We start from the raw sequence: 288,358 nt of genomic DNA on the forward strand, positions 1-288,358 counted from the left end.
ACCGACTATGATGTCCAGCTGACCACTGTAGAACATGCACTGTGCGGGATGAGGTGGACAAAGCAGAGATAAAGACAGAGAGGAATGAAACATGTTTTTCTATATATGGTTGTTGGTATTTATTCAATGTACCACATTCTATTATTCGAATATGCCTTTTTTGCCTCCTCATAAATGATTGCTACTTTGTACGAATTTTGCACTATTTGAATAAAAGAAAAACAAACTGAAATGAAAGTGAGGTGAAAGAGAGAAAAGGGGGGAAATGAATCCAGGAGCAAAGAGCCAGATAGATACCTGTTACCACAGAGATGACTGGAGAAAGAGAGGAGAAAGAGAGATAGAAACAATCTCAGTAATGACTAGATGGGAGAAAAGTATATTGAAAAAAAATATATATATATATATATGATGACAATAGAGAGAAGGGAGAGAGAGGGAGATATGAAATATACACAATGTAGTGAAGACAAGAGAGAGAGATGAAATATACACAACGAGGTGAAGAAGAGAGGGAGAGATGAAATACACACAATGTACTGAAGAAGAGGAAGATATGAAATACACACAATGTAGTGAAGAAGAGAGGGAGAGATGAAATACACGCAAGGTTGTGAGGAAGACAGGGAGAGATGAAGTATACACAATGTCATGAGGAAGAGAGGGAGAGATGAAATATACACAATGTAGTGAAGAAGAGAGGGAGATATGAAATATACACAATGTAGTGAAGAAGAGAGGGAGAGATGATGTACACACAATGTTGTGAGGAAGAAAAGGAGAGATGAAGTATACACAATGTCATAAGGAAGAGAGGGAGAAATGAAATATACACAATGTAGTGAAGAAGAGAGGGAGAGATGAAATATACACAATGTAGTGAAGAAGAGAGGGAGAGATGAAATAATAAGTGTAGTGAAGAAGAGAGGGAGATATGAAATATACACAATGTAGTGAAGAAGAGAGGGGGAGATGAAATACACACAATGTAGTGAAGAAGAGAGGGAGAGATGATGTATACACAATGTAGTGAAGAAGAGAGGGAGAGATGAAATATACACAATGTAGTGAAGAAGAGAAGGACAGATGAATATACACAATGTACTGAGAAAGAGGGAGAGAGATGAAATATACCACTCAATGTAGTGAAGAAGAAAGGGAGAGATGAAATATACACACTGTAGTGAAGCAGACAGGGAGAGGCGAAATATACACAAGGAAGTGAAGAAGGGGGAGATATGATAATATACACAATGTAGTGAAGAAGAGAGGGAGAGACGAAATATACACCAAATGTATTGATGAAGAGAGAAAGTCAGTTTGGTCCTCATTCTCTCTTCTCCCCTCTCACCTTAACCTCCACCAACTGGTAATCCTTACCAGGGCATCATCCTAATCTTTGGTCCTCATTCCCTCTTCTCCTCTCTGTCCTCCACCATCACCAACTGATGATCCTTACCAGGGCATCATCTTCATCTCTGGTCCTCATTCTCTCTTCTCCTCTCTCCCTTCTGCCTCCACCAGTTGATGATCCTTACCAGGGCATTATATTCATCTTTGGTCATCATTACCCAGGCATCATCTTCATCTTTGGTCCTCATTCTCTCCTCCTCCTCCTCTCCCCTCCACCTCCACCAACAACTGATGCTCCTTACCAGGGCATCACCTTCTTTTTTGGTCCTCATATTCCCCCTCTCCTCTGTGCCCCCTCCCCACCAGCACCAACAGCTTCTCCTTACCCGGTAGTTGTTGGCCAGCACCACCACCCAGTCGATAACCGACTGGCAGATGTCCGCCCTCAGGTGGTTTTCGACTGCGGCTCCGTCGTTGTATGTTAGGTTGCCAACATGAATGGCGCGACGAACCTCTGGCAGAGCAACATAATCGTTGTAGTAATTGGTGTCCACAAGTTGCTGTTTCGTGATGATTATGATTAAAGAAGAACAAAGAATCATTTTCAATTTGTCACAAATAATTTTCAAAGTTCACTGCACATTGAATCCCCCATCCTGTCAAAAAGTGAATGAAGTTTTAATGATAGGTTAAGTAGTCAACATTAAAAGTATTAACTTGCCAAAATAATGAGATACATGTATGACTACAAAACATGTGAAGAGCATAGACAGATAGGCATACATACACATTTCCTTCATTTAGAAGTCCTTTACGCCTTGTATTGTAAACATGTTTATTTATATCTGTTATTTTCACATGTACATGTACATTATCACTTACATTTTTGTATTCATATATTGTAAATATGTTTGTACTCTCATACGCCAAGAGGGGGTCGATAGAGTCAATAAAATCTTACAAATCTTACAAATCTGTGGGTAATTACTGATTAATAACTTTCTATATGTACTCATTTCACAGAATCTAAAAGGGGCTTTCCCTGGAATTACCAACCAAGCAAAAGTAAATGCATTCTTACAGTTGATGTCATGTAATTGTAGTAGTTATCTGATCCAGTGGCATTGTAGTAGAAAGTTGGGTATGGCCACAGGTCTCCATTCAGCAGCTCATCAAATTGCTGGAAATAAAAAAAAGAGACCGGCATAGGTTGCATTTCAAACATAGTACAAAGAAACTTACGATCTTGTCTGCATGTTGAAAACATTATCATACAAGATCATATAACTTCCAATATTTTACAAGATAAAGGAAATTACTTCCCATTATTTTTGTTATGTATTTTCACAATTTAATTCATTATGATTTACATTGTACTTTACCATGTTTCCATATTTTCTAATTCACTGTAACCATTAACTCAACTCTAGAGCTACCTAAAGGCTTGCCTGACCCAGCAAAAATTGATGCATGATGTGCTCATCACAATCAATTTGACAAAGGAAAAAAAATATGGAACATGTTCGAATAAACTTATTATTTTCAAAGACTATGGCTTGCTGGAAGAAATAAAAAAAAATCATTTGATTAATTATGTTCAACAAAATGTTGAACTTACTGTCTGCTCTGGAATAGAGCCTATCAAAATTTCACTTGAGTCCTATGTCTGCAAACAAACTCAAGGCAATAAAATAGAAAAATATAATTTTATCAATACAGAATAATTATATTATAAGATTATCATATCAATATAGATTGGTACATACAGTAAAAAAATATGAATACAGTGAACTTCATGTTTGTTCTATCCATACATAATTGAGATAATTATCTGGTCTGCATGGAAAATAACTTCTGCAAGAGTTGGGTTTTATAATTGTCTTCTGCACAAAAGAGAATGATCCAGGCACTTGTAGAAAGCCCTTAGGTTGAGTTTTCAACTTGCACTAGGTTTGCTTGAATGAGATTGAAAGCAATGATACGTGGCAGGTATTGGCTCATAGGAAGCCAATCATTGGACACAAGATATGGTGTACCTGGAAAGCTTTTATCCACTGTTTCTGAGCTATGTACATGGCTCCCTTGGTGGTGTAAAGGTCAACAACCTTTTTCTCCTTCTTGTCAATCTGGCATGTTTGGAGCATGAGATCTCCGTACTCAGTTAACATCTGCAAGAGAATAATACATGACATGGTCTCCATGACAACCATCACTACTTTTACCGTTACTGCAAAAGACAAAATGCAGCTGCTGACCACATAATTTGAACTTTTCCCCCTAATCAAAGTTTCAAAGTCATAAAAAGTCCTATCACCATGACAACTACAAGCACCTCCCAATCGTCATTTACATCACCTTTCATCGCTCTTCCTTCGTTTGAGAAGTCAACAGAGCTTGTCTGAATGTTCAATAGTTCTTGGATGGTGAAACCACAGATCATGGATACTTCTTGGCACATTATGAAAAGGCGTTTATCTCGTTCTTTCTTGGATGATATCTACATGGAACTGAGGGAATACTCTGAGTGACTGATGTTTCAATCAGGTTGACTCAGTCCCAGGGGTTCTCACTATTCAGGAGAACCAAGCATGGTGCACCAAACACTCTCAACAATCAAGTTTATAGTTAGCAATGTCTCACCGAGTATGGATCGACCAGACCGTCCCCTATGGCCATCCCTTGCAGGTTGATGTGGACTTTGGCTGTTGGGTTCTCCATGTGAATCTTGTAGCAGATGGCCGGCACATACTTCCCTGCATAGGACTTCAATACAAGACACCAAACTGGACTTTGAAAAATACTCAAACAAACAAGCAAACAAACAACCAAACATGGCCCACACAACTAAAATTTTGCAAAGATGTAAGAGCACTTACTACAGTGTACTCAAGTTATAACAGACACAGTTATTATAAAATTTCTAATATAACGAATTTAACTTCAAGGCCCAAAATTATCATCTAGATATCCTTTTATACTTTAATTGTTCAGAAATAATAATAATAATTAAAAAAGCAACTGCCGGTCTTGAAGACTTCATGATAATATGAGCCAGCTGTATTTGATTCACCGGTAGTTATGGCTATATGCACAAGAACAATAATTTAGTGAAAATTTGAACAAAATCAGATAAAACGGGGCCCAGCATCACATTAATCAAGAAAAGAATGATGACTTTCATGTAAGAATATCATTATTATTACAGAACATTAACTCATTGTTTATGTTAAATGATTATTCTATGCTAAAATATGTGGGAAGTAACAATACCAGGCTTTAGATTTGCAACGTAGACGTCTAGATGACAATTGTGTTCTTCTCTCTCCCTGCATCATGTTGGGAAGTAGCTTAGGATTACACAAAGAGGTAACCTATAAAAAATACAATGATGCCCCCATATGATCAGTGCATCAAGTAGCTCTCTGCGTCGTGAATTTGAGCAGACACTATGAAAACGGCCCATAACTGACCATGAAAACTCGGACAACTCGAGATCGATTTTGATGTGCAATTCTGCGCATGCACAGAACAGTTTTTTTTTTCCTCTGAACGTCCACATCGAGAAAACCTAAAGCGCCCTAATATCTAGACAACAAATTAAACAGTAACCTATATCAAATGACAATGACATTTTCTATACAGCACTTTGTTTTTACTTTTTTACAATGTATGTTTCAACTTCTTGCATCTTATATTTATAGGAATTACTGAACCTTCTTCACAACCTCTTCATGATACTTGAGCAGTACCAAGAAGATGATATCTCTTAAAAAATGGATGGAATCTATGACTCTCATGCTAACCAAACATATAAACTTGGACACACTGTCACATGAATATGGCACTTCTCTCACAGTGCCCTGTATGACCCCAGGTTAGATTTGATATATACTAACATGTTTCTTTTGTCTTATTACTTTCAGTTAAAAAAAACTGTCTCACAGGAGTAGGAACTATTTTACGCTCAGAAATAACAAACAAAAATAAAACTATGCATCAACTGAGCAAAATGAGTCAATCCAAACAATTTTAAAGAAACTTCAGAATCTTACCTCCCCTGTGGCATAGAATTCATTCTTCTGATATTTAGGAAAGAGCTGGAAGAACTGGGTCAAGGCACTGGAAAAGGAGATAGAAGACAAGAAAAAGAAGAAGTTTAAGACAGGGAGAGATTCATAAGATTAATGTTTACATGATACCATAATCTAGAGCAACAATACTACAGTAATATCATGCCATATTTTGACGACATCTAGAAGTAACAAAATAATAAATCTGTATGATATACAATCAGGATAAGATGATAACATGAACAATTACCAATGTCCTGCTTGCTTCAAAAGTTTTTTATTACTGGGGGGGGGATGAATTAATGAGATGAAAGGCTGTGAGAAAAATTTGGCTTTCAGCACCTGAATCTCATCATATGAGAACAGGGAGAAAATATGTACTTGAATATGATTACAAGCACAAAACTTCACTGCATCTCATTACATACCAAATCTCCTTTGCTAGTCAGCCACATGTTTGACTGTATGATGTCTTACCTGTATAAATCTCTTGCTACATCCTCTTCATTGTTTGCATAGCCATCATCGCTTTCAGTGAAGCTAAACCCAGTCCCAACCTGATCAAGAAAAAAAGATTTACAGATGTAATCATCAAATTGGCAACATTAATGGAGAAACCCTCACACAATTATATCTATATTTAGTAAATACGAGAGCATGTCTTCTTCATTGATGACTTGGCCTGCACTGATGTGAGCGAAGAAAAATATTTTCCTAATCAGACATTAAAAAAAAACACTCTGCAAATTGGCAAAATTTCACACACAAAACAATCACAACATTCCAGTATCTAGTCTATCTGACAAGATAAGGTTGACAAAATTGTATGATAAAAGGGAGGAGTATAATGTCCATAGAATGAGAAGCATCCACGATCATATATTGAACATTTTCATAGCATGAAGATGGACACCATGAGTTGCCTGGTGATTCTCAGCTTGAATATGACCTCAAACTCGTAAGCACTGATCAAGCTAAAAACAGGTGATAGAAAATCCAAACTCAAGGGTAGATGCTTTTGCCACCGCCCCCCCCCCCAAAAAAAAAAAAGAAATCAAAAAAGACACATTTATTGAAGCAGAGGATATATTCATTAGAGCACATTGATTCAAAATCTCCTTTGTGCATAAAAAAAAAACACATTCAGTAAAGCAGAATTTCAAATTCCTTAATTAATGTTATGAAGATATTACTTAGCTTGGCACTCGCATTAAAGTGAGTTCTACTCCTAATATTGTATTCCAACTACTAGTGTTATACCAGACAGTTTTTAAAGGTCTTGTCATGTTTTCATGTACACATCCAATGCGCCTCATGACAGGAAAAATGAAGAAAAAACAATATCAGATTGAAGAAATATGGGTTTACAAAAACTTTACAAACATCATTTGACTTCATCTTATGCTCCCAAATTTTAGATTATCATTACAGAACAATTGTTCACAAAAATGGAAAAAAATTTAATATAGCTGGTGCAAAACACATGGATATTACTTCATGCAACTTTTTTGGTGATGCACTGTTATCTATGGAATATGATGGATAGATACGCTTTATGCCAATTTCGTGCACATGTCCTCCTTAAAATGATTCATGATACTCACTGGGTTGTCGATATACAGCATGGAGTACTTATTGGTCCATGCCCACTTTCTTGGCTGCACTGCAGTAAAGAACCAATACAAATAAAAAAAAAAATAAACACAGATTTTACACAAATTTGGTGAAAAGGCAAATATCTGCACTCATAAACTCATCTATTTCATAAAACTACACACATAGGTGGACAGAAAACTACAGCACACACCCACACAGATTTTAGTGACATTGACTCATTCATAATTTCATAACTGAGAGTACTGTGTCTTTGTGCATACTTCAGGATCTTCACAAAATATACATACATGTACATTGTTATTTCCTTGCTAATACAGTAAAGTGTAAAAATATCCGCATCATGAAATTTTTCCCCTCAGAAGGCAAAGTATTTCAGCAGCGAAAATGATACTACAGGATTTTTTTTTTCGTTAATCAATTCAATTAATTTTCATAAAATATAATACAAAGTATGTATTTGTCAACTCATTTTTTTGAGCAATTTGAAAAAAATATATAAGTCATTAAAAAATATAATACAAAATAAACATGTATGTACAGATGATTATATAATGGAAAAGAAATGTACACTTTGCAATAGTAACAAAATACACATAAAGATATTGAAAAGAGTGTTTCTCATCAGTCTTACATTTCAGGTCCTTGGTAACCAGGAACGGACCATTTTCAGCAAAGAGTCCAAACAGAGATGATCCTCCAAGACCACCCTGTAACCATAGCAACACTGGGGCTGAGGATGGTGCGGTCTAAACAGAGAGGAGAGGAATGAGATATATCACATGACACAAAAAATAATGCATTTTTGCATCAATAAAATTCATTACAGCTTACAGAGGTAAATGGATATTCAAATCTGTTGCAGTAAAGTGGTATCAGAGTCTTGTATCAAACCATTATTACCATAATCAGGTAAGAAGTATTTTTTTCCTAATTCTTCCAAACTTTCATCCAGTAGTAACAGAGTCTTATTCCAGTTTGTATAGATAAATATATTCATATAATAATATATTCACTTGAATATATGTGACAATTTAAGTTCAACAGGAATGTAATGAAAATAGAAATAGTACAGCTGTATTAGTAATAGCCTGTCTGGATGAAGAACGGAAGGATATTTTAATTGAACTCATCGACCTAGGCACACTGTGAAAAAAAAAATATGTATATGAATAAAGAAATTGTTAATTATGGTGTTTGCTTAACTGGAGCTAAGACAATCACTGAATTTTGCAGAGGATCTTGTGTTGTTGTTATTGTTGTTGTTTTCTTTTGTTATTCTAAGACTAAAAGCTGAAATATACCTGGGCAGGAAAGAACCAGAAAAACATGGAACTGTTGTATGTTGCATTTACAGTCAAGAAACCTGGAAGAAAAAAAAAATTATCAGGGCAGATACGTGTTAAGCATCTGATTTGGGGTCATATTACATGGCTAGTGAATAACAAAATACCATTGTATATATCCATCTGACAGCAAACCTGCGAGATAAAGCATTTTAATAAAAATCAAGCATTTTTGAAGTTTCAGTGTAGCCCTTGCTGGATGAGGAGACTATAACAGTTTGTGACATTAATAAAGAACAATGATGTAAAGAAATTATCAAGAGAATTCCACAGAATTTCATTTTTTGTGAAAAGTAATCATTCCTTTGACTTGTTGCTGATATATTAATGGTAATACCATTCCCCCTGTGATCTGAAAGAGGTGCATCAAGTCCTCTTAATGCTAGAAAAATGAAATTTTGTGAAATATTCTTTATATTTTCTGCATATGGTTGTTCTGCAGTGATGTCGTGAACTGTTGTAATCTTCTCATCCAGCAACGACAGCACCGAAACTTTAAGAAAAATTCATAACCTTTGATCAGATTGTCCCATTTTCCTCAATATTCACAGATGTATCCAACTAATATTGCCGCAGTTAGTCAATCCACATGTATATTTGGAAAAATTTCCCCTTTAATATGGAAGCCTCTGAACCTCACCTGAGTAGCTCTCTATGTCCGTTCCAACCAGAGTTCCAACCCGACTCAGGTTTTGTCCTGCAAAGTGTCAAAAGAAAAATGAATATATGTATCATATGTACATAAATACATGTATAACTAAACCTCCAAAAACTTCACTACGCATTCTTGTTATATTTTCTTGTGTACGAGTATGATTTTTACACATGGGAAAAGGATGAATGATAAAGACTTAATTTTGTTCAAAGAAAATGAATACAGCTTGATATTTGGTAATTTCACATCTGGTTCCACCTGTCCTGAGTCTGTTGTACCCAACTGATATTTAGGGAACAATTTTATTGTTATGTTATTGTAATGTTATTCTGCAACATCCCTGTCTATGACAATTTTATGGTTCTGACTGTCAAGAAATACAGTTAAAGTCCCTGTTTACCTTTGGGAACAGTGAGTTAAAAAAAATTCAAGATATGACATTTAATGCACACGTGTAAGTCTGTTGTACCACAAAACATCCTATCATATAAAATTTTTGCGATAATGCCTGAAATATAGGGAGATATCTGTATTTTTCTCAATAATCTGTAACTGTAGACGGTTTAGTCTGGAAACATTCTTATCATAACTATTGTTTCGCATTTTGTATATTTAACAATACTTAACATCAATTTTACCGATTCAAATTTTTACAGTGGTTGTTTCTATCCCTAACTCACATTTTAGAACTATTTCAAAGCACTAATGCTGGGTTTTTGTTTCATCTGCAAATGGTAAATAATGCTTTTAAGATGATTTGGATTGGTCAATATTATTTACCTTTCTCAATCTGGCCAGACTCAATGTAGGGTGTCAGAAAGAGTGGTTCCCCAGGGTCCACGCCTGTTCGCTTGGCATATGCTGGAGGGTTGGGATGAAACATCTTTCTCAAGGCACTGATGCCTGCCACAGAGGGCGCTGTGCTCATGACGGCCAGCAGCACAGCAAGGCAGAGAATGCTCATCTGATTTTGAGGGGTCGCCATAGTGACAAGGCATACAAACTTGTTGTAAAAGGAGAAAAATGACAAGAAACCCAAACCACATGAAATCATGAATCTTACGGTTCAAGCTAAAAGCTCTTCAGGTCTACATTACCCGTTATTAAACTACCACAGGTACAAGGATTGGCTTGCTGTTGAGAAAGAGAAAAAAAAAAGAAGTACACTTTCTAATTACCTCAGTGCTTCTTGCATAACAATAAAGAAACAATCTCAGCAATGATCTAGAGATCTAGTTGCCTTGAACCTTGAATGGATAATCCCTGCAGCAGCTGTGCTTGTACAAAGCTAAACTGGGGTGAATACTGCAATGGCGACACTGGCTGAGGGATTTGTGGGGGTCAATTGTAGCTTCAGGAATTAAGTATTATTGGATCTAGCGATGTCTATTAAGCTATTTGAGTTTGTGGAATATGTCTGCCTATATAGCGGGCTGGAGAGATGGACGGCAGAAGTGAGATGTTGACAAGATTGTAGATTTGTAGTTGACTTTAGAATTATAAAACCTTTGTTTCACTGCATAATATTCTCTTTTGTTTACCTTTTCCCGAGACTGGAAAAAAAGCTTTAAGTTTAAATCTAGTGTTGTCACAGCAGTCGGGCGCCCGGCGCCCTGCACTGCATTAGGGAAATACTGCACCATGGATGGTCCATTATAACAAAATTACTTACCTGCAGAACGATACTGTTTTTACTGGATTGGGCAATATTGGTCAGCAAGTGGTCAGTGATTGCTCCGATGTGTGTAGGACCGGACCAGCCACACAATACTCATCTGATCATACAGTGTAGTGCGGATATTTAGTCGCTTGCCTACCCACAAACGGACATGTGACCAAAAATCCTGATGTGACCACAAGTCACCTGACCTATTTTCCTCGCATCATGTGACTATCGGCAGTCCATGACCAACCATCGGTGGGTCGCGGTCAGCGGAGCGTGGTCACTGACCTACTGTAGGTCAGTGGTCGCGGTCGTGTTGAGTATGGTGGGCCAGCCAGGGACGTCGTTTTGTTTGTTGTTTTGTTTTGTTTTGTTTGTTTGTTTGTTTGTTTGTGTTTTTGTTTTTGTTTTTGTTTGTTTGTTTGTTTGTTTGTTTGTTTTTTGGGGGGAGGCAGTTGGCCAATGAAAATATTGGGAGGGGGGGTAGGCAAACATATCAATCCCCCCCCCCCCAATCTTGTTTTTTGGGTTTTTTTTTTTGCTTCTAGGCCTACTTAGATGATTGTAATTTTGAACATTATTTTCATTTTCACTTTAATTTCGATGATTATCAGAAGTAGGCCTAAAAGATCAAAGACATCTTAGACATGTGCTCATATTCATGACAAAAACAGGACTACCAGTACACTATATATATATATATATATATATATATATATATATATATATATATATATATATATATATATAATTATGTATATATATATATATATATATATATATATATATATATATATATATATATATATAATAACTATATATATATATATATATATATATATATATATATATATATATATAGTGACAGCAAAGGACATACATTTACCGAGAATCTAGTTCATTGCACCGACTTCGAAAAGTAACCAGTGCATAATATGCTACATGTTCAGTCAAAGGACAGTTTGACTAGGATTAATTTGACGTAATAATGGGCATCTGGGATTTGGGATCGCGTATACGAAATAACGAAAATCGATGGTAATGAATGTGCTATTGCGTGCTGCGTCGGAATTATCCGTAATCACTTTTAGAAAATATTGGTACCATTGTACAGGGGAATCCTTTTATAACGAGATCCTCAGTTCCTGTTCATTTACCTTGTTATATCCGGACCCTTGTATCCGTACGATTGGCACTTAAACTTTGCTGATATAATACATGTACTTACAGTGAAGTATGAGAAAAATCGGACAGTCGGTCCGTTCAAAAGTTATGAATTGTGAAAGTTTTGGTTAACTTGATTCATGTGACGTCATCGCTGGAAGACTACAGGAGCTGTTTGTGATGTCACAATAGGGCTGCGATATCGATGTGAAGATAATTCAACATAATTTTCATTATTCGAAAAAAAACAACAACAACCTTGACTATGCCTCTTTCCGAATGCAGGGGAATTAACATTACCCTGAACATGACTTGTGTTAGTAACAGAAGGAAGGAATGTGTACTTTTCATTTCTCTGCATGCAATACCTTTTGTTAATCATATCACTAACATGGAAACATGTAAGTTATGCTCAGTCTGAGGAAATGTGAATTCCAACGTTTTTTGGTAATCATTTTTAAGTGCTTTAACAATGATTGACAGAATGATGTCACTGTAGCAGAATCTTGGTTTGGATTTTTTCCCCTTTTTTCTTCATTTTTGATGGGCGTATGAAAGTAATCTATAGAAAAATAGTATATACACATAAATGGCACGTATAGCTATTTATATGGCCAAATAGTTATGTTGAGCGTATCGTGAATCAACACAATTCAGTCAACATGCATTTCCATTGCATATTCCTTTAATCATAGTACTTTAAAGATTCATAACTTTGGAACGAATCGTCCAATTTTCATTAAAACTTCACTCTCAAAGGTGCAGTACTAATATTTCTACGTTATGCACTGAATCCACACAATTAACCTTGTATATAATTTGAGGTAAATTCGATTTTCTTGTCCATACCTTTGAAGGAAATAGCGGTCAAGTGCTTTTCATTGACCCGTTTATAGAAAAAAAAAATATTTATATTTTATTCTGGTTATTTTTTTTTTTTGTTATGCAGGCCCTATTTGTCACTTTAATTTAAAAGATATCCAATAGTGCATGTATATGTAACTGACGTGAATACATTTATGAAGTCACTCTCAGTCATTCTTATTTACCAGAATCACAAAATACACATGTGAAAAGGTCCGATTAAAAACCTCGTGTTTTATTGAACATAATGCGTACAATTACGTTGTCTGCCTTGTAGTGTAATTGTTTTTTTTTCTGTGTACATTGAGCAAAACCTCCACATGTCTGTGATCTTTTAGTTACTTTTATATGTAGGCTACTGCTTTTATACATCCAATTAAATACTTCTCGAATAAATACCCTCCGTTATTAACTACAGTAATGCACAAAACTAATAATTCTGATGATCATCAGAATTGTAGTGAAAATGAAATTAATGGTCATAATAATTACAATATCCGTTAGTAATTACAGATAGGTCAATTTTTTTTCCTCATTTTAAAAGCAATATTTATACCAATGATATTATATGATGTTTTATAATAACATTTAAATAAGTTGTAGTTCCAGTTACAACGGCAAGTATTTTATGGTAATTATCGTGATATCAAAATAATGCACATTATATTGAATGAACCAGTAGTGCTGCGAACAAGCGGGCTACAGAATATTGACCGGATAGTGACTGTCAGCGCAAAAAGGACGCAATGACAAAGGAACAACACTCAATACATGACACTCGGCCCAAAGCATAAACGACCTGTTTGTGAGCAATAAGCCTATACGTTATACGTCCATTACTATTTTACACCATATTCTAACAAGAGGAGCTCTACTGTTCATTGATTGGTCATGTTGACGTTTCATCACACAAAAAGAGTTCATTGGTAAACTTGCATTACATGTATTCCACAAACTTTTTTTTTTTTTTTTTTGTTGGGGGGGGGGTTAATCTCGCAAACCCGCAAGTACTATAAGATTGTATCTTTTTAACGATATATGCCGTATTTGTCTCCTTCTCTCTCTCTTTTCATTTTTTTTTTGTTTTGTTTTGGTCATAGTGTAACAACAATCCATTTAAATTCAACACGCAAGACGAGAGTTTATACCTACCGACGATAATATTATCGATATCAATGTCAGAACGATAGCAGGCGTCGATTCGAAATCAACTCTTGATCATGTCGTTTTACTCACATTTCAAACGCTACAAACTACTTTCATCGTTGATTAAATAGCCCTAAATAGCATAGCTATCACACACAACCACGCAGGCTGGTCACAGGACGGAGCAACAGTATCAACATGAAACGAAATTCTCAGATTATATTCACTAACATTTAAATTGTAACATTTTAAGATATTGCAGCTTCTTTTTTTTTCATGTTTTTCACTACTCCTTGGATAGACTTTGATCGTAATACACCGTCTACCTGTGCTAATATTTATATTCCTGTGATAAATTAACCGCATTCATAATATCAATCTATAGTGCAGAGTGTAACAGTGTCTTTACTTACAATAATGCTTGCACAGTCCCCTTTCCACACAATAAAAAGTTGCATTTCCTAATCTACTTTCGTTCAATTTCAAGGTAAAAATAATATATACATTTGTCACCCTTTTCCGGTCGATTTTGCCGATTATTGCTAATTTTGGCAAGCACCATAACTGAAACAGAATCGTAATTTTCTCCACGTTCAAGGGAACATCCACATCTTTCAGACCAACAGTAGACAAATAAGATGTAAACAGACACTATACATACTCGAATTCCACGTGGTTTGACAAATCTTGTTTACGATAAAAATGGTAGCTGTGTTGTTTTTCATTTTTTTTTAGACGAAAAGAAGAAAACCGTGAAATCAAACACGCCGCGATATGATCAATAGTTTTCTCCTTTTAAAATCAATGTGAACCACTGCAAAACTGTATGAGAGAAAGCGGCCATTAAGCTGACATGTCCTTATATCATACACACTCAAAATGCTGTGTACAAAACTATGCTGTGTAAAGATGATTGTATACGTTTTATAATCTTTTTTCAGTTCATGGATCGTAAAAGGGATTTTGTAATCCATGGAAGCGTGTTGTTTTGTTTTTTTGTATCACGTTTTTAAGCGTTAACTGAAGAAACATATTTTTGTAAGTAAGAATTTAAAATTTGCATAAAACATCAAGCTATAAATGCATCTTGAGTGTCACATGTAATTCTGTCCACTTTTCTTCATCTGAACAGTCCCTCAAGTCTTATTAAATGTTCAATTTATGTTTTGGTATTGACATTCCCGGTCGAGACTCCTGAAAAAGGTGGAGGCCACCGAAAATTTGAGTTGTTCAATAAACTCATTCTTATTGGCGAAATAATGCATTACTAGTTTATTTCTTGATTCTTCGTTATATTGGAGCCAATGCGTGAATTCGCAACATGTTTGGACCTAGACTAATTATGATATATATATATATATATATATATATATATATATATATATATATATATATATATTATGTATATATATATATATACATATATATATACATATATATATATACATATATATATATACATATATATATAAATATATATATACATAATTGGCAGCAAAACTTGCACATAGACGTGGCCGATGTCGGGTTGCACCCCTTTATTCAAGCTTTCGGGCGAAATGCCCTTCTTCAGGATCTACACAATCAATGACAACAATGTATATACAAACATTACATTAACTGGTGATCATGTTTAATCTCGTCAATCTTGCATCACACATGAATTTGCATCAACCCAAATTAGACTAATAAATCGTTCTTCCCGAGTGAAATTGGTGTTAAACTTGATCTTAATACAAGATATTTACCTCAGGAACGATAAGACTAAAAATTCAGAAATTACAGGGATGATATTGAGGTTTTTGGAAAAAAAAAATCGGAAATAAAAACTTTCAGGTGATTTTGATACATGAAAATAGCAAAATGTGTACAGATCTGAGAAAAAAAAAATCTGAAATCAGATTTAAATCTAAAGAATATCATTTTTAGCTGTCAACGTTACAGCCTTCATCAGCAGAATGACCCGTCCTCGCTTTGATCACGTGATGGGTCGATAAGCCTGTCACAGACTTTATAGCACCAATTTCAGTTGAATTTTCCGGGTGCTGTTTGTTATTCCGAAGGTTCGTTATTCTGAAGGTTTGTTAATCCGAAACACACAAATGTCCTATACCTAGAGGTTCGTTAATCCGAAAATGAAAAAGGGTTCGTTAATCCGAACATTTGTGGCGTTATTCCGAAGGTTCATTATTCCAAAGGTTCATTAATCCGAAAATGAAATAGGGTTCGCTATTCCAAAGGCTCATTTATCCGAAAATGAAATAGGGTTCGCTATTCCGAAGGCTCATTTATCCGAAAATGAAATAGGGTTCGCTATTCCGACGGCTCATTTATCCGAAAATGAAATAGGGTTCGTTATTCCGAAGGTTCGTTTGTTCGAAAATGAAATAGGTTTCGTTGTTCCGAAGGATCGTTGATCCGACAATGAAATCGGGTCCGTAACGAACCTTCGGAATAGCGAGCTTTGTTTCATTTTCGGATTAACGAACCTTCAGAATAACGAACCTTATTTCATATTCGGATTAATTAATGAACCTTCGGAATAACAAACCTTATCACATTTTCAGATTAACGAACCTTCGGAATAACGAATCTTCAGAATAACGAACCTTCTGAATAACGAACCTTTGGATTAAAGAACCTTCGGAATAATGAACCTTTGGAATAACTAACTGTAACCGAATTTCCAGTTCAGATGAGCTTCTACTCTTATTCCCAAGTTGTTGTTGTTTTCATACCTTACATCATGAGTAGGGCATGGGGCCACAGGAAGTGCTTATAGCACAAAAGGAAGATCATGTATACACGTATTACAAAGTAGTCCACACATTAACATGTACATCTTTTTTTTTTAAGTAGTCTTTATTTGATTTCACTCAATTCATGAATATTATATAAATCATAAAAATTCACTTTAAATGTGTATAAAACAGGTAAATGAAAATTTCTAAAAAAGAAATCATCATTGGTTTGAAAACAAATTTACATACTTCATGATAAAAGGGGATTTTTCTCCAGAATGAAATCAGTAATCAAAATACAGTAATCATAGTTTGTCCTAACCCGTCCAACTCTTTCCCATCATTCATTACCACCCCATTCTCATATACCCAGATTTACAACCCAACCCACATACACACCCACACACATTTACACCGTCAACACATTAATGTTCCTGTTTTATAACCTTAACATTATCGCAGTAAAAATCAAGTGATGCAAATACCACTTTTACCCCGCGGAAGACTAGTCTCTAGCATATCAGTAGGTAGAGTATCTATGGGAAATGTGGGTTACAGCAATATCTGCTCGACTTCAACAGGGTAAGGAAATCATCGCTGTTCTTTTTTTTTTCTTTTTTCCTCCTCCTCCTCTAGGGGTAGGTTGTTCAACTTCCTATCAATTCATTCTATTTGCCATGAATTATCAATAAACTTTTCTTTTAACAATCACTTTTAATTCAGTCTAACCTGGATTTTCCAACAGTGAGATAGGTAGAGGGAAGGTTAGAGGGGAAGAGATAGAGGGTAAAAAAAGATACTTTCATACATACTCACACACACACAAACACATACACACGCATGGATTCCCAAGTGGTTTTACATCCAAGGATTATGGATCTGTTTCTTGTGTCTAACGTCTGAGGAAACAACTGATGATTATTAAACCCACAAAGAGCAAATGCTCAAAAGGACATCGACATTTACAACAAGCAGGTTCCCAAACGGGATTAAAAGAGTTAAAGTACTGACAACCAAGGACTAATTGCACATAAAATAATTTCTGAAAGCAAAGGCAACACATCATTTTTTTCACATGATCTGTGAAGAATTTTTTTTTTCTTTTGCATTCAAGACTGCCTTTCGGCATAAATCATGTCATTCACACAAGGGGGTACCACTCCATGAGTATATGACAGTAGAGTAAGAACGCCTTTGTACCATTTCCAGTAATATTCATAATCAGAACAAAGTGATGTCTGTAGTGCTGATATGATTTGATACTTTGACGAGGTCTGCAAAGAAGGGCAACATTTCTGGCTCTAAGTAACAGAAGAAGAAATGAAATGAAATCTACTTTTACCTTTAAAAATAATTGATGCATGAGATACTGCTAACTTTATCCTTTGTATACATTAGAGAATTGGGACTTACATGATAATTTTGCAAGTGGTTGAATTTGCAATCAAGAACCCCACTGATAGAATGGTGAAGAACTATTGTCACTTTTCTGGAGAAATGTTAGCAATTTCCCACCTCAGAAATGATAGTCAATGCATAAAACAGACCGCAGGAGACAGTATTTTTGCAAGTTGCTCGTTTTAAAAATACTCGTCATGATATTAATTGGGAAATTCACGAAAAGAAACAGTTCATTAAACATACCTTGTAAATTGTAATGCACACCGCAAGGGCAAATTCTGCTCTTACTTGAATGGCAATATTGCAGTTTTTTAAGTCTATCCACCTTTTCAATAGCTTTTAGTTTCACACAGTGAATAAAAAAACAAAAACGATGCTTAGCATTTATATCCACACATCATAACATGACCACAAAATGAAGAAAGAATTAAATACAAAATACAGGCCATATTGTGCTTTTATAAATAACTTGTGCCTATGACGGAAGGTCTGCTACTCAGTAAGCTAGGCTGCACCTGAGGCTAGGCTTACCTTCATCCCTGGTCACTTTTAACCTGAAAAATCCTGGGGTCATCGTTGTGCCCCCACTCATTTGGCAACTTTACATTTTCCTGCATAACCTATACCAGATGGACGATCAGACGGAATGGCTGATTTCATTAAATCTGCACAAAATAATAATAAAAAAAGAAAAACAAATTTGCCAATTTGAATATTCTAAAATGAGTTGACAGATAAAGGATCACGTTATGAATTTAATGATTAAGAGGTTTTTGGGTAGTTGCAAACAGAAATAATGATTGGTTCATGACCACTATATTGTATGGGAATCAAATGAGAGAAATTATTTTAATTTACCTGATGAAACAGTATATGTGAGTGACCAAACTTACAATAAATAGATACAGCCTCAAACCATAAAATGCAGTTTTTGCAAGATTTTATGAAATAATAGCTTTCAGTAATTATAATTTTTTTTTTAACCTGATGCACAGTTTGGAAAAGAACAGTTTAAAACATTGCTGTAAATTTTAGCCCTGTATTTCAGATGTTTTGAGCATAAAATGGTACCAAACCCTAGATAAAACCTTAGCTCCAATATCTTTTCTTTGTGCGGGGGGCAGGAGTTGGAGCAGACACATTTCTGTGTCAGAAAAAAAAAAAAAAAAGTGGAGAAAAAAATAAGAGAAAGAACTTTCCTCGTTTGCTGAAAATTGGGTGAAAATCATTGTCATTACTTTCAACCTGGTAACATCACCCTCAAATAAAATCTATCACATTAAAACAGTGGGTTACATTTAATGACATTATTCTGAAAGAAAATTTCTCAATCTTTCTTAAAAGATATATACATATACATCTACAATTTTTTTGGTAAAACTTGAATATGATATGCATCTTAAAATTTGCCAGAGATCAGCACTACTAAATACTGGTGACAAGACATTTAGCTCCTGCGACGATTGCTCTGGTCTTATTCTCTCCAAGGACTTAGGCTTAGGGTTAGGGTTGTGATAGGGCTTTAGGTTTCGTTTGATGTGAAGGTTAGGATTAGGGTTAGGGTTATGTTTGTGGGTAGGGGTTTTAGGTTTAGCTTGGCCTGCAGATATTTTATGGGAGCAATCGTTGCAGGAGCAAATGCCATGAAACCTCAAATACTGTTATACACTCAACTACTCATGATTTAACCTAGAAAGGCACAGAGTAAGAAGGGGGGCTAGCCCACAGACTTTACAGTGTTTTCCAACAAAAAAGAAGTTCTTTAACTTATATTTCATCAGAGAAACACTGTGACATATCAGATTGTCCTGAAAATTAAACAGGTATCACAGGAGAATGGTGAGAAGGGTAATGTCTCCCTGTAAAAACTCCCTGAACTGTACCCGGACATCTGTACTTCATGGGATTATCAATTGCTGAATGGTCTCTTGGTCATGAACCTGTCAATCATGTCAAAGCTCCTCTCTGGTTGGTCATAGGGGAGTAAGTGACCACCCCCTCTGACAACCACCTGCAGAATGAGACACAGAGAGAGAGAGAGAGAGAGAGAAAGAAAGACAGTGTGTTTACATCTGTTAATCCATCCCCGACTTAACATTCATTCAACCCTTTAGCAACTGAAGATTCCGTACATAATGGCCTATTGTTTCTTAGAGGGTACAGCAATATTACAGATCAGCAATCGAAGAAGTCTGGCTAGCGCAAAAATTTCTTGATATGTGACACTAGTTTGCAATCATTGGCATATTACAATTGTATGCATCATCTGTTTTGCCGTATCTGACCTCATTTTAAAGGGTGTGTACAGTTCTGGTTGAGGTGAGGATTTAGCTTTCAACAATTTGCAAGATATTCAGAAACCACTCTATGAGATGTCAAAGAGCATGCAATTCTAAGGGGTATCAAAAGTTTATTTGATGAAAGTCGGTTTTGAAATGGCTGAGATATCCAAAAACAAGGTGAAACAAAAGAGATCCTAATAAAAGGCGTAGCCTGTCGCCTTTTATTATTATCACTTTTTGGATATCTTGGCCATTTGAAAACCAATTTTCATCAAATAAACATTGAATCCTTCTTAAAATTACATGCTCTTTCATATTTCATATGAGGTTTCTCATTATCCCACTTAAGAATGTTTAAAACATGAATCCCCACCTCAACCAGTACTGTACAGTCCCTTTAAAGGTCCTGTTAACCTTTGGGACCAGTGATTTTTTTTTTTAATGCTCAAGATACAATGTATCACTTTTGATGCATGTGTCTAGGTCAGTTTTATCACAAAACATCCTACAAGTGTACCATATGAAATTGTTGCAATGAAGTCTAAAATATAAGGAGGTATCACTATTTTTCTCATTAAGCCATAACTGCAGACGGTTTAGTCTGGAACCATTTTTATTATAACTGTTGTTCACATTTTGTATATTTAACAATACTTAACATCGATTATACTGGTTCAAATCATTTACATTTGGTTGTTTCCATCCCGAACTCACATTTTAGAACAATTCTGCAGCACTAATGCTGGGTTTTTCTTTCATTTGCAAATGGTAGATTATGCCTTTAATCAAGTGTGTCACATCAAAATAGAAAGAGTTTCTCTCATTCTCACCTGATAGAGACCCCTGACATTCCTGACATAGCCTGCGACTTCTGTGTCACTTGGGTTCACCTTCCAGATTGTCTTGTTGGCATTGAGGTACTCTCTCTGACCGTCCCACTGCAGGACATGGAGAAAGTTCTCGGTCAGCGTAGCACCGACTATGATGTCCAGCTGGCCACTGTAGAACATGCACTGTGGGGGGTGAGCAAATTCAGCAAAACACTATTAACATGGAATAGACTACTTCAGATGCATTCATCAAGCACAATCCAACACGTGATATCGCAAGGGGAGTCGTGAATGAAAGAGGAAGCCAAGTCTGCCATTTTAGAAATTCTTGTGCATTCCTCTATGCATCCAGCTTTCCACATTATGAGCTTCCCTTGCCCTTTCACCATGAAACCCCCTTCCCTTCCAATAAACCCATTCATTCATTTCAATCATTCACTAACTCAATCAATCATTCCTTTCTTCCTTTATTAATTACCTCCGCCAAGGGAGGAGGTTATGTTTTCGTTACCGTTGGTTTGTTTTTTAGTTAGTTTGTTTGTTTGTTTGTCCGTGTGCAAAATAACTCAAAAAGTAGTGAACGGATTGGGATGAAACTTACAGGAAAGGTTGAGAATGACAAAATGAATGACAGAAAGGTTGAGAATGACAGACGATTAAATTTTGGTAGTGATCCAAGAATTTTTTGAGAATTTATGAAGGATTTTTGATATTTTGGCAGGTAGGGTCAATAAACTTGGGAGTTCAAGCTGCGCATTTTTGAGGTTTTCATATACTCACTAAAGTGCGTGCTCCACTTTCTGCTAGAGCGAGGTGCGCCGTTCAACTGAGGGTTTATGACGTAACAAAGGTTTCTATATTCGGAAATATTTTTTAAATGTGACACCTGTCAACAAGACACAAAGGCACATCTCACAGAGAGAGATATGTAACTTCCATGCACCATCCTCATCTTTGGTCCTCATTCTCTCTTCTCCTCTCTCGTCTCCACCTCCACCAACTGATGCTCCTTACCAGGGCATCATCCTCATCTTTAGTCCTCATTCTCTCCTCCTCCTCCTCCTCTCCCCTAAACTACCACCAACTGATGATCCTTACAAGGGCATCATCCTCATCTTTGGTCCTCATTCTCTCCTGTCCTCTCTCCCCTCCACCTCCACCAACTGCTGCTCCTTACTAGGGCATCATCCTCATCTTTGGTCCTCATTCTCTCCTCCTCCTCCTTCTCTCCCCTAAACTACGACCAACTGATGATCCTTACAAGGGCATCATCCTCATCTTTGGTCCTCATTCTCTCTTGTCCTCTCTCCCCTCCACCTCCACCAACTGATGCTCCTTACTAGGGCATCATCCTCATCTTTGGTCCTCATTCTCTCCTCCTCCTCCTCCTCTCCCCAAAACCACTACCACCTGATGCTTCTTACCAGCCCATCATCCTCATCTTTGGTGCTCATTCTCCCCCTCTCCTCTCCCCCTCCATCACTACCAACTGATGCTCCTTACCTGGGCATCATCCTCATCTTTGGTCCTCATTCTCTCCTCCTCCTCCTCTCCTCCTCCTCCTCTCCCCTAAACCACTACCCACTGATGCTTCTTACCAGGACATCATCCTCATCTTTGGTCATCATTCCCCCCCCCCCCCTCTTCTCTCCCCCTCCACCAATACCAACTGATGCTCCTTACCTGGGCATCATCTTTATCTTTGGTCCTCATTCTTCCCTTCCCTCCTCTCCTCTCTCCCTTCTACCTCCACCAACTGATGCTCCATACTAGGGCATCTTTTGTCCCCATTCTCTCTTCTCCTCTCTCTCTCTCCACCACTACCAACTGATGATCCTTACCAGGGCATCATCCTCATCTTTGGTCCTCATTCTCTCCTGTCCTCTCTCCCCTCCACCGCCACCAACTGACGCTCCTTACTAGGGCATCATCCTCATCTTTGGTCCTCATTCTCTCCTCCTCCTCCTCTCCTCCTCCTCCTCTCCCCTAAACCACTACCCACTGATGCTTCTTACCAGGACATCATCCTCATCTTTGGTCATCATTCCCCCCCCCCCCCTCTTCTCTCCCCCTCCACCAATACCAACTGATGCTCCTTACCTGGGCATCATCTTTATCTTTGGTCCTCATTCCTCCCTTCCCTCCTCTCCTCTCTCCCCTCCACCTCCACCAACTGGTGCTCCTTACCAGGGAATCATCATCATCTTTGGTCCTCATTCTCTCCCTGTCCTTTCTCCCCTCCACCTCCACCACTAACTGATACTCCTTACCAGGACATCATCCTCTTCTTTGGTCCTCATTCTCCCCCTCTCTCTGCCCCCCCCCCCCCAAAATCACCAACTTAATAAGCCACAGCTTCTCCTTACCCTGTAGTTGTTGGCCAGCACCACCACCCAGTCGATGACCGACTGGCAGATGTCCGCCCTCAGGTGGTTTTCGACTGCGGCTCCGTCATTGTATGTCAGGTTGCCAACGTGAATGGCGCGACGAACCTCTGGCAGAGCAACATAATCGTTGTAGTAATTGATGTCCACAGGTTGCTGTTTCATGATGATTGCGAGAACAAAAGAAGAACAAAGAATCATTTTCAATTTGTCACAAATAATTTGCAAAGTTCACTGCACATCAATTCCCCCATCCTGTCAAAAAAATGAAGCTTAAATGATAGGCTAAGTAATCAACATTAAAAGTATTTACTTGCCAAAATAATGAGATCTGAGTACAAAAACAAAACATGTGAACAGCATAGACACATAGGCATACATACACACTTCCTTCATTCATAAGTTTTATCTGCATGTAGTCATTGATTGGATAACTTTTGGTATGTTCTCATTTCACAGAATCTAAAAGGGGCTTTCCCTGCAATTACCAACATGAGCAAAAGTAAATGCATTCTTACAGTTGATGTCATGTAATTGTAGTAGTTATCTGATCCAGTGGCATTGTAGTAGAAAGTTGGGTATGGCCACAGGTCTCCATTCAGCAGCTCATCAAATTGCTGGAAATACAAAAGAGACCGTAAAAATGTTGCATTTCAAACACAATACAAAGAAACTTTGACAATCTTGAAAATTATCTTGTCTGACTGCATGTTGAAATCATTATCATACACGATCATATAACTTCCAATATTTTACAGGATAAAGGAGATTACTTCCCATAATTTTTGTTATGTATTTACACAATTTAATTCATTATGATTTACAATGTACTCTAGCATGTTTCAATATTTTCTAATTCACTGTAACCATTAACTCAACTCTAGAGCTGCCTAAAGGCTTGATTGACCCAGCAAAAATCAATGCATGAGGTGCTCATCACTATCAATTTGACAACGGAAAGCTTGAAATATGAAACATGTGAATAAATCTATGATTTGAAAAGACTATGGCTTGCTGGAAGGAAAAAACAATCATTTGAATAATTATGTTCAAAAAATTTTGAACTTACTGTACACTCTGGAATAGAGCCTATCAAAATTTCACTTGAGTCATACGTCTGCAAACAAACTCAAGGCAATAAAATAGTAGAACATAATTTTATCGTTACAGAATAACCATATCATAAGATTATTATATCAATATAGATTGGTACATACAGTAAACAAATATGAATACAGCGAACTTCACATTTATTCTATCCATGCATAATGGAGAAAATATTTGGCCTGCATGAAAGATAACTTCTGAATGAGTTGGGTTTTATTTTGTCTTCTGCACAAAAGAGAATGATCCAGGCACTTGTAGAAAGCCCTTAGGTTGAGTTTTCAACTTGCACTAGGTTTGCTTGAGTGAGATTGTAAGCTTTGGCACGTGGCAGGTATTGACTCATAGGAAGCCAATCATTGGACATTAAGATATGGTGTACCTGAAAAGCTTTCATCCATTGTTTCTGAGCTATGTACACGACTCCCTTGGTGGTGTAAAGGTCAACAACCTTTTTCTCCTTCTTGTCGATCTGGCATGTTTGGAGCATGAGATCTCCATACTCAGAGAACATCTGCAAGATGAGAGACATATAACAGATGAGAGATATATTCAGAGATGAGAGATATATTCAAGATGAGAGATATATATTCATAGATGAGAGATATATTCATAGATGAGAGATATATTCATAGATGAGAGATATATTCATAGATGAGAGATATATTCATATATGAGAGATACTGTATATTCATAGATGAGAGATATATTTATTTTGTATAGGGGTACTCTCAACAAGTTCAGTTTAAAGTGGCAGTCACTCCAACATTTGTAAATGTTAACAAGAGAAATGCTAAGAAACCCCCCCGAGATTATGGTTGAATATTCTTAGTTGTACTATGTTGACATTGAGACATGTAGTCCATGGAGGGCTAAAAAAACTTGGAAAAAAACAAACATATGCAAGAGAATGATACATGATTTAGTCTCCATGATAACCATTTAGTGAAAGTGAAATTTGGAACATTTGACCTTGACCTTCTGACCTTTGACCTTGAGCATGGGTGCTCAAAAGTTAATAGACACAACTTCGCCCACTCATACATGTACACAGTTTCATTAGGACACCTCAAACAGTTTTTTAGTTACCTAGTATGCTTTGCGGATGGAAGGACAGACGGACGAACAACCCAAAAACATAATGCCTCTGGCAACACCTAGTAGCAGAGGCATAAAGAGTCCTATCGCCATGACAACCACAAGCGCCTCCCATTCACCATCATTTCTATCACTATGAAAAGGCATTTGCCTCTTTCTTTCTTGGGTGATATCTACATGGAACTGAGGGAACACTCTTGAGTGACTGTTTCAGACAGGCTGACTCAGTCCCAGGGGTCCTTATTATTCAGGACAACCACGCATCATGGTGTACCAAACACTATCAACAATCGAGTTTATAGCTACAGTAGTAATGTCTCACCGAGTATGGATCGACCAGACCGTCCCCAATGGCCATCCCTTGCAGGTTGATGTGGACTTTGGCTGTTGGGTTCTCCACGTGAATCTTGTAGCAGATGGCCGGCACATACTTCCCTGCATAGGACTTCAATACAAGACACCAAACTGGACTTTGAAAAAACTCGAACAAACAAACAAACAACCATGGCACTTACTACTGTGTACTCAAGTTATAACAAACATGGTTATGACAACATTTCTAATACAATAAACTTCAAGGCCCAAAATTATCATCTACATTGTAGATATCCTTTTATACTTTAACTGGCAAAATATAATAAAAAGAAAAACAACTGCTGGTCCTGAAGAATTTATAATAATGCGAGTAGCCTGTATTTGATTCAACTGCTGTTATGGATATATACAGCATCACAAGAACAAAATATAATAATTTGGTTAAAATTTGAACAAAATCAGATAAAACAGGGCCCAGCATCACATCATCAAGAAGAGAATGACAACTTTAATGTAAGAAAATCACATTATCACAGAACATTAAGTCATGACACTAAATTGGCCCAACACCGACCATGAAAACTCAGAAAATGAGAGATCAATTTTGATAAGCAAATTTGCGCATGCGCAGAACACATTTTTTTTTTCCCTCTGAACGTCCACATCGAGAAAACCTAAAGCTCCCTAAAGAGAGACAACAAATTAAACAGTAACCTATATCAAATGACACTGACATTTTCTGTACAGCACTTTGTTTTTACTTTTTTTACTATGTATGTTTCAAAGGCAATTCAACTTCTTGCATCTTATATTTATAGGAATTACCTTCTTCACAACCTCTTCATAATACTTGAGCAGTACCAAGAAGATGATATCTCTTTAAAAAATGGATGGAATCTATGACTCTCATGCTAACCAAACATATAAACTTGGACACACTGTCACATGAATATGGCACTTCTCTTACAGTGCCCTGTATGACCCCATGTTAGATTTAATACACTCATATGTTTCTTTTGTCTTATGACTTTCAGTTAAAATAACTGTCTCACAGGGGTAGGAACTAGTTTATGCTCCGAAATAACGAACAAAAGGAAAAATATGTATCAATTGAACAAAGTGAGTCAATCCAAACAATATGAAACAAACTTCTGGATCTTACCTCTCCTGTGGCATAGAATTCATTCTTCTGATATTTAGGAAAGAGCTGGAAGAACTGGGTCAAGGCACTGGAAAAGGAGATAGAAGACAAGAAAAAGAAGAAGTTTAAGACAGGGAGAGATTCATAAGATCAATGTTTATATGATACCATAATCTAGAGCAATAATACTACAGCAATATCATGCCATATTTTGACGACATCTAGAAGTAACAAAATAATAAATCTGTATGGTATACAATCAGGATAAGATTATAACATTAACAATTACCAATGTCCTGATCTTGCTTCAAAAGTCTTTTTTACTTTAAAAAAAAAGAAGAATTGATGAGATGGAAGGCTGTGAAAAGATTTTGGCTTTCAGCACCTGAATCTCATCATACAAGAACAGGGAGAAAATATGTACTGGAATATTATGATTACAAGCACAAAACTTCACTGCATATCTCATTACATATCAAATCTCATTTGCTAGTCAGCCACACATTTCACTGTCTTGACAGTACATGTATGATGTCTTACCTGTATAAATCTCTGGCTACATCCTCTTCATTGTTTGCATAGCCATCATCACTGTCGGTGAAGCTAAACCCAGTCCCAACCTAATCGAGAAAAAATATTTACGGATGAAATCATCAAATTGGCAACATCAATAAGAAAACCCTCACACAATCATATTTATAGTAAATAGGAGAGCATGTCTCCTTCGTTGATGACTTGGTCAGCATTGATATGAACGAAGACAAATATTTTCCTAATCAGATATTTAAAACAAACACTCTCCAAATTGGCAAAATTTCTCACACAAAACAATCACAACTTCCCAGTATCTAGTCTATGTCACAAGGTAAGGTTGACAAAATTTAGATACCAGGCAGGTGTATACAGTCCTTAAAATGAGAAGCATCCACAATCACATATTGGAAAATTTTCACAGCATGAAGATGGACACCATGAGTCGCCTGGTAATTCTCAGCTTGAATATGACCTCAAACTCGTAAGGACTGATCAAGCTAAATAGGTGATAGAAAATCCAAACTCCAGGGTTGCTACTTTTCCCACACACCCCCCCCCCCCTAAAAAAAAGGAAAATAGACACATTAATTGAAGCAGAGGGTATATCTAAGAGAGCACATTGATTCAAAATCTCCTTTGTGCATTAAAAACACAAGCAGAATTTCAAATTCCATCATCAATGCTAAAAGACAATATTATTAGCTTAGAAAGAAAGCTGGCACTCTCATGAAAGTACATTCTACTCCTAATATTGTATTCCAACTACTAGTGTTATATCCAACAATTCTTTAAGGTCTTGTCATGTTTTCATGTACACCTCCAATGCGCCTCATGACAGGAAAATGAAGAAAAACAAAATCAGATTGAAGAAATATGGGCCTACAAAAACTTTACAAACACCATTTTCACTTCCTCTCATGCTCCAAAATTTTAGATTATCATTAATGAACAATTTTTCCTTCCTATCCTTACAAAATTCAATATTGCTGATGCAAAACACATGGATATTGATTCATGCAACTTTTTTGGGTAATGTACTGTTACATATTTCCTTCCCATTCTTATGGAATATGATGTATAGACACACTTTATGTCGATTCTACGTGCATGACTTCCAAAGCAAAATGATTTTATGATACTCACTGGGTTGTCGATATACAGCATGGAGTACTTGTTGGTCCATGCCCACTTTCTTGGCTGCACTGCAGTAAAGAACCAATACAAATACAAAAACACAAAATTCACACAAATTTGGTAAAAAGGCAAATATCTGCCCTCATTTACTCATCTGTCTCACAAATTAAAACACATAGATGGACAGAAAAATATAATACAGACTTTTGCAACTGAGAGTATCCGTGTACATAGTTTAGCATCTCAAAAAAAAAAAAAAATATTCATGCATTGTTATTTTCTTGCTAAAACAGTTAAAGGGTGTGTACAGTTCTGGTCGAGGTGAGGATTTAGCTTTTAACATTTTGCGAGATATTCAGGAACCACTCTATGAGATGTCAAAGAGACTGCGATTCTAAGGGGTATCAAAAGTTTATTTGATGAAATTCGGTTTTGAAATGGCTGAGATATCCAAAAACAAGGTGAAACAAAGAGATCTTAATAAAGTTGTGGCCTGTAGTCTTTTATTATTATCACTTTTTTGGATATCTCAGCCATTTGAAAACCAATTTTCATCAAATAAACGTTGAATCCTTCTTAAAATTACATCCTCTTTCATATTTCATAAGAGGTTTCTCAGTATCTCACTTAGGAATGTTCAAAACATGAATCCCCACCTAAACCAGTACTGTACAGTCCCTTTAAGTGTGAAAATGTACACATCATGAAATAATCCCCTCCCCCATCCCGGAAGCACTTCAGCACCTACGACACTACACACTTTGAAGTGTTTCTCATCAGTCTTACATTTGAGGTCCTTGGTAACCAGGAACGGACCATTCTCAGCAAAGAGTCCAAACAGAGATGATCCTCCAGGACCACCCTGTAACCATAGCAACACCGGAGCAGAGGATGGATTGGTCTACAGAAAGAGGAAAGGAATGAGATGTATCTGATATCACATGGCATAAAATAATAATGCATTTTCATATCAGTTTTCATTTGTTACCGTTTGTTTGGTTGGTTTTATTCCTGCATTTTTCATAATTTTGATTCAAAGTAACATCATGAATTTAAAAAAAAATATTTTCAATACAAAATAACGTTATCAATAATATTTTTCAACATTGCGAACAAGGGAAAATACTGTACAAATACCGTTTACAGAGGAATAAGCATATTCAGATCTGCTGCAGTAAAGTGGTATCAAAGTCTAATTGTATTACAGTATTATCATAATCAGGCAAGAAGTGTTTTGTCCTAATTCTTCCAAATTTTCATCCAATAGTAACAGAGTCTTATTCAAGTTCATATATTCATACAATTATATGCATTTGGAATATCAATTCAGTTGTTATGTGACAATTTAAGTTCAACAGGAATGTAATGAAAACAGATATAGTATTAGCTATAGCCTGTCTGGATGAAGAACAGAAGGATATTTTGAATGAAATGCATTGACCTCCGCACACTGTTAAAAAAAAAAAATAAAATATGCGTATGAACAAAGAAATTGTTAATTATGATGTCTGCACAACTGGAACTATGACAATAAATGGTTTTTGCAGAGGATTTGTTGTTGTTGTTGTTGTTGTTGTTTTGTTGTTGTTGTTGTTTTGTTTTGCTGTTTTAAGACTAGAAGCTAAAATTTACCTGAGCAGGAAAGAACCAGAAAAACATGGAGCTGTTGTATGTTGCATTTACAGTCAAGAAACCTGGAATAAAAATGAAAAACAAGAAAACAAGAAATTTATCAGAGCAGATACTTGTGAGGCATCTGATTTGGGGTCATTCTACAGAGCAAATGAATAACAAATACCAAATGTTGCATATATCCATCAAACAGCAAACCTGCAATATAAAGCATTTTAATACTTACTACACACAAACAAATATACATACACACACATATAAATTCAATGGCATGACGATGATAAGGAGCCAGTGTGGTGTAATGGATATGACTATGGACTATATATCACGCCAATTCAGTACAAGCTTATTTTCAAAGAATTGCATTGTATATTAATCTGTGTAATTACATTGTCCTGGTTCATTGTTTGAGACCTTAAAGGTGAAGTTTCCCCAAATATGATGATTGTCTGAATGTAGCGATATTGCTAAAGTTTCATTGTAGCCCTTGCTGGATGAGGAGATTTATAACAGTTTGTGTCATTAATAAGAACAATGATATAAAGAAATTATGAAGAGAATTCCACAGAATTTCAGTTTTTGTGTAAAGTACTCATTCCTCTGACTTGTTACTGATACATTAATGGTAATATCATTCCCCCTGCTTTCTGAAAGAGGTATGTCAAGTGCTCTTTCATAATGCTAGAAAAATTATTATTTTTTTTTTTATAAATTCTTTATATATATATTCTTGCATATACAGTGTAAATGTTCTGCAGTGATGCCATGAGCTATAGTACTCTTCTCATCCAGCGACATTGGCACCGTTGATCAGGTTGTCCAATTTTCCTCAATAATATCATTCACTGATGTGTTCTACTAATAATGCTGCACTCAGTCAATCCACATGTATACAGTGCACTCCCATTAAAACGAACATGGTCATAACGAAATTCCGGTTAAAATGAAGTAAAAATAAAGGCCAGAACATTATCCGCTCTGTGTGCTTTTATTGTTTATTTATTCAGTTATAATGATATTTCAATATAACGAAAGAAAACTGCCGGTCCTGAGGACTTCATTATAACGGAAGTCCATTGTATTTGGAATAAACTTCCCCTTCAATATGGAAGCCTCTGAAACTCACCTGAGTAGCTCTCTATGTCCGTTCCAACCAGAGTTCCAACTCGACTCAGGTTTTGTCCTGCAAAGTGTCAGAATAAAAATAAATATATGCATGTACATAAATAAACCTGATCTCCCAAGAACTTCACTACACATTCTTGTTACATTTCACTGTCTTGTACACAGAGTATGATTTTTACACATGGGAAAAGGATGAATGATAAACACCTAATGTTGTTCAAATAAAATTAACAAAGCTTGCTATTCAGAATGTTTTACGTCTGGTTTCACCTGTCCCAAGTCTGTCGTACCCAACCAACATTGAGAGAACAATTTACACCAGGACTCTTGTAGACAATATGTAATCCATCTCTCTAGTAGGAATACTGAAACTTGTTATCTCTATGTAATGCATCTTTTCCCAACAAAAATGAATCAAAATACAAAACAAACACAACATTAATAATTTGTTGTCAATGTTTCATCCTTCAAAAATCCTTGAATAGATAAAGTCAAAAGATTACTGCATGTTACATGCAGTTTAGTAAACATTTGATCTCACGGAAGACCAGCTAGTGCAGCTGAATATGGGCTATCCAGCCATCTTTTTAGATGGAAAAATTAAACAAATAAAGCAAAAATAAAATACACTGTTTGCATAAATGCATCAGATTTACACTATATACAAAGTTGAAAAAATATAGAGTAATACGTTATTCTGTCACACCCCTGTCTATGACAATTTTATGGTTCTGACTGTCAAGAAATACAGTTAACCCGTTCCATACTGAATTCTGTATTGCCCATAGACTAAATATGCAGGTCACCAGGTTCCCATACAGAATGGGATAAGATGATTTGGATTGGTCAATTTACCTTTCTCAATCTGGCCAGACTCAATGTAGGGTGTCAGAAAGAGTGGTTCCCCAGGGTCCACGCCTGTTCGCTTGGCATATGCTGGAGGGTTGGGATGAAACATCTTTCTCAAGGCACTGATGCCTGCCACAGAGGGCGCTGTGGTCATGACGGCCAGCAGCACAGCAAGGCAAAAAACGCTCATCTGATTTCGAGGGGTCGCCATAGTGACAAGGCATACAAACCTGTTGTAAAAGGAGAAAAATGACAAGAAACCCAAACCACATGAAATCATGAATTTTACGGTTCAAGCTAAAAGCTCTTCAGGTCTACACTACCTGTAACTTTAACCCGTTGAGGACGAGTCCCGAGTATACTCGGGCAAGCGTCTATGGGAAATTCGTGTTGTAGCAAAATAAAACCGTCCTCAACAGGTTAACTACCAAAGGTGCAAGGATTGGCTTGCTGTTGAGACGAAAGAGAAAAAAAAGGAAGTATTACACTTTCTGATTACATTGCTCAGTGCTTCTTGCATAACAATAAGAAACAGTCTCAGCAATGATCTAGAGATCTAGGCTCCCTAGTTACCTTGAACCTTGAATGGATACTATCTATAATCCCTGCAGCAGCTTGTACAAAGCTAAACTGGGATGAACAGCGCGATGGCGTTACTGGCTGACGGTGCTTTTAAAGTGCTTTCACTATTTACAATAAAATGGCAAATGCATGGAAGCAAAATTAAAAATCAAGCTGTCCCACTTTACACTAACTAATTATGGCATTTTGGACCCTGCAAGATGCAAGACTAGATAGAGTCTGCAGCCTTCTGATTATGTGATTATTGGTAGAGCAGCCTTCTAGAAGGTATCAACATGCAACAGTAGTTGCAGTGACAGCATTGTATGGTAAGTGGTTCCAGATCCATACAGTACATGTACGTGGATAGAAGAAATATTTGTGGGGGTCAATTGTACCTTCATATTGTTCAGGAATTAAGTATTTGAGTTTGTGGTTACTAACATGGTGTAACGTTAGTGTCTTGACTGACAGCCAGGCCAGACTAGGCTGGCGACCACAAGTAAAGATGAACTAATGAAGCACGCTCAAGCCAGTTCAGGTAGTCCAGGCAGACCGTCTTAGATGACCACTGCACTGAATAATTGGATAAAAGATCATATGTTGACCCATAGTTTGTATACAATGTCTATCAACTATACCCACCTGTAAATACAAGTACAATATCAGCCAGAAGTTCAGTTGGCTGCCAGACATCAATAAAGTTTATGATAGATCCATTGCAAACCTGCTCTGTGTGCATATAGTCATTCTTCGTGTGAGAGAAGAATACTACACACATGGTCGTGTCTGCCTATATTCAGCGGGCTGGAGAGATGGACGGCAGAAGTGAGATGTTGACAAAATTGTAGTTGACTTTAGGAATTAGAATTATAAAACCTTTTTGTTTCACTGCATAATATTCTCTTTAAATGTACTTTACCTTTTCCCGAGACTCTGGAAAAAAGCTGTAACGTTAGATCTAGTGTTGTCACAGCAGTCGGGCGCCCGGCGCCCTGCACTGCATTAGGGAAATACTGCACCATATAAATGGTCCATAACAAAATTACTTACCTGCAGCTGCAGAATTAAGAAATCACTTCCTCTTTTCTGTACGATACTGGATTGGACAATATTTGCGCTGGTATCGTTGCCAATATCGCCTGCCCTGACAGAAACGTTCTCGTTTTTCTCCACTCTGTCATTAATCAACCCCTTTGGTTGGCAGACTTTTGGAGCTTTTAGCCTTTGGTCAGCAAGTGGTCAGTGGTTGCTCTGATGTGTAGGACCAGACACACAATGCGGATAAGTCGCTTGCCTACCCACAAACGGACATGTGACCAAAGTTCCTGATGTGACCACAAGTCACCTGACCTACTTTCCTCGCATCACGTGACTATCGGCAGTCCATGACCAACCATGGGTCGCGGTCGTGTTGAGTATGGTGGGCAAGGGACGTCGGTTGGGGGGGGGGGGGGGGGGGAGGGAGGGAGGGCAGTTGCCCCAATGAAAATATTGGGGGGGGGGGGGGGGGTAGGCAAACATATCATTTACTCCCCCCCCCAAAAAAAAAAAAAATATATATATATATATCTATATATATATATATATATAATGACAATAATAAATATAATGATAATAATTCCAGTGATGTGAAAAATTTCTTGCTTTTTTTTTTCCTTGTAGGCCTACTAATGATTGTAATTTTGAACATTATTTTCATTTTCACTATAATTTCGATGATTATCAGAAGTAGGCCTAATATTTTGTGCATAACTATAATTACGAGGGTATCTATCCGTAAAAGCAGTGGGGCTACATATAGGAAAAGTACTGAAGTATAGGCCTAAAAGATCAAAGACATCTTAGACATGTGCTCAAATTTATGACAGAAAAACAGGACTACCAGTACACTCGCTCTCCGCGGGAGGATTCACGACAGAGAATGTTTATTGTAGGCCTACCCAATGTTCAATAAAACATGAATTTCTTACTCACCTTCTTTACCCGTCTGTTTGCGTGATTCTTTTCAATAAGAATGACTGAGAGTGAATTCATTTATCGATTCCAATCGATTTCATGAATACTATAATAGGGGGAGTTTGGTCTTATTGTATGAAAGTGACAAATATCAAAATTGAATAGAATAAAATACATTTTGCTCGTACTGAGTACTGGAAATATATGCTGGGTAGGTTCAAGAAGAACATTTCCTTTCATATATATGGATTCAGCGAATGCAGACTTAATTATCTTTGGAAATATCAATGAAAATAAAGGAAAATACTCACTTTAAGGACAAGCCCACCTTCATACATGTGGATTGAGTGAATGCAGTATATCAGTAGAACACATTGAACAATTGGGGAAAATCGGACAATCCGTTCAAAAATTATGAATCTTTGAAGTTTCTGCTCAGTCACTGCTGGATGAGAAGACTAATAATGCAGCTTGTGATGTCACAATGTGCAGAACGATATAAAGAAAATTATCTGTAAACAAAATTCAATATATTTCACTTTTCTTGCAAAAGAACGCTTGACTTTACATATTTCAAAAGGCAGTGGGAATAATAATCCTTATCATACGTCAGTGACAAAACGAGGAAATAATACATGCACTTAAAAAAAATAGAATTTTGTGAAATCCTCTTCATATTTCCTTACATCGTTCTACACATATTATGACATCACACATTGTATTCATTATAGTCTTCTCAACCAGCAGTATATAACTGCACTGGCAGGTACTTTAAAAATTCATAACTTTTGAACGGATAGTCCGATTCCCCCAAATTTTCACTGAGGTGTTCTACTATAGTATGGCTGCATTCACTCAACAATCAACATGTACAAGTGTATGAAGATGGACTTGTCCTTTAAAAAAATGAGGACTATCGGATAATCCGTGCAAATCAGAGGAGTTTACCGAATTGTTGTTGATTCCACGCACGCGACATCCTCTTTAACAGCGGGAATTACACAATTTGCAATGTCACAACAAAAATTTGAGGAGAATTTCACAAAATGTTATTTTTCTCGACATTGAAAAAGTACTTGACCTATTTCTGTAAAGGGGAAATCCTGACCAAATAAAAGTTAGTCTGATAAGAAAGTGTAAAATATTACCAGTTCAACGGTAAAATTTTGATCGAAATCGTGAAAATATACAAGTTATGAGTTGTGACATTTTGAAGTTTCGCTATTTATTCAGGAAATTTAGTTCTTGAACGGTCAATATGAATATGCAAAGGCAAAGTGAGCATGTCATCCCCCCACAACTTGCCCTATACTAGTAGTTTGAACATAAAATGTTGAAATGTCCAGTTTTTCATCCAAACGCAATTATGCCTAAGGCTCAAATCCTATTATGCATATATTACGAACTTATGAAGACAAACTCACGGTTCAAACGAAACAGTAAACTGTCACTTGAATGACAAAAATGATAACAGTATTGTACGTGTATAGGATGCGTTGTGAAGATGGTCCTTAAAGGGGAAAATCCAGTCCAAATATAAGTTAGTCTGAAAAGAAAGAGGAAAATATTACGAGTTCAACAGTAAAATTTTGATCGAATTCGGATGAAAAATAAGGAAGTTATGACATTTTGATGTTTCGCTTATTTTTTAGGAAACAGTTCTTGAACGGTCAATATAAATATGCAAAGTGGCAAAGTGAGCATGTCATACCCTCACAACTCGACATAGTAGTTTGTAAATGAAATTGTGAAATTTTCAGTTTTTCATTCAAATGCAATAATGCCCGAGGCTCACATCCTCTAACTGAGCACTATTCTGAGGTTATTCAACCAGGAATAACATCATGTTTCAGACTTCAATGACAGAAATATTGAATTTTTGTCATTTTTTGTACACAATCAATGGAAATTGTGAGGTTATGACGTGGTCAGCTCACTCATTTGCATATTCATATCCACTGTACAAGAACTGTTTTGCAGAAATTAGCAAAAGTTCAAAATTTTATATCTTCCTTATTTTTCATCCGATTTCAGTCAAATTTTTACCATTGAACTCGTAAGATTTCACTTTTTTAAAAAAAATCAGACTAACTTATTTTTGGACTCAGGATTTCCCCTTTAAATGCAACAATTGTGATTGGTGCGCGTGCACGGTTGTAAACAGACGTGCATGGGAAAACTATATGAAATTACTAATTTTTGTTCATAACAGCAACATCCCTCTTCAGGGCGTACTAGTATTCATGACTAAAATAGTTTGTAGCAATATTTCTGTGTGCTGTTCTGAGAAGATATGTTTTAAATCAAGTCTACATCAATAAAATGCAACATTTATCTCATTTAATTTCATTACGTTTATTTTCATTTTCAACAAAGATCGTCAGTGTACAAAACATAGTATGAAGAAAAAAATACACATTTCACATAAATTATATACAATATGATATAAATACAATAAACTGAGAAAGCAAGGTATACATGCTATTCACTGCATAGTGTTGAAAATGTTGGAAAATCTAACAACATCATGCACAATACTAAAGACCATGCAAACAACAAGGATTTCATGACCTACTTGAGAGTGGCTGATGATGCTCCCAGCATAAAGAGGTCGTTTTCAAAGTGGTTTGGCATGCTTGGTGACATTTTCAGCTCAATTTAAAAAGTCAAAGTTGTAGACTTCAATAGAGAACGTCTATTGCGTGTCGCCTTCAGTTTTGGGGCATAAATTCCCGATTCCATCTTTTTATTGTTCAAATTCTCTTTCCCTTCGCCCATTGACCCCGGCACCCCTCCCCCTCTTGTCTTATCTAGTATCTCCCTCCTTTTCCTTTCTTCATAAGACGGTCATCATCTGGACAACTCTGGTACACTGTAATAAAATTATGCACGCTGAAACACGAGAAAATCGGAGATTTCGAGTGATAGAAGGACGTATTTCTTTTCTCCACTGTCCTAGTGGAAGGGAAGACTGGTAATTGTACTATCTCTGTGATTTCCCGGGCACTTGTCGATCGTTGCAGTTTAGTGAAAATGGGCGTGTTATTTTTTCTCTCTCTCTTCGCAGCCTTATAAAATCGAGCAGAGTAGGCCTATATTACATTGTACCTTATGTTTATGTGTAGTTCTTTGTGTTTTTATGATAATGTGTGAATATGTGGGTGAAATTGTGGTATGTATGTGTTCATTGTTTGCTTTTATGTTGTCGGTGATGTGTTTTCGTGTCAAGATCCACGCCGACTTGTGTGAGTGAGGATTTTTGTTTTATAATTGTTTGTGTGTGTGTGTGTTTCTATGTCTCTTCTTGGAACAGTGATATTAGTTGCAACAGCTCATTAAAAAAAAGATATGCAAATCAAAACATGCACTGACTTCATCACCTATAAGCTCTCCAATTGCTGTAAACACAAAGTCAGACAAATCATTAAATATGTTTCATTCCATTATTCCATTTCATTTCACTTCATTTCATTTCATTTCATTCCATTTCGTTTCATATAACTTTATTTCATTCCATTCCATTCATCATTTCATTTCATTCAATGTCATCACTCTTGATATTTCATTTTATTATTTCACTCCATTTCATTCCATTCCATTTCACCCCATCAATTTAATTCATTTGCATATTCATTTCCAACATAAGTCCGTGTTTTTGATGACAAATTTAATGATCATTGTATACAGCCCCTTTCTTCTGAAGAATCTTTTGCTATAGGGTTACGAATTCGATATGTTTCAACGGATATGCTTTTTGATAGTGTGAATGAATAACATTTTAGTGAGAATTTGTGAGTCATATAGGTCAATTGGGAGACCTAGGCAATATTGGCATGATGATGTTATAATAAGGTTTTGCTCTTGACGTCAAAGTCACGTACGTGATAATGAGGTGATAATTAATAGAATTGAGAGTTTTCTTGTACAGAGTAATAGAGCCTATAGGATTCAGTTGAATATGTGTTTTCTTTATAAAACCGTACCCCACAATGTGTATTGTCTACTGCGTTGGAACAATTCACATATATCATGATTTATGATATATCGTCAAATTTTGTTATAGGCCCTATACAATGTACTGAAAATGGAATGCAGAAATAAACTGAACTGAACTGAACTGAATGACATTTAATACGGTAAATACCTCTGATCAACAAGTAGAGGGAATGATTATGTACTTTTCATGAAAATTGAAATTTTGGGAAATTTTCTGCTGATACACCATTGTCCTAACAGTGGCCTACAATCATCTGGTATCAGTGGCGGATCCAGAGGGAGGGGGAGCACCGGGCGCCCGCCCCTACCCCTCTTTATTTTTGTGTTAAAACAAAATAAATAAACGCGTATTGAAAATGTAAGCCCTGATTACCATTTCCCCCTATTTCTATCATTATTTGAGATCTCGTTATGAAACTCTCATCATTCTATTGGCCTGATTTTACTCTAGTCATTTAGTGTAGGCCTACTAGTAACTGGAACATGGTGTGAATCTGCGCTCTGAGACTTAAAAAAAAAAAAGAAATTGAACCTTACTAGAACGCACAGAACAGAAATCTTTCTTGGACTTCTAAATTTCTTCTTCTTCTTCTTCTCCCTCTCACTCCATCTCTCTCTTTCCTTTGCTCTTCACCTTTCCGTCCCGCGTTTCTTACCATTAATTTTCCCCTTTTTATTCCGTCCTTATTCTCATATTTCCCTATTTCACTTTCGATTTATGCCGTTCCATTTAAAAAGGTTGATTTTAAATCTACTCAGTATGCTCGCTTGTGATCACAGAGAGTCTAGTCCAACGATCAATTGCCGAGATGTGAATATTACCAGTCTATTAGGACACCATCTTCGGTAGTAAGCGTACATCGGTATCCATCTATTTTCGTCGCTCGTGTGTGTGTGTCAGATTTGTGCGTGCAAAGTCAATTTGCTCGCCTGTACAGCTATAGTATCTTACTGGATACACTCAAAACGTACGTACGTGAATAGACTGGAGCGCTCCTCAACTGAGCAGCAGTGTTTTCGTGGGCGTTAGGCTGAAAATGACAGTCTAACTGTCGGCATTGCCAGGTTATCGTGTTTCATTGGTACATCGACCACACTCTTCTTGTATTTGTAGGGGGTAAGGTACCCAGAAATCATCTCAAGATGTCGTCTCAACCGACAGGGAAGAACATGAAGACGAAACATATCAAAGCTGTATCGCAGAAAGTGAAGCTCTTCCGAGCCAGCGAGCCACTCCTCAGTGTGTTGATGTGGGGGATAAACCATTCGGTAAGTGTAAACTGAAAGGAAGACACAAAAATGCCCAGTAGGTGTGCTCTATAACGTTAGCGTCAGATCAGAGTGACATGCAGATCGTACTAATTTACTAACTACAATCTAATGTCGTTATACGACAGGGTTAGACCATAAGCAGCCCAATCTGAGACTTACATCGCATGTTATATCAAGTTGTACAGAGATTTACTAGTTGTTACCGGTATCCAGTTGAATGGGAAGCCACACTCCACACACGCACAGAAACCAGTCAAAACTGCACAAGTGGGTGGTGGGTTGTCCACTCGGCTCAGTATAGAGTTGGGTGTCCAACACATCGACACCCTAATGTTTTTTCTATCAATAGATACTTCAAATACCTCACAATATGCCTGAAATTTTACTCACATATAAAGAAAATACGCTGAATTCACAAGCGTGCGTTAAAAAATGTGATTTGCAGTACACGCTCCAAGATAACTGCTTTTATAAAATGGGTTCAAGAGTGTAGCCAATTGGAAGAGCTGAAATGAGTTACGTGTGCTTGTATTAAATTCTCACTAACATGCACGGCCGACGTCACAATGTTTACACTAGCAGTGCGCATTCAATCAGTTGTTACAAGTGCGTCGCGCGCTACTGTACGCGCTGTCAATCCTGTAAACAACTGCTAGTTCGGGCTGCCGGCCGGCCTTTCTTGTGTGCATGACATGTGATGTGTGGCGTACGTATACTCTTATACGCAGGGCTCGACACTAACGGTGGTTCGGTGGCCCGAGGCCACCAAAAACACACGTCGGGCCACCAAAATTTCAGAAATGAAGAATTTGGTAGCCTGATCGGGCCACCAAAAAAGGTCGGATGTTTGCCTTTGGGCCACCAAAAATAAAAGTTAGTGTGGAGCCCTGTTATACGTACAGTACTTATATGTGTGCGGGATTTCCGAGTGCAACGTGCGTAAATGTAGTGCAGGTCGAAATTTGCTTGCTGCTCATCGTATGCATATGTATATGCATGCGTAGGCGCATATTCTGCTGAAATTAGCCAGCAAACATAGTGCATTTGTTGGGGTATCCTGGCTTCTGCTACTGTAGTGTAAACAATTCATGGGCCCTATTCTAGAAACTCGACATGCGATTAAACACAACTTCACATCAAATGCAAATGTCACCCACAACTTTTGCATTTGATCAAAATCTAGCGCAAAGTTGCATTTGATATTTGAGTGCTAAATCAAATACAAGTCTTTCCAACAGTGAACCTGTGTTTAAAATGCAAAGTTGCGTGCAATTTGGTGGACTTGCATTCAGTTTTTTTAGTTGCATTTAAAATGCGCAGTTTATAGCAGTGGGGCCAAGGAGCATTATTCGTTGATGCCAGCTTTCCATCAAAGTGGCTGGCTAATTTCAGCAGATGATGTGCTTGTGCGCTATGGCGTATAGACATTCGTATCAGGGAGTACGGAGCAAGTATCGAATTGATAGACACCTACAATGTAACTGTGCAATTTCTATACTTGTGTAGGCAACCAAAAATATTTATGGCAATAATTTCACTTTTGATTGCCAAAGTGTTTGTTTTTTGTTTGTTTTTTTCTGCACTTGGCATTGTTGTGAAGCTGAAACATGTCAGAATACATGTAAATGTAATGTACAATATAAACTTTTCACTAGATTTAGATGCAGAAACTTGGAACAGAAACTCCCGGTTTCTGGCAGTTACAATTGTATATGAACATACCCCTTTGAACTGAGAACTTGTGAAAAATGCAACAAAAATGTTGTAGGAGATGAATTTCATTATATACTCGAATGTGATGCCTATCACAGGAAATTGTTAATCAAAAGGTGTTATTTTGACAGTCTATCCACCTTCAGATTTCAGAGACTTTCAAGCAAGAGGCATAGACTTTAAGATTAATTTTGTGCAGATTTATACTTTATATCTAGGAATTTATAGGTTCATCTTCCCAAGACAAACAGGACATATGTGTTTTTCCCTTTTTTCATTTACTTGTTGTTTTGTTGGTTCTAAATGCTTCTTGTTGGTTGTTGTTATAGTTATTGTTATTATTGTTGTATTTAATGTAACCTCATTCAAGGAATTCCATGGGACCATTTAAATCACCTTGTGTCAGTTGTCCTGTGGTGCCTATGGAAAGGCAAGTGAAAAGAAAGTGTTTGAATCAACAGGGTCACCTTGGTGTCAACAGAGTCTTTTTTCTTCTTCTTTTTTTTTTTTTAAATCTGAACATTTAATAACAAGGTTTCATTGCATAGTACATAGCTTGATATTGAAACATGTTATGCTGTTTATAAACTTTGAGATTGTTACTATATTTGTATGTTCTTGTGCCTTTATAAATACATGTAGGAAGGTTTTGAACAATAAAGAAACTTGAAACTGGAAATAAGTGCCATTGTAAGAGATACGGTCATAACAGGACATGGCCCCTAAACCACTGGATTGCCTGGATTTTTCTCCGTGATTATCTTTTGTTTTTCAGAGCCTAGTGACTAGAGATAATTTTCTATATCAATCACAAGACATAATGTCCACTTGAGTTTTTACCAGCTGACTGTATTTAGGTGTAATTTATATTAAAGGCATACAATCGTGGCGAGTGCTTTGTGCGGCACGGAGACGAACACAACACGCTGCCTCCCCCATTCTGTATCAAATGTAGTGACCCCGAATGAGAATAGCGCTGGCTTAATGGGTCAGCGAACAACACGCTAGACTACAAGAGCTCTGTGCTACAAATCTCCTAACCCAAAATGGCTGTCCGAGCGAGCCACGAGAGCTTCCGAATGGACGCACACTCTCAGTGCGCGTGCGCATGAAGAGAGGCCAAAAGAGCCACGCGTCTTCTGACCTCTCTCCTCCAATCACCGCAGCTCGCGGTGACAATGTTTGTGTATGATGCATACACACACACACTAGTCTCAGTCAGTGGCAGCATTGTCCCACACGTTTATGGATATATATATAGCACCGAGTCTGGCATTGCGCAATTGCATGCACAAACTTCGGTCGTTCGGAGTTTACGTACCATAAGGGATGACGATCGTATGCCTTTAATCCAATGTGTGCCACAAAAATATCAACCGCTCATAGGTTTGTGTGTAAAATTTATGCACATTTGACTCTTTAGCACAGAAAGGGTTAAAGAGGGATTGTAAACTTGCACCAAATGAAATTTCAAGCTATTTCAATTTTTTGAAAGATTTAAACCTTTACCTTCTAATATATGGAAAGCATTTGCCTTACACTGTGTATACGCTGTTTTGAGAGCATTTTCTCACAAAAAAATCTAATTTATGATATTTATGCAGACATCATAACTAGGAAACGGCACAGCCTGCATACATCGGCCGAGCTAAATATGTACAGCTATCCATATGAAATCGCACATGAAAGTTGTTACTGGGAGGATAGCTCTTTTTTTCCACCAAAAATCCACCTTTTTAGACCTTAGATTACTGCAATGCTGTTTGAAAAGACCGGCACCCCCTACATGGTGACATCTATTCTTTGATCTTTCGATCATGGCAGAATAAAATAAAAACTTTTGCAAGCTTAAAAGCTTTGTCATCATCATGAACATCACTAGATACGTAATCATTATAAAGGGGAATTCCAGCCCAGTCAAGGGTTACACTGCAAATGTAGTTTGAAAAGAAAGTAAAATTTGATAAGTAGAGCAATGAAAATTTGATCAAAGCCATATCAAAATAAGGAAAATTATAAAATTGTGAAATTTTGCCTCAACCCATGTAATTTATTGTAATTACCGTATACAAGAGAGTTCTTGAACAGTTGATATGAATACTGTAACTGCTGATAATGTCATCCCCTCACAAATTTCCATTGATTGTGCGTACGAAAAATTGACGATTTCAAATTAAATTTGCTTGAAAGTTGTAAAGCATATTATTCCTGGCTGAATAACTGCAGCATAATGATCAGTCAGATACATTTGTACATTAGGAATTGAGACTGGGCATAAATGTGTTTGAACAAAAAACTAGAAATTTCAAGATTTTGTGTACAAACTACAATGTTTATAGCAAGTTGTGAGGGATTATCTGTATCATCAACTCATTCCTGAACATATTCGTATTGACTGATTGAGAAGTGTTATGTGAAAATTACCAAATTTTACAATTTCATAACTTAGTTATTTAAATGTTATTTGATTTTACTCAATTTTTCACCATTGTCCTTATAGGATTTTACTCTTTCTTATTAGAGTGCCTATAACCTTTAATAAACAGATAGCCCTGGAATCCCCCTTTAAAGTCACACAGCAAAGTTTCTTCAAGTCATTTTCTATGAAGCCAACACAAAGTGGTTTGTACATGGCACTAAACTCAAGATGAAAGTTTATTAACAGTATAGTTTTGTAATGTGTTTTAGAGTCTTCATGATTAAAAAAAAAAAAACAACAACAACAACAGATGAATAGAATCTGGGTTTATTTTATATTTCCCAAATAGTCAATGTTGCAGTCTTCTGCGTTCTGGCTTATATGGTCTAATGGATGAGATTGATTTCAACGAAGATTACAGAGCCATGCTGAAGACAACCCAGTTTTGTGATTAAGGCATTAAGTAGGTTGTACTGTATGTTATATCACCTGTAAGATTTGATTGAAAACGTAATTGTTTTTCCTTCTAATTTTCATTCTCTGTGAGTACTTTTTGGTCATCTCAATCTTTCAGTTGCTTACATACATTTGTACGTGTACAACAGTAGATCTTCTCACTATTCAACCCAGTTGAGTTGAGTTGAATGATGTGGTTATGATGCAGCTTGCCCTCTCTGCATTGAGTGCATAGTATACTTTTTTAAAGAAATGTCATAAAATGGAATACATAGTATACAGTTGGTATCCATTGCCATGACGTGATCATACAAAGTGTACAATGTACTGCTCTTGATGTGGAACTTGGTACTGTGTGCTAATGGGAGATGAATGCAGAGGACAGGCTATGAATAGGACTACCAGTGCCTTGTACTGTAAGTAGATGTGGATGTGGACCTTGAATTACACTGTAACCTTAGACCTGGGCTGTGATTTACAGTACATTGTATGTCATAAAGAGTTGACTGAGAGGTTGATATCGACCATTTGATGTGCAACTCAACGGCTAACTGTGTCTTCAACAAACCTGCATTGAACCGTAACTCTTTGCAGCGATCCAGGGCCTCCGGGGGTATTTTCAGTCAGCATCGAGAAATATATTTGTGTTATCTTTCTTTCTTTCTTTCTTTTTCTATCTCTCCCTCTATCTCTTTCTTTTCTCTCTCTCATATATTTGACCTTGTTTACAAATCAGGGACAGAATGAGATCAAATTGCATTGAAAATCAAAAGTAGAGAAATTGATGGCAATCAATGATCAAGAGTTCAGCAAAAAAACTTGCATGATATTCAGGAGCTACATCCGTGTCAGATATGAAGTAGAAAAATTGGCAAATATCCTTCATGTATACATACCGTATTCTGGATTTGCTACAGCACAATACACTTCAAGTGAATATATTGTGAAACCTGTGAAATTATGATGCAATTTAATGATTACACCTCTCATAAGAAATATGAAATTTTGTGTTTATTATTAGTGTATCCAGTATTGGACAGTAGGAAAAACATTTGATTTTTTTTTTTCAGTGATAACAAAACTTAAGATATAGATAAAAGTGAGCCCAATTATACAGTTGTAAAATTCATTTTATTTCTTTCGCCATTCAGTGTACAATATGTCAGTTATGTAGTAAAGTGCTCTTGAGCAGAAAATTATTCGATATCATCATTTCTTATGAATCAGTGGAGGGTTGTGTGAAAACAGTAGAATTTCTTGGCCAAGAGACCAGTTTGCTGAAAGATTTGAAGCATTTCATGCTCATTTTCTTTTTGTCAAAGCTGGCTTGCCTAACCTTGGAATTAAGCAATATTTGGATACTAACACTCGTGAATTGTAGGGCATGGAACTGAAAAAAAAAAAAGGCCAACAACACACACACTAAACCCCCCACGAAACCTCAGATGAATTGAACAAGCTTTTCACTAGGACTTTTCACTTGGGTGTTTTTTTTTTTTTTGTGTGTGTGTGTGTTTTTTTTTTAAGGGGGTTGTTTTGTTGCAGTAACAAAACCAGTCTCTATTTTCCTTGCATGAGATACAGTTGTACATTCCATTCCCATAGTACCCATTGACATCAAAGTTGCATTTATGCTTTACAAGGATTGTACAATAATGTTATAAATGTGCATGTACATGATGTCTGGTATGCCCTGCGGATTCGAACAGTTCAGAGGTACAGTGTACACTGTACTTTCTGTACACAATTCCTACCGACCCACTTAAACCTGTGAGTCATTTGTGTACTATGAAAGGAAACTCTTTTTTTTTTTTTTTTTTAAGTAAACATTGTGAATGTTATACCTGTATTTATGTTCTGAATTCACGATGCCAATGACTCTTGTGCCAAGTACATCATCTTTGAACGAAATGTAGTTGAAGATACAATGTATTAGAGGGCTTCTAAAAGGAGACTTCTACAGTGTACATAGCTCCAACTGACATTGATGTGACAGTCGTTTAATTTTGTTTTTTATCTTTTACCACTTGACTTGCGTTTAGGAGCACTCGGGAGGCACTTTGCAGCTAACATCTGAAAGTGGCCAAATCAAGTGGTTTTCCCATCATGCAGAACCCCGCTGAATGCATACCGCGAGCATTTGGCTCCGAGCGAACGTGCACGCACATAGGCTGTGTAGGGGATTACCATGTATAGTGGACAAAATGTAAGAAGGGAAAAAAGAAAGTGAGAAAGAAAAAGAAAAATGGGGGGGGGGGGGAGGGAACCCCAAAGTGAATAGGAAGGGTGGAGTAAAGAGAAGTACACATGAACATGTAGGCCTGGCTAGTAATGCACAATACACAATTGTAGGACAGGGTCACCAGAGCAGAGTTGCTTTAAAGGCATAATTTACCATTAGCAGATGAAACAAAAACCCAGCATTAGTGCTTTACAGTTCTGAAATGTGAGTTAGGGGATAGAAACAACCAGCTGTAGAAAAACTGAATTGGTAAAATCGACTTACAGCTGTAAGTACATTGTATTGTTAAATATACAAAATGTGAACAATAGTTATGATAAAAATGCTTCCAGACTTTACACCGTCTACAGTTACGGTTTAATGAGAAAAATACAAATCTAGATATCTCTTTATATTTTAGGCTTTATCCCGAAAATTTTATATGATAGGATGTTTTGTGGTCAACAGACCTACACATATATATGCATTAAATGTCATATCTTGATTTTTTTTTTTTAAATCACTGTTCCCAAAGTTTAGGTAAACAGGACTTTTAATACAGAACATTGCTTTCCATCAAAACTGCAGGAAATGATGAAGGCAAATATTGTAGAATTACTCGGATATTACAGAAAAAAAAAAAAAAACGGTGCTGAAGTATATGTTGTAGCTGTGAATCATTCTGCTGTAATCGTTACATTATCTGTTCCCAAACACACATCCACATGCACACACACACACACACACACACACACACACACACACACACACACACTCTCTCTCTCTCTCTCTTTCCCCTCGCTCTTTCTTTTTCTTCTTGTACTCTCTTCATTCATTGGTATTTGATGCCACCTTTACATGCTGTATGCCCGAACTCCCAAACAGGTTTTGACGTCAACTCATTCAGAATGCAAGAAGCGGCGAGTAAGAAGCCCATTGATGAGTTGGAAAGCAATTGTGCAGTATAGGGTGGAGTACAAGTATCATTTGTTTGCAGAAGTAAAATGTTTGATAGCATGGCATTTCTCATACATGTACAAGTGTAAAGAAACTTATCTTTTATTCATTGTTCCTATACATACATTGTATATATGGTGTACATAGAAAGAATTGCTTGACAAAGCTTTTAAAGTTGGATGTTGACCACCATTTAGGGTTATCAGTGTCAACTTTGCCATCTCAAGGGTGTGTCTCTGTATTTCTTCATGGAGAAAATGCATCCGATTACAATCAATACGTTAGCATAATATGCTCTATGTCATTTCAGTGGCCAGAATACCTTGCTACTGCAACTATATCTTATTCTTAATTTTTGTAAAACTTTATCTTATTTTTTTCTTTCTCTATCCATCGATTTTATCTTCTGAGGATTGTGCGATACATAGTTCAGTGTGTCTTCATTTTAAATCAATGGCTTTAAAGTCTTTTAATGACTACTGACTGCCCAAAATTTGTTTCATGTTGTAGATTACTGTAAAATCAGGTATTTCGCATGCATGAAACTTTTGTGAATTCTGCAAGGAGCCAAGATTTGCAAAAATAAACTGCACATGAAAGTGTGTAGTCTACACAGTGCATTGAATGCCAGTAGCAATTTGCGACAGTTTCATGTTGCAAAAAAAGGCTGTCGGCTCCAATTCACAAAAGTTCCATGCCCCGAATGTTTGTGGTTTTTGATGCAGTGTGTGCAGGACTGCTGATTTCCTCATTATAGTCCAGCCGTCTACATGTAGGTCTAAATTGGATATTGAAAGCAATTTCAAAACAACTCGTCACAATCAGCTACCCTTGCTTTGTGTTATCATTCTGCTTTGTTCTTCTATTAAAAGTAATTTTCTTAAAGCAGTATGGAAGATGCCAGATATATTCCTGAATAGAAATGGGTTATTTAAAACCAGCTTTACAGTCATGTACAGTAATAATGATACAGCATCAATATTGATATCACCATTAAGATACCCTTCTGGATGGGTCTAAAACAATGTGTCCAGTATTAAAGGAGCCCAGTCATGCAGGCAAACAGAGATTTCAGATGGCAAAAATAAAGTTGTGTTTATAATCTTGTTTTTTGGGATTTTTAATGGTGTGTAATGTTCTGTTCAAAATATGAAACAAGTCTCCCTACCCACTGCTAACTGCAAACAGCATAACATTTATAGGTGACAGCTGTGTCTCAAATTCTGTAGTGTAATCGGTCAGTCAAGAAAGCAACCCTTGATATACTTTACTTGCAAACACTTGTGTATTTCAATCATAAAGTGGGAGTGAATAACCTTACCCCATATTCGCTGTGTATTAGAGGACAAGACATTCAGACCATAAGCATATCACCCAGAAGTGAACCAATCGAAAACCAACTCCAGACTGTGTTTTACCAGTTTGGATTTGATAACTGAAAAATGTGCTAGGAGAAATTTACTTAACCTAAAAGAAAAAAAAAAAAGAGAAATGGTTCTCATGTTATGTACAAATGAGTTCTCTTGCAGTCTGAAACCCCCAACAAAGTCAGTCCTATAGCAGCAACTTGGCCACAGACTGACAGTCTAGTGTACAGGTAAATGTACATTTGTTTCTACTTAGGCTGTGGTTATCATCTTTCCCCAGTTTGAAACGGCCTTTATACCCACTATCAAAAGTCGTTTCCAAAGCCCTTTGCAAACGCCTTCCAACGTAAGTTGCATTTATATCAACTCATCACCAACACGAAAACTGGCCTTGTCATTGCGCAGCTGCATTGCACCGTTTGACCTGAGGAGAAGGGGTCATATACAGCGTGCGCAGTACAAAGCTGTTTCAAAACAGCTTTGCATTTGTCTCACTTTCTAGAAACATGTTTCTGGCCGAAACCTGTTTCGGAAAGCACAAATTTGTGGTTTTCAAAAAGGCTTTCCGAACCCCACAATCAAAACAGCTTTGTGTTTATCATCTCTAAAAAAATCCCTGAAAGCCGTTTGGAAAATCTGTTTCTGCAGAAAAAAAAAAGTTGATAAACGCACCCCTAGATGTTAGAAGTGGGTACCTGTACTAGATATTTTCACTTTCATGAATAATGTGGTATGTATGAATTACCAAAGTTCTGTGAAACGCTGCTTATCAGCTCTGACCTTCAATTTTTTTTTCTTTTACCGTGTACAGTGAAGTGTAGCTGAGTGACTCGTTAGACTTATGACTGAATTTGAACCACGTGTGTAGACATAGGTGCTTGTGGTAATTAGGATGCAGCATTGGTGGTGTAGGGAAAAAAAATATCATTTTTAAGAATAATGTACATTTGATAATGGATGCACTAAAGCTTGGTCTGTAAACACTGCACCTCCTATTAATTGATCAGAAATGGATTTAATGGCACTTAGATATTGTTTCTCTGTCTCATGCAAAATGTGTTTTGTTTTTATATTACTCATTTCTTTTTCTTTTTTTTTTTCAAAATCAGTCCTTGAGATATACAATCAGTAGGTGAGACTGAGTGAATGCTGTGTGCATTATAGGGAAGTCTCTGCCAGTGTTAAGATGCCTTTTTAAAATGCATTGGGAGAAAGAAAGATTAATCAAGGATAAGGAAGGGGAGAAATATAAAGGTAGAATAAAAAGAGGAAAAAACATGAGTCCACCCTTGAGACAAGGCATGGAGGCCCAGTAATGGCTTTGCCAGATTAGAAAATGTCATCAATAAATGAATACGCTTGGACCACGGCAGATTAGCTGGGGCCCTGCCACGCTTGGCTGTGTCGAGTCACTGGAGCGTGTATGTAGTGTGAAGTCGTTATTTTTGGCATCTCGACCACCAATGGCCCACTCAGCATACTGTACCTAGCAATGGGGAAGGACTCATTCGGTTTAAATGCTTCTTTTGTTTCTTTGATTTATGTTAGTTTTGTTTCTAAGCAACCGTAACCCCCTGGATCTAACTTCCATTTGGCCAGTGTAGCTGTTCAATCCTAGCAGATAGTTTTAAAGTTTTGGTATTTGTAGATATATATAATGTTTAACATGAGTATTTTTTCAATTCCTCTTCAAAAAAAGTTTGACTCGACATTTTTAGCATAGTGTGTATATTCTCTCAAATGAAGAAACTTTGTGCTGTTAAATGTAGGAACAAAACCTTTTCATTTTCCTTCATTGCAGGTGTAATCATGTTTTAATGTTCATGTTTCATATGAATTATGAAACTCTTGCAAATTTGTCACTGTTACATGCATATGTACAGGCACATATATAATATAATTTATGTAACTTATATTTTTACTCTGCCCTGTGAAATTTTCAAGCGTGTAATGTAAATCCCTATAAACAGATACATCACTAAAACAACAGAAATATGCTTTCAATTTTCATGGACTAGATGGTTAAATCGCTTCAGCATCCTAAAATATGACGTCTGTATTTTCTAATGGCTATCGAAAGAAGCTGCAAGCATGTTGTGCAGAAAATATAAGGCAGTTTTATAAAGTAAATAAAGATTTTTCTTCCTCCATGCAAGTGTAAACGTGCCCATAGTCCGTATGAAATTTGACACACATCCAGTAATATGATACTGAAATATGATATCAAGAGTCCACCATCTTTTATTCCGTGGTGTGAATGGCTTTAGATAGAAAAAGTCAGTATGAATGCCTTTTAATTTAGGATGAAAGGTTTGTTGAAGTACATTACATTATTTTGAAGATAACTACCAATAAACAGAAGTCATTGAAAAGAAAATCAGATATCACAAATGGATTTGATTCAATTTTTATCTTTAAAGGGATCGTACAGTTCTGGTTGAGACCTAATTTCAGGTTTCTAACATTTTTAGGTGATATAATGAGAAATCTAATATGAAATATGAAAGAGCATGCAATTTTATGAGGAATTCAACGTTCATTTGATAAAAATTGGTTTTGAAATGGCTGAGATATCCAAAAAAGAATGATTCTAATAAAGTGTGGGACCCACACTTTGTAACCATCGCTTTGTTTTACTTTGTTTTTGGATGTTTCAGTTATTCCAAACCCGATTTTCATCAAATAAACTTTGAATTCCTCTTAAAATGGTATGCTCTGTGCTATATCATAAGTGTTTTCTTGGTATCTTGCAAAAATTCGAAAGCCTATTTCTCATCTCAACCAAAACTGTACTATCCCTTTAAAGTTTCACCAGTAGTGATACCATACGGTGGATAAAAAAGAGGTTAGAGACCAGATGTATTGGTTGGTGTAACTGTTTGGTCTTTTATAAAAGAAATTATCTAGTTGTCAAAGAGCGGTCTGTAACCTCTCAACAGGTGTTGGTTTTTTGGTTTAATAATCAGGGAATAATTCTCATGGTATCGCATCGCAATTTGCTACACCACTGCTACACGAACTAACTTTTGTGTAGCAGTTTTCTTCCACAGAAGTGTACAGGATACCTTTTGACATATTGTTCATCAGCTGAAATTGCTATAAATCAAATTTGAGTTGGAAAATTATTCCCTGATAATGCATGCGCGAGAAAGCTGATGTTTTGGAATGTATGTGGATGTTTGGATTTCTTCCCTGTTGGGAAGGTAGGCCTGCAGGTTGCTTCAACAACCCCCCCCCCCAAAAAAAAAGACAATAATTCCTCATCTATACTGACTTGTTACCTTGTTTGTTCTCTAGGCATATATAAAGGCACATTACAAGTATATCATCAATGCATTTGCCTGTCCAAAAGGTAGACACCAATATTTCGGTCTTTGGGGCAAGTTTTAGAGGTTAGAGACTGTCGTAGTAGGTGAGTGTCGATTTTGATGAGATTGATCTATTTTCAGGTCAGACACAGTCATGGCATCATTTTTTTTTCCCCCAAAGCATTGGTGGACATTTATCCTTATACAAGAATCGCTGCCTAAAGATGCCATCCACCTTGCACACAGATTGCCTTGTCACTGGTCATGATGGAGTTCATCATGCAGCTGTTTGTCAGCCTCTCCTACTGGCAGCACCGAGTTCCATTCATGGCTGTGTGAAGGAGATTGATCGTTGGATACTGTATAATATGCAGAATATTTCGTTAGGTTTTTATTTTCGCGAATTTTGCTAGTCAGGTGCTATTCATGAAATTAAAGACATGCAAAAATATTGACTCTGATCCTGATATGGATGTGACATACACGTGTGTACATTTCTCCGTTCAGTACAGGACTCCAAGATCACAAATTTAACCACTCGCGAAATCTTCGGGAATTCCAGATTCGCAAAAATTTAGACTCGCCAGATATATGGCGTATACAGTAGATTACATCATCTCTGCTCTTATCACATCTAGCTCTGAATTTAAATGACCATTCTCTTCGTGTGTGTGTCATGTATGCCAAAATCAACTTTTCAATATGGAGCCATTGTTTACGTAGTGAATCAATCATCCAAAGCGAAGCAAAAAGCTAGGATCTGTTTTTGTATGGATTAAAAATCACAGAATGTGTTTTGTGACTTTTCTTGCTTCCTTAGCTATCAAAAAGTGCTGTAATTATTTGGTAATCACACTGAACCTTTATATTAATATCCTACAAGTGAAGTATGAACTCTAAAACTACGTATTGTATATCAAGGTCTGAGGCATTACTACTACTGCTTTCCCAGAGGGTTGAACTACCTGAAAAGATACTTGAACTCTTGTCATCAAAAATACTCTGACATTGCAACTTTCCCTCTTAAAAATGTTAAAAAAAAAGTAACACCAATCAGCAATTTAATCAAGTACAGTATCATACAAATATAATTTGCCATTATAATCATTTCTTGTAAATGACTGATTCAAGTTGGGAGGTATTCATTTAGAATACAATGCAAGTATGGATACTTATTAATCCAGAATCTGTGGCAGATTGACATTGTATTTCATTGTAAACTCCCAAATCAAGAGTGGGAAGGGACTGGTTTATGAGACTAGTTTCGTGTACATAGTTTCCCTGGCGGTCGGTTTCAGTTATGAGTCATATGACCATGTCACCTGACAAGTATGTGAGTTACTAGCCTGCGGAGAACACACTTCACAGATCAGTTTTCCACATGGTTAGACAGATAGGCAATTATCAGTATAATATCACTTTGTTTCAGATTGCTACACAGTGTACAGAAATGGGCATTGTGCTCAATACATGGTATTATCTTCATGTTTTTCTTTGTCTTGGTCTTTGTCACTTAATATCCTGTTTAGAGAAAGCTCAGTAAAGTGAAAGTAGTGGAGCAAAAGGGAATGGTCAGTGCAAACTTCAGCGTACCCAGCATATCAAGGAGAAACCGATGCATAATCATTATGATTGTTATATAAGAAAAGCTGGTACATTGCATCCTCAACATTCGCCCAAGGAGCTTATCAAGAATGTATTGGGCAAATGCATTCTCATGTTGCGATTGCATGGAATGCCACAAAAGTGATCTCAGACTGTTATTAAAAAAGAAAAAAAAAGATCTCTTTGAAAACAGCTCAGCAGTGAATTGATTGATTATTTATTGGCCACTTGATTAAGACAGCTATAGGTAATCATGTATTCTTTAATAGATGCCTGCAAGATACTGTCAAGGATGATTCTACAGCATCCAAGTTCTCGCTACTTTCCTATGTAATACCCATGCTATTTCACATGAATCTTCGTTAGTGTGTTGCCACATCCGTTTATGGCTGGAGCAGCCATACATGTGCAGAAAAGTATGCATGGAGTTGGAAAAATGTTCTAGTCAACTTAAACATTTGGTAGAATACAAAGTATAGTTCAGCAGGGAGGTGAGAGGAAAAGGAGTGGGCACTGGATTAGTGTCTTTTGAACCATCCTCGGAGCCGCACTCCCCAAGAGACCACTCCACTAACTAGATTACTGCCGCCTGGCCGCACAGTGCACATGCGCAGTCCTTGTCAACAGGCTGGTGGGTCTCACCCCTCCCTGGCCAGAACCTGGATTACCGTGTACTCCACGTGGTACTGGTGGGTGGTGTATACTGGTGCATTACTAGTGCATTACCCATTGCTGTGCCTGCAAACAACACTGGTGCATTGTGATGTGCAATGAACTGGTTGCATGGTCACATTTTGAATTTTGCAGCTAATATACAAGGTAGGCCCTAGCTGTTGGCCTATTAGTAGTATTACTGTATTACATGTCCATTTACTATAAGATTTCTTGGGAACAAATGTACCGTGCATGCCATTATGGTGAAATAATTTTAACATGAAATGGAAACAAATTAACACAGACTTAAAAACATTTAACAATAATGATTAGTAGCACCAATGATAATATACTGATTGTAAGAATGTGAAAGAAACATGAACAGCTGAGTAGTGGAACACATGCCCTATTAATAATGTCTGATGATAATAATTTTAATACCAAGCTAGCATAGAAACTACCAACCACAACAGCAACAACCATCATAAAAATACCCATTCAGCTTTCAAATAAGAATAAAACAAGAACAGACAGACAGACAAAAAAGCGCCATGGTGAATATCTTATCATGCATACACTGATACAGGACATGTGAGATAGTTCAGCTCTCACTGCACTCTCACATGTCTTCACCCTTCACACCTCCCTGCCCTACACCAGCAGACAAGGAGGCAAGTTATTTCACCAAGATTAGGTCCTATAGTAGTCTCCATCATGACCACTTTCTTGTAGATTACAGCCCTCCTGCCTCAATTTATCCCCAGCATGCAACAAAAAACATTCAAATAGTGTTTTCATCCCCTGGAGAACTAAACTTGCTCACAAAAATATGTTAGTGGGACCAGAAAAAAACATGTCTTGGCGGATGTACACAAGTTTCCCAAAAAAATATGACAAGAGAACCAACAAGAGCGAACAGTGAAGTGATACATCAGACTAAAGAAAAACCCCAACATCTTCTGATCTACAGGTGAATTTCGTCAGCACTAGTCAGGATTTACACTTGACATTGCGTCGTAATTTGATTAAAACAAGAGCAAAACAATGGCTATTGTTAAACAGTTACATTGTCAAAACTCAACTTCTTCTTGGCCGATTTTCAAAATTTTTGTATCTATCGAGAGCTGAATTCTTAGACTAGTAGGTCCCAAGAGTATATGCTGTGTGAGCCTGCATAAAGAATGTAAAACCCACAGACACGTCCTTGTGAACACACACAAGTCAACTGGCCTGTCCATACTCCTAACGATAGAGGGCCAAATCACCGCGGCCCCGAGGATCGAACATCAAACAGCAGTGATAACGATCAGATTGACCTCGTTACGTAAGAGGTCGTTTACTTGTTCGTTGGGGCACTGATCCCTTGTAATCCTGTGTTGAGTGATAGGGAAAACCCTCAGGGCAGAGTGCCCACTCCTTTTTGTCTCACCTCCCTGAGTTCAGTGACCCAGTTTGCATGTTAGCATGATCACACACCATGCCACATGTGGCCATTGATATGCATGTGTGCACTCACACGACTGAGATTGTAAACAACAGACTAGATTGCAATTTATAATTAGGACATATTTCTTGTAAAGATTAGATCATAGTTTTAAACTTGTACAATGATTAGCTTGTAGATTAGCCCCATGTAGATGTTCTTGAAATTTAGCCAACATAAAGATAAGTTTATGATTAGAACCACAAGATTTCTTGGGGTTTACGGGGGAGGGATCCTGCTCATAGTTTACACACTCGAAAGTTAAAGTGACCTCACTGTGAATCCCATTCCCCCTTTGGCTTCCAGGTGAACCTCCTATTCATGTTGAACACTACTGTATTGTCGCACATTATTGGGTTTATTGATAGTGCTGTGTAGCAGTATATTTCTTTCAGTTTTGAAATTTATTCATTACAAAGTACATGGGACTTTCTTTGAAAATTTAATCTGAAAGATTTGTTTTAATGTGGGTGCTTGTAGTCGTTTCAAACTATAATAAGCTAATCGTCAAATTTTAAAACTTTAAAGATTACAAATAATGTGTGAATCTAACTTTAAGATATGTGATTCAATTTCTGAGTAAAACTGAATGCCATCATTTGCTTGTGATAATTCTTTATCATCAAGTTTTATTATCAAGTTTCATCACTTGTAAGACAAATGTGTGGAAATTAAATTGGAAAAAACAAACACAAACAAACAAACTGGGGAGGGGAGGGGGTTGGAGTTTCTGTGACAAGAGAAAAGGGGTATTACATGTACCTCAAAAAACAGTTGTTAAGATGTTTATCTTACCAGTAGCATAATATGCACACATGTACAATTGTATGTACATTTGTTTGTTTGTTTTATATTTGATGGTCTTATGGCATTGAATTGTTTGAAATGGGCTAGAGGACAATGGAGGACAAAGATTGTGTTTAGAAGTTGTTTTCGTTTGTTTGCTTGCTTTGTGCCAGGAGATGGGTAACTTTGGCCAACATTCATCCATGCAGAGCAAGCCACAAAGAACATTTTCAATGAAAGTTGGATTATTTTTTGTCTGTTTTTCGTAGCATTCTAGGAGAAGAAAAAAAAATGTTACGCTGGATCATCCAGTGTACCTGTAGTCTCTTTTATCTCATGAAAATAGTCTCTTTTATTTCATGAAATAAACAAATTAAAAAAACAAACAAACTGAAATATGATGTGACTTAATGAATGCTGTACTCGGTATATCCTCAGTAATTTGTTTTTGTTTCATCTATTTTGTTTGTCTGATTTGAGTTCAGTTTCCTGAATTTGTCTAACACTAATCCACTATTAAACAAGTCCAACCTAATTAAATTTCTTCTGCTGTTGCTGAATTCAGTTTCCTGAAATTGATATGAATTGCAGCTACCTCAAGAAGAAATTACATATCCATGATATATTTTGTTTTTGTTATGTTTTTATGGAAAAGATTGCTCCTATCTGCCAGGTACTTCACCTTTGAGATAAATTTAGTTGTAGAGGAAGAGGCGAGTCGAGCTGTGGTTCCTTGCAAATCCTCTCAAATCAGGATGTTTAGGTCAGAAATTCATATTGGGCGATGGAGGTGTTGGAATAATTTTTGCTGTAAACAGGAAAGACACCAGTCCACCCACTATCCTCTTGTAATGACTTTGTTTGACTTCCTTGTTCCCCCGGCAGAAATTGTTTATTAGGGTTCCAATACAAAGACACAAAAGCAGCGTTCACACATACACACACCAGATTTTTTGTTTCTGGCATCACTGTATAGAAATGTATTCTATTTGCCTCCTTTCACACATGACCAAAAAGAAATCACTTAGCTGCAAATGCAACACTTTGAATCTCCAAGGATGCGCATGCCTAAAAAAAAAAACATCTCGTAGGACACCCGAGTGTGCAGACCTAGTCCGTGTGTGATGAGTTGCATTATGGGATTGAACAAATTGAGGATTTCTTGACGTGCCATTCACACATGCCGTGTGGGGCAAGTTACATGTACGTACATTGCAAGGTTTGAGAATTTGGATGCATATATATATCACAAGAGTTGATGATATGACTTTGTGTCCACACACAAGAACTCACAGATTGTGCATTGCTTTGCACAAAATTGATTTCCAAACCATCATCAAACTTCCTGTGTTTGTGTGAACAGGCTCACTGAAAGGATGCAGACTTGAGGCTTGTTGAAGAAACCAGAATTTACGGTAATCCATTCAAAATACTGTGGCATACATACATTGTACTGACACCCCTTATAATGATTGGCAGAGAATCAGAACTAAAAGAGAGATGTGTGATTAAATCTCCTAGGATTATCAGAAATGCCATCTGTTTCTTTTTGCAGTATTTTGTAACTCTTTCTGCTGAGTATATGGGAGGTTTTGTGTAAAATACTGTTTTTCCCAAATTCTATTATTTTTAGTTTACGAAAGGTAAGAATACTGTTTTCCACCAAATACACCTTTTCAACTCCGAGAATACCACAATGCTGCTTACAAGGTTGGCATCCCTGGATTGAATGTAAACACATTTTACAAGTACAACTACTTCCTCTATAGATATCAGGACATTCGTTTTGGAATCCTAAGTAGTAAACTTTACGCATCCATGAACTCGAGAGACTGCATTTGTCAAACATCACAATCCAAATACACTTTCTGTATGTGCTGCTGAGATATTTCCCAATGGGACTGTGCCTTCTGGCATGCCTGTGTACATTCATAGGTTGTTGCGTGGTGGATGGATTTGGATGAAATGTATCTCATGGAACTGCTCTGACAATGTAAATTTAAATGTACCAGTACCCTGAGTATTATCTTTGCTGTATTTGTAGAATATACATAAGACATGCCGTCTGCAAAATATAAAGATTTGTTGTCACTCCGATTTTCATTTAGTGGGGTCTACAATGTAAATGTGAATTTTACGGAGTATACTAAAACAAAAACAACTTCAAATAGACTAGTCGATCAAGTGATTCTTTTGATCAAGTGATTGCGTTATCGATATTTTTTTTCTCCAAATACGTCTTTTAAACGATAGTGATATGCATTGCGCAAGCTTGTTGCTGTGGATTTATAGTCTATATACATGGCATATGTACTGAGAGATTTGATGGTGCTAAATGTTATGAGGAAGAAGGCTGTTTATTGGTCTGCATGGCCAGTAGTACGTGGTAGATATTTTTTGGTCTTTGATTATTGCAAATTTTGGTAGTCAACCAATATTCACAAAATCAACAACTCACAAAATATTGTCTCCCATCACACAAGTGTGTTTTATTTTGTTTATAAGGTGGGAAATTGCTATTTTTTCTCTTGAAAATTGATAAATACATCCCTTGGTTGCAAATTCAATCACTTGAAATATTGTTTTACATTTTACAAGTCCCAATTCACAAAATGTATAGCATACAGTGTTCACATATCACTTGGAACCCATTTTACATTGTACATGACTGCCATGCATTCAACCATATCCTATGACTCGTGGATGAACCTGTTAACTGTGCCCCATACATGTTTCATGCAGAATTGTACAAATTTGTGCCAATGAGAGAAATGCTTCTATTGCTACCACTCTCTACCTTATTAATATACCAGATACTTTGTATGGTTAACTGTCTCTGCAGTGATATATACCATTACTCAGGAATACTGTAGGGCTCAGAGGATAAGGGCTTGAAATCATGAAACTTCTTGTAAGATTTGTACTTAAGAAACCTTAGCACTTTAAAAACCTTGGTATGGTGCATAAATCAGATATTCCTAAACATTCATCCAGTGTGTTCCCATTGTGTTTGTCAAATCTTTTATTTGTGCAAGAGGGTAAAAAAGAAACAACTACAACCAACGAGACATTTCAGTTTTTCATTGTGATGTGCACACAAATCCCTCAAACTCTATTAAAGAAAAAAATGGTACATGTATAAATTGCACCTTCTTGATTATTAAATACTGTAGATGCAGTGATATACACATACTCTTATACTCATCAGGAATACTGTAGGGCTCAGAGGATATGGCTTCAAATCATGAAACATCTTGTGAGATTTTCACTTTAAAAAGTACAGAAAACAAATCTGCTAGAAAGTTCTTGACACATGGACACATTTTCACGAGAAGAATAGCTAATACATATAAACAGAAGCTGTGTCTTCTTGATGTTGTTTTACCTGATCTGTTGGGTCAAATACTCATGATGGGCTTAAACAGAATTTTGGTTTTCCATTATACAGTGTATTTATTGTTTATTGTTTGTGTGTCTGTTGTAGGTTTTAATTGGTACAATCATTTACATGACAAAATGTTATTACAACTGTGTACTTCAGAATAATCATCCCCCACCCAGCAGGGGGCTGGAGGCCATCAACCTTTATGAAAAAAGGCAAGGAAATTCCACGTGAACAAAATCAAGGTTTCAGAGAGCGGTTACACATGGTCAAAAATTCGTCATTTGAATGATGATTCCAGTGAAAAATCATTCTAATGACGAATTTTTAGCATGTGTGGAAGCAAATTAGAATCACGAATGCTAATCACAATCACGAATTCAAATTCTAGTCCGGAGGTGAATTCCAGTGAAGTTTCACTCAAATTACGGTGCGAAATTTGCGTGTGTAATGCTTGACCTCCAAAACATCTTTTGAGGGGCGGAGCTTACATGACCTTTCAAGCACTTCCGTAGATAATACGCGCTATAGAAGCTCGTTGTTTTGATTGACAAGTCACCAAGGATTACGTAACGCCTTCGCTTGAGAATTCTAATTCTAATCACAGTTTTCGAGCGAGCGTGTGTAAGGTTCGATAATTCTAAAGACGAATTGCAATCATCATTACAATGATGATTCAAGTTACGAATTTTCTCTCGTGTGTAACCGATCGGTGATGGTTTTCTTAAGGATATCTGTGAAACTGCATGGCGTTTCTATCAGAGTCCACACCAAGGGATGAAATGACTCATGCAGGGCTGACATACTCAGTTGTCATCTCATGGAATGTTATTTGACTAAAATAACTCTAGAAATTGACAATGTTGCTCTCAGTTTTGTTGTTTTGTTTATCTCATTAAATGTAGCATATTTTTAACTTTTTAGAAATAGAATGTGTGAAAAATACTCAATTATGCAATTGTATCACTCTCGTAAGATCTTAATTTCTGTTGTTGATGATGCTTTGTTTTAATCCAGATTGTTTTAATAGAGTTTCTCCTAAACTAGAGGAATGTTGTTTGACTGTATTTTAATCTCATAAATTAAATCAGTATTTACAATTTGTCATGTTGTTGTTGTTTCTTTGCTTATCCCAGATCAGCGAGCTGAGCCATGTCAGCATTCCTGTGATGTTAATGCCGGACGACTTCAAGGCATTTGGCAAGATCAAGGTTGACAATCAGATGTTCAACAAGTAAGTTGTCATCCTCAGCTGACGATATGAATGCTTTGCGTTTTGATTGCCCTCCCCTCCCCCCTCTCTCATATTCTCCCCCCAGTAATTACAAATCAAAAGCAGACAGCTGTCATGCTAAATCATTTTCAATTGTACAGAGATCCCCAACAAATATATCTCGCATCAAAATAAATCTTGTCAGACACTCCCCATTATACAACTGGTGGAAATGTAAGCGATGCAATGCAATGTGCATTATGATCAATTCATAATAAACCGCAGCACTGCAATATGATTTGGGGAAAAGAATGTAAGGTACAGTGTATCTATAAGGGGATTTAATACCAGGGTTATATGGCTGTACATACATTGCATATTTCATAGACAGTACCTATCTACAGCATTCATGTAATATTGGAGGTACATTGCAATGCTATGGTATGTTGTCAATTTTGGTAAATATCAGTCATTTGTAAAATACTTTGAAGACTTGGAAATCCTCATTGGTCAAAAAAATAAGTGAAAAACTGAATAGACTATTATTACATCGACAATGTATCATTACATCGACAATGTTTGGCAACATAAACAATAAATCAAAAGAAAAGAAGTTACTTTGGCAAGTCGTGTATGGGAGAACATTTTTGAGGTGTGTTTATTGACACTTGTGGAATACAGAAAATTTTTTGACTGACATTAAAGGACAAGTTCACCCTCATAAACGTAAGGATTGAGAGAATGTAGCAATATTAGTAGAACACATCATTGAAAGTTTGAGGAAATTGTACAATCCATTCAAAAGTTACGAATTTTTGAAGTTTTTGTGCAGTAACCGCTGGATGAGAAGACTACTGCAGTGTATGAATAACTTAGATGTCACATGCGTACAACAATATAAGGAAAATATAAAGGGATTTTCACAAAAATTTCATCTTTTGAAAAAAGTACACATTCCCTTGACTCGTTACCGACATATGTTATGGGTAATATTATTCCCCCTGCCCTTTATTATGCGAAAAAAATGAAAATATGTTGAATTTTCTTTACATTTTCTTTATACTGTTGTACGCATATGACTCATAAGCTATAGTAGTCTCCTCATCCAGCGGTTCCAACACAAACATTTAAAAAATTCATAACTTTTGCATCGATTGTCCAATTTTCCTCAAACTTTCACTGATGTGTTCTACTAATATTGCTGCATTCTCTCAATCCTTATGTTTATGAAGGTGAACTTGTCCTTTAAGTACGCTTGAAAACCCATTAACAGGTGAGTTCTTTGTTAGTGTGAAAATCATCTTTATGATAGCAGAAACTGATGTCAGCACAACCATTATGACTGCTTCTTAAGAAGCAATAGCACATATTTCCATTGTGTATAACATGAGAAGCAAAATTGTATACGGTACGCCTACCCAATGATGAACTATTGTATTAAAAGGATGCAGCTCTCTGCAATACTGTTTCCATAATGACTTCAGTCGTTCAGCTACATTTGCATCTAATGTCCAGCAGAAATGCCAACTGGTACCTGTTTGGATAGAGTCTCCGTTTGTAAAAGAGCTCTGCAATTTTGTCGAAACAGAGACCTAATGTGGAGTGCACACGTGTATGCTGATTGTTTATTGACATCATGTACATACAATGTACACTGTAGTCAATTTGCGTGGTATAATCACTCCAGATAATAGACAGCATTAAACAATGATAGAGTATCATTGCTAAGTACTATGCATAATCCAAACCCAATACAATGTCAGATTGTTTTGTGCGTCTGCAACTTACGCAAGAAATGATGAAATGACAGTGTGTGCTGTGAAATAAGCTTGAGGGATTTCCTAGCAGACAATGGTTATGGCAAGCCGCAGGCAAACTTCAGGCAAGCTATGGAGTAGTCGTCATGGGAACCATACAATCCAAAAATTACAAAGAAGTATACAAGTAATTTGAATACAGTACAAAAACTCATCAGCATTTAATATTTGTGTTGGCTTCTCACAAGTCAAGCAAACTTTAGGCAAGCTATGGAGTAGTTGTCATGAGAACCATACATTCCGAAAATTACAAAGAAGTATACAAGTAATTTGAATACAGTACAAAAACTCATCAGCATTTAATATTTGTGTTGGCTTCTCACAAGTCAGGCAAACTTTAGGCAAGCTATGGAGTACATGTAGTTGTCATGAGAACCATACATTCTGAAAATTACAAAGAAGTATACAAGTACATACAATGTAATTGTAATTTGAATACAGTACAAAAACTCATCGGCATTTGATATTTGTGTTTGCATCTCACAAGTACAACATGTCCATTGTATTTCTTATGTCATCTTTTAAACAGTCCAATTAATTCTATTCACCTTCAGACTTTCATTGGAAGGATATTGGTCTTATTTCAGGCTGATGATTGATACTGAATTGTACCATGCTGTACCCAGTGCTGAATTACATAAGATATTCAAATGAAAACATACTATTGGTAGTCACTAAACTTGCTTTTGTTTCCATCCTTGTTTCATTTCAAATGATAAGGCATTGGATACAATTCAATCATAGAATCTGCCAGCATCTTATAGGTTTAAGGCACGCATGTTTTTAAATGTTTTTGTATACTATTTGTCAAGTTTTTTGTTGTTGTTGTTGTATATATACTATTTGTCAAGTTAAAAAAGCTTGGAATATTTCCCTTGTCTGAAATTTTTTCTTTCACCTAGAATTGATAACATAAAAAGTTGTACATTGTTATAATATAGTGTACACCATGTAGATGGTGGTACATTGTATACAAATGATGTAAACTGCCAGATCTTTTTTTTTTTTCAGTACAAAACACACAGATTAGCAAAGAAGTCATTTTCAGAGTATTGAGAAACATTTCATTTCATTGGTCAAGAACTTCTTTTGTATCAAAGCAGTAAACTCATCAAACACAGGAGCTTGTGTGGCTCAAGTAGTTGAGACAACAGACTGTTCATCAAGAGGTCCCCAGTTCAAGTCTCCTTGCACCAGTTTAGGGAACATACAAAAGCGGCCATTAAAGGTCCAGTTTACCTTTGGGAGTAGTGATTTCAAAAATTTTCAAGATATCATATTTGATGCATATGTGTAGGTCTGTTGTATCACAAAACATCCTACCATATAAAATTTTTGCAATAAAGACTAAAATATGAGGAGATATCAGTGTTTTTCTCAATAAACCGTAACTGTAGACGGTTTAACCCATCCACGTACGGGCCTCTGTGTAATCTGTAAAATCGTGCCTGCCTAGTAAGTTGGCCATGAACTTGGGCGCGATCTTCCCTACGGCGCGATCTACACGCGAAGAGCATTCATACGTCATTGAAAAACTGCCTGTGTCATTCCCACTAGGCAGGAGGGATGATGCGTGTACACTCGTGCTAATATGCACTTACTTGACTCAATGCAGCACTAGTTTATGTGGATTTTATGAAAAGAAATAATAAACTGTGCAGGAATTATGAAAAAAATATTGTTTCTGTGTATTTCATTCATAAATCCTCTTCATTTCAAGCCATCTGTAATTACATCTTACCCACTTGCGAATAGACGTGTCCATAGTGTCCTCGAGCCCCCAGAGATAGCTCTGGAACATTCCATTCAATGACGGGGTTTTTATTTTGCAACGTTATCTAATAACGCTCATGTACGCAAGTTCTTGCTATGGCTAATCTATTTTGTAATGTATCATAATCTATCTATGCTGAGATAACCTAATTCAAATTTGCAGAGACATAGAAAAAGATTTGTTTTACAATCGTGATACGTTCAACTACTCATTTACCCTGTGCTGAAATCCGCATGTCTGCTCCGCACATGTTATCGCTATCGCTCAAACTTCGATCGCGATGGCTTGTGTGTATGTGATGACGTGTGTGGAGAAGCATGGGGCAGAAAAAACACGCAGCTAGCTCCACGTGGTATGGTAAAAAACAAATTGGACGTTCGAAGTCGTACATTCAAGAGCTAAAACAGACAAATAGCGAATTCAAAGTCCACTGAAAAGGTCTTGACACTGTAATGTATGTTCCAAAATCATGTCTGGCTTAGTTTTGGGAGAATTTTCTACACGCACGAGATCAGGAATGAGATCGGTGAACTGGCTACAACGTGTGTACTGTGCGCGGTGAACATGCACTGTGACTGGCTTGCACATGGCAGCTAGCTAGGTGAGAGTGCGGCAAGAACGCTAGGAATGCACCCGAGATGCGGTGTGCTGCAAATTCTTGGGGTGAAATTAGACTTCCTTGTTCAGCCCGTCGAGTATTTATATTTTTTAAAATAATTCTAATTCTTCATAAAATCACGATAAAAAGACTTCAGATATTCATATATATTTTAGAAGCGTAATATGAAATATTTTGGCTTTTTTCCAGTCCAAGAAAAAAAATTAATAGTTTGAATAAAAAAATAATAATAAATAATCGTTCTTGACTCAAGTCTAATTTCCTGCGCCTTCTTGCAGTTATCCTGCAGTTGCCCATGGATACGATGCATATATAATCAGTTGTTTACGGAGTCGTACCAGTGTACCACCCTACTGCTCTTGTTCAAATTGAGAGGATTGTTATTTTATCGGTGGCATTTATAGTTTTATAACCTCATCCAATAAAAAAGACAAATTCAAACATCAAATGGTGTGACAGTTTTCGTTAGAATTCCCTATCAATATCGACTTGTTGCCAGGATAGTTTTCAGATTTCACTTGCTTCATTATCGAAGCTGTTTGACATTTGAAAGAACTGCTCCATAAGAAATCACCTTTCATTTGTTATTTATTTTCACAAACAAGTATTTTGGTCACTTATATATTTTTCATTATTATTTCAATGTCATGATATTTCATGATGGTATGTGTTCTGTCTTTACATGGCAAGATGGGATTTTTTTTTCCATCCAGGGTCAATGAAGAAAGTGACAGGAAGGAAACCAAAAGGATAGGGAGGAAATGAAAAGGATAGAATAAAACATCTGATCAGCAGGTTCTTTATTACACTAATGGTGAATGCAGTACATCAGAATTTTAGTACAGTTCTAAATAATTTATCAGTTGAAAAATGAGCAAAGAAAATGGATTTCGTCGAGTTCTAAATGAAAACTAAATTAGCATCGCCATTTAGGCCTAGAATCTAGATCTAATGTTTACTACAGAATAGACCCGATGCAAACTTGTTGTCAAGCTTTTGGTTGAGTTTCTTCAGAGACACGAATTTTGGGTTTGTAGCACTAGATACCCGAGTGAATAAGAAAAAAAAAAATAAATAATGCAGGTCTCTAGACCACTCCCGTGCATGAGCGAGCATCAGCCCAGTTTCTTGACTTCAGTGTCGCTCTCGTCATTGGCCTAGGCTAGGCTACTCGTGTCGTAGTTTTACTCGCCATCATCAACGTCATGCATGGTTACACGAAATAAATTGCATCTTTCCATCACCTCCACCACAGCAAAACCGTGAATATCACTCCCATCATAGTCACTCTCAGCTCGCAAAACACATCAGCAAACGATACAGACATCGCAGTCCTAGCTAACTAGGTCTAAACATAGTTGTAACTACGCTACGTTAGACATAAAAATGAAACGGAGGTGAAAAACTAGTAATGAATACACGAAGATCATCAACGATGGCATTTTACCGTAGAAAAAATACACAGAACATCTTGCACCGCAAAAAAAAATCGAGGTAAAAAACTACGATGAGGAAAACTAGGGTGAAAACACGATGCTTGGAAGACGAACGATGAAGACACTTTACGGTAAAAATGCTTACACGGAAACAAACGAGTGGGTACCACACAAACTACGATGTTCTCTCACACACGTAGATAAGCTACATCGTGTTCAATCCAAAAACTCAACAAACACTAGGACAAAAACTCACCTCTAAATTGTTGCAAACGAGATAGTCACTGAGAAAAATGAACAAAACACTCTCAGAAGTACGATTGTACTCTGAGAATAAAAGATATAGAATGATACGAAAGCAAAAGAGAGAAAAGAGAGAGAAATGGACGGGAAACCTTGAGAAGTTACCCACACTCACTAACCTAAATGTAATTCAACACACACACACGTACGTACGTACACACCGTACACACAAGGATCAAGAGCTCGTGTAATCAGATATCGTCAAGCACTCTATGAGGAGATCGATATCACGATACCGCGCGTAAGGAATCACTGCAGTTGCTGGGGCAACAAAGATGCATGCGCGCTGTAAACATGAATATTGATTAGTTTCTCAGCAGGCTCGAACCCCTGGCAGGTGTTTTGGCCAATAAGAGACATTCTAAAATAGGTTTCTTTGCATAAATTATTTTTCTGAGTCCCAGTAAGGATCTCTCTGATTGGCTAAAATTATTCTACAGCTCCTGGCCAAGCCTGAGGTCTGAGGACGCCCTCTTTTGGTCATAAATAATGCTTCCCACGTTTTTTGTGGGATGAGACGTGGATGGGTTAATCCGGAAACATTCTTATTATAACTATTGTTCACATTTTGTGTATTTAACAACATTTAACATCGATTATACGGATTCAAATTTTTACAGTGGTTGTTTCTAGCCCTAACTCACATATTACAACTATTTTGAAGCACTAATGTTGGGTTTTTGTTTTATGTGCAAATGGTAAACTATGCCTTTAATCCTGTGGTTACGTGCTACACTGTAGCAAGTACCCATTCCTATAGTGGCCTCATAATCATAAAACAAATAATGATTCATTTACTCAGTTGTTCATACAGCTCTTGATGGTACCCATGCGACAGAGTGGTCCAATATTCAAACGGGCCATGTCTTCCTCATTAATGCCTGATTTTGCTAACATTTTCCTTTTTTTTTTTTCCGAAAAGCATCAAGTTTTTGCATCCATGGCAAAATTCTTGTTTGTCTTAAGTATTATACATCTAGGTAGTTCTTTCAAAGCAAATGGCAGGAGTGATTGTTTTAAAGTCATTGAGATGTCTACAAGTTGTTGTTCAGCAAGCGGTGACATAACATATATTCGTTGTATGAAGTTGTGGTATTTGTTGATTTAGCACAAAGTTTCTAATTGTGAAATCTTGCTCTTAACACAATGTGCATCATTGCTTTCGTTCAGGATTTTTTCCCCTTTCTTTTCACCTTTTTCTTTTCGGGGGGTGGGGGGGGGGGGGGCTGTGCCACAACCATTCATTCAAAATACTAAAATGATTTGGTAGTGTAGAGCTTACACTGGCAGTGTATACTTTCCTGCTACATGAAGCTAGAGACCAAGGTACAGACTGTATGTAAATCATTAGAGCTGTAGACTGGCTGCATACATCATATCATTTCCCAACAGCATTTCTTTGCCACACCCCGTAAATTATCCAGCAGCAGGAGATACAACTAACACGTTCAACCCATTGCAAGAGTATCAGGGCAGTTACCCCACCCCCAGCCTAATACTGGCTAGTGATAAGGGTAGAGTAAAGATTAGTGTTAGGGTTATGGTTAGGTTTATGGTTGGAGTTTGGATTAGAGTTACTTCAGGTTCAGGATTAGGGTTAGGGTCAGGGGAAGGGTCTGGGGTAATTGCCCAGGGGGCATGGTATTTGCCCTAGACCTATTGGAAGACTTGTGCCCACGGACGAATCTTGCTCTTTAAATGCTGCCTAGTGCATGACACATTCAGTATATTTTAGAAGCACAGTATCAACATTCAAATGTATAACAGCGACTCAAATATACGTCTAAGGCTTGACATTGAATAGCATTGGCCCAGTGGTTCAGGGCAGCTAAAAATTTATGTTAGGCTACCAAACTTCTCGAAAGTTATCTTTTATAGTGGTCCGATTGAGCAGCTGGAATTCAAATTGACTGTCAATATTTCCTTTTATTTTGGGCCACTACATTCCTTTTTTTTAGGCCACCAAATTTTAAATTCAAAGATTTTAATGGTACAGATGGGTCACCAGAGAAGAAAGTTTACTGACCCGCCCTGCAGTATTGGATTGGTAGATTTAGTACATCGTATCAGGGAGGTGAGAGGAAAAGGAGTGGGCACTGGATTAGTGTCTTTTGAACCATCCTCAGAGCCGCACTCCCCAAGAGACCACTCCACTAACTAGATTACTGCCGCTTGGCCGCACAGTGCACATGCGCAATCCTTGTCAACAGGCTGGTGGGTCTCAACCCCTCCCTGGCCAGAACCTGGATTAGTCCTCGTGGTACTGGGTGGTACTGACCCAAGTGCATTACTGGTGCATTACCCATTGCTGTGCCTGCAAACAACACTGGTGAATTGTGATGTGCAGTGAACTGGTTGCATGGTCACATTTTGAATTTTGCAGCTAGTATTCAAGGTATCATAATCTATGTGCATTTACATGTCCATGTACTATAAGATTTCTTGGGAACAAATGTACTTTGCATGCTATTATGGTGAAATAACTTTTACATGAAATGGAAACAAATTAACACAGACTTAAAAACATTTAATAATAATGATTAGCAGCACCAATAATAATATACTGATTGTAAGAATATGAAGGAAACATGAACAACTGAGTAGTGGAACACAGGCCCTAATAATGTCTGATGATAATAATAATTTTATATACCAAGCTAGCACAGAAAATACCAACCACAACAGCAACAACCATCATAAAGATACCCATTCTTTCAGCTTTCAAATAAGAATAAAACAAAAACAGAGAGACAGACAAAAAATAACAAAACGCCATGGTGAATATCTTATCAGGCATACAGTGATACAGGACATGTGAGATACAGTGTAGTTCAGCTATCACTGAACTCTCACATGTTTTCACCATACACCAGGCAAGGAGGCAAGTTATTTCACCAAGATTAGGTCCTATAGTAGTCTTCATCATGACCACTCTCTTGTAGATTCGAGCCCTCCTGCCTCAATCTATCCCCAGCATACAACAAAAAAACATTCAAATAGTGTTTACATCCCCTAGAGAACTAAAATTGCTCACAAAAATATGTTAGTGGGACCAGAAAAAACATGTCTTGGCGGATGTACGCAAGTTTCCCAAAAAATATGACAAGAGAACCAACAAGAGCGAACAATGAAGTGATACATCAGACTAAAGAAAAACCCCAACATCTGCTGATCTACAGGTGAATTTCGTCAGCACTAGTCAGGATTTACACTTGACATTGCGTCGTAATTTGATTAAAACAAGAACAAAACAATGGCTATTGTAAAACAGTTACATTGTCAAAACTCAACTTCTTCTTGGCCGATTTTCAAAATTTTTGTATCTATCGAGAGCTGAATTCTTAGACTAGCAGGTCCCAAGAGTATATGCCGTGTGAGCCTGCACAAAGAATGTAAAACCCTCATACACGTCCTTGTGAACACACACAAGTCAACTGGCCTGTCCATACTCCTAACGATAGAGGGCCAAATCACCGCGGCCCCGAGGATCGAACATCAAACAGCAGTGATAACGATCAGACTGACCTCGTTACGTAAGAGGTCGTTTACTTGTTCGTTGGGGCACTGATCCCTTGTAATCCTGTGTTGAGTGATAGGGGAAACTCTGAGGGCAGAGTGCCCACTCCTTTTTGTCTCACCTCCCTGATCGTATCAATTTGTGTGCAGAGATTTATGACATCCTTGGCCCTGTTAATCATTGCTCTCAATTGTGTCTCGGGCATGACAATGACATACATTTTGCGTACATATCATATTGTATACATTTACATGTGGGTACAGTAGTTCAATCCTGGCAGTCCAGCTACGTTGGGCATCAAATCACCATTGAAATGGTGTCCTTGAAATACAGTGGTAGCCCCTGTGACTCTAGAAGCATTGAAACTGCATTATTTTTACTCTTTTCTGTTCTTAAGTTGGAGAATAATTAGGTCAAAAGAGGAGGTCATGCTTTAATGCCTTGTGAGTGCCAGGTTTGTTGTTTTTATGGTACATGTACAATGTACATCCAATGTCTTTCCAGTTTCCATGAAATTAGAGGAAAGGAAGTGTGAGAGGGCACTGCAATGATTTGATATAAAAGAACCGTCTGTTGGTCATGATCAAAGGTCAAGTTGGTCATAATATCTTGTTGAATTCAAAGGATTCAAAGCAGCCCCACTTCACACAATTAAGCAAATTGAACTCATGGTACTAGTACAACGTAGAACTTTATAGTACATAGCAGTATATCTTCATTGTAGCTGACAAAGGTGTGGACAACATTTGGTGAAGGTCAAGGGTTCAAGGTCAAGATGGTTATCAAATGTAAAATGTTATCTTTTGTTCAATAAAGATATTACTCAAAGAAATTTCATCAAACTTGTACAAATTGTAGGCCTATATTGTGATGAATGAAAACACATCATTGTTCCATCAAAATGCATACCAGATGTACAATGTACAAACTTATTATACAGTAGTAGATGAGATATTTTGTACAAAGTAGCATTGACGTACATTATGTAATTCAGGCATCAAAGGCACTGTTGTACAGTAAAGGTCATTCTTTGTCCGATAGCTCATACTACTTGTGCATTGTATGCCATATGATTCTTGCTCTGTTTCGAAATGTTTTTCTTTTCTTTTCTTTTCTTTTTTTGGAGAAATGACTACCTACATTGTCCAGTACATTGAAGGTATTCACATTTTAAATCAACAAGTTAAAGACAAGAATGTTGTGTATACACTGTATGCACATCATACATCCCATACCTTGTAGGCCTACACTCATGTCATGATGTTGCATGAGATGGATTGTCCACATTGATTTTTTTTCCCCCAGCAATTGAAGATGCTGTCTTAATTATGCTAAATTATAAACATACTTCTGAAACAATCTTCCAGTCAATCCTCTGCAGGCATTATATATATATATATATATATATATATATATATATATATATATATATATATATATATACATATATAAACACTTTATCTCTGATCTACAGCACATACCTCAATTGTGAGTGATTCATTGCACAGCAATCAGACTTTGAGCTGGGTATGAGTCAGTCCCTCTTCTTACTTTTGAGTCACCCTGTATTACATCAATATCTTTGATGAGGAGATACATACGTATCCAGGCTGCAATTTGACAGATTGGAATGTTGATATCATTGTCATTGACTACCATTTTCGTGTCATATGTAAGTCACATGTACTCACTGACAACACTCAAATACACAGTAGCTGAGGAAGAATTCCAGTATTCATAGTTTGTAAATTTTATTCATCTATGCTCAGATTGAAACCTGAAGCCAGATTTTTTTTTTTTTAATCTATTTTGGACACTGCAGCAGGCTAGATCCACAAAATCTGTTTGCTAATTGATTCAGGAGAGAATAGATTTTTAGACGGGACACGGATGTCCATTTATCACCACACATGGGTTTTCGTGTGGCAGGGCTCAGCATCATGCATAATTCAAGAATCGACAAACTGGTGAACACAGATTAAGAGGAACAAAAGACCCAGTGACAGGCTCTCTGTCATGAATAATGCATTATACCCAGTCGTAAAACCTTGCAGATGAGCAGTTACATTGTATGATGATAGATGAAGGTTTACAATGGGTAATTAGTTAACCCATTCATCCGGTGTAGAGCTTGTTTGCATCTGTTTGCTACCAGTGGTGTTTTAGACTCATGTTAGAGAACTGTGGCATACATTGATGTTCCTTCATATTCAAAATTTACCTACAATTATATACATATATATTATTGTAGCACACTGCAACTGCTTTGATACTTTTATTCTATTCAGAGGGATTTTGAAAATATAAATTTTTAACTAAATATTGCCCAATTGGGCCCTTACTCCAATTAAATTAAGATCTATGTACAAAGTAAAATAAATGAATGAAATGAATGAATGAATGAAGTATTCGGGTTGCCCTATATCTGTCCATAAAATGAATAAAATGTGATTTTACTTTATACAAACTAAATAGACTCATTTCTGTTATTAAGAAACAACTTTGAATTACCTCAGAAATTACAAAGTTTACTGAATGTCTACACTGTATGTAAAGTATTGTACACATAAATATAATTAGATGCTCATTTGAATGCAGATTCCAAACAGTTCGGTGTGACAGTGAGCATTATACAGGCTCCAAACTTTCTTGCCCATACAGCAAGTGATAGAATTTGGTTACTTTGAGGGGAATTGAGAATTGATGATGTGAATGATATTGCTGATGATGGGGATAATGATAACATTCATGCCACCATACTTACATTGTAATATGAGAATAATATACCTGATTTTCTTTCTTTTTTTCTTTTTTCTTTTTGTCCTTGATTGTGTATGGCTGGTTTTGCTACGTTTGTTTCATAAATGGTTTTAGGTTTTTTTTATTTCATATTTCTTTTTCAGTAGTTTTGATTCACTTCAATTCCATTCAAAATAATATTCATTTATTTCAAGTCTCTCAACCTTTTGTTTTCATTGTTTGAAATCATGCAGTAGATTAGTGTAGTATTTCATGAATTGAAAGTTTGTTAAGAGTATGAAACAGAATGGCTTGTGTAGAGGTAGCAAAACTACAAAACAAACCAGTGAATACAAGGATAACACTTCCTCCTATTGTTGTTTCTTTGTGAACTTCAAACACTACGATATGAGAAATGAATCATGGACTCGTACATGTGCGCGATTCAAATGCACTCTTTTGAGAAGATGTACTTATTAATGCTGTGCAAATTACATTTTACTCCGGCCGGCTATGTGAAATAGCATATGTCAAATTTTCGTAGCAGCAGTGTGTGTAATCCACATGCTAATCACATTATTCAGCTAGAAATGCAATATCCTTCAGATCTCGCTGGGTTGAAGTACTTCTTAGTTTTGTAGGAGTGCTGTCTTGCCTTGAAAATTAAGTATTAGCATCAGCCTGTGGTACATACATTTGTAGTTGCATACTCTGTACACAGCAGAACTTCTAGATCTTGCAGCAGACTTTAGTGCACGTAGTTGAAAATGATCCAGGGTTTTGGGCGTTTCTATCCATAAACTTTTGGTAGTGTGATTGTGAATATACTATCTGCATTACCTGGAGCAGAAGAACATATTTGTAAACATGCATAGGATTATCGTAGGAGTGCCCGATCATGCCATTGATAAATGATGTGTCGGTAGTTCAAGAGAGTGTTTTCCAGAATTGAAGTACGTTAATGCCTTTAATTTGTTTGTAGCAGTATGCACTTTGTAGCGGCAGTAACTTGCTTGTGCAAATAACAATTTGCTTTACCTGTTGCAGTGCACTTCACAATCTTTTTATAGCAGACAAGTACGAGAAATCCTCCCGCTTAACTCAGGTTTATCCACTCGTGTGGGAGTTGTTCAATTACCTCGTAACTGCTAACAAGTCAGGGTCACTTTGAAGTATTTTGCAGGTGGTTGCAAGTTACACGCAACTTGTGTCTGTGTCTTGACAATTTTTCAATGGTTCATATGTACCATAAACAAGTACATGATACAAAGCTCATAGGTGTCCATTTGATGCAATAACACACAAGAGAATTAATGCATATATTTCTATACTTCTATATTTCTATATTTCTATAGTTCTATATATTTCTATATTTCTATATGTATAAGTTATCCACTCGTGTGGGAGTTGTTCAATTACCTCGTAACTGCTAACAAGTCAGGGTCACTTTGAAGTATTTTGCAGGTGGTTGCAAGTTACATGCAACTTGTGTCTGTGTCTTGACAATTTTTCAATGGTTCATATGTACCATAAACAAGTACATGATGCAAAGCTCATAGGTGTCCATTTGATGCAATAACACACAAGAGAATTAATGCATATATATTTCAATATGTTTGTCTCTCATATCTTTCTGTCTCTGTCTCTGATCTGTCTGTCTTTCTGTCCATCTGTCTGTCTCTCTCACTTAATTTGTACAGAGAAAATTTGCCAAGTCACTTCAAGTTCAAGGAATACTGTCCCCTGGCTTTCCGGAATCTCCGCACACTCTTCAGTATTTCAGATAGCGAGTACCAAGTGAGTATCTCCTGGCCTGGAACGATGATTATGTATAAGAAAGACCAGGCTATGATGAACGGTAAAATGATACAACATTAAAACAAAAGTTATTTTACTTGTGTTTCTAGTGGAGTAATGTTCTGTGCCTGACTTTGGAAAGGGAGAATTAACTACCAACATTACCTTTTGTAATTAACATTACTGTAAAAGTAAAAATGTTCATGGTGTTGAAATTTTCATGCATTTCGCGCAAGTAATTGACGCAAAGTAATTGACGTCTTACTTCAGCGGGATTAAAAACACGCAAAATCATCTTACCTGGCTGATCGTGAGAAATTACTTGTGCAAAAATTTCCACTTTTACAGTATATGGAATTATGGGGCATAATATGGGAGTACATCACCTATCACCATATTGAAAGTAGGCAAACTGATTTTAAAAAAAAAAAAAAAGTTTCATTCTTTATAAAACATATGTCAATTTGTATGACCCCGTTTCAGTGTAAACGTGCAAAAGGCCAAATGCGAGGCCAAAATTGGCCTCGCATTTGGCCTCGCTCTGGAGGTGGTCTCGGCCGCGGCCGAGCCACGGCCGAGCCCGGCCTCTTCTTGGTGTAAACGCAAACTGGGCCAAATGCGCGGCCAATTGCGCGGCCAATTTTAGTCTGGCTTCCAAACCCTTTGCCTGTATCTTTCGCTATTCAGGATATTAACCCCCTCAACGTCGAAAACTAGTATAGTTTAAGGTGGTTTTGTCCTGCAAAGGATTTTTTCCTTCGGCAAAGGCCTTTGCCCGAACGGCGACTTCGTCGCCACGGAATTCATTTGGCAAAGGGTCTGAAAACCAGACAATACCAAATTGCGTTTGTTTACAAGCAGAGCGCCACTACGACAAAATATTGAAAGGTTTGAATCAAAAGCGTGGCCGAGCCCAGCAGTGTAAACGGACAAAATTGCGAGGCTCGGCCGCGCAATTGAGGCCGGACTCGGCCGCGGCCGAGCCGCGGCCGAGCCCGGCCGAGCCCGGCCCCGCACTGTAAACGGGGTCTTAGTTAAACTCTGAAAACATTTTTGGAATTTGAAACATTTCTGCTTCTATGAAGCGTGTTATTATAAAATTATGGCTTAACTTGACCTGTTATTTCTTATTGATGCCTCTAACTTGCGAAACTTCATCTCAATTTCAAATCTGTTTTTGTTTTTTTATCAAAGCTTATAAATTTCTTACTGTTTCTATGCTAGATGTACTTGACAACAAAAACTTGGGGAAAATAAAACCTCTTTGGAAAGTTGAGAGAAGAATTTAATAACATCAAAACCAGAAACTTGATGATTGGCATCGTACTCAAGAATTTCCTTTGCAATGAGCTAGGTAGTATGTGTGTGTGTGTGTGTGTGTGTGATAATAATGGCAGACTTTTAACGCACAGGTTTTTGAATGTGCTGTCTGCTGCTGTGTAGCCACTCCCACATACAGTGTGAGAATAGCAGTTATTCGTACAAGTATACTGTGTGTACCACTCAAGTGTGCACACAAGGTTGCTGTCCTACTCACAGCTTGCAATGAGTAAGAAATTAAGTAGAATGCTTCAATTTTTCTGTGTTATGTACCTTGTTTGTCTTGTTAAACCAGGTGTGATGAGCTGTCAATTTCAAGTTCGTTTTGTAATAATTTCTAAGATTAAAAAAAAATACAATGCATTCATACATAAATACAAAGCATACAATTCATTAAGAATGTAATAACATAATGGACATAAATTATTAACAGAATAATGCACTTTTAACTGAGGAATACAGCCTTTGGAAAAAGTTAAATGTAAAATGAAAAAAAAAATGAACTTGAAGGAATGCTTTAAAAGCCTTGTGAGGAGGTAAATTCCCTTGAACCTTCTAAAGAGGTATTTTACAGGCATACATATATGTATATGATAACAAATCAGATTAATGAGGAAACACATAAAAAAAAAAAACACACACACACACACCCGAACATGCACACAAAATACAAAGACATTTAGATACAAGTAAGGAGATCAACTTTTCACAGATAAGTCAATAATTCAGTAATAACCTTTTAAAGGGGATGGCTAGTAACTGATCAGTGGGAATCAGTGGGAATGCTAGGGAAGATTGTTCCAATCCTTATGGGATTCATTTAAGAGTACATTATATATCTGTTGTTGGGTGAAAATTATTTACTTCAGAATGGTCTCATATTCAAGTAATGTGCCGTTTAATGTTTCCAGGTTAGCATGCCTGTACAGTGACGGGGCAATCGTTAACGGCCTGGAAACATTAAATTGCTCATTACTTGAATATGAGACCATTCTGAAGTAAATAATTTTCACACAACAATAGATATATAATGTACTCTTAAATGAATCCCACAAGGATTGGAACAATCACCCCCAGCATTCCCACTGATTCCCACTGATCAGTTACTAGCCATCCCCTTTAAGGGATTTTTTTTTTTTTAAACAATCTTGAAGTTTGACATGACCTAATGTTATTTGGTAATGAGTTCCAGACGACAGGAAGGCTAAATCTGACGGATATTTGAGTAAAGGTGGAGTTAACTTTCAACAAATGAAAATCACAACTCTGCCGGTCTCATAATGGTGAATATTGCTATTGATATTTATCATTTCCATTATGGGCAATTACGTGCAGTAAAAATACAAAACCCTTGATTCCCCGTACACTCTGAAAATATCATTATTATGGGTAACCCCATTGTTTGTGTCACTTCCAGGATTTAAAACAGTTTTAAAACAAAAACATAATTTCTGATTGTTTCTTCAGTCATGGCATTCTACTGTGCACCAAACCAGGTTTGTAGAGGATTTGTGCTCCTTTTTCCTGGATGATACAAAATGTTGTTGCTCAAATCTCATTGAAAACAAACATTCCAAATTATGCTAGTGAGACACCCAGACTGAAAACATTGTTCGTAATGGTACCAGGGCAAATACTTGGTACTATTTTTTACTGACATATGTACATGTATCTCAGAGCTTATAACCATGCACAAACATCTAAGTGATTTATTATTTTCCTTTTTTCCAAGTTTCAGAAGTGGCCTTTATGAAAAAAAAAAAATGCTAGATCATTATTCCTACCATCATGCTGCAGATTTTGCACATTACTGCAACTCTTATATCTATATAAATTCAAATTGCATGGAAAATCTCTTTTTGCAATAAAGTACCTGGAAGTTATTAAAATGAGATGATTTGTACAGTAGGCGCTCAGTGGATAGCTGTACATTGTCTGACCCCCCCCCCATTTCGCATAATACACATTGTACACTTGAGCGGAATCAACAAAGATTGAGCTGTTATATTCTTGCTAGCCTTCAGCAAAATATATGTGGAGTTGAAGAGCAACCTCCATTCATTTGGCCGCTATCGCTAATGTAGTGACTGTATACAGAGAACCACAAGAACAAATATAATTTACAGGCGATAAGGGATTTCCGATGGGCCTACTAGTGTCGTTGGCAGCACGGGATTACGACACTTGCAAACAAACAAACAGAGCTGTTGCACCGTCCCGATTGTACTCCATAAAAACCGTTCTATCTTCGCTCTCTCGAGTCAAACTTTCAGATGGGCATGCTAATTTACAACTGTACGTCATGTACTTGCGCTCCATGCGCTGCTGCCATTTACATGAATGCCGGCATACTTTCATTGCCGAGCGACAAGTGTGCCCATAAAGTGCCAATTTGAATTGAGTTTGTAAACCGTAAATGTCATTGTTAATGGTGCATCAGTAGGATAGTGGGGAGGCAGAATGAGCTAAATGCATGGAACACTGTGTTGACTTTAATACCGTGAATTAAAAAAGGGAAACGCTTCACAGTATTGAGCACACATTAGCTCATTATAAACTGACAGCTTGTGCTATCAAACAGAGATGTATTGCAGCAGTCAGCTTTATGTGGCCATCATGTGATGTCATATGATAAAGTAAGTCTGTATAATCATTTTAAATATAAAGGCAGATGAACCTGTCTCATACAATTTACTTGTGGAAGGATATTTAGCCAATAAGAATGCTACTCTGTACTCTGTTGAGCTCAGTGGAGTAGTCTTCTTTTCGCTGTAATTTGTGAAGGTTTATCCAAAAGAGAATCCAAAAGCAGTGGGAACAAGGATAATAACAACAAAAGCAGAAGCCTTCTTTGATCCTGCTCACTTTAAATAGTGTAGAGTGTATTTTGCTACCAAATGTGCATTTTTTTGTGGCTGCTGAGTGGCTGTTGTGTTTCTGGTATAAACTGCAGTGTATGGTGCACACATGTACTGCAAAACCAGCTACATCAAGGAGTGGAAAAATAAAAGTGTAGTTTGTGTGTGCAGTGTTACAGTGCAAAAATGTTGCATTTACATGTAGATAGAAAACCCTTGCTCTTTCTTTTAGTTTGATTGCATTCCTGATGGTGCTACTTCATGCAATTTATGTCTTCGCAATGCAAATCAATGAGCAAATCATCATCATGATTGATTGTTCATAATTTGGGCAGTGCAACACTCCCTTTAAGTTTGAAGATCAGTTTACTTCTTGTGTTCATAAAATTTCATTTTATGTTGCATTTTTGGCAAGGAATGCAAATATTTGAATGGGGAATGAATGTGTGCACAACAAGCAATATATAATATTTGTTTTCTACTTGCAACACAAAACATCAGAACTCTAATAGGCCACAATTTTAGGAAATTACATACTCGATGTATTTATGTTTACATTGCCAACTTTTTCCGTACCAGCCATACATACTGTATATCTAGCAGTAGCCGTATGTACTCATTTTGATAACCGTTGAACGCTACTGTGTCTACCTTTTTTTTTGTAGTGTTTTTGGCCTTTCATAAAATATGAATACCAAGTTTCTGATGTTAACAATAACAAATGCATCTTAGTACTTCATAATCTCATTGCACGTTTGGCTTTCTTTATCTCAATCTTAGAATTCCTTTGTCAGCTCGGCACCGGTCTATGACGACTCCGCCGGCAAGAGCGGCGCCAAATTCTTGCGCTCCAGCGATGGCAAGTTTGTCGTCAAGACGATATCGAGAGAAGAGGTCGAGCTCATGCATAACATTCTGCCACAATACCACCAGGTACATCTGTCTTCATTCTCAGTTCTGTTCTGGGCCCCGTTGCAAGAAAGTTGCAATCAATTGCAAATAATTGCTAATTTTGAAACAACCATTCTGATTGGATCAGGGTCTGCCCTATTAAGAAGACATGCATGCAACAATGATTTTGATTGGCCAGTGACAATCAGTTGCAAGTTGCGTTTAAACGCAAAGTTTCTAGCAACGGGGCCCTGGCCTGTGTGAAGTCCCAAGAAAGTGTTTTTTTTTTGTTTATATGTGTTTTTTATGTACACGTGTGTTCTCGCAAACGGCTTCAGTCGAGGATATTGTAGTGTTTCACTTCAGGCGACCGGGTATACATGTCACACCAGGCATATGATGCATCACGCGTTACCTCGGGGTACCGTAGTACCCCGAGTTACCGCGTTGTGTAGCGCCACCTCGCGTCCACTCGAGGACAGCCGCAGAGAAATGCATACACTGTGTGTGCGTGTACATAGTCACTCCCATGCCACTGCATGTTATACCAAGGAGGATGAAGAGATGGAGTAACAACAGAGTTATTCCCTTTGATCTATGTTCGAAGCCGCTGCTCAAAAATATTTGAAGCATGTGCCAAACTGGATCTGCCGCGCCGATACGAAGACAATTGACTCGTGTCTCATTGCATAATCACCAGCCACTTTCAAAGGAATATATGTCTTTGTGATGGTAATTACTTTTCGCTATCCCTTCTTATAAAAGGTAGGTAGTACAGACATGAGGATGCGCGAACTGAAATTGAGGAAAAAATGCTGAAATAAAGATGAAAATTACTCGACTGGGCATATGTGGGCACTAATCTGATATATCTATCAATAAAGAATTAATAAAGAATTGACTTTTGTTTTACATGCTTTTTTATTAAGTGAAATTTCATTTCATTTAATAAATAAGCAAAATATGGCCAACATTATGATAACGTTCAAAATGAATCTTCAGATTGCTCAGCAAGACTGTGGATTGGAACATCGATCATCAAAGGCACAAGTGCACCTGTGGAATTCTTTTGTACATCAATAGAAATCTGACAACTGTTTGAATAATTACAGCCATTTGGAACTCCATGTATAAAACCTCCTTGGTTATACTATGCATGCGTGGCACGCTGTGCTAGCAATAACATGTGCTTCAGTGCACTGCAGTGCACTGACTAGTGTGTGCTAGCTCCAGTACCCAAATAATTTCCACTTTTTGGCAACCCAGGGTACAACCTTTTTTTCAAAAATGAATAATTCAACAAATTGGCTGATATTTATTTGGTACCCCGGGACACCGTTTAAATGTCATCATATGCCCGTTTGTTCAGAGTATTTAAACAAATGAAAAAGCTGCCTCTTAGGCTCTTGGTGTACCTTAGGTATGTAATGCGCCTGCCTGTTCTGCATAGTTACGTCCTGTATGTAGGCAAAAAGTTTTCAACACTATACAAACGGGGAAATTTGACAATTTTCACATGTATCCACGATGGTTGTGTATTTACCTAATAGATATGCTACATGAAGTCTTATTTTTTACATACTCAACTGAATTGAAGTATCATTTTTCATGGTTTTCAATTTCAGTTTACAAAGAAAAAAAAGGAAAAACAATTTTTTAGAAACAAATAATGGAATATGCCTGGTTACCTTGAGCAAACTATCATATCCCCGGTTGAAGCATTTTATGAGAATGTGTGTGTGTGTTTGAGTGTGTATTATGTGTAGAATTTGTTTGTTTGTTTATTTGTTTCATGTGTTTATTTGTGCCTGTATGTGCTGAGTATGAGTAGGAGAAACTTTAATATGGGCTGGATGGTTACTTTGCTAAACATTGTCTATGGTTGTATAGAATCTTTTTTTTTTTTTTATGGGGGGGGGGGGGAAGGGTATTTGAATTGAGAGTCACGTTATGAGTAAGATGTAAGATGTACAAAGGGACTTTTAATACCTGTTAAATGTGTATCACTCTTTTATGACTGGGCAAAGAAAAAGAGATATGCCTGACTGAAATTCTGTTAGTGTTTGTCTTTGCATTTCATGTCATAAATTGCATTCAAATCAACTTTCCTTTTGAAAAAATATGGATTTACCTCTAAGGATGTTACTTCCTTGTTCAACTTGTTACTTCCTTGTTCATCTTTGAAAGCAAATCCTCCTTTGCCAATTCTTTCCTAGTTACAGTTTCCCTTCTGAAAGTGCCCCTTGCATTCTTCTGCACAATCAAAGAGTAGCATGTCTTATTTGTTTTGAGTGGGCTGCAGCATTTCACAATAACTATTCAATGGCGTGTTGGGTTTCAAGCTTTCTGTCTGAGATGTTATGCCCTTGTAACTGTCACATTTTGAAATGTTGCAGCTGTACTGGCATATATTAACAATGTATGTCGAGAGATAGTGTTTTATGTTTGAGATATAGAGTGTATACAAATTGTTGCTACTGATCCTACTCCAAGTTATCTATCACCCTTGATGGTGTTACCTGAAATTCTCTTCACACCTAAAAAGCCATAAAACATGTAATACATAAGTAAAGTGTAAGAACAAAGATATCTGCATTCAATTAAGGAATGAAAAAAAAAAAAGAATTTGAGGCTACCATTTGTTACATTTTCTTGACCTTGATAAATCTTGTGAAAATTTCCAAGGATATGGAATCGAAAGACACCCGAAACTGACAGTCTGGTGCAGTTATACATTGTACTGTCGATGTGTAATATATTAGGTGTGCATGTATATTATTGGATACAAGTGTTTGTGTTCATATCTTTTGTTTCATATAACTTTGATATTGTGCAGTATTCCCACAGGGTTTAGTATACCATATGCAGCTAAATGACAGGTGAATCATTGCATATGTTCTGTTGGCAAGAACTTTGACAAGTTCTATTCACAGTGAATCTTTTCATCTCCCCCCTACCCCCGCAGTACATAGTCAAGAAACACGGAGAGACGTTGCTACCACAGTACTTAGGCATGTACAGGTTAACGGTGGATGGCGCGGAGACGTACATGGTCATCATGAGGAGTATATTCGGTCACACGCTCCCCATCCACAGAAAGTATGACCTGAAGGGCTCACTCATTGACAGACAAGCCAGCGACAAAGAAAAGGTAGTATTATGTGAATGCAGATCCATATGCCAAGTGTCACAGAAAGTGTAGTTGTATAAATGTTGTTGTTGTTTGTTTGTTTTTTGCTAGTTGTCGTAATTTTTGTTTTTTTCTTTAGAGATAAAAAAATAACCTTTACTGTGTAGGTGGTAAATTTCGCTGTGTTTTTAATTTTGCTAACGTCTATAGTTGACCGCTACTTTAATAGGAAATCAACAACATGCTAAAATATTGCCTTCCACATCACAATTGCATTGTTTATTGCCTCCAAGGTAGAAATCTTTATTAAGTTCTCTCATGAAAAGGGATAATCTTTTTTTCTCATTCCGTCAGTGTTTTCAATTTCCAAATTCACCCAAACCTGTGTCTTGCCACTTTGTAAACATTGACAGATGCCAATCCTGTGTGTGAATAAGAAATATTATTTGAGAAAAATATTATTTCATAAATGAGAAGAGTCTTTAAAACAAAAAAAGAGTAGGACTTTGAAGTGATGGTAAAGCATGAATCTCTTTTGATATTTATGATTTTGTGGGACTTTACTTTAATAATTATAGAGGTAGTAATACCTTCCAACAAAGTAGTCAGATATGCTTGTTCGTTTGTTAATGTGTTATTTCAAGGCTTATATTTCACAAAGTTCCCAACTTATACAATTTTCGTCATGGAGTTCAGACTGTGTACTCTTTAGAAACCTTAATGTGTTATGTTCAGTTAACAGGGCAATATCAGTGTCAGGACATGGAAAACTTTAGATTATGTATCCATGCACTAGCTGTGACTTCAATGTTACCTAGATATGCAACAGGTCATGGTCTGTTAGAAGGCAGGGTTACCAGCATCAACTCATCGTAATGAATGGAACATCTTGTCGCATTATGGTGCATAAATCTCGCCACTTTTTCAAAACAACATTTGATGCATTTCACAACGGCTTGCAAAGGAAGGCTTGCGAATAATATGGCTTCTCACTTCCTGCCACTCCGTTGCGTACGTGTGCTTCGTACGAATGTTTTTTCAGTTTTCTATCATGCCTTTCCTGTCCATGGTGATGATATTGCACACACCCAACCTCTGTATTGTTTCCTGTTTTTACCCGTTCTTCCACGTTCTTCCCCTTGACCCCACCCCACCCCCTTGACCCTGCCTCACCCCCACCCCCCCCCCCCCACCCCCATGGCAGGCCAAAGATCTTCCCACATTCAAAGACATTGACTTCCTGAGTGGAAACAGCAGGATAATCGTCGGCCAGGACACCAAGGATAGCATTCTGGAGAAGCTCCGGTCAGACACCGATGTAAGTGGCTCCTCTGGTGGGGATGGATCTCTTTTAGCTCTTTTCACATCTATTTCCTTCTGTCCCTGTCTCTCTGTCTGCCTGTCTGCATCTATCTATCTATCTATCTACTATCTATATATCTATCTACTTTCTATCTATCCATCTATCTATCTATCTATATATCATCTATCTATCTATCTTTCTATCTATCTATCTATATATATATCTATCTACTATCTATCTATCTATCTATCCATCTATCTATCTATCTGTCTACAATCTATCTATCTATCTATCTCTCTATCTATCTATCCATCTATCTATCTATCTATATATCATCTATCTATCTATCTTTCTATCTATCTATCTATCCATCTATCTATCTATCTATCTATCTATATATCATCTATCTATCTATCTATCTATCTGTCCATCTATCTATCTATCTATCTATATATATATCATCTATCTATCTATCTACCTATCTATCTATATATATATATATATATATATATATATATATATATATATATATATATATATATATATCATCTATCTATCTATCTATCTATCCATCTATCTATCTCTTTATCTATCCATCTATCTATCTATCTATACATCATCTATTTATCTATCTTATCTATCTATCTGTCTAGCTATCTATCTTTTATTATTTCCTTCACTTGCTTTCCTCAAACTTTTATCATTGTGCTACATAACTTTTTTTTTTTTTTGACCATTTGCCCAGTCAGGCAAGCAGATTTTCAGATTGTTGCAGAGCAATTGCTCAAACAAGAATTTTACTCATCCAAAAAGAAAGGTCCAAAAATATAAGGAAATGATAAAGAAAATCTATTGTAAATAAAACACAATCATTTGAATGAACAGCACGCATTGATTCACACACTTAAACACAGTGGAGTAACAAACTTGGTTCAATCAAGTGTTGGTGTTGCATTGCATTGGGGCTTCTTCGTGTAAGTGTTAGAAAGACCCTGAAATGAAATAAAAATGCATTGCATCACTAAACAGTCTTTGGGCTTCTGTATGGTTGACTTCTCGGGCTTGTGAGGGGAAAAAGTGAAAAAGAAAAAAAGAAAAAGATGGCTTCAAAACCTTTTCCTTTGCCCAATTTGAGCAAGCATTTGTTTATTTTTCCAAAACACTTGCCTGACTTTGATTTTTACTTGCCCCATGCAATTGGGCAAGTGCTTCTGTAGCACCATGCTTTTATGTATTTTGGAGAAGGTCTGAGTGGAGACAAATGAAAGAGAAGTCCACATGAGGAATTCTTTCTCTTTTCTTCTCACTCTCTGTGTCCTTACCTACCTGTTAAATCATAATGAATTTTATAGTCCTGTATTGTTATCAAAGGAACTACAAACATGGAAACACTCGACTCATTAAGATAGAAAACAAAATACATGTGTGCGTACACTTCCAATCTTATTTTAGCTCTTGTCAGATATCGTTTCTAGACATATTGCCACAAAGAATGTAGCCCTTGGCAAGAAATTTTAATGGTGTCAGACTCTTTTTCCCCGGCTAAATTTATCTGTAGACTAGTTCACATGTCCTTCTGTACATTTTGAAATAATGAAATCGGCATGTATATATAACAAAGTCCAGGATGAAACAGTTCTTCACTTTAGAGAAGTCTGCACATTCCTTCAAGAGCGGTTGAGCACATTGTGTAGAGATCCAGTTTCGAGAGTGCGAGTGCGGCCAGTGTTCATCCAGATACATTCAAGTGGTTCGGGCAGTTGTGTTGCATACTCTTAATCTGACTAAATATAGAGAATGAGCTCATACAAAACTTGTTTACAGTCATCGTGTAGTGGATAGGAGTATACTGCGACATGCTTGTGGACGATATACAATGTAGTGTCTTCTTAATGGTGTAGTTTCATGTATCGATGGGGAGTTGCTTGATTGAGGGCGCCCTTTGTTAAGCTCGAAAGTCTGTGTGACAATACGTCATGTTCTCTTCTAATCCGAAATTTCATTTGGAAGTTGACTTCCAAATGGGGAGGACCTTTCTTGTTTTAATGTTCAGACTCAGAACTAAACAAATTTTCTCCAAGAGAATGTCTCAGAAGTTTGTCAGAGAAATTTGACTGAAGTGGATCGGCACAGATTTATCTTGTTATACCTAGGCAGTGATGCAGAAAGAGCCAGTGCACATATAGTTAGCTTGCTTGCTTGAATTGCAAGTATCAAAGCATCATTAGGTCTAATAGCACGACTGATGCATGCAAATCTACTGGCGAATGCTCAATATTTTTGTGAATATTGTTGGCTGAGAACCACAAGGGCTTCATTGTGATTTTGGGGGGTATTGAGTTATTGGTATCATGTTGTATAGCTCAATCTCCTCTACATTACGATGCCAATTCCAGATTATTTTCGCTTTCAGTAAAATGTTAAAAATCAAAACCACAAGGGCGTTAGTTTACCCTATGGTTGGAGCAATGCTTATAGATCTACCACTTTTGATTCAATAAAATTTTTACTCCATGAAAATTTGTTGTTTCGTTTTCATCTACACTCAAATGTCAGAAATGTGACATTGCCCCTCAGGTTCTCAGCTGACAATATTCTTAAATTGTTTACCCCATAACACTTGACAAGTAACAACTTGAAAATTCGGTGCAACTTGTAGTCTGTAGAAAGTAATGACGTGTTTAATGTTTATCACGGCGCTTTTCCGTTTATCATAAAGGATGCATCGGTTAACTCTGGTTTACATGCCAGTACTCTTGTTCTCTCCACTTTCTATAAGGGCCTAAGTGTAACATAATCTATGTTGTGTATATTTAGAGGCCAGTTTCGTTGTGGGCCAGTGATTGCTCTGCTTAAGGGGAAACTCTGCTTATAATGAGAGGATAGTTTTGAGATGATCTCAGAAGGGGGCTTAGTAACCCAAAGGAGGCCCGAGACAGAACGTGAAGGGAGGGATGAAATGCATGCAGGGCAGAGAAAATGGTGGACAACAACTGCCTGATGGGGACCACACCTTTAACCCGTTGAGGACGGGCTGATTTTGCTACAACACGCATTTCCCATAGACACTTACCCGAGTATACTCGGGACTCATCTTCAACAGGTTAAGACTGGGATGAGGCGAAAGAAGTAGGAGATCTTTGTGGCAGGCTGAGTCTGTGTTAGAATGTGAAGACACTAGTCTTGTCCAAACCATCAATGTAGAATTACTGGACATAGCAAAAGCGCCCTCATCATGAAACCAACAACAGTGTCTAAGAGCACTCCCCCAAAACAAAGTGCTGCATTCACTCGCATGTTATATTCAACTTGCGCGTGTGTGGATATGTGTCATTTGTGTGCTATCGTAAATTCAGGTACATGCTTCTGTATGCTCATTTCCACATGCATACAGTTGTATGTCCAGACATGTACAGTATGTCAACATGCACAATGAATGGGGGTAAGTTTAGCTACTTCCAATGACTGCAACGTCATGCATACAGCAATGTATAGCTCACTTATCTAGTGTGTATAATGATAGTCAGAACAGGAAATGAATCCTTTTTTTTATAACCTTTGACCCTTCCCCACCCCCCACTCACATTCTCAGTTTCTGTCAGAGTTGAAGATCATGGACTACAGCCTCCTGGTGGGGATCCATGACAAGGAGAAATACGAGCAGGACCGGCAGCAGGAGGAGACGGCCAGCCAGGAGAATGGTGACGCCGTCGTCGATGAGGAGGCCGGCGAGGACTCCGGGAGTGGCGAGTGCCTGACCCCGCCCGACAGCCCCGGCATCACGCCCCGGACGAGGCACGTCATGATCGAGGAGTACGACCCCAGCACGGACGTCTACGCGGTCAAAGGCTATGACAGTGAGTTCATCCAACCTATGCAACAATCAAATATCCAAAAACACAAACTAAACAAACAACAAGTCCGTCCCCACATTCCTTCTGATAGAAATTTAACAGCGCAAATGATCTGACTGATTGACAAATTGCCTTACATCAACGTAAATAAGCACTGAATTGATCAGTGTTTTTAATAGTTGTAGCCATGATAAAAAATCATGGGCATACGTACTCGAGCAGGAGTCGAACCTACGACCTCCTGATCTCCGTACAAGCGTCATCTCCACTAGACCATCTAGCTTTCGCCCAACAGCAAGTGTTGGTTCTAATCCTTACAGCATGCTGCGGGTACTGCGTAATCAATACCTTGCTAACTGAAAACACCTTGTGAAAAATTTTATGAATTTAAACAAATGATCCAATTGAAGATCTTGTAAAAATTTGCAAAGTGTAGCATTCACATGAAGGTATATTTCTCTACCTTTCTGGCCTCATATTTTCCTGTTTTGCAGTGTGTTTTCATTTGAATGCATATGTGCGACCGGTAAAATCAAACAGTTTTAGGCCACCAGTAGCGTGTGAATTGATATGCTTATCCTATAAATGTATGTATGGGAACATACAGGAACAAGCAGTATCACTCTTCTGAGGAAAAGGAAGTGTTAAGTGGTACTTGAAATCAGAGTGAAGAAAATAGTATTCATTTCACAAGGAGGAAGTAACATGATTTTGTACGCTACCGTCACAAAGATGGCATGTTCCTGATTATATTACTTGAAGTTGAGAAATTTATCCTTTTAGAGAAGCCTTGAATAGTTGTTGTTTTGGTGGGTTTTTTTTCTTTCCTTTTCCTTTTTCATTGTGCTTAACAGCAGTATGAAATTATATTATACAGAGAGTTTGGGTAGGATTTGTGTATACTCTCATCCTTCCTGTTGTTTTGCAGGGTAGGATATCTAAGATATTATGGTCTGTAATAGGTAATGACATGGTGGCTTAATATACCAGGATTATGTCCTTTTTTTATATACACAATGTTCCAAAAAGATTGGCTACGCTACTTCATGCTGTCATTAAACATTTGGCACCATGCTTTTATGATGTCTCGCTTTGGACAGGCCGTCCCAAACAGATGATTCCAACTTCTTCGTGATATTACTGATATAATGCAATGCTAACCATAACATCTCTGTCCGACATACAGGGTGTCCCAGAAAGATGATCTACTTCATGGCACTAATCGACATTCTGACTCACTGGGGTGCCAAGAAGAAGGCTGCCCAAGCTGCAAAGACCGTCAAACATGGGGTAAGAAGCAGTGAGAATCTTGCAAACCTGTTGTTTGTCAGTAGTGCTGCCCTATTGCTTCATGGCTCAGCGTAATTTTTGGACACCACTGATAAAAATACAGCAAAATTCTTTTGTTTAAAGGGATCGTATAGTTTTGGTTGAGACCTAATTTCAGGTTTCTAACATTTTTTTTGTGAGATAATGAGAAATCTTATATGAAATATGAAAGAGCATGCAATTCCATGAGGAATTCAACGTTTATTTGATGAAAATTGGTTTTGAAATGGCTGAGATATCCAAAAAGAGCAATTCTAATAAAGTGTGGGACCCACACTTTATTACGGTCGCTTTGTTTTACTTTGTTTTTGGATGTTTCAGTCATTCCAAACCCGATTTTTATCAAATAAACTTTGAATTCCTCTTAAAATGGTATGTTCTGTACTATTTCATAAGTGTTTTCTTGGTATCTTGCAAAAAGTTAAAAGCCCAGTTCTCATCTCCACCAATACTTTACCATCCCTTTAACATATTGAATCAACATATATGCATTGTGAGATTTAGTTCATGGAGAATCGCCTTCAGACTGTAAACGTATATTAGAATTATGCAAGAATTATTTCATCGCTGAAATATACTAGCTTTCATTTGTCTTAGTCCTCTTTATCTGTAGCACAGTGATAGTTTAGAATGGACTCTTGTAAACATTGTGCAGACTTGACAAAGTTATATGAACTTGATATTTAGGATTTTTATCTGCTGTACTTGGATGGGGATGATTTAGCCAGGAATACTTGAAAAAGCTGTGAGATGATGCCCCAGTGTTGCTGCTGTCACTTGCCACATTGAGTTTTTGCAAAGAAAAGACAGTCCTTTGCCGCATTTTCATCTGTGCTAATCTGTTCTTCAGGTACGCTTGAATAGCAGTTGACGTGAAGTTTCTATCTGTTTACTGTATTACAACCTAATGATGTGTAATGTGAAATGTACATTACATGGTTTTATTTTCCTTTGTACCAATGATTTTTAGGAACAGTATGTCCATCTGTGCTACTGTGAAAATGTAATGAAATCTACTACTGTAAAAGTGGAAATTTTCACGGTGTTGAAATTTTCGCTCAACCAGAAACTAGCACGAAAATAAAAGCATGCAAATATTTTTGCTTGACATATGTTCCAGTAGTTGATGTCTTGATTCCACAGAATTAAAAACATGTGAAACTCTTCTTACCCGGCCGAGCACGAAAAATTAGTTGCGCGAAAATATCCACTTTTAGATTACCTCGTAACCAAATTGAATTGTTTCTGATTTTATGTGCCTTCTTCTTATCTACACAACCTCCTTTATCTGATTGCCGACAGGCCGGTGCTGAAATCTCTTCCGTCAAACCTGAGCAGTACGCCAAAAGATTCCTGGACTTCATCTCAAAGGTCATGGAATGATCAGCACACCTGTCAGGGGGGAGAACTTTTGGATGGATGTAAACACAAGTCAGGAGCTTTCATATCCGTTGTATACAGAGCGCAAGAGAGGGAAGGGGAGCAAGTGAGAAAGAGAGAGAGAGCAAGAGAGAGAGAGAGAGAGAGAGAAAGATAGAGAGAGAGCATGAATGTCTCCCTTTGCAAGGAGTTACGTTCACATCCGGGTTTACATAATATGATATGTGTTAATCTTAAACTCCTTTGAGGAAAGAATGTAATGCTGTGGCGGAGAGCGCTCATATGTGCACCAGAAGAGCGATGGGAGATGACATTTGACCTTGCCGTTCCACCTCCCCTTTCTCTGATCCTTGTTTCTTTTCTATGTTTCAGTTTGTGGCTATTTTTGTATGTGTCATGGGATGTTATCCCTCGTGTATAGAGAAAAATGTCTGTCAGCTATGTTCACGTTTGAGTTGCGTTCACATGCCCCCCCCCCCCTGGTGAAGTATGGGTGTATAATTGTCGTGTGGTAGGCACGCTCAGAACTCCTCTCGCAGCACTGCTGGGAGTTTGTTTTGTAGATGATATCATCACAGATGGTCGTGCGTTTACGCGGCAGCGACCGCTCTCTCGAAAGCCCCTTCCATCATCCGTCACGTGGTGTCGGAGCACCATGCGTAAAAAAAAGTTTTGTTCTCACCTTCTAGTTTGACAGTGAAACGTTGATACCTCCTGCCTACCTTCCTGCAGTTTCATTTTTTTTTCCTCTCTCTGAATTCTTACGGCGTCTTCCAGGGGCCCTAAGCAAAATATTCCAGAGTACAATGTTCCTTCTTCTATTTCTTTTTCATGACTGTAACAACGGAGCCACATTTTAGGAAATGGGAGTCACCGTTTAATGCCCTTACGAGCATTTCTCTTTTTCTTTTCGTCTGTTTATTTATTTAGTTTTTGGGTAGCCTGTGGTGATTACGCCATTGAAACTTACCTAGATTTCTTTTCAGAGTACTTTGTCACATGCATCTTCCTGGTTTGATTTTCAAGTTAGAATTTGACCAGATTTGCTTGGGAGGCATGTGCACGCAGGGACTAATCTTACTTGTAGCACGTCCCCTCTGTTAGGACATAAATTGAATATTGTGAATGCCGTATATTTTGCGGGTTATTTATTTTCGTGAATTTCACGAATTGAAAGCTATTCACAAATTTAAAACATGTGAAATTATTATCTCTGATCTCAACATGGATGCGACATGCACATAAATTTTTCTCCATTCGTTACTGCATTCCATAATCGCGAATCTAACAACTTGGGAAAGTTTGGAAAGTCCTGATTCGCAAAAAAATTACACTCGCTGAATATTTGGCGTATACAGTATTATTGCAGCATTGCTGTCCTCACTTCTTTACCAGCGGTCTAACTGTCGCCAAATAATGATTAAAAAGAATAGAGATTGATTGTGCTTGAAGAATTTGATAGATTATCTAAATATTCCAGTGATGTAGCTCCTGTGATGATTAGTGACAGGTGAATTTTCATCGTAATGTACATCGTACAGTTGCAATTGATTGTAAAGGTTGATGCCAATCACAGCCCGTACCCTATCTATGCTGCAGCCCTGAAGTCAAGGCTTTTTGATGCCTTCGAGAGCCTCTTCCAAATACTGGTCACTAGTTCAATTTATACTGCTCAAATGTCCCGAAATCTGATGTAATTGTTGTTTTTGTTTTCATGGTCACCGATTTCCCCTTTGAATTATTTTTGGAAGTCAATTACTTTCCATTTGGGATGAAATTCACCTACATGCTGCAAATACACACAGCATAGGGTAGGGCATCAGTACTAAATCTCACAACACACGTGAAATATCAACCTTTGGGTATAGACTCTGTGTAATGTCACAAGTTGCTTTCAGTGTATGGGGTGTTCATAACGAGGCCAAAATGGCCTGAACCCCGTCTGAAATCACCTCCTATGAATGATTAAAAAAAAAAATGCACCAGTTTGGATTGCCCTGTGTATGATTTAAATCTTTTATATACACAAGACCTAAGACTCTTTTTGAAAGGGTTCAAGGTACCTTCAATAAAAAGTTGACTTTTGCCCAATGTCGAGTGCGGTATTGGTGGTGCTCATGTGTGAATGAACAAACTCGCAATCAGTTGCAACTCTACATTGCACGGGGCTATTCAGGAATGTACACTAGATATTTGCTGCCCCGTCATCATTACAGGCGAAACCCGTGGCGAAACAATCCGTGTGTATTATCGGAATGCAGGGAGTCGTAGGCATTAATGTACAAAGCCGATAATTCCATCCTTTTTCTGTGTTTTCCTGTCTGAAGAGTGAACCAAATACCCGCGTGTATGCAACTGTACATGTTCTGCTCTGAGATAGCCCAGCGCACGTTAGTGTGTCATATAATGCGTAGAAGAGATACCTTAGCTAATCGTTTAAACATTCTTTTCTGAAAATGAAAAATATCAACTCCATTAGCTTGCAGATTTGTGTAAGCATAACTTTCTTTTTTCCATTGAGTTATGCACTTTGTACAACGATGAAAATTTGTGATAAGTTTTAATATCTTGGGAAAGGCTTTTTTTTGTGTAGTAGTAACTTGCACCATTCGCATGTGTCATTTTGTACAGAGTTGTAATATATATTTACATATGTGTATGTATCAACACGTACGTATGTATACGAATGCGTGTATATCCATACATGCGCATGTGGTGAAAAATATTTGGAGATGTGGCACCCTTCAAAATGTATTTGATACTGCATACTTAACCTTGTAAAGATATGTACTGATGCTGTTGTGGTGCTATACTGAATGTGTCGTTAAATTGGACAGTGATCGACAGCTGCATGTCCTTCCAGTTCAAGTTTTTAGTGCGAAGAGTGTCGGTGAATGTCAGTGCCGCCGTGGACTGAAGTCGAGGCCAGTGTAGGGAAGGGATCAGATGTGAGATAGCACTCTGCTCTGCCCCTGTTCAGATCTGCAAAGATAGCTAGAAATTGTACGAGTTAACTTGAATGTAGAGGAACGTAAATTTAGGGGTCTGATGCACATACCAAGTGCAAGATGTTTCAGCAAAACTACCAGGCGAAGAAATGATTAAAAAAGAACCTAGATATAGAGAATAATTGCATTTTGTGTAGAATTTTCTGTGCCCAGTAGCTCCTCAGTATTCCTTTCATCACATACCGTTATCTCCGGGCATAGCCCATTGCTGCAGTTCAAATCACACATCCATAACAGTTGTCAGACTTTTCTTTTTTATGCCTCCGCCACGAAGTGGTGCCGGAGGCATTATGTTTTCGGGTTGTCCGTCCGTCCGTACGTACGTCCGTACGTCCGTACGTCTGTACGTCCGTACGTCCGTCCGCTTTCGTTTACGCGATAACTTGAGTAATATTTACTCGAATTTTACCAAACTTGGTCCAAGTATGAAGTATGATGGGGCAACGATTTGATAAGATTTTGGGTGAAATCGGCTAAAGGTCAAAGGTCAAAGGTCAAGGTCAAATCATGAAATTGTATCCGTTTACGCGATAACTCAAGACTGTATGGAGCAAATTTCACCAAACTTTGTTGGAGCATGATGTATGATGGGACAATTACTTGATTAGTTTTTCAGGGAAATCGGACAGAGGTCAAAGGTCAAAGATCAAGGTCAAATCCTAAAATTTATCTGTTTATGTGATAACTCAAAACTGGATGAAGCAGCTTTCACCAAACTTGGTCCAAGGATGATGTATGATGGGACAATTAGTTGAGTAGATTCTAGTGACATTGACAAGAGGTCAAAGGTCAAAAGGTCAAGGTCAAATGCTAAAAATGTTGCTATTTCCCCCATATCTATGCAATGCCCGCAGTTATTTTCTTGAAACTTAGTGTAGACATGTACTACTGCGTAAGGATTCTCCAGAGAGAGTTTCATGTCATAAGGTCAAAGGTCAAAAGGTCAAAGGTTAGGTGAAAATGTTGCAATATCACTTTTCTCGCAAATGGTTCAATGTATCTTCATGGAGCATGGTACATATGCATGTACTGACTGGCAGGGATTATCTAGGGAATTTAGGGGTCATGGGTCAATAGTCAGGGGTTCAAAGGTCAAGGTCAACTCCTCAAAATGTTACTACTGTATTTCCCTCATACATGCATACTAGTATATGCAATGATTGCATTATTAGTTTTAAAAGTGTTTAATATATGTACATGTATTACTTGATGGAGATTCTCTTGGAAATTTCCAGCCAGAAGGTCAAAGGTCAAAGGTTAAGAGTCAAAGGTCAGGTTTAAATGAAAAAAAAAATATTTTGTACTGTAATTACACTCTTTCTTCATACCTTGAAAACTATACTCAATGCATAAACTTATAATAAGGTCGGTCAGAAGTCAAGTAAAAATTGTCAATTCCCCAAATATGTGTACCTGCACTCTTTAATAGACAATTATAGCAAACCCAGTTCGTGGAAAGTGAACATTCAAGATATTTCTGACAAACCTGTTATTTCGATATTTTGCCAGTTATGTGAAACTGTCATCACACATTGTCAAGACATTGTACTATACACCTATTGGGAGAATCATGCATTATGGCGGAGGCATCAGTCGCCGTAGCGACATTTCTAGTTTTTTTTCTTTTTTTTAAATTGGGGACAAAAAGCAACAGAAAAACTCAACAACGGGAAAATAATGACACCAGACCAGCAAAGCATATAGCGGAAACAAAATGCCATAATGTAAAGCTAGCTGGTGTTTCAGAGAGTGTATGAATGGCTGCAATTTGGGTGGATGAACTCCAGATTACACTTTGCCAGTTGCCAGCCAGTGTTAAATATCAGTAATCAGCTTTCCAATAAGCCTGATACACCACACCACACATTTCCTTTGCCTTCTTTTTTATTCTTTTTTCCTTCATTAAATGGAAGGGGGGGGGGTTGAGGATAGTATATATATATATATATGTTAAAGGCTTCGTAGAGCAGGTTGTTGCTACTGGACATTGATTTTGGAAGTTTCAGCAACTAGACATTGTGTGTTACCATGTCATCCTGCCGCATACTTCTGATGGATGGAATCAAATGAACCTTGGGGGGTAGGTTACTCGCAATGGGAAGGACGTGAAACTGATGTGCACTGGTTCTTGGGTCGATCACATGAAGCGGTGCTGTAGCCCTGGTAAAAGTAAAACTGGACCAAGTCATAACAAGTCAGTCAGAGGACATAGTTTCCTGTAGATTTCCCTGTGGCAGATGTTTGCATTGTACGTCATCTTGATGTTATTGTACAAGGTTGTACATAGCAGATGCACAAAGGGTTTGCATTTCCAGAGAGGGGGTAAAAGGCAAATTATTACTCCTACAACAAATGAGACGCTATGACAGGACGGTTGTGTTGACTTCAGAAATCTGTCTGTAAAATCACAAGAGTAGTGCCATTTGAAATATATCAGGAAGGCTTGCATCTCAAAGGACTTGAACTCATTTCAGCCAGGATTAGAAGCATCTTTCAGTAAAATGATGTCGGTTTGTTTCCAAACCTGATACCTCAGTCCGTGTAACAAAACATTGCATGACTAAATGTCTCCCTCCATTTAATAACATCACTTCAGCATCAGTCTACGTGGGGAAAAGGAAAACCTGTGTTATGCCCACATGAAAACCTGACGAGAATTTCTCTAGTTTCAGCCACCTAAACGTAAGCGTAATTTACTGTTTGCACATCAATGTGTGTATATGAGAGCATACCCTATTTGTTATCTTTTTATGTAACCATACATTTGAAAATCATGTACACTATTTATCATTTGACCCATTTTTGTCCTTGGCTTGTCGTCGATTTGTGTAAGTTTTACGTTGCGTAATTTAATTTGTTAATATGATGTAAAAGAAAAGGCACCTCTTGGAGTCAAAGTGATGGAGGGCATGCTTGCGTCGTTGGGGTTTGTCACTTTGCATCAAATATGAGAGTGTATTATTGTTTTAGGGCAACTCTGTTGTATGTGGAAGGAAGGAGGGCAGAGTAGGAGACAATGGACCAAAATGTGCTGTCTCATTCCCCCCCCCCCCCCCCTCCTTCCTCTCATTACCTTTTGGACTCCTTGTGGGTTAGGCTTTCTTGAAAGGAGTGGATTAAGATCCCTGAAGTAGACAATCAAGTCTGTTGTCGTGGTGTGTCACTTTTTACCGTGTAACGTGCGTATGGTTTGCAGAACCGTCTCAGATGTAATCACAAAAGAGTGCTGTCGTTGATTTTGTAGTGATGAGAGAAAAAACTTGCCTCAGTGACTTACAAGTGTATGCTTGTCCGTATTAATAATGGGAATTTCCCATAATTCAACCACTTTCATTTTCATTGTTTAATACTGTTGCAGTAAACGTTACCCAAAGCAAAAAGCCCCCCCCCCCCCCCCACACACACACAAGCTGATCGATATTGAAGCAGCCTGCCCTCTTTGGCATTGTTCTGTAGACTGAAAACATTCACTGAGGTTAACAAGAAACAAAGCATGCTGCTGGAGTGGTCATCTGCATAGCTCCTAGACATTACCGTCTTATTTCTCAGTTGTATGAATAAGGCCAAACAGGGGAAAAACAGAAAAAACAAAAAAACAGCTTGTGGCTGTCAAAAAAAAGGTTCAAATCTGTGAGTTTTTAAGATTGTGTACATGTAACACCAGAGAATTTTTCCTTGGGCTTGTGCAAGTGACTTAACTGCAAGGTACTTTAACCCATTCCTTATGGGAACCTGGTATACCAGGTTCCCAAGATGAAGACAAGAGTGCCTGCTTTCTTGGTCTCTATCCATGTTTCTTTGCGTTAAAATGCCCAGAAAAGTGGTGTGATAAAAAGACCAGAGTTTATTCTGTCAGCATTTGTTCTCCTTCTGTTTGAAAAATGTGTATTTCATAGTATCATTTACCTTTTTCCTGATTTAGTTTTGGCTTGCTCTGCTGTAAACTTGTACGAACATGTACATAGCGATCAAGGCTGAGATCACTTAGATTTTTGTGTTTGCTGACCCCAGTCACCCCATTAAGGTGCCTGGTTTTGTGTAGAACAAAAGATTCTGTGAGCTCATCAGCGCACGCTCTATTCATACCTCGCACCCGATCGATATTTCCATTGTTCACTGGCACATGTAGTTGACCGTGGAAAGGGGGATACAATGTACTGCTTGACTGCCTTCATAGGTGGATTACCAACCTGTCTGCCTCTCTGTCGACGGGCAAAAAGAATCTTGTTTGGGGGCATTAAAGGCACTCAGAGAATTGCGGAAGGAACGGGTTAATATGAAACTTGTAAAAGTGGGCAATAGGACCTGAAATACATTTAGATGGGGAAATGCCACTCATGCACAGAGTGTATGTCAATAAAGCAAATGACAAAACATGTGGATATTTTTGTGCTTCAGCACTTCGCTTTTGGCCAATTTGTCTCTCAAGAGCAGCTGTAAGTTTCAGATGTGCATAGGTGTGCACGTAGGCATGCCTGGTACAGATATGTTCAGTTTTGTTCTCAAGTTTGATTCTATGTTGGTAATGTTCATTCCAAGTTATGCACTGCTTATAGGCAATGTATAGAAATTTCCAAAGGACATCATGTCAAGTGTTAAGTGTAGTCTTTTTATTTTTATTTTGCATTTTCTGTCTGACAAGTGAGAACATGCCATTGACTGGCAAATATATTTGCCTTCCTTTGTTTTTTAAAGGAGAGAGTCAAATTAGAGTAGTGATTATTATTCATTGATTAGTAATGGTAATAGATGTCCCAACAAAATATCCTGATGTCATTGATACAGTAACTGTGTTTATGTACAGAAAAACCACAGGCTCCATCGCTTTCCACACAATGGGGGAAAATAGCAAAACAAAACCTGACACTCTGAGTAATTTGAGTCATATTTGATTTGTCTGTGGAACAAATCACAAATAAAGCATGGGGCTTTCATAGGATTTTTTTTTTTATTATTATTTTATTTTTTTTTTTACCATGGACCTGCTAAAACTATGTTTAGGCAAGTGAAACAGGGGGACAAAAAAAAAAAAAAAAAAAAAAAAATTACATAGCACTAGACTGGTCTGCAGGCTTAAGGGGATGTCATTTTGCAAACGAGAAGACAAGATATGTAAAATTTTGAAATGGAATTTCTGGTGGAGGTACATGTGGAGAGAAGGATTATTTCTCTCAAATGTTCATCAAAGCTGCCCCTGTCCCTCGAACTGTGGTAGCTAAAGTTAATCATTTTCTGTGTATTCCGCACTCAATGTCTTGCCATACAACTAGAATAGATCTGTCAACATTATAATACTTTTAATATAACTGTGTATATTTCTGGCAAGTAGAATATCTGGTGTCACAATGGTGTATGTAGATTTCATCTCATTCATCATCGTGATGAAAATGAACTTTTTGAAAATGTTCTCCTATCCATCCATTTTGTATGAATGTCTTCAATAGTGAATTTTCACAAGGAAAAGAAACCAATTTTTGGCACAACTTGTCATACAGTCTTCTGTATCTAAAGTATAATAAGTATATTGACGGAAGGGTTTTCGATCACAGCGCTGATCTACTTGAATGTACAGTTATCATGTGCACGATTCTAAGACACAAATATTGCATTAGGATGTGCTCAGGTGGAGTTTAAACTGAGATTAGTGCAGGGTGGACAGATAGTGACCAAGTAAGAGGAACCTCATGTAGCATCACATAGATCATTCATAACCATATGGTGGTATCAAAGCAAAAAAAAAAAAAAAAGCAAAAAAAAAAAAAAGAATCACAATTTTTTTTTTTCCTCTTCCTCTTTCTGATATGAAATGTAGAATGTAATCCCAGATATTTTTTTTTAGTAATTTATTCATCTTTTTTTTTTGTCATTTCTTATTTATTTATTCACTTATTTGTTTTTCTTTGGTCAGCTGAATGAAGTGATACATGATGATATGGGAAGATTTTGTTAGGTAGAGTGACGTTCGTGGAAGACAAGACAAAAAAAAAGTGGCAGAATGAAACAACAACAAAACAGGGTATAGGCCAAAGAGGCTCTTTCACATTTTAGTGTCAAATGCTTTTGATTTTATGACTTTCAGCGTGACATGATTCTTGGTCTCAGTGCTGACATGACATGACATGCTTAGTGTGTGCTTTGCCTCATTTATCTATAGAGGAGCTCATGTAGATTGGGAGCAGTACCAAACCCCTTGGGCGTGAATTCACAAAGGTGGTTTGAATTTAGTCCATGGATTATGCAAATTTTGACTACATGAATATGCATGAAAGATTGCATCCATGTCAACAAACATCCAACAATGGACATAAGTAGGGGAATACCCATTTCACTCTTATTTCAGTCCATGGATTGAATTTAAACTGTGGGTTGAATATAAATTGCCTTTGTGAATTTAGATCCTAGCGTGTCTGTCTCCAATTGCACGTTCATAGCATACTGAAATGGGTGTGTACAGAATTATCTCCTCACGCAGGATTACACAAGATTGTGTCATTTTGGATTTCATGGTGATGTTGTTTTGTGTGTTAATTGTGCGGTGCCTGTTCGCATAAATGATGTAAGATCCAATGATAGCGTCATTACATCACCATACATAAAACAGGATAAATTTTCAGTTTTAGATGATGGGGAAAATATTTTGGGGAAAAAATATGTAGTTTTGTTGTTGTTTTAACCCTTTGAACCCCGCATTATTTGAGATGGTCGTGACCCTCACCCTGCATTATTTGCACATATTGAGCATATTTTGCTAAATGACTGAATACATTGGTAATACATACAAAAAAAAAAAAAAAAAAAAAAACAGCAAATAACCACAGGTCTGTGAAGTGTGGTTATAATTACTCCAATTTTATTTGAGCTGCAATAATAGCTCAGTTTGACAATAATGATTGTAATCATAATGATAATCAACATTAGTAATGTTAGCTATAAAAGCAATAACCTCACTCCCTGACTGTGCCACGCCCCCTTGACTTCGACGATCACCAACATGATCACCTCCAGCTCCAGCTCTAACGGCATCCCAACTACTATTTCCCCCCGCTGGTACCCGGCTGAGATTGTACATCACCTTGTGCAGCATCTAGCTCATTATCTGTGTCCGTTTCATCTTCAAAATCACTGCTTTGACTATAATATGACTTGTCAATAGCTTCCTCATAATCACCAGATGATTCACCTAGGATTATCGCACGAGCCTCCTCTGCAGAATAGCATCTTTTTGCCATTTTTATAGCTCAAAACTTGCAAATCCAAACCGTAATCAACGAAAGTATAGACCGAAGAATCTCTCCGCATCGTTGTAGTGAGATGGCGTCCTATTTAGGGGGTCACCTGACAGTTAAAACTCAAGCTATCAAAGTCACATGATTTCTGGCCGGTATACCGGCCTTTAGGGTATTTGCACGTTCTGCGCGCGGCCGGTTTTCCGGCCTTTCGGGTTCAAAGGGTTAAGGGCGGAGTTTAATGCTTTATCGGGGGGGGGGGGGGGGGGAGGGTAATCTACATGTATGATTCAACAGTTCACTCTTTCCCCCGTAGTGTGTACATCAAAAGAGCATAATTGTAATTTCAAACTGTAATCATGACATTGAGGATGGGTGAAGACAGTACCCAATGTGCATGTATGCTCTCGTACACAAATCAGTCACCCAATTATGTTTGTCACTTTCCACAATGTGTTGTTCACTCTCATACATTAATATATATTTTTTGTTTTGTATAGGTGTGTCTAGCAGTTACTGTATGTTGTGTGCACTGTTTGCTTGTTTTAACATTATCAAACTCAAGCACAGTATGTGCACTTGTAAATGATATATATGTATATATATATATCTCAGTATGTTTTTCTAAAGAAATTTTGTGTCACCATATGCAAAGAGAAAAGCTAAAAAAAAAAAAGAAGTGATTGTAAATCCCATACTACTAGGCAAAAGCCAGCCAAGATGTAAATGTTTTTGTATGTACACTTTTTTGCAAGATATAGTTGTGCGTGTGAATGAAAATGTTATGTTGTCTTCAGAAGAATAGAGGTGTAAACTGAGGTACATACTATAGTGATGACATCACAGTTTCCGCTAGAGTGCCCTGTGGACTATTAGAAGAGAAAAGGGGCTCTACTGCCCTCTATGGTCATATATTGAAAGATTTTCCATAATGAACAATGACAGTGCTACATTGATCACTAAAAACAAACAAATAAAAACAAGGAGAAATGGGATGTGATAATAATAATAATAATAGTGGCCTCTTATAAAGCGCTGAAAGTCCATCAATGATGATGCTCATGGCGCTCTTACATAAATGAAATAGCGAATGAAAAACAAACAATTGATGTGAAGAATGAAATGAAGAGTCATTCTTGACAAGTGAGGAGATAAAGTAGAATGCTATTACTGTTGGGTCATGTTGCACGCTGTATAATGCTTGAACTATTCTGAAGTATGATGTACATGTTACACCTTTTTGAAAAGAAGACTGTATAGATTCTGTACAGACACACTCTCATCTTTGTGTATGTATGTACAACACCAATACAATATGGAACACACACACACACATAAACAAAACAGATTTGTCTTTAGAGAAAATGTATGATGATAATTATGGATTATTCTAATTTTTTTCTTTTTGTCTATGTCTATGAAATATCACCATGTCAGATTTTTGAATGTCATGTTTAGCTCATCTGTCGAAGGAAGACGGATGGCCGCATTTCGAATATTAAAGATTACGGTGCAATTCAAATTTCTGATATACTGTTGTGACTTCCTGCATCTATGTTTGATGTCTTTTCAGAGAGGGGTGAAGTCTGAGGTGGTGGGTGTGTGTGATATGTACCTCTATCTCTCTCTCTATAATTATAAAGGGCTCAACAGCGGTGACCTGGGGCCACTAAAAATTAATTTCAGGCTGCTTAATTTCCAAAAAGGTTTATATCTGAAAGAAAGATATTATTCAGAGGGGTGAAGGTTCAGGTGCGGGTTTCTTCACTTTGTCTCCCTCTACAAATTAAATTTGTTAAGATCGCAACTGCTGATCTGTAAATTAACAAATTTCTTAATTTACAGATCAGCAGTTGCGATCTTAACAAATTTAATTTGTAGAGGGAGACAAAGTGAAGAAACCTGCACCTGAGGTTTATATCTCTTGGTAGCCCGATTGGGCGGCTCAATTCAAGATGAAGTGTTATGTTTCCTTTTATTGGGGGCCACTACATTTCTTTTTCAGGCCACAAAAATTTCAAATTCAAAGATGATAGTGGCTCGTACAGGCCACCAGAGAAAAGTATTAGTGTCGAGCCGTGATATATATTTTGTATATACCTAAAGATTAATTGTATATACAATCATTTATATATATAATTCTCTCTCTCTCTCTCTCTCTCTCTCTCTCTCTCTCTCTCTATATATATATATATATATATATATATATATATATATATATGTCGTCGTTGGGGCGACAAGACCTTGTATCTACAAAATGTCAAATGTTCACTAAGGAGAGCAAAAAAACATGGCAGCCAAAGCACTGTATCCAATGTATCAAATCCATTTGACATGCCATGGTGGCCTCATTTTGGGGGTAAGACATCTAGGATTTGGACAGAACAGTATTTGACCATTAATCCAAAAAAGTCATTTTCACCAAAATTGTAGATACAAGGTCTTGTTACCCCAGCGACAATATATGAATATGTATATATATATATATATATATATATATATATATATATATATATATATATATATATATATATATATATATATATATATAGTACTATGTGAATCCACCTAGAAGACACCCATATCAATATCATTTATAGCCAAGTAAGTTATGTTACACACAAATATAGAATATTCAACTGGAAGCATAATATACTCAATAGGTTTTTATTCAATGTACAGCTATACATACAAACATACATTTTGCAAGGAGGTTTAATAGACTTAAACATGACAAGCAATGTGATGCTAAAAGTACCTTGAGACATTCACATTACCATTATGGTAACTTGAAGTACAGTGAAACCCCTTCATAACAAGGTCCCTTGGACCACTGGTACTACCTCATTATTTTCAACCGTATGCATTACAAAAGAAAAACGTACATGTAAGCATGAAGTCATACATGTATACCAATTAAACCTATGAGTAGTTATTTACGTTGTTATTACATTAAGTAAATGGATCATTTTTACTGAGAAAGAATGAAAGAATACATGTAATTTGTAAATTGATACAAATGACAAAGAGAACAAGGAAGGCCTTGGAAATGTGTTTTACTTCTTCATTTTTCTTATGAAAATCTCTTCGCATGTGGTACATGTACATGCGTTCTTCAAAGGTCACACGGCAGGGTTGAATACCTGATCCTTTTTATACCTATTTCATCTAGCCTCATGTATCAAGAATGAAAATGACTGTGAACTGTGAAAAATTTTGTGAACAACAACATAATACTGACCATATTTCATGACAAAAAAAAGAACACATTAACAGAAGAAAATCTGTATAAGCATCAGTATGAAATGAATATAGATAACAGCTAGATGCTGACCTTGTGTGGAGCTACTACCTTTGTAGTCTGCCATCAAACAACTGTTACAGAGAAGTAAGCATTATTGGAAAAACTTCATTCTGAATGAAACAGTCGGGGGGGGGGGGGGGGGGGGGAGGGTAAACCCAGTGAAGTGCTAATTACAATGTTGAGCAGCCCAACATCCTGAGGTTTACCCCAAAATAGCTGTCATGATCACAAAACCATGACTTCATGTGTTCAGCACTTCCTGTGTGTCGGGAGTCTGAAAAGTCACTAATTCATGTTTTTCCTGAAAAAGGACCATGTCTCCACGAGTCTTCTCGAGACAGATTCAGGATATCAAATTTTCACCCTATTTTCCAAATACTAGATAATTTTTCCAGACAAGAGAAGAATATTGTTTCACGGCTTTCCAAAAAAAGAAGAAGAAAAAAAAAAGTATGATAGCATCATCAAGCCCCATGCTGATGATGTCACAATGAGGTAATTAATCAATATGGCGAGGAACAACTGGTATTCAAGACATTGCTCTTTCTTTTTAACCCATTGAGGAGGAATCCCTAGTATACTTGGGTAAGTGTCTATGGGAAATGTGTGTTGTAGCAAAATCAGCCTGTCCTCAATGGGTTAACCAAGGGCTGGGGGGGGGGGGAAGCGGAATCCGCCCCCCCCCCCTCGACGTTTCGCGCTATAATTCTGTAACGCGAGATGGCCTCGTCGTGAGGCTTCTTGACCTTGTTTGTTCAAGTCTCGCGCAACTTTTGAGACCAAATTTGCAACATCCGCGCATACTTTTGCGAAGCCAAGCCCATTTTTGTAACGGAATGTCGCCCCAAAGCGGGCACAACTTTGTGATTTTGTGTACATTTCCTGTGGAAAACGGTGCTCTGTCATGAAAGTCATAAAAACTTGATTATTTTTACAATTAATCACTTTCATTGATTAATTTTCTGCTAATTATGGTAGAAAAGTGGTCAGTGACAATTTCCAATGAAAAAACAAAGAAAAAAAACAAAAGTTGAAAAACATAGAAATACATAAGAAATTCTGAAAACAATAAAATACATAAGAATTGAAATGAGTTTTGGAAGTTTTTGTAATGTACAATAAATTGTTGAATATGCTAAAACAGAGTTACAGATCAAAAATTAGACTCTCAATGCTTTTAATTAGGCTAAACTATGATCTTGAGCTTCATTTGCATAATTAATTAATTAAAATTAGAAATTGATTGTTTCAGAAAATCTTATGACACAATCTTGTAGATTATGGCGTGGCGATCGCACCACTGATGGCCGAGATTTCGGGGGGGTGGGCGGAATCCACCCCCCCCCCCCCCCTCCTCCTTTAGGGTTAAAGGAAAGGGCCAAAGGTGGATGTTTTGTCTTGCTAATGGCAAAATTTGGGTTTATTTACTGGAAAATGCTCCTTTCTCATTCAACTTGCCAGGGGTCCTTTCATATGGGGTAACATTTCTCATCTTGACCGATGAGAAGAATCATTACAAGAGTCTCCGAAGGGTTTCCCCACTCTCATGAATACAATTAGCAAGAGTATTACAGGCATTGCTCATATCAGGACCCCCCATGCACAATTGAAACACCATACAGTCTACATCTTTCCTCCAAATTCATCAAGGTGAAACACAAGTCATGTGCTATTTTGATCAGTCTTCAACTTGAATGATAACATTAAGCACAGTATCAGCAATGTCTTCTAGATGTTACTAACAGTGCACTCCCGTTATAACAAACACGGTTAAAATGGATATCCAGTTACAATGAAGTAAAAATTCAGGCCGCGACATTATCCACTTTATGTATTTCTATTGTTTACTTGTCTGGTTATAACAAAATTTCGATATAACGAAAGAAAACTGCCGGTCCCGAGGACTTCGTCATATGGAGAGTCCACTGCTATTCTCTTTCTTGCTCAGAAAAGTAAAGCCGGTATATGACCAATAAAAATCATTAAACATGAAATTTAATCATGCTGCGTATAGGGTCTGAGCTCTCGAGTGAGAAGTAACCCAGTGCCTACGAGTATCACACTTAAGAGTTGCATTGGATCCACCACATTCCCACCTGAAACTGATTTAAAATTGTCTTGTGACAAGTTGGCACACATTACATCAGGACTGCAACAACACCAAAAAATAGCGGCATATACTGGCACTAAGACTGTCCAAAAGTTTGTTGAGAAAATATCCCACTCCACTGAAACCTCTCCATTCAGAGCCATTACTTGGGAACTCATGGCAAGGTGACATGGGTCACAACTTGGGATGGTGCCATGTCACTGGGGGAAGCATTGTGTCCGCGAGCGCCCTCTACAGTTCATTACCGTGGAATTGTCACATTACAGTCCTCGTCAGTCTCTACTCCAATGTCCTCCTGGAAGGATCAAAGTGCAGAGAGGATTAGGTACAGTTTACAAAGGGTGAGCACAAGAAGTGGTATGCATTGGAACACAATAGCACACAGATTCGACGAAAACTTCCCATAAAAATCTATAACTTTTGAAATGATCACCTGGCTTTCCTCAAACTTCACTGATAATATTGTTCTAATATTTTTGCATTCACTGAATCTACATACATCTGTATACACTGTAAAACCAAAAAACATTTGCGCCTCAAAACTTTTGTAAAGTGGAGCCGACGGCTTTACGGTATGAAACATTCAGGAGTTGCCTTCGGCATTCAATGCATTGTGTTGCAAACAACTTTTGTGTGTATTTTACTTTCCTGTACCTTCATTGGCTCCTCATAAAATCTGTGAAAACTATATGCACACAAAAGTTTCTGGTTTTACAGTATACAGTCAACTCCTCATAATCAAATTGATCTTGACAAGACAGAGGAAAATTATTCAACTTCTGTGTGACATGTGCATGTACAGAGGAATACATATGTACAAGGCTATGAAATCAAAGCAAATATGGGAATTTTTATTTTCATCGACATAGCCAAATATTCAACATATGCACAGTTGACTTCTGTGGAGATGGCTGTTTATTCGGGGTGAATTCCCCTTGAAAGGAAACAACAAAAACACAGAATATCTCTGCTGATTTTCATTTTGAGGAATTTGGATCAATATTCAAATAAGCTCTGAGTCAAAAATCAAGTTCTACTCACAAATAACTCCTTCTTGGTTTTTGGGTAGCCCTCCAGTATTGCATCAAGAATATCCATAGCCTGCAGAAGAAGAAAGGAAAACAGAAAAGATAAGAATTATTTAATCTGTCAGATCTAACCCGATTTTGAGACTTCAAATTCACTCGCGCCTGGAAAACGCTATTAAATACTGGAAAAATTACACCAATTTATCTGTTACATGTAGATCATTAGCCCTACTTTGGGAAGTATTGGCTGGAACAAATCCTGGGCCCCATTTCATAAAAGATGTTACGACAGCAACTCTTGCTGGAATGGCAACTTCCCATAGCAACAGCCAATCAGGAAGCTGCATTCTTGTTACCATGACAGTTGCCATTCCAGAAAGAGTTGCTACCATCAACTTTTTTTTTTTATATATAAAATAGGGCCCTGATGTGCATTGTATAATTGAAGTAAAAGTCTTGCTCAAATGAAAGGCTCACTTGCGGAATGGGGAAATTCTCACCCAATCTCAGACGACAAATTGTTTCTCAGTGCTTATAAGAAAGCCAGTCCTTGCTTCTTTGTTTACTTTGCTTTTCAAACCAAACATAGTCCGGTAAACTGCTGTCTATTCTGCTACATGTAGATTACCTTCTGCCATGAAGAAAGAAAATTTGGCCGAGGACTGAAATACCGCCCTCATGTGATGATGCCTCAAATCAGTGAGTGTATCCACTTCTCATGTGGGCCTACTTTTTGTGGAGTTTTAGCCAGGCAGTCAAAAATAAACATCCATCCACAGTAGATATAAGTTTTCTGTGCCTTTCTCATCTTTTCTTATTATTATTACTATTATTTTTTATGTTAAAGACATCTTGCTTGGGGTGTATAAGGTTAGTGCCTGTCATACACTATTAAGAGAAGGTTGGTAAGAAAAAAACAAACAGTATTTTTACTCAAAATTTGTGTTTCATTATGATCAGGAGGATATAAAACGTGGCATTGAATTTTGATGAGATGTGGTGTCAAAGTTAATACTTTGGTGTGCTATACTTCATCCTTAAATTTGTGGATTTGATTTTGTGAAAACATGGATTTTTTTCCCCCGTGTCAGAACTGACCATCCTCTTTCGCTTCCTCCATGCTTTCAGACTCGTCTCATGGCTGCTGTAGATTGCTTTCTTCTCTTGCAGACTGACGTGGTTACCAGCCGACTTGAGTTTGTCTACCCGACTTTGTTTCTTGTCACACTTGTGAGAAAAATGAAAAAGCAGGAATGAAAGGAATAAAAACCAGACTATTTGTGTATGCTTTATCCTACATGTTGACCAGATTTAGACAAGAATATTGGGATGTCCGAAGTGCTGGAAAATGTTCTGTTACACTTAATAATTTCAATTTCAAAATCTCTTTAAGGTTCTTGAAGGACATTAATTTATTCCATTTATTCTACTCCTTACGCCTGTTGCTGATACTACTACTACTACTACAATTTTACTATAATTATTACTACTACTTCTACTGCTTCTGCTATTACTACTACTACTACTACTACGACTGCTACTACAATTTAACATGTGAAAATATTTACTGTGATCCCGACATGAATGTGACATGCACTCATACAGCTTTCCAGTCATTACTTTACTCCATAATCGTCAATTCAACCACTCAAGAAATTGTCTTGACATCTCGATTCACAAAAAATTAGACTTACTAGATATCTGGTGTACACAGTACTGTAGTTGTAGTTCCCTCTTTTTTTTTTTTTCTTTCTTTTTTGAGCACCATGGACCTGACTGACAATGCCTTGTGCTTCATACAATAGGAAGATGATTTAATAGTATCGTTATGGTTAACTTTAAAACGGTGCCACTGGCAACTTCCAATTTGTGGAAATCAACTCCAAACTGTGATCTCATGCAAATCTTTTCCCTTTTTGATGCTGAAACTTCCTCAGAGGGGCTACACTCATTGCTGCATGATCGATGGGGTCTTTACTAGAGAGGAAAACTGACGCATGGCGACCTTCTTTCTTTTCTTTGGCCCCTTCTTTCTTTTTGAGCAATAACTTGATTCCCAATCCACCCCCTTGAAAACAGGAAGCTTTTCTCCCCAATGTCCCTGCTCTTCTTTATTCTCCAACTCCGTTATCACACTATCTCCTGTCTTTGGAGAGAGGAAATTAATACATGCTGTTACTTCATGGACTGCTCTCTTTTTTAGATTTCATTTTTTCCTTCCCCTCCACCTCCCCCCCCCCCCCCCCCCCCCGAATTAAAAAGGAAGAAGTGCTGTGGGGCTTCTCTCACTGTCGATCTCTGATCCTTCCAACAGAACAAGATGATTCTGCTGGTAGCTTTGCCTTCCATCTTCAAGTCACTCATAAGTCCAATCACACTCATGCAGAAATAAAAGAAACTGTTACATCATCTTACTAGACACTCACAAAGAATAGCAGAAAAAAATAAAGAGATGTACAGCACAGCACTAAACCACAGAAAGAGTGGTCTCCAGGAACTGATGAATGAAACATTCTCCTTTATTTTGTGCTACTGACCATCCTCTTTTACCGCTTGCTACCAGACCTTCACACTTCCTGATCATATGAATATGATTCCCAGCAACCAATGGGGAAACCTACAGAAACTATGACAGGGTTGGCTGTGTGTTTTGTGTTGTGTTTTTGATGTGCTCCCAATGGCCTGAATTCACGAAGGTGGATTAAATCTAAACCATCATGGTTTACGCAAATTTCTTCTGCACACACAAGTAGATATAATTGACAGATTGCCTACGCCAACTGACATCCAGTCACAAACATGCATTAATACAAATACGTGCATGAAATGGTCTTAAGTTTAAACCACCTTTGTCATTCGATGTCATCATTGATATGTTCATAATCTCTTGAAATGGTAGGATTCAATTGTGCCCAAAATATGTCACAGATAACATCTTTCTACACCTGCCTCATTACGAAAAAGATGGAGCCTCCTCTTCCAGATGTCTTTGAGAAAGATGAAAAGTAAACTATCTTTAATGGGGGGGGGGGGAAGAGGAGATGGAGGGGGAGGGAGGGCACTTCTGCCGGAAGTCTCAGCATTCAATTGTTCTCTGCACATCAGAGACGGAGAAAAAAAAACCCCATGCACCTTGCCTCATCCTGATTCCCTCCCCTCCCACTTCCCTCCCTCCTCCTCCCCACCCTCCATAAACCTTAACCAGTGAATCATTAGTCATTCACTCTTTCCTCCTGAGAATCAGAAAACACCCTCTTCTTCCTCCATTCATCTCTAAATTGAGCCTTAATTCGCACTCTACAATCTTCACCAGAGGAAGGAAAGAATGACACTACAGAAGACCCTTGATGCTCCTACATGATATGACGTTTGTCAGACACAGCAAATAAAAGACCTCTTCCCCCTGCCAGACTATGAAAAGAGGACCTTCGTTGCCTAGCAACAAAAGGCATCCTCTTCTCATATACCCAGATATTTAAAGATGCAAAGAGGAAAAATGAATTAATCCATCACGTCTATTCCCTGAAGGGGGAGGGTGATTTTTAATAGAAATTTTATATATTTAGCTTTCAATTCCACAGAGGAATGAAAGATTTTATTTGAGCATAGCTTTAAAGAGCATCTCCGGGGCCAGAAGAAATGAGGTTTTAAGACCTGCTGATTATCAGTTTGATGAGAATGATGAAGAAAACCAGAAGAACAGGGTGAAATGATGTGAACTAGCGTGCATGATGAGAACTGAGAAGGTCACTGGGGTAATCATGAACACATCAAGTCCTGGAGGAATTTGATAGCAATATCATCTTCTTCTAATCATTAAATTGACACATGAATTTCACTGCATCTCCTATATTGGAGAAAGACTATGTGGAACTGATTAAATTCATTCAATTTGCAGAAAATCAAAAAGAAATTAAGGAAAATTTGCCAATTCAAGAAAGGAACAGGAAGTTTTGTCTTTAGAAATATTGCCAATCCAAAACTTAGCTTCAGATTTTATAGCAACTACAATGGGTCTACAGATTTCAGAACTGAAACGAACTGACAATAGTAGAATTGATGGTACTGAAGATGAAGATGATGTTACGGATGGCCGTGATGAAAATGATGATGGTGGTGGTAATGATGTTGATGCTGATGATGAAAATAGAGATGATGAATGGTGGTGATGATAGGATGATGATGATGATGATAATGACACTGATAATGGTAATGTTGATAAAGGAACGGATGATGATGATGATGATGATGACAATGATGATGATGCTGCTGATGATGACGATGATGATGATGCTGATGACGAAGATGATGATGATGATGATGATGATGATTGATGATGATTGATAATGATACTGCTCAGAAATATACCTCTGCTATGGGATTATCTGGTGTCTGACCAATGGACTGAACCAGGCCACTATGAACAGACACTTTCTATAAATCTCCCTCCTGGTCTAAATCTGCTCCAGTCCTTTTTAATAGACCAAACAGGAAGGGAGGGCTCATTTCACAGTTGTTGACCTCACGCCCAATATACCTCCAATTATTTCAGAAAGCCTAGTCACTGGGGAAAGCCCAGGTGAGCTAGGGTCACCCTACAACCGAAATCCCCTTCCAATTGAGTCACCCTGCGATAGGTTTGGGTGGGGCAAGTAGGGGGGGGGGGGCAAGGGAAGAAGGGGCAACCCTTTGAGTGAATTTCTGTGTCTGCAAAAAACCTTCACATTAAAGCACAACTGCAACAATGAAACATTTTAGCTCCATAATTGATATTTCATACATAGGCTACAGTATGTTTTAAAATCATACAGAGGACACAGTAGGAGAAGAAAGGGGATGAGCGTGGGGCTACTGCACTTTGAGAGCAAGAAAGAATGGGGTATGGTTGAACTATATCATCAGCTGAGAACAAGAAGGGCGCTATCGCATTTTAAGATTTGAGCAGTAATAAAGATGAAACAATCAATTTTCGTGAAATCAAAAATCAATTGAATCAAAAGTGGGTAGATTTGTAGACATTGTTCCAAATACAGGGTAAAATAAGGCTTCCTTTTGGTTTAGATTTTTAACATTTTACTGAAAATTAAAGGACAAGTTCACCTTCATAAACATAAGGATTGAGAGAATGCAGCAATATTAGTAGAACACATCAGTGACAGTTTGAGGAAAATCGGACAATCCGTTCAAAAGTAATGAATTTTTAACATTTTTGTGTTGGAACCGCTGGATGAGAAGACTACTAAGGCTCGTGATGTCATATGAGTACAGCAGTATAAAGAAAATGTAAAGAAAATTCAACATATTTTCACTTTTTTCGCATAATAAAAGAGCACTTGACTTGCCTCTTTCTAAAGGCAATGGGAATAATATTACCCATAACATATGTCAGTAAAGAGTCAAGGAAATGTGTACTTGTTTCAAAAGATGAAATTTTGTGAAATTCTCTTTATATTTTCCTTATACATATGTATTGTTGTACGCATGTGACATCATACACTGCAGTAGTCTTCTCATCCAGCGGTGACTGCACAAAAACTTCAAAAATTCATAAGTTTTGAACGGATTGTCCGATTTTCCTCAAACTTTCATGACGTGTTCTACTAATATTACTACATTCTTTCAACCCTTATGTTAATGAAGGTGAACTTGTCCTTTAAAGTAATCTAAAATTGACACCAAAAACTTAGAGGAGATCAAGCTCTACAACATGATATCAATAGCTCAATACCCTCCAAAATTGCGAGAAAGCCCTGCTTCCAATTCTCAGCCAACGATACAATATATCAGTAAAGAAGCTCATGATTATAGCTGTGGCACTTCTCAAATCAGATACACGATGTATATCTGTATTGTAAATGTGAGTGAAAGAAATAATTTGTAATCGCACACAACACACAGGTCAAATTGAACAAACATGTCAATCATAAACATGGACATATGAAAGACTCCAAAACAGGGGACTGGGACTATTCACTGTCCACTGATTGATTTTTCTGCATGGTGATGATGGTGACATGACACTTGCTCCTGCGACTTGCCTCTTTCGAGCAGACGAGCAGACGAGAATGTAACAGTCTTAATTTCTCTCAGGACTTTTTAGGGTTAGGGTCAGGGTTGTGATAGGGTTTCAGGTTTAGTTTGATGTGAGGTGAGGATTATACGGTTAGAGTTATGTGTGTGAGTACAATTTACGTTTGGCTTAGCCTGCATATATTTCATGGAAGCAATTGTCACAGGAGCAAATGTCATGAAACCGGTGAAGACACATTCTACATCCGCCTACATAACAGATAAAATCAATGAAGGAGTGAAAAGATCACTTTGTTGAATGATGGGGATGGATTCATGGATGGATGGATGGATGGCTTGATAAAAGAGCAAATAAAGAGAGAGAGAAAAAAAATATGGAGCAGACGAGAATGTAACAGTTCACACAAAGCATAAGAGAGAATGTACGTTTTGAGGAAGGTGCAATTAGGAAGAAGAACTGAGGAATATATGCACGTATAGGTCTTGTGAAAGAGGAACTGGAATGCAGAGAAAAGTGTTGCCAGTACGTGAACAGATGTTATCACAGGTGTCGTAGCCGGTGTCCACACACCATCAGGTGACAATTTTCACCCCTCATCTCTTGAGAGGGGGAAAGGGGAGGGGGAAACGTTATCAATCTCCTCCATCACAACACTCCCTTGAAACAAATGCCTCCTCTCCGTCGGCTACTTGTTATCCGCATATCGCCAACAAGGGATGCTATTAGTGAGAGACCCCAGCAACAAACGTGCAAGCCTCTGCTAACCCCCCTCCCACATCAAATCATTTCCTGCCTTAACAGAAACAAGGGGGTCCGACGGCGAAACTGTATTAGCACGCCACCTTAATAAGCCCGCCTGATTTATGACTCACATTAGCTCTACTAGCACCAAGACATTTTAAGAAAGGTCACTGCCGTTTACTAAATATTCTGTCACGAATCCTTGAAAGAAATTGGATTAAGCCCATGAATCAATTTGTTATTTTTTACTTTAGCATAATGTTTAAAGGGATCGTACAGTTTTGGTTGAGACCTAATTTCAAGTTTCTAACTTTTTTGGTGAGATAATGAGAAACCTCCTATGAAATATGAGCATGTAATTCTACGAGGAATTCAACGTTTATTTGATAAAAATTGGTTTTAAAATGGCTGAGATATCCAAAAAAGAGTGATTCTTATAAAGTGTGGGACCCACACTTTATTACGATCGCTTTGTTTTACTTTGTTTTTGGATGTTTCAGTCATTCCAAACCCGATTTTCATCAAATAAACTTTGAATTCCTTTTGAAATGGTATGCTCTGTACTTTATCATAAGTGTTTTCTTGGTATCTCGCAAAAAGTTAAAAGCCCAATTTTCATCTCCACCAATACTGTACTGTCCCTTTAATGTCTAAAATGTGAAGGAGTATATCTACATAATTATTTTGGCTTTGTTCCTAAGGCCATAGGAAAATTGCACTTTCACCTAACAAATCAACTGTCAGACAATGAATTGTGCCCCCTTCATATGTTTAAAGTGTCAATTTCCCCGTAGGCGATGCTTCATTATAGCCAGCGATGAATGACGACAAGATAGGAGGGAAAACTAGAACGAGGCAAGGAACCAGTATGGGCTCACAATGGATAAGACCACAGTCACTCAATGTAGAGGCCCCTGGGTCAAGTTCTCTGGCGACAGTAGCTGCGCCCCTGGTCAAGGCACTGTATCCCTATCACCTCGTCCTTCAGCTAGATTTACAGTTTGTGCAGCTGTTAGTAGTGTGGCTAACTTCTTAAAGGTACTTATAAATGCTTCCCAAGTGGCAACAGAATGTAATCCCACATTCAGAGTCAACCAAACTCAGCAACCGAAGGAAACCCTCCTGCCCCCTCAAAAAGAAAGAAAGAAAGAAAAGAAATAATATTCAAAGTGATGTTATGGTTTGGTAATGAAGGCACTTAAAGTTGAAATCAAGACCAACTATGAGTGTAAAGTTGTTCTGATTATAATAATTTCAGAGATGTTTATGTCTTACCTGTTCTGTGAGTTCTTGGATCCGATCTCTCACTTGCCCTGTGGTCAGGGCACTGTTCAATGTGCCAATCTCTGCAGAAAAAAAAAAAATAACAACAGAATATTGACAAAAGTATGAACTTCTCATATTTAAAGTACATGTATGGCATACAGAACAAGAATTATCAATATATACAATACATTGATGAATACCCTGCCATACCCATTTCTGGGAGGAAAACATGACAAGAGGTAACAAATGCACACATGCCAATTCTGCGGAAAAAATCCGCAAAATCTACAACAGTATTAGAAATAAGAAGAAACAATTCATGTGCTTTTATTTTCACACTAGTTTCATGTGATGCAAAAATGTTCACACTGCGAAAATTTTAATTTTTACAGTAGTGTATTGCAATATAACTTCAACTGGATTCTTCATATGGGACTAAACATAAAAGAAGCTGAACAAGGCTATATTTAGGTGGAAGATGAAGTAAGGTGTGAACTAGGCTCTCCTTCGAGACCCGAGCCTCAGACAGGCCGGAGCTGGGAAGAGAGAATCGAAAGAGACAGGATGCACTTTAGGGGACAGTCGACCATTTCTGTCGGACGGATGGACGGCAAACCTGTCCCTAACGGCAGTTAGAAATGTTTACCTTCCTCTCTGCCTTTCAGTCCCCAATGTCTGCCACTGTTCCCACTTCTTGCCTTCTTGACAAGATTTGAGGTCATTAAGAATTAATCTCCAGAAAATGACTTCACGAGTCTTGAAACACTGTCAAGTTTCTGACACTCAGAATGTTCAGCATCCTCTGTCTATTTACCCTAGATGCACTGATGATAATCCATTTGTGGTTTTCTATAATGAACGACAAGGGAGGTTTGCTCTGATTCAAGTGCTTTTCAGATCTACTTCCTATTTTGGTATTTTCTCTCAAAAGCAAAGAGCAAAATCGTGAGGGAGTTTAGTGTCCATATGGGTGGCAGTCAGATCTTCATAAAATGAACTGAGTTTTCAGTTTATTTCTTCTTCTTTTTTTTCCACCAAGAATAACAAGATGATAATGGTAGCATCTTTGTACTTTTTTTTCAATGAGGACAAATTTTTTTTTTCTTTTTTTTTTTTACAGACAGTGTACTTGACAGCTGAACATCGTTGCAGCCAAAAACCTTCCCTCTTGGGGTGATTATGGTAACAACAATGAAACAAAGTCTTATAATCCCTGCCTAAATATAACTCCCTCCTGAGGCTGCCATCACAGGCTCAGCTAAGAAATGATCTCTTGAGAAAAGGGGCGGCCCGCCTCGGACCTCACAGCTCACCCCGCTCGTGCTGCTTGCACTGCGCCCTCGACTGCTCCAGCTGCGATGTCAGCTCGGCTATCTTGGCATCCATGGCCTTCAGTTCCGTCTCGTCAACGCTGGGGAACTGGCTCTGAAGAATTGAGGCATTGTGGAGAGCGAGTGGAACGAAAGGATGTGATCAATTGATTGATTGATTGATTGATTGATTGATTGATTGATTGATTGATTGATTGATTGATTGATTGATTGATTGATTGATTGATTGATTGATTGACTGACTGACTGACTGACTGACTGACTGACTGACTGACTGACTGACTGATTGATTGATTGATTGATTGATTGATTGATTGATCGATCGATTGATTGATTGATTGATCGATTGATTGATTGATTTTTTTGGCATCAATGAAAATATGCTTCATAAAAATTCTGACAAGTAAATTTCTTATCTTCACTGCTTTTCATTACATTTTGCTTTTTGTTCATACTTCCCATATGAAAGTTCACTTGGTATACACTACAATACTAACTGAACACACAAAACTGAAAATATTTTCAATTGAATTATGCGAGGAAATAAGACATTTCATTAAAGAAAATGACATCATAATTGAGGAACAGAAATGAAGTGTGCAAAAAAAAGTTACTGCCTTTTTGAACATCTCTGCATCTTGGGATAAAAAATACACAGAACTGATGATGGCAGTCAAATACATATTTCATCAAAATATTACTTCCTCAAAACATCAAATTGAAACATTTTGATTCGGTCTAATGAATATCTTGATGAGATATACAAATTATTCTTGCAGTCTGCTTCACACAATTATGGTTGGCAAATCGGCAGTTGAATTGCTTAAACATTTTTGGAGACGAGTGCTTAAGTCCAGAAGATTCTATAATTTTTTTTGGTTTCATTACGAGAAAACAAAACAAGACAACCAGATGAGAAAAGAGCAAATCATGGCACATTTGCTGTCAAGTACAATGTGGGTATTTCCCACTGACATACTACACATGCATCTCCACGTACTGTTAGTTATCATACCGTGTGCAAATCGAATAAGAATTGAATTGAATTGAATTGAATTGAATTGAATTGAATTGAATTGAATTGAATTGAATTGAATTGAATTGAATTGAATTGAATTGAATTGAATACATTCCTATGACGCATTAAATCCTGGTAAGCAATGAGTTAAAGGGATGGTACAGTATTGGTGGAGATGAGAATTGGGCTTTTAACTTTTTGAAAGATACCCAAAAAACACTTATGATATAGTGCAGAGCATATACCATTTTCAGAGGAATTCAAAGTTTATTTGATGAAAATCGGGTTTGGAATGACTGAAACATCCAAAAACAAAGTAAAACAAAGCGATTGTAATGAAGTGTGGGTTCCACACTTTATTAGAATCGCTCTTTGTTGGATATCTCAGCCATTTCAGAACCAATTTTCATGAAATAAATGTTGAATTCCTGATAGAATTACATGCTCTTTTATATTTCTTAAGAGGTTTCTCATTATCTCACCAAAAAATGTTAGAAACCTGAAATTAGTTCTCAACTAAAACTATACGATCCCTTTAACAATAACAGAATCACATGAGGTTAATGTGGTATTACCACACTGGGTTGCTTGGCACCCCCTTCTTCCCCCCCCCCCCCCCCAAAAAAAAAAAAAAAAAAAAATAGTACAAAGTTGCATGACAACTTCTCCCTTTGCCCTTCCAAAAACAGGTTCAACCATTTGACTAGTTTGCAGCCCCTATGGTCTATCAAACTCTTGCTATCAATTCTTTCTCTAGAACATCATCAGTAATCGTTGGGGCTATTTATATGATTACTCACCCACAGGCTTTTAATATCTTCTCTCCCCCCCCCCCCCCCACTGATTTGATTATGGGCATTACCTGTGGCTAAGAATAACAGCTGACAAGCGCATAAGCTCTCGACTCTTTAAGCTCCTGTATTACTGTCCATTACACAGACATATGGTATATGATTGTCCATTCTTTTAGATCATATTGTGCTTTCTTTTTCATTCACAGGGAGGGCTTAAAATGCAAGTTTTCCTTCTCTGACCAGCTATCAGCTTTTCATAATGTGTAAAGCGATGCAGAAGTTAGAAATGTGTGTCATATTTGGTAAAATGCACATCTAGCAGGCCATGACGGTGCAGGCTTGTAGTGATTGGTTGTCTACTGGTAACTGAAATTCCAGTGCATTGTCCCTGACCAGCAAAACTACAAACATATTCAAATCAAGATTCACTAATCTTAACCAAAAATATTTCAAAGTACACAGCACAGTAGAAGTAAAAATACCATAGATCTACCTTGGGTTTTTTTGTTTGTTTTTTTCTTCATTTAGAAAAATCAGTCACATAAATTTGACTGCCACAGTTTTCTATTTGGAAGAAATGTTCTTGTTGAAATATCACACAGACAAATTTAACTTCTTTATTCATGAGAACAAAGAACTGTAAAGTCTAAAAAAAAAATCAATGATTATACTCAACTATGCATTATGAAGTAACTACTGTATAATGGGTCTCAATTCACAAAAGGATGGAGCAACATTAGTCCACATCAAAAGTGATTTAAAGTATTACTGTGTGAACGAAAGTCAGAAAGGTTATGTTACAACCAGAACAGACCAGATATGATTACAATTGGAGGTACATGTATCTGATTCTACTTGCACAAATTGATTTTTAATAAAAGAGACTGTACATTTTTCTGTCTCCTGCAATCCTACCTGGGGATTGTGCTGGGATGAAGTTTGTTTAACTGGTAATCACCAAATTAAAGTGAGTTCATGACACTAGCAGGGAGAGATGGACAAGTACTACAGTATCTTGTTACCGATGCGGTTACTGCGTCTCGTGACACGCTTAAATGTCTGAGACGCAAGGATGTACAGCTTACACAAAGTCCTTCAGAAGTATGGTGTTCTTCTGATATAAAATTACCTCATCTTGTCACGTCCATTTCATCATGGGGTTTGGAGAATGGGGTGGGGAAGGGGTTTAGGGAAGGGGGTTGGGAGAGGTGGCAGGTTGGGATAGAAATAGGAAGGATTGTGGGAGAAGCACAGTATGCTCTTGATAACACATACTGTAATGCTTCGTGCTTACTTTTTATGTAAATATAGTTTCCCTCTCGCAAGCTTTAAAACTGCACCATTTCACTTCACATCTTATTGAAATAGGTCACTTGAATAGCTACCGTTTGATTCTGTAATAATAAAAAAAAAAAAATCAAAAAATATGTTCATTGAATTCTTGTATTTTCTCTGCTGAGTACTTCAGATAGCTTTCCACCCATTTGAGATACCTAAATGAGATGAGATATCTAATGAAATACATAAAGTAAATACAAAAAGTTTTCACAAATATTACTCTCCAAATAACTTGAAAACAAAAGCATACAAACTCTCTATTAACTTCTTTCGATTGAGAGCAGGGACCAATCCAAAATCCAAATTATTGGAAAGTCAATCTTCATCTCAATTTAATTTTGGATTGGTTCCTCACCACAATCTCATAGATCGATTCCCAATCTCAAGAATTTACAGGGAATGATTTTGAAGAGAGTGAGATGAATTACGCATGAAAATATCCAGCTGACTCATCCATGAAATGCACTGATATTGGCCAAGCACAAAAGACTTACTTGCCCAAAAGTATCCACTTCGTATTAGTATAACAAGTCTATTTGATAGCCACAAATGCTCTGAGAATGAGGGTTACCACTCATAAAGTGATCTTGTCTGATCTTGTCTTGATCTTTGAGGCTTGAGCCCTCACTGAGAAGAAGTTGACTGTCTTTAAGGATCAATGCACTAGCAGACGTAGAGCCAAGGTTGAAATCAGGAGCGGGGGATGGCTTGAGATTAAGGTCAGTGTCACCTCAAACAAGGTCAATCCATCTTCTATCCACTCTGAGCTGTCTCATAAAAATTGTTTCATGCTTTTTCATAAACTGCAAAGATTTTCCTCTGCTCGGTGTTACATATAAACCTGACCTAAAACTGAGGATCTGCCAGGATGTGCTTCTTCCAGTACAGAATTTTGCACCTTTCAAGTACTTACTCCAATTTCTGTTCCTGTTCAGCAAATCAATTTCACCAATGCAGAGGGTGCGAGAGAAGAAGATATAACTTAAAATACAATCATGAGGAAAAAGGTAGAGATTCCAAAGGCTATAAAGTGTCCATGACCCCATACTCTTGAAGAATTTCAATTTGATTGAAAGTTTCCTCAACCACAGCAAACCAGCAAGTCATGATAGATATCACTGCACTCCCTCACTCCCTCTATGATGTGCCTTGAAGTCCGCCTGTCTAGGATGTTCTCTTTGTGAGTTGGTTCCTGGGGGGTATTTCATCAACGTTTGTCAGCGCAAAAAGTTGTCATCGCTGACAATCACCATATAGTAACAGTCAGTGACCAGAGCATCTCAGCCAATCAAAACCAAGGATTTTGCTGAAATTGTCAGCGCTGACAACTTGTCAGCACTGACAAACGTTGATGAAACACCAACACCCCCCCCCCCCCCCCCCCCCCCGGACTGTGAAAATGTTTTTCATTCCACTATATTTGTCTTCTCAGAAATTCAATTGCCCAAATCTATCATTACTGGTTAACACAACCTACCTTTCATTTAGCCAGTCTGGAACAAATTATGAAGATACCAAACGTATCTGGAGAGAGAATAAAGGTACATTTTGAGCTGGAAATCTGTACTAACCTGATCAGCGACATAAACTTTCTGTTTCCCATAGACCTTCTCAGTGATCTTCCCATCCTTGGCGAGCTCCTCCAGACAACGTACAATGGACTGTAGAGAAAGACAGACAGAGAAAGAGAAAAATATATATATATATATATTGGGCTACTGTATGCCATATATTTTGCAGGGTTTTTAATTTCATGAATTTTGCAAGTACAATGCTGTTCACAAATTCTACAACATGCAAAAACATACACTATGTAAACTCTGATCCCGACATGAATGTGATGTGTATGCATACATTTGTCTGTTCAATGCTGTATTCTGTGATCACGGCTTTAACCACTCACAAAATTGTCAGCAAGTCCCGATCCACAAAAAATCAGACTCCCTAGATATACCGTGTAAGAAAGAGAATTCCTTACACCTGAGGTAGAATACCATTTATAGTATTAGTAATACTTTAACATGCATGTATGATTTGATGTACAAATGTTGTACTTCATTGGCACTCCAATTTAATTACCTCGTGCCTTGGCTTAACAAAATAATAGTTTGGTTTGTTTTTTTTTTTACCACTGCATACTTTTTATGATATTGTCTTTTTACAAACTACACAAACTATGCCAGTATATCACTGCTTACTTACTTTGATTTAGTGGAAAGTGACATTCACAAAGAATACTACATTTGTAACATTCTAATTTGTCTTGATTTTTATAGGGGTCCACTTAAAGATAATATAAAGTTTTGGTATTACCTCAAAAGTTTCCCTGAATTTCCTTGTCTTAGTTTGTGTTTCAGGTTAAAGTACCTTTCATATAACTAACACTGTGAGACTTACTCGCCCCAAAGTGCTCTCATGTCTTAGTAATCATTCAATAATGGTTTCGTACCAGAGCCGCCGCCGTACGGCGGCGGCGAGGTAGTACACGTATTGTGCGAGATAACTGCGACCAGCAGCGTGCAGCCCCATACGCATACTGTGTAGCTAACTGCGACCAGCAGCCCCATATGCATAGCTAAACGGGGCTTCGCATTGTAGCTTACAGGATCATGACAGATTTAGTATCGCGGGTAAATATCAACATAAAATCCAAAAATTTCTTCAATTTGAAGACTTACCAGTTAAGTTGAAGTACTGAAAACAGGTTTTGGGCAACGTTTGGTTTTGCCAATAGTTCCTTTCTGTTCGAATTGATGACTGAATGTGACTCGGTCGAGAGGACCTTGAGAGAGCTACACTGAATTGACGGCAAGCGCATGCGCACACAAACATCTTATCCGTTCATGGATTTGAAATTTGTTCACATGTGATGTGTGCGTATGCGCTGGTCGTAGTAATCAGTGTATGTAGCTCTCCCAAGGTCCTCTCGACAGAGTCACATTCAGTCATCAATTCGAAGAGAAAGGGACTATTGGCAGAACCAAACGTTGCTCGAAGCCTGTTTTCAAGACTTCAACTTAATTGGTAAGTCTTCAAATTGAAGAATTTTGTGGATTTTAAGTTGATATTTACCCGCGATACTAAATCTGTCATGATCCTGAATGCTACAATGCGAAGCCCCATTACGCTATGCGTATGGGGCTGCTGGTCGCTATGCGTATGGGGCTGCTGGTCGCAGTTAATTGCATGATTACTAAGAAATGAGAGCACTTTGGGGCGAGTTAGTCTCACAGTGTTAGTTATATGATAGATACTTTAACCTGAAACACGGAAATTCAGGGAAACTTTTGAGGTACCAAAACTTTTTGTTACCTTTAAAGATCATTTATCCTGTCCAAATTGTAATAGCAACAAATTTGTTATAGTGAAGTTTTGGCAAGCCAGAATCAAAGGTTATAGGAATTCAGTCAAACCTGGATGGAACAATACACACTATTTAGTTGTCATTAATATGAACATTTTGCTGCAATCAATAATTCCTGAGGGAATTTATCAATTGTAATAACATTTTGCTATAATCAATGATTCCGGAAGTGGAGAATCTAACCATGATGAAAAAAGGAAGGAAATGTGGATGTGTGATGCTTTCACAGAAAAACAGACACAGCAAAAGACAAAACAAAACAAAAAGACATAGTACACACAAGGTGCTTGCACATCAAGCCATTTATTCATCTACTTACAGCGTGGATCTTTCGAAAAAAGATACAATCAAAAGCCTGCACTGATACATACATCACTGAATTGCCTTGCTGCAAATTTGTTTTCAAAGCAGATTCAAATGAGCTACAGTAGTCTGCAGATGCGCTGTTTGCACTGTAACTCTACTCAATACTGATTACTGCAGGAAAAGCATGCATGGAAATACGAATATGTGTTTGCCTAATTAGATTTGTGAGACAAACATATGAGCCTAATTTGGTACCCATAAATCACCCACAACAAGGGGAGGGAGAGTCAAAAAATAATCACAGCCACAAGAGAGTCCATTGCATGGTCAGTCAGGAGGTCCCCGGTTTAAAAAAGGGAGAAAGAAGAAAAAGAGTTCTATGAAAAAAAGATGAACACTAGTCAAAGACAATCACATATTAGCCAAAACTTGATCCAAACATTTTGATAATCAAGTCATTTGGAATGCATGCAAGTGATGAACAATTCAAGAGAGAGTTATTGCAACGCTGCACACTGGCACTGGTCCAACGGTCCCTGACCAGTAAAAATCACTGGCGGACCAGTAACTTTTTCTGGAATGGACTAGTAAAACATGGACAAACTGGATACGTACCTACTGGTCCGGCAGACAGGTCGGACCAGTAGAAAAAAATGGGTTAGTATGTAGCCCTGGTTATTGGATTTCTACAATATACTATCTAGGTCCTATACATTTGATATAATCCTGAAACTTGGATGTTGTCAGCCAAATTGACAAAGTCAGATGTTACAGTCAAACGTCTACGCTCTTAGCCGAGGGCTTTACACATAACAACCCTATCAATTTCCAGCCTAAATATCACTTTTCACAGTCCAATTCTTTCTCATTGGGACTCCGGAACTCCTTTCATCAGAAATCGTTCAACCGTTTGTACACCTAGAGGGACGGTCTCCACGGCAGAGAAAAGTGCGACCGTGGCATCGGTGGAATTTCAGGCAGGGAATCGCTATCGTTTGCCGAGCGGATAATCTTTTGTCTTTGGCACAGGAAATGAAACTAAGCTGCCCACTTTTCTCGGCTAATCGTCCCCAGACTGCAGTCAGGCTAAACTGCCTCTTTGGAACTTTGCCCTAGACAGCAAGGCAGACCACTGTAAGGCAACCAGTGCACAAAACTGACATTACCAAACTGCCTGTCATTTGTGTAGAAATTATTTTCCATTCAGAACTAAAACTACCCTCAGGCAGGGAAGAAGAAGGGGAAAAAATCAGTGCCAATGCCTAAAGCTGAGTATTTGTCTTCCAATTATATGCCATTTATTTATTCTACTTTGGGTTTCTCAGACTTGACAAATAAAAACAGAGAAAATGAAAATTTTTAAAGAAGCAAAACTATTATGCCAGAAGTAGTAAGCCATTTTTCTATGTCCAACTTCAATACAGAAAGAATTTTTTAGTGTCTGTCATAAGAGAGAAATTATTACCAAACAACTGACTTTTATGATTTAAAAGCAGCTTCTCAAGCAGAATTCTGAAAGTTTCTAATTTTCCCTGTCATGATGATACAGCCGAAGTACAGACTGACATCAGAAGAGTAAGACTTTTTAAACTTGCAAAATATTGTATCCTATGCCTTCAGTGATTATAATAGCTTTCTTTATTGTATGTCCGTATTATACAAAGCAGTTGTCAGACTATTAGTTTAACAAGGAAGGGATCATAGAATAAAAATATTACAAAGCCATGGTCACACTGGTGGCTAAACTTCTCAAAGTTTCAGTTCTCTATAAATTCTTGACTTTTTGGACACTGGTGCGCAAGAAGAAAGTACTAGTATGCGCCATCTTACGGCTAATGACCGCTACATACTAGACAATTCACAAACATACATGATGCTTCAGAGGCATTGGGCACAAACAGGTGGTGGACTGGACACGTGACAAACTTCACAAAGATTCAGCTGCAAGCATTCAGACTGCACTAACTTCGAGTAGATTTGCAGGGTCCAGGAAAATTCCCTAATCTCTGTACAGAATTTGTGGGAAGTTTTGTAAGAAGTTTTTGCCAAGTTTGCAGTCACACAATTTGCAAAACTTCAAAAACTTAAACTTTGAGAACTTAAACTTTGTGAACTTTGTCCAGTGTGACTGCGGCTTGTGAGAATGGGTGTCCTCATAAATATATCGGGTAAAATTGAAAGACACTATACAAGTTTTCCTTCTCCTGATCAAAGAAATGAACTGTCTCCAAGCAGTAGTTTTGACATTTAGTGTCAACACAATACTAATAAAATATTGTTACATTCAAAACACTTACCAAGTGTGGAAATGCACAACTTGTACGAAAAAAGTAAAAGGCACAAAATATATCCCACAATTCCTGTCTGCACAAAAAGAGGGTCAACCATTAGTTGCTATGACTCTCCGTCTATTTCTTCCTGTTTGAATTTTTGCTGGAGTCTGATATTTGCCCCACTGGTCTGCTATTTAGACAATGCATCAAACAAAAGAAATATACTCACTGGTCAAGACTAAAAAGAACAGGTGTTTTGAATGCCTTTGTAAAAAAAAAAAAAAAAAAACAGGTGTTTGGGATGCCTGCCATAGCAGCTGCACACTTTAAAGTGCATTCCTTTGAGGCCATACAAAGGAAACAATGAATGAATGGCCCATCATAAATCCACCAATCTTAATTGCTGTTTCATGGCAGGGCAGTGTGTGTACTTTCATGGTGATTACAAATAAACAAGAGTGAAAGATAAAGTGGACAAAAGAGTTGAGGGAGGGGAAGTGGGAGGGAGAATGGGACTAAAGAGGAGGGGTAAAAGATTATTATTCCCTAATCTTGGCAAAGGTTGACCTTTTCTTCCCTATAGCAGAGGGCATCACCATCACAAATCTTTTTCTTTTTAAAACCAAATCACAAGACAAGTTCATAAACATTGTTAAATGATCTGACCCCCCAAAAAAACAACAACAACAACAACAACAACAAACAAACAAAGAGCTTGTATGCAAAAACCTCCATGGCTATACCGATAAAGTGCTTTTTCTGTACTGATAATCTATATTTGTAAACACTAAACAAAAAGTAAGTTCCCCCTAAACAAATGTGCTCATTCAACTGTGAATTGACCGACATTGTGATCAAAAGTCGTTATTAGCTTTCCAAAATATAAATTTCATCTGTTGGAACAAATGTACAATGAGAAACATGTCCAAACTGCCATTTTGGCAATTTTTCCCCCGTGATCACTCAACCGTGAAATTTTGCCCACAAGTTATATGGTATGACAGGAAGCACATAAATTGTGTGTTGCATGCCTTCTTATGCTGGAAAATTGAAATTTGTTCCTAGATCATTGAATCAAAGTTACAAAATATGGCTTGTGAACTTCAAAAAGTGACCATTTTGCCTTCAAAGCGTGCTCACTGAAGTGTGACCCGACGATATACACTGAATTCCACATGATAGGTAGCCTTTTGTCAAGGCCCTCTCGCTGTAATGGGCGAGCGAAGCGAGCCCAGCCGAGCGCGCCAGCGCGAGGGCCTTTTGAGATCTGCTGCACACATTATTATTCATGACACGTGAACCCTTCTGAATACTCATTTTAATGGCTTCCGGTCAACCAATGGAATGGCGCGCTCCCCGCATCCTCAGCCTTGGTGGTCATGCCTGTTCGCATGCATCACTGACTACCCGAGGAGGTCTGCCACGGAACTCTACACACTCTGTGTGTAGAGTTCTGTGAGAGTGTGTAGAGTTCTGTGAGGTCTGCGGCAGCGGCGTGCATTCGCTCTATTCAAATCGGGTTCGAGCAGACAGACACGCTGATTGGACCCCGACTTTTGCTCCCGAAATCGGGGAGCAAAAGTCGGTAATTCAAAGGGCTAACAAAAGGATGCGAAGCAGATCTCAAAAGGCCCTCGCGCAACCCCACTCAGCTGGGCTCTCTTCACCATACAGCGAGAGGGCCTTGACAAAAGGCTACATGATAGGTAGCTTGGAAGTACAGCTACTTGCCCCTGTGTTTAGATTTCCTTAAAGGTTCCTGATTCAGAAATTACAGCGATTTGTTTTAGGGGGAACTTACTTATTGTTTAGTGTTTAGTTTAAAAGGTATCATTCAAATATGAGGTACAATGTATATGTGTGCTGCCGATTAAAACTAACAGAAGCCTACAAAGGCTTGCCTGACAAAGCACCAATAGGCCAGAGTCAAGATGGATTAGCATCCTATGGATACTTCCTTTATAAAGTTTGTCCATATCAATTACAAGTTTATGATATATCTATTCATACTTGCTGGAAACTTTGTTTCCTTTCTTACATACATATTCAGATATATATCACATTATGAAGTGACACATTATGCAAGATTACTATTGATCATCATGAACCATAATGAACCCTCGTAAATCAACTCTTGCCCATATCTACCAAGTATTAAAAAAAAAACCCGCTATCATCCATTTTTAAAGAAATACCAACACAGCATATTATTTATTCTATTTACATTAACCTTTCATCCCACAGGTGTCCTGGAGATCAGTATGTACATGTGCATTGAACTGTGTCATTAATTCACATCTTTGTTAGATAACACAAGACATGACACCTGGGCAATTCCGCGGTAACGGAATTACAAATCAGAGAATTTTGGCTCATATTCTTTCACCCTGTATACTGGATTGATTACTTTGCCTTCTCTTGATACATTTAAAAGATGCAGAGGTACTCACACTGTCACCCCAAATACAAATTTGTTAGATGTTCTCACTTGGTTGGTTACAAAGGAGGTCTATGTGCGATGGTAACGGAATTACCAGAAAATTGAGTCACAACTTCAACTCTGACTTTGGGAGTTGTTTCTCTGAAATCTATAACATATAAACTATAGGTTGTTGTCTGATTTCATCTTTGATTGTGTCAACTTCAATTTAGTTCTATTGTTTTTCATATATTTCATCACATTTTCCCAGCAGCAGGCTTTTTCCCTGTAAAGTCAGTGGTAACGGAATTACACAAATGGTAACGGAATTACGCCTTCTGAAATACACTGGAAAAAATACACATTCTTGGTACTCATGTATTCTGAAATGTCTTGATAAAGATTGTTTATGCCTTTGGCTATAATATAACCACTAAATAAGTACTCTCTAGCCTTTGACCTTGAACTGCTACAAGTGTATAGATGCCAAATGAGTTTTTATTGTCAAAAAAACATAAAATTTTCATGCTAACGACTATGATTTGAAGTTGTAACTATGTCAATCAAGATCTTGTAACTTTCAAGTACCACATCCATCAAAATTTGTCTACTTTCAAGTTAAGAATTTCACACTCTCCAGGTAAATGACATCCAAGACACATGGTAACGGAATTACGCTACAATAGCCCTACACAAGTACAATTCTATAAATCCAGTCAACAATACTCAAATTTTCTTGTATTTCTTTAGTTGATATCATGCAAGACACATTTCTCTGTTTTCTTCTTCCTAAATATGCCAATAATTGATAATATGTGTGAATTACTTACAAGTATTGTAATATTATGTGCACATGCACAAGAAAATGATAAAAAACTGTCCGGATTGACACTGAATTTAAATCTAAATCATAAAGTGCCAATTTACAGTGCAAGAGCACAGTGTGCAGCCCCATCATTGAACACAAAGGATGCTTGAAACTTTTAATTTGTTAAGTGAAGAGATGCAGTTGTGGTTCAATGACAAATATAAGAAATTACAATTCAATCATAAATTGAAAAGAAAATTTTCTTATATGACTATGGTACTGCACCAGTGCTCAATCATTATTACTTATATGTTGTGGCTTTAATATATTAATCACTAAAAACTTGTGACATTTTACTAATAGCTGAAGTTGCCCCCTGGTAAATAATGTAGTGCATAATTTGATAATTCCCTTACAGTGTAAGTCCTACTTACATGTAAGCCCACCAAAATAAAATGAACTAAACTAAAATGAAATAGAATATAGCAAAATAACTTTAACAAACTACAACTTTTTGAACCATTAGAGTGAGTCCACCAAATTCTGTTAGTTCATAGACAGGTAAGAGGGCCTCTTTTATCCATCTGCAGCTCACTGTGTTCTAGAGTCAGATTAATCAACCTGTGAATAATGTTAGTATTTACTTCTGACCACACAAAATTTCCAAATGACGTCTTCAGAAACACGACAGTGATTTGATCATTGACTGTAATCATGACTTGGCCTATAAATTTCCTACAAGTTTCCTGTCTCTGTCTTTCTTCTTTGACTTTGTCTATTTTCTCATCCTGAGTGTTGCCATATATTTATTCACAAGAAGTGTGCATCTTCTCTTTTGCAGTAAGTTGTATTTTGACTGCCTGAAAGCAAATGATAATTTACATTGTAATGGCACTTGTATGAAAGGAAACTGGATTGTACAGCAAATGATAACATGAAGAGTAAAGGTAGAAGCAGAAGCCCATTGACTTTAACATTTAAAATCTTTGTAGGACAGGAAAGTATAGGCCTAAATGTTATATTTTAGAGCTGTATCACAATTACTGACTGGGTAAATGTTCATCACAAATGGTGTTTTTGTCTTTATTCCTTTTAAAAAGAAAGGATTAAAGAACAAATTTCAAAGGGTAGCAGATGCTCTGTCTCAAATGGGCATGAAAATCAAAATACATGTCTCTGTGGAGGAAAGATCTAAGAAACAGATGAAAGAAGGTCATAGTCATACACCTACCATTAAAGATAAAGGACTTGATGAAAACAGGACATGTTCAATAAAAGGACAGACTATCGACTTGGTGATAATAAAGCCTTTCATACAGAAAGATCAAAGGTGTCACATTCATTGGGCATCCCATGTCAAATAATGGCTTCTATCACATTGTGTATGATCCTTCTCTTAAATTCTTGATCTTTCCTCATGAAAATTATCCTGTTCATTTCTCTCTGTCAGTAGCAGTGCTCTCTTTTCCTTTTAAAGAAATTGCATATCCTTCCTCTTCTTTCTAACCTTTGTTCAATTTATGCTGCATCATACCCATTCAATAGTCCTTCATCACTATACTTAGATTTTGTATGAAACCATGAGACTTTTTAGCAACAAAATATACATTCTGATATCTCAGAATTCAGTATGATTTTTAACATTTGAGAATGAGTATCTGTAGCAAACCTTATAAAGTTATCAATTAGCACAGTCTCCATGTAGTTCTTGTACATGAGAAAAGGTGAAAGAAGGGAGGAGACTTTCAGCACAAGAAGTCTTGTCAAGCGTGTACCCTGATGTCAGAACTCACTGTCAGAGGCATCCAGCTATTGTATGCTGAGTCATGTCAGTGTATCATACCATGTATATATTTCAACTTTCACTCCTTTACTGCCAATCACTAACACTAAAGCTCAATGATAATGCCCTGATACTATTTCATGAACAGTTCACATACATATTGGCACGAAAGTAGGTTATGTCATTCTCTTCGATATTAGATGTGCGTGTAATTCCGTTACCATGTAATTCCGTTACCACAATTACAGAAGAACTGAAGGGGATATTTCACAAAATGTTTTGTGAGTTTTCAGGGAGTCACATGTAGAGAAAAAATTTACAAGGGGAGAAAAAATCAGTGATTAGTTTGTTCAGGAGAAAACTTTTTTCAATTTTATGGTAACGGAATTACGTCAATTTGTCAGTAGATTTTGAAAATTTCTCAAAAAAATATCATGAGGAGAGTGACTGAATGCTTCATTAAATGTGATTGTTGAAGCATAGGAAGAAAGATGTGGAAGTATGGATAAAGCAGAGAGATATTTAAGTTGTTTCATTTTAAATTTTCATTTAATATTGCAAAATTTTAGATAAATACAATAAATAGTCTTCCAACTTTAAAAGTGTGTACAACAAAAACGAGGAAAGTTATTGAAAAAGGGTTTTTTGTTTCCGTAAATACAACAATCCGTCTGTACGGGAAACTTAAATTTCTGAGCATTTACTTAACTTTGAATTTTGCTGTTTTTGCCCTTCCCATACGGAATTGCCCACCTACATGAAGCTGAGTCATCCCTCTTTCTACTTGATCATGTGCATGCCAATGTCACAAATCCATATGTCTGTCTTTCTCACTTTTTGTTTTACTAATCCCCAGCAATGTTACCTGTCTTCAAGTTCTCCAATATCTAGAGACTTTTATTTTCCCTCGTAGATCAATTACCTTACATTTTCAGTACCCATTTGACATACTGTAAAAGTAGAAATTTTTGCAGTGCTGAAATTTTTGCTCACTTTGCGCAACCATGAACTATCACGAAAATAAAAGCATGCGAATACTTTTGCTTGCCATATGTTCCTGTACTTACTGTCTTGATTCTGCGGAATTAAAAACATGCAAAACTCTTCTTACTGGGCTGAATGCGAAAAATTAGTTGTACGAAAATATCCACTTTTACAGAAAATCTTATGGGTTGTACATTATAATATGTATATGCAATAGATTTTGATGTCTATTGATCATTCGATTCCAAGACTTCTGGGCATCATATCAGAATGATATGGAGACACTTGTATGGAAATCACAGTTTCATGACATTTGCTCCTGCAACAGTTAATTGCTCCCATAAATATCTGCTCGCTAAGCCAAACATAAAGCCTGCCAACAAACACATCCCTAACCCTAATTCTAATCCTCACACCAAACTAACCTACAAACCTACCACAACACTAAGTCCTTGGAGAAAATAAGACTGGAGCAATTGTCGCAGGAGAAAAAAAGTCATACATGTATCACTGCAAATCATACCTACAGGAAAAGAAAACACCCACAATACATCTACAGATCCAGTGCCTTGAAGCACAAAACCTACAATTTGTATCTTCTGGCAAGAAACCAGATTTACATGTAGAGGTGCTAGATTTTGTTTGGCTGAAAGACAAGACTGTTGCATTTGCAATGAATTCATATATATATTTTATTTTTTTTACTGTATCTATGAAAACTGACAACTCAGTCATATTCAATTTCATGTACAACGTATGCAATGCATGGTAAATAACAGCATTTTCATTTGGATTTTATGTATTCTTGTGAGTGAGGATGCTTCAATTTAAAGGGAGCTGATGATTGTAGTTCAAAATGTACATAACTGTACCTCTCCTTTAGTATTTAATACAGTTGTACATTGTACACAGAAGTACATATTGGAAAATCAGTGCCATCATTGGATTAAGCTTTCAACAAGAAAACATATAGTGGGAGCACTGTGTGTCAATACAAACTTACACTTCTATGTCTAATTAATGAGTATGGTTGAAAGACCCCTTCTAAACGAAACTTAACAACTGATGGATTTGCATACAATGTACATCTGAGCATGAAGACTGCGACAAAAGGCTTTCTTACTTTTCACTGTCATACATGTACCTTAATATCAAATGTTATAAAACAGAAGTTGCAACTACCTATGCATGTACACGATGTATACCTTGCAGGGGGTACTCTGCATTTTATTCGTCATGGCAAAAAGGCAGAATTAGAAGAAGAAGAAAAAAAACTTGGTCAGGGGGACACTCCCCCTTCATTTAGTTATTCTCATTTGGCCACGAGGAATCTCTAAAGGTGAAATCAATTCCCATAGAAGAGCACTCAAGGAGGAAGTATTTTATTTGAGCCATACCTAACATGCCTCTCTCTTGGCCAACAATTGAAGAATGCTGGGAACTATTCACTTTATATTGATGAAATGTATGACTTCCTTTGGCACCATGCCCACCCACCATCAAGCTGTAAATATATAGCGAGGTTTTGTGGGGATATTGAAATGACTGAATGGTTTCTCCCTCCAACTCCCTTCCAGGAATCGCTTAAAATTCACTGTGACAGTTTCAAATATCTCAAAAAAGTTTTTGCTTTCTCTTTAAATTCTTCCCTCAAAATCTGAATCACTGAAATGGGCATTCTGGGAAATGACAAAGGAATATTCCATATCAGGTGATTAAAACCTAAAAACAAACAAAAAATAAATATGCTACATGTTGCTATGGTGACTGGTATGCCTCTGCCATGTATTGCATTATTCTCCCAATAGGTCTTTAGAACATCTTGCCAATGTGAGACAATGGTTTCATATAATTGGCAAATGATATACTTTAAAAGTGGATATTTTTGCGCGACTAATTTTTCGCACTTGGCGGGGTCAGAAGAGTTTCCCGTGTTTTTAAGTCAGCGGAATCAAGACATCACGTACAGGAACATATGGCAAGCAAAAATATTAGCGTGCTTTTATTTTTGCGCTAGTTTCTGGTTGCGCAAAATGCGTGAAAATTTCACTTTTACAGTAATACAATCTTGTAACAATTTTCATGACAATAACTGGTAACATACCAGATGGATTTTAAAAATGTAGACAAAAACAATTACATTTCAGTATTTTCTCTGTGACCTTTGACCCCATGGCCCAAATCTTTCCCTGCAACATCATTGTCCAGTATATATACAAGTTTAATTAAGTGTATACAATAAAAGTCATTTTAAGGTACACCTTTGTCTGGAGAAAATGGTGAATCTTACACCATTAAGCTGTAGGCCACAGATAATTTTTGCATGTGAACCTGACATTTGACTCTTGACCTTTAACCTCATGACCCAAAAGCTTCCAACAGTATCATTGTCAGGCAGTATACATTGTATGTACACAAGTCTATGTAAGCCCTATGAATCTACACATAAGTTTTATGGAAATACCTAAAGCAATTTCAGAGATATGGAGGAAAAGTGAAATTTTAGCATATTCACTTGACCTTTGGAAAGGGGAAATGGTGAATGTTGGTATTTGACCTTGACTGATGATCTCTGACCTTCAGCCTGTATGCCCAAAAAGTTGATCTAAGGCACAGTTTCATCCATGTACTCATGCATTATACATTTGCCAAGTTTCATTTGGATACCTCAAATGGTGCAAGTTAAAAATGTACGTTAGGCTGTTCACAAAATCAATCACTGACGGATGGAAGGACCGACAACCAACCAAAAAAATGCAATTCCTCCAGCAACACTTCATGGCTGAGGCACAAAAGATATATTAAACATGAACCTGTTTATTTCTCAAAAGGAGCTGAAGGCACTTAAAGTCAAGGCTTGGCATGAGTAGACTACTATGACCATGCAAAGAAAATTATTCACAGTACGGTTCACACAAATTTTCCTTCAAAACATTTTACTGGTGAACCCTCAATTTTCTTTTTCATAAATAAAGAGAGCTCTAAGTCTGAAAAAAGAAAGAAAGATGTGATTGAACAGTAAATTGGCTTGTATACTATGAAAATTATGACAATTAAAATCCCTCAAAGCAGCTAAGATAACAGTAACAAGGGCCACACATGGGGTGTTGCTCTTGAGCCAGTAGCGTAAGAGGTGAAAAGTTGATCGTGACAGCTCTAGTTATTAGCTTAAAAATTACAAAACACTTCAAAATCAGCACTTCTTTCCAAGAACCCCATTCAGTGCCTTTCTAATTAGGCTAAGAAACCTTTTTACCCCCTTACTTCCTATTGTTTATCAATCTACTGAATATATTTTTAATAGAAACTAGCACAGCACCTGTTACTGGCAAGGTTGTCCTACCACCCTCAGGACCCCCTTCCATAAAAGGGTGATACCTTGAGAGACGGAGCTGAGGCCATGGAAAGACACCAATGCCAGAGGGGCACCAAGGGCACAGAATGGCAACAAAGTAAAAGAAATGGAAGAGGGAAGGGGGGGGAGCCTTTTTTACCCCCCCCCCCCCCCCCTCCACAAAAGGGAGAATTCTGTGGCTCTGGTATGGGAGCTCAGCTGGACTTATCTTCGACTGTAAAAGTGGATGTTTTCGCTGACTAATTTTTCGTGCTCAGGCGGGTAAGCTGGATTTCGCATGTTTTTAATTCTGCAGAATCAGGACATTCACTACTGGAAAATATAGCATTAAAAAAAAATTATATTAACGTGTTTTTATTTTCGCTCTAGCTTTTGGTTGCGCAAAACGCTAAAAAATTTCCACTTTTACAGTATTATATTCATCAAGAAGTTTTGATATGCATCTAAATCAAATATCATGGAAACTCTGTGCCATACTGGTAGTGCTCCCATCATAAGAATGTCTGGAGCCTACTTTCAGTGACCATTACCATCGACTCATTGACCCATGACCCCTCCCCCTCCTCCCTCCCACTCCCTCCCTCCCTCTCTCCCCTCCCCCACCCCCATCATCCCCCCCCCCCCCCCGACACACATGATCATAGCTGATGACTACCAGGTAGGTTATATTGATGTGACATGCCACTGATGAGCCCAGTCAATTCAGTACAGACATAACAAAAAGAATATGAACACATACCTTATGTGCAATATTTTGGGGCATAATATTTTGCAACTTGGTACTTTCACATAATTTACAGATAATTTCATGGGTGGTTAATTTGGTGAGCAAGAAGCCAGTGATGAAATTAAGAGAAATACATAAGCATTATCATTAGCATTATCAAAGTTAGTGATCTCCCTTCATGGAGATAATAATACATTGTATGGTGTATTATGGGAGTCGGCATTTTGCTAGGTTGCCGATTTTGCAGATCTCTGTGGACTGGAAAATTAGTGATCCATAGCATGATTTAGAAGTTTTTGCACTACAACTGGCTTTTTGAATACTCTTTAAAAATGGACATACTGGAAGAAATTGAATCAAGGTCAGGAAATGTCATTATCAACTGAAAGATTATCTTCTTTTTTTTTTTTTTTTTTTAATCCAGCACATCTGTATTCTAATTCGTCATGTGACTATAGTCAGTGATGATGGTCAATCACAATACAGAGCAATGAAACAAATTCTTTAATTGCAATTGGAGCACACACTCTGTCTCCTTCACAAAGTCCTATCCAGTGCCACTTAAGCACTCTTCTCAGTTCACGATGCACTTTGCACTCCGCAGGTCCCTGTGTTAGTGTGGCTGACACAGGCACTTCCTGATCAATTAAACATCATTTGGTTGAGTTTGGGAGGTGGCAATCACTTCACAGGTACACTGTGCCAACAATTATTCCTGCCATCAGCTCTGTAATGGGTGTCACTATATCCCCATCAGAGTTATCCCTGTCAAGGACAGTCACATCAGAGATCCAGCTCTTGAAAAGCCATGCCAACCCATCTTCACTGCTATAAAGTCAAGGTGGATTAAACTCGCCATTATTCTTTCCTTCCAATTTGGTAGGTAATCAACAAACCAACATAATGTAGAACCATCTTTAGTCTTAAAGGGGATATACAGTTCTGGTTAAGGCAAGGATTTAGCTTGATTTTTTTGCGAGATATTCAGAAACCACTCTATGAGATGTCAAAGAGCATGCAATTCTAAGAGGTATCATAAGTTTATTTGATGAAAATCGATTTTGAAATGGCTGAGATATCAAATAAAAACTAGACTCGGAATTTGTCAAGACTGACAAATTAGGTGATCCGATTTTTTTTTTTTTTTTTTTTTAAATCAATGATTCGAGTTTTCACCTAAGATTAGGGACATTGGTCGTGTGATGTTTGGATTCTCATTCTGAAAAGGGAGTCAGACCTGCCATCTTGGGTACCGAATTCCGTATACACTATCAAAGATGCAGAATGAAGTATATTTGACCTTTGACCCCACTTTGCACCCCCAAGATGGTATCTGAGCAAAAAGTGGTTATTTTGTGAAATGATTCTTGTAACATGGTCTTTGCGTGTGAAACATATGGGAAAGATAAGACATGTATTCACCAAGATACAGGATGAAACATTTATGACCTTTGACCCTAATTTACATAACCAAGATGGTGTCTGATCAAGTAGTTGTTATTTTATGAAATAATGTACGTAACATTAACTAAACATGTGCAAAATATGGGGTTGATAGGGGCTATTTTTCTTGAGTTATTGCAAAGAAAATTGGAAAAAGAAAGAAATATGAAAATACATCGAAGATAATCTTTAATTTCAACCACTTTTTTGGACGTGATCCCGACATTATATAAAAAACAATGGGGACACGTACGATAGCGCAAAGTCTCAGCTACAACATATTAAAATCTGGGAGAAATTCACCGAAGGGTAAGTGAGCTAGTGCTCGATAAAGACAATCATGTCAATTTTCACATCTAGCAAAATTCCCTCCCATAGAGATAACACGTCATAACGAAGATAAAGAAAGAAGTACATAATATTATGACCTTTGACCCCGATCTGCACAGACAAGATGGCATCTGAGGAAAAAGTGGTTATTTTGTGAAATGATCCTTGTAACACGGTCTTTACGTGTGCAAAATATGGGGAAGATAGAACATGTATTCACCAAGATACAGGATGAAACATTTATGACCTTTGACCCTAATTTACATACCCAAGATGGCGTCTGATGAAGTAGTTGTTATTTTATGAAATAATGTACGTGACATGAACTAAACATGTGCAAAATATGGTGGTGATAGAGTATGTTTTTCTTGAGTTATTGCAAAGAAAGTTGGAAAAAGAAAGAAATATGAAAATATATCGAAGATAGGCTTTGATTTCAACCAAGTTTTTTGACGTGATCCCGATACTGTATGACAAAATGAAGGGCATATTACAATAGCCCAAAGTCTCAGCTACAACATATTAAAATCTTAGAGAAATTCACCGAAGCATAGGTGAGCTAGTGCTCGAAAAAGAAAGTCATGTCAATTTTCATTTCCAGAAAAACTGCACTCCCATTAAGATAACACGTAAACTGGTCAAATTTGACAAGATTATTTTCAATCCAATATTACGAGGTGATGCCGTCATCTAATCAAAATGTTGTTATTATATTAATGAAAGAGCATTTAGTAAGCTGCAACATACTGAAATCTGGGTGAAAATTGGCCAAGGATAAGTGAGATACGCTCGAGTGAACTTGTAATTTGATGACGTAATTTTGAAAATTTGCTCTTTTTATTTTATTAAGAAATTTGATATCTTTTAATCATTTTTCCAGCATCGCCAACCCATGAAATGACATGTACAACTCATCAGCTTTCAGAATATGTAAAGAAAATTGGGGGTCACCGTCCATCCTGACGAGTAAAATCGGATTTAAAATTGGCGGTTTTTTGGCATTGTTGCACTGTATATCGCCATTGACGCGCGCGCGGAATTTCAACTTTGACGGGCCCGTATGACGTCATATTGAGTCGGATTGACTTGAAACTTGGTAGACATATTCCCTGACATTTCAGGCAGGCGATAAGTGTGAAAAAACGGGAAATTTCTATTGCATATGAGCTGTGCGTGCGTATATGCGCGCGCGCGTACGCGTCCGTAAAATTTTTTCAATTTTTCAAAAAATGCTCTAAATGGTCTGAAACGTGTGCAAAAAAAATTTGAGCTCGATCTGAGCATACAAATATTTCAACGCGCGCGTACGCGCGCGTTTTAAAATAAATATGAATTCTGAGAATATGAGTAGAATCCGCATGACTTAAAATATATGTGACGTAAATTTCATTGAAGAATTCCATTCTATTAATGAGATATGCATGAAAATGTGTTTTCATATAATGACGTCATAGTGACGTCACGGTCGACTGATCACTATGATTTTACTTGCGCTGTCGTCTTTGGGACACGATACATATATGGTATGAGTTTGAAATTGATAGGAAGAGGACTTTCTGAGCTAATCGATGCACAACTTTTGGGGAGAAAGAAGAAGAAAAAGAAGAAGAAGAAGAAAGAATCCGTACAAAAACAGAAGGTGATCCGAGAGGATACTCGGATCACCTAACAAGGTGAAATAAAGAGATCCTAACAAAAGGCGTGGCCTGTCGCCTTTTATTATTATCACTTTTTTTTTTGGATATCTCAGCCATTTGAAAACCAATGTTCATCAAATAAACGTTGAATCCTTCTTAAAATTACACGCTCTTTCATATTTCATAAAAGGTTTTTCATTTTTCTTATCTAGGAATGTTATAAACCTGAATCCTCACCTCAACCAGTACTGTACAGTCCCTTTAATATTGTTTCCTCAAATTTGACTATGATTGTGAGCCCCCGAAGATATCACCCTTGAACCTATGTGAAACATAACCATTGTCTATCTAAGGCCAGATGTGTCAATAATCTCATCACTTAAAAGACAATGATTGACAATGAGTTTGTTATCCTCTATGTGTGGGCTTTTCAATCTTGTTCAACACGAGGCCCACTTTCGCTCAGACTACAAATTTAGTACAGGGCCCAGGTACAATTGTAGTTCAAGCTCAAATATGAATCTCTTCTCATCCCTTCTCAGTTCGCGATGCATTTCACACTCCGCAGCTCCCTCTTAATGTGGCTGACACAGGCACTTCCTAATCAATTAAACATCATGTGGTCGAGTTTGGGAGGTGGCAATCACTTCACATGTACACTGTGCCAACAATTATTCCTGCCATCAGCCCTGTAATGGGTGTTACTTTATCCCCATCAGAGTTATCCCTGTCAAGGACAGTCACATCAGAGATCCAGCTCTCGAAAAGCCATGCCAACCCATCTTCACTGCTATAAAGTCAAGGCAGATTGGACTCACTTCTAATACTACGAAGGTATATTCTTTCCTTCCCAATTGGTAGGTAATCAACAAAGCAACATAACACAGAGCCATCAGCAGTCATATTGTTTCCTCATAATTTGACTATGATTGTGAGCCCACAAAGATATCACACTTGAACCTATGTGAAACATAACCATTGTCAATTTAAAGCCAGACATGCCAATTATCTCATCACTTTATTAAAAGACAATGATTGACAATGAGTTCATTATCCTGTAAGTCCGGGTTTCTAAATCTTTTTCAACCGGAGGCCCACATTGGTTCCAACAAATGTTTACAGGGCCCAGAGTTCAAGCTCAAATATGAATCTTTCTCTGCTACAGTATTTCATTTTTGACAGACACAAGAGCTTTGCTGCCCACCAGTTGAGAAGCACTGTTCTAAGTGAAACTGATGGAAAGGAAGGAACTCAGTAAAACCTCAACAAATGAGCAAAAAAAAAAAAAAAGCACAAACAAACAAACATCAACACAAGAAGCTGCACCTCATCATTACAGAGCATTCCTGTTACAACGAACACGGTTATGACAAAATTTCGGTTACAACAAAATACAAATTCAGACCGCAACATTATCAGCTCTTTGTTTTTTTATTGCTTTTTTTGTTTGGTTTTAATGAAATTTAGATATACCGAAAGAAAACTGCCGGTCCCAAGGACTTCGTTATAATGGAAGTCCACTGTATAAGCTTAGCTGAGCTGAGCTGAGCTGAGCTGAATGGCAAAAGGTTGCCATGGCAGTGTTCATGGCACTGCTGAGTAATTGGTTACTTCCCCTTTCGGTAATCGCATCAGCATTGTTTGGTGTGACTAGCTTCAGGTGATGCACACAAACTGTCTTTGCATGAAAATACCATTTGGAGCTCGAGAGGTGATACCTTTAAGGAGCCACTAAAAAGAGGCCTTTGTTTCAAGCTTCTAAACCTCGAAATTAGATTACTAAATCATCACAAAATCTACTTTATGGTTTTGCTTGTTTATTTTGGGGTGCCATTCATATGTACCATTGTATATGCATCTATACATGCAATATAAGGAAGGATACTAACAATCTTTAGTATGTTTTGTGTGTGAAACTGGGTACTTGGTGTTGATGAAAAACCTTTCTTCCCCTTATTCAAAAAGTAGCTCATTACAGATCATCACATCATTTAACAAAGAAAAGTATTTTCACTGGCAGTTGTTTGTAATTATGACCTTACTCTTGATTGTAAAGTTTATATTTGGACAGTCTAACTCATTATACAGTGTAGTTAATCACATCATTTAAAGGGTGTGTACAGTTCTGGTTGAGGTGAGGATTTAGCTTTTAACGTTTTGCGAGATATTCAGAAACCACTGTATGAGATGTCAAAGAGCATGCAATTCTAAGGGGTATCAAAAGTTTATTTGATGAAAATCGGTTTTAAAATGGCTGAGATATCCAAAAAAACAAAAACAAGGTGAAACAAAGAGATCCTAATAAAAGGTGTGGCCTGTCCCCTTCAATTATTATCACTTTTTTTGGATATCTAGGCCATTTGAAAACCAATTTTCATCAAATAAAAGTTGAATCTTAAAATTACAAGCTCTTTCATATTTCATAAGAGGTTTCTCACAATATCTCACTTAGGAATGTTCAAAACATGAATCCCCACCTCAAACCAGTACTATACAGTCCCTGTAAGAAAGAAAAAGCAGTTTCAGTAGATGTTGTTTGTGTTTATGGCCTAAATCTTGACTGTACTTGGAGAGTGAATAATATCAAGATCAAACTAGCAAAAAACAATGTAAGCTGAAAACATACTTATGTAATACTGTTCTAAATATACATGAGATAGATATAATGAAGAAAAAGAGTGACAGAATGGGAGAGAGGGAAAAAGAGAGGGAGAGGGAAAGAGAGAGTGATAAGCAAAAGCTCTATTGACACAGACATACAGCTGGCAGGAGGAAAGGGAGAGAGGGGGGTAGGACTGAAGAAGAAAAGTTTTAGGAACTAATGAGGCCCTCCCATGCAAGGAAGTTGTCAGCCCCCTTCTCAAGGTTGACGAATGAGCATGCTCGGTTTGTGTCACACTGCAAGAACCAGCACGGAACGCTCCATTCTGGCAGGGGAGCGACAATCACGCCAGTCACAGGGGGGAACTGGAGGCAGATCAAATCAAGAGACTGCGCTCAGCGTACGCCATCAGTTTGCTCTCTTTGGGCGGTCTGCGCCAGAACGGGAAACCGACCTGGATGTGCTGGGACGATAACGCACAGTGGAACTGCTCTCTGGGAATATTATGGATGAAATATTGTGACTTTTTCTCACTTTGTCCTGGGTGACATCTTGCAAACAATCCATACTTGCTGAATATAGTTGGATCTGCTATATCAGTTGCCATTTTGTCACGTGAGTTGGAGGGGTAAAAAAAAAAGATAAGGACTGCATATTCAGAGGTGATTCAGCTATACTAAAGTCATACAACTCAGCTCCACAACACTGAGGTTGGATGTTTCTCTTCTTCAGCAGAAACTTTACTAATCATACTCAGCTATTAAACAAAAGTACTTTCAACAATCCATACCATTGACAGTAGTGAATCTAAGCGAGGGTACTAAAATGGGAAAACCTGCTTTTTTAGTGGTGGTGTGTCTGGCCATTGCCTGCAACATTGGATCTTCAACGGGAAGGTTGCAGTGGCGAATGAAACCCTCAGAGATTATAGCACTACAGGGAAACCTTGTGATGCTGAACTGCTTTGTGGATGGGCGAAACACCACTAGCCCTGGCGAGCACAAGTTCTGGTGGTACAGACCAGACAGGAATATCATTGTCAGCAAAAACCTTCTGATCACTGCACACGACCCGGGGAGCGATCGCTACAGTCTGCTGCTGGACAAGTACCGGGGTGTGTACTCACTGGTTATCCGCAATGTTTCGCAGAATGACGGAGGCCTCTACCAATGTCTCCTGAAGCAGTCCAGGAATGGCCCACAGGAATATTCAGAGACTGCTAGTTTGACGGTGCTCACACCTCCATCACAGGGGTATACCCCTTGCACAGTCTACAAGGCATCAAACATCATCCTGTCTCCAAGTGGGAATAGGGCCCTTCAATGTCCTGATGTAGCCAACACTTTCTGGAGTGACAGAACTCAGAGTGCTCCACCCAATGAGACAGTGTACCACAGCTGGATGGAAGACAAACATGTCCTTCATGCATTTTTCCTGCAGAACAAGACATCTCTTCTTTCAGAATCCAATGGTGCTGACACGGCCTACTGCGCTGTCAACAGTTCAATGCTGCAGACCTCTCCCAATAGGTGTCGGCTGATTCCTCGAGCCACCTCAACCACTGCTACCATATTTCCCCCTCTCATTGATATCCCGAGTGGTGCCACCTTGAATTTCACTTGCAGCCATCATGATTCTGCAAAAGCCATTGACTACAGCTGGGACCTGCCCACTGACCTTAATGTTGGGGGAATCAAGTTCATGAAGAATGGTGAGATTGTTGTCTTGGAGAATATGCAAGGGGACTGGGGACACATGCTCAACATAGTGTGCCGTGTTACAACAGAGTGGGGTCTGAAGGCCAATGCAACAGCCACAGTTGCCTTCCTCCACAAGAAAATAAGCACAACTACAGAAGAAACCACCACCACCATAATGCAGACTACCACAGAGGTTTATGGACCTGTTCTCCCAGATGAGACTCAGAAGCCAAGAGGAGTATCTGCAGTGTCGCCACCAAATCCAGCCCTGAAGAACATCAGCATCTTGATCGGACCAGCTTTAGGTGTGATTATCCTCTTTCTCCTAGCAGTCATCTTTGCGTTGTGTGTGACCAAGCATCAGACGTCATCAAAGCAAAAGATCAAGCTGAGCCCTCAGATAGCGCCTTCGATGGAGCACCACAAAGCGGTGACATTGAGGTCTTCCAACAAGCCCTCGACCAACAGGAACAGCCGTGCATCTCGCCGTTTCTCGGACTCTTTCACCTACCGCTTCAGCCGAGACTGCGAATACGAGAACATTGAGGCGTACATGGCCAAGAAGGGCCAGTTTCTGGGAGGAACCAGCTCCTTCCAGGATGACAGCAACCCTCCTCTGGAGGCTAACGTTCGCGTCAAAATCGAAATGCCTTCCACACTCAGCACCAGCATGCCTGCCCTGAATGCCAGCAGAATTACGCCCCACAGTGACATGGACAATCCGAGTCAAATCTTCAATGGCCAAATCTACAAACCGCTGGCCAACGGCAATCCTTACGCAACCCAGGAGCAGCTTAGCTACCCGTCTTACGTGCATCACGAAATCAAAGAGACAGAACATTATCAACAGCCTGTGACCCACCATGCTGTCATCGACAAGGCCAAAAAGGCGATGAAACCTCCTCATCCTCCTCCAAGGAAGCCGTCATATTAGGAATAAACACATTGTTCTTTTGCATATAATCTTTTTGGCTGATGGAATGATATGCAAATTCACCAGCTACACAAGGCTTCTAAATTGCTTAATGATTTGTTGGATAAATTCTCTCGCCAGCACATTGACATCACTTTGATTTTAAACTAAACTAACATGCTGTTATGGCTGATAAATTGAGTTTTCCCCTGATATGGTCAAGCAATATCACTCACAGCAAATGGAATTCAAAGAGATTTTCTGGTTAGGCTGTGAGCACCAGTTATGTGGAAACTTTTGTTATGGTACTGCTCACTATTACTATATAGAAAAACAAGAACGAATTTCTTGTGTTCTTTATCTGGTATGTGCTTGGTTGTTGCTTTTTATTCTCTTCCCTGTTGTCATGTTGCACATATTTTCATCTTTTCATGTCTTTCAAGTGCCATGAGCACTGAAAGGTGGACCTGTGCACTATACAAATACCCACTAAATTATTTCTGGTTTAATAGGCTGTGATCATCAGTCATGTTTTCATATGGCAATCTAGCAGTACCATTCACTCGTTGAGGTCATTCAGATATACTCCATAAAATGGCAGCATGGTTTGAAGTTGTACAGGTGTCACTTGACTCATAATTTTCCTTACAGAAAAAAAAAAATGCATGCAGAATTTCACCCTAAAATCTAACTGGTTGATTCACTTCCCCCATGTTCCTGATGGATTAGCGTTGGTACACTTTGAAATGTCACCACAGCCATACATGCATGTGTGTGTGTGTGTGTGTGCATGGTGGGTGGGGTGACTTGCACATTTGCCCTATATATAGAGGGATTTGATGTGTCGCACACATGTCTGTGATCTCATGTGGTAAGATTTGCACAAAGTAATTTGAGGCACTGTGACTAACATGCCAGTTCCACTTTGTCATAATGACTGTAATTGTTTGTGCACCGAAGAGTTGTCTTCAGATACTCGACATTCACATAAAAAAAAAAAAAAAAAAATTAAGATGACAAAGTAGGCCAGCTGAGATTTCGACTGAAAAACAAAACCGTCAAGTTTAGAAGAGGCATGATCTCTCTATTCTGTTGAAGACTATAATAAGAGCTGTGTTTCTGTCAAAACGTCAGAGGCAGGTGCTCGTACTAGCTTGTACGTCATCACTTCTTGCCAAGGCACCACATAATCTTCCAGGGGCAAAACGTGTATCACAAGTGCTGGAAGTCTAACTTCTGGAAGGTGCCTATGAAATCTCTTGTTGACGCTAAGGGGAACCAAAATTGAGCATCCCTACAAGCACCATCAAAAAAAAAAAAAAGAAGAAAAAAAAGAGAGAATAATTACACATTTGCCAGCCTTGTGATTTCATGCAAAGAGTTGAGCTTGACACAATTCATGGTGAAATTTAACAGACATCTGTTATTACAAGTACAATGATAACTACATTTTGAGATGCCCAATGACTTTTCTGTTACTATGTAAGTAATATCTTCCAGAGTAGTTTCATTGTTGCAAGATTTGCATGTGGACTGATGATATCCCCAAATCAACAACCCATAAAAAGCACTTTCTCCTGTAAGTAAACCAACTGAATTGTATATTGTCTGCAAGGTAAGGAAACTGATAAATTTGGAAAAGGGGTGATACTTGTTTGACATGGACTGTTTTCGTGATTCTCTGTCATAACAATAATCACTTACAAAATTGTCTTTCAGTCTTGATTTGTAAAAAAGAAAGAAAGAAAAAGGAACAAGTATTCAAGTTGAAACAGAATTACAGCATGGTAACTGGTGTAGACAGTATTGAACTAACAGGTGACTTGGCAAATATTGAAGCTTTTCCAAGAGTTTTATAAAAACAATCTTTTGGTCCTCGGTAATACATTATTTGGACTCATTTAAGCTATCTTTTGAACTTGCAAAGAATATTCAATGGTGATTTACTAAATCCCAGTATACTTGGCAAGCGCTTTGCTGAAAGTTTCATTACAATTGGACAAAATATTTAACTTTGCTTACTGATCAAAACTTCTACTTTTAACAGTCATGCCAAGATGCTTGGGTTGTCCACAGCTTTTAAAGTTGTATCCACTGTTTTTCTTATCTTTGTGTTTTTGATACATAAAGCTGCACATTTAAATAAATGGACTACGAAGTGTGATGTGTGTAAAGATATTGCACACGAATCAGGCCATTTGTTTTAATTTTGGACCAAGGTGGCATTCAAGTTGGCCCTAACCATGAAAAAAATAATAATTATTATCTCCATCTGACTTATGCATGGAGTTTTATGACTTTGTGAACAGAAACTAGCTTTTACAATGTTCTTTCAGTATTCTGTTCTTGCAAAATTATGACAAATGACATTATTTGTCTGATTGCAGCTTTTTCATTTCACTTAGTGTTGGCACATGAATCCTTTTGGTTGAAAAAATTAAATGATACTGGGCAATTTGGAGTTGATGCCAAATAAGGACACTTTGTAGAATGATGAATACAGTGTGGAAAATGGAGAACAAAATTTTGCAATACATTGTACATAGTTTTGTAATGAAATAAATTTGTTGAAACAACTTTAAGTGGAGAATGTCTCATTGTGCAATTAATACTAGTACTGGAAAAAATAAGTGTGCTTTTATTGGGAAAAAAATTAAATGTGATGTGCAAAAATATATGCTTATATGATTTTTATTTTTATAACTTTTTCTGCTAGTTTGAAAAACTGCTGTCTTTTGATTAAAAAAAAATGGAGATGATTTGCTTTGAAGTATGCAGTGGTTGTGGATGTTCAAAATGGGGAAGGGAAGAGTGTGGCTGTTTGAACTCTTGAATCAAGCCCATTGAACTTCTGAACTTAAGACACGATGAGTAGTCAACTGATTGGGCTGATGGGGAGGACCACAAATGACAAAATTAGCAGCAATCATGAGACCTCCATGCAGTCTTCCCCAATTTATAAAAAAGTTTGTAAGAAAATAAATAACATAATATAAGGCCAAGCATTTAGCTTTACTACTCATGATAAACTTTGAATTAAGTTGACTCATTTTCTGCACCAATATTAATCAAAAGATCACCTAGTTATTTACTGCTTTCTTTCCCATAATTCCAGTAGTCTGCAAGTTTAAGTTTTGTTGCAGTCAAAAATTCAGCAGCACATGTAAAGAATAAGAAAAAATGTCACTTCTGTTTGAAATTTTCATTGATGCATGTGTAAACTTGTCTCTCCATGGCTGCATATTACTTGTACTTTTTTGATGGAAACCCCTAAGTGTGTGCAGGACTCGACTCAAATGCTCCTCTACAATGTGCTACGGTTTGTATACCGGTATTTTTTTATTCATATAATATGCACTTAGCTCTTTCTTTCCATAATGTATACAAAGTCAGTGTGATTTTTCAACAGGTTGGCGGTTCCAAGAGGCTTGACTTCCTCAACTGAACAACCGTGTACAGTGACAAGCAATTTAAAGGAAATGGGGGGGGGGGGGTGGGGGTGTGGAGAGGGGGCAAATGTTACATAATAATCATCATCATATGGGTCACCCCTAAAATGATACATTACTTTGGGCAAAGCTGGTGTTTGATTTGCAGGAAACAGTGTCTTATATAGGTTCAGCACGATTTGTCCATCTCACAAAGCAGGAAATCAGGACAAAAATGGGTCATGTCTTCGTTTTGTGGCAAGATGGCCTCATGCTAGCTTGACCTTCACCTCAGGCACAACTTTCCTTTTCTTTTTGACCAGTCTTACCTCTTACCCTTACAAAGTGGAGAGGGGACTTATAAGGGATCCAGATGTTTTTCACTATATTATATCCATCGATCACAAGTATCAAATTTACTTCTAGACTATCCTGAGAAACAACTTTGTGAACTAGCAATCCTAAATAGTATCCTAGTAATTGTAACCAAATTTGGACCACAGTATGCATTTAGGGGTTCTTAATATCACGGTGCTGTCAAAGCTTACTTCCTCGGATGAAAGGAACAAAAATTATACGAGCACGACTTGCCCTTGTCTCATCATTGCAAACTCTTCGATGCAACAATGGATAACCTTAGGAATGCTCGTTTTGAGGTTGATACATTGGGGAAAATAAGAAGAAAGAGGCAAAGAATAATTCACAAGAAATACTGAGGTACATAACATCAAACTCTGGCATGAACCCAACCAGAAGTACTAGTCACAGCCACTTTCTGAAGAGTGTTTGAACAGATCACTTTTATCTGCATATGGAACATTCTCCAGCTTCTTTGCAAGAAGTGAAGTCGTGTAGATGTTTGCTTGCAAATTCTAGCTGGGACTTGAACCAAGGACCTCTCAACTCTCATCTTATGAAGTTATGTACTGCAAAGTGACAGATCTTGCTTGTAATCCAAAGCTGAAAACAAGTTTTTTTTTTCGTTTTTTTTTTTTTTTTTTTGGTATATGTTTATTAGGTTGTCCTTTCTTGTATTGGACCAATTTAGAAACATATTGCTTTCAAATTTAAAGCTATAGGTTTCTAAATTGTCAACAATACTGATACATATTGTTTAAACTAAGTATCACTGGTTTCCAAGCTTGGTGAAGAAGGGGGGGGGGTTCTTGAAATTGGACGCAATGCCTCTGAGCTGGAGCAAACAGGTATTTCTGCAGCTGTTTCAGATGATGAACCATCACTGATAGCCCTATGGCCTAGGTCTATAAAGAGGTATCAATAGTCATGTGGTCACCTCAACTAACCTCTTTCCAAGCACCTCCAGCTTGAGACCGGGAACAAAGGGAAATGAGCGATTACCTTCCTTTATTTTAAGAGCCAAAGTCGTACATATATAGGTCTTCCTTCCAAGACATTTGGAGATCTCTGTTATAAGAAAAGGTTGATACATGTGAGTGCAACGACCTTGCTGGCAGGATGCCAAGAAATGCACTTCCTTTCATTTCACTCTGGTCTTCTTTTCCTTTTCTTTTTCTTTTTTTTTTTTTTGGGGGGGGGGGGGACACCATGTACCATATTAACTCTTGAAACTGCTCCAATGGAGACTGAGTACCCTAACCTATGTCCGTCAAACAGTTCTAACAGCTCTCTTTAAAAATGAACACTTTGGATATATACACATGTACACTGAAACTTTGTAAAAAAAAAGAGGTTGGATGTAACAAAATCATCCTATAGCAACTTCAACGTGGATGATTTTACAGGTCCAAACTCCTGATATATCTAAGTTTTTGTATCCTCATATACCAGCAGTGAGAAAACCTAATACAAAGTTGTAGGTAAGTGTCAAGGTGTTTAGTTCATCCTCGTAGCGAGGTTTCCTTTTAAACATCTACAATGCCATACTTCATGTAAATATCACACACACATGTAAACAAACATATAAAGCCCTGGAGAAGTCTCTGTAGAGGTGTATCATTTCTATATGATTTTAATGTTTCTCTGTTCTTTAGATACCAATATTCTGAACCCTTTTAATCAGGTGCTAAATACTGCGACAGAATATTGTGTGTAACTGAAGCCTACTTTTTTTTTGGCAGTTCAGTCCCTTTATCAAGATAAACCATCCTACCAACACAATTTAGAGTAAATTAATCTTTAAAAAAGCAGCTCAACAAAAATAGAATCTTTATAAATGTCCCAGCTGTGGATGAGGGTGAGATGTTTTGCTATCGCTTGCCAACCCATCATCACGGCCCATTACTACGCAACACGGTGACTCGGCACGGCAGAACATCTCTAATTGGTCGTGTCCTGAGCCGAGACACTATTTGCGTAACATTACTAACGGTAGGCCTACCAGGCAGATCCGCGCATCCGTCACGTCGGCTGTGGTGCGTCATGTGACTCAGCAGTCCACGCTCACGCAGCCTCCAGCTCCACACTTCTCGCTAAAGAGTGCTGCGGCTGACCTCGCTCAAATCAGAAAGTTCAAGGGCAGAGTGAGGCATCGAAATGAGATACAACGTATACTCAGTTCGTCAGCACTAAAAAAAGCTTCAAAACGAGAGTTCCCGGGGCGCATGCACCAATCAGCCAACTTGATAGCTGACAATAAAAGTGAATGGCTAGATAAAATATCCTCTTACTTTTTTGAAATATTGGCAAGTGAGATACAGACTACTTCATAAAAAAAAAGAATTGCCTGATTTTCATCATGTTGCATGGATAATGTAAACATGGGAACCATCCGACTATTGCTCATATCCCAAAAAGGTTCTACGCAAAACCAGCACCTATTCTACGTCTTCTGTCAATTAGAACTCTTGTAAAGAGCACAGTAAAATCCTAGTAAAGAGGTAAAACACACAAACACAGACTGATCAAATGTTAATGCTTCTCATTCATCCAGTCTTTTGCGCACTGGACAAGGTCCAGTGTGCTCTTAGCTCTGCACAATCTCGCACTATAAAGGGCCATTCCATCAATGGGAGCATCATTCACTCGAAGAATCCAAATTAGATAATTGGCGAAATGTCGCAACAAGTGAGTTTAATTGAAGTTTTTTGATTCACTTAATTATTGATCACACACACACACACACACACAACCAGAAACAAAACAAAAAACAGTTGACATCTGATTTGATGGCGATTGTAGGAGGCAGATAACCCAAAGAAGAAGGAGAAGAAGAAGAAGAAGAGCATGGGATCATCAAGAGATAGCAGCATTTTTCTTTTTATGGCCACGCTCCTGACGAATAAACTGTCATCACCTGGGATTGCCCCCTACGTGGTTCCTGAGATTGAGGAGTGTGCTGGATTCCACGCAATACCTGCTGCTAAGAGTGAGGAGTGTGCTGGGTTCCAAACGATACCTGCTGCTTCCTTTAATTCTGCTCACATTTCCATTCACTGCTGGAGACATCCATTACTCACCTCCAGTAAATTACATTATACACTCGGTATCAGCTCTTCAGAATCAGTCTTCCTGTAAAATCATGCCTAATGCCCCAGTCACATATAAACACGGATGCTCAAGGATCTACACGGTGATCCGGGATTTTGGTATGATTATATACACGGTACCAACACGGCAGCTATGTACATGGATAAGGCCGGAAGAGCGCGGCGTCTACACGAACAAACACGGCACCTACACGGATCAACACGGCAACTACACGGATCAACACGGCGGCTACACGGCAGCCACACGGACCACCCCGGATTGCTCTGCCAACACGGCAATCCCCGGATGACGCCGGTTGTTTTTGACCTCCAAAAGTTGCCGTGTTGGCCTCCCGGTGTCAACACGGATCTCTCCCCGGATCAGATCCGGGGTGGTCCGGGGTGATCCGGGATGTCTATGTGACTGGGGCATAATGGAAAAGCCTTCAACCTATGAAGCAGGATGATAAGCCACTGGTGCTTCAATTAACCCGTTGAGGACGAGTCCCGATTATACTCGGGCAGGTGTCTATGGGAAATGCGTGTTGTAGCAAAATCAAACCGTCCTCAACGGGTTAAAATGCTACAGTTTTACCAAATGTTCTCGTTTAAAAAAACTAGATACCGTACACCTCTGAAGGTTTTCACAGGGCTGCCACCCTCATGCAGATCTAAGGCTGCGTTTATCTAACTTGAGAGAGAGAATCATGTTTCAAAACGCATTTGGAACGTGGTTTGAAATGCGATTCTCGGAGAGCTGCGTTTATCTAACCATCATACAATCGCGATTCGAGTGGTGTCACTGTGCAGCTGCTTTGCACCATTTGACCTGGGAAGTAAAGGTCAACTGCATACTGTAACCACCAAACATGCCTCCTCAGTCACACACAAATAATGAGTAGAGAGCACAACCGGAAACAGCTGGGATTTGACCATGAGATATAAACGCGTTTCAAAACGGCATTGCGTTTATCTACTCACAGAACGGCGATCGTGGTCTCAAACATGTTTCAAGACGCCCTTTGAAAGGCGTTTCAAAAACGGCGTTTCTAAATGCGTTTGAAAACATGGTTGCGTTAATCTAACCCCTGAAAATGCCTCAAACGCATTTAGGATCGTGATTCTGCCTCAGAAAGTTTTTAGATAAACGCAGTCTAAGTTAATATGCGTGGTACAAAGCATATTTTGAAGGCTAAATTATATTTCAGCTTTAAAATTAAAACTGTACTTTATTCATAAAATGCTAAATCAATACTACAAAAAATATATACTTGCAAAAGCATTTTTATTTTTATTTTTTTGAGGAAACCATTCGACCTTTCCAATATTTTGGTACCTCTGTCAGATTTATTAATATTGTTCCTGAAATTACGTAAAGAAAATGCTTGCCAAGAGCATGACCTACATTGGAACAAGCAATGCAAGCAAAAGTTATTACCATCAGTAAATAATGGGAATCACTTTATGATAATTCATGGATGCTTTTTTCAGGTACACTGGGCAAGTTGTTGGTCCCGCTTTCTTGGAACAGCGCAGTTTATACTTGTAATCTTTAGTTTCTAACCCATTGAGGATGGACTGATCACGCTACAACACGCATTCCCATAGAACCCTGCCCGAGTATACTCGGGACTCATCCTCAACGGGTTAAAGGGAAATTTCCCCAACAAATAAAGTATGTGGAATTCCAGCAAAAAACAGTTTCAAAATATAAGTGAAACACTCAATTTAGTTTGAGGAAATTTGGACAGTACGTTCAAAAGTCATGAATTTCCAAAGCTATCAATAATATCAGTGTGCAAGGAAATAAAATTATTTGATATTATAATGCGACATGAGAAATTTTTGGCATTTGCTTGCCTAGATATCTTCTGATTATTTTTGGTTTTTCTCTAGAGCACAAAGGCAGTCTTTTAATCTGTCACAAGATACTGACTCATATTTGCTGGGTTTTTTTTTTTTTTTTTTCTTTTTGGCGGATGTATCAGAGCACATTATAGGGAAATGTCTCCATGCCAAAATATGATGTCACATTTCTTCTTAATACCAGGGGTAATACCAGGGGTATTGTCCCAGATTTCCTGCCCAGTGGTTTCATATTACTGATATAATCAGATTTTAAAGTTCTGTTCTTGTTTTACTGCCACATGTATGTAAAACAAAACAAAACAAAACATAACAACAACTACAACTACAACAACAATGCAATAGTTACATTAAGTAACATTTTCTTCTTAATACCAGGGCAGGAGTATTGTCCTGGATATTCTAAACAATATGGTTTCACATAGCTACATCTGTTTAACTGGTTCAACCAGATTTCACATGTTTGTAGTTGGTTTTTAATTCCTACAGGTATCAGGCATATTTACCATTTAAACTTACAGCAGTCCAGACTTTGGGGTAATTATCCTAGCTGGCTAGAGTAGAATTTGGCAAAATTTACTGTGACACTATTGGCGCAATATTTTGCAGGGGAGAGTTAACAGGCAGGGTAAAGAAAGATTACTCAGACACTAACTGGCCATTGTCATGGGAACTCTAGTTTGAGAGGCTCCATTTAGAATGGGGATTTAAATAGCTGAGAGTAAATAAACTTGTAAACATTTAGGCCATGGGGTGAAGCTGAAAAAGAGGCTTAGAAAATGGGTTTCGTTCCAGCAACACTGGCACTACTTTCTGAATGCGGAAATGTGATGTTTTGTACATCCTAAATATACAGTAAAAAGTTCTCCTCGAAATATCCTGCAGTTTTTGCGAAAATTCATATTTTATAAACTGCGACCAGCAGCCCAATACACATATCGTAATGGGGCTGCGGATTGTAGCATTTAGGATCATGACAGGGTAGTATCGCGGACAAACGTCAACCTTAAATCGAACAAAAATTTTTCAATTTGAAGACCTACAAGTAAGGTTGAAGTATTGACAACAGGGTTCGTGCAAGGTTTGGTTCTACAAATAGTCATTTTCTGTTCGAATTGATGACTTAATATGACTAGGTCGAGAGGAATCTGGGAGAGCTACGCTGAATTGACGGTCAGCGCAGGCGCACACATCACTGCGCACAAATTTCGAATCCATTGACTGGATATGATGTCTGTGTGCGCATGCGCTGGCCGTCAATTCAGTGTAGCTCTCCCAGTTTCCTCTCGACCGAGTCACATTTAGTCATCAATTTGAACAGAAAGGAACTATTTGCAGGAGCAAACCTTCCACGAACTCTGTTATCAATACTTCAAACTTATTAATAAGTCTTCAAATTGAAGATTTTTTCCCGATTTTAAGTTGATATTTGTCCGCAGTAAAATATCCGTCATGATCCTGTATGCTACAGTTCACAGCCCCATGACGCTATGCGTATGGGGCTGCTGGCCGCAGTTATGCGTATGGGGCTGCTAGCCGCAGTATAGTTCCCATAGTGTTTCTAAGCTGAAATACATATACACGTTTGTAAAGCACTGCTTTTAGCCACATAGTACCTAGAAAAAAAGTGAAGTTTTGGTTTAATAGTTGCATTATATCTCATGTTTCAGCTTTTCCTGATGCTGGCTATGCAAAGGAGGACAAGAGCAAAGTGGTTCGAGACCATAATGAGAGAGAGCACTGACTAACCGTCAGAGGTCAAGGCAAATGCCTTATATTCTGTTCAATGACACGTTATTAATCAAATGACTAATCATTCAAGGCAAAAAAAAAAAAATCAGAGCGTTTGTTTGTGTGTGTGTCCGCGTGCATGTGGGAGAATCTTATTGTACATACACACACACACACGCACACACACCCTCACATGCACACACACATACGCACACACATATTTATGAAGATACCCAAGTGTATTACAATATTATTCTACATGCCTTGGCCATTTATCACATCAGCATCATAAAAAAGATTATCAAAAACATGAACACACACAATGATATAATACATGTATTGATCAGTGCATTACACATACACAGGTGCATAAAAACGCTGACATATTATATACACTCACACGCACATACAAACTCATTTACACACATGAGACATTACTATTAAACAGATCATATATTTATCAGTAAACATGTTTTTCTTTTCTTCTTCTTCTTCTTAAGAAGCTTTAATATTAGATCACATAGCAATCACGTTGTTAATGAAATATTACAGTACTTTAGAAAATTTAATCTTCATAAAATTTCCTGAAGTTTTCATTGCTATCATTAGGTTGATGGGACACTACCTCCTTTCATGTAAGATAGCTCAAAATGATAATCAGTCAAATTTTCTAGTTTTAATAAATTTCCTGGAACATTCCATAGTCCAAATATCCTTGAAAGGGTGTAAAAGTTTTGAAAAATGCCAATATATAAAATAAAGGCAATATCATAGTTTACCCATTCATGAGTGAAAACTGCTGGATTCTGTATTGGAGGCAATGTGTACCTGAAAATCTTGGAGAGAATAAATATATAAAACAGGTTTGGCATTGAAAATTATGATAACATTGCAATTAACTTCCAATATCAGAGGATATCTGTGCAAACCTGACTCAACTTATGCACAATTTTCATTTGGCTGGTATTAGTTTTAGCAAACTGATTTTGTACTCACACCTACATTGTACTGACCTTTCTACATGAACATTCTGTTTCAGTATTAATAATAGTTACACATTTTTTCCCCCAGAGTGGGAGAAACAAATTTTAATCATAGTCATTCAGTTTTATGAAAAAAAAACACTTAGGAAAACATCTTTGTTCTAAGAATAATTCAACCCTAATCCAATCATAATAGTGGGCAGAAATGTTTGCTAAAGGGCGAACAATCACATACTGAGGCAAGGAGTCAAAACATGTGCATAAACATTGGCATTCAAAATACAGGAAGCAATCTGTATTACAAAGACATTTTATCATGCACAACTTTGGTAAGATGTCAATTCTTAAACATTAATCACATTGACCAAAGCATTGGTGCATATACAGTACATTCTGTTGTTTCTGAACTTTGCACTGAAGTTCTTTGTGTATGTGTGTGAATGTTTCAGTGGTGTATATATATTGCTCCATTTTATCAAGGACAACTTATAGTAACATGACAATGTTTTCATGCTTCAATATTAATCATATTGACCTATTTCCCTTGGCAAGTAATGAGCAGGTGGACTCTGTTGCAAATGATGCATTTTACAGGCAACACAGCAGAACCTGAAGAGCTTCCAGAAGAAAATCTTGATCTTGATGTGAGCGTCTTAGGGGAGGAAACAGATGCTCCTGCTGACGGACCAGGCTCCTCCTTCAGCTTTCGTTTCCTAGCGAGATTCAGGCGTTTGCTATCTATAAACCTCTTGTAGCACGTTTCATGGAATCCTATTTAATACAATGGAGAAATGAACAGCAATGATTAGCCGTTGGATTTTGTTAGGGGGAAAAAAAGGCTAAACGCTAGGGGGAGGGGTTGAACATTACACTCAATATATCATTGAATGTACGGTAGACTATTGACTGCCAATATTTGAATCTTGTAATTACCAATAGGCCCGAGTACTATGCCAGGTACACCTCATGATCATTGTCATCATCAACTACTTCAACTTGTACTTGCAGTGCAATTACTGATTTTAAATGACATCTACAGCTTTCAGCACCTGATCACATGCAATATCAATTATCATAATTATGAATACAACTGCCTTATCATCATTAATACTAGTACATTACTAGTAATCCTTGGCCTTTCACTATCACCACCACCCACTGCTTTATAATTTGGCACAACATAATGGTAATCTTATGTTTTAGGGAGTTTAATTGTTGAAATTATGTTATTGTCATTGTTGGTTTTTTAGACCTATTTATATCAAATATTAATAAGTTAATTTAATGAGATGCTAAATGTGTGTTTTGAGGGGGGATTCGCCAATTTCGGGGTGAGAGAGACAGGATGGATTTTTAATATTAATACTCCATGGCCATGATTATGAAAATATAAATTTACATGCAGTTTAGACCTTTTTCAATTCAGTCCTGTGTGTCAAGATTTTTACAAAACAATATCACTGATCAGCTACATCAACCTAACCTGGGCTGTACATAGAACAACATGTAAAATTCATCTAACAGTGTTAGGCTACATTGATAACGGCGCTATGCCATGCCAAGGTGAAATTCAAGAAAATTTATCTAAGATGTAACAGACACGCTACTAAACGGCTAAGCTACAACATTAGCGTCCATTAATACACAAGCAACGTTCATAACATAGCTAACGTTGTACTTGTACAGTCAATAGCCATATACAATGAGACTGCACTGCAGTGTCGACTGCTACGACTGTACGCACGTAAACTAAACTAACCTGTAGTGTGAGTGTAAATTATCCTATGTAGGTTGCAGTCAGTCCCCTTGAGCAGGTGAGATGAATCGCTTCGTTCTGGTCTGCGATTTCACGGTCTCCCCCACTCAATTTGATCCACTCTTTGGCACACAAAATAGGTTTCGTCTATCTTAGGTTTGTCATAGCCGTGAAATTTTCAAACTTCATCGATGTTACATGCATAATAACGCATCTTAAAAGTTTCGGCAGAGCAGACGACGTAGACGCGTCGACAGGCTCACAGGGGGCGGCCATTTTGACTCGTAAACAATAATTCTCGATTCGGATTGGATAACATGCATCACATGATCGTTCGCGAATGAATATCGTACACGGCAAAGTGTACATATTCAGCTCCTCAGTGACAAAAAAGTTCACTGTTTCCCCCTAAATTACCAAAATACTGCAGGAGGGTTTGTGTCGAACTTTTTCCTGTAGCCTTTTTGGTTATTTGTTTACACATAGCTGTGGAGATATTTTAGTGCCGCAGTTGTCGGAACGAAACAAGCGAAAAAACCAGCTCACCCCATGGCCTAATTGAAAATGAAGCATCTTTTGATACACATCATTGATAATTCAATACATGTATACTTTCAATGACTTAACAATTTGCTGCCAAAGCTACATCTGTTGCATGTGGTTGCATGCAAAAACAGCTGGGTATGCTCAGCATACCCAGCTCACCATAACCAAGGACATATACTTTCTAACCAGTGCCAGAAAAAGAGCAAAAATCCCCTGCTTGGCCTTGTCTGCTGATTTGTTTGGGAAATAAGTACTGTAAACATAAATTCCTATTACATCAAATAAAAAAATAAAAACAATGAATACGTTTTTAGTGAATTTGATGGAAATTTGCGATATTTGGCATCTGATACATGTATAAACAGGGCTGCCAATATTCACACAGAAATTCATGGAGTCATCAAGAAGTTTAGTTTCCATGGAGACAAATACACTGTACTTGTGTCCTAATGGTACATTACATATTGTATAGGGATACATGATGTTTCACTGATAACTTTTGGCTTTATCATTATCCTTTTATCAACACATGGAGATATTAGTCAAGTTTTTAGAGTATTTAAAAAACAAACATACAAAAAGACTATACACTGTAAAATCTAAAGGTGGCAATATAGTCTGACACTTAATATTTTGTTAAAATACTGTAGCATACTAGCTCAAGTTCTCCCCAACCATTTTCAGAAAAAAAAAATGAAAATTACTTTGTTTCATTTGCATTGTCCAGGACTTTTCCATCAATTATCACTGACAATATGTTTGCAGTTGGCATGGAACTATTTCTTCTTCTTCTTCCACATGGCACACAGTTGAGATTAGAACCAAGCCATTTGCTGGCAACTTCCACTGCCAAAACGACTTAATTAATTTCTTCCCCTTCGTGAGCTCAAGAAGACATCAAAATTAGAAGGCAAGGTAAAGCTGTGACATACAATTTGTAAGACTTTGTATCACGAGGTAACAAGAACAGCAATTAACCATCACGTTAATGCTTTGAATATTTACAATCTAAACTCATTTGCCATGTGAAGAGAGTGGCATGGTACAATCATGACTGCCATAGATTTTATTTAAAATTTCTCGTCATTTTCTTTCATAAGACATTCCATGGGAAAAATAATATTTTGTAGCTGATCAGTTATTACTAAAATTTTTAATTGTCCTTTAACTCTCAATAGACATTAAAGATTGAATTTTGAACTATATAAGTCAATCTTCACTTTTTTAGGTTTGACTTCAATTCCTTGTGAAACATCCCTGCCAAACATTAGACACTAGTCATCGGGACTCACTTTGAATGCCATTGTTGCAGAAGAAAAGAAGAAAAAAAAATCCACCATCTTATGGTGCCTTGGAGGATCTTAATCCAAAGACATTGTCAGTATGAATCACTCCATGAAAACACACCTGATGAGTGTACATCAGTCACTTACTCATTTAGTGATACCTCTTTTGCAGCTATTGTTTTTAAATCTCTTCTCATTGGGCCAGGGGGCTTTCTTGGGATAAAAACTACTGGAAAACAGTGTAGAACTAATCCATGTTTTCCTGTCTCTTTTTTAAAACACACCAGGCACCATGTCACTATGCTTACCCAATGTCTTTTGACTATCAAATATCAATGAAACACTGACTTTCATAAATGTTGTTGTTCACTCAGTGCAGTATATTAAATAAGATATCCAATCATTTTATAATTCAATAGCTGTACACAGGGGTACCTAATTGTAATGAGCTGTTTGGGACCACTGAAATTTCGTTATATCAGTTGTTTCATTATCTCAGGGACAAAAACAAAAGAATATCATTTCGTAAATATCAGGTATCATGCTATATCCAACTTCATTATAATTACGCTTCACTGTGTGAAAATGCTTTATGAATCCATTCAATCCTAAACAGACTAGTTACCTAACTTCCTTCTCAATGTTATTCCCTCCTTTCTGTTTTGTTCTCTTTTCTAGTTTTATTTTTCTTGTTTCTCTGCAGTCAGAAACAGTACTTTCAAATCTGAACTTGATGTCTACAATACAGTATTCATCGCATAATCGGGCATCTGATAATCGGGGACCTCGCTTAAATGACATACGCTTCCCAGAAACATTTCCAATGCATATTATTTTCACTGGATAATCGGGCGGGGACCTCTCATAAACGGGACAATTTTTCTTCAAGCGATCTTTGATTTTGTTGATATTTTACACAAAAAATCTACCAAAATACCACAACAATATTTCAAAGATTCCCTATCAGTTGTCGTTTTAATACATCGAACTTACAAAGCAAGCTTCGGACTGGTGTGTTTTGACCTCCATCCATCCAGTACACGTACATGCATAGCCACGAAAGCGCCGTGTATAAGTATCCATGCCATTGCGAAACACATGCTTTCGCGAACATTCTTCTCCCCTACATATAAGCAAAGCCATGTGCAGGGAGAGCTAGAGGGTCGTGCCGAGGGGTACATGTACAGTACATGTACAGTATGTCAGTATGCATGTGTGTGTGTGTGTGCACTACATGTACATGTCGTATGCCGTTAGTGTATGGTGAGTGCTCATCGCGAAATCGGGCACCCCGCTTAAAGGGGCCGTGTTTGCTACTCCCAACCTGTCCCGATTATGCGATGAATACTGTATCATGCAACAGAAATTGAAAGATGCAAGGATAAGGGTTTTATATGTTGTCACTTCTTGAAGTTTCAGTTCTCATAGTTCAGGTTACTGGTGCATGATGTACAACAAAGAAGAAAGGGTGTGTCATCTGACAGCTTCAGGGACACCACAAACAGGGAGTAGACTGATCACATGACAAACTTTGCAAAGTTTCAGCTGCATGCTTTTAGACTCCACAAACTTTGAGAAGATTTGTGTGCATATAGGATCAGGAAATTTCCCCAGTTTGAGTGGGAGTTTCTTGAGAAGTTTGGTGAGCATTCTGCAGGAAGTTTGGAGTCACAATTCATGGTAAAACTTCAACAACTTATAATTTTGAGAAGTTTTGCCAGTGTCTCCAAGGCTAGTGTAATTCTGATACAACTTACAACAGGGGCAGATCCAGGAATTCCGTAAGAGGGAGGCGCCTTTACAAAATGAAAGGGGGGCACCCCCCGCCCTCATTTTTTCTTTTTATTTCTTTTGTTTTAACCCAAAAAAATATAGAGGGGGAGCATGCCCAGAGTGCCGCCCCCTGCCCCCCCCCCCCCCACCCGATCCGCCACTGCAACTATCGTAGATAATTACACTGTATTTCAGAATGAGTAACAAGATACCTGAACAGTCTGAAAGCAGACGAAGCCGAATTCAAGGAAGGGAAACACGCAGGCAGGAGTAGGAAGCAGCCATTGAAATCAGAGAGACAACCTGTTATGGAATGAACTGTGTATCTTGTCCTTGTGACATCACACCAAGGTGATGACAGCCAGTTGTCAAGCTGGCAATGCAATACTCACTTCAAGACGCCGCTGGGGGATGTATATCTGTCACATGCTTCTTCATCTCCGCCGGCAAGTCTGTCAAAATTTCCTTAGAGGCAGCTAGACTAGCTTCTTGTAGCCTCAAATGTTTGTTTATACTTTGGGGGCATTGCCTGATTTTTTTTTTCCTCCAAAGCTTTCTGTCATGTTTCATATGACGATGAGATTCAAAATTTCAAGGGGGGGGGGGGAGATAAATCTACTCATAATACATAAACTTGACAACATTCTAGTTTTTTATCTGCCCCACATACCAAAATCTATGTTGCACTAAAGCTTTAGCAAATGTGGCCTCCACAAAATATCTTATAATAGAAATTAAAGTCTGTGCCTAGAGTGGTTCTCGTGTTCAGATTAGGCAAAGCTTACAACTAGCCAATGGTGCAACTGCTCCAAAAGATAAGTATTCTTCACAATAACTATTTTCAGTACAAATGGTACTAAGATGTAAATGAGAGAGCTTGTTATAGAGTGCTGTTTCCTTTCTCTGTCAGATAGATTTTCAAAAGGAACTTAGAAATCGAGGCAGTAATCTCTTTAAAATGTTTTTAAAAAATCATCCTTTGGCCTCCCTTCTTGAAAAGAAAATAATAATCTGAACAATATTTGTTTCTTCCACAGAGTGCCATTTTGGTCATCACAATCACAGTCTTGTGTACAAGAAATAGAGCACATTGCAACAAATAGAAACAAGCACATGCAGAATACTCAACATTCAAAAGATTGCCAGTGTGTGTGGTAGGGTTTACTGGAAGCTTCAGTGCTCTGAAAAATAGAATCAAAGGACCTTCGCTGGATAAAAACCAAAAATCCCTGACAAGATGGTTGTACATATAAGAATGCATAATAATTTGCAAAAACATAAGGTCTGCTAACAATCAAAAATACAGTGTAAGTCCACATGGATCATGAAGCAAAAGGTCAAAGACTTTAAATAGCCAGGAGTAAATGAACCAGTTATAGCACTCTGCGCTTTGATACAGGCTTTGTCTACAGGGATTAATATGGGTTAATGAGTCAACATCAACTGCCATGAAATACCCCTAGCAACACAAGTTTGCTGCCAGTCAACTTTCAGCTCTCACAATTCAACAGACACTCGAGTGATGAAAATCAACACCATTCTGTTTTGTAACACCATTCTGTCTTAACAAATGAAAACAGAAAAACTGACCAGAAATGAATAATATTTATTAGTGGACATTTTTTTTTTCATTTTTCCACTAATAAATACCATTCTGTTTTGCAACACCAATCGATTTGTGGCATTTGACCTTTTTCCAGTCTCACTGCCATGAAAAATCATGATATTGTGCTCACCACTTGAAAGTTCATGCATTTGTGTGTGTGTGTGTGTGCGTGTGTGTGTGTGTGTGTGTGTGTGTGCGCGTGCATGCATGTTGCTGCATGCTGTATGAGGAAGATATTAATGCTTGTAAAGGAAGTGACCACAGGACTTACAGTGTTAATTCCCCACAAAAGAACAAGACAATGACGATATACTATGCCTTGCCTAGAAGCGTAACTGAGCACTGCTGCCAGGGGGTTTAAACCAGGGACCTCCTGCTTGACAGACAGTCCATGGTTTTATGCACTTTAAATGTTGCTTTTACATCTTATCTGACGAGATGTATAGTTGAATGAAACAGATACAAAACATGAGAAATACTACAAGTGAATAACTTGTTACATTTCCCACAATCTTTTAAATCATGCACTGTGACACTATTTGAACTCTTTTCCATCACACATAAAAAACAGTTAAACTACTCAAGAAATGCTATCAAACTTTGTAAGAGATTCTTAATGACTAGTCCATTTTCCTTGCAACTCTTCTGACTAAAATCTCATTATTAAAAGAGTAATCAAAAAGTCAGACAAGAAAGGTATCAAGATCTAGAGTCTACCCACAATGTAGGACACCTGTCAGTTCTGATACTTTGATGCCTTACATCCTAACATGTACTGTGACACATAATATATTTGCAGCACAAAATTTTTTCTGATTGCAGCCAACGGCCTTTTTCGTGGCATGAAATTTTCGCGAATTGCCACTGGCGTTCAATGCAGACAGTGTAGATAAGAAATTTCGCGAATCTTGGCACTCGCAAAATTCAAATGCACGCGAACATTCCTCGTTTTACAGTACATATTGGAGATTGAGCTCACAAGATGTCTTGTTTTGAAACCATCTCCTTGTTTTCCAACTGATGGTTTCCATATGTTTATTCAGTATATCAGATACAGGAAGCATTTCATTTATTCTGGAAATATTAAAATGGCATCAAATTCTGTCTGTCTTCCCCTTTTTCTCTTTTGCTTGTAAAACAACCCTGTATTTCCTACTTCAAACTACCTGGTGCCCCGATTTGGAAATTGGGCTACTTCCGCTTCAATCAAAATTCTGTGCCCTAAACACAAATTTCCTTCACACAGTAATGAATACACCTGTCATGCATCCAAGTAGACACTTTCAGATATGGTATTGTTTCCTAATGTTTTAAGGGACTAAGATTGAGCTCTGAGAAATATTGCTCACACACCCACATCCACTTTTTTTTTTTTTCAATAATCTTTATTTGATTTCTATAATTTCAAATGACAAAAACATTCATCTTGAATACACACAATACACTTGTAATCAACAATGTTTAATCAACCAAAAAAAAAAAATAAATAAATAAATAAATAAAATAATAAAACCACCAACCCAGACACACACACACAGCTCTCATTTCCAAGCCGTTGTAGTCAAGCAAAAAAAAAAAAAAAAAAAAAAAATGTATGAAAAACATGTTGAAATCATATCGACACAGTGTCACAAATTTATGGCCCATTTCTGTCTGTCTCTCTCTCTCTCTCTCTCTTAGAGGACATGTCAAATTATAAGACTTTTATGGCAGGGAAATAGGAAGGCATTTATCAAGTGTTGAGAGGAGGAAAGTCAATTAACACTTTAATTTCTAACTGTAAAATGGGGAGGTTGTGTGGTCAGAATAAATCAAACTTGACAGAAGCTCACCATGGTGCTAATTTGGTGGTCAGCAATGTGTACACTCAAGAATTAAAAGCTGGTAAATTAAGTTCTGTGTCTTGTCAATTTGAAGGCAAACCCACTGTATTGCATGTTGGCCTTGTACAGGAAAGAAGGTTCCATTCTTTCCAGGCATGAGCAAATTAGCTGTTGTATTTTTGTCAGTCATAAGGCAACTAGCATATCTTTAGTACTACAAAGCAAGATATTTTTGCGGCATGAAATTTTCGTGAATTGGAGCTGATGGTCATTTTCGCAGCATGAAATTTCCGCCAATTGCCTCTGGCATATACTTTTGCATGCATTTTTATTTTGCGAATATTGGCTCTACTACATGTACCCTTTAACATACAATGTATATTAGTAACAAGTGGACCAATGAAATGTCTAATTTTCATGAAAAATGAACTTTTGTGGAATTTTCTTTATATTTTCTTTATAATGTTGCCCATAGGACAGGTAATGACGTCATGGTAGTAGTCTTCTTATCCAGGGATGGCAGCACACCAAAACTTTAAAAATTCATAACTTTTGAACTGATTGTCTGATTTTCTTCACACTTTCACTAAAGTGTTCTATTAATATTGCTGCTTTCATTCAATCTAAATTCATCTGTAGATGCTGGTTTCCTTTAAATGTCCTGTTGCTTTGCTGTCAAAAAGATATATGGGCAAATGAAAATTAGTGTTCTGATTGTAGTCTTGTAAAGTATTTACATGTATTACTGTGTTTGCTAGCTGCCTTTTGTTTGCCGGAGCAAGTTTTGGATTCTGCTTGTTTCATAGAGCCAGGCGGAATGTCAAAAGGACCAGCTCAAGGCATCATCTAATGGACTTCCTCAGAGCTCTGAAACCCGTCTCTGTCTTGTGATGATTGTCGCCCTCTATATGTCATTTCTGCAAAATGACATATAGAGGGCGACATATAAGCATTGAAAATGGTACACAGGGATTTTTTTTTTTTTTCTCTGCTTTCTCCTTGTCTGCTTCTACAATGAAACACAATGATGTGGCTACCTGCTAAAGTGAAAGATTCCTAGGAAAGCAAAATGGCTTAACAAGAATGTCATTGTAGTGATTACAGACATCATCAACACAAGAGCCACATGTTGTACATATATGTACACAGACATGCACACGTGCACACACATACACACACACACACACACACATACACACACACACACAAATGTCTTGAACTGATGAAGGTACTCAAGGAATGAGAAGAAACATTATCTCAAACAGATGCAAAGGAATACAAAATATATCAGAACACACTATCAAGAAGCGTGTACATTTCTAACATCTTACCACTAACATTAAAATGTGGTGCACAGAACACTGTATTGATGTAAACACTGTACATGGAGCATTAATATCATCATTAAATTACTGGAATCACCAGTTTTGTCACATACTTGTACTCTATCATTATTGCTTGATAAATGGCATACATGGCTAAATGCAAAGACCTGCTATACAACCCACCATACAAGTGTAAGAAAGAAGTCAACTTAAAGGTTAACAACTACATGTACTCACTGTTTTGCCATATTCCTTGTGAAGATTATTGAAGACATCGATGGCACTGTATGGTCTGTTCTGCCTGTTAAGGTACTTCAGTACTGCACTAGCAGCTGTTGTTTTGTATAAACAGACAAAATGTAGAACACTAAAATCAAATCAATTTGAAAACCTTATCTAATTAATGGAAACACAAAGTGGTTCCTGTTGACTCACTCACATTAGTTATGGAATTACCGATTACAGTTCGACCTCGATTATCCGGCCTCCTTTTATCCGGAAATCTCTATCATCCGGACGCGTTCACGCAGTGAAGGACTTTTTTTTTTTCATCTAAAAATTGAGAAAAAAACAGTGACTTTCATGGATCTATTTCACTAATTTCATAAGATATGCATGATAGGTTTCTCAATATCTAATGAGGTAAAACATGTATGATTTTCACATAAAGATATACTTTATTTTTGTGAAGAAGGGACTACAATTTTGCGCAGGCTAGCATAGATTACACCACCGTTGCGGGGTACGCTACCTGCCTAGCTGCCAGTGCACTGGGACGGCAGCTTGGACGGCAGCTATAATACATTAACATTTTGTCTCCCATATCCGGCCAATTCGCTTATCCGGATGAGCGCCGGTCCCGACATGGCCGGATAATCGAGGTCAAACTGTACTGTAAAAGTGGAAATTTTTGCGGTGTTGAATTTTTTTGCGCATTTTACGCAAAAATAAAAGCAGGCTAGTATTTTGCTTGCTCTATCATGTTCCAATACAGTAAATTAAAAACACGCAATGAACTCATCTTACCTGGTCGAGTGTAAAAACTTACTTGTGCAAAAATATCCACTATTTACAGTAGGTCTATGAGTATTTTATGACTAATTTCGTGTCCGACATCTAAGAATTATTTGATTTAATGTTTGGTTTTTGATATGTTGGATAGGATAACATTCTAAAAGTGGTAGAGTGGTCGTGAAGAGAAGGGAAAAGTGGGGTTGATGGAATAAACAGGTTAATTAAAATTTCTATGAAAAGTGGTGGTAACAGAAATCACATAACAGAAATCACATAACACTCACCTCACCTAAAATGAGATGCACAACAGCCAACCAGAATTATACATGCACAGTCGTGCTTGAGATTGCACAATTCACAACGAACAAGCAATTTAAAAGTAATATTAAAAACGTTGAGCTGTAATTGAAGCCAGTTGTGGATCACACGCCACCCCAGGCCAAGTGATAAACTAGCAACTACAATTGTACGACTATGAGAACTCTCTCACAGTGTATTGAGAGAGCTGTCAACACTGGTAAAAAAGGCAAAGTTGTCCAGCCCAAGAAATTTGTCATGGTGGGCACTACACTGGTGACAAATAATTTCATGATAATTAAAATGCCGGCTATACATGCCGTGATGGCCGCCCCTACGTAGCCGTAGGTAGAGTAAAAGTGGCGGTTTGCAGCTACATAAGGGTTTTCCACTCTGAAACGCAAACTTGCTAATTGCTTTAACCCAGGTTATATCACAGCGGTTGACCACTTACCAGTTTAAAATATTGTGAAAATCACAAGACCAATGTCCATCGCGATAGTAAAAAAAGACCACGGCCGCAATCCGGCCTAGCGTCCGCTGGTTTGCGACCGTGGTAGTCTGGTTTGCGGCCCAATATACAATTCCTATGCGATTCGCGCGTGCTCCACGATCTTCTGCTGAACGCCTCATTTTGGCTCGCGAACGTTGCGTAAGCGCCAAGTCCCATCGCGAAAGCACTGGAAAAGGGCTCGCGCGCTTGCACTGACCGCGAACAGGCAGGGCGGTGTTATTGTTGTCTTTCTCATGTTTTTCCTATTTTTTCGGTCGTAACATCCACTTCTGTAAAAAAATGGCGGCCCACATCGGCTCGCGAAAGTTCTATTTCTACGTGAGGACATGTATTCAAAATCCGCAAACATTGGGAAAACAACAAAATATCCAGTTTCTTAGACCCTTAACTGTGATGTTAAGAAGTACCGAAAATGAAGTTTTTGATGCAAGATGTTATCATTTAAGTGAGAAAATTTCACTTTTGTTGGAGATTTTTTCCATGTTATCAGTTGGTTTTTGTAGAATGATAGTGTGTTAGTGAATGTGTGGTATACATGTATAAAGTGTGTGGCTGTGTTCAGCGTTATATTACCAAATATGCTGTAGTGGCCGCAAACCGCCGGACGGCCGCTTACTGCAACACTTACTTCTACTGAAGATTAGGTCAAAGTTTACTTAATTTATCACATTATTATTCTTACAAATTTATACAAGTTACAAATTTAAGGGTACGTCTAACATAATTTAGCCCACTAAAACCCAGGCCAGGAGTCCTGGCCAGGATTGTCATAAAACAATACTAGACAACTCTATTATAAACATGTATACGGATATTACGGTACCCACTCTGATGCCAGTGATGGACGTGCGTGGCACTGGCACCTAGTAACAACATTACACCCTATACAAATTGATACGTATGGGACTGAAAGCCTTATTTGTTTATGTAGACCTTACATTTTCCACACTGAAAACGAAACGTACAACCGAATTCATTGAGCTTTCATCCAAATGAATGATTGGCATATATCACGTCGTACGTACCTTCGGCGTCTTTTCCCTTGCTCATATTTGAGGATTAATTCGTGGATCGCGACGACGGCGTCTCAGGTATGCTGTCTAAAATTTTGTTGATATCGAACTTCCCGCACATACATCACAGAACTCTTAGTTCTGTGACATACATTCGCACGAAAGGTAAGTTTAAGAACATGAATGATGATTGGCTGAAGTCACACAAATAGTCAGACCTGCCTATCTGAAACTCTACATGATTGGACAATATCGCTTTCGGTCTGACAAACTTGTTCGAGCGAGCATGATTGTCTCGCTTGCACAGGTATGTACGTATAGATTGCGTATAGCTTGAAGCTTATTGTTGGTATATACATGTATCTTATCTGAGAACTATGCAGCTGCACTCGCAGACTCGAGGATGCCGTATTTCAGAATAACTTGATTAAATCTTTGACAGATTTGATTTATCTTTCTTCTTCAAACTGTGCCTCTTCTACTGCGTGGTTAAACAGCTACACTCTTGACACAGTACGGAGAGCACAACAAGGTAAGAAAGTAGACTGTTCTTCACCTAGAAAACAGGGCACGCTAACGTTAGTTGTGTTCTCGTTTTCAAAGCTGTGCCGCTTGCTCCTGTCGAACCCTCGGCCTTACGGGCGGGCGCCGGCGGCGGGCGGGCGGGCGCGGGCCGGGTGGGTGGGTGGTTGGATCAAGTCACAGAGCGGAGGCGCAGACAAGTAGCAAGGCGCCGGAATCGTTGTCAAGAGCTTGCTTGGCTTGAGCTATTGTAATGATTTGTATTGAGCTGAGCCTGAGGCTCTGAAAATGGCTGCCAGACCTTGTAAATTTATGTTACGTTTGACCGAAACTAAGATCTGGGCCTGTCTTATAAAGACTTGTGATAGAAATCAATCACAAGTTTTTTTGTGTGCTGCAATGCAAGTTGCGATTAATTTGGGGACTTGTGATTGATTTGAAGGCTTTATAAGACGGGGCCCAGTCTGTATAACGATCTGGTAGTCGTCGCTGACGCGACGTTGGGGATATGTTCCGCGGAGACTGCGTCTGGCTTCACGGCACAGATCCCCTCCGGAGGAGAGTGATGACGATTGATGATTACCAGTAGGGGCGCTGGTCCGAGAATGAGGATCGTATTTGTATATGAGGGTCGTCTTCGTATACGGTGACTACGTCGCAAGCTGCCGACTTCTCGGCGAACGACGTCCCGATAAATGAGGACGCGTCCTTAAAAATTGATATAAGCTTAGAAAACTGTGATTGTCCCCAAAAGTAAGGACGCAGAAGCGCGACTATTGATTGCTTCTTGCTTTGACCCTCGTAAATGAGGACGATGTGCAATAAACAGAGATCACTGCTTTCCTCGTTTTCTGTGTGCCCATGCATACATGTATGTTTTGTTGTAAGTTGAAGCTGACATATATGTAATACATGTAGGGCTATCTCTATGTACGAACGTATCGCTGCATGCTGCCCATTGCGACATCAACAAGTCATGCAAATTTTGCGTTTCTAGGAGCAATATGGATCGAGTTTTATGAGCAAAATGCTCTTCAACCTAAATGTGAGTATCGATGTCCTACTATTAATCATTGTGATGTTTGTATAGACCATCGGCATAACATACACTACCTAGTAGATCTCTAGTGCTTGGATTGCATGGACGTTTCACTCGGGATACTGTAAATTGTAAACAATTCTTGCAATCGGCCTATTGTGGCATGTTGATTTGTATATGAAAGGCAGATGAGTTTCAAGTCTGTTTACGTCTATCATTCAATTACTACAATTTATAGTTGAAAACGACACACATTAGTATTTTCCATTCAATGTTATAGCGCTGACGAAACCTGCATGTTTATTGTATTAGAAGTCTTGTGTGGGTATGCATGTGTACGCAATGTGGGTGTTTGAGAGTATAGTAGTCTGTATACCCAAATGCCAGGAAATTGTTATCATACATCAAGAAAAAAAAAAAAACAAACAAAACAAGCGCCAAGAAATCAGGTACTACTTTTGCACCATTTAATCACAAACACACACACAAATCTTCACATTTTTATTGCCAATTCAATAAACAAAAACAAAAAAAGTTTTTAAACAAAAATAGGCACAGGTATCACAGCACACGATGCATGCATTTCCTTTCTGTGCTGATAATATTAATGCTAGACTAGAATTATGATACAAACAGTATGCTTTAAAAAAAAAAGACTAAAAGCCTAATTACATTGTATGCCTAGAATAATGAAACATTCTGCAGTAAGATAACTGGAAAGAAAAAAAAGAAACAAACAAATAGATAAGTGACAATTTAAGTATTAATTACAGACATAATGATAAACTTAGTAAATTGTAAAAGGTTCGTGAGTGTTGAACGTGAAATTGCACTTAATAATTATTATTAAACAGTTACCAAACAGTTTGGCACAGGCAGAGCTTGGCCTAGGAGTTGCCGAGGAGGGCATAAACAAAAGTTTGACTTTATTGTAGGAGCTGATGTCAAGACTTTATCATTTGTCCTCGGGAGAAGATAGTTTGGTGACTTTTTTTCAGTTACAAACAGAATGGGCAGATGCTAAGCACACAGCTGTTCATACACAGCAACATATCAGGAAGGAATGTCCCTTAACATTATATACAACACCGTTAGTCAAGTACACAATATTGTAACATTATGCCTACGGTACACTTTACGATCTTACTTTGATATCACAGAAGTTTTCCCCGTTTCGAAATAAAAATGTAATTTTCTTTTTCTACAGAATTAAGTCATGAGAATTAAGGTTACAGCGTCATTCCCATCAAGAACAAGCTGAAGGAAAGTTGAGCAGTAATTCTGGATGTTAATTGCATGACGACAGGTGCAAGCTATGTTTCATGACGCCGTGACACTGGTACTGAGAGCCGCCGGGAAAGCCGACATTTGTGAGGAGCAAGCCGAACATGCGAACATGAATTGGGAGTAGCCCAACTTGCATGAACATGTGCCTTTTAACATCAATTTCTAGAACTGCTGTCGTGTTCTGTCCTCCAAGATCATTCACTGAATCAAAGAGAAGAACAAATACTGTAATTAATTTGTACAACAAAAGTAAATCGTGCACTGACGTTAGAACAAAGTCTTCGGGACCGGCAGTTTTGTTTCCTTGTATTATTTTTGTGTGTGTGTGTGTGTGTACAACAACACACACACACAAAACCCAACACACTTTATATTATGTGATTATCGACTACCCATAATACGCTAAAAAGCAATATTAAATGAAATGTTATCACTTTAATTTCGTTGATATTGTACATTTAAAAGAGAAAGTTGTTTGTACTTCATGCTTAGTTTGAAAGCACATCAAAGTAGTTGAGGATTCGAGTACTATTCCAAAGGCTCATTGTTCCTAATGTCCGTTGTACTATAAAAGGTTCAACGGGGCGTCGGTTTTACGGCTCGCTATTCCCAAGGTTCGTAACGGTTGTTCCAAAGGTTCTTTATTATATGAAAAGGAAATCTAAGGTTTGCTATTCTGAAAGTCCATTAATCCAAAAAGAAGTATCATTCGTTTTTCCGAAGGTTCGTTCATCCGTCAATGAAAGGTTCTTTTTTATATGAAAAGGAATTTTAAGGTTTGCTATTCTGAAAGTTCATTAATCCGAAATGAAGTATCATTTGATTTTTCGGAGGTTCGTTCATCCGTCAGTGAAAGGTTCTTTTTATATGAAAAGGAAATTTAAGGTTTGCTATTCTGAAAGTTCATTAATCCGAAATGAAGTATCATTCGATTTTTCCGGAGGTTCGTTCATCCGTCAATGAAAGGTTCTTTTTATATGAAAAGGAAATTTAAGGTTTGCTATTCTGAAAGTCCATTAATCCGAAACGAAGTATCATTCGTTTTTCCGAAGGTTTTTGAGTTCATCCGTCAATGAAAGGTTCTGTTTATATGAAAAGGAAATTTAAGGTTTGCTATTCTGAAAGTCCATTCATCCGAAATGAAGTATCATTCGATTTTCCGGAGGTTCGTTCATCCGTTAATGATAGGTTCTTTTATATGAAAAGGAAATTGAAGGTTTGCTATTCTGAAAGTCCATTAATCCGAAATGAAGTACATGTATCATTCGTTTTTCAGAAGGTTCGTTCATCCGTCAATGAGAAAATGTTCGTTATTTCGTGTCGTTTATCATAAAATGGAAATAAGGTTCATTGTTCATAAAAAAAAGATCGTTCATCCTAAAATGAAAACGGTTCATTATCCGAAGACTTGTTGATCTAAAAACGATGATGTATGCTTTTGTTAGCAGTCCTTTATAATCACCTCTTCGTTTTCAGATTAACAAACGATTTTCATTTCCGATTAACGAACCTTGAAACACAAAGATTCCTAACATTTTTGGATTAAGGAACCTTCGTAATAGCGAACCTTATTTTATTTTCGGTTTACTGAACGCAAGGAAAAACGAATCTTCGCAGTAACGTCATATGTCATACAAACAATGTTGTAATGACGGACAGTAGTTTATTTCGGATTTGCAACGAACATCTAGGTACACTGCAAACAGAATTTGTGTGTTTTGGAATTACGAACCTTCGGAAAAACGATCGTTATTGCATTTCGGATTATCTTATAATAGGGCCTAATGCAGGTTCCCTGAAACGCAGAGCGATTTCTATTTAAACCCGCTAAAATATGCGTTCTTTAACAAAGAGACGCTCGCTAAATTTTTCTTATGCTGAAGTTATCGTAAGCGTCCCGCATTTCGTTATAGAGCCTAATAGAATAAATTTCGTTTATTCTTCTTTTTCAATGCCGCCCGGAAATTATTTCGTTCAATCGAAAATTTAGCTTTAAACGTTTTAGTTTTGAGCGACTCAATGATGTTTATTTCTAGATGTGAATTTTTGCATGTGCTTCGACGTTGTAACAATATGTCGTTCGTGTCGTAGTAACGCAAGTGCACCATATCAGCTCCTCTTGCCAACGCAACATGCAGAAGCATTGTTGAGCATAAATAATGATTCAGGGAAGAGTGTCACAAGGGCCTATTTCAGAGCTGCCACTATCCTACACATCGTATGATCTTACCTTGCTCAACTTCGATTGTGCTGTTGGGATCTGTGCCATAAGACAAGGAAAGAAAAATATATCAAAAACTGTTAAGAAATGTTCCGGTTTCACAGAGAGAAATACAAATATGCAGTGTGATTAATACTGAATCAGAGTGGCAGAAATATATCAATGTCACTTTTATGTGTAACGTTGCTTACCTGGTTCGTTTTGGCCTTCATTACACAACTCCTTCATTTCCTGAATGTGAACATCCATCAGTTCTCGGAGGTCATCTTTATGAAATTAACAGATGTAGTTTGGTTAGTACACATGGGCAATTCCACGGTAAATGGGTAGTTTTATGCACTCAAGACATGGAGCAATTTCATTTGAAAATATTTGTTTGAATCATCTTTTTTTCTTTATTTCTTGAATAAATGTGGTAAGGTGAAATAAAATATTCAACCTCGTTGAGTCCTGTTGTTATTTTTTTGTGATGTGCTGGTTTGTTTGTTTTTATTTAATATTATTGATAATGTGCAAATTTGAAATAAAAATTGACATAAATTGCAACTTGTATAAAATAAATTTTCTTAGAAGACACGCATCCTGGGTGGATTAGAATTCAAAATTTATCACCAACGCACCGAGAAATCATTTTCTTGTTCGCCCTGAACGATTACAAGAATTTTAAGAGAGTGGAAAGCAAGCTGGACCGAAAAGGTCGGCGTTCTGTCCTACTTCAGTTACGTACGTTCGGCCTCAATTTCGTTTGGTTTCCAGGCGTCAGAGTGCAGTTATTTTGTGTTAAATACACTTTGCTGACGACAGTTTCAAGTTAGGTTTCACTAATTCAACAGAAAATTAAGTCAAATATTTAATATCCGTATTCAAAGTTACCAAATTCAATTTTCTGTCCACGCCGCGAACGTACGTAACTGCTAGTTGAGACACTCCTGTGTCGTTCGATTTAACACAGAAACGCTGACACTACCCTGAAGTTAGACATCTGCCTTCGGTTTCGCGCCACAAGCATAGCTGTCTTTTCAGAACATTTAGTTATCTAGCTTCAGCTTCCTTTTCTAATTCTGTCCAGTATGTTACGTGCGTTCAGTAGGTACGCTCCGCTTGGTGGGACGCACGAACGGTGGACAGAATCGCCAATCGGTCTTCGTTACGTGTGTTCTGAACGCGCGTAACTCAGACAGATAGTTCCCATGTCTTGTTTACCTCGTTGTTTCGCGCCGTTCTGTCCGAGAAGAGGTTGCGTATCGTTCGCATGAAATTTCCCGTGTTATGTCTGCATTGCGTATGTGCAGCCCATCGACTGCTCAGATCTGAATATGACGGAGGTGATTACGACTCTCGCTGACAAAAGGTAAATTTTGCATTCTAGAGTAGAATCTTCCGTAGTTTTAGGATTAATGGCCCTGCTGGCATTATTAGAAATTCTTTTGAGATTCTCTGTATGCTAGCTTTCACTACTCGTTTTCGATAACTGAGCCTAGTCCCACATGTGTTATTTTTTGTCGGTAAATTCTTCGTTGCTTCCAGCTTCAAATAATCTTTCTTTTCATCTTTTCGTAATATTTTTTCCTCAAAATAAAACCAAACCGACAGTGACAGAATAGCAATGAACGAAAGCTAAGCCAAGAGTGGTACTTTAAATGGCTGAATACAAGTTTAACTCCACTGTCCATCGTGAGCTGACGCACTGTAAATTTAGTTACGAGTGTACTGTAGAATCTAGATCTAACTGTAACGTTTTACATTTAATATAGAATTTAGAAAGCCAGGCTAGCGCTACGCTAGTGACACGAGTCCCAAGTGTAACCACACGATAACGTTAGTGTATGTAGACAACCATGATCAAACAAGTTAGAAAAGAAAATTTACTAGGTTTACAGCGGGATTTGACTTGATTTATTTCTGCCTAAGCAACCAAAGTGCAAACTCGACTTCCAACGTTGTTGATGTTGTCCTTCAGCCACATGAGCTCAGTCTACTCATTGCAGTTCTCTCATGATTTCCATGATGTGATTTATTTATTTAGATTCTATTTCTATGTTTTGATGTAGACTAGACAACTAGCAACTTCTGTGAGAAGCTGTGCTGGCCTGTTCTGGTCTGCACCTTTTAGTGCAATAGTGGTGATTCAATCTGTGTCGTGAGTGACCAGAGCATCCCTTCGATCATCATGCCGGTGCCCAGCCTGTCTGCTTTCCAGTGTTACGGTGAGATGTACATACATATTTTTATGATTTTGCGGGAGGGCTCATTGGAGCTAAGCGACCCTGACTCAATGTACAATCTGTTCATAACACCCTGTCTTGTGTGGCCTGGACAGTTGTCTGTGCAGAGCCTCATTCCAGCTGTTGCACCATTCACCATGTTTGCTCTTTGCTGGCCTGTGTTGTGTCCTAAAAACGATCCCTGTGATGAAATCAGCCCCAAATCTTTCTGCTCTAATAAATATATGACATGACCGAAGTTCCGCAACTTCACTTCGCAGAAAATCTGCGATGTTATGTTTATGTACAGAGCTATTTTGTATTTATTTAATGAAGATTGTAAATTTGTATTGCATAGGCCTACATGATTTAATGACCACTAAGCAAATTGTGTAGGAGAAATGAAATCTCTTTCTACAGTGGAAAACAGACATTACAAGTAACAGTAATACCTTTCAAAGAAGCCTTGGCCTCCATATTTTTAATGCCATGCTATTATGTATTGTAAATATTTTATTTGTAGATGTCGTAGAACTGGTACATAACTAGTCTTCATTTTGTTGTCTTCCATGATATTTTGGTCCATTGTCATGTAGCCACATCTGTGCTTATTTGGGGTTTTTCTCTGATACGATTATCATTTTATTGATAGAAGCTGCATGGCCCTGTTCTACAGCTTGTGGTGGAGATTTTCTGAGTGCCCAGAGCATCCCTTCATCATGCCTAGCCTGTCTGCTTTGTAGTGATAAGGTGTGAATGCATATTTTTGTTTTATTATGTAATCTTTTTTTTTCTTTTGGCCCTAAAGGCTGCTACATTGGCACTCTTAACCCTAAAAAGACTGGGGGGGGGGCCTAAAAGGCCCCCCCCTCGACATTTCGCGCGATTACTCAGCAACACGCAATGCTCTCGCCGCGATGCTCTATGACTTTTTTCTTTCGAGTTTCCCGCACATTTTGACACCAAATTTGTGACGCCCGGGGGTACGGTTCTGAAGTTACATAACTTTTTGTACATGCACGTGAGACCGAAAATGGCTCAAAAATGTGATTTTGTGTACAAAGTCAATACAAATTGAGTTTTATCACATGGTTCATATAAATATGCTTATTTTTACTGTCAATGGCTAAAATCAATTTGTTTTAGTAGTATTATGCTTCAAAAAGGGTCTGCCACAAATTTTGCTGAAAAAAACAACAAAAACAAAACGTCGTAAAAACAAAGAAATACATAAGAAATTCATAAAACAATAAAATAAATAAGAAATTAATTTTGATATCGAATTTTTTTTCAAGTGCATTTGCTAAGAATGCCACAAAGAATATCTAGACCAAAAATGAACACTTTTGGAGCTTTATTTACTGATTTAGATCAAAAAGTCTGATTTCTTGCATAAATTAGCATAATTAATCAAAATAAAATAAAAGAAGACTATTTTGGAAAATTTAAATATACGATCTTGTAGATTACATCGCACACTACCATTGTGCAAATTTTCGCGGCGATCGCGCGATCCAAGGCCGACATCTGAAGGGGGGGCCCTTTAGGCCCCCCCCCCAGTCTTTCGAGCTACCAAAATAGCCCAGTCTTTTTAGGGTTAAATATGTTAAGGTTGCATATATTATTTTTTTAGACCATGACAAAAAAAAAAAGGTTCCTTTTATTTACAGGACTATTTCTTGTTAATTTTTAAAGCACATAAATTTATAGTGCATACATGAATATACAGTGCAGAGCAATTTGTGTAGGATGTTTGTTGGAGATATTGAATTGCTTTCTACAGTGTAAAACAAACATTAATTGTTACCCCTCAAAGATAGAAGCCATGGCCTCCATTTTTATTTTTTTTTTACACTATGGCATATTCTTTTTTTATTATGAAGATTTTATCATAGATATCTTTTTGAATTTTTTAAATATTTTCATGACGTTGCAATCAATTCTCTGTATCGCCAGTGTGCAAAAAAACTTCTGTGCATGCTGAAGAGCTCTGTCACAGATACACTGTGGGATTCTTTTGTGCCCTTGTTCACTTCTGGTTGTCTTACGCTAAGTAGAAGTCGCAGTTCCCGTATGATTCAAGGGAGCTAATTGTCTGCTTTTCCATTGCCATCCCTTCTTTTCTTGGTTAAAATTCAGCTGAAAAGAGTTGAAAGTTTCTAAGTTTTACTGATTTGCGGTCACTAGAGTCATGGTTCACTACTGCAAGGCTTCAATGTGCTGGTCACATGATGGAAAGCGAAGAAATCTTCAACAAAAAATATCTCTGGATAAAGATAAAGCATGATCTGAGTGCATGTGCAGCCAAAACCAGGTCAAGTTTGTCCCGTAAGCTACTGTATCTCATAATGCATCTAAAACACTGCTCTCCGCACGGCACCTGGGTATTGGCGATACCAAGAATTACACCTATCCTTTTTTTGAAACTTTGGCCAGGAAAGGTTGCTAGGTGGGTTGATAGATTGGAGGTCAATTTTTATTTTTCTATGACAAACATACATTGCTAATATGTACAGAAGTATTCTGTATTTATTTCCCAAAGTCTATAAATATTGCATACATGACTAAATAATCAAACAGAAAAGAAATTCAAGAGACAAACATTGTGCAGAGGTGTTGATACTCAATTGCTGTCTGCAGCAAAAAATAAATATTACACATTACCTTTCGAAGATGGCGCTAACCCGCAGCCTCCTCCAAATTTCTATAATCCTATATTCAAAACTTACTGGAAATATTTCATTATTAGATGTCTTTGAATGAAGATTGTAAGATAAAACACAGCTCTTAAAAATGGGATGGCTACACATACTTTTGTTGTCTACAGTAACAGTTTTTTTTTTCCTAAAATTCCATTTTTTTTTTTTTTAAAGAGTCTACTGTATTTGTGGTTTGTGTATTTTATTGCTTGGTTTACGGAATGACTATGCAGCAAAATATTCAACTATATTTCAATTGCAGGTGACATGTACATGCCTTTTGAACAATCTTTTATCTGCACTCAGTATATAGGAATATTCCAAACTTTCAAAAATTTTGATAAAATGAACTCAATATGTGTATTTGTTGATTATGTATATAATTTTTTTTTTTTTTTTTTTTTTGACAAGTAAAAGACATCCTGGATGATGACTTAATGGGGAAAAAAGAGGCATGGAGTTTTCATGTGGTCAATCAAAGACGACATCTCCGGAGAATCTACAAACAACATCCTGTGCAGAATGCCTGATCCCATTCTCTTGGAGGAGCAAAGCACCACAAGACAGCAGTTGTTGTTGTTTTTTTTTCCTTCAAGTTGTAAAGTATATCAGATGGTATGACTCTAGCTTTTAACTTTTTGCAAGATACAATGTACTAAGAAACCACTTATGAAATTTTTATGAGCATACAATTCTACAAGGAATTCAAAGTTTAGCTTATGAAACATGGTCTTCAAATGGCTGAGGTATGAAGCCACAAAGTAAACCAATGTTATTGAAATAGAAGATCTGGGTTTCAACTTTTATTAGGATCACTTTGTTTAACTTTCTTTTTGGATATCTCGGCCTTTTCAAAACCGATTTTCACTTAAGTAAACTTTCAATGCCTTTAAGAGAACCTGTATGCTATTTCAAAAAGTTAAAAGCTGAGTCATCGCCTAAACCAATACTTACCATCCCTTTTGTTTTAAAGCAAGATATAAACAGGGATACAACTGAATAAAAAAAGTTGTTACATTAGCTGCTTTGTTTCTTACTGTGGCTGATGAACATTAAGGCGATAAAAGAACGAACAAGGTCAGTTTTTATTGTGTTCAGAGCCTGTATGTTGATCGAGTTTTGGAATATGATGACTGAAATTCCAGAATGGGCCCTATACCTCATTTGAATACATTGTACGTATGTATCGAATGGGCAGGCACATAAAAGGGTGTTTTTTGTGTGTGTGTGTGTGTGTGTGTGTGTGTTTTTGTTTCTTTTTTATGTGTCTAATTTACAAATCAACTCATAGGTTGTAAAGTTAAGAGTTCTCTGACAGTACCGGAACATTTCGGAAAGTGTTATTCTTCGAAAACAGTTGATGGCACATTAACTTCTTTATGTTTCTTACTGTGGCTGATTTACATTAAAGGTCCAGTTTACCTTTGGGAGCAGTGATTTAAAATATGTTCAAGATATCACATTCGATGCATATGTGTCAGTCTGTTGTATCACAACATCTTACCATTTAAAATGTTCGCAATAAAGCCGAAAGTATAAGGAGATATCAGTATTATTCTTGATAAACCATATGTTTCTAACTATGGCTGATGGACATTAAGGCGATAGAAGAGTGAACAATGCAAGTTTTAATTCTTGTTTATGGAGCCTGTATGTTGATGTAGTTTCAGATGTGATAACTGAAATTCAAGTTTAGGCCCTATACACCATATAAAAATGTACACTGTATTGAATTGGCAGGCAAAGAAAAGGGTGCTTTCAAATTCATGGAATTTTTCCGTCAAGATGTTTTCACTGCTGTCGGGCAGAAGCTCGGTGGTCTAGTGGAGATGGCGCCTGTCCGGAGATCAGGTGGTCGTAGGTTCAAATCCTGCTCGAGTATGTACGTCCATGATTTATTAACATTTTCTTTTTCTGCTGTCAGGCAGAAGCTCGATGGTCTAGTGGAGATGACGCCTGTCCGGAGATCAGGGGGTCGTAGGTTCAAATCCTGCTCGAGTATGTACGCCCATGATTTTTTATATCATGGCTACTATAGAAACACTGATCAATTCAGTGCTTATTTACGTTGATGTAGGGCAAATTGTCAATCAGTTGCAAAGGATGCTTTGTTCTCTAATTTACAAATCACCTCATGGGTTGTAAAGTTAAGAGTTGTCGTACAGTACCTGAACAATTCTGAAAGTGTCATTCTTTGTGTATTGATTCCCTATAAGGATTATTTCTTTAATGAATGTTACAACTATTCATTTTCGAATGAATGTAAATTGAAATGAACAGACTTAACTGTTGCACTATCAAATAACAGTTTCTTCTCACATTGAAATCAGTTATTGGTACATTAACTGCTTTATGTTTCTAACTGTGGCTGATGGACATTAAATGCAATAGAAAAATGAACAATGCAAGTTTTGATTCTTGTTTCCAGAGCCTGTGTGTTGACTGAGTTTGGGATGTGATGACTGAAATTCTAGTTTAGTCCCTATAAACTGTATCAATACACATGTATTTTTGTATCAGTAAAAAAAAAAAAAAGTCTTAAATTTGGACAGGCAAATAAAATCCACTTGATTTACATACGTGTATCTAGGAATATCAAGGTGTAATGAACACGAAATGATAACTGCTGACCCATCAATGACAACAGCAAAATGCTCCTTTGCATACTGTATTTTGATATTTCAGCCTTTGTATATACTGCACATTGTGGTTTAAAATGAACTACACAATATACTGGAGAACGGGAGTGTATTGTTAACCTTGGAAATCAAAAAACTCTGTAAAGTTCAAGTTTCTGTCCTACTCTTGTGTTACATGCATTCACCACTAATGCAGTGATACATGTCATATCATGTACTTTGGAATTTCAAGAAACTCTATTGCAATGAAGCTTTGGCTTTTTTTCCTCACACACACATGCACCCACACAGATATGAATATGACAACAGTTCGCCCGATTATGGAGGAACTTAGTACAAACACGATCTCGCCTTTCGGATATGATGCACAAATTTTCTGGCATTAATCATGAATGCACACTTCAAAATGACACAAATAATGAATGTTTTCACAAATATGGACAACCTAAATTGTTCTTATCATAATGTATCAGTACAATAAATAGTGTCAGATGATTTCAAATCAATATTTGTATTCTTTGTATGAGGAATCCATCATTCCAATATTTCTGTCCTACTCTATGTGTTACACGCGTTCGCCCCATACCTATTACACATGTCTTACTTACATACCCACTCAAGCTCTATTTGAATACAAAGTTATCTTTTCCTACTTAAAAATATTTAATATAGGTATTAGGCAACCAAACTCTGAAATATGGATACTCTGAAGACAATTTTAATTTTTCATGTTTTTCCAACCTAAAACTACCCATTTACTGTGGAAATGCCCACATCTAGATTCAAACAGAATTTAGTGGCACACATATAACACTTCTAAAGAAGTACATATAACCTGTTCCTGCTTATGATGCAATAACCAATAAAAACAAATGTGATATCATTCACCGACCAATTAATGAAGCATGCGTGTGGACCATCATGTGAGAAGTTCTGGTAACTTTTCTTACCCTATAATAATACTGGCCTCTCCCCTCACTTGACTCCACGATGACGGGCGTGCTACCGGACCTACAGGTGAGAGCTCACCCTCATAGATAAAATGATTCACGGGAATAAATCAAACACAGTTTTGTTAAAACTATGAGCACTGGATACTCTGTAACTGTAGTGAGACCAGTCTTTAAAATTGCTACAGTACTCGCTTACGGGAGCCATTTTCAAGTTTATTTCATAAATCATTATTGGGATTTTAAAAATGGGAATATCATTTAGATGTGATCGAAAGAAGTAGCTTTGATAATTTCGTTTCCACTGTTTCAAAATAATTATGTTTATTTTTCTTGTTTGTTTTTTGTTTTGTTTTGTTTTTTGCTTAAAGTTTTGTTAGTTTTATTCAACCGTTCCTTGAATATTAAAGCACTTTCCGTTTTATTTGTGATCATTTAAATGCCCATGTGCATGCATACATTATACGATACATGGGAAACTAGCGTTGGCATGAACGCAGCTGCCACGCACGGGCAGTCGGACATATTCAACACAACGATGTGTTCACATCGGGATTTTAGGTACCGGCATACAGTCGCCAAACCAGGCAATCGGAAATCGGAATATTAATTAACAATAATTAGAATTAATATTTTATCTATTAGAAATATTCATACCGTTCAAATTTGCCATAATTCCACTGCAAAGTGCATTGGTGACTTCGTAGGTGTGATGCTCCATGATGCGTGTATTGCCATTGACAGCACAGCGACTTTCACATTTCGCGCGATAAATCCACGGGAAGACGGACGACCCACAAAAGTAGACGGTGAACTAGGGGTATTTGTACACGAGGAATCCGTTTATCGCATCTAGAACGTGCGGTTCGGTACCCCTAAGCCCGCAAAGCCCCGAGGAAAACAATCGTCCGCGAAAAAGCTACCGATCATGATTTTCGCGGACGCGATTTGTCCGCGTTTACGGAGATACCCTCGTTTGTGCGGACGATCCACATTCTCGGACCAGCGCCCCTACTGATTACAAGTGTACCTTTACACCTTTAGTAGAATCTATACAATGATCTTGTTATTGGGCTTCTGTCTTTGTGACTGTTCAGTGCTGTTCAAACTAAGATAGCTGCCATCACACCCATTTTTTTTCTCTCTCTCTGTATGATATCTTGTCTCACTGAATTTCAGGAGCTGAAAGAAACTTTTTCAAGTAGTGATCACCATGGCAACTGCAGGAGGACTCACAGAAGATCAGAAGCGACGTATGGAGGAAAATCGCAAGAGAGCCATGGAGAAGAGAGCAGCCAGGCTTGCACAGCAGCAATCGGGCAATCAAAACAGCAGGACCAGCATGAACAAGGGTCCAGGAGAATCAACTGCTCAGACAAACTCTGGGCCCACTTCATTGCCTTCATCGAGTTCGACTATCAAATGGTCAACCGCTTGCTCTTCCACCTCGTCATCATCATCTTGGAAAAAAGTTGATAATGGTACAGGTAAGACTAACAGTAGCAGACTCTGGAGGCCATCCTGTATCAGTAACTCCTTTGCCAGTGACTCGGCATCCAAAGATGCCAGCACCAATGCAATAAAGCCATCAGATTCCGGTAGACCAACTCACGCTCAGTCTGTCTCCACATCAGCAAGTGCTCCAACTGCAGGAAACATCGGACAGGCGGGGGTTCAGTCAAGATCTGCATCCCAAAATGGCCTGGCATGTCCGTCAAGTAGTGGAGGGCAACCATATGGACAAAGGAGTATAACTCAATTTTATTCCAGCACTGGCAGCAAAAGCGGGACTACCAAATCAGTGGCTAATAATGCCGCAAATAGCAGGAACTCTGGATGGAATAAGGGCAGAGGTGGAAGTAGTGTGAATCAGAGAGGCCAAGGAACAAACACTGTTGTAAAACCTGGAGGTAAATCAATATTGCATGAAATTTTTCCACTGTGCTTTTACTCCGAGATCATCAGTTTTATCTGTGTTGTTATGGATATTTTCATGGCAAGGTTTAGTTTAAATGTGTTCAAAGGTAGGATGATAAGAACACAAAGAAAAGCCAATAATCCCCGAAATCAGTTTTATCTGTGTTGTTATGGATATTTTCATGGCAAGGTTTAGTTTAAATGTGTTCAAAGGTAGGATGATAAGAACACAAAGAAAAGCCAATAATCCCCGAAACCATTCCATGTGTAATAGACTTAGGGAAACTGGAGGAGAAAGGGAAGGTTGATATATAAACAGAATGCTGTTGTAACTCAAAATATGGTAGAAAATCATAGACAAATTGATTTCATGAAAAGTAGCCCAGCACAAAGAAGTTGCAGGAAAGTTTTCTCATTCATAATGTCACTTTGTAACCTAACAACAGGCCATCTTCCCTCTCATTTCTATTTTTGCCAAAAGACTGTGTATAAAGCCAATACTGTATTGTAGTTTTGTGTGTGAAAAAGCATGCCAAATGATTTCCATATTCCGCTAAAAGGTTTTAAAGGCATCAATCTTATCAAGTTGGCCAGACAATTTTGGTAAACGAGACCAAATAATCTGCTGCAAATGCTTTATCCATCATGGACTGAGCACTTTGCATGCTATGTGCTCTTGTTAGGCAAAAAAAAAAAAATTGTTGCATTGGCGTAACCCGCCCGACCCTAAAAATTCCGCCGACCCCATGTTTTTTTATTATTTTTTTTGCTATCGATATCAAATATCTTGTTGATTGCGATCGCGATCGCACAAACCCGGAAGTGGAAACGGCTCTGGGAATATCGGATGTACGAGGGAGAGATCTAGCGCCTCGCATAAGCCTTCCTTGATCAGTACATCATCTGTTTCCAACACGGACACGTACTCTAACAAGATTTATTCAGTGTATACGTAGCATTCAGACTGCGATGTATTGTGCACAGTTTTGCCGTAGGTTTCTTGTGTGGAGAACTTACACGAATCTGTATATGTGGGACTGTAATAGAGATCGCCGTGTGCGATGAAAAGATCGTACATATGGGTCAATTTGCATCTATCTTATCTAAGTCAAAATAGTAAAATATGAAGTGAAAACATTCAGGATAGGGATTTCAACATCTTTAAATTCTGTGAAGGGGTATAATTCCAGTAATATCGGCCTCATAAATGATTTGTAGAATAGATGAACACAGCACATTCGGTGCAGCAGTTGTAACTGTTTACCGAGCTGAGCACGAGTTTTACACGTAAAATGCAGGTAGCAAAAAAAAAAAAAAAAAAAAAATCCGCCCGACCGACCCTATTTGAAAATCTCATGTTACGCCAATGCAACAATTTTTTTTTTTTTTTTGCCTTATTGTTGTCCCAACAGATGTCTGCTGTGGACAACTAGTAATGTAATGCAGTGTCTCTGTTTTCCAGGTCTGACATCAGGAACACCAGGTACATCAGGAACATGTGTTCTGGTTTCGAGATCAAGGTTCATGGTAGATATTGGCTACCACGCTAAACTGATTGAAATCTTCAAGTCATTGAGCAGCAAGAGCTACGGTGAGTTGTACTATCTTTCACATCTCATTTTGTCAGAAAGCATGTAAATAGTTTGTTTAGTAGGCAGCAATCACCATGTTGGTTACCACCCTCTTGTTATGTACAACATTCAGTGCTCTTAACGTGGTAGAGAAATTGAAAGGTATACAATATTGAGCATTGTGGTATTCATGTCTGGGGGTCTTGATTTAGACAAGAATATTTTAAGTGTGAAATAAATGTGATGATAGTACTGGTGAACTTTTCTCATCTCTTCTTTATCTGTGGTTCATCCTGTCTTTAGATGCGAACACCAAGAAGTGGTCCTTTTCCCTGGCTGAATATGATGAGCTGAGTAAGTCTGCTGGAATTACCAAAGCCAGTATTTGTTTGTTACATTAATGTCTTCTTGATATGACTGTGACAACCATTTTTTGCATTCCTTCCCAGTATCAAATTTCAGCTAATACATATGGCTTCAAAGTAGGATGGGGGAGATGTTAACTAAATAAATCTGTGTGCTTACACCTCAAGAACTGATGCCTATACCCCCCCCCCCCATTACTTCCTCTGACACTTTCAATTAACATTTAAAGGACAAGTTCACCTTCATTAACATAAGGATTGAGAGAATGTAGCAATATTAGTAGAACACATCATTGAAAGTTTGAGGAAAATCGGACAATCCTTTCAAAAGTTATGAATTTTTGAAGTTTTTATGCAGTCATCGCTGGATGAGAAGACTACTGCAGTGTATGATGTCACATGCATACAACAATATAAGGAAAATATAAAGGGAATTTCACAAAATTTCATCTTTTGAAAAAAGTGCACATTCCCTTGACTTGTCACTGACATATGTTATGGGTAATATTATTCCCATTGCCTTTAGAAAGAGGCAAGTCATTTGCTCTTTTATTATGCGAAAAAAGTGAAAATATGTTGAATTTTCTTTATATTTTCTTTATACTGTTGTACTCATATGACATCACGAGCCTTAGTAGTCTCCTCATCCAGCGGTTCTGACACAAAAATTTTGAAAATTCATAACTTTTGCATCGATTGTCCAATTTTCCTCAAACTTTCACTGATGTGTTCTACTAACATTGCTGCATTCTCTCAATCCTTATGTTAATGAAGGTGAACTTGTCCTTTAACAGGTTAATAGCTTTAATAGAGAGTATTTACACTTCAGTAATGTGAAATATTACATGATGATTATTGATCAGATGTTACATTGTATGTATTCCTATAACGAGACTTCTAATGAAATTGGTTATTACCTTGTGCTGCCTTTCCTTTCTGCGATGGTGTGCAAAAAGAGGGGCTGATGTGTGTATTCACATTTTTTCTTGCCTGTTAAGATGCGTAAGCTTCAGATTACTAATATTCACAGTTCAATGCGTGCAGGTATCAAGGAGGACTGTTGGATTACTGTAAAAGTGGATATTTTTGCGCGACTAATTTTTCTCACTCGGCCGGGTAAGAAGAGTTTCGTGTGTTTTTATTTCCACAGAATCAAGACATCAACTACTGGAACATATAGCGAACAAAAATCTTCATGTGCTTTTATTTTCGCGCTAGTGTCTGATTGCGCAAAATGCACAAAAATTTCAGCACCGTGAAAATTTCTGCTTTTACGATATTCTCCCCTGGGTGAGTTCCTGTAAGAACTTGGCTACATGTACTAAGTATTACAATGTAGTAGCCTTAGCACCAAGCTCAATTCTTTTCAACGACAAGACAATCAATTTTACCTGTAAGCTCTCTCAATTTTTTTTTCTTGTTTTTTGTTTTTTTCAGTGGAAGCTGTCAAGGTGTTAAAGGGGGAGGTTGAGGTCAAGCCACTGTCCACCTCAGTGTGCCTGGCATTCCGCAGCCAGCTGCGGGGTCAGACCACCAGCCTGGAAGTCCCTGAGGCCAGTCTGGACTTGGTGGACCTGAAGCTGGTACAAGCCCTTATGCCGTTCCAGAGGAAAGGAGTAGAGTGAGTCCTTATGTCTATGGTATAAAACTGTAAAACCAAAAATTTTTGTGAATTTTGCGAGGAGGCAGGATTTGAGAAAGTAGAATGCAGGCAAAAGTGTTTGTCTGCACAATGCATATCAATTGTAATTTGTGAAAGTTTCATGCAAAAAAGGCTGTCGGCTCCAATTCGTGAAAGTTTCATGCCGTGTATGTTTCTGTTTTTTACAGCAGATAGTCGTGCAATATATTCTTTCAGTTTGCAGTGGAAAGCTAAATTTTCCCATTGTGATGACTGCTTGGTATATTAATCTATTATTCGTGTTGCTAAAGGGATTGAAGAATTTGAGTACACTTTTGTTTTTGTTTTTTGTTTTTTCTGGTGCTTCTGCAGTGTTGCTGTTTTTTTGAATGAATATTGCTGATGGAATTGAGTACATAATATGTTGAGTTCAAGGAAACATGACTACCCAGTAGTAGGAGGACGGGTTTAAACCTTGGGTAGTTAAGTTTGTGTATTGTGTATTGAAAAATACACTTGTCATACCAAAACATATGCATGAACTGTACCGATACATTACAGTGTAGTTCATGAAAAAGAAACTAGAAACTTCAGCTTGCCATCTTGTATTACTTGTCATTTTGATGTAGGTCATAGATGCTTGGGTATATTTTTGGTTAGAAATGTTTGTTTGTTTGTTTGTTGTTGTTGGTTTTTTTTTTTGGGGGGGGTTCCTAGTGCTTAATTTGATTGAACAGAATGGATTCCATTTCAAACTTCTATACTTGTCATGTTTTCTACATTGAGCAAGTAAGCTCAGCAGATAATTGATTGAAATGAATTACAATGTACTACATCAAGAATTTAGTGCTCGCTAACATTGTGTGCTGTCAACTGATACTTAATTTAAATGTATAGTCATCAATTGATGTAATTGGAGAACTGATTGATGCAATTAGTCTGTTGTATTTTATTCAACACTAATTCAAGTATGCAGGTGTCATTTTATTGTCTAATTACCATTGAGAACTGTACATGTTACATGTTTTCTCTACAAATGTCATCTATATAGTCCTAAAATGGATAAAATCTTTACTTCCCCAGCTTTGCCATCCATCGCAATGGTCGTGCCCTCATCGCCGATGAGATGGGTCTAGGGAAGACAATTCAAGCCATCTGTGTGGCGTGCCACTACCGCACAGAATGGCCCATGTTGGTGGTTACTCCCTCATCTATGAGATACTCATGGGCAGAGGTGAGCTTCACAAGTTATTAAACCAATATATCAATAATAATGTCCTGAAGAACATGCTATTGTAAAAAATACAGACACTAAATAGGGATAATACTTATTAGTTATTATAGATGGGGAGCTCCAACTAACTTGGGTCATGTTGCTAAATGCAACTTGTTTGCATGCAGCGAAGCAGAAAAGCAGAATTTTTTTTCAATCCCGAGTGGAAGAGCCACATTAATTTAAAGCAGCAAGTCTGTCTGTCTTTCAGGGAAATTTTTACCATTTGAAAATCGTAGACTGTTGTCATTTTAGCACACCCTGTGCTGAACACCTTCCCCAATACAGGGAGACCATGTTACTTGTATAACTGGTATGACTTGTATGACTTGTAAATCACCAATTTTCCCTTGTTGTAAGCGGTTCCTCATAAACGTACTGAAACAGAGACCAGCTAAATACACTAATGGAAAATCAGGACCACTGAATGTACTTAGTTAGTAATGTCACATTGTAAGTGAGCTCGTTCATAATTAGTTAAGAAGTTTCACTGTAGTCAGGTTTAGTTTTTGTGTTGTTTTCCAGGCATTTCTTAAATGGATTCCATCACTGGAGGAGCATGAAATCAACGTGGTCACCTCTGGGAAAGAGGACGTGGCATGCGGACTAATCAACATCATCAGTTACGACATCATGTCCCGGCAGACGAAGGCGCTGCTGGCCAAACGCTTCAAAGTCGTCATCATGGTAGGACAAATCGTGAAAGCCAAGCAATTAATCAATAAAGCAATTTCACATTATGTATAAGTTTGAGTCGGATAGCTGGAATAAAATTCAGACAAACAGAATGATTCAAGTTTTATCAAATTTGAATGTGAAATTAAGTAAGAGGCTTTTGAAATTATTGCTCTTGACAGGTATGTGCAAGTTAGGAAAGGCTGCGATGTCATCACCTTAGAGCTTTCCAACTTGTTTGTACACAACTTATCCTAGAAATTGTGATTTTCATTGATAATTTGCAACTGCTTCCTCCCCCCCCCCCCAAAAAAAAACCAAAAAACAAAAAGTAATTGTGGCTATCTTGATGAAACCTCTACCATTCTGTTTTTCCAACTTTAGTCTATCAAGGCCACCTTGAACATGGTGTGGCATTGCCCTGTAAGTGTCACAAATGTACACACAAGTAGTTATGTACATGTACATGTATCAAGGCTGTATGCATGGTTGTTTTAATGTGTACATTGTATGTACACAGGGTGACCAGATTAATGGAGAACATTCTATATGATATAGATATAGTACATACAGGCTGACCAGATCAGTGGAGAATTTTCTACGTGGTATAAAATGTACAGTACATGTATGCATGTGACAGGAAATACATTATAGCTCACTCAATCTAGAATGATTTCACCCATTCCAGAAAATTCTGGGAAGTGCTTACATATTTGGATGAGTGAGGCACTGTCCGTGTAGCCCAATGTGATTGGTAGTTAATTTTGGCAATGATGTTATGCACATAGTTAGGCAGTGAGTCATCCAGGATTCCTGGAACTTGGACTTGCTAGTATGTTCAGGTATGTGGCCCCAGGTTGGAGAAAATTACAGAATGTACTAGAAAGGGGTGAATGGATAGTATATAAGTCGGAGAAATTCTGAGGTAGGCAGAGTACCCAACACCTCTGCTCTGAGAGTTACGTCACTTCTGGCTCTGAAGCGACTTGTTATAGTCAGTCCTGTGTTACCTGCTGACCTGCTATACAAACTGTGTTTGTGGAGATAAGGCCTGGGAGACATTTTGCCTGCAGAGAATTAATTTGCCTACATTGGAGAGAGACTCCATATTTTAATGTCAACGGACATTATTACGGCAAAGCTGTGACGGGCTGGATTCCTTGCTGGACATTATAAAGCGAATCATCATTCAACGCATCAACTGGACGTGGTCGTCATAACATTTGGATTCTGCCCGTTTCCTGTGGATTCTGCACGTTTCGCTGTGGACGTATATCCTGGATTTTTACCCCAGACAAGGGCGCCGGAAGCGGGGGGGCAGGGGTGGCACTTGCCCCCCCAAACAAAATGTTGGGGGGGCAAAACGAGTTTTTGCCCCCCCAAAGTGCCCCCTGTAACAAATAATTAATCACTGATTTAAAGACCAAAATGAACAATAAAGGCATATTTCTTGTCTAAATGTTGTAATTTCGTAACTGAAAATGTAATACACTAACAACAAACATTATTGTATCTATACACTAATAGTAACTTATAAGTAAATTTAGTGTATAGCCTCGTGTCCTCGAGTGTGCCCGCTGAAACATACCTTTAGTACATTTTTCATTTTTTCTTTGCTTTCTAGCAGTATAAGAATATTTTTTTATTGTTCGAACGATGCGATCATTTTTAAGCTTTTAATGAGTACATTTCAGATAAATTGCAAAGTGAAAGTAGCTCGCTCGTTCTGCCCGTACTTATAGTAAAATGAAAAGTCTTCATAAGTTATTATCATAGTCCTTCGCAGTGATTTCTTTTACTGGGTTTAATGCCTCAGAAATTTAATTTAAAATGCTGTATAAAAGCGACTTTTATACTCTGTTTTTACAAAAAGTCCCTACCGTGGGAGGGGGTATCCCCCTCCCACACCCTCCCCCGCTCGGTCGCTTCGCTCCCTCGACGAGGATCTCACACCATCACATAATATACCCCCGTATTTTAAGATCATAGTCCTTCCAACTGTTTTTTTTTTCAATATGTTAATTCCCTAGAAATTTGCTTTTAAATGTTCTATAAACGCGACTTTTATACTCTGTTTTTACAAAAAGTCCCTACCGTGGGAGGGGGTGTCCCCCCTCCCACACCCTCCCCCCGGGCCGATCGGTCGCTTCGCTCCCTCGACGAGGATCTCGCACCATCACAGTATTAATGTACTCCCGTATGTTATGATCGTAGTCCTTCCAACTGATTTTTTCAATATGTTAATTCCCTAGAAATTTGCTTTAAATTCTCTGTAAACGCGACTTTTATGCTCTGTTTTTACAAAAAGTCCCTACCGTGGGAGGGGGTATCCCCCCTCCCACACACTCCCCGCGCTCGGTCGCTTCGCTCCCTCGCCGAGGATCTCACACCATCACATTATTATGTACTCCCGTACGTAATAATCATAGCCCTTCGCACTGATTATTTTTCACTATGTTTAATTCCTTAGAAATTTGCTTTTAAATGGTCTATAAACGCGACTTTTATACCCTGTTTTACAAAACCTCCCTACAAGGGGGGGGAGGTATCCCCCTTTCCAGCCCCCCCCCCCCCCCCCCCCCCCCCCCCGCTCGCTTCGCTCCCGCGCCGAGGATCTCACATCGTCACATAATGTGCCCCCGTTGAGATTTTGCCCCCCCAAAACCAGAAGTGTTCCGGCGCGCTTGACCCCAGATTAATACCGAGGATTATCACAACCTCCGCCTCTGGATTTACGTCTGAGGTATCATTCATCGGTGCATCGCGGATCATTCATCTGTGCATCGAACATCGTATCTGGACACTGTCAAAGGATTACTTGCTTTCAAATTTGGCTGTACTACGTGTAAGTGATTCCACTACCGATTTATAATTGTTTCTATTGATCATTATTGTACTGATGTGAAAACCGATTACGAGTCTGTACCCACAATATCACTGTTAATAAACCGCCTGAATATCAGGTGATTGTTTCTTTTGTGCGATCATTCTCAGAGTGATTTTGGTCGTAACATAAGGTTCACAAGTTAGAATGTAGTCCTTATAAGTGCAAAGTATGTAAATCATGAAGAGAACAGCATGTTTTAAGTGATTTTCTTTTTCCAGAAATTATATCAGACTGATAAAGCAAATTATGTGTTCAGGGACTTTAATGTGTTCTTTAAAAAGCAAATTGTCAGAAAGTGTCAGGTGTAGAGAAGGTTTAAGACTACTTCATTCATCAGCTCAATTAGAATGAAAGCACAAACTCTTCATATCACTATAGCTGTGAATCAACGATGAGCAGCAAACTTCAGTCGTGCATAGATTTGGCGGTAATGTCAGCCTTTTCCATTTGTTTGTGTGTGTGTACATTTTCTCTTACAGGATGAATCTCATTTTCTCAAAAACTACAAGACAGCAAGAACAAAAGCAGCTCTCCCTCTCCTCAAAGTAAGTTAAAATTCACTTTGAATAGTAAATGTTGTCATGTTGTGATAAGGCACTTGTATAGAAGCTTTGCTCCTGCTTACTTTTACCTCCTGAATTTGATGATGCCTCAATAACTGATATTGATTAATTAAATATATGCATTACTTACCATCTGATTAGTGACAAAAATACATTTTCTCTTACCCTAACCAGGCCGGGCTTTTTTGGGTGTTTTGGGTGTTTTTTTTTTTTTTTTTTTTGGGGGGGGGGGGGGGGTTGATTCAACCCCCCCTGAGATCTCGGCCGTCGATCGTGCGATCGCCATGAAAATTGGCACTTGCATTACCTGTGGTGTAATCTACCACACTATACAAAAAGAAATGGAAATTTTCATTATACTATTATATTATTATGCTAATATATGCATAAAATCATACATTTTGCTCTAAATCAGAAAGTAAAGCTCCTAAAATTCTAATTTTTGGTGATAACATTCTTTGTAGCATTCTTACAATGTTCTTGAAAAAAAATCTGGTATCAAACTTAATTTCTTATGTATTTTATTGTTTTATGAATTTCTTATGTATTTCCCTGTTTTTTCGACCTTTTGTTTCATCATTTTTTTTCCACAAAATTTATGACAGAACCTTTTTCAAGCATAATTATTCTAAAATTAATTGAATTCAGCCTATGAAAGTGAAAATAATCATATCTTCATGAATAAGGTGAGAAAACTCCATTTGCATAGACTTTATACACAAAATCACGTTTTTGAGCCATTTTCAGTCTGACAGGCGTGTATAAAAGGTCGTGCAGCGTCATACACTGTAACTGTATGCACGATTTTCACAAAAATGGTGTCAAAAGATGCGGGAGACTTGAAAGTAAAAAGTCAGCGAACGGCACTGTCAAAAAAATTCGCGCGGCAGAATAGTCACGAAAAATGTCGAGGGGGGGGGGTTGATTCAACCCCCCGGCCTTTTTAGGGTTAAAACCTGAGTAAAACTGGCTTATTGCCCACTGACAGAACTGCAGAAGGCCAAATACATTATGCCTGTATAACATCTAATCTGCCACTCCCAAATCCAGAGAACAGATGTTGCAGGTCTGAATAGTGATACAGGTATGTGATTGACGCAGATGTCAGCCCCTGATAGAATTCAAATGTATTCAGAGGGTTGCACATGTTGAGATGGCATTAGTACATGTATGTCCTCGTGTTGATGATGTAATACTTATTGACATGAATGCTTGAGTAAATTACTGTAAATTATTGTAGACAATAGAATGTTGTAAATACCATGGTGTATGAAACGGTATCATATGACAAATGCAGTTCAGTCACGTGGTGAAGAAATGTAAATCTATTTCATTCTCATGTACCACTTGTTGAAGGAAAGTTATCTCTGCTTTGATCTGAGCAGGCAGCTTACAGGGTCATCCTGCTATCTGGTACCCCGGCCCTCTCTCGGCCTGCTGAACTCTTCAACCAGGTCAACATCGTCAACCCCAAACTCTTCCCCTCCTTCCACGAGTTTGCCGTCAGATACTGTGACGCCAAGCAGGTCAGAGCTAGTTTCCTTCTGTAATAGCACTCTGTTTACAGCGTGATGTGTATTTTACATGCGCCATAACCTCTTTGTGAGCCACGTTCGCATGCCTGATTCAGTCAACAGCTTGCCAACTTGGCACATTCTGCTTGAATGCATGACCCCGCACAAACTGATATGGTCTGAATACTGTTATGCTGTATAGGTAATTTTTATATACTTCAAAATAGAGATTGAGATACTGGTAAATACAGTGTGTATATTGCAAAGTGCATACAAACCAACTTTGTTGTGATGCAAATGACCCCAGTTTTCTGCTGCTCTTCTTCTCATTATCAGCACTAATGCTGTAAAATTTTCTTTGATTTGTAATCCTGATATAACAAGATACCTGATGTAGTGAGGAAATTTCAGTAGTCTTAAGCAGCTTGTTGTAATGAGGTTCCCTTGTACTATCACCTTCAATGAGTTTTGATACACAAGACTGCAGGATTAACAGTACCAGAATGGCTACTTCATTGTCTTTCATTGTATGAGGTGATAATCTGCAGCATGTTTTCACAACCCTCCCCCCCCCCCCCCAATACCCTGACCACGCCCATTCCAGAACCACTGGGGTTGGGACTACTCCGGCTCCTCCAACCTCTCTGAGCTCCAGTTGCTCCTGGAGGAGAAGGTGATGGTGAGACGCCTCAAGAGGGACGTCCTCACCCAGCTCCCTTCCAAGATGAGGCAGGTGGTAAGTACCATGGGGTCATCATGCCCTCCCTCAATTCAATTCATTTCAATTCAGTTCAGTTCAATTCAGTTCAGTTCAATTCAGTTCAATTCAGTTCAGTTCAATTCAATTCAGTTCAGTTCAATTCAATTCAATTCAGTTCAGTTCAATTCAATTCAATTCAATTCAAAGTTAATCTTGTCTACATTGTTTTTACCCGTAGAATTTGTTCTTGAAGCTTTGAAAGTAATTCTTTAACCCTTTCTGTGCTTTGCTTGCTGATTGCCACTAATGCCGGAGCACTTTCTTCAGCAATTTGCATAGAAGTCTGAAAATTAATTGTCGACGAATTGGAATTACCTAATCCCTGTAATCCCTATTGCGTCACCACAGCCTTCCTAATGGACTGAGGCACATGACCCCACCTGAGTGGGCTTGCTAATCTATAACTAATTCAAGTTTGGATGGAATACTGGGCACTGATGAAAAAGCTTGACAAGTTAAACTAAATACCCGGATATATTCAGGGTTACTGACGTTGTCCCCATCCTCATCTTTTTCCCACTTGTTTGAAATAGTCATAGGTGAGAATAATAGTTTATGCTTAAATTTTCTTTTTTTTTATTGCTTCGTTATGATGGAAGTTTTTCCTTCCTCGTATAATATCTGTCATGTTTGTGATATGTCCAATGAGATATGTTTGATTTGTGCTCTGAGGAATTTCTATTTTCATGATTATTTTTTTTGTTGAACACTGATAACATGTCTATTTAGGTCATCACACCAATTTAGGATTGTTTCATGATCAAGAGTCCCAAGATTCGAGTTACGACACATATTTGTGGCTAAGACAGAGCATTACTATGAGTCAGTTTGTTAGTTTGTTTTTTGGGGGTGTGTTTGGTTTTTATGTTAAATCCTTATCTCTCTCTTTAAAATGTCATATTTCAGTATATCTACTGACCATTGTAGACCACATTAACAAAAGTGAATGGTGTTAAGGTGATAGGATGTCCTTGAAGAGACCAATAGTGTTACAACATACACTTTAGGTACCATGGGAAACCATTTTTCATGCAAGATACAGAGGTAATCAGCTAGCAAGTGTTTGACAGCATTAAGAATCCGAGTCAAGACTATGTTAAAAACAAAGTGTGCTGGACATTAACCACTTTTTCTGTGTGTGCTGATGCAACAGATAATGATGGACCCTGGTGTTGTGAAGACGGGCAGTATGTCACTCAAGAGTGCTGCCAAGGAGATGGAGAAGAAGAAGAGCGTAAGTATCATAAACTAGTTTTTGAAAGATGTGTATGTACAGTATCTCTAACGCCCATACGTAGTGCACAAGAATAGGCTGAAAGTCGTACAACTGTATGCCAAAGTAATGAGATCTGCATCATCTCATGTTTGTGATATTCAAACAGGATGAACTATTGTTACTGGGAATGATAGTAGTATTAACCCATTGAGGACAAGATCCCAAGTATACTCAGGCAGGTGTTTATGGGGAATGCGTGTTGCAGCAAAATCAGCCCGTCCTCAATGGATTAACCATGACTGAGTAAAAAATAATTTTGAGACAGAATTAAGACATCTGACTCAATGACTGCCTCAATTTCATCTGCAGAAAGTTTTGTTGAAATAGAAATTAACTTTTTTTTTTTTTGGTACTACAATATGTAGTACAATATTGCAGCACAAAACAAGAGAAAAAAGAAACTGGAAATTCCATTGTTGCAAGATTTAATTCCTGCAATATATATTGCAGTTCAGTTTACAGTGATGAAAGCAGTACAGTAGTCATTCTCACTTTTTGCTTGTGTATGTCATGTCTCCACTTTTTCATTGATCATACTTTTACAACAACAGAAATCGGACCAACATGGCGCATTGCTGAAGTACTTCGGTGAGACTGGTGTGGCCAAAATTCCTGCGCTCAGGTAGGTACAGCTGTCGATTTGAGATGTTACAAGTCTACTACTCTTCCATCTTTTCACTGATTTTTATGTACTCACTATTTATCAGTCAATCCAATGTCATTTGACATGTGCGGTTTCTCTTGGAAGGAACATCTGTGGGATATGGACAGTCATAACATTAGGATGGCCAAGGATTTTTGTTTCAGTTCTGAAAACTGCAATACCCATGTACTGTATTTTATTTCTTTTTATATGTACGTAATAGACTCAGGCACATTAATTTTGACTTTATCTTGTTATGGAAACCATAGCCTTATTCTAAGACTTGTTCATGTATTTAATGTCTTACAATCGCTACTTCTGTAGTCTGAAAATAGCAAGTGTGTTTTGATGTTTGTTTTTAATTCACAGGACACACATATGCATTTCATGGCAATGGATCTGATGAATAAGAAAAGAGACCTGTGGCATTGAAAAAAAAACTATGAAATCAAAGTTATTCATAGTAGCTACTACCAAGGCAACAGTTAAGAGTCATTACAAATGATTGGTCTTTGCCCGAGCAGTTGCTATAACACAGCATTTTGGGGTTGTTTTTGTTTTTGTTTTTTTGTTTTTCATGCGAGATAGATGGGACATATTTTGCTGTGAAAAGATGTTTTGGTTTTTTTTTCTCTGGTATTGCCCCCATTAGGGAGTACATCATTGACCTGGCGGAGTGCGGACACAAATTCCTTGTATTTGCTCACCACCAGGCAGTCCTGGATGCAATGACAGAAGCTCTCCAGAAGAAAGTAAGTGTAGTGTTGCTATGACGACAGGATCATCTGCTTCAAACGTGCCATCGAGATGCAAGATGTGAAGTTATTAGAGATGGTTAGAGGGTATTGTACAAACAATCCCTTGTTGTTTCCTTCTGTCCTGATCTAGAATTGGAATGAGCATCTTGGCACAAGCCGCACAATTTATGCTTCCTAAATATGGCTGTCAGTCAGTTAACACCTAATGCCTCCTCTCAGTTTTAAAAATGAAGATAAAAGCAGTCTGCCTTCTTATTTCAAATCATTCTTTAATGTAATTACTTTATAGTAAAAGAAAAATAAAATTATTAGATGTAACAAGCACAGAGGCACTCTGGATCATTCACTTCTTTTTGTGTGCACGACTTTCCCCTCATCAGAATATCAAGTATATCAGAATAGACGGATCAACAACCTCACATCATCGGAAGGAGCTGGTTGACAAGTTTCAGACTAATGATTCCTACTTGGTAAGACCTGCATACAAGATTTGTCATCTTCTTTTTGCATTCTGTCTTTCTTCAAGAACATTCCTGAACATTTTTTGTGTGTGCAAATTTTGGAATGTTACAAGAGAAGATCAGAATTTCCAAGATATTTCTCTTTTAATTGACTGGGGGAGAACTGTGTACACTCTGCCTTCTTAAAAGTACAGGAGACTTCTGTACCTGTCGTATGCTCATGTCACTTATTAAATTGAGGAGTATGTTCATATTTTAGAAACTCACCTGTGTGTGCATAATTATTTTTTTGCAACATCAAAACAACCTTATGAATTGCAGCAAAACTTCCTTATGAATTGCAGCAAAACTTGATTTACCGTTTTTACAACCCTTTAGAGACTTCCAAGAATCTGGTCACACTACAGGTGTTGAATTGTACGATCCAGTGGAACACTGCTGCCTTTTCAATGTAATCTTTTTGATGTATTAACTTTACAGTAGATGTGATGACAGCCCTTTCGTAATTACCATAATACTAGTAGTTACTAAATGTAGGGAAAAAGTATATGCGAATATGTATATTTGGGACCTAGCAAAAAGAAGAAAGAAAGCCACACGATTTCCAGCAAATTGTTGAGCACATTATACTCAACTCATTTCAGATTGAGGCCCTTCCAGTAATCAAGCTTTTGAAATTGCATTTATGGCCTTAATATCGTAATAATTGAAAGTTGAGGTAATGTGTAAATCTGTTTAACATGAAATGAATGACACATTCAGAGTGATGTGTGCATATCATTTTTTTTTTGAATGGCAGGTAGCAGTCCTCTCCATCACAGCTTGCAATGCTGGCATCACTCTTACATCAGCATCAACCGTCCTCTTTGCTGAGCTCTTCTGGAATCCAGGGGTGAGTCAGTGTTTTGGCAGACCTTCCATACACTACAGTACATCACAATTTTTTGCAACTTTTTTTATGCCTCCGCCACGAATAGTAGAGCAGATAAGCCGAAGAATTGTGCAAAATTTGACTAAAGCATGAAACTTTCACCATTGTTAGTACATGCTATAAGATCAATTTTAAGATCGGGAGGTAAGTCTGAATTGACCTCTGATGACCTCTAGAGGTCAATGACCTCAAAATCTAAGAAAATTGATATTTTGCGTCATTGGTTAATGATAAACACAGTAATGATGTACTAAAACTTAATATTTGTCATAGTGAAATTGTCTTTATGTTCTACAGAGCCCTGACAGGTTTCTACCTTTGACCTCTGATGACCTCCAGAGGTCAATGACCTCAAAATGTGAGAAAATTGATATTTTGCATCATTGGTTAATGATAAAACACAGTAATGATGTACTAAAACTTAATTTTTGTCACAGTGAAATTGTCTTTATATTCCACAGAGCCCTGACAGGTTTCTGTCTTTGACCTCTGATGACCTTCAGAGGTCAATGACCTCAAAATGTCAGAAAATTGATATTTTAATGCGTCACTCATAACTGAAACACGATAATTATGTACTAAAAACTAATTTTTGTAAGAGGAATTGCCTCAATGTTCCACTGAGCCTTTCGAGTCAGATTTCTACCTTTGACCTCTGATGACCTCAGATGACCTATGATGAGGCCAATGACCTCAAAATGTCAGAACATTGATATTTGGTGCAATTGGTTGATGACAAACATGATTTAGATGTTATATGCATTTGTATTACAATTGAATTGTTTTCCTATTCCACAGAGCAAGAGAAATTACTCACGTGTCTCTACCTTATAAGAATTTATTAAGACATAAAAGAAGGGCATTTCATAGAGATTTGAATGAAACTCTCCGTTCATTACAGGCATCAAATCCGAAAGAATATTGGCAATTACTCAACAGTAATAATGAACGCAAAGTAAAGAAAACAGGAAATGTTTCATTAGGGGATTTTGTTAATCATTTTAGTCATTTAGGTAATAGCCAAGAGGACCAGCCCACAGGCCTGGAAGATAGTATGGGTACTTCAGAAATTGTTGAGGCAGATGGTCCCTTGGATGCCCCAGTCACTTTGGAAGAAGTGGTACTAATGATTAAGAAACTTAAAAATTCAAAAGCTTGTGGAAAAGATTTCATAAGAAATGAATTCCTTAAGAATTGTCCCGTAGAGATGCTTCATGTGTTGGTAAAGTTCTTTAATGTGGTACTGGACAGTGGTATTGTTCCAACTGAATGGTGCATAGGGATTATCATTCCTATTTTTAAGAATAAGGGTATAGACACAAATCCTGATAATTATAGAGGAATAACTCTTCTCAGTTGTCTAGGAAAACTTTTTACTTCCATTTTGAATCATCGAATCTCAGAGTTTTTCGAAGCAGCTAATATGTTAGGTGAAGAACAGGCTGGCTTTCGTTCTAATTATTCTACAATTGATAATATTTTTGTTTTGAAGACTATAATTGATGTTTATCTGCAAAATAAAAAACGCTTATACTGTGCATTTATTGATTACAAGAAAGCATTTGATCTAATTGATAGATCATCTTTATGGTACAAAATGTTGAAGATGGGGCTTAGGGGTAAACTGTTTACTGTCATTAAGAATATTTATGAAAGTGCTAAATCATGTGTGGCGGTTAGGGGGGAGATGTCAGAGTTTTTTACTTGTAACATTGGTGTACGACAGGGTGAAAACCTTTCCCCGCTTTTATTTGCCATTTATCTGAATGATTTTCAAGAATACATAAGAAATTCATATGGTGGACTTAAATATTTGGAAAGTGAGATTTCTTACCACCTGGATTCTGATAATGTCAAAAAAGCTTTAAATCTTTCTTGTTTACTTTATGCAGATGACACAATAATTTTAGCAGAAACTCCGGAGGAGTTGCAAAAAGCTCTTGATGCTGCAGATAGTTATTGTCAGACATGGCGCTTGACTGTAAATGCAAGCAAGACTAAAATTGTTATTTTCTCCCGTGGGAAGGTTAGAAGAATTCCTGAATTCGTTTATGCTGGTGATCCACTCAAGGTTGTAGATGACTTTGTGTACCATGGAGTTAAATTCAATTATAATGGTAGTTTTAAAAAGGCAATTTCTAAACAAGTCATACAAGCTAGAAAAGCACTCTATAGCATGTTGGTCAAGGCTAAAAAGTTACAGCTCTCTGTGGACACACAGTGCCACCTATTTGATCATCTTGTTTTACCTGTTTTACTCTATGGTTGTGAAGTCTGGGGTTATGAGTGCATAGACCAAATTGAAATTTTCCATAGGAAATTCTTAAGAAAAATTTTGCTTGTGAACAAATGTACTCCTGATTGTATGGTTTATGGTGAAACTGGACGTGGAGTAATTTTGAACCATATTAAATGTCGAATGATTGGATTCTGGTTGAGATTAGTCAGGGGAAAAGAAACCAAACACTCATGTACAATTTTCAAATTTCTTCTGCATTTACAAGGAGACATACACTCCCCGTCAAAATCACAATGGTTATTATCTATCGCAAATATTTTTTATTATGCAGGGCTAGGGAATGTGTGGTTAGCACAAGGGGGTGGATTTAGTGCTGCATGGATTTCACACACCTCAAAAGTTAGACTTTTTGATATGTTTATTCAAGAGTGGAGAGCAGCAACATGGTCAAATAGAATCTGTACAAATTATAGAATGTTTAAGGATAATTTGATGTTAGAGAAGTATTTACAAGTCTTGTGTAAGAAAGATTATATTACATTAAGTAAATTCAGATGTAGATCTAATGGATTACCCGTTAATAAGGGCAGGTTTGATGCAAGCCTGACAGATGAATTGCATTGTACTATTTGTTCATCCGATGATATAGGGGATGAATTTCATTATATTTTTGTTTGTCCCTTTTTCAACAAAGAGAGATTATTGTATTTACCAAGTAGCTTGACGGCCAGTAGACCAAGTGCATTACATATGGCCAAATTATTCAATTCAATTAATGCTTGCCATTTGAAAAAACTAGCCAAATTTGTCAGAATTATTATGTTTCAGTTCTCTTCAATACCAAAGAAGAAAGACAGTATTTTTGTAGAAAGTAAAGTAGATGAGAATGTTTGTACACGTAGTGGTAGAGTAGTTAAACGTCCTTTACGCCTTGTTTTGTAAACATATTTATTTATATCTGTTATTTTCACACGTACATGTACATTATCACTTATATTTTTGTATTCATATATTGTAAATATGTTTGTACTCTCATACCCCGAGAGGGGGTCGATAGAGTCAATAAAATCTTACAAATCTTACAAATCTTACCTTTGACCTCTGAGGAAGGTGACAGGTCAATGACCTCAAAATATCAGAATATTGATATTCTATGTATAGTCAATGGTCAACTTTGTAATACCCGATGTACAATCATTTATGCTATAATAGAAGAATCTTGTCATTCCATGGAACATTGGTCATTAGCCTGTGCATTATATCCAACTTTGACCTCTCAGGACAATGAGAGGTCACTGAGGTCACATGTGTAGACCTGTATTGATGTTTGGCTTCATTGGTGTAATCGTAAATGCTTAATCACGTACAAATCACGCATTGATGTTTTGATCAGAGTATGTATGCATATTCCACAGAGCATTGGTTTATAGTAACAGGTCTCTGGAATGTGAGAGGTCAATTACTTCAGAAATAAAGCTTAAGTTTCTTGAGTGATGGCAGTGACCTCAAATACAACTGTTATGTTTGGGTTAGTTATGTAGACTAGCAAATATAGGCAAATATGGCCATTATCTCGACACTCGAGGAAAACAAGGCCCACGAGACTGATATACAGAGTGTTTAATCTATTCAGTGTGAGTCTCATAGATCTTTTCCCCCATTTGTCGGACTCATTATGGGACTGGTTTGCCTAAGTGTCAAGCTCATGGGCAATATTTGCATAGTTTCCAGCTGGTGGGCCTGTATTGGCCAGTGTAAAGCTGGTGGGTTGTTACAGTATGACTGCGATGAATGACTCATGGTCCTGGAGCATACAGTCCACAGCTGCGACATCATGGACCATCTTGAAAACTTCGACATACTGTGAGGCCCAACATGCATTCCACATGAAGCAATCCTGTGTATTGCAACTAGCTATTGCCATCCGAGACCTACCCAGGGAATAGATAAGCATTCATGGCAAACCATGGAGAAAGCGGATTGTGCAAAATATTTTGGAGTTCAAATAGGAGGCTCAGCTGGAATCAAATCGCCACAGCAGCTTAAAAAGGTTATACTTCAACCAAAGACTCTCTCCAGACGAAGATACGTGTATCATAAAGTTCAGGTGTTTTGCTACTCCATACCGCTCAAGACTGTCCTGGAATATGCATGCATCATCTGGGATCCATTCACCCAGGTGAAACATCATGAAGTTTGGAATGATCCAGAGAAGATATGCACTCTTTAGCTGCAATGACCATCATATGCAAAACAAGCAGTGTTACAGCCACACTTGAAAAACAAAATAAAGCAAAACAAAACAAAACTACAATGGCAATCCCTGTAAGAAAGTACAGCTCAGGCAAATTCAGCGATGATGTTCTGCATCAAGAACCCCACAATATCCACTCCGCAGGAAGTTGTGGCTCTATTGCTGCATTCTTCAAAAAGGGCAAATGACCAAAAATGTCAGGCATCATTTGCAAGAACACAAAGTAGGCCTACTCCCAAAAAAGGTGGCGGCTACTCTCGGCCACTGTCTCTGGTATCTCTTTGAAACACTTCAGGAGAGAGATACTCAATATTCAGCTCTGTTATTAAAGATACATATGTCTCTCTTTTTGTTTTTGCATTTGTTTGTTGTAGTTTGCTTCATATAGCTCTTTGGATACCTTCTTTAACCAATTAAGAAAAGGCTCCATGGCAGAATATTACAAGATTACATAGTATAATGAAGAAGAAGAAGAAGAAGAAGAAGAAGAAGAAGAAGAAGAAGAAGGAGAATAGGAAACGAGATCTGCTGTCAATGATGCAGAGCTAATACCAATCAGTTCCATGGCAGATCTTAGTCGGCACTGCAAAGGTTTGGATGTCTCTCTCTGTTGACAAAGGATATTCTAAAGCTCCAATTAAGTCCATGGGGTGGTTTACATTGTCTGGGCATAGAGGGTTGGGTTGGGTATATGAGGATATGATGCTTTGTTATAACAATTAGGTCTGAGATATCTATTTTTTATGTTTGTTTTGACCATCCCGCATGGATCTCCAACGAAAAGGAATGATAATGTGTTAGACCCAGCCGCCACCGTGTTTTTTCAATAGATTTTGATATTGCAGTGTAGTTGAGAAAAAAGTAACCGCTCATTGTCCTAGATGGAAGTCAAAATTGAACTGTGTGTGGAATACTCTGCATACAATTTTGGACACACACACACACACACGCACAAAATGCATTTTTTTAAATATAATGATTATTTCATAAGCAGCTGGCCATTACAAACCAATGAGACCAGACATCAATATTCTTACATTTTGATGCATATCTTTCAATATCCTCCAGAGGTCAGAGGATCATCGCTAATGTTCATGTGAAATGAGTGCACGCCTTTTGAATTGCTCACTTTATTGCTATAGAAATACACAATATGTGCATCATGTCAATCATTAAATATTGTATCAGTTTCATTTTCAGTCTTGGATTATTTTTTCTATGTACAAATAAAATCGTGGCAAAGTAAACAACTTTCACATCAAAATATAAACGAGAATACTAAAAAAGAAATAGATGTAATAACGTGCAAGGCAAATACCAGGCCTACATCATCTTAAGGTATACAGGTGAAGGAAATCACCTTATTGATAAACAATTTACTTGACTGGGATAGCGACCACTGAACAATATTGTTTCTTAAAACTCTCTCTTCTTTTCAACAAGTGGAATAAAACACATGCACATACCGGGGCATCAGTTTGGAGGAGGGGTGGGGTGGTGGCAGGGATAGTTGACCCTCACCCCATTAAATTCTGAGATGTGGAATATGTTTTGTTGTTGTTAATTTTTGTTGTTGTTTTTTGTTTTTTGCTTTTTAGGCAGAAAACTGCCCAAGTTTTTCACTTTAAGTGTGCATCGGATTGTTAAAATTTAATTCTGAAATGCAAAATCTCCCTTCTGTGAGAGGGGATATCTCCTTTCGATAGACCCCTTCCCCCTACTTGGTTCCTTCCACAGATATAACATACTTTGGGGAATGATAATTTCCCTTATTCTATGAAAAATGTTTTTAAGAGATATTTTTATTTGAATTCCAAAGATGAAAAGCCTTTCCTATATATGCACGATTGTTCATTTTGGAGGGCAAAAGGCATTTGCCCCGCCTCCCGAGAAAATATGGGAGGGGGAATGGTGGGGACATAAAACTTTGCCTCCAAGTATTTCCTGAGATTGAGATTTTTTTTCTTCACTTTTTTGACAGAAAATGAACTGTCACCGAACATTTCAGCTATAGTATGCACCAGATTAAAAGGCAGAATCTCCTTTGCATAACCCTCCCCCACACTATCTTTCGTTATGTCCCCTTCCATATACGCTCAGTGCTTTTGTCCCATTTTTGTTCTATATCATCACAAAGTATGTACTAGATCTTTAATTTCAGTTCCGACATATTAAAGAAAATCCCTCTTGTTGGAGGGGGTAGTGTATCTTTCAATTAACAATCCCTCCTCGGTTTCTACCCTTAGATTTGGTACACTCCTTTTACTGATAATTTACCAAATATTCCATCATAAATGTGTATACTAGATTTTTTTTACATTTCTATTCTTACTGCAAAGGCTCCCTCGCATGGGAAGGATTGGGGGACAGCCCCTTTCATACCCTCCTCTCGCTGTATCAACCTCTCCTCCATGCATTGATTATGGCTACACATTTGGGTATGGACTTTTTTTTTCAAAATGGTAGTTCAACCAAGAGTGGCACGAGATCATTGAATTGCAAACAAAAGAATGCAAAAGCTCCATAATGTGGGAGGGGGATACCTCCACCCACATCCTTCTGTCGATTGGTCTTCCTCCATAGATGGCTGACTTACTACACCTTTTTGATACAAATTTCGAGGTATTCCTTCAAAAGTGCCTGTGTGCCAGGTCGTTGAATCTCATTTCTCAAAATACAAGAGCTCTGTCGAATGGGAGTGGAATACCCTACCCTCGCCAACGCTGCGCTTGCTGGGTTCCCATCCATATAGACTTGGTACACCTTGGTGATCCATAATTTTCCAAATATTCCCCAAAACGTATGCATCAGATTCTTAAAAAAAAAAAAAAAAAAAAAACTTCTTCTTTGGGAGGAGGGTAGGTGAGATGCGCCCACACCCCATCAACTTCCGTATAAGTGATGACGCACACATTAAACAAGAGCTACACTGAGTCACTGATTTCAGGTCTAAACCTGCAAAAATCCAATCCCCCACCCACATCCTCCCCCTCCCCCTCCGCTTCATTCCTTTGCACCATGAACTTATGCTTTTACATATTTTCCAAGTCCCCCCCACGTGAAAACAGATCGACACCCCTTGCTCTGTGCACATACCCGACTCAGATAATTACCTGAAAAGTTCTGCGGAATGAGTAGCCACTTTTTTGGTAACAGAAATGCATGGTTTGTAAGCCCTACATTATAAACAATTATTAACTATTAACTATCGCAATATCAATATTAACATCCTCACATTTCATTCGAGGTATTTGACCTTGTGTGATTTTCATAGGTGAACGGTAATGGCTCGTTAATAAACAGTGCCTACGAGTGCTCTCTAAAACATCATCATGTTTACCATTGATGATGCCAAACTATTCTGATACTTTGAGGTTATTGACCTCTCGAGATCATCAGAGGTCAAAGGCAGAAACTCGTCTGTGTGCCTTGGAATATGAAGACGATGTCATTGTACACAGATATGCTTGTTTTGTACATCTTTGCCATGTTTGACCTTTCACCAATGATGTCATACTTCAATATTCTGATATTCTGAGATCATTGACCTCTCAAGGTCATCAGAGGTCAAAGGTAGAAACCCGTCTGCTCTTTAGAATATGAAGACAATTTCATTGTAAGACAAATATGCTTGTTTTGTACATCTTAACAATGCTTACCATTACCCAATGACATCACAGATCAATATAATATTTTGAGGTCATTGACCTCCAAAGGTCAACAGAGGTCAAAGGTTAAAACCTGTCAATGCTCTGTGGAATCAGAAAATGGTTTCCCTGAAGTATAGATGCATGTTTAGTGAATCATAACCACATATATCATTCACAAATGTCTAAAAACATCGATATTTTGATATTTAAAGTTCATTGACCTCTGGAGGTCATCAGAGGTCAAAGGTAAAAACCTGCCAGTGCTCTGTTGAATCTAGAAATGATTTCTCTGTGGTGTAAATGCATGTTTAGTGCAACATAACCACATATATCATTTGCAAATGTCTAAAAACATCGATTTTCTGATATCTAAAGTACATTGACCTCTGGAGGTCATCAGAGGTCAAATCAGACTTACCTCCCGATCTTAAAATAAATCTTATGGTATGTACTAACACTGGTGAAAGTTTCATGCTTTAGTCAAATTTTGCACAATTCACGTGATTTTGAGGGCTTATCTGCTCTACTAGAAGTGGTGCCGGAGGCATTATGTTTTCGGGTTGTCCGTCCGTCCTTCCGTCCGTCGGTAATGAATTTTGTGGACAGCGTAACTAAAAAACCTTTTGAGGTATCCTAATGAAACTTGGCATGTATGTGTATTAGGGGGTGAAGTTGTGCCTATCAACTTTTGGGTGCACATGCTCAAGGTCAAAGGTCAAAAGGTCAGGGTCAAATACGTAGAATTTCACTATTTCCATGTGCTACCAAATCAAGATTCTCTGGTGAAAGTTTGGGGTCATGAGGTCAAAGGTCAAAAGGTCAAGTAAAAATATTAAAACTTCAATTTTTTTCTTCGTACCTCGGAAATTGTTCAAGGTATCTTTATGGAACATAGTATATATACTTTTACTGACTGGCAGTGATTATCTAGAGAATTTAGGGTTCATGGGGTCAAAGGTCAGGGGTCAAAGGTCAAGGGCAACACTTGAAAATTTTACCATTTCCCTCATATTTATGCAATGCTAGCAGGATTTTTTTTTTTTTTTAAACACTTGGTATATGCATGTATAACCTAATAGAGATTCTCTGGAAACTTTTTTTTTTTTGCCTCAAAGGTCAAAAGGTCAAAGATAAAGGGAAAGTGCTGGACTAACTTTTTCCTCCATATCTCGGAAGTGGCTCAAGTTATCTTGAAACTTTTTTTTTTTTTTTTTATGTTTTTATTGAACAATAATAACATATGTACAAAAATAGGTATAAACACACTTGACGCAACAGAAGCACTGAAAAGTAAGACATAAGAAAGAAATAAAAGAGAAAAAAAAAAGAAAAAGAAGAATAACAAAATAACACAGTCACAGTTAAATTAAAATATGCTGGCCCACGGGTATCCACTATGATGTATCGTGAACTACCAATATTCGGGCCTCCCCCCAGGATGACCAGCAACCCGACCACTATCCGACTGATTTACTGCTCGATTTACTGCCCCGACCTCCGGACCTACAGCGAACCTGTCGGAACCTGTCGACACCGCCATCCATGCAAACATAAACCAGGGAGGTGGAAACCTGCATAAACCCAGGCTACTTCAAGACTCCTAATTGATAAAACAGACGAGAACGACCACCCCAGTAGGGGGCCACTGGGAATCCCGCGGGCCAGACTGCAACAGTGTATGAGATGCCTTTTTAACATGTACATATGCAGTTGTTATGAACTTCATCAAGAACAGCTTTGAATGATATTATTCAACTCCTTGCTTACTGGAAACACATGAATTCTTACAATGGTATGTACTTTATAAAACAAAATTAAACTTTTGCAAATGTTGACTAATCTTATCGTTTTTGAGGGCAATCAGGTATTCTGACTTATATTTTGACTTAAAAAAGGAGAGAAGTGGTTGGAAATTAGGTTTCTCCTTTTTAAATTTACATCGATAGATATAAAATCGTGTACATAAAAGAAAGAAGTTAATACATAGATAATTTGTTTGCTCCTTGTTACACCCAAACAGCCTTTGAAAGGAAGAAAATTGTAGTTGGTCCCCTAGTTTTGCACTCAAATATTTTTCCAAACATTTCCAAAGTTGATTGACAGCGGTACATTCAACCATGAAATGCTGAATTGAGTCTTCTATTTGATTGCAGAGACTACATAGGTCTGTCAGACCTCTTAATCTTATACAGAAATTCATTAGTGGCTATAGCTCTATGGAAAGTTTTAACATAAAAGGACCTTAACTGAGTTTCAATTGTACATCTAAGGTTGTTTCTATGAATCAGTGTCCATTCCTCATCATTTACCTCTACACCAAAAATATTATTATCTTGAAACTTACTACATATTTATGCATGTTCTGCCTGACAGTGATTCTAGAATTTTAGGGTCAAAGGCCAGATGAAAATGGTAACAATGTACTTTTCAATACAGAAATTGCACTTTTTCTCCATACCTTGAAAATTACTCAATGCATAAACTTATGAATGGGTGACAGTCAAGTTAAAGTCCTTAAATCCCCAAATACATGCTCTCCTATTTATCCAATAAAACCTAGGTCAAGGAAGGTGAACATTCAACATATTTGTGACAAAATTGTCATTTTAATATTTTGCCAATTTTGTGAAAATGTAATCACACATTGTCCACATGTACTATAGACCTATTAGGAGAATCATGCATTATGGCGGAGGCATACCAGTCGCCTTAGCGACATTTCTAGTTTTTTGGTTTTTTTTGTCCAGGTTCATTGTGCATCACAATTGACACATTATGATAAGTAGTAGTAGTAGTAGTTGTTGTTGTTGTTGTTGTTGTTATTGTTGTTGTTTTTGTTGTTTGTCATTTTTTTTTTTAAATCAATGTAGGGAGGGAAGGAATATGCCTACTGTACAGACAATACTATCTTGCAGATTGTTTTTCAGCCTTCTTGATGCCTAGACACTGCCAGACACTATTTGTGGTATTTCATCGCTTAAGATAAACTAGGGTGCAGCAGACTTTACCCCTAGTGTCCATATTTTGTGGAAAAAAAAAATTAAAAGTCATAATTTTGGTCTTTAAAGATATTTTTCATGTCGACCGCGGCTTACCTCTTCAAGCACAATACTAAGACCAATCAGTAAAGCAAAGGGGAATTTAGATTCTTGCAAGGACTGTGGCTGTGACATAGTTTTGTTTTGAACACTACCTACTTCTGATCAACTTATTTTGCCCAGATCTTGGTTCAAGCAGAGGACAGAGTTCACCGCATCGGTCAGCAGGACTCAGTCACTGTCCGGTACCTCATCGCCAAGGGCACAGCTGATGACTACATATGGTCAGTGAGCAAGTTACATATTGTAAAGTATTCTCATCAGGACTTAAATGATATGGCATATGATGGACTGTTGACCCTTCATGTGCCAAGGCACTTAGTTGAACTTGCCCCAACTTCTACATCAGCATTCAGTAATCCTGCCACCCTTTTGCCTTGTTGTAAAGGCTTGACAGCCCATTCCGGTAAAGCAGTGTGCCTCAATCTAATGTTAAAGTAGGCTATAGTGACACAATAGGGATAGGTGGTGTAGGTCATCTCTATTCATGGGCAATTAGTTTTTCAGACAACTGAGCCAAGTTTCAAACAAAGAACAGTAAAGGTTAAACAAGAAGTAAAGAATGGTATTAAAGAGAGAATTTAAAGTGGAAACTGTACACTTACATCTTTAAAATCTTTGTTCTTTTGCATTATAAGCTGCACAAAATTTTCAGCTATAGATAATGATGAGACAATTTCCTGTGAGTTATAATAAATCATTTGTCCACTGATATGTCTACACTTTTCTGATGAGCAATTGCAGTCCAATTTAGGTTTGATACTATGTGTAAAATTGTGCCCCTCATACAGAAGCTTTTCATACTGATTTTTCCTTCAGAAATGTTTTTTTATTTAATAATAAATTATTGTTCATATTCACTTTATGTCCACTGAGTTCGTATATTGGTACATTGTAAATGTGAACACATATCTATGTGTCTTCTTAAGTTATCGTGAACAGAAGACTTTTGTAGATAAATAGCAACGATTACTGCGTAGGGTATATGTTTAGCGAGTCTAATTTTTTGCGATTCGCGACTTCCTGACGATTTCGCCAGTGGTTAAATTTGTGATCCTGGAGTACAGTATCAATGGAGAAATGTATGCATGCACATCACATTCATGTCGGGATCAGAGTCCATATATAAAAAATGTATGCAGTAATCTCCTACACAGTCTTTATTATTTGCAGTAAAGTTCCTTGGCGGTATATCTTTGCAAACAAATTATTTGTTCAAACAATCTATTATAAGGAGAAGTGTGTAGTCAATGACATTGTTTTAAAGCTCACTTCTGGCATTCTCTTGCTTTTTGATCTGTATTGTTACAAAACTGTGGCAAAACATGATTACGTTTCCCAGAGTGAGCCATTTTCTATCAAGAGACTCCACTGAGATCAGAGGTTCATTCCAGTAGTGAAATAAAAGATAAGATAATCAGTGTAGTTTGCCTATTAAAAAAAAAACGAAGTACAAAGGGGAGATCATGATGAAGATTTAATCTTGACAGCAGATATAAATTTTGACATAAAGGTTCTGTGTTCCTTCATTTTTTTTTCCAGGCCTCTGGTCCAGAAGAAACTATCGACACTCAGCAAGGCTGGTCTATCAAGGGATGACTTCAAGGAAGCCGACACCACAGAATTCAAGGTGTGTTCCCCAGTGACAGTGAAGATTTTCATCTAACCTGTCGCAGTACAAATGGATATAAGATATTTTTTAGGTGGTGCAACTCAGGTTTCTTTTTTGTATGTGTGTGCTTTGACTTGTTATGTGCAAATAAAGAACAAGCAAAAACATATTTTACTGTGCAAGAATTTCTCAACAGTCCTTGCAGTAATGCAAGGACTGTTGAGAAATTAGTTAGGTTAGTTTTGTTTCGGATTAGTTAGGTTAGTTATAGGTCTTTTTGACTTAGTTTCTTTGTTTCATCCATTTTCAATGTATATCAGTCAATCGATCATATAATTTCTTGTATTACGTGTGGGGGGAATGCACCCTACAAGCTCAGCTTTTTAGCATTCCTCCCCATTTCCAACATTTTCGTATACATACAATTTTTCTGTAAACTTATCCTTTATTTTGTATTATGATGAAATCTATGTATTCAATTTCTGTAATATATTTATATGTTTCTGTTGGAAATGAAAAATAAATGAATGAATGAAAATGAATGAATGCAGTCCAAGTCCTTCAGAATACAATACTGTTGATTTCATGACTTGGGTCAAGCCTGAGTATATATGCCCGTGTTTCTGGCGTGAGGGGGGTTCATGGCTACTACCAAAACACTGAATGATTAATTCTCATTTACTTTAATAATGAAGAGCAATTCTTTTCCTATGATGCCGCTGGCCCAAAGAAGTAGATTGTAATTGGACTGTCCCCCTGTTGTGGCCATCAATAGTACTCAGTATTCTGCTCCTTTGCTTAAATGTTTAATATGCAATTTTCATCAGTGTTGTAGCGGAAGGATTTTAACACCACGTGACCTTGTTTGACTTGACGTTGATGTCTTTTCCCTCTTGGGTGAACAATCTGAGTGTTTGCAGAATAGTTATGAAGTAAAGGTGGTTTATTCAAAGACTGGAGTAATTGTGTTCACACTTTTGCTATTCTCTGTACACAGGATCCCAGACAGCGAAGCATCCTGTCCTTCTTTGAGCAATCATTCTTTGAAGATGACGAGCTGTCGCAGGAGGAACTCGACATCCTCGACGCAGCTGAGTCAACGGGTTGCGGCAGTGTTGCGGCAAGCAACTCTTCAAGTGAAGCGAACGAGGCCGAGACGACAAAATGCAGCCCTGCCACCACTAACCACTCGGTGACCACAGTTGGCAAACCAGTGCAACCCTCCTCTTCTAACATGAGCCTCTTCAACTCATATAGCAGCAAGAATGCAGCATCTTTTGCACCACCCGTGAAAAAAGCAAGGATGACGTAAGGAGGGCTTCTAGTGGATTTAAGACCTGTATGTGCTCTATGATCATAACAATCCCTGTGTATTTTGTCAACAGGTGCCATTGTTCAGATGAAAAGGATTGAATATTTACTGCATTGATATGGAAACAATGTTATATTCATCCGTCCATTTTTTTTTTTTTTTTTTGGGGGGGGGGGGTAGTCCTGCATGGGCATATTTATGTGTGCTTTTGCTTTCAGATTGAGTAGGCATAAACCACCAAAGAGAACTTGGTGTCTTCAAATTATCTGATGAAAAGGTTATTGAGTTGTCTAGGTCACGTGGGTCATAACGGGCTACAGTCCACAACATTGTGCTGTAACCATAAGATTTGAATTCATGATATACCACATCTGGTATTTTTCTGCCAGGAAAAGAAGAAGGAGTTTTACCAGCATACAATTTCTGCACATTATTCATTTCAGAAATATTTTGAGTTTTTGTGAGCCATTAAGTGTTGTGATTGAAGAACCTAGTCAATTTCCCACTAAATCTGCAATACTTGATATAAACAGTACTTAGAGAAAAGTTGTTTGGCTGTATTCAGTGCCATTTCTTCAAATAATGTGATCTCTAATTAGTAAGACATGAATTATGAATACTTCCAGCTAATTGTCAGCCCCAAGTACAGTTTGAAATTTGTTTTTGATAGGTTGATAGAGCTACCAACTTTACCAATTTAAACAGGAATACAAAGGTGGGGTAGAATTTGTGTAGAAAAATTGTGTAATTTCGTAAACTGATTACAAAATTGTTACCTTACTGTCAGATACAATGTACCAGCATGAAGCAATGTCAGAGATACCAAAATTTACTTTTTGCAGTATTTTAATTTGCTCTGTTTATTGCCAAAAAATACTTCAGGTTTAATGGAAAATACCATTTTCCCTAATTGTATATCTACACATGTCTCATACAAGAGAGGTAAAAAGACTTTTTTTTGTTTCAACCAGAAATATGCCTTTTCATCCCTCTAAATACTGCAGAGTGATTCACAAATTTGGTATCCCTGCAGTGTTCATCACAGCTGCTGCTACATTCATATGTGCTGCAGGCTGTAATTGCCTTTGTTAACATACACACCACTCGATAAATGGCTTGTATTTGGCCCTTTCACAAAAAGCATGTGCATTTTCATTTTTATATTAGTCGATGCATACTTTGGAGGAGTTTGTTGTAAACAGAAGTTGCTCTCTTACACTTTTCAAGAAGCCTGACACTGGACCTCATTTGTTGACTGGTTTGTCACCCAGCTTAGGAGTACACTTTGTATGTAACAAGGTACCTTTGGCAAGACCTAGGTGAAAATTACAGTCTTATCTTTCTATCAGTGCTGAATGTCACCTTATTCTGGTGTTGCTGTAGGCAGTACTGAGAACATCTGGCATTAGTTTTGGCAAATGCACATATTTCAGAAGAGAAAAATGTTAACGAGCATTTTTGGTGTGCAAAGATTTGCGTAGGTAGTATTCATGTCTGGCTTGATGAGCTCTTTTCTCAAGTGGTTCATTTCATAATTTGTGTTTCACAATGTTGCCAATGCATCTTCTTCTTCCTCTCTCAGATTGGTAGAAATGCACAGGCGAGTGACTTTTGAACTCGTATTTTCACATCTCTGCTACATTTAGACTGAGAAATATTGTCCCAATTGGCTGAGTATTTAGCATCAGAATATTTCATCAACTTTTTCTCAAGATAGTAAGAGATAAGGTAATTTGTAGAGCTCGCTACCACTTCAGCTATCAGCTTGCCCACTCATCAATTTTGGTAGAATGTTTTGCTTATAGAAGTTCTCTAAATACTGTACATGATGTTCTCGGTCCTCGGTCCAACAGGTATGGGTTTGAGAAGGAGGTCGCAGTGTGGGATGTGGTGTCGAAGGACGTGCAGATGTAAGGGGCACATTTGCAGCCTGCAATCTCTGAGCACGTTGACGAGGCTGGCTAGGTATCCGAGAATGAAGCCATTGTCTGGCTGAGGTGCTGCTGATGCCACACAGCGATCAAGCCGCATTCCCGATGGTGTTTACACATTGGGGGGTCGGCCGCGCCAGACCCCACGGAATATCTATTGCGGCGCCAAGGAACGTGGAATGTTGGGTGGGACTCAGTCTAGATTTTTCCCAATTGTCCAGCCCAGCCTAGACGTTGAACTAAGTCCAGTAGGTAGTACAGCTGGTGTTTGGCGAGTCTGCTACTAGCAGCCAGTTGTCCAGGTAGCAGTAGACTCAGAGGCGGCTTTGTCGGAAAAAGCTGACGACGCATGTCACAAGGCGCGTGAACAGTTGTGGGGAAAATATGAGGCCAAACTGTAGGGCTTTGTAACGATAGGTCCCCCCCCCCCCCCGATGAAAAGCCTAGAAGTTTTCTCATTTGGGGAGGGGGCTATGGGTAAGTGTAGATAGGCGTCTTTTAAGTCTGTCAACACAGTCAAATCTCCTGGTCGAAGTAGGGGGAAGGATGGTCGCTAGTGTTTCCATACTGAAGGAAGGGGTGTAGACAAAGTGGTTGATTCTTTTTAGGTTCAGAATCATTCGGAAGTCACCCGAGCACTTGGGGATGAGGAACATTAAGTGATATGGAGAGGCACAGATGATCTGTGATATTCTCCACTGTCCCTGTGGCCAGCAGGGAGGCAAGGTCCTGGGCGAGGGCCTGAAGCTCTGCAGGCCTGAGAAGGGGGGAGGGTAAACAGATGGCCCTGTCGGGTAGGGGGTGGATCAAGTCCACAGAGTAGAAAATCCACTTTCATTTTGGCATCTATGAATGCCGGCGAGAAGATGAGTTCTTGCACAGTTGGGGCAGGAGGAGACTGACTATACAATTCAGGTTCTGGTGATAATAGCCTGTACATTGCTGTTAACTGTCCACAACCTTTCAGTCGCCTGCTAAGCCAGTCACGATCATCGTCTCTTACATCTCTTGTCAGGGGATTGTAGTCTACAGAACAGGGCGGGTACATCATCTCAACTGAAGTTACTTTTCCTGTTGGCTTGAGCTGACGCTATTTGCACTCAACATCGGTCCTACTGATGTTGTGAATACCAAATATGACAAGTGCGGCAGTATGACTGCCCTTGTAGTCACCTTGTGGACATTCACAGGTAGAACCTTTGATGTTTTTTTCATCCACATACACCTGATAGGCCATCAGTTAAGACTGAAAAAGAGGCTTTAAAATGAGTTTTGTTCCAGCAACACTGGCAGTACTTTCTGAATACACAAATGTGGATGTTTTCTTTCTTTCTTTCTTTCTCTTTTTCTTTTTTGGCACAGTACCATGGGATAAACAACAAATTTTAAATTTCAGTCATTTTTTGTAAAATACACGTTTGGGACATTTTCATTATTAGAAGAATCTAAATATTCAGAATCTAACCCTGATAAAATCATGGTGGTGGGCAGAAATGTTTGCTACAGGGTGAACTGCATCGAGTACCACATATTGAGGCAAAGAGTCAAAACAATTTATTGCATATGCAATGTCTTTCAAAATACGGAATAAAAATGTTGTGAAGCCATTTCATCATGGACGAGTGTCAGGGGGAACTTGCTGCGCTACTTTACTCTAGTATAGACCATGTAAATAACACAGCGTGAAGATTTTTGTTTTGGATTCAAAATGCAATAAACAAAACTTTAATTCCGCTGCAGGTTCTATGTTTTCTGACAGATGTCATCATAACGCAACACAACATAAATAAATTGTCTGCTTATATACTTAAATCAAATATTCCACTGAATTCATTAGATTAAATCAACCTCATCAAACTCCCTGTTACAATTACACTCCACTTGTATTACTGCCTACGGAGCTCCTGCAACTATCAACTGTCAGGCGTTATCTTGCCGAGTTCTGTGTCCTATGCCGTCGCTGGAGGGCGCCCCCGTGCGTCTTGTAGATCGCTAGGGTGCAGCGTCGGTGCCGACGTCGACCTGTCTGGCCCGACCAGTGATGATAGCGTCTCTGCTGACGACCGTGACTGTGTCACCGAGCAGCGGTTGGTCCCGGACTCAGCTCGTAGTAGTGCGGCTGTCTCAGCTCGTAGCACTGCGGCTGTCTCAGCTCGTAGTGGTGCGGCTGTCTCAGCTCGTAGCGCTGCGGCTGTCTCAGCTCGTAGCAATGCGGCTGTCTCGGCTCGTAGCACTGCGGCTGTCTCAGCTCGTAGCAATGCGGCTGCCTCAGCTCGTAGCAATATAAGGATGCGGAGTTATTTCTGCCCTGCACCGCGGGGAGAGTTGCCGTCTGCCCTCGGAGTTGTCGTCCAGTACCCCGTCAGCCAATTCCGCTCAGCAGCAGGAATACTTAAGCCTTGGAGTATCACAGGTTCAATTTCTCTCTCGCTTTCTCCCTCACAGCCTTTTAGCTCGGATCTCAGCGGAGTCTTATCCTGGATTCCCTCCTATTTCGACGAGCCTGGACCCTTCCCAATGGGCACAAACGGTCTTTCCACTCTCGCGTCGGATTAGCTTCTCTTCTCATTTTCCTCCTTCACAGCTATTTATCTTCTCTCACGCTCCCTCTCTCGGTCTTAACCCTGCATACATTATCACTCGCCAATCAGTGCGATTCCCTTAATTCTAACCTTTCACTCCCATACCAATACAATAATAATTAACCTGTAATTTGACTACTCACTGTCACTTACATTATCCTTATTCAAATACCGGGGTGCGGCCTTTATTGATAACCAAATGAATCATAACAAAATTCGCGGGAAACCCAGCCAAGCATTTCTTCCCGCGCTGCGAGAAGGGTGCAGCTTGCAACCTTGATCTCGCCAGCTATTGGCCTAAAAATTCTTTCTACCTAGACAGCAGCCCACCGTAAACAAGAGGGTAGGAGAAAAGGAGAAAAAAAAAACCCTTTCGTGCCGTTTACCTCTGACAACGAGTAAGATGACAGTGTATTAATTCTTGAATATTAATCACATTGACCCAAGCATCGATGCATACACATTCTGTTGTTTCTGAACTTTGCACTGAGGTTTCTTGGTGTACATAGACCATATCCTGTCAAAAGAAGTAGAAGACAATTTGTGTTACAAATTTCGCTACTTTGTATAAAACGAGAATATGAAGAATTTGATCAAGTTTGCCTTGGCGAGTGATGTGCAGGTCGACTCTATTGCAAATGATGCATTTCACAGGCAGCACAGCAGAACTTGAAGAGCTTCCAGAAGAAAATCTGGATCTTGACTCTGAGCTGCTTTGGGGATGAAAAAGATGCTTCTGATGGACCCGGCTCCTCCTTCAGCTTTCGTTTCCTAGCGAGATTCAGGCGTTTACTATCTATAAACCTCCTGTAGCCTGTTTCATGGAATCCCATACATGTGTAATACACTTTTCACTGTGATGCAACGGTTTCCAAATGTCGCAAGTTTTGGTGACGTCAATCCAAAATGCCCTAAAGTTTACAAGAATACCATTTGGGCAGTTTTCGTAGCCAAGCAAATGGCTAAGACAAATTGCTTTAGACTTAAGCAAAATGTCTTGGAAGTTTCTAGACTCATATATTTTCTTATTGATTCTATCCAAAGTCACATTTGTTATACCATTGAATTGGTCAAACCTTCACATTTTCTAACTTGATCAGGTCCTCACTTCCTATGTGACCAACATCATTGACATACATGTCACATAGCTCAGCCTCATTTTTTGCAGCCAGACATCCCAGTAAAAAACTCAACCTGCTTTGGATTTTCTCTGGAAATCCTCCACAGCAAACAAACTTACTTCTTTGTTGCTGCTTTTACTTACACTCGCTGAAGACAACATGATCAACAATGATGTGTCAATAGCCTCTGTCGCCTTTAATACTTACGTCATGTGCCACTGTACTCTACACTTTCACGATGTGCATTTGGAGCTGAAGACATAGAATTGTCCAAATAACTGACTTTCAAGATATATTTAATGCTCCAAGAACCCAAACAGGTGTTGCTATTGCATTGTTGTTTAGTTTATTGGCATTATAGCTCAGTGGTGATGGTGACTATTGCTCCACTATTGCTTACTGTAGCTACAGATCCTGCAGAGCCGGTTGATACAGAGATTTTCTTCCTGCTTGATGTTAGACTTACAGCTTTTAATGCTTTCATCATCTTTCTTTGCGCTTCTTCTCTAGAGAAGAGCAAAGTGGCACCCAGTGTTCAACGAGCCTCTTTAGGTGCTGACCAAGTGACAGCCATCTTGTTGCAGCACACTTCAGAATCTTGTGTGTTATGGTCATTAGTTCTTGCAGTGTTTACACTCCTTTGATATGTGAAGTGCTTTTGTCCAAGTAGTACCAGATATCAACCAGCGAGTCAGCCAGTACAACTGGCAAGGCCTGAGCTGCCTTCTTGGCTGTGTTATGGATCATATGACATGGGCCTCCCATTACGTAAATCAAGTCCTGTTTGCCCTTCCAGGTAGCTCTGAATCCTTAGACCTGGACTTATTGACCGGATTACCTGCTCCGTCACCTCTTCTTCTGTGAACCCTTTTCGCAGCTCACTGTCAGTCTGTCGAGCCAGGCTGGAGAAGGACAGATGATTCTTCAGCTGGGGCCTGCCAAATTTTCCCATGATATGAAACTCCCAGCAAAGGGACAGGCTACCATGTTAAAAAGGGCATTGAGCATCTTCCACTTTGGGTTGTGGTGGTTCTGTGGTCTCCTGAGGTTGGCTGGTTGGTAGTGGTTCAAGCTTGTAATTGAGACTCTGCCCATTCATCTTCTTAACCAGTACCTCCTTTACCATATATATCCACCAATGCCTTATACTGTGCTGGGGCAGATTCTGGTGATCCTCACCAGCTTTCACTGACACCAGCTGAAACAGAAGTTTAGATCTCCAAATTAAGCTAGCAGTACTGAAAAAGTTTGAAAGTGTGGTAGAGACTTACATTTGTAGAAGTGTAAGTCTACTTTTGTACCTGTCTGAAAGTACAATGTTGGTAAAATCTGAGCCTTGTAGAATTGGTCGTCAATGTCCACCCCCTCTCTGCGATCAACACCGTCGACACCCTCTCCTTCACCTTCGGTTGACTTCTGGACCCATCTTGTCCAATACAGTTTGTTTGGCCTGTGTGTTGCCTGACACCAATCGCTGATGTTTGGTCTTTTAAAGATCGGCAAAGCTTGTCTTACCTTTTAATTGCCCAGTGTATTCATCTGAAAATGCAATAAGTTTGCAAATTTTTCAGTCCTCTTTCTTCCTTCAGATGATTCGTGGCATTTGAAATGAAGCATGCCACTGTAGGAACATCCTGTTTCATATCACTTGAGATGATGTGAATTGATTCACATGTATACGGGAGATGAGTCTGTACAAGCTTCATTGTTACATTTGTAAAAAGCAACCATAGACAGGAGTGTTTGCTGTTAAAAACCAATGGGCAGCTTGCACTTCGCGTTGCATAGTGCATATGAAGTTCTTCAAGAAATCTGCCCTAATTAACTCACCTCATTTGCTAGCACATTCTTTGTTGCACAGCAAAATTACTGCTACTGCCATCTGGCTTGGAATAGATAAATAATGACTCTGTTATTTTTTTTTTTTACCTTGGCTGGAGCAGTGGCCATGATCTCCATACAGCCCAGGCAACAGTATTGTAATCCTTATCTACTTGTGTCTAGACTTTCACAAGTTGGTAACATAAAATAATAACTAGGGATCTAGATTTAGATCTAGAATTCTACATGTAGATTCTAGATCCTATATGGCCTACTATGTCAGATATGCTTATGACTCATGTTCATCATATTCATGTCCCAGCACTAGTCACCTCACAGTCCAAATCAGTGCTAATTAAGATTCTGGTGACTCTCACCAGCTTTCAATGATGCTAGCTGAAACAGAAGTCTAGATCTCCAGAGGATGTGAACAATAGTGAAAAAGTTTGAATGCTCAGTTGAAACCTAGAAGTGTAAGTCTACTTCTGTACTTACACTGTACCTGAAATTAGTAAAATCTGAGCCTTCTTGAACTGGTTGTCAATGTCCATCCCCTTTCCACAATCAACACCATCTTTACCTTTACCTTCGGTTGAATTCTCGACCCATCTTGTCCAGATTAATTTGTTCGGATTGTGTGTTGCCCGACACCAATTGCTTATATCTTTAGTCTCCACAATAGCGAGTTCATGGTCATCACGGAATTTCACATAGGCATATTGGAACTTCATGTCGTACTCACTTGACAATGTGGCAGCAATTGCAAGAATATTGAAATTGTGCAGGAAGCGAACAAGACGGAAGACTGGTGAAGTGAAGCTCGATCATAAACAGTATGACGATAGTGAATTCAAAAGTGTGAAACGCAGATACGATGCATAGGTTACGTAGTGACTGAAGGTACTATAGAGTCAAACTATCTGTGTGATGGTAGTGCATTGTTGAATTGCTATCCACTCACTCACCATTCTTGGAGTTGTCAGAACAGGTACAAGGTATCTCTGACTTCAGAGAGGTTCAAGGGCTCAATTCTGAAAGCAGTACTTCAACTTCTATCTGGTGCACTGGCAACTGACAAATGACAACTGCAGAGAGCGGCAAAATGCTGTCACTTTTATACTCCTCTTGAAGGGAGGGGGATTACCCTATTATCATTTCCCACAAGGGGGCGCTCCCACTACACCCCACCGCAAGTCGTCGAGAAGCCAGGATATGGCGATAGTGTAGCTTGAGGTTTTGGATAACTCCTCTGTCTATGGGTTGTGTCACGCTGGTTATGTTTGGGGGCTCTTTGACTGTTAGCACAGCCTCAAATATTGGATGTGTGGTGAATAACCCTCCACCTATCCAGAGAAAGACAACAAATAATTTTAAATTTGTGATGGAAGAATACCTTTCTCAGTTGGTTCTCAAACAGACGACTATTCATCCATGCCTTTCTGTTGGCCTCATATTCGACAGGCAACTTGCGGACATTTTTGAACGTGTGTGGCTTTTTGCTCTTGCCAATTACATTTTCATGGGTGGGTGTTTCTCCATTTTCCTGAGTTGATCTCTCCCCATTTTCCACTGTTGGTGTCTCCCCAGTAGGAGGGTCTTCCCCTCTGCCTGGGAATCCTCTTTCATCGGGGTCTCCTTTTCCCTGATGGAAATGTCTGAGAAGTCCCCAACCCCTCAGCTGGGACACCTGTCTCAGGAGGAGCTGGAACTTCCTCCGTAACTGTTACCTCATTACTCCAATGGGTTCGACACTTGTTGAACAGTGCCAGATGGGTCTTCAAAGCATAGAAGCATATCACAATCTTTTGCGTTTGATTATTGTCCTTCACAATCATGTCACTTTCTCGAAGACAGCAATTAACGTAGCCTCCTTCTAGTCCTTGTCTCTCATATTTGCAGAGGATGAACTTTTCTGCAGAAATGTACTTCAGTATAGCCATATGTGTGTGGTACGGTAAATCTGGTAAAAAAATAGATAAATAAATGTGTTCTCAACTGTAAATTAGCTGTAGAACAGTGATACATGCATAGTAGTAGCAAAGATATATTCATGGAGGTCCAGGAGAGTTGAGCCAATTTTTGCATCATGAGCCATAGATGTATTTCCCAAAATCTACATTGTTGGATGGCTAATTTCTCGTCATTTGAATTTTAAATATTATGCAATAAACAAACGTGTATCATACACCAACACATTCCAGTCTTTTGGAAGTTTGAACAGTGTATGAACATTGACTTCCAGCTATTAAGCGTCCAACGTCGAGTTATTTTGACGGACATTGTCACAATGTTTGTCACAGTTATCGACGTTCATATTTTCACTCTTACAGAAGTCTGCGTTCATATCATTTATGCTCTGGAAAGCGTATCAGCCATTACGTTGTCCTTTCCTTTAATGTGAGTCACTTTCAGTCCATATGGCTGCAGAAACAGGCTCCATCGAAAGAGTCTCTGGTTCTTACTGCGAAATCTCTCCAGGAAAGTCAACGGTTGTGGTCTGTATATACATTTACTTCAGGTGAGTTGCTCAGGTACACCTCGAAATGTTGAACTGCTAACACCAGACCCAAGCGCTCCTTTTCTACGGTGGAGTATCTCCGCTGATGTCTGTTCAACTTCTTGGAGAAGTAGCTGACAGGTTTCAGGAGACCAGATTTGTCCATTTGTAGGAGTACAGCTCCAACCCCTACATCGCTGGCATCCACGGCGAGCTGAAAAGATGTCTCGAAGTTTAGCGCTTCCAGCACTGGATCTGACATCAGCACTGCTTTCAGTTTGTTGGATGCTGTCTCACAGGCTCCTGACCAGTCAAATTTGACCCCCTTCTTGAGAAGGTTCATCAGCAGGGCTACGACATTACTGAAGTTTGGCACAAATTTACGGTAAAAACTGCACATCCCAAGAAAACGGAGCAGCTCTTTCTTGGAGAAGGGGGAGGGGAAATCTACGATTGCCTGGACTTTGGCACTACGTGGAGACACACTACCTTGACCTATCTCATGACCCAAATAGGTCACAGTGGTTTTGGCAAATTCACATTTGGCCAAGTTCACAACTAGTCCTACCTTGGAAAGCCTTCCAAACAGATCCCTCAAATGGGCTACATGCTCCTTCCAGCTACTGCTATATACCAAGACATCATCTAGGTAGACTACACAGTTTTCATGCCCTGAGATCACACCATTCATCATTCTCTGAAATGTGGCAGGAGAATTTTTCATGCCGAAAGGCATGACCCGACACTGGAAGAGACCTTGTGGGGTCACAAACGCTGAGATTTCTTTTGCTTCCTCTGATAGTGGCACCTGCCAATATCCCTTCATGAGATCTATCTTACTCACATAGGCTGCATTTCCAACTTGATCTATGCAGTCCTCAATACGAGGAAGGGGAAAAAAACCGTTTTCGTAACCGCATTGACTTTGCGGAAGTCAATACAAAACCTTGTTGACTCATCTGGCTTTGGAACCAGTACTATTGGTGAACTCCAACTACTGTTGCTTTCTTCTATGATACCATGTTCAAGCATGTACTCTACTTCTTTGTTCACATGAGCCTTGCCCTCTTGTCAGGATGAAGTCTGTATGGGTGCTGTTTTATTGGTTCACTCTCACCTACGTCAACCTTGTGAACGGTGTTAGTTGCGCAACCTAACTTGTCCCTACACACCTCTGGAAATTCTTGAAAAATTCCAACCACATCCTTCCTCTCTGATTCCGGCAAATGACCAAGCAATGTCTCTGGATTAGACATCACCTTGGAATTGTCTACCCTGGGAATCATTCCTGACTTGAAGTCTACTTCAGGCAAACTCTCTGCATCACTGGGTACAACATCCTGTACATGGACTGCAGCAACACCAGAGGAGTCATACATGCTCTTACCACCTGCATCTGTTTCTCTTTATGCATGATTTCATCAGTTTGAATACAAAGACATTTGCTTCTGGTAAACTAAATTATTTTAAACAGAAACATACATTCATTTTCCGCACAGCAAATGCATCTTTGATGTACATCAATCTACATATGTGGGGTGATCAAGCAAAATTAGTCTGAAGTCGGCAAAATTCATTTTTGGGTAATTTTATACACGTACCATACTTTTCTGCATACTTCCAGCTTCATGCTAGTGAAAACCGCATGTATATATGACCTTGAACCCTACAAATTTTACCTATATACCTGAAGTGATGGTACTGTCGAACTTTGGGCATTGGACCAAAGTATTCGGCAAGAAAAGTGTTCCAGGCCCTTTGATAGACAAGAACAGATCTGTCTTCCTTCCCGAAAAGCTGGGGGATGTTAGTCCCAGCTTTTGAAGCACTAGCAGATACTGCTTCACAAATGTCTTCCAAGCAGCAAACTCTCCTCTTGCATACACATTGTTTGATGAGGCAGAAACAACCATTTGGGATGAACTTTGTATGACCTACCAACATGAAGTTTGGGCTTTGTGCTTCCCACAGGGGACTCGCCACATTAGATAGGCAATGAGGAAATGAGGAAATGATTTTTGTTTTGCCGTTGCAATTGTCACAGTGCAGATGGACAGTATCCTCTCCAAACCCATACTTATCAAAAAAGTGCTTAAGCAGAATGATAACCACCTCCGAAACTTTGCTGATCGCAAACGCCTCATCGATATGGTAGTTTGCCAGCAGAATAAAAGATTAAAAGGGAAGCAAAATGGAAAATCAACAAATTTTCAATTTACATCCTGCAAGAGTATTCAATTTGTAAAAGTACTCCATACTTTAAGTACTTTGTTTGTTTGTTTTTTATTTTGTATGAAAACTGTAGAGTGGCATTAGTAACAACTCAGCAGGCCAGCTAACTTCCCGTACTCTTACCCAAAATTGTATCCTCCCCCCCCCCCCCAAAAAAAAGGGGGGAAAAAAAAAACAAGCTGTGAGTCAGATCAGTGTCGATTCGCGAAAACAACATCTTGCGAAAATGTCTATGACCTCGTCATTCGCGGAAATATCTGTACGCCAAAATAACAGCGTATACAGTATGTCAACGTCCACTTTCCATGCAAGTTTCATTTAAAGGTGTTATGTTACCATTTGCAGATGAAACAAAAATCCAGCATTAGTGCTTTAAAATACATCGTAGTTCCAAAATTTGAGTTTGGGATAGAAACAACCACTGTAAAAATTTGAATCTGTGTAATCAATGTTAAGTATTATTAATAGACAAAATGTGAACAATAGTTATAATAAAAAATGTTGCCAGACTAAACTGTGACCATCTACAGTTATGGTTTAATGAGAAAAATACAGATATCTCCTCATATTTTAGGCTTTAGTGTGAAAATTTTATATGGTAGGATGTTTTGTGATACAACAGACCTACACGTATGCATCAAATGTGATATCTCGAACACTTTTTGAATCACTGTTCCCAAAGTCAAACAGGACCTTTAATCTGTTCCCAACTTTTTGAGTTATTTTGCAAACAGACAAACCAACGCCAATGATCACTCAAGCTCCTCTTTCCTTGGCGGAGGTAATTAATACAATGTAGTGGGCAATTCTGATTGATTCCATCAATACTATACCAGTTATGAATGAATTTTCACTTTCTTTCAATTCAGGACAAATAGAATAATTGTTTGAATTTCCAGGAAGAAGTCTCCCTAGTGTATTTATGTTCCACCTTTTAAGGACGTTCCTCAGTTAAAGTGAAGTCCATGTCATTTTCTTCAAACTTTCCATACTGTAACTTTGACCCATCCGAAGCCCAAATATGTAAATAAAACCATAGGTTCAAGTGCTTGTTTTTCTTCTACGGGACTTTGAAGAATATGACTAATCTGCCGTCCTGTACCAAAATGATAGCGTTACAGGATCAAGACCATGATTGGCACAAAATCTGCATTGACAAACTTAAATTCCCCATAATTCTTTCAAAATCCACGTTATTTTCTCCAAATTTGTAAGAATTGCAGAAAAGGGTACCCAAAACGAGGAAAAGGTTTTAAAGTTAGGGTTTACACTCTCATTCTAGAGCAAGCAGCGCCCTCACGCGGCAGAAAACACCGAAGTATGTGGACGCAAGCGTGGAAAACTCCACATTGACATGCTTGTTTGTTTGTTTTACCCACTTGCTGTAACCATGTGCAGAAAGTGATAATGGAGGAAGAAGAATAAATATAAGGAAATGGGAGTTTTGGCATTAGTCTGACGGTCCTCCAAAGGAAAAACAAGTCTTAATAAAATGAAGTTGATTGTAGATTGCATGTGTTGGTTGTTGCAGTGGATGGTAAAGTGCGTGTTGTAAACTATGGAGATGTACCTTGAGTACCCCCCCGAAAAAAAAATAATTCTTTGATTCTCCTTTTGTTACACCAGATTTGGTAATAAAAAATTAATATCTGAATGGTGAAAGTGATAAATACTTTAACTTTCGTGACATTGTATTTTGTAACCAAAAATTAAAATAATGCCTCCGGCACCACTTCGTGGCGGAGGCATAAAAACAAACAAACAATATTTTGTATTAGTAATGACCAGTTTAGATCTAATTTAGATTTTAACACAGATACTCAGATTGTTTTAGGTGTTAGACCTGCAGATGAAATGGGTGTCATATTTGTTTTGTGCTGTTGCTGTTGTTGTTTTTAACACCTAGTCTAGTAGACTAGTAATCCCCGACTAGGGCCTATATAGGTATCTTAGCACTCCACTTGACCATGTTGATGAACAGATAATGAACTGCATGTCACAAACCAAATCTATGGATTGAAAATGGAAACAGCTCAGTTCCACTTCCAAGCTTCCCGAGTCCGTCGATCAGTGTTGTGCTACCATGACCATGTATATGCAGCTCGGACCACTGAACTTTACATAGTACGTACAGGGGCAGTATTCTGAGAGCTTATTAAGTGTCTGATTAGCACTTAATTACCGAATTGGTATTCTGAGAGCATGATTAAGTAGGGGGTATATTAATTACCATAGCAACAAGCGTTTTGGCGGGAAGGACCTACGCATTTGCGCGTATCAATGCGCGTGCACCTCTGAGAGGACTTAATCACAGAGTTAATTACAAATCAGTATTCTGAGGGTTTAATTAAGTATGAAAGTTAATGGAAAACTTAATGATACCAAAGAGTGTCATTAACTACTCCAATATCACGCAATACATCATGTTTTCTCTGCCACAACGATGCTTACCCTCTTCGGTAACCGAGGAGCGGTTGAGTGTTGTTATCGTGGTATCCGTAGAATTCAGAGAAAAAAGAAATATAGCCGATCTTCAAGGAATTTTGTCATTTTATGTGAGCAGAGAGGTTGAGATCTTCGCGTGCATAGGTGAGGGGTTGTAATCAAATACCGGTGTGTGCGCATGGAGCTCTTGGGTTGTAATTACAGGGGGCGTGGAGGAGCGCGCATTGAGGGCATATTTGCGCGTGTAATCATCATTTTGGCTTCTAACAACGCGTCTGATTGGATGGAATAACAATTAGATGGGAGGGACCTAAGATAATTACACGGGACTTAATCATACCTTAATTACATCCTCAGAATACCGATTTTGCCCATGATTAAGGGCCTATTAACTTCACGACTTAATCACGAAGTTAATTACAGACTTAATTACGACCTCAGAATACCACCCCAGATTGTAACGCGTACAGTCAGCACGCGAGCCGAGCGAGGCCGCCCAGCGCGGCCGCGGTGGGGAGCTGTCAGGTATCCGTACGTACCACACTCTAGCTCGATCTACTAGCAGCTGCTCAGCTCAGATAGCTCAGCTCATTACTCGTGCGTGCGCTTCTATGCTCTTTGTTACGTCACTGCCAACCTGCGCAGCTAGGATGCGCACAAACTCAACTGAGGAACGTCCTTAAACCAATTCCTTCACTTTTTAATCAGCATTTAGTTGAAAGAAAGGCAAAATATCTAAAATATAAGAAGTACATAATACCAGCAATTCACACACTCTTACCACAAACCAGTGTCTTCCTGTGGTGTGACTGTGCATCTTCTTGCCAGGATAAAAATAGAGACATGCATGTCACTATTTCAACTATTGGTTGTATATTTATGTCTGCATTCTTGTGTAAATGTTACTACATATGTATGTGTGTAACTATTCATTTTGTGAGAATTACCTGGAATATTAAATTTTTGCAGTATTGATTAATGAGATACAAGACTGTGTGGAATAGACTTGTAGTATATACAGAGTAAATACTTGAAATGTGAAAAAGAAGATTATGAACTGTTTTATCATGAAATAAAAGTCAAATACATGATATATATTTCAATTACAAGTGCCTGGTTTTTTATTCCTTGTTGTCTTTCCTACATAGTGTATCAAGCTTAAAGGAAAGATCTCCTTTTTACAAATCTACATCACCAACACCATGTCATCATACAGTTCATATGGAGCAAATCACTGATGTAATGTTTACTGTAAAACAAGGAATGTTCACATGCGTTATAATTTTGTGATTTTACGAGAGCCAAGATTCGCAAAATTAAAATGCATGTGACAGTTCTTGTCTACACAATATGCATTGATTGTAAGAGGAAACTCGCAAAAATTTCATGCTGCAAATCTGGCTGTCGGCTCCAATTTGCTATAATATAATGCCGCAAAACTATCATTTTTTACAGGGGTGTTTTACAGAAAATGATTAAGAAAATGAATATGAAAATAAGCTAAGTCAATTGTGTTTGCCACAAAAATTACCATTAAAGTGCATGGGTTATAATAATCTTTTTTTATTTAATTTTACAGTTGATGATTCAATATTTCAAAAATGAATGAGCCATTCAATGTGAAGGCATAAATATGGAAAAGAAGTATGGCTTAATCTTATCATACCCACAAAACCTTTACTAGTACATCATGGTTCATAAAACACAATTCATCATTTTTCATTTTTAAATCCTCATTTCAATCACGACCGCCTCAATTGGCAACTCCAAACTGGATTTTGTTTTTCTTCTTCTTTAAATGTAAATGTCCGATCCAGTTCAGACATAATGATGACTTTAAATTCTGTAAATTAATTATACTTCATCAGGATCTCCAGCAAAGAAGCATGTATCCTGTTAATGTGATGTCTGCGAATGAAAGTTGGCAGAGCTGAAACATAAAGTACATTACTTTACTGATGGTTGTACTTGGTTACACTCTCCATGTGCCGTGGTTATACTGTGTCATCCGTCAGTGAAACCTTTCTCTTCATATTTGCTGCTTCTTTCAAGGACTGTTTATTTTCACAACACCATACCATACTGAAATACAATGATTTCAAATCATTGACTTAATGTAATAGAACAGTGACTGGAAAATGCACACTGTATTTTCTGTGCATCATTTTTGCAATTCCTCCATCATCCCAAGCCCACAAACAGTGAATGACGGTATTGTAGCAATCTATGATCAGTGCATATTCTTGCTCATACCTAACCCACTAAACGGATGCTGTAAATAATTGTGTATTAAAGCCAAAACATAGTTCTGGTACGCCTGCAAAAATTGTCAAATTTTGCTCCCAAATGTACACGTATGCCTAAGAAATGTGTGGAATAACACAGTAATAACAAGATATTCGTTGGGTAACGACAAAAATGCGAAAAATTAACCAAAAGGTTCGCCGGAGTCGCAATCTCAGAACTTGCCTGATCGGGGTCAGGCTAACTCGGACTCGGGGACAACTTGGCCTCGCTTTGACGGCGGAGCTGAGTTGTCCCTCTGGATTGTAGAGTGTTGTACTATGGGAGCGCTTCGCATTCTGGCTGGTCGCAGTTATGGGTCTAGTTTAAGTTAATACGGTGCGCGCATCAAAGAACATCTTTGGCGTGCATGCAAAATTAATGTGCGCCTATGTATAGAATATGGCAATCATGCGTGTAAATTGTCTGAAATAGGGCCGAGTTTTCCCCCGAGAGCGAGTTAGTCTGGATCCTTCTGGAATAAAAGTCGGTATACCGACCAAACTTTTGATCTCAAAATACTCCACAACAACTCATCATCCCAGCAAATTGCATCAGCCAGGTAAGTTTCTTGGTAGACACTTTTGACACATTGCAAGCAAATATGAAATGGTGCCAGACGGGTTCTCAAACTATGTTTTTACTTGAACCGCACTGATTTAACCACACCCCTTTTTGGCTGTTGGGGGAAAGAAATGACAGTCCACCAACAAGCACGGATACTGCCATGTAACGGGTGGAGATACTGCCAACATGTTGGTTAATTAAGTGATATGTTTGGGGGAGAAAATGTTAATTTTTGTGCAAAAAAAAAAGGAAATATACAGCTGTAGAAATCTAACAAAAAGGAAATTATTTTTGACATTGAACATTGAACATCGCCCGTACACTTTGTGCAAACATTCAGTTGGTATTGGCTGTAATTGTGTATAAACTGCTTCCTGAATTTTGACCCATTTCAGTGAGGAAAAAGTGTGGTGAATACACCGTTATTTACGGTACTGGTTTTCACATCTCATTACTTGGTTTTACAAAAATATATCGAAAAAAAATGTCTGCCTCAGATTGTGTATGTCACTTCTTCCCTTGCATTGCTTTTTGGGAGCACCCACTAGTCCCTCAGAGGGTGCAGGTCCATAAAAGAAGGCACAACTTTTCTAAAGCAGCATTATCCCCATTGTTGACTATCTTTTTTTTTTAAATATATATTCATTCCATTGCTATTTGTAAGCACAAGCTGCTGATTCAAATGAATTCAACATAGTACACGACCTCTTTCATTCTTATTCTTTATAGCTCTTTGGGTTAATGTGCCAAGCATCTAATCATGGTTGAACCTCATAAGTGGTTACAAGTACTTGACACAGCTCTATGTTGTCACAGGATGACGACTTAATTTTCAAACTATCGTCGCAGCTCGAAACATGCCTGCTGAAGGGTATTCATAATGTTCAAAGCTCAGCTAATAGTCCATCTCTCGTCTTGACTAGTGACAGTGGTGTCAAGATCTCCTCTAGCTCTATATGGGGTTCTGACTCCGGAAATGTTTCTGCAGCATGTTGGCCTTGGTGCCGAGGGACAGGTGCTGCCGGCTCCGGAACTTTTGGACGTAGCGCAGGTCCCGGATCATCTTCTCCGCCGCCTCTCCTGCACAGAAGACAGAGAACGGAGGTCAAAGGTTACAAACTTGTGTGACCAGCAAAACAACAACATTAGAAAGACGTGACAAAGGAACATAAGCAGTGACACTTCACCAATCTTGTATTCCATCTCTGAAGATAGCTGGTTGGTTGAATATCACATTTCAATGAGTAGTCCACAAAGTTAAAAAAAAAAAAAGTCTAATGCCAAACTTGGTGAAAGAGACACAACTGCACACATGAAGACAAACAAATTACAATGTAAGTTAAGTTATTGTATGATTCTGGGAATTCATTACCCAAAATTTAATGTCATCACATTGTAATGTCATCACATTGTTATGGTTCCCTTCTAATCAACAGACTACCTTTACAAATCATAATAACATTACTTCTCTTTGGCACTTGTACATTCTTGTTGGTCATATGAATGCCTCACACATGCTACACGAAAATACCATAATAACAGAGGACAAACCAGTGATAAGTCCCTTGTAATTCAAGCTAAAACTAAAATAATGGTGGCATATTTCATCGTTTCCCTCTGCAAAGCATTTATGTGCAGCAATCAACTCACCTTTGTTGCCATGCCAACCAAGCGCCTTGTACTGGCTCATCAGTCGGCCAATGAGGGCTGGATTGCTTTTCACCACCCTCCTCTCAAGTGGAAGATTCTGCTTGTAGTACCTGGAGAAGTCTCTGTGACCAATCTTGGCTCCTGCAGGGGAGAAATGCAAGATGTTTTTTTTACCTACAGTGACTCAAAAACTAATACCAGTACTTCATTTTATTCACTGTTTTCTCTGAAACAAATTTACAAACTACACAATCACAAGTGTAAGAACACATTTTACAGGAAATCAACTTGAATAATCTTATCACAATCACGTAATCATAATTCTACAATAACCAATTACCTGCCAAATGTTGAAGATGAGTCATATGGCACTTCAGATTGAATGAAATTCAGATAGCTTTGTTGAACATGTATATATTTCGGTGATCTTATTTGCCAGTGTTTTAATTTCAGAACTATTTTCTAACAAGTTCAGCATTTGCACTCACATTATGTCCCTTATTTCTTGTAAAAACAAGGCTTTCAAAAAGTAATCTCCTGCAGATTTCCCATCATATATGTTGCCTGTTTCACTTCCACTGCTGACCTCAAAGTGACAAATATGAGCATAATCTCACAGTGCAATCTGCAAAGGGTTTAAAGCCAAATTCAGATTTGGTAGCTCAGCTAATTTTGAGATCACATTTAACTCCACTTTTTGGTTGATTAGTCGAAGTCCTGACCAGTTTTGATCACACACTTCTACGATAATGTGAACAAGAAAAATTGCAGTTACACAAGCTGCTGATAACCTTCCATGTCATCTGGTACCAATGAGTATACAGGACTTCTGAGGACAAGTGAAACCAATTTTTTCAATCAAATTTTTGTTATTATCAGTGTCTGATAAACATTAAAAAAAAACCCACTTTAGAGTAAGAAAGGTTACTTTGCTGCAAGGAGAATTTGTTATACCAGCATTCTATATACAAGAGATCACTGTTAATGATTATTTTAGTTAAGGCAAAAAAATGCAAACATCTATGACACTATGTTTTCTTCTAACCTTAATACTATACATTACTGAAGTGTTAGAGCATTACCTGATGGAAGGACAAGCTCAAAGCCCTCCTGGTGGATTTCTTGGCTGTCAATCTCCATCTCCTCCTCCTCCCCCTCCTCCTCCTCCTCCTCCACATCTCCTCCAACGGCTCCACCATTCCTCTCGTCAAAGTCGGGATAACTTTTCCTGGTTTCAAGGCATTGATACAGGAAGGACACCCAAGATGAGAGACACCAAAAATTGTCATCTGAGAGTTACTTTCCAACGGGTTCACATGACTAAATGCTCGAGAGAAAGATACAGTGAACTCCCATTATAAGGAAAGCCTCAGCACTGGTAATTTTTTTTCGTTATATCGAAATTCCATTATAACCGAACAAATAAACAATAAAGAACAAAGAGCGGATAATTTTGCGGCCAGAATTTTTACTTCGTTGTAACCAGAATTTCGTTATAACCGTGTTCGTTATAACAGGAGTGCACTGTAGCAAGTCTCATGCCAGAGAGGTCGAGAGTTCCACCAAAAAACAGTGAGTAATTAAACTTACGTTAGGCATATGTGTATTTATGCATGTTTACCTACGGATACCAACCTTCTCCCTCATCGAAGTCTTGTGTACTTTACTGCAATGAACAAATCAATGATATCTGGCCAGCACCTCAATGGTACACGCCTCTATCTTCATATCAATATCTGACCATAATAAAAGACAGCAAATAAAATGTGTTTTTCTCAACTGAGATATCCACATATGTGTCTGCCATAATTCTAAACTCCATTTAAGAGCGCTCTGCTCTATAACTTTAAATGGTTTTTGAACTTTTAAATTTATCCTACAATTGTACTTTAATGAATAATAATTATACAATTTGTTATCACACAGAAATCAGTGCAGAGATTAGTACAGCGAAACGAAGATCAGTCTATAAGGAGACTAACCTGTAATCATAGAAATCTGAATATTCAAAGATGGCATCTCCCTCATACAGCAACTTGCAGTGGCCTTTGTCCCTCATGTGACGCTGCACTGAATCAAGTGAGAAGAATGTCTTGCCCTTCTGGTTGCACCACAGACACATGAAGTCCAGTCCAACTTTAACACCTTCACAAGAAAAAAAAAAAAAAAAAAAAAAAAGTTCTTCAAAAGATCTTGAATGAAACAACTGACAGTGTTGGGGATACAAAAATCACTGCCTGTACATGTGTATGTTCACTCCAGTGCATTCACGTTATAATATGGCTTTAACACAATATCAGATACAATGTATTAAAATTCAGGTTCCAAAATTATCATCTATACATCTTTATATCCTTTATTTGTTTGGCTATAATGAAATTTTGATATAACAGAAGACCACTACCCATCCCGAGGACTCGCCTGTACATATTACTACGTTGTGCAACTTTTAACATAAAAATTCAACTTTGATACACTTTTAGGCATACAAATACTACAAGCTGGAGTAATGACCCAATGGTTCATGAGTGCTATGATCCCTTTTCATCCAAAATGTTAACCACATATTGCAATTTTGCAATCTTTGCAGAAACTGAGACAAATCCAGGGTATTATTTCTTCGAAGACAAGTGTCATCACAACTTTCACTGAACAGATTTGAGATCCTAAATTACACAATAACTTGGGCAGGTGTCAGTACAATTTGATCCCATCCTTGCTCAGGTTTTTGTTTCAAATTGCACCTAAAGAGAAAATTTCTAATTCAAATATATTACAAGCATATTCAAATATACAATATGTTCTACTTGTGCACTTATACGACAAAAGTATTTACATCAAGTTAAGTTCCCTTGCATTGTTAGAAAATAATTCCTTATCTAAGCAATCTCAATATTTCATGTATCTCCTACTATACCTAGATACGTCAAAAAGCCTTCCATGTCGACCAGGTACTCGACGTTGGGAATAAAGAAGCTGTGGCCGGTGGTCATGTGACTCAAGTTGTTCTCCATCGTGGATGAGGAGTGGCTGCAAAAGAGGCAATCTGTTGTCGGGATCTCTTCTCCTTCCACATCCTCCCACTCTGCATCCTCCTCATCACTTGCTTCCATATCTGTTGCAAAACAGAACAAACAAAACAAAAATCATGTCTAATGTGCAGGAAATAATGTTCCTGGTATCGCAAAGCAATATGCTATGCATTTTGGTACGACTGCTATATAAAATGCCATTTGTTATAAAGTGGTTTCATTACATTGAATTGTACATACAGTAGTTCTTTCAAAATACATGTCCATCGACTCCCCAATCACTATTCAATTTTGAAAAGGGAAATCATGCCCTGATGTGCAATGGGGACAATGCGATCAAATGAAAATGAAAATGCACATTTCAAGTTTGGAACATCAAATATGCACAGAAGGAAACACTGTAAATCACTAAAAATAGCAACAGACATTTGGCACTGCAAACTTTGAATAACTTAATGGAGGGTGTTCCCTTAGGCAAGCTTTGTTTATGAACAACGTATATTTGAACGCGACAAACACTTGGTCTCATTCAATATAGCTAAACACAAAACATTACAGCCTCATGTGCACACTGAAGTATGATCTAATGAAACTTATCAATATTTCAGAAAGTCAATTAACAGTTCTGCATCATTTTTAAGTTCTGATCAAATTTTATAGAACATCCTGAAATGTAATAAAGTACTGAAGATATCTAGACAGATATTCAACAGAGAAGTGAACTCTTTTTGATTTTGCACCCTCCGGCTGGCCTTCTGAAGTCATTGATTACCTTCTGTAGCAGGCACTCTCGAGGACACAGTTTCAGACCCCTTCTGAGGCTTCGATGATGAGGATGAGGATGAACCAGAGTTGTCATTAAGTCGCTTCTCCTTTCGCTTGTCCGTCTCCTCTTTCATCATCTTCTGGCCTTCGTAGGCATCCACGCGTGCCTGTTCCTGCCTGTTTTTTGCATTTTTCTTTGCCACCTCATCACGATTGTCCCTGTTCTCCGACGCCTTGGCCTTGGACTCTGCCTCCTTGTGCTTCTTGGAATTCAGGTGGTTTGTGTAGGCGTTCTCCGTCCCAAAGTGCTTCCCGCACAGGCTGCAGTACTTTGAAGTGTCGCGCTCCTGCTCGGCAGACTTTGACTGCTGTGCCAGGACGCGCTGCTTGAACTCGGCCGCAGTAACTGGGGGCAACTCTGCCACCTTGCGTTTGAGGTTGTAGCGGTGCCAATCAGACTTGTAGTGCGCCCTCTGTAGATCAGCGCTGGCAAACGCCACTCGGCACGAGATGCAGGTGAATGTTGCACTCGACATGTCTTGATCTTCTTTTTGTTATTCTCTCAATCTCTGGATATTTTTTTTTTAATCTAAAAGCTTGAAATAAAAAAGGGGAAATGTATGAAAATCTACTGCCTTTTCAAACAAAATGGAAAGAGTTAGATATCTATAAATTCATCAAATGATAATCTCCCAGATATATAGAACACATTCTAAACCATAAATTTGAATGACAAACTTTTAATACTAAGAACACACACCTTCCTTGCTTTCTTGTTTTCTTACATTCTATTTATAATTTTAGATTTTCACTGTTAACAGCCTACATGTACACTGCCACCAATCCAGGGCTGCCAACTCTCACTCATTGAGCGTGAGACTCACGCATTTTGGTCCTTTCTCACTCTAAAACTTTATTTCATTTGCATGCATTTCTATTGATCTCACTCATTTTGACTCCTAAATTATAGCATTGGCCTATGGGAATCTCACTCTCAACTAGTTTCCAGTGTTGGCAGCCTTGCCAATCATCAATCAACTCCTAGGGTTGTGTAGGGCCATGGCCATAACCACTAGAGGATCTGAATTTACATTTACACTTACATTATATCTCTACAGTTAACACTGGTTAACACCAAGTGTATGACTAATATCTTTTGACATAACAGACGGTACAGCAGAAGAAACCATATTGCTCTCTCACTATCACACTGTAAATTATATGCACTAAAATTACTTTTTTACTTTTTTACAGAGACACCATGCACCACTATTAAACTTAAAATCGAATCATGGGATGGACAACGCGCTTTACTCTACCTCTCGAGCTCTAGAGTCAGTCAAGTATGGTGCTAATGGCTAATGTTAGTGCTGGTCCTGGTGCCGAAAGCTCGACGTAGACTCTAACAAAAATCGTAGGAAATCTTAACACTTACCATCAACAGACGCAACCCATCCAATACTGCACTGATTAGTCGCTAGTTGGCAGTGTATTGAAGAGATAGAAATACACTATGTATAATATATGCTGTACTTCACATGTTATAGGCCTTGGTGCTGTGTGTATGTGTGTGGAGTCCGAGCAAGAGTTCTGTGAGTCCGAGTAGATATTGCACAACTTTTCGCAACGTTGCCAATTTCTTTTCCCGTAGACAACGATTATTACACTTGAGCTGGCAGTAGAGAACTCAGAGAAGTAAGTTCAAATAAAAATAAATAGTTTTTCATTTTCAATATTTTTTAAAGATTTTAAATACAAAATATTGATTTTATTACAAAATTACTAGTACACACAGCAAAGGTGTACCAAAGAGTATTCTATCAGAGAGATCTCTTTGACATGGATGATGCGGATAATGTAACATTGTATGTGTACGCGCACGCACCTACATGTACGCACGCACTGTAAACGACCTTTTCAAGAGTTCGCGGAACACTGGGAGAAATGGTCGGTATCTAAAGCCCAAGAAATCCATATAAATCTCGAAAAATCTGTTACATATTCACCTATTATTTAAAGACAATGAGAAATAAAAACTGCTTAAAGTATTTCCTGTCACACTAGGTTCTGAGTATCTCAGATACTAAATATTTTGAGAAAAATTGATGGGTTGTCCCTTGTCTTCTGTCGCAGAGCCGACCGACAGCTCAAGTTTTGTGTTTTGTACTCGTATTGTGAACATGTAAATTCTACTCCAGCCGCTACTCGTAGTGGTGGTATGGTAGTTCAATGAGAATAAGCTGTTCTTTTCCTTGATGAGGATGGGTTCTTGATAATGAATCTGGGGGGTGTTTCATCAACGCTTGTCAGCGCCGACAACTGTCGGCGCTGACCAATTTCAGCAAAATCCTTGGTTTTGATTGGATGAGATGCTCTGATCACTGACTGTTACTATGGTGATTCAAGTTGTCAGCGCCGACAAACGTTGATGAAACACCCCCCTGAAGGTTCTAGATTAATATCACAATTCAAATTTCATTTGAATCAAACTGGTCAGTAGTATTGTTATTAATGTTAAAGTAACAAAGTTCAGACATGATTCTGTAGGGGTGGGACTGTGAGAATACCCTGGCCCTCTGCTGCTGCGGCCCTCTGCTGCTGCATCCATTTATTAGAAAAGGTAGGGAGCTCAAGCCGCCAGAGATTATGATTTGACTGTTCCAAGATATGACTGCTTACCATTGGTGCCCTTGAATTGGCAAACATGCATTTCTAAAATCAACTGCAGGGCCAAGCTAGTACTTTCGGCTTTTGCGCCTGTTCGATTGAATTTAATCACCAAATGTGCACAAACTCACCCTTGTTATTCAGTAACCTAAAAATAAGTAAAATACATGCATCTGAGTCTCCGAAGTCGTATAGAAGTCAAGTTTTAATGGCAATAATTCTTTTAGTATCTGCAAGTGTCGGAAAATCGTTGAAAAATCTTGATCACTTGAAATATTGCTCTGTAGACTGTACACAACAAGAAGCACAGCATGAATACGTTACAGCCCATGCGCATGCACCGGGTCCTAGGCCATAGGCATAGCTAGGTCTAGGGTACCGGTAGATCATTTGGTCTGAATGTAGCCACATAGTGGCTTATTCTATGGTATCGTTGGAAAGCAAAAATTTGTTTTTTCTCTTTACCTTTACCAAGTCTTGCATTAGCGGTTGGTTGTGCGTAGCTTCAAAGTGGTTGAGCGAGTGTGTGCTGCCAGTTAATCTTTCTCTTTCTCTTCTATCTTTTCTTCTTTCATTTCTTCTTTTCAAACATATCCATTTCTCCCTTGCTTTTCATTTTTTTAAATGCATGTTTCTCTTCCTTCTTTCCTTCCATTACCTTTTAGTGTACTCTCTAGAATCTATTTTGTAAACCTTTTGTTTCATTTTTGTTTATTTTTTTTATTTTCTTTCATTTCCTTTCCCCCCTTATCCTAGTCATATAAACTTTACTTAGTATTACAAGTCAGGCATATTCTTTCACTCTACACTTGTTTTATAACCACATTTTTAACAATCTTCTTTCATTCACACACATAAGCAAACACACACACAACACGAACAACCCTAATCTTCATTTGCTCCAGCGATTCGGTACAAGCTGGGAGAAAGGTGGAAAAGTATTATCTTTACAAAGATACCATAGAAGAACTTGCTGTGATCGCTATGAGATAGCTACATGCAGATCAGTCACGGGGCTTTTTGCAGTGAATGTGTGTACACCATGCTGTGCTGTCTGCTCCTGTGCAACGCAGTTATCGCAGAGCGAACTAGCTGTGATCGACATAATTCAGCAAGTGTAAAAGTGTCAAAACGCTGAAAATTCCTTTTCTACTGGCTTTGAATCTCACTCCAATGCAAATAATCAAGGCTTTTGGACATTTAGAGTGAGTTTATGCATGTTTGGTGATCATTTGACAAACGGTGCGAAAGTACACTAGTGCCTCAACTGCTAATACTACTACGTATTATGTATGTACAATATATCTCGGCCCCTGGGTTAGCATGAAGCAAACTGTAGTCTAACGTTAGAGAGTTTGACAGTTAGGAGACAAGTCTAATGTTACAAGTCATTAGACACTGCTCTGCGTTGCACTAGCCTGTGTAATCTGACAGCTTAAATTTTTTTTTTTTTTTTTTCAATATTTTATTCTAGAGCTATACTGGAATATCTCATACAAAGTCGCATTTAAAAGAAAAAAAAATCAGTGATGTTGAATATTATAATACATGTGTAAATTATTATTATTAAATTAGGTTCTACAGTGAAACCCCGTTATAACGAGGTCCGTGGGACCGGCGATATTACCTCGTTATAACCGGTACCTCGTTATAACCGTACGCATCAAAAACAAAGAAAAACATAAGCACGACGTCATAATATACCCATCAATGAAAGTTAAGAACATCCTTTGCGTTGTTATTACACAATTATGGATCATTATTATCGAAAGAATAAAGGGAAATTATATTTGTGAATTAGGCGAAAAAGTCAGGATTGAAATAGGTTGATTCTTTTTTTTTTTTTTTCCGAAAATGTTCTTGAGAAGTATAGACCTATATTATATTAAAATCAGATTGTATAAAATGCGTTTGTTAAGTTTTTCTAAACGCCAGCGCAAATAAAGTAACATACATGCGTTGTTTACCGTAACTTGCGAGGTATTTTTACGCTGCTGGTGTCAAGCGGCAATGCGATATTTCATGAATCATATTCGGCTGTAATCTTATACAATGTATGATCGTTGCGCCCGAAGTTGTATATTTTCTTCCGAAAATCTCTTCGCGTTTTGTACATCCGTTCGTGAAAAAATAAGCGACAGGATTGAATTTAGAAGGTTGAAATCCTTTTTACGCAGATCTGTTCCTCATAGACCATTCTGAAAGAAAGCAAATCTTCATTGTTAAATGCGTTGTTAAAATTGTGATAATGAACAAACCCAGATCTTTTCAAGTTGTTAAATGCGTTTGTTTCTTTTTCTGAACACCGACTAAGTAGCTTAACATGCGTTATTCAACTATTTTTACGCTACTGTCATTCGGCGAGATCGCGATGATTTCAGAGTAACATATACATGCGTCGTTTACCGTAACTTAACCGTTAACCGTTAACCGTAACCCGTAATGCGGGGTATTTTTACTCTGTTGGTGCCCAGCGGGAATGCGATGACTTCATGAATCATTTCGGCTGTAATCTTATACAATGTACGTTCTTTGTACCCGAAGGGATTAAAGATGCGTTGTTCATTGTTTCCGAAAATCTCTTCGCGTTTTGTACATCCGTTTTTGAAAAATATGCGACAGGATTGAAGTTAGAAGGTTGTGATCCTTTTTACGCAGGTCTGTTCCTCGTAGACCATTCTGAAAGAAAGAAAAATCTCCATTGTGAAATGCGTTGTTAAAATTGTGATAATGAACAAATCCAGATCTATTCGAATTGTTAAATGCGTTTGTGTCTTTTTCTGAACACCGAATAAGCAGCTTAACATGCGTTATTCAACTATACTTACGCTAGTGTCATCCGGCGAGATCGCGATGATTTCAAATACATGCGTCGTTTACCGTAACTTGCGAGGTTATTTTACGCTGTTGGTGCCCTGCAGGAATGCGATGATTTCATGAATTATTTCCGCTGTAATCTCATACAATGTATTATCATTGCGCCCGAAGGGATTAAAGATGCATTCTTTATCTTCTTCCGAAAATCCCTTCGCGTTGTATACATCCGTTCTTAAAAAATATGAGACAGGATCATTGCGTTATTCAACTATTTTTACGCTACTGTCACCCGGGGAGATCGCGATTTCATTAATTATTTCGGCTATAATCAAACACTCATATTTGCTAACCAGCAACTACAAAAGGATATAATGTGTTGCACACGCACTCCAATTTCCATATTTGCATTGTTGTCTGACCTATAACATTACGCACGCGTGTGATCTCGCGAAAAGAAAATCGAATGATTATGTTTAATAATTTAGTAAGAACATCGGATGGTATTAATGTGTCTTATTGCGTGGTTTAGAAGAAAACATGGAAGGAACCGTTCTCTGCCAAACGGGAAAAAGACATGGATAGCGTGAATTTGATTTTCAATGTTTCCTTTGTCGCGTGTTTGAAAAGCGGCAAGTCAAAAAATGGTGCCTCGTTATATCCGATCAAATTTCTTATGTTTTTCTTTATCATGACGCGCCGAAAATGTCCTCGTTATAACCGGAATCTCGTTATAACCGAACTCGTTATAACCGATTCGTTCTGCCATAGGTTTACACGCAAAGGGAAACGGGACCGACGCGATCACCTCGTTATAAGCGGTTCCTCGTTATAACCGAACTCGTTATAACGGGGTTTCACTGTACTGTAATTCCAAAGTTGACTGATCAGTTGATAAGAGAATTTCAGGAGATCCCAAATATAGTTACTGTTTATAGATCCCTGTATAGTATGGCTTAAGTATGATACTTGACCAAAATGCAACTTCATTAGCTAGAATGCGACCGGGCACTATGCACGTTCAATGTCAATGCACAAACACAAGGCCAAGGACTGCTGAAAATGGGCTGCAGCACCATACTTTGTTGGCACAAGGTTGTTCATCGGGGATGTTGTAATGTATTGTTATCACTTTTATAGATGTTTCTAGTACTGTACGAGCTGAAATTTTCACGTACAGATATTTTCACGAATTGCTACTTGGAGAACATGTTCACGTGTTGTTAATTTCGCGGTTGCGAGATCTAACTGTATCTGTTCGCACATTGTTATTTTCGTGGTTCAAAGGTGATTCGCGAAATTCGCGAAAATAAAACCACCGCAAAAATTTCAGCTCGTACAGTACTTTGTTTTGAACAATTTTTGTTTTGTTTTATTTTTAGAAATGTGGGAACACACACACAAAATAAGGATGACTTGCTCTGTACATTTTCCTACCAGTGCAGTGCTAATACATTTTTCCTGGCAAGCAGTACAGTTTTTTATGCTTCAGACCAGTGGTTGCTAGAGTCTGAAGCTTATTTAGGTGAATTGGGTGAAAGAAATTATGACAGTGTGATTTCTTTCATGGAGTGAATTAAAAAAAAAAGTGTATGGAAAAGCTATAGGGAGAGTTTGAATTAGTGTATTCAAAGGTGTTCCGCACACCTTTGTAACACAGGATTTTCATTATGGCCATAGAGTTGGTCCAAGACTTTCCAGAATCAAACTTCCATGTGCAGACCAGGGCACCATTTCATGAAAGTTGTCGGCCCTGACGGGTTGTCGGTCTCTTACAATTACCATAGTAACTGTCAGTGACCACAGCTTTTCAGCCAATCAAGATGGAGGATTTTACTGAGACCGACAACCCGTCAGGGCTGACAACTGTATGAAGCTACTGATAACCCTGTCTGATTGGCTGAGAGCAGATTTGTCAGTGAAAGGCACTGACAAAACACTTGATGAACTGCCCCAGAGACACAGTCATTTGTTCATTTGTAAAGATTTGTGGTAGGCTTGTATCTTGTAGCATGAGAGGAGCATTCACCAATTTTTATTTATTTATTTATTTATTTATTCATTTATTTGTTTGTTTATTAATTTGCTTATTTATTTGTCTGTTTGGTTATTTATTTATTTATTTATTTATTTATTGGTCTTGTTTTCATAGGGTAGCTCCATCAGTTACAGTGTCGTTGTAATACTAGTATGTAAGTTCATGCTGAGAGTCTACATTATTTTCTTCCATCTAGGCCAAGCGTACACGAAAGGTTGGAATCACCGGGAAGTACGGTACCCGCTATGGTGCCTCCCTCCGTAAGATGGTGAAGAAGATTGAGATTTCCCAACACGGAAAGTGCACCTGTGTCTTTTGTGGAAAGGTAAATTACAGTGTATCTGGATACTGATAACCAAAACATACAAAATGTCATGGAAAGGAATAAAACTGCGTGGGCCAAATCCATGACCTATGATTTGTGACCCGTTTGTTAGAGTCCCATAATGTATGTTTGTTTGTTTTTTTTTTTTTGTTTTTTTTAAAGACAGTAGAGATACAATTGGATTGAATCATATGACTTGAGAGACACTCACATTTGTGTTTGTCAGAGAAAATGTGGGCAATGTCTTCTCAAGTACATGGGGGGGGGGGGTCTTGAAATATCTGATTAGCTTGAATCCAGACTTAAACATCTTTGTTGTGTCCAATTTAAAAAAAGAGGAAAAAAAGTTTTGATATTCACAAGAATGTAGGCTTAATGAATGAGTCATCAAAAATGGGTCTTGTAATTACTGGAATATTATAGTCAGTTGTCAATGCAGTTGTCAATACCCTGTCGATGTGTAATGTAACAAAGTAAATTCATAACTTGGTATAATATTCATTTAAAGGAATCGGCATACTACAGTGCTGTACCATTAAAGTTATGAATTGGAATAATTTAACATGTATGCTGGTTTCTCCCCCCTTAGGATTCCATGAAGAGGAAGGTTGTAGGCATCTGGAACTGCAAGATTTGTCGCAAGACCGTCGCTGGTGGAGCATGGGTTTACAGGTGGGTGTGATGTCAGTGAGGAAGAGCTTGGGCATTGATTTGACCTTTTGTCATAAATGCCTATGTCGTCCTTCTCATCTGTTTCTTCCCCCTCTTGGTGGGGGGAAGGGATGCATTTTTTTGTTTCACGTAGTTAATATAGAAATGTATTAACCCATTGAGGACGAGTCCCGAGTATACTCGGACAGGTGTCTATGGGAAATGCATGTTGTAGCAAAATCGGCCTGTCCTCAACAGGTTAAGGTGCTCACAGTTTGCCAACAGCAGGGACCACCTGTATACAATGTAGATGCCTTTATCAACAGTCTAGGAATTAAGAGGACATCCACATTAGATATTCTTAGTGTTTTCTTCAGACTGTGGATTGTAGGCTTGATAGATGATGAAAGTTGTTCATCCTGCAGTTTGAGGGAAGGTTTTGATCAAATTGCAGAAAGCAGTTTCCACACACTTAATAGTTTCAGACTGTTTTGTCGGTCCCACTTGTGTATTATAACCTCATTCATGTCTGAAAGGATAAACACAGCTTAGTATTTAGTTTTGAAAATATGTCCAAAAAATGGTTAATTCTGAGTACAAGGAACTATTTTTTTTAGTTTGCTAGTTAACATTTATGTATAGTGATTATGATTTTGATTTACTGTATTCACCAGTATCAATTTCATTTGCAAAGTCCAGATTTGAATGATGTAATCATCTGTAGTGAATTCTGCAATTTAGATCACAGCAGTTCCAGCAGTATGATTATGTTTTGTTTTGTTTTGTAACTTATTTCTTTTGTTTTTTAATGTTTGATTATTGGGTGGTTTGGGGTTTTTTTTTTCTGAACAAAAAGGACAATAAGAATTACACCAAGTGTTGGTCTTATCATAGCAATTAACCCCTCTCCCCCCCCCCCCCCCGAGTTCCCGTCATTGCAAGCAAATTTCTATTTTGCTGTTGTTTACCAGATTATATGAAATGCATTGGAATCGTACTGTTTATATATGCATCATATACAAATGCACCTATATCTCTGGGCACATGTGCAGTTTATGTTCACAGTTAAAGAATTTTCAAAAAGATATCAACTTGGATGTGGATGCAGTTGGTGCTTGAAAAGTTGGACAATTTGCTGGAATAAATTTGTGTTACTGGCAAACGGTGATGATTAAGTATTATTTGTAGCAAAGACAAGGCTAAATTCAAAACTCAGCATATGGGATTAATAAATTACTGTATACACCAAATATTTTGCAAGGTTTTTATTTTTGCAAATTTTGTGAGTCATTGGTACTGTTCGCGAATTAAAAACACAGAATATTATTAACTCTTATCTGCCGACATTAATATGACATGCGTGCATTATATTGACACATTTTTCCATTCAGTACTGTACTGCACAATCGTCAATTTAACCACTTGCGAAATTGTCTGGAAGTCCTGATTCGCGAAAAATGAGACAGGCCAAATGTATGGTGTATACAGGACTGCAGATCACTAAATTGATAATGGAGGAAATCACCCTTTTTGATATTTTTTTTCTTTTTTCTTTTCTTTTTAACAGCACCACTGCTGCCTCAACCACCAGGAGCATCGTGCGTCGTCTTCGAGAAATGCAAGATGTCTAAGTACTCCTTCCGGCTGCCACAAATTAATACCATTCCCCACATGCAGAGGTGGACTATTTTCCTCTTGCAAACTGAAAAAGTTGGATCATGAAACCTCACACCAGGCTCACAAGTGACTGCACTCCCTGCCTCCCACATAGCCAGGGATCTGTGCTTAATTCATGGGATTTGTTATGTAATACTTTATCAGGTGCAACACTGTATCAGTTGGAATAAATCTACTTGGTTCTCTGTCTCCTTCAACTGAATCTCCTGCTAATTTATTTTAGATGTGTGCAATTACTGTACAAGTGGTTATTTTCGCGAGGGTTTAATTTTCGCAAATTTCGCGAATCACAGTTGAATCGCGAATTTAACAACACGCGAAAGCGTCGCTAACACTAGAGTAATAATAACAATGCATGCAAGATAGCGTTGGTGTCAATTCGCGAAAACATCTCGCGAAAATATCTGTAACCTTCTAATTCGCGAAAATATCTGTACGCGAAAATAACAGCTTATACAGTACAGTAAAAGTGCAGCTACTCTCGGGACAGATTGTTTGTGTGTGTCTGTGTGTGTGTGTTTCATTTCCATCTGATAAGATGGCAGGATAGCCCATATTCAGCTGCAACAGCTGGTCTTCCATGGGGTACAGCTTAGTTACAAGTGATTGGGCTTTTTCTGGGTGCTGCCATAGTAACTGAAATTATTTCTGATTACGACACTTTCAAACCTCTGAATCATGCCTCTGTCTGGTAAAAGTGTGGTGTCTTAAAATGTTTCCTTCAGGGATTGTCCTGCACATCAGTAGATATGGAAAAATATTTTAAAAATGGGGACATCTATGACTTGTTCTTGGAGTTCATTTTTTTTTTTAATTCCATTGGTTTCATTAGGTATTGGAAAGTTGGTGGCAGGAAGGAGATAGGATACAAAGTAGCATTTATGCACTATTGTGGCAGTAATGTGTGTGTGTATGTATGGGTGTGTTGTCTGTCAATATCCACACTTGTAGTTGCAGGGGATGAGGATTATGAGAGCAAACTAGAGTACTGTATGTCAAATTCATGTACACGAGGTATGCAATCTAATAACAAGTCTTGACTGGGTAGTTTAAAAAAAAAAAAAAAAAAAGAACCTGGTACATTCAACATTCTCAAATTTGAAGGCCTATAGAAGTATGGAATGCATGCAATAATACAGCAGAAAGGCAAACTTGTAACGGTGGAACCTCAACCCCAGGACAAGTTGGTTGCTGATACGATGTAGTTCCAATAGCAAAGTGTATTAAAGCAATTCAACAGTTACTCGGCATATAGAATTATGTTGTTTAGTAGCTTTAAACTATTGATTGACCAACTGACCCTCTTGGGAGTTGGGAGTTTTTGTTTATTAAATTAATACCACAATATCACCGATACAGTACAACATGCATACGAGGAAGAATCACATTGCATCAGATTGATATACATACATGTATTTATTTGTACACTGAGCAATTCATACTCGCGTGTGCCAAGATATTTTGTACAAAATTGTGTGCAATCACAACGTGTGAACCAACATGAAAAATCAAGTCAATCTTTAACACAAAAGTCCTCATGCTTACTGATAACACATTACAGAGTACATTCGAGCAGCAACCACACATGATACAGAAAAGAGTAACAAAAACAAAAATACACTATAGAGACTTTTCACTCAAGTACACATGTAATAGAGAGTGTGTGTTCATTTTTGCCGGTACTGTGAGCCAACCGCTCAAGTTGATATACACATACACTGTACTCTGAAGAAATGTTTCAGTTAAAGAGACAAAGTCAAAGAACTAAGTGAACATTCTAGATTTAGGATGATGGGAGATGGAAATTATGCCTGCACATTACATACATGTACAGACTGTACATTCACAATAGAAGTGCATATAAATATATGCAGTAGATAAGTGGGATGATGTAATGTATAACACAAAGCTTCAAAATTTATGTCATCACTCACAAACAGTCCACTGTGGAGACATGCAACGAATGTAGTTCAATCCTTGACAACCTCAAATCATTGTGGAGTGAAAACTGCAGATAAGTCGTACTGTACATGTATAAGCTGTTCAATTTTCACGAGGGTTGAATTTTCGCGAATTTCGCGAATCACTCTTGGACCACGAATTTAACAACACTCGAAAATGCCACTATATGCGCCAAGGTTTCCATTCCCGAAAATAACAGCTTGTACAGTATTCCAGGACTTGTGTATGAAAAGGAGAGATAAGCAGAATAACCATCACAATCTACAATGTCGTATTACAATTAACAAAATAGAAAATTAATTTGTACAATCACAAGTAGACCTACACACTGTATATATTCCCAGTACTATTACTACTGCACCTACCTACTTTTGCAGTACTTGCACATGTACATGAGTTGAACCACACACTATTTTGCTTGTATGAACATGCCATGCAGGTGAACATTATCAAGGCTGGGCAGTGTGATGAGGTACAGTGTCTTGAGTACATGCATTTCACACTTGAAATTCTAGCTCCAGTATTTGCTACATGTGCGCACATCTATAGAATACATTTAATTTTGGTTTCGGTTTCTGTCTGGGTGGGTTTTTTCTTTTCTTCTTTTATTGTTTGTCAAGAAGTTGAAGGAAAGATGGGACAAGGTGGACTAGGCTGAATCAGCTGGCATGGTAAAGGAAGAATAAAAACTCAGAAAATCTACAACTTCAAATAAAAACATGAAACACAAAATTCAACGATACATGTAGGTGCACTGTGTTGAGGCCTTCAATAACTTGCTATTCTATCACTGTTTTTTTTTTTTGTTTTTTTTTTTTGGGGGGGGGGGGGGGCGGGGGGATTGTCATGGTGTAGGGACCATGAAGTATTAAACCTGAAGAAGTTAATGCTGAATGTTTCATCTCGTGTCCACGACCAGGTTATTGCAGTCATGCAGCATTCGCCCTCAAACTCAAATTTTTTTTTTTAAGGGTATTTTTCTTTTCAGTCCTTATCATTCTCAGAGTTAGTTTGCTTCTTTTATGGTCACATAAATTATACTTGAGGTTATACAGTTCATAGCTCTGCCCAACTAACACACATACACACATACACACACACACACAACACACACACACACACACACACACACACATCTCCCTAACTTTTACAACCAAGTGAAAATAATAAGATAGACTGTCCAGACACCAGAAGGCTTCGGGGCGGGGGGATATTACGCAAAGTGAATGCAATTATGAATGTCTTACGTGTTAAATTTGAAGAATAAAGAAGCTATGCATATCAAACGCACATTACCAGTTATCATGAAATGAAAACATGCATGATGAGAATAAAACGCAACTTTTGCTTATCACAATATTGATCCAAAACAGGAAAGAAGTCCAGCTTTCTGGAAATTAAATTACATGTATGACACAAAGAAAAAGTGCAGCAGGGTAGAAGGTATACATTCACTTTTAAATGCTGCACTAATACAATGGGTGACCTGCTCGTTTGAATAAATACAGATGACTTGCATTAACTTGACTATTATGTTTTGCAATGAAACAACTTTTTGTGACTCTCATTGCATATCCTGCCATCCTATATTGCAAACCCAGATAAAAAAACAAATAAAAAAACAGCAATTCTCCCAATAATAATACACATTACAAAGATTTATAAGAATAATACATATATCATGTTTATGAAATAAAATACATGACTACATGTATATATTGCAGCTAATCTAAAAATCAGAGCCTCTGTCAAGTTCTGTAAAGCATAAATCTATTCTGAGAATAACCATCTTCTTTTGACCCATTCATATGCAACATTCATATACATGTATCCTATATCATGTGAACTTTCAGCCAAACACTATAACCATTGATGAGAAATGTGTTGAAGATAATAGAAACCAAACTGCATCAGCAGAGACGAAGGTCTATGAGGAAACTAGTACAATCAACCTTGCCTATTAAAGTCGAATCTATTTGGACTGAAGAAATAGCTTCGACTTGGGGAAAATTTGACTTATGAGGGGTTAAAATCAAAAGAATATAAAGGGAAGAGGACTTGAAAAAACCTTTGACTTAGGCGATTATTCGACTTATGCAAGGTCGACTTAAGCAAGGTTGACTGTATATGGATAGGTATGGACACATCGTTTTCTTCTTTCCTTTTCTTTTTTAATGAACAAAATGTTGATAAGGTATGGATGTTCATGATTATAAAATGTACCTGTATTGTTTGCGTTAATTGCAACGTATTACTCAAGATATAAATGCAAGCCACTTGCATTCTTCGTTGCATTTTGTTAAAGGTTTCTAAAACTTAATTTGGATTTGAATTACGGACATACTTGTACATGTACAATCTGTATTACCAATGCAATTCTAGCCTGAGCAATACAAGGACACAATCTCATGCTGTGGTGATATGATACAAGGAATCTAGCACAAAAAAAAAAACCAGACCAATCACATGTGCATCATAATACAACAAGCAGTAGCAGCTGAATCTACAGGCATGCGTCTACTGGGCATTTTCCATCTAATACCCTGCCCAGGGCTTAGTGAACAATCTTAAACTCTCCTTTTTGCGATTATTTTCACTCTTTATCGCATTTTCGCTATCATGCAAAATTGTCGTAATACCTTCATCTTGTATACCAGTAAATCGATTACACATTATCCAAAAGCAGTTCTTCCATTGTAAGGTATTCTGTATACAAACTGACATTGGCTTGCATTCTCTGTTGCATTTGCTCATTTCATTGATTTGCTCATGAATAATTCAACACAAATGTACACAAACATTACACAAAGCCATTGAAATATAGATCGATACATAAAAATATCAAATATTCACCTTCCATGTGCCACCGCACTTCAATAGCCATACACCATGTAAGTTGCCAAGGTTTTTTATTGGCATTTGGTGAGTGTATTCGTACAACATGCTTGGCTGCAATGTAGGTTCGACATACCTCCAGTGTGAAACTGCCACAGTCCCATACAAAGTCAATTAACGTTGTGATAAATGCAATACACGTATAGAGATTAGGGGTGGTATTCTGAAATCCCTCCTAGGAAGAAATTTCTTCCCACGTCAGGATTTTTTCCTAAGTGGTATTCTGAAAATCTTCCAAAGTTTCTTCCTAAGTCTGTTCCTAATTTTTTTCCTAGACTTAGGAAGAAACTTAGGAAAGGGGCGGGAGTATGCAAATTTCTGACTCAGGAAGAAGTTGGTATTCTAGAATGCACTTAGGAAAGAATTTTAGGAAAATATTTAGGAAAGCTCCACCCCTGTCCTAAGTACTTTGTTAAGAATAGCAAACTGCAAGCATCGTGATAGGCGCGCTTGTCAGTCACTGCGTGCACATGTACTTTGATGCGCGAAATGAGCGTGAGAAAGGGGACATACCGCGCACACGTGTATTTGACCCTACGTCATAGTAATATGCGATTGTCATTGGTTGGTTCCTTATGATACAGCATTTCGTATTGGCTTAAGAAAGGACGTGGGCGGGGATAAGGATGGCCTAATTTGCATTAAGAAGTGCCTAGGAAGAAATTTCAGAATACCAATTCTGTCTTTCCTAGGCACTTCCTAAGTTTCTGACTTAGGAAGAAACTTAGGAAGAAACTTAGGCAGATTTTCAGAATACCACCCTAGGAGGACGGCATAATCCACACTTCATTAATGTTTAAGTTTACAGGGTGTTTATTCTCATCTACAAATAAACCTCCTGAGCTGACTCACTGATCAGTGACGAAAACACAGTTCAGATTAACAACATGATTGTCCCTAGCTCCTATGTATGTTAAAAATCATTCCATGCATTTCCATTTACAGGAGAAGTGTGTATAAAGGGATATTTTATGCCTCAATAGCAATTTGTCTATCAATGTCACACTGATGTAGAGCCAATTACGACTTTTCCATATGTGCCCTTCATTCTGATTAATGTTTTCAGTCATATTTTTTTTGGTACTGCTTATTTAGCTACCAGTAGTTGGCTACCAAAAAAAAAACAAGTAAAAAAAAAAAAAACCTCCTAGGTTAATTTTAAAGCATGCACACCATCAAGTCTACACACACACACACCAACACACTCATAAAAAAAAAAAAAAAAAAAAAAAAAAAAAAAAAAAAAAAAAAAAACCACCATCACACTCATAAAAGAACTCAGGTGAAAACAAGTGTACTGAAAAAAAAAAATATATATATATAAAAAAAACACCTGTTATATACGTCTTAAAAAACCTTTTGCCCAGCCTGTCCCTGTTGTGAATTATACTGCCCACTGAATAACATGTTGATGTACAGATATATAATTGTATGCTTGCTTGAGTAAACAATCATCATTTTGTGGCCTTGTGATGATTAGATGATGAAGGGATTCATACATTTCTAGTAGTGTCCTGTAAATAGTCTTCTATCCTAGATTTTCGATCATTTGCTCGCTGTCTGATCCAGACAATACCAATAATGCACACTTTTGGTGGAACAAAAAGACCACTGCGGTATTCAAGACACTGCACAGAGCAGGGTGCTGTCTCTTAAGTTGATCTCAACACTCTCTCCATGATATTGGATAATTTTTTTGGTACATTATTACATAATAGGAATACTGAGAATGAACCTTACTGAACTAAGGAAATATGCACAAAGGAGCTACGTGTAAGATTCTTTCCATTTATGCTTGTATTAACTTCTGGGTTACTAACGATTGCTACAAAGGCATGTTGCTTCCCTTTTCCATAGTTGCTACGAAATTTCATGAAGTGCAGCGCAGTTTGTTATACCATCCGCTTTATACTTTGTGTAATGTTGTCGAATAAATGTGTGTGCATTGTGCAACACTGACAGAAGGCGAGTCTTACAATATCAGCTGCAAATGTGAATGACTTGTCTGCCGTGAACACACAATTCATAAGTCAAGGACTCCGCACCCTGTCATAATTTCCAGAGAATCGGGAACAAACTCATGTGAACAAGGCCTGAACTGAAACTAAAGAAGAATTTAGTTGATAAATCAGCAACTCGTCTTCACATATATCTAAGGATGTGTGAGAAAATGAAAAAGAAAAAAAAGAGAAAATAATTTCTATGTGTCAAAAGAATGCATTACGTTATTTTGGGTATACAAATGTATATTCTAGCCAGAATCCAGTTTCTTCCAAAATGACAAGCTTTTGTCAATAAGGATGCAAAATTAGTATGCAACATACAAGCATTGCTTGCAGAAATGCAGCAGGGTAGTAGAGCATCTCATATGGTGTCACTACTAGGATATAAAGCATGCTTGCCTTCTACGCTATTTTATATGTAAGCCTACTGACAAATTATATGTAATGAACAAAAAGAACTTACATTAAAAATGTTAGAATGCAATCTTCAGTCCAATTTGTACTTGTCATTTGGTATACAAAACATTCCATTTTTTGTACCTTCATGCATGTTGATCCTCATAAATGACATCACGCTCTTTCAAATGGGTTGTGACTGGCAGACAGAATTTTATATGCATATCCACGGCAACCTGGTATGACAACCTGGCTTCTTTTTACACATGCAATTGTACACTTTAATAAACATTTTATCTTTTTCCAAGGCTGTCGTCCCTTCAAGCTATCTTTATCTAATGTCGGCCTTCTGCATTCCAATCCCACCAATACATTCCACCACAGTGCAGTCAGGGGGCCATTTCATGAAGGAACATGTCGGATAAAATATCTGACAAGTCAATTATATCCGACAAGTTTTGAGAAATTCTTTAGTCTGATTGGCTGACTTCTCTGAACTTGTCGGATATAATTGACTTGTCGGACATTTTATCCGACAAGTTCCTTCATGAAATGCCCCCCACATCGTATATGTCTCAAAATTAGTATATCTTTAGTATATTTTCCATTCAGTTGCAAGACTATTGTACATTAATTTAGTTTTATATACTATTCAAATTGTACGTAAGTCTTCAATATTATTTTTGAAAAATGGAAAACATGACTATATTTCACTTGTGATATGTTCAATGCAGAAAACTCTGAATATATTTGAATCTGAATTTGATTTGATTCGATAAAACAAGAATCTCACCACAACCGGCCCATAATCAGCAGACACACGGAAACACTTAGACATTGTGTGACTGCGCAAGTTTTAGAACATACACTGACCAGGTGCCAAATGCAGAGGCTTGCGACGTCACTAACAAGCCAAACTTAGGTGTTTGCACCCTCCAACATTACCACTAACCATTATAGACAGGTGGCCACTATAAATAGGTTACTATATACAGGTACAGGTACTATCTGCTTCATGCAATGAATTACAAACGCCCACTTTTAAGAATGTGTTCCCTTTGCAAGGAACTGTATGGACACATCAGACCGCATTAAACAACTGCTGAAGAAATTGAATGAAACATAATATTGATGGAACTTTTCATTACTATCATCCCAAAAGGTGTAATCCTACCTGGATTTATACTTCCAAGCTACACTTTGTTTTCTGTAATTTTGGTGCTCGCTGGCCTCACTTTATTCACTGTATTTTGTAAATGGCATGCATGAAGATATTTGTCTCTGCATAGCTATGTCAACACCACGATGGTAAAAGATTTAATGGCTACAGATTATACTTTGCAGACATGACAGGGGGGGGGGGGTGGTGGTTGGTGTACATCTATTTCGACTAAAATTGGCTGACATTAACCTTAATCTGCATTCACTTCTAGCAAAGTATTACTTCACAGGATTATATTATGAATTGCCATTTCTAACTGAAATTTTTAATTGAATTGAATCAAAAGGAAATAAATGGAATATGTTTATGCTCATGATCTAACATGAGGCATATTTGCTGTTATTGTTTTTCAAGAGATATCTGATAATTTTGCCTAATGACAAAAGAGACATGCCTTAACCTTCTATGGTACATGCCAAACCCAGTCACCATGCCCACAATGGCATACAAAGATATTGCTGATGACTGAAACATCCAACATCCAATCTTACAAAGATGAACTTGCCAACTGGATATCAAAACCTCGAACCAGCTCCTCAACTCTTAAGGACACAAATACCAAGTGTCCAGAATAAAAAAAGGAAGAAAATACAAGGAAATTCCCTCGCTTTGGTCATTCCTCCTTTGGGATCAATCAGTTGTCTGAGGCTTGTAATTGACAAAGACTGGCCAGACACCAGCGCGGACTCCATATGAAACTGACATAGGTAAGGGAAGGCCTCACTACCACAGGGTCCTCTACACTTCATGACAAGCTAATCTTCCCTCGGACAGAGATATAACTCTACGCACAAAATGGAGCATAATTTTAAGTAAAGGCTATTGGCCTTTGCCGTCATACAGTCACATTACAAACTGCTAATGGCACTTTACACCATAAGTCTGTTTTTACAGCTCTCTCTTTAATTGTACTTTCAAGAAACTGGCACTCAAAGAGCGTGTGTCTGACATGGCAGAGTCCTGGTTTTTGAGGTATTATGGTTCCTTTGTTCTAGTGACAGACTAACATTAATGATCACTGAAAACAAACATGCCTTGTTCAAATTTAACCTTCACCTATTTGCCAACGGCTAGTTAAAACCATACCTAGCTATCTACAGGTTGTTGTTGTTGTTTTTTTTCTTTTTCTCTGTGGGGAAGGGAAGGAAATATTTCACATATTCCAAAATCTGCTACAGACCTATGGTAGTATTCAACACCAAAAGGAAAGGAGATCATGATGTAAAGATTAAATCTAATAACAAATCAACTATATCATTTGACATCAGTCTGGGAAGTCTGCATTGGGACAGAAGCACTATCTAACATGAAAATTACACCTAAACCTACAAGTTATTTTAAAAGGTGAAAAAATTCTCTCCTTATTCCTACATACAATCCCTCAAGTGTAAAGTGTCCCCCCCCCCCCCACAATGGGAGTGAGAAGTTTGAATAAAGATTAGTTTTGCAGCGTTATCTATCACACACCATGATATGTATCAGCTATTTTTTTAAAAAGTTTAAAAACCACCAGTCTCATTTTCTACAGATTGATTGCATGTGTCCCCATGAAAAAGTTTTCCTACACACAGCTACAGTAGGTTTCGTTATGCCGGTCGATTGATAATATTCTCATGCCATCATCGCTACTTTCTTCGAGTAAAGAAGGAAGACAGGTATGTGATTCCGGCGTTGAGGGCACCAGGGCTGCTTTCCGACGACGGGCTAACGTCGTCCTCCGTGGTCGGACTGCTCACATTGTCCAGTTCCGAACTGTCCAGCATTTCAAACTCCGCCAGGTCCAGATCGGACTGCGGGGAGGGCGTGAGGCCGCTGGGGATGGTGGTGGTGCTCGCGGTAGCTGCCCCACTCGACGTCATCTGAGCCGATGTCACTGGCAGTGTATGGTGCCTCTGCTTGGGCCTCGTCTGGACAGTATCTTCCCGACTGACCGAGTCGGTCCATGATGTCAGGGCCTCCGTCACAACTGACGCCACGGTCTGGGAGAGCAGCTGGGCGGCAGCAGGGGCCAAAGAACTGTCAATGTTGGGTGCCATCGCGTCGGAACCACTCCTCTCCTGGCTGGTGCGAATGGGTCCACTCGACAAATCATCCAGGGGTGATTCCGGCGTGTCCAGTTCGTGATCAGCCATATCCTCATCTGTCGAGATGCCGAGAAGATCCCTGGGCGGGTGCAGCCTGTTGGAATCTTGCTCCTGCACTCCAAGTTGAAGTAGGCTGCCAGCTGAGTGCGAATCCAGTTCATCCCCACTCGGGTCCAAAGTGCGGTCCTGGAATGACGGCATTTGACTCAGACCAGCTAGGAGATTGGTAGACTCATTGTCTGTGTTCAATTCTGAAATAATGGAATGAACGACAGAGTAGAAAGATGAATCAAAAGATGGATAGAATACACAATGTACATACACAAGTACAACATCCATTCATACACTTGCATACTCACATATGCACACAACCACACAGACATGCATATTATGTAAATAAACATATCTAAACAATTTATGTCCTTTACACTTATGATAATCATTCGAATGAGTGTTTGAGTAAACCTGATCCACTTTACATTGTATTCAGAAAGCAGCCATCTCTGAAATTGCAAACTTTCGCTAAATGAATTAATCTAAATGAGTGAACTTCACTCTGAAAAGATAATTACTTTAAAGGTCAAGTTCACCTTCATATACGTGTGGATTTTGTGAATGCAGCAATATTTACACATCAGTGAAAGTTTGGAGGAAATCTGACAATCCGTTCAAAAGTTATGAATTTTTAAAGTATCTGTGCAGTCACTGTTGGATGAGAAGACTACTACAGTGCATGATGTCATATGTGTACAGCAATATAAGGAAAATATGAAGGAATTTCATAAAATTTCATTTTTTGAAACAAGTGCACATTTCCTTGACTTGTCACTAATATATGTTAAAGGTAATGATATTCCCCCTGTCTTCTGAAAGAGGGGAGTTAAGTGTTCTTTTATTACACAAGAAAAGTGAAAATATGTTGAATTTTCTTTATGTTTTCCCTATATCATTCTACGCATTTGACATCACAACTGTAGTAGTCTTCTCATCCAGCAGTGACAGAGCAGAAACTTCAAAAATTCATAACTTTTGAACGGATTGTCCACTTTTCCTCAAACTCTCACTGATGTGTTCTACTATAAATATTGCTGCATTCGCTCAATCCTCATGTCTATGAAGGTGGACTTGTCCTTTAAAACTTTAACCCGTCGAGGACGAACTGATTTTGCTACAACACGCATTTCCCATAGACACTTGCCCGAGTATACTCGCGACTTGTCCTCAACGGGTAAATATGATACTGAGATGATATTCCTCCGTAGTTTTATTGGAGGACTAAGAAAAAACAACAACTGCTGGAGCTGGATCCTTGTATTCAGTCAATGAGCGCGATCATCCTCGGTATGAAGAATAAACTGTGGTGTGTATCACTGCACTTTTTGAGTCATTTTGGCAAACACTGTTGGTCTAGAGCGGGCTTACCGTCGTCGGTGAACTCCATGGAGGCGCCACGCGGTAGGAGACCCCCAACGAAGCCGTAGGTGGGCGTCCCCTGACAGCTGGAGGATGGGCTCCGCCCGGCCACCCTGGCGGCATGGAAGAGGGCAGCATCCACAGCGGGCCCAGGGGTGGGGCAGAACTCGTTCAGCTCACTGTCGGTGCTACTGTCACCGTCAGCGTGGTTACGTGAGGAGCGGCGACGACCTGGGGGGACAAATATTGAGAGGGGGATTGTGGTAGAAGTCAAGTTCTGATGGTGAATATTTCCCAGGGATACCATTTTTGCAAATTTTGCAAGTAAAAACAAAAACAAAAACACAAATTTGACAATGGAATGAAATATTGCCCTCTCCGGTTATGTAAGAATTGAGTATGAGAGTGATGTACATACATGCAACAAGGGCAGGCAGCAACTGAATACAAAATGTGTTACTTACAACTTACTGTGTTCTGCTGATAGGTGGTTTCCACTGCAAATTAACCACTCGCGACATTGTCTTACAACTCCCAATTCGAAAAATACTGTGTCCATGAAATAATTGGCATCTTTAGTATTCTAAGGTAATGACCCCACTGGCAAAGCAATGTGGGAAGCTTAAACTGACTGATGGTGGGATCAAAGCTCACCTCAACCCTTTTATGACTAATACCTCAAAAATGACATTGTTACCAAACCGCTTGTTGATTGCACTCATGATATATAACATCCCAGGATTTTGTGTGTCTTTCAGAGTCTTCCAACAATGAGGCACAGATATTAATGTGAGAGACAGAGAGAGCAGGCGCAATGAAGTATGACTATTTTGTGGTGAGAAATGTGGAAGGGAGGGGGGGGGGGGGTACTGTAAAAGTGGATATTTTCCCGCGACTAATTTTTCTCGCTTGGCCGAGTAAGAAGAGTTTCACGTGTTTTTAATTCCGCGGAATCAAGACCTCAACTATTGGAACACAAGGCACGCAAAAATATTCACGTGATTTTATTTTCGCGCTAGCTTCTGGTTGCGCGAAATGAGTGAAAATTTCAACACTGTGAAAATTTCCACTTTTACAGTAGTCATTTTAAATCCATATGGTGCCGAGAAGCATACTCACGTTTTTGTCGCCTCTCCCTGCGCTCCAGACTGTCCATGCTCTGTTCAAACTGTTTGAGGAAAGGCTTCATCTTTGTATAGAGCTGACCAGTAACATCATGGAATAAAAACGCTGGCCACAGTAGCAGGCAAACCACTGGGAATATGAAAATAGATAATATTTTATCAACATTATATATCACACAAATATATTATAACCTACAACACAATTATATGCTTGGCAAACAAGTATAAATTCCTTCGGCAGTAGTACAATTGATTCTTCTGTATCTCTGCAGCAAACCACCAGGAAAAAATACATGAATGTATGATATATATTTCTCCAAGGATAATTTGACTCGGTCATCCTATAAGAACATGTGAAGAGCTCGCTTCCAAAAGGCACTAAATCCATCATTTTTCAATGAATTTAGTGCCATTTGGTTGAAAGCTCTTCATGTTTATCTATGACAAACCACAAAAGACAGGAATATATTTATATGGTACACATTTCTCTGGTAGCAATAAGATGTGTTTGAAGCACATGCGCATTTCTACATTTAGATATCAGATCCCAAGTTGTGTGGATTGTTCCTTGAATGTGCCAATGTTGTCACAAACATCTCTGTAAAACAACTTTGTCTCAACATCTCTATAAAACAAATTTGTTCTTGTCTATGCTCTCTCTGGATGATGTGTTGGTCATGTAAGCACATCATCTTTGCATGGTACATGAATGAATTTGTTTTTACAAGCCAGCCTTGAATCTCAAGCTTTTATGGCAGACATACCTCACACAAAAAGATTTATGATGTTCCCTAGGGCCATGAAAGTTTTCCTGGGACCCTGTTTACACCAAAGCTCAGATTGAGGCCGAGTCACAGATCAGCCGCTCCCAAAGCTCGGTGTGAACAGTCATGAAACATTGAGCCACGGTCAAATTTTGGACCACTTCTGGGCCCCATTTCACAAAGAGTTGATATGATAGCAACTCTTATTAGAATGGTAATTGTCTTGTTAATGACAAGAATCCAGCTTCTTCATTGGCTGTTGCTATGGGAAATTGCCATTCCAACAAGAGTTGCTATCCTAACATTTTTTATGAAATGAGGCCCAGGAGTTGCTAGTAGTCTCGGTGTCAGAGCTATGAGGTTACAGGGGCGTGGCCATTGCTTGACCCCGTAATTCATGTTCATTTTGTGCTGGGCCTTTTACCATACTGTACTCGATCATGTGCGGATGAATCTGAGTGCTGTTAGGACAACATTCCAGCTCTTGTCTTTGGGAATTGGAAGTAGGTAACAGGTACAACTGAATTCTAAGGGAAAGTGATAAACATCTGCCATCCTCACTTCTGGGGGGTATTTCATAAAGCGTTTGTCTGTCAAATTTGTCAGACAAATTTGCTCTCAGCCAGTCAGATGGACGGATTTCAGTAGCTTATAATAGTTTATCAGAAAAAAAATATCTGTCAAAATGCTTCATGAAATGCCCCCTGTATTAAATTCACGCAAGGTATATATCAAGCTCTCCTTGTTACCTGCCACTTTACATTTTACTATTATTTTCCTTGCAGCAAACATCCCTTTTTATAATAAAAAATGTTAGTATCAAATCAGCTGTATGCTTTAGTCCATATTCAATGTTAGTATGGGCTAAAATTTCTAAAATTCCTACGAAGTTCAGCAGATCTACTTTTACAACTAAATTTGTTCACATCGCGCATCAAGACAACTAGATTGAGAGAGTCATGTTCGGCCGCAGCCCGATTTCACAGTGTAAATGCACAGAAATGCAAGGCTGAGCCCAGCAATTGAATTTGGTCTGAGCTGTGGCTTGGCCCTGGCCCTTGGAAGAAACAGGGTTCAAGTTCTACGATTGTGTAATTCCTTGGGCTGCCAAGTTGGACATACTGTCAGACAACACACTAGGATACAAGGAGATGAAAGAATGAACATAGAATATGCACAAGTAAACAACCATTGATCCTCTCTAGCACTGATTCTGCAACCTTTGGCTTGATAGGCAGAAGCAATGCTGGCCAATGATGGAGCAGAAAGTGCACTTTCCTTTCTCTAATCCAGTCTAAGCATTCAAAACAACAAAGCGAATCTTTCGTCCAAAGCAGCGGGGAATTGGGGCTAATTGGAAGTCTTGCTGGCTGTGTATACTTACTCACAAAGTACGCTAGTATGACCCCAGGTATGTAGACACTGATAAAGAATACTGTCAGGCACACACAACAGGTATAGGTGCAAAACTGTGGGGGGAAAAAAGAGAATACGATACAAGTGCATCTTTTAACATCAAAAATATGACGGATAACAGTCACTGTACAATTCAAAGTGAAATTCAACTCTGTCTTGAGTGGACTTAAAACAAAGATTCAATTCAAGAGTACCTTCAAAGAGACCAAATAGGGAAAACTTTTATTGAACTTGATTTAGGAGTGTAAATTGGACATTTGCTGGTGTTATGGCTTAACAGCTGGGCACTCAGAAACAGCAGTGACACCAAAGCTGACTCTAGCCTGAATGTAAAAGATCACATTATTTCTTTGTACATCTTGTACTAAAGTCTTCACAGACTCATAATCAAAACAGGATGTTTAATATTTCTAGTGAAAAACCATACCTTTGCTGGATCCCGTTTGCGGAGCTCCCAGAATGCATTGTGCCAGTCCTCCACCAGCTGCCAGGCACGAGAAATGTACTCACACAGCTCTGGAACGCTCAGCAGGCGTTCATACAGAGATGTCCACCTATTGGTTGGAAAAATGAATAGCAGATTAATAGTATAATATTGTGTATACGCTTGTGAGTATTAAACATTATATTATAACAGATAACATGAATCACATAATCTTAATATCATAAACCACATGAGTCCTTCCTGGATGGTATGGTGAATCATTAAAGTTGTCTATTCAATCAAATAAAATGTACCAAATACTGTATTATGCCAAATATTTTGCGAGGTTTTTATTTTCGTGAATTTTGCAAGTCAGCTGCTATACGCGAAACTAAAAACACACGAAAATATTGACTCTAATGCTGATATGAATGCGACGTACGCATATACCACGATACATTTCTCCGTTTGGTACAGGACTCCCCACGATCGCGAATTTAATCACTCGCGAAATTGTTGGGAAGTCCCGATTCGCGAAAATTTAGACTCGCGAAATATATGGCGTATACAATAGCAGAATAACTATCAACACTTTGAATACTTCTGACTATTACAAGATGCTAGTTTATACAAAATGCTCCTTACTGCATGTATAGAGGAATACGTATAGGAATCACTTCGAGCATTAATGGAGCCACATTTGAAGCAATTGTGTGAAAAATGGTAGCTCTGTTGGAGTACTCCTTGGGAAGATAAGTGAGTGTACTCGTGTACATACAATGTGTGTGATTCCTGTTACGTTATGCATGAGAGGTTGATATCAGTGGAGGATCCAGGAATTCCGTAAAGGGTAAATGGGGGTGGGAGCAAAAAATATTTCTGGTGCCACTTGCGAGTTTAATCAGCTGATGGGGGGGGGGGGGGAAGGCTCCTGTACCATTATTTTTCATTTCTCATGCCATTTCCAGGTTTCATCCGCTGACCAGCAAAAAAAAAAAAAAAAAAAGGCTTACAACAGTGCATCTTCCTGCCCCCCCCCCCCCCCAACAATTGCTCCAGTCATATGTTCTCCAAGGACTTAGGGTTAGGGTTATTATGGAGTTGTGATAGGGCCTTAGGTTGCTGTTCATATATTGTAGAATCATGCTTCTGATACAGAATTTCTGCCAGCCTCAATAATTGCTAGATTTGTAGCTGATTCATAAATTCACAACATATTTTAGAGTATCAATGGGGTTTAGTTTTGGGTTTTGTTTGTTTGGGTTTTTTTTTTTTTTGGGGGGGGGGAGGGAGTTTTCTTTCGCAAATTGGCACACTATGTTAAAATCTCTTTTAGATTTTGTGCAGATTGACTGTATCAAACCTGTTCCATAAGTTATCTTTTTCTAATAAGTCATATATGGAGTCAAATTTGGAGGTGCTAATTTGATGACAAGAATACCATGGAATATGATTTTTACAGCAAAACTCCACAAGGACACAAATATTTTATGAGAAGAAATGTAAAATCATACTTACTCCTCTTCCCTTGGTTCCCTCCGTTTAACTGAGAAAGACAGAAATCAAAATTCTTATTAATTTGATGTTAAGACATACAATTGTTACAATGCTTTACCAAGTTATACAGAAGACACAGACATGTTATCCACACAATCTTATACACACAAACACACACCTAAAAACACATAGGGGCATGTATGCCATGGACCTACCAATTGCTTGCAACTTTGTTCAGTTTGATATCAACATATATGAGCTGTTTGTGTTTTTTATTAGATTATCATGATTACCATACTCAGTTCACTGAATAAAACAACAAACTTCAACCTTCACTCGTGTACAGCGGATACAAAAATGCATCGACGGTAGATTCACTCATTCACATTCACTTGTAACATCCTGCTGTTCAGCATACAATTAACATATTAATAGATCATGTAGACCGAGTAACTGCATATTTGAGGGAGATATATTACATCACTTTATATGCATACTGCAGCCATGTGTCTGATCAATGAGAAATTTATTCGTTCTGATGCTATAAAGGCAATTTAAGCAACTCCTCATTGTACAATTAAGTGTATTCTGTGAAAGGAATACAAGATCTTCTTTTTTTTCAGTGCATATTGTGTGATTACCACACTGCATACATTTATACTTCATATGGAATGCATCTCTGACTACAAATACTACTTGTTCTTGTGATCTACAGCTGTACACTTAGTTCCCCCAACATAACAAAATGAATGCAAAATTAAAATGGGTATTACGAATGAACATATTCATAAATAGGCCCTATAACTTCGGAAATTCCAATAAAGCAGAGCAAATATTCCTCATTGTAATGGTTTAGCGAAAAAGGGAATGAATATGATTATGGTGTATATGGTATGATGTTTACCATTATACGAATACAAAAAATTTCAAAAGCCATATTTGATACAACATGGTGGTAAATTTGCATTGAGTAGAACATCTATGCTTTCATCATACAAGTGCATGTGTGCACCACAAGGTTGCATCTCATTGCACTGCTTCGATGGCAAGTACATTGTACAGAATTGCATGTCCTGCCTGGAAGAGCATGACAGATCTATGAATGTTAAACTGGAGCAAGTCATAAGGCTGATCGAGTAAGCCACAGACGTGATGGTATTATCACAGTGGTTCCATGGCAACGCTTACGGCAAATTACTGTCATGTGTGAGAATTGTGAGCATAGAGAACGGTGGTGAACTACAAAATGACACACGCACACAAATGCCACATCCTTCAGAAGGAAGGCATAAATTTACACTTTTCAGGAATTGATGAAATTCTCATATTGAATATTTTACTATTCTGTCAGCAGCAAGGTTACCCTCAGAAACAGTTCAATGCATGCTTTTCTGATCACTATTGTATACATTTACAAGGCACACTTGGGATGCACTGCACATAATACATGTATGTGATAGCATTTCCATACAAGAGCATTGGTAATTTTGTTCAAGGTATGGTACAGTATTGGTGGAGATGAGAATTTTGCTTTTAACTTTTTGCGAGATACCAAGAAAACACTTACGATATAGTACAGAGCATACCATTCTAAGAGGAATTCAAAGTTTATTTAATGAAAATCGAGTTTGGAATGACTGAAACATCCAAAAACAAAGTAAAACAAAGTGATCGTAACAAAGTGTGGGTCTCACACTTTAGTAGAATCGCTGTTTTTTGGATATCTCAGCCAATTCAAAACCAATTTTCATCAAATAAACATTGAATTCCTCAAAGAATTACATGCTCTTTCATATTTAATAAGAGGATTCTCATTATCTCACCAAAAAATGTTAGAAAACTGAAATTAGGTCTCAACCAAAACTATACGATCCCTTTAATACAGAACAACTACTGTACCAGACGAAATTGTCACTGACACTCAGTGCATAGGGTAGACAAGAACTTCTGGATGCATGAACTCGAATCTTGGCTCTTGCAAAATTTGCAAAATTAAAATGTAGCCCTATGGTTTTACAGTCACATCAAGTTGTTGGGGCGGGGTAGAAGAAAGAAAGAGATAGAAAGAGTGATCATGTGTGCGTGTGTATGAAAAGGTTAGGGTTGCATGACTCAGATGTAATTACATAAGGGCCTTGCCTCTTCTGCAGCCCCCTAAATATAACAGCATGCCTCCCTCCCAGCTCGTATTAAATGGAACTTGCCCATATCACAAGGGCTGGATCAACTAATGCACACAGCTTCAGCAAAGTTCTACTCATTAGGACAACATGAAGAACTCCTTCCTCAATCGACAGAGGTAGGCTAGCACTCCCTTCAAAATTGTATTCTAAAAAAAAAAAAAAAAAAAAAAAAAAAAAAATGTATGAAAACATCACAGCTTGAGTGCATGCAAAATGCACTATTTCAAGCTGAATGCCTGCACTATTTACACCAAAAATTCATTGTTTATGTGATTCAATGTATGCAGAAATAGTAGAAGAAAACATCAGTGAAGTTTGAAGAAAATTGGACAATCTATCCAAGTTATCAATTTTCTAAGTTTTGACTAAATGATTGTGTACATCAGCCATTGCTGGAAAAGGGGGCTATCTCAGCCATTTGTGGCATCACTGTAGTGGAAGGGTATCAAAAAATGTAAAGAGAATTTCACAAAATTTCATTTTAATGAAAAGTACTCGTTCCTTCTGCTCACTACTGACATATGCTTACAGTAATAATATATTCCCCCTGCTTTGTGAAGGTGGTGAAGTAAAGTGCTCAATAGATTTTCAATACTATGCCAGAAAAAATGAAAATGTATGTAAATACAATTCCCTAAATCCATTTGATCACAAATTTGGAATTTAAGAAGCACAGGGCCAATTGTTGTTGGTACCCCAAGATGCTATATAGCAAATTCTAGTTACCCCTGGTTGTCTGTTAGTACTGCAAGATAAAGCACATACACAGGACTTGGTGACAAGAAAACAACTACGTGTTCATGAGTCAGCCATGATATGACTAACTCACTTAAAGATAATACGTCAAGTTTCTTCGTTATCAACGAGGAAAGGATCAATGTTGACAGTGGCTAAATCAGTAGAGGTTGCTGTTTCTCACTATTCAACAATGGTGATTATTATTTTTTTTTAATCAAAGCGCACACAAAAAAGTAATTCTCATTCAAATGATGACACTGATAAGATTACGACACCTTCTGCTACTACTACTAATTCGGTAATAATAATAATAACAATAGTGATAATAATAATAATAATAATAATAATAATAATAATAATAATAATAATAATAATAATAATAATAATAATAATAATAATAATAATAATAATAATAATAATAATAATAATAATAATATTAACAACAATAATAATAATAATAATAATGATAATAATAATAATAATAATGATAATAATGATAATAATAATAATAGTAATAATAATAATAACAATAATAATAACAATAATAATAATAATAATAATAATAATAATAATATTAACAACAATAATAATAATAATAATAATAATAATAATAGTGGTTACTTGTATAGCACACAGGTCCACCTTTCAGTGCTCATGGCACTTCAAAAAAAAATGAAAAGATAAAGATACAGATGTATACACATGTACAATACATGTTCAAGCATGACAACAGAGAAGAAAATGGCAAACAACAAACAAACATACTAGATAAAGAATACAGTTGTTCTGAACATTATAGACAGCAATTACAATCCTCAGTGTGAGAGGAACAGATGCGTTTTGAGTTTTAAGTTTATTACCACTGCTATGTAGCTATTTAATACTACTCCAAGAATAATGATAATAATCATGATATTCTAACATTATCATCAGTATTATTCAAAAAGGGAGAAGGAAGGCAAAAATAATAAGACTTTTCATGAATAACCATCAGAAAAAGCTTGCAAAGTTTTGATAAACATTACTTAACTTGTATTTTGATATTCAATATATCAAGACCTGAAACTGAAGGTTTTCAACCTCAGCCCAAACACAAAAACCCAACTATAGGCTGTAACACTGAACCCAAATTTAATGGAGGTTTGAAACCTTCAGCGGACTTTCAAAATACAACAGCCAAGAGATGCTTCACTGTACACTAACCTCGCATGTTCGGCCAAACGCGATAGCGGAAGGTCTCGGCACAGACAAGCAGAAAACTGAGGGAGGCTGCGATGAAGACTAGCCGCTGGTTTGTGGTCGCAGCCAACCTGGGAGGAGGTAGGCAACAAGGTAAACAGGAAAGAAATAGGAATGTAATCACCATTTAATTTCTCTGGTTTTTTTTTTTTGTTTTTTGTGAGGTACAAGTATATACAGATATACTAAAATGCAAGTGCACTACTGGAAAACTCGCTGGTAATTAATGCTGTATTCATGTTTATGTCATAGTTTTTCCTGCCTTCAAACTTTGGGGCACATACTTGTAGTTCCCCACGGAATCAGTCATACAACAGGGTGATAAACAGCATACAATGCATTAAACAGCATGTTATGTGCTTTCATACTAAACCTCATAATGCTTAGACTACATGACAGAACAAGCTCTCACTTTTTCTTTTTCTATTACACTCAGTTGTACAAATATAAAAAGACAATCTTTTAACTACCGCGTGGTAGATTCGCCCTGAGCAACTATTTTTCTCATCTCAATACCCTGTCTTATAAATAAATACAACTTTGAAAGCAGAATGTTTGGTACAAAATACCTGGCCATTTAGCTGCAAATTAGGGCCGATGCTTCCATGATATGAACTTTGAAGCAGGCAAAATATAACAAACAAAACTTTGCCACACTTGTACAGCATTCTATCCAAACTTGACCTACACAGACCTACATTGCACTTAAGTCTCCCGCCTCCAGCGCGAGACTCGTGCTCCAGCGCATTATCATCTCAAGCTCACACGCTCAGCATCCATTTTCGCATGCCTTCGGGCACAGAAAAGAAGACCGCAAAATAGGTAAAATGCATAGATCGCGCATTAAAGGGACTGTACAGTTCTGGTCGTTCTGTGAAATATTCAGAAACCACTCTATGATATGTCAAAGAGCATGCAATTGTAAGGGGTATCAAAAGTTTATTTGATGAAAATCGGTTTGGAAATGGCTGAGATATCCAAAAAACAAGGTGAAACAAAGAGATCCTGATAAAAGGCACACATGGCCTGTCGTATTTTTTTATTAATATAATTTTTTTTGGATATCTCAGCCATTTGAAAACCAATTTTCATCAAATAAAATTGAATCCTTCTTAAAATTATATGCTCTTTCATATTTCATAAGAGGTTTCTCATTATCTCACTTAGAAATGTTATAAACCTGAATCCCCACCTCAACCAGTACTGTACAGTCCCCTTAAAGAGAAGGGCAATTTGCCAATCTCCAGCCAGCATCCAGACATAAATCATAAAATGTCCTGTTTGCATTTTCTTCTCAGACAACCAGTTTATTCATAAAAATAATCATGAGATTTGGTGAATACCTGTAATGCAATTTCACTCACAAAATTGCCTCACTGGTATGCACCAAATGTCATAATTTCATATCCCAAATCAAAAAAAAAAAAAAAAAAAAAAAAAATCTCCCTACTGTAGCGGGGGGGGGGGGGGGGGGGCAGGGTCCCCCTCCCTCATCCATCCTTCCTGCTTTTTTGCATACATACACACATACAATTGTACATATATTTTGTCAAATCACTGAAGTGCCAAAAGAATTTGTACTCATGGCACAAATAAAATAGCTCTATTATTATGGGTTTTTTTTAATTATCAGCACCATTCTCTATCGAATATCATCCGATTATTATGGCACAGATTGTCACATGATTCAAAGAGACTCCAACTCTCCCGCTTTTGACGGGAGATCTCCCGCCGAAAGCCCGTTTTTACAAAATCTCCCGTTCTCCCACTTGGGATTTAATTTCTCCCGCCCTGGCTCTGTGTCTCCCGCTTGAAATGCTTTCTTACTTATTGCCATCGTCAGCTGATCGTATGATGAAAAATAAGCCTTAGATATAGCACGAGAGTGTATCTAGAATCCTAGAGCTTCCAGGGCCCATGAGCGGGTCCTGGCCCCCGGCCGCAAGGAACTTCGCGCACATCAAGTTGGAGTCTCGCGTTTGCTCGGGTTTCAGGCGGGAGAATTTCCAGATCAGAAGGTGCTTTGGGTTGGACTCTCTGGATTCATATGCCAAATATGGATGAAAATAGAATAAAAGAAGTCTTCATCTAGATGCCACAGCTGTTCTTATCAGCTCTACAGGCTCTATCTCAAGCAGCAGTTCTATGCAAACAAGCACAATCAGACGTGAACACACTTTAAACGCCACTCAAAGTCAGCGACATGACCAAATTTGGTGTGAATGCACGCACCGTAGCGATATAACTCAAACAGAAAGTCTTATTTTTAGGCAAAACAGGAAGGAACATTTGGAGCAAACATCACCCACAATCCCGCCCACACCTTAGCCAGGGCCTCCAGGGTTGCACATGGCACCTGAACTTACAGGTATATTGGCAGCAATCCAAGGGGGCTGGAAGGTTGACCTTAAGGGTGACCTTATAGATTTTTTTTTTAAAGTATTTTTGTCTGTACCCTCCATCGGAATAATAGTTATAACATATGTGCATGGTTGCTTGACTGATGGCCTTAGGACATCACGTATCATGGCGCTTTCTACTCCTCATGCTAAAATCAACATTTGTCCCTGCTGTCGTCAGTCAAGTATAATATCTCTATTCCATTAACTTGAATCAACCCCGCTCTTATAAGAATTGCTATCTGCATATTACAGGAAAATTATGTGTAAAATGTTACCTTTGTAATAGAGCACGGAAAAATTTAGGAGTAGACCTACAGGCTCTGCACTTGAAGCAACAAATTAAACATCTACAATGTTTTTACACCAAGATCAGTCCCTCTGTATTTTATCCCTCTTGTCAACTTGGGATGATTTTGAAAGTTGACCATCATTTTTGTGTTCACTGCATGTGCCAAGGAGTGTAGTTTAAATGAGACAATGGGATTGCCATAGCTGGCTTTGGCAACTCTCATCAAATTGAATTGCCTGTGTTTTGGAAGAAAATGGTTGCATCATGAATAATGCAATACTTTGTCATGTGACTTGTCAAACTGTTTACCACACCACCCACTCATTTGAAGGTTGATAGCTCGCCAACATGAGCACACATGGATATTAAAAAAAAAAAAGCGTGTTGCACAAAAAAAAAAAAAAGGGTTTCTCAGCAACAGAATTTCCTGAACTTTCCCTGAACTCATCCATTTAATACATTTTCAAAATATTTGTTAATATGTAGCCTATACCTATGGACTACGTATATAAATCAAGGTTGCTGATATTGTTGTCAAATTACAAACACTATGGCATACACCAAGAAAAACACACAACGGACAGAGTATGTATCAATGCATTTCCCAAATATGATAACTGGCACAACTACCGTAATAAGATATGCTGGTCAGATCACCTACCAGCAAACCGCACAAGCATGACGAAGGTCATCTTTAATAACTTCAAAAATTGAACAAAGCAACCAAACAACCAGCCAACAAATGCTGGTAGTCCCTGAAACATTCAAAAATATATCTAGTGCGACAAACATTGTACATACTGGTCATAAATACCCGATTTGTTTATTAAAAAGAATGATGCACAAAAAAACCAATATCAGGGCTGCCAACTCTCACACATTGAGAGTGAGACTCACTCATTTTGGTCCTTTCTCACTCTTAAACTTTATTTCATTTGCATGCATTTCTATTGATCTCACTCATTTTGACTCCTAAATTATAGCATTGGCCTATGGGAGTCTCACTCTCAACTAGTTTCCAATGTTGGCAGCCCTGCAATATTCTGAGGGCATTACAAGAGCTATACCTCGATCTGCACTTGCCCAAATTGGCATTCAGGCACATGGCTGATGCCTTAAACAGGCAAACATCCATCAATTTCACCTGCCCAACAAGAGCACATTAATTCTTCCTATCGCATATTATTTAATATGTGAACATTTTGTCACTAGCAGTGATCAGGTCTGTACACTGGCCTATGCTACGAGCACTTGAATGACTTAATCTTACACATCCATGCACAACACAAGGAGGTCATGCGGGGCCACACTTTTAGTGTTCACTTCTGCATGTACTTTCGATGATGCGAAGTTATTGTGTAGTAGGCACAGGTAGAGAGTATATACTGTAATTATGAGGTAATCGCATCTAATTTTTCCCTTTTTCTCACGACTAAAACATTGTCACTTCACAACAGCAATGCATTTTCAGCGCTTCTTTTTTGTTGTAACTTGATATTTCTTTTCTCCAACACTTAGCCATTGCTGAGAAAATTTATGAAAATATGGTAGTTTGGAGATATACAACAGCGCTCTGGTTTGTTGTTGTTTGTTGTTTGTTGTTGTTGTTGTTGTTGTTGTTGTTGTTTGTTTGTTGTTGTTTGTTGTTGTTGTTGTTGTTGCTGCTGCTGCTGTTGTTCTTTTGATCATGATCATAGCACTGATGTCAACACATTCTCACGGAAATTTAATAGCATCACTGCTGTTTGGGTATTTACAGTTATATGTGATCTAGGGAGAATTGTCCTGGGCAAGTAGGGAAGAGCATTTGTGGCACCCCTACATAGCTAGTACAGCCGATGTATGCTACAAGAAATTTCACCGTCTATGCACTTAATACGTACAGAAAAGAGGCATAATAATAGCAGTCCCTAAACCAAATGAAACTACAGAGATACAGCTCACTGCTGCCCCTGGCAAATGATTTGCATAAGTAAACAAACAATGCGAAGACACCACCCCCTGACAGCACAGGAAGGAAAGCCCTGCAGCCAGCTAAGGCTGTTACTTGGATCTAGTTTGTTGTGGTACCAGCACAAAAGTGCCTGGTAATATGCTTATACGTTCAGTTTCACTCAAGTATTCAATCTATTGTGTATACACAGTTTACGCCTACCTGGTTTAGTGCAAAACCGCAGTAGCACCAGCCAACTTCTGTTTGGCATTATCTGGTTGATATTAAAATGCAGTCTTTTTTCAAGGCTGTCGACCTGCATCACTTCCTACTGAATGTCAGAAAAACCAAGAGACTAAATTCTAATGAAACCTGAAATGATAACCACACACTTGCATTTCATGGCAAAAATAATGTGCATGCAAATATACTAATATCAGAATATTTACGTGCTAAAGATATGGTTTTCAGTGTGTTCATTACCAGAACGCAGGCATGATAGTTTACACTGTCAATAGATTTGATGTCCCGGTCAATATACAATTCAAGGGCTGGATGATGAGACTACAACCTGGCAGTTATGCAAATGAGTTGACAGACCTCAGGTCTGCATCACTCTGTACTAAGCTGATCATGAAAATGCATCTCCCTCAACAAGAAATAGAACGAATCAGAAAGAAAAGCCACACATTCTTAAAGGGATGGTACAGTATTGGTGAGATGAAAATTGGGCTTTAACTTTTTTGCGAGATACCAAGAAAACACTTATGAAATAGTACAAAGCATACCATTTTAAGAGGAATTCAAAGTTTATTTGATAAAAATCAGGTTTGGAATAGCTGAAACATCCAAAAACAAAGTAAAACAAAACAATCGTATATAGGATCACTCTGTTTTGGATATCTCGGCCATTTCAAAACCAATTTTCATCAAATAAACGTTAAATCCCTCTTGGAATTATAATACATGCTCTTTCATATTTCATAAGAGGTTTCTCACTATCTCACCAAAAAATGATAAAAACCTGAAGTTAAGTCTCAACCAAAACTATACGATCCCTTTAAGACTTCTGTTCACGGACTGTACAAATATTTGGTATGTAAAAGACTTGCATGGCTGTGTGCCCAGCCATCATTGTTGGATGCACGGTCACTTCAAGTATCATAAAAGTCTCAATTCCTTTTGTTTTCAATGATATAGACATCTAAAAAAAAAAAAAAAAAACCATCAGACTGGTCATCACTACCTGAAGCTACATTGTACAAGAAACATTGAATACATACAATGCATGCTGAAGAACTTGCGATGCGGCTGCACTGCATAATGCAATAACCATAAACTCCTACACATTGGGCCCATACCATCAACACCACCCCAAAAAAAAAAAACCACAAAAAAATAGAAAATAAAAAAGATATAATTTTGCCCCAAATGTTTTTCATTCATTGTCACTGAAGTGACAGCCCATTCATGGTACATTAGGCATGATGAAATGATATGAAAACCAAGGTTACTCCATGCACGGCTATAACACTGCGGTTGCTCAGTGGCCCTGGATGACTAAAAAAAAAAGGAGGAAATGTTTGGGAAAAAAGCTACATTGTAAACAAATGAAGTACGCAACATGGAAACACACATGATAAACAAACGCAAACATAAGATACGTGATATAACAATATATAAACATGTATCATATGTAGAAATATATTTGCACATGTGTGTGTGTGTGTGTGTACATTTATGTACGTGTATACAGTCCACCTTGCCTATTAGTCTAATCTATTTGGACTGAAAGTAGCTTCGATTTCGAGAAAATTAGACTTATGGGGATTAAAATCAATAGAAAATAAAGAGAAGAGGACTTCAAAAAATCCTTTGACCTACTAGATGATTATTTGACTTACATGTGAATGCAAGGTTGACTGTACTTTCATAATGCCCACTAAACCTGCTTGTATCCGTGTACAAAAATGCGTGATGGTAACATCATATTTCCTATTTGATTCCATTCTCATTAACAGGCAGTACGCCCTTTTTGCACTGTATTTATAAAGACACTGCATGGTTGTAGTGATGGGACCCGTGATCGAGCATGGAGCTACTATGGATCAAGTAAGTATCCTCCTTCCTGTCACTGTAAATTTGCTGTATGTTGCACAGTCTGCCAAAAGAGGTGTACCCTCCCTGATCTGCCTACATTTGTAAATCTTCATCCAGTGAGCAAAAACATGAGATGCAAGAGATGTCCCAACCAAACACTCATGTTTGTCAATCTCTATTCCAAAAGATTTAACTGTTGGCATGCAGTGTGTCTACAGTGCATTCATGTGTGCCTATGAGTCAAGGAAATAATCCCACACAGGATCAGAGTCGAAACTGTCATACTCTCACGCCCACGAATGTGAAATAGGCTGGTTGAAACACACTGAAGTGCAGAGGGTATACAATATTCATTGTACAAGGGTGTATGTTGCCAGCTTGTGTTCAAGGTGCACATGATCCATCTTTGTCTGGGGTCACTAAAGTTTGATTTCATGAACAAGTTACAGTAACTGATCTTCCTTTCAAAAGGAGGCAATGCAGATAATTTTAATTTCTTTCATTTTTCAACAGTCATCCCACAATAAAGACCAAATGTTTCTATCATACACTGTATAGCTATTTTGTATGTTAATTTATCATGATAGCATTCCATATCACAAGAGCTGATCATTGTTGTTGTTTTCTGTTCTTTTTTTTTTGACAGATTCACACACGAACAAGTTTGTGGAGTGCAACAGTAATTTTACACTTCTTGGCTCAATCACTGCCTATTACCTGATATTTGCTCATGAACCTCTTTTGATAAACATCTGAGAATTGCACCTCATTAACAGGTTATTAAAAACCTCTCTCAGTCACATGATTATTCACCTGTCACTCATCAAGCAACAGCGTCAGCGAATAGTCATGGACAAAAACAACAACAAACCCTATACTACAACTTGTACTTGGCACTTGATCAAATCATGGACCTACAATGTATAACGAAGGTTTATGATCAAACAAGAGTCACCATGTTGACACTCCGTTGATCCTGAGCATTCAGTGTGACTAGGCATGGGTTGCTGAAATTCCTTCGCTTGTTTACAGAAGGCTTGAGGATTCTACCACTTTAAATGTCAAAATAATCACTGAATCGCAAAATTTGGCACGATTCCAATTTATCAGCGCAACTGCCAGTGTTGAGTCCCCACTCCTTTCTTTGAGTGCAGTCATGTTTACACAAGCAAATCACACAAGAATAGGCATTAAAATCTCAAGTAACAATAGTAGACTTAACCATTAACCCGTAGCCATTTCAGGTTTCTCACTTTGAAACTTTGTAATGACAAAAAAAAAAATAAAAAATCATATATACATATATATATATATATATGGCTGTCGTCAACCACAAAATCATGCCAGATGCTTACACAGGCAACTTCCTTTATAAATAACAAGGTCCTCAGAGACCTGTAGTTCTCTTTCTTTATCATGTTGAAATTGTGTCATACAAGTGTAGCTGAACAGCAAAGTACAGAAAGATACACAAAGTATTGTTGTGTAGATGATAATTTCTGGACCTGAATCTTTACTTTGTTGTAATAAGCACTTTGTTATTAACCATTTGTTAACAGTGGTGAGCGCACTGTTGTCTATACTAATGTACAGTGTACTAATACATGTACCAAGTTTGAGAGCACATAATGACTGGATTGTACAATCAATCGACATCAGGAAGGCATGAGTGGCTTAATCAAAATTCCAATTAACTCTCAACTGTCTCTTTCATTACAATAGGATTGGAAAGTACGATGACGAGTAGACTGTCACATACATGTACAGTACTCACGCAATATACACACTTGTACTTTTTTTCTTTCTTTTTTTTGACAGAGTACTATTGATAATTTGTATGCAAAACTCATGTACAAGTAGCTTTGGATACTATGCTAATTGTTTTCCAGAAAGATTTCCTGCAGAAATAGCATTGCCAAGATTCCATTTCCTTTAACTACGCACTTTACTATTGAAGACATTTATCAGTTGGCTAGAGTTGTACATGGTTTACACGTCACACACAATGACTCGTAATCTTGCTCTGATCTATTTCTGTAACTTGCCAGCAATCATGCAGGGCAAAGATAGCGTGTCATTCCCATAGTTGACATATCGTAAACAGAACAGACTCTCCCACATGCCGCACAGCAGGGTTGTAAACTGCCTCTGGAAGTTGTCTCGTGTTACACAATCCATCTCCATCACAGTAAACTTGATACAGTACGTACTTCTTGCCCCATCTATGACCTGGGTTTAAAGCATACTGAACATGTACTTGTGTACTACAGCATTTTGCAATCGAATCAAGATCCTCAAGTATCAAATTTGTGCCATGCTCGTGTAATGTATGACTATGCAAAGGGGGTGCTCGTACTTTGAAGAACAGTTACAACTGTAAGTGCACTTTAGGCAATTGTCATTACACAAGAAGATAAATGTGAGTAAGTACTGTACAAGCAGAGAAGAAAGGCTCATATCTTAAGACCAACGTCTGCCAATTTGATGAAGTGTCATTTTATTCATTTTTTTTTTTTGAAGAGGGTAGAGAAACAAGCAAATATAAAAAATAATTCAAAAAGTAAATAACCATAGATGGGCTAAAAAAGGATAAAATATATTATCTATCCATAGGTAAAAAGAATGAAATAAATTACCATCTTTACTGACACTTTTCAGCATATAAATAATACAATATGGTCTTTGGTATTTTTGCCTTAATATCTTAGTGTAATCTTATCAGTCATCTATTGACATCATCATTAGACCTCACAATTTACCACGGTGTATTTTGTAAACATGAGCAGTGATACTATAATCATCTCTTTGTTTTATTTAATCTCATAATCCGCCCTCTTTTTGTTTTGTTTTTTGTTCGGCACTGTATGCTTAAATACAGCGCACTACTACTAGTATCATTACTTAACTATGCCCAGCATACATTTTTAGCACCACTACAGTCGGCATATGTATATCATAACATTAGGCCTTGATTGCTTTGCATGTTTGCCAACTGCGTCCAGTTCATAGATCTATGCATGTTTAAACAAGTGAACGGGACCATACCCTAAGTACACTACCCATCGCATGATGTGCAAATGCCATATGAACCAGCTGGAAAAACTTCACATGTACGATTTGTGGATGCCATCAAGTAGTTAAGACAGATGGATTAGTATTAGGAAAATAAACACTAGAAACTAGGAAAATAAACACTAGAAACTGCTTGCATACTATGTACAGTACTTCCACTGGTATGAGGGGTATGAGGAATGGAATTCATATAAAAATCTATCTCACGGAGAAAATTGTTCTGAGGAAAGTTGGGAGTTCTAAATCAAATAAATATGATCAGAAACGATTGATCTTTCAGTCACATTCTAATAGTCCACATCATTTCTTGTGTTTTCAAACTGTAAAAGCATTTACTGGTTAAAATCATAAACCCAAATTAGATGATTCAACAATGTAATCACCATTCTTAACCCATTGAAGGCAAGTCCTGAGTATACTCGGGCAGGTGTCTATGGGAAATGCGTGTTGTAGCAAAATAAGTCCGTCCTCAATCTAGCTTTTACCTACCGGTATAGCGTACAATGTACACCTACATGTTGTATGCATATTGTATGAAAAACCAATTTTGTCAATAAGGTCACCAAGTATGTAAGGTACTCTAAACTAACCTTAAAGAAAGATACCATAAAATGTTCACAAAGTTCTACAGTTGTTATTTTAGTGCTGAATTTATGATTTAGTTTCTTACTTTTATCAAAGCAAATAAGTATAAGTTCAATCTAGATTTAAGACAATTGAATACCTGTGAGACTATACAGCACAATGTACAGTGTATAATTGGTTGTGTGAAGCTTTCACTTCACCTCATAACATTTTCACATCTAGACTGTCCACATACAGTGTATGTGATCTATTTTGGCTTCTATTTTTTTATTTTATTTTATTTTATTTATTTTTTTTTTTTTGGGGGGGGGGGAGGATAAAGACTAAACTTTTCAAAGTGAAATTTATCCTTGCATGAACCAAAGTTTTAATTGATACAATGAATCTTTCCTGCAGTAAATATATTCACACCTAAGTGTCTAGATAATCACATTTTTAAACGTCAATTTACCACATTTGTACCTAGCATAAAACTTGCCAGATCACAAATTGGTTTATCAATGTTTCAATCAGGCCATCAACATGATAGGCAGGCTATCAATTGAGTACTTCCTTGTTTTCAATGAAAAGTTTGCTTAATCAGATAGGGATGGGCCAACAAGAACTCACAGTGTGCTGAGTCAGTTAACTAATGTCATGGGATGTGATGTTTACCTCTTCTCTAACTTCAGACTAATCAGGGACCATTTACTAGGTCAATGCTGCACAAAATATACATGTACATGTACACTAAACCAATAGACCCCTAATGTACAATTGTAGCACCTTGCTTTGTGCTGCAATCATTATTAGTCCACACTTTTTGCAATAAAGTACTTAGCACATGCTGCTAAACAGTTACTGTACATGATTTATCTTTATCTATCCTGTATTATCATACAGCTAAAAAGACATATACGTATCACATTACCCCTACTGTGTGTACACTGTAATTCAAATCCTCAGCTTTCCCATGCAACATCCCTTCCAAAATATTGACTTTAAAATTAATCTTGCAGGACTTATGTATGCATACTGCTTCCATTTCAGCAATCAGAAATTAAATTACTCTCTAGGCCTATATTATTTAGTGTTTATGTCCTGGAAACTGAATCATTAAGGGCAACGCTAGACTGATCCATGGAAAATTAAACTTGAAAAACTTTCACGCGTCCCTTTTCCCTCGCACATGAAGCGGATAACCCTGCATTGTTTAAACCCAAACAGTCATCTTCCAATTTTCTTCATTTTTGAAACCCCAACTGCACTATGCTGTGAGAATTACTCCCTGTGCAGTAACCCACACCATTCCTGAAATTATAATACCTTTCCTTTCATTTTATATGTCAATGGGTTTATGAAAGACATAGCATGATTTTACTAGGTTTGGTGCTAGTGTTGGTGTACACTGTAAGTGCTATCTAAACATGAGCAGCAACAATACACTGTAATCCTAAACTACATGTACAGTGTAGGAAGTCAGTTTAATAGCAGGCTGACATCAAAATCATGCTGTTGCTCCTGTACCTAGTGTTGGTTTCAGCATTGACTGTTGTCTGCTGAACCTAGCTCCACTGTTAAAAACACGACAGTGACTTACAACCTTTTTCTCTTCTAGCCAACAATAGGATAATCAAATTTATTGTGGCAAGTTTGGTGTTGTAATGCAAGCCTTTCTACAGATCATGTTATAATAGTTCATTTCATGGATCTATGAGCTTTGTCCATAATATGGTCATACACGTGTAGGCCATACAAAGCTAATGCAATATTTGCCCCTATCGAGGGGGTATATCGCGCACACCATGGGAGCAGAATCAAGACAAGTGTAAGCCTACATGTTGGAGAGGACTGTGTAAATATGGAGAATCAATCTGCAGGTATGGGAATTAGGACAGAGAAAATATATCTAAAATATATAATAATAATCCATCCTGTTCATACTACACACCCTCATCGGGCAATCCTACATTGTAGAACACTGTTTTATAGCTCTTTATGTGCCATGGTGAAAACTCCCCGTGTGCCACATTTAATTCTGGGACCGAAAATGGGCAGAACGACTGTGTTTTGCCTCCTACGACGACTGGCAATAGTCGGAGAATAGTGTCAATCGCATAATAAGGACATCATCCTGTACTACAGCAAGTTTGGGTATTGGATTGTGTAAACAGATCTGCAATATTCAAGAGGTGAGATTCCCTGAAAAAGTGACTGTTCTGATATTCAAGCACCATATCCCATTGTACACACAATTGGACCTACGTGAGTACAATGTAAACATGAAATATGTCATCTCTCATACCACCGACAGTGATGATCTGCTACAGGATGTAGTCTTCTGTAGATAATAAAGTCTATAATGGAGTACATGTAGAAGGATGTAACCACCTGAAGTATATAACGCACATACTGACAAAATGGCAGTGAATGGAGTGGTGATGTAAAGCACGACATTGAAGAAATCTGCATGTGACACACTGATGAAATGCCTGGACAGACAAAATCGGAGGAACTATATAGTTATAGTATATAGTTACTATGTTTATAACTATATAGTTACTATAACTATATAGTGAAAAGGGATTAAATCAGCCATGAACACTGCACCAAGCTTGCAATATTCTTCAAGACATTCAGTGTTTCTGTCAACTATCAAGACTTTTAACACACACACACACACACACACACACACACAACCTACAGACATGGCTTTTCATTAGGAAAGTGTTAGCATATGCATTGTGTTAGCATATGTATTGTGCATATGCCATGCCCATAGGCCTGCGTGGCCTGTAGCACAAGCAAAGACTATCAATAGGCGGGGGCGGACATCCGGGCATTTTCAACATGGAGCCCTAGTAACCGACCCGGCCGATGAAAACAAATGCGTAGCGACCGTACCTTAGTGCAGCGCTCAGCAATGCATCGCATGCATAATACACGCACGGTACATGCATATTATAATGCACTGCACTGAATGAACGCTATACGCTAGTGTGCTATCATCGGTTATTTTTGCACAGCTTTCTGACATTTTTACTGCAGATTCGAACATCATTTCATCGTTTGTTTCACATCCTCACAATGCCTCAAAGTTGTGTTGTGTTTGGCTGCCATAATCATAGTGTAATGTTGGACAAAAAACGATCTTTCTTTGAACTTCCAAAACATGATCGCAGTCCAGAAAGAAGGAACCGGTGGTTAGCTGCTATCAGCCGGGAGAATGAAGACGGATCCCACTGGAGTCCAATGAAGTCAAGGACGATATGCTCTGAATTCAAATTACTGGAAGTAAATGATAACCGACTACTAACCAGGTGTACTCGTTAGGTACATGTACACATCGGCGAACTGAATGTCTGGCCACGACGTAGGGTCATTGATCCACGAGTCTGCGGGTACACGGTAAGGACAAACTGCAAGGCCGATGGAGGACAGTTTAGTCTCGTATCTCTCCTTTGCTTCCTGTGAAAGTTTATCACAGTGTAGTGGGATTTGGTTTTGGGGGATGGTTGGTTTTAACTTCCCCTCCTATCTACTGTACCTCACGACCTTAACCAGACCCGGACTGTGACTTTGACCTGACTAGGGGGTCACCTGACTGACACATCCAACTCCATATCAGGTGACAATTGACCCCCATGACCTTGACTCGACGCTGATGGACTCACGGTTTGGGAAAGGAAAGAACTACAAGGCATACACCTGTATACAGTAAATCCACCTGAATCAAGCCCATCATCAGCCTGGCGTAGTCAGTAAGTATTTTACACTGTGAAGTGGACACTACTCCCACTTTAACAGTAATCGAAAGACATCTTATAATCTATGAAAGCATATTTTAACTGAAACAATGAACTAGATTCAGCGGTAAATAAAAGTGAAATGAACAGCATTAAACGCGACAGTAGTAACGCAGCGTGAACTGACAGCTCCACTGTAGATCCACGTAAACTCCGTTTATGTGTGCTAATGAATGGTCCCATGTATTGCAATTTGCGTATTGTATGACGGCATTGCATGCTCTGTTGCACGCTCGTTTGACGGCTATTGTTTTCATCGCACTAAGGGCAGCGAGTTCGTCGCTATGCGGAAGTGACGTCACTCCGCCCCCGCCTATACACTTTGTCTAAATTAAAGGTGCATAGTCCCAGTACACGGTAGTGTAGATGGCCCTTTTGATGATACTGCCGATCACCGTTAGCATTGATACGAAGATAGCCGAAGTTGAGCTGTCATCAAGAGTAAAGCGCGTAGGTGTTGCTAAGTAACGTTGCCTCCGTTGTCTTCTCTGCGCAACACTCAGTCTGTAGTACTGCCAGGGTGCGTGCATATAGTGCTTCTTATTATGACATCACAAAAGAAGTTTGCTGAAGCTGTCATCCCCCTCAGCCGAATCATGAGCCAAACTGTGATCGGACCACTGACTACAGTGAATCGGACTTCTTCGGACTCGGGGAATAAGTGGGCCAAAGCGCAAGCGCTAAAGAGGAGTTGATAGCATAGGTCTCTATAGGAAACTTGCGCCGTGCGCCAACGTATGCATTTGACTAAAACACCGGGACCATGCACCTTTAAATATTGATGAGTACCTGTTGCATTGCTGCACATCACTTCTTCAGGCCAATGCAACAATCTTTACCTAGTTTCTACACAGGCTTCTTTCACCAATTATTATCAACAAACTTCATTTTCAACTTTAAAGTTGTAAAAATCCATTAAAAAAACAAACATGTTGATTAAGCAAGGCCATTAACAACTCAAGGTTACAGAAGTGAGGAAACTGCCTTTTGTTACTCGGACATATTACACCTCAGAGCCACACAGTTCTTTTTCTAATAATTCCTTCACTAAAGAAATACAGCATGCCCTAAATACATTGTACATTCCATTCGTTTATCTTTGCTGGGGCCGTTATCCCACTTGCTTAGGCTTGCATTTGGCAGCTCCACTCTAAAGTTAGCGTTTGGTTAGGGATCTCTGGGGCCTGGCCGCTGCCTGGCCTACATAGGCCACCTATCACGCTAAGTTAGTAAAAGGTACGGGCGGCGGGCGGGCGGCGAGTACACCGCAGCTCTAACCCAACGTGCTGTCCGACTTACCAAAACACAATATTGGCACACACAAACATGACTGCGCTCGGCTGTGGCTTCTCCCAGACCAAAAGGCTTTGGATATTCATCACTAATCCCTCCATCGGGCTTAAAATGGTCTTGAGACGCTCCTCTCTTGTTCTAATCGCCGCCTCTCTTTCTAGTTCCCTCATTTTATCAGCGGGAATGGAGTCAAATGATCGAGAAATCGTCGGACTTGAGTCGTCAGCATCATCCATTTTGTTTCATCCATTTAACTGTAGTCCGGTTTGTTGTGGTATGACGTCATGGCACTGCATTCACGCGTTGCACACAGTTCACACACACACACAAGAGTCACAAGGCGAGATAAAAGGCGACGATACATACACTGAACAACAGTGTGGAGCACGGCCACTCAATATCAACAGGAAATTGACGTTTGTTGTTGTTGTATATTATTATTGGCATACAGAGTAGTACTACTAAAGTCGTTCGAACGCATAACTAGCGGATTTCCTAATTTGATTTAAAAACATCATCGCTTGATATTTGATATCAATCTGTACACGGACAATTACCTTCTATGAAACCTCTTTTTGCAAAGTGCGCTACACACTAACTTCTAAATTTAATTTTCATTTGCCTTAATTTGCCTTTAAGTGTACTAGTATATCATACGTTAATTGCAACAAAACAGCATCAAACAATGCAGCATTGCACACTAGTTTCAGCACTGCACAAAGTACGAAAATACTCTTCCCAGAAGTCAGTACTTCACCTGGAAGAAGAAGAAGAATTGGTTCTTCCTTCTAGCTTCAAGCATGTGCATGCTTTTAGTATAGGCCCACAAATACACTAGTACTTTGCTGAGAGAGTTCCGGTCAAAACAATGGGCAGTTTAGTATAGGGACTTCAAAACAGTACAATTTACTGAGGGATGCATCCAGAGGCGATGTCAAAATTGCTTCGTAACAAACATCATTTCACATTGTAGGACTATACAGGCCTGTACACTACAGTGTTTGGAAAATGTCATAAACTGACATCATTTTCCAAATAGTGTCAAGCGAGCCATATGGGCCTAGGCCTAAGTTTATAATATATATATATATATATATATATATATATATATATATATATATATATATATATATATATATATATATATATATATATATTTAAATAATGCATGACCTATAACTATTTCAACCAATCTATTTCAACTATTTCAAACTATTTCAACCAATCACAAGAAGATTCTTTTTCTCCAAAATTTAATTTGATTCAGTTTTGTTTTGTTTTGTTTAGTCAAATGGATGGAGTTCGTGGAGACCGTTTCAGTTTCCAGGACGATATAAGAGTATATTGAGCTAGGTCATATAGGATGTTGTGCGTGTTGTAAAACATTCACAGAAATCGCAATATCAAAACAATTCACCTGGTCACTACAAGTATAGAAGAAGGAAAAAGAAAAGAAGAGGAGGAGGATATACTAGTAGATCGAAAGAAAACGAAAAATCACAGAGTATAATAGGCCTACACTCTCAGACACTGATGAAACAGTACGATAATTTCCTCATGATGACATCAAGATTGTTTTGCCATTTGAAAACTGACACTGACGTTTTTTAAAGCTTGTTGCTGAGTTGGGGCAACTTACTCACTGACCCAGACAAGTTGTACGAGTTTGAGTATTGAATTTCATATCACGAAGAATGGAGGCTTTCTCAAACTTTAACCATTGCAACTAAAGAGGGCGCTATCCTATTTGCGTTCATCACTACTCGCGGGCTTGCTGCACCTGCTGGTAATCAGAGTGAAACCATAACTATCGAACTTTGAGAATATACAGTAAAGCTTACCTGTCCACCTACATGAGACAAACTCGAGAGCTTCAAAGAAAATGTTCTTGGAGGTTTTTTAATTCCAGTTTCCTGATTTCTAATAAGCCATCAAAGAAAAAGAAGAAGAAGAACCTAGAATATGCATAAAACTCATCATCACGAGCTGCAGAAAGTGGGGTGAATCCCATCCCACCCCGACACACACACCTTACAGTTCTCAGAGCATCAACGGTCGTGTAAGCTGATACTTGTAAAAAAAAAAAAAAAAAAAAAAAAAAAAAATGCAGACTTGAAAAAGAAAATGAAAATAATATTTGGTAATGTTTTTCATACTGTACTGTTGATAAAAAGTCGGATGTTGACAAGATTATAAATATATTCAGGCACAAACAATGTGCATTGCAGTGCTTCAACACTATTATACTGACAAAAAGATAGGACCTTGAAACTTCATGATAATAAACATTATGAAAACCCCCCTTTTCCCCCATTAACGAGCTTAATTTCATTTTCTGATTGACAAAACTTCTGCATAACGAACCTTGATTCATTTTCGGATATACGAACAATCGAAATAGGAACCTTGTTTCATTTTCGGATTAACAAATACTATAACGAACCTTCGAAATAACGAACCTCATTTCATTTTCGGATTAACGAACCTTTAGAATAACAAACCTCCGGATAACGCCATCAGGTTCGGACTAAGGAATCCTATTTCTTTTTTGGATGAGCAAACATCTCGGCATAGGGGGTGCGTTTTGTAATAACTAACTTTAGAATTAAGAACTTCATATCATTTTCGGATTAACAAATAGAGAACATCACCGCGAAATTATTGTACACTGAATATACTCGCTGTCAAGCATACTATAGTCTCACATATTCTCATCGAAGCCGCCGATTATCATCGTTTTGATTTCTTTCTTCTCGGCACTGTGTGTATACCACACGATCAATAGTGTAATGGATGAATGGCAGTGGATGGGATGGCAAGAACATCAAAATTCACAAATCGATTTTTGATAGGAAAACAAACACGCGCTCGGCACCATCTGGCTCTCAAAATAGAGGTAAGTAGAAATGGACGAAAAAATGAAAGAGAATGTTGATGTTTAGTTCAGATTAAAAAGAAAGAAAGAAAGATAAATACTGGATAGCAGACAGAATTGTGCAAAGCATGAACATTACAGCGGAAATAAGATTCGGACTGTAATGATAACGAACATACTGCATGTACTTCAATTTCTAACTAACAAACCTTCAAAATAATCAGTTTGAACCTTTTCCATTTTCGGACAATCGAAGCTTCGGAATAACGAACTGTATAACCACTACACTAGATTTCAAACACACTGTAAACTATATGCATTGTACTTTGAAAACAGATCACTGCTGATCCAGAAGTGGATCAAGTGAATAACTGAAACATTTCCACATGCCTTGTCTTCTGTTAAGGTCATCATGGTCATACATTCTTTCAGCTTTGATGTGGCAGCATACTTTCCATCCTTAACTTTTCTATATACGGCCAGTTTACACCGCAATCCTTAAAATACATGTCCAG

General features: G+C 38.0%; 9 protein-coding genes and 1 non-coding gene across 11 annotated transcripts in view; 5 read left to right on the forward strand and 5 right to left on the reverse strand.

Annotated features, from left to right (window-relative positions):
* The window catches only part of LOC140243832 (probable serine carboxypeptidase CPVL), a 12,470-nt gene extending 2,378 nt beyond the window's left edge, over nt 1-10,092 (reverse strand). The window contains exons 1-12 of the mRNA XM_072323502.1: nt 9,819-10,092; nt 9,024-9,080; nt 8,342-8,403; nt 7,672-7,786; nt 7,028-7,086; nt 5,901-5,980; nt 5,406-5,472; nt 3,994-4,116; nt 3,390-3,521; nt 2,435-2,533; nt 1,740-1,913; nt 1-39 (exon numbers count right to left, since the gene is read on the reverse strand). The exon at nt 1-39 is cut by the window's left edge and continues 144 nt beyond it. Of these exons, the coding sequence (XP_072179603.1) occupies nt 1-39; nt 1,740-1,913; nt 2,435-2,533; nt 3,390-3,521; nt 3,994-4,116; nt 5,406-5,472; nt 5,901-5,980; nt 7,028-7,086; nt 7,672-7,786; nt 8,342-8,403; nt 9,024-9,080; nt 9,819-10,092 (1,281 nt within the window). The remainder of the gene's footprint in view (nt 40-1,739; nt 1,914-2,434; nt 2,534-3,389; nt 3,522-3,993; nt 4,117-5,405; nt 5,473-5,900; nt 5,981-7,027; nt 7,087-7,671; nt 7,787-8,341; nt 8,404-9,023; nt 9,081-9,818) is intronic.
* Nucleotides 10,093-19,459: 9,367 nt separating this feature from the next.
* Nucleotides 19,460-34,126, reverse strand: LOC140243831 (probable serine carboxypeptidase CPVL). Of its 2 annotated transcripts, XM_072323501.1 has the most exons (14): nt 34,060-34,126; nt 32,452-32,675; nt 31,598-31,654; nt 30,472-30,533; nt 29,626-29,740; nt 28,849-28,907; nt 27,712-27,791; nt 27,193-27,259; nt 26,038-26,160; nt 25,000-25,131; nt 24,032-24,130; nt 23,496-23,669; nt 21,130-21,312; nt 19,460-20,028 (listed from the first exon to the last, which is right to left on the reverse strand). In XM_072323501.1, the coding sequence occupies exons 2-14, from the start codon at nt 32,654-32,656 to the stop codon at nt 19,927-19,929; spliced, it is 1,458 nt and encodes a 485-aa protein (XP_072179602.1). In that variant the 5' UTR covers nt 32,657-32,675; nt 34,060-34,126; the 3' UTR covers nt 19,460-19,926. The 2 variants fall into 2 exon arrangements, with proteins under 2 accessions (XP_072179602.1, XP_072179601.1); XM_072323500.1 differs by lacking the exon at nt 34,060-34,126 and having other exon boundaries at nt 32,452-32,725.
* Nucleotides 34,127-39,992: 5,866 nt separating this feature from the next.
* LOC140243324 (phosphatidylinositol 5-phosphate 4-kinase type-2 alpha-like) lies at nt 39,993-91,924 on the forward strand. Its single transcript, XM_072322997.1, has 9 exons — nt 39,993-40,230; nt 61,721-61,818; nt 75,703-75,799; nt 80,758-80,910; nt 83,834-84,019; nt 85,203-85,316; nt 88,894-89,158; nt 90,342-90,445; nt 91,787-91,924. Exons 1-9 carry the CDS (start codon nt 40,105-40,107, stop codon nt 91,865-91,867), a joined length of 1,224 nt encoding a protein of 407 aa, XP_072179098.1. The 5' UTR covers nt 39,993-40,104; the 3' UTR covers nt 91,868-91,924.
* A 14,131-nt stretch (nt 91,925-106,055) lies between these two features.
* On the reverse strand, nt 106,056-170,220 carry LOC140243328 (homologous-pairing protein 2 homolog). The gene is made up of 8 exons (XM_072323003.1): nt 170,123-170,220; nt 167,510-167,604; nt 122,631-122,720; nt 117,892-118,003; nt 116,588-116,658; nt 109,639-109,767; nt 108,554-108,613; nt 106,056-107,807 (listed from the first exon to the last, which is right to left on the reverse strand). Exons 1-8 carry the CDS (start codon nt 170,145-170,147, stop codon nt 107,754-107,756), a joined length of 636 nt encoding a protein of 211 aa, XP_072179104.1. The 5' UTR covers nt 170,148-170,220; the 3' UTR covers nt 106,056-107,753.
* On the forward strand, nt 143,916-145,724 carry LOC140243961 (uncharacterized). The gene has a single exon (XM_072323626.1). The coding sequence runs from the start codon at nt 143,916-143,918 to the stop codon at nt 145,722-145,724; it is 1,809 nt and encodes a 602-aa protein (XP_072179727.1).
* Nucleotides 170,221-182,011: 11,791 nt separating the features above from the next.
* On the forward strand, nt 182,012-182,084 carry Trnas-gga (transfer RNA serine (anticodon GGA)). Its single transcript has one exon. It is a non-coding gene; the product is annotated as a tRNA-Ser (tRNA).
* A 2,800-nt stretch (nt 182,085-184,884) lies between these two features.
* LOC140243518 (SWI/SNF-related matrix-associated actin-dependent regulator of chromatin subfamily A-like protein 1) lies at nt 184,885-215,051 on the forward strand. Its single transcript, XM_072323189.1, has 18 exons — nt 184,885-185,002; nt 185,159-185,581; nt 187,063-187,179; nt 187,463-187,513; nt 188,962-189,145; nt 190,229-190,379; nt 190,944-191,105; nt 194,460-194,525; nt 195,929-196,069; nt 196,662-196,793; nt 197,971-198,051; nt 198,645-198,715; nt 199,389-199,488; nt 199,875-199,964; nt 200,755-200,847; nt 212,251-212,351; nt 213,670-213,757; nt 214,737-215,051. Exons 1-18 carry the CDS (start codon nt 184,885-184,887, stop codon nt 215,049-215,051), a joined length of 2,484 nt encoding a protein of 827 aa, XP_072179290.1.
* A 15,726-nt stretch (nt 215,052-230,777) lies between these two features.
* Nucleotides 230,778-238,516, reverse strand: LOC140244122 (cytoplasmic 60S subunit biogenesis factor ZNF622-like). The gene is made up of 6 exons (XM_072323767.1): nt 237,985-238,516; nt 237,098-237,295; nt 236,163-236,325; nt 235,263-235,408; nt 234,181-234,321; nt 230,778-233,610 (listed from the first exon to the last, which is right to left on the reverse strand). Exons 1-6 carry the CDS (start codon nt 238,511-238,513, stop codon nt 233,483-233,485), a joined length of 1,305 nt encoding a protein of 434 aa, XP_072179868.1. The 5' UTR covers nt 238,514-238,516; the 3' UTR covers nt 230,778-233,482.
* A 1,298-nt stretch (nt 238,517-239,814) lies between these two features.
* Nucleotides 239,815-248,346, forward strand: LOC140243295 (large ribosomal subunit protein eL43-like). Its single transcript, XM_072322967.1, has 4 exons — nt 239,815-239,924; nt 245,693-245,821; nt 246,411-246,493; nt 248,040-248,346. The coding sequence occupies exons 1-4, from the start codon at nt 239,922-239,924 to the stop codon at nt 248,101-248,103; spliced, it is 279 nt and encodes a 92-aa protein (XP_072179068.1). The 5' UTR covers nt 239,815-239,921; the 3' UTR covers nt 248,104-248,346.
* An 8,582-nt stretch (nt 248,347-256,928) lies between these two features.
* Nucleotides 256,929-285,204, reverse strand: LOC140243376 (reticulophagy regulator 3-like). Its single transcript, XM_072323053.1, has 8 exons — nt 284,975-285,204; nt 269,474-269,580; nt 265,371-265,398; nt 263,856-263,982; nt 263,397-263,481; nt 261,244-261,378; nt 260,134-260,355; nt 256,929-258,962 (listed from the first exon to the last, which is right to left on the reverse strand). Exons 1-8 carry the CDS (start codon nt 285,202-285,204, stop codon nt 258,253-258,255), a joined length of 1,644 nt encoding a protein of 547 aa, XP_072179154.1. The 3' UTR covers nt 256,929-258,252.
* Nucleotides 285,205-288,358: the final 3,154 nt, after the last annotated feature.

This window comes from Diadema setosum, chromosome 20 (genome assembly GCF_964275005.1).
Source record: "Diadema setosum chromosome 20, eeDiaSeto1, whole genome shotgun sequence".
Taxonomy (NCBI): Eukaryota; Metazoa; Echinodermata; class Echinoidea; order Diadematoida; family Diadematidae; genus Diadema; species Diadema setosum.

Bases quoted from the DNA above. Each gene is read 5' to 3' on its own strand.
- LOC140243295 (XM_072322967.1), top strand. The intron at 245,822-246,410 runs GTAAATTACAGT...CTCCCCCCTTAG, and splicing joins CCTGTGTCTTTTGTGGAAAG to GATTCCATGAAGAGGAAGGT. The intron at 246,494-248,039 runs GTGGGTGTGATG...TCTTTTTAACAG, and splicing joins GGTGGAGCATGGGTTTACAG to CACCACTGCTGCCTCAACCA.
- LOC140243328 (XM_072323003.1), bottom strand. From the start codon at position 170,147: ATGAGCAAGGGAAAAGACGCCGAAG. The intron at 122,721-167,509 runs GTGAGTACATGT...CTTTCTCTACAG, and splicing joins ACAAGGAATATGGCAAAACA to TCCATTGTACGTTGTCTGGA. The intron at 116,659-117,891 runs GTGAGCTGTGAG...TTTTTTCTGCAG, and splicing joins GTGCAAGCAGCACGAGCGGG to AGATTGGCACATTGAACAGT.
- LOC140244122 (XM_072323767.1), bottom strand. From the start codon at position 238,513: ATGTCGAGTGCAACATTCACCTGCATCTCGTGCCGAGTGGCGTTTGCC. The intron at 234,322-235,262 runs GTAATGCTCTAA...TCTCCCCTGCAG, and splicing joins TGAGCTTGTCCTTCCATCAG to GAGCCAAGATTGGTCACAGA. The intron at 233,611-234,180 runs GTGAGTTGATTG...TCTTCTGTGCAG, and splicing joins TGGTTGGCATGGCAACAAAG to GAGAGGCGGCGGAGAAGATG.
- LOC140243376 (XM_072323053.1), bottom strand. From the start codon at position 285,204: ATGGATGATGCTGACGACTCAAGTCCGACGATTTCTCGATCATTTGAC. The intron at 265,399-269,473 runs GTTAGTGTACAG...TGTCTTTCTCAG, and splicing joins CGTTTGGCCGAACATGCGAG to TTAAACGGAGGGAACCAAGG. The intron at 260,356-261,243 runs GTGAGTATGCTT...TTGTCCCCCCAG, and splicing joins CAGGGAGAGGCGACAAAAAC to GTCGTCGCCGCTCCTCACGT.
- LOC140243831 (XM_072323500.1), bottom strand. From the start codon at position 32,725: ATGATTTCATGTGGTTTGGGTTTCTTGTCATTTTTCTCCTTTTACAAC. The intron at 30,534-31,597 runs GTGAGTTTCAGA...TTTTTATTCCAG, and splicing joins GGACATAGAGAGCTACTCAG to GTTTCTTGACTGTAAATGCA. The intron at 29,741-30,471 runs GTAAATTTTAGC...CTCTTTCTGTAG, and splicing joins TCTGGTTCTTTCCTGCTCAG to ACCAATCCATCCTCTGCTCC.
- LOC140243961 (XM_072323626.1), top strand. From the start codon at position 143,916: ATGGGAAAACCTGCTTTTTTAGTGGTGGTGTGTCTGGCCATTGCCTGC.
- LOC140243324 (XM_072322997.1), top strand. From the start codon at position 40,105: ATGTCGTCTCAACCGACAGGGAAGAACATGAAGACGAAACATATCAAA. The intron at 40,231-61,720 runs GTAAGTGTAAAC...TGCTTATCCCAG, and splicing joins TGTGGGGGATAAACCATTCG to ATCAGCGAGCTGAGCCATGT. The intron at 85,317-88,893 runs GTAAGTGGCTCC...TCACATTCTCAG, and splicing joins AGCTCCGGTCAGACACCGAT to TTTCTGTCAGAGTTGAAGAT.
- LOC140243518 (XM_072323189.1), top strand. From the start codon at position 184,885: ATGGCAACTGCAGGAGGACTCACAGAAGATCAGAAGCGACGTATGGAG. The intron at 190,380-190,943 runs GTGAGCTTCACA...GTTGTTTTCCAG, and splicing joins TGAGATACTCATGGGCAGAG to GCATTTCTTAAATGGATTCC. The intron at 198,052-198,644 runs GTAAGTATCATA...TTACAACAACAG, and splicing joins AGATGGAGAAGAAGAAGAGC to AAATCGGACCAACATGGCGC.